Source organism: Cavia porcellus, unplaced genomic scaffold (assembly GCF_034190915.1).
Source record: "Cavia porcellus strain 051 isolate PalLab524CR breed Dunkin Hartley unplaced genomic scaffold, mCavPor4.1 scaffold_30, whole genome shotgun sequence".
Lineage (NCBI taxonomy): Eukaryota > Metazoa > Chordata > Mammalia > Rodentia > Caviidae > Cavia > Cavia porcellus.
The window spans coordinates 4,732,220-5,020,577 of NW_026947513.1; the positions used below are offsets into that span (position 1 = coordinate 4,732,220).

The 288,358-nt window shown below is 38.3% G+C and overlaps 1 protein-coding gene across 2 annotated transcripts; it reads right to left on the bottom strand.

Moving 5' to 3' along the window:
* Positions 1-60,158: 60,158 nt before the first annotated feature.
* Positions 60,159-174,804, bottom strand: Adgra3 (adhesion G protein-coupled receptor A3). Of its 2 annotated transcripts, none has more exons than XM_063240526.1 (19): positions 174,474-174,804; positions 143,261-143,332; positions 133,604-133,675; positions 128,909-128,980; positions 116,575-116,646; positions 113,801-113,961; positions 111,205-111,418; positions 107,157-107,321; positions 103,291-103,492; positions 102,290-102,445; positions 92,402-92,563; positions 89,880-90,083; positions 83,118-83,331; positions 82,704-82,912; positions 74,321-74,445; positions 72,821-72,944; positions 65,395-65,540; positions 61,838-61,933; positions 60,159-61,705 (listed from the first exon to the last, which is right to left on the bottom strand). In XM_063240526.1, the coding sequence occupies exons 1-19, from the start codon at positions 174,722-174,724 to the stop codon at positions 60,463-60,465; spliced, it is 3,960 nt and encodes a 1,319-aa protein (XP_063096596.1). In that variant the 5' UTR covers positions 174,725-174,804; the 3' UTR covers positions 60,159-60,462. The 2 variants fall into 2 exon arrangements, with proteins under 2 accessions (XP_063096596.1, XP_063096597.1); XM_063240527.1 differs by lacking the exon at positions 174,474-174,804 and adding an exon at positions 169,844-169,885.
* Between the last annotated feature and the right edge of the window lie 113,554 nt (positions 174,805-288,358).

Consider the following 288,358-nt stretch of genomic DNA (forward strand, 5'->3'; position numbering starts at 1 on the left):
TCAATCTCTTAATTATTTCTTGAAGTCTGAATGTGAAAAGAAACCACTCTTTCCAGACAATGTGATGACATTTCTTCACAAAGTAGATGACAGATAACAGGGGAACATATGTGCATACATGCACTCACTTCTGATCTTGTAGACTCTAAATCTGGGTTTGGGTCACCCTCAAAACATAGTTTGGTATCACTGTGGCTCCTAGGTGTGGCTTCTCTCACCTCTCCTTCCCTTCAAGTCACTTGACTGCTGTCTGCTTTCTTTCTTTCATTTTAAGACAGTATGAAGCAGCTCCTCTGAAGTCTCGGGCTGCTGCTTCCTATACTGTTTTATCCTCCTTCCAGCGTTATATCTAGCTGCTCCTCTATTTCTACACCCTGATTCAGTTTTGTTATAACAACAAATGCTCAGCTCACTCTGTGAAGCTTTCTTCAATGTGACCCTAATGGGCTCAAGACTTCAAAAGGCAGAGGGGAGGGATGTCTTTTGTGTGGCAAGTGCCAGGATGAGCCAGCCCTAAGTGCTAACTGATGAAATGATGTTTCTATTCAAGGGCCTAACATGTTGATTATCTTCTACTGCCAGATCTGAGCCATCATTTCTAAAGAGTCACCAGGCAGAGGTTTAAGAAAAAGAGAAAAATAGGAGAATGTATAACTGAGGTGCTAAACCAAGAGGTGATTTCCAGGTGAAGGCAATAGTTCCAAAGCTCTGATCCTCCAGGGGCTTGATGTTGTATCAGTTAGAGATTGACTCTTACTAAGAAGCATCTTACTGAAAACCACATTATATAACATAAACTATTCTGGCCTTTGTGAAAGCCTGGAGTATTCTGAAGAAAGAAGAAAAAAATTTACAAAGATACAGGTGTCTGAGGAAGAAAGCTGGGTGGTTTCTGGGTAAGCTGAACACAATCACTTGTGAAGGGATGTAGGGAAATTGGAACCTAGACCGAGTTAGTCTACTTGAGCAGATGAGAATCCAGGGAGGGTAGTGAGAATGGATGGTATCCCTTCTCTATCTCTCCAAAGTTTATTTACATACAAAATCAAATAAAATTGAATTCTATGTTTGTCAATTTACTTTCTCCTTCACTTGCTTCACGTAGGCAGCAGAGGCTTCTTGCCATTCCTCCTTTGCCCCAGACATCTTCAGTTTTGCAGATCTCTCTCAAATGCAACCTTGGCACAAAGTCCTCCATAGCTCAATCCTGCCTTGGAGAATGCTTATACCCTTCTCCTAACTTCTTTACTGTCATCTAATGTACATTTTACACACTTTGCTTATTTATTTCTGTCCATAGCAGCAGAGTGGGTACTTTGGGCTATTTTGTTGACCTTATATCTGAAGAACTTAGAGAATCACTTGGGTCCATGCAGGCTCTCCTAAAAAGTTTAAACAGTTGATACCCTGGCTGAAAACAGAACCCGTTTCAGGATCTATCCCCTCTCACTTCAGTGTGGCTTGACTTTCCCTTTCTCTGAGTTTGCCATAAACAAAAACAAAAATTCCATTCACCTCTAACAAGAACACGTCGGGTACTTTCCCTTGAATCTTAGAGTCACAGCACATAAAGATAAGGTAATAGATGATGGCTTAGACTTCTGGGCCTGTGGTAGACTGCACGGAGAAGATGCAGGGTGCTTCCTGCTTCTCCTAACAGCATTAATTCCTGTGTCACATGAGCATGAAAATAGCAAACTTGAAGAGACTACAGACCTACAATGCTGCTGGGCCATAGAATTGCCTGAGCTGTTCTGTTCCTGAACCTACCCATGGGGATCTGAGTTATTCCTTCAAATCACTTGGGAGGTGCTTCCCAGCCAGAGAGCCAGAAAAAAATTGAGATCCACTGATTTAGGGAAACAGTATACTTTTACATTTTTCTCACCTGCAATTCTCCCTCAATATCTCTTTAACATAAACAGCCACATAACTTCCTGTGTGCAGGAGTGTGTTTGTGTGTAGGTGTGCCAGGCATATGAAGCACAACCTGCAACCAAGGAAGGGAAACTGCCAAGGATAAATGTCAGACATTTTCAAATTTTGCACAGGGTGGGCCAGGTGCCCAAGAAAGTGGGTGGGCCTGGAAAAGTACAAACCACTTACAACTTTCCTTTTACATGAAAAGATAATCTCACTTCCACATGTTAGGCTCACACAATGATTGTTGGAATAAACTTGGTTTACAATTTGGGAACTGCTTATAAACCTTGAGATTTACATTTTTAAACACCAGAAAAGACCCCAAATTAGGCTGGCTGACACATTTTTCTCATGAGTACCCTGGACACTCTGTGAAGTGTCTACCCTGGTTTGATTGAAATATGAGCAGGAGTTACAACTAACAGCTTGTGTTTCCCAGTACAAAGTAAGAGTTTAAGCAAGAGTAGCTTAAGAATGGCAAAGACCAGAGACTGCTGCTGATGTATGGCATGGGAAATCTGAGAGACCACAGTGGTGCTGTCAGGGACTCACATTTTGTTGCCCCTGTTTGTTAGGGAGGTAGAAATGGGTATTTTTCTTTTACATTTTCATTTTCATCTTTGGTACCAAGCATAATCCTCTATAATCGGTATCCTCTATCTATTTTTCTGACGAAATTCCATACAGAGATTCTCTAGGGATGTCTTCTTTATTTTTACCTATATCCTATTTATACAAAATCCCAACAGTCTTCATATCTTTAGCCACAGTAAACAGCAGATACTGTTCTTGCACCCCGCCCTACAGCTGGAGTACCAACACACTGGGAACATATCATGTGCAGAATCAGTGCAGAACAACTAGTAGAATTATGGCCAGAATTACTTTCAGTCTCCCACATTCTCTGTAGGTCAGTATTTATATCTCACAGACCTCATGCATTCCACAGACTGATCTTCATTATACAATTAGATGGTTTCCCTTCTTCATTCCCTTCTTTCTCTACTCACTGTGTAATAATGTTGTGTGTCCTTGAATATAGATATACCCTTGTAAGAGTATAAGGTTGTGTTATGTGCTTTTCTTTATTATGTTGGAGATTGAACCCAGAGCCTTTGCATTCTTTTTGCATTTTTTTATTTTGAGATAGGGTCTCACTAAGTCTTTAAGTCACCTAGGCTGGACTCAAACTTGTAATCCTCTTGCCTCAGCCTCCTAGGTTCCTAGGATTGCAGGCATTCCCCATCATGCCTGACTTATGTATACATATTTATATAATTTGTACGAACCAAAATCATTCACCAATATACTTTCAACATATATATATATAATACTTTGATTATTGATTACAAATGCTACATAATCAGTCTTATGTATTTGCTCAGTTTTACTTATTTGTTCATAGGTGAGATTTTTGTCTAGTTTCTTATGATCATAAACAAGGCTATAGTAAGCATTAGACTCACTGAAAAGGAGTTCATAATCAAGAGTGAGATTGAGAAATTTTAGAACATTTACATACAATGTTTTATGAGTCATTGCCAGATTTCTCATCTCAAAGTCCCCACCAGTGTACTTCCTTCAGCAAACCATGGTCATTATCATCATCAATGTTCTTCCCCTAAATTCTAATTCTCACCAATCTAAGTAAAAATAAAACATTGTTTCATTGGTGCTTTAACTTGCATTTTTTATGATTACTAATGAGGGTAAAAAACCTCATACTGTTAAGCTATTTCGATTCCTTCCTTCTACATTACCAGTTCATGGCTGTTGATCGGTCCCTCTTTAGTTTATGTTTTACTTGTAGATCAGCAGAGGTTTTAATTATGCCCTATGTGATAGCATCTTGGCTTCTGATGTTTAAAATTTGGCTCTCTCTGCATCAGTTGCTACCACCAATGTCCTTCACTAACAAAACTCCCTCATTTTGATTCAGTCACTATCCAAAGAGTTCTTGACTGCAGGATTCTGCTTTATGATTTTCTCTTTAAAATGTTGCTGTTTAATCTTTGTAGATTCTGGAGTTCCTGCTCACCATCCTAAGCCCTGGGAGAGTTTAAGATCATCACTCCCAGTTGTCAAAGACCTGCCCAGCTTCTAGCCACACTAGATTAGGCTTGGGAGGATTTTTGGCCTCACTAGATTACATACAGAGACCTTCAATCAGGAGAGTTGAGAACATGTGAAGTGAGTTCTAGAACATTGGTCATTGCCCAGGGAGGGATTTGGACCATCATCCACAGTGGTAAGGTGCCCGCTCAGCTTCCTGGAACACTGGAGGTGACAAAGGAGGTCCTGACTGGACCACACTCAGCAGCTTCCATTCAGTCCCAGGAGCCAAGGGCATAGGAGACGATTTCCAACACTCCCAGGGAAGCCTTGGAACAACACTTAAAACATGGAAATATAGAAAAAAGACAAAATGAAAGACCAAAACGCAATCTCAAACCTCCAGCCCATCCCAAGAAAGCCTAGGAGCCACATACATAGCAGAAAATCTATGCCATACACCTGAAATACCTGAAAAAATAGCAACTGAAATAAAGAATCAACTCTGAGAAGCTTTGAAGGAATTCAAACTAGAAATATTCTCCCAGGTAAAAGAAGTAATTATAAAAGTAATGAAAGAGATACTGAATACATCTAAAAAAGACACAGTTAAAAAATTAGAGTAACAAAACAAAAACATAGAATCCCTGGATGAACAATATAAGAAACAAACAATACATGAGGCAGATTCAAAGAGATATACAGGAAATCAAAACTTCCATTGGAAGTTGTCAAAATTGCCTCAGTGAAAGTGAAGATAGAATTTCAGACCTCAAAGACAAGATTACAGCTAGTGAACAGGAAAGGAAAGGTCTTTTAAAAATAAGGAATCAGTAAACAAACAATTCAACAGCTGAAAGATGATGCAAAGAAAAACAACATAAGGTTGAGAGGAATAAATGAAAAAGAAGGGGACAACATAAATGATATCAAGAGGCTATTGACAGAAGTAATAGTTGAAAATTTCCCAAGCATGGAAATGTAAACTGACATTAGGATTAGTGAAGCATACAGAACTCCAAATAGCCATAACTAAAATAAAACTACACCCAGACATATAATAGTCACCAACCCAGGAATCCAACATGAGAACAGAATATTAAAAGCTGTTAGAGTGGGGCTGGGGATTTAGCTCAGCAGGATAAGAGCCTGCCTTGCAAGCGGGCAGTCGTGAGTTCAATCCCTGGTACCAATTTTTTAAAAAAAAGGTATTAGAGAAAAAATACAGCTCACCTATAAAGGAAAACCTATCAGAATCACAGAAGACTTCTCACCACAAACAATGAAGTCAAGAAGATAATGGAGTGAAGAATTTCATATCCTAAAGGCAAATGATTTCCAACCTAGACTGATGTACCCTGAAAAACTGTCCTTCAAAATGGATGGAGAAATAAGATACTTCCATGACAAAGAACAGCTGAGGAACTTCATGATCACCAAGCCAACTGCAAAGAATACTAAAAGACAGTTTAGATACACAAAGGAAAAAACTATTTAGTAAGTCAGACAATTAAACACAATGGAAACATAAAGATACAACAGCAGAAAGATAACATGTCAACAATAAACCAACATGTAACAGTTATAACCATTAATGTAAATGGTCTCAATTCACCAATTGAAAGAAATAGACTGACAAAATGGATCAAGAAACAACATCTAACCATATGCTGCCTACAAGAAACCCATCTAACCCAAAAGGATACTCACAGACTGAAAGTCAAAGAATGGAAAACAATACTTCATGCAACAGGAACCCCCCCAAAAATGCGGGAGTAGCTATTCTGTTTGCAGACAATGTGAACTTCAAACCAAGAATGATCCTAAGAGATAAAGAAGGTCACTACCTACTGTTTGGAGAAAACTTCAAGAGGAAGAGATAACAATCTTAAATATATATGCACCAAATTCCAGAGCACCCAGTTATACAAAGCAAGTATTAATAGAAATAAAAAATCAAATTAGTAAACACAATTGTAACAGGAGACCTTAACACACCATTGATACCAAGGAACAGATTGACCAGACAGAAAATCAACAAAGAAATAACAGAACTGAATCATACCTGTAAACAAATGGACTTGATAGACATATACAGTGTTCCATCCAACATCAGGATATACATTCTTTTCATGAATACATAGGACATTCTCTAGAATAGACCATATACTAACCACAGAACATATTTAAATAATTGCAAAAGAATTGAAATTATCCCATGATTGTTATCAGATCATAGCACCATTAAACTAGAAATTAATGATAAAAGAAATTGCAAAAACTCCACTAACACATGGAAATTGAATAATACCCTCTTGAGCAATCAGTGGATCACAGGGGAAATTAAAGAAGAAATTAAACAATACTTACAAGCAAACGAAAATACAAATACAATTTATCGGAATCTGTGCGATGCAATGAAAGCTGTCCTCAGAGGAAAATTTATTGCACTGAATTCCCACATCAGGAAAACAGAACAAATACAAATAAACAACATGATGCTATAACTCAAACATCTAGAAAAAGAAGAGCAAGTCAAGCCCAAAGTCAAAAGAAGGGAGGAAATTATAAAAATCAAAACACAAATTAATGCAATAGAGACTAAGAAAGCAATCGAAAGAATCAATGAATCAAAGACTTGGTTCTTTGAAAGAATAAATAAAATTGATAAGCCCATAGCCACTCTTATTTTAAAAAGGAAAGAAAGAGCTCAAATTCATGCAATAAGAAATGAAAAAGGCAAAATCATTACAGACTCTGTGGAAATACAGAAGATCATCAATATCTATTTCAAAAGCCTCTAGTATCATAAGTTCAATAACACAAAAGAAATGGACAGATTCCTAGAAACATATGAAGTGCCAAAGCTGGGTCAAGAAAATGTAAAACTGCTGAATAACCCAATTTTTATTAATGAAGTTGAAAATGTAATTAAGTCCTTACCTACAACTAAGGGCCCAGGCCCAGACGGATCCACTGCAGAATGCTACAAGAAATACAAAGAAGACTTAATGCTTGCACTCCTCAAACACCTCAATGAAACTGAAAGGGAAGCGGTAATTTCTAAGTCATTCCTGGAAAGAAGTATTACTCTAGAACCAAAACCTGAGAAAGACCCAACTAAAAGAGAGAACTTCAGGCCAATCGCCCTAATGAACACAGAAGCAAAAATCCTCAATAAAATATTAGCAAACAGGATGCAGCAAATCATCAAGAAGATTATACACCATGACCAAGTGGGATTCATCTCAGACATGCAGGGATGGTTCAATATACATAAAGCAATAAATGTATTCCACCATATCAATAAAGCCAAAAGTAAGAATCACATGATCATTTCTATAGATGCAGAAAAAGCTTTTCATTCATTCATGATAGGAACCTTACAGAAAATTGGAATAGATGGTCTTTACCCCAATATGATAATGGTCATCTATGACAAACCAACAGCCAGCATCATATTTAATAGCAAAAACTGAAGGCCTTTACCTTAAAATCAGGAACAAGACAAGGATTTCCCTTATTACCACTCTTATCCAGCATAGTACTGGAAATACTAGCCTGAACAATTAGACAAGAGAGAGAAGTAAAAGGGGTAAAGATAGGAAAAGAGGAAATTAAAATATCATTATTTTCAGATGACATGATACTCTACATAGAAAACCACCAAAATTCCATTAAAAGTCTTCTCGATATAATAAATAAATTCAGCAATGTTGTTAGCTGGATACAAAATTAATACTCAAAACTCAATAGCATTTCCTATACACTAAAAACTGGGAGAAAATCACTGGAAGAAATATAAGAGAAGCCACACCCTTCACACTAACATCCAAAAAAAAAAAAGAAATACTTATGAATTAATCTCAAGAAAGACATAAAAGATCTATATGGGGAAAATTATAATACCCTGAAACAGAAATTGAAGAGGATATCAGAAAATGGAAAGATATCCCTTGTTCATGGATAGGAAGAATAAATATTGTGAAAATGGCCATTTTCCCAAAACTGTTATACATATTCAATGCAATCCCAATGAAAATACCATTAACATGTAGATCTAGAGAAATCACTTGTAAAATTCATCTAGAACCAGAAGAGACCTAGATTAGAAAAGAGAATTCTAAGCAGCAAAGGCAAGGCAGGAGGCATCACAATCCCTGACTTGAAGTTATACTACCAAGCAACTGTAGTAAAATCAACATGGTACCAGAATACAAACAGATCTGAAGATCAAGGGAATAGATTAGAAGATATAACCACAACTACAAACACACTCAACCACCTTATCTTTGATAAAGGGGACAAATATGTTCACTGGAAGAACATTAATAAATGGTGCTGGAAAAACTGGCTCTCCATACGCTGAAAACTAAAACTAGACCCATGCCTGTTACCATATAATAAACTACAATCTAAATGGATTAAAGATCTTAATATTAAAACAGAAACACTAAATTTGTTGGAAGACAAATTAGGTGAAAATCTTGAAGACATAGGGGTAGGTAGAGAGTTCCTAAGCAGTTTGCACAGGAAGTACTCCCCAGAATCAATAACTGGGATCACATCTTATTAAAAGTTTATGCACATCGAAAGAAATCTCCAGCATAGTGAAAAGAAAACCACAAACTGGGAAAAAATCTTAGTGAACTGTCCCTAAGACAAAGGACTTCTCTCTAAAGCATATAAAGAATTAAAAAAAATCAGACCCCCAAAATTCAAAGACTCAATCCAAAAATGGGCATCTGAGATGAATACATACTTCTCAGATGAAGAAATACAAATGGCAAATAAATACATGAAAAAAATGTTCATAATCATTAGTCAAAGAGAATTGCAAATTAAAACAACACTGAGATTCCATCTCACTCCAGAAATAACCACCAGAAGTGCTGTCGGGGTGAAACCACAAAAGCCCTTTGGAACTCACAGTTTGATGCAGATTGCTTCCTTCAGATGCTGGATGTGCAACTTTAGGACTTAACATTTGCCCTTCTCGATTTTGGACTTGTTTTGGTCCCAATCCTTTGCATTCCCTGTTTGTATCTTTTGAAATGGAACGTTTATCTTGTGCCATTGCATGTTGGAATTGTTTAACTTTGTTTTCATTTGTATAGGGGTATGCAGCTGAGGTTTGCCTTACATCTCGGAGAAGACTTGGGAATTAAAACTTTTCAACAGGTGAAACTGTCAGGACTTTGGCAACTCCTGCAGATGGACTAAATGCCTTTTGCATAAAGGGATGTGTATGGGTCTTTGGGAGACCAGGGGCAAAATGGTATTTTCTAATGTAATATAGTATTGATAGACATAATGCTGGTTCTTAAGGGTTGTTAAACCCATGTTCAAGTTTTGAAATAGTAAGAATTAGCATATCTTGGTATCTGGAGCCTGGTTTAAAGAAATATATCTGGTTGGGAAGTTAACAAGGGGTGGATTTTATGGTTGATACATTTTGTCAACTTGAGAAATTTAGAAGTTTAACTGAGAGACTCAGCAGGGAGCCAGGTTCTTCCTTTGTACATGCCCTCATCCTGTGCAAAGGAGGGCAAGGTGATTTTGCGTGCTACTCCTGCCCTGGCGGGGTGGTGGCATGAGTACAATATAAGACAGAAGAAGAGGCTTGTTTTCTCCCTTTTTCTCTGGTTGATGTCTTGAAGTACTGCCCTAGTGTCATGGCACCCTGCCTTGGAGCCAGCTGTTTAGGGACTGAAACGTCCAAAAACTGTAAGATAAACAAACATTTCCTTCCTTCATTTGGGATGTCCGCTATTTTGTCCCAGCAATGAGAGAAAAATAAAAGTAATCAAGACAGTTATACAACATAAGAGAATCAGCTGTATGATAGTATATAACAACTAAAAATAATCAAGAAAACAATTCCTTTTTAAATAACATCAAATGAATAACATACTTAAAAATAAACTGAGACAGTAGAACATTTATTTTTTCAGTTTAAAGGATTGAAGCCAAGGTCTCATGCATGCTAGGCAAGTGCTCTATTGCTGAGCTAAATTCCCTGTCTTTTTTTTTTTTTCATTTTATTTTAAGACAAGGTCTTGCTAAATTGCCAAAGCTGGCCTTGAACTTGTGATCCTTCTTCCTCCACCTCTTGAGTAGCTAGAATTACAATCATGCACTCAATGCTCAATAATATTTATAAATGGAAAACTATAAAATACACATGAATGTAATTAAAGGAAAAAACAAATAAATGGAAAGACATCTCAATTCATAACTGAAAGGTTTAATACTACTAAGATTTCCATATTACTCAAAACAACAAATTCAATGCTATCTGAATGGAAATGTTTATAAAAATAAGAACATTTCTAAAATTTATAAGGAATCACATATATAACTTTTACATGGAACTACATAAAATTACATGGAAACACAAAGACTCCCAAACATCAAAAGAATTTTTAGAAAGACAGACAAAACTAGAGGTATCATACTCCCTAATTTCAAAAGAGAAAGCTATAGTAATTAAAACAATATGGTACTGACATAAAGACATATATAGACAAATGATACAAACAAATGGAATACAACACAGACCCTTAACTAAAGTCATGTATATGTAGGCAACTGATCTTCAATAGCAGTGACAAGAATTTTAGGAGAGAAATTATAGGTTTTTCAATAGATAATATCAGGGAAACTAAATATCTACTTGCAAAATAATAAAACTGGACCCTTAACCTGTATCATATAAAACATCAATTCAAAATACATGACAGACTTAAACATATAACACAAAAATGTGAAGCTCAGAAAATTAAAGGAGAAGATTTCCTTGACATTGGTTTTGTCAATAATTTTATGTACAAAATGTCAAAAGCACAAGCAACAAAACCAGGAATACATAAATGCTACTTTTTCAAACAAAAGTCTTCTGGACAACAGTGGAAACAATCAGTGGCAAACAACTATAGTTTTCTTTTCATTTTTGTTAAGTCTATGTAAAAACTCATGTATCTACAAAGAACAGTTTTGTGTCTTGTCTTCCTTTCTAACTAATATCCCCCTGTGGTCTTCATTAGTACTATCCATCATGGTCCCCACAGCTTCCCCTTTCCAAGTCTGTATTATGACTTCACTTTGTGGCTCACTTTGGCAAGGGCCATATGACTATTTTTGACTATTTTGCTGAGTCCACATGACACACATCACTTTGGAACCAGAGCACATAACAGTAAGTGCCAGGCCTTCCCAGATCATTGTTTGCCTCTCTACAAATCACTAGCAGTGTTCACGATGGCAGCTGCTCCATCATCCTGCATCTCTGAGTTATAGAGATCTCAGCCCTCCTGTCAAGCTGTATAGATCACTTACCATGAGCAAGAAATAAACTCATATTTTTTGAACAGTGGTATGTTTTGATTTTATAACTGCAATGTAATGTAGTCCATTCTGATAAACTTGCCTCTTCTTGGTCCTTCTTGTCCAGTTGCAATGATCAGAATCTCCAACACCATCATGCAGAATAACGGAAAGAGCTGAGATCTCATTATTATTGGATGGCATTACGCATAGTTTGTCATAGGCTTTTATCCAGTTAAGTGATTTTCCACTTAGTTTTAGTTGTCCAGAATCTTTAATTATCACAAATAGGAATTGGATATTGTAAAACACATTCCCTACATCAATTCAATTAATGTGATTTTTCTCCTTTAATCTTCTAATGAACTCAATATCTATTATTAAACTACAGTTGAATCACTCATTCTAGTTGAATTAATTGTTGATTTAATTTTTATTTGGATTTTAGCACTTAAATTTGTAAAATGAGAATACTTTTATTTCTCTTACCATTTTTACTTTTTGTAAGTATGGATATTTTTGGCCTGAGCTACAAGCGATTATGTATAAAAATTTGTCATAATTTTTATATTCTTTATTTTATAATTTTATATCCTTTCTTAGTTCATTTATATATTATTTAATGTTTTAATTGAACAGTTACCTCATTGATCTTAAATTTTTAATATGCTAGATGTTTATAAGCTCCAAACTTACTATTGAATATTTCATTAGCTATAGTCCATAAATTTTGTCATATAATAATTTCATTCACCAATTAGAATCATTTCATAACTTTATAATTGCTTTTACCCAAAGGTTATTAGTATCATTTTCAATTTCTAAATACATACCAGTTTTGTAGCCTTCCTTTTGCCATTGATTTCCATTTTGAATTATACTGTGTATATTATTTCTTTCATTTATTGAAACTTGTTTGCCACATAATATGTGTACACTTTTGTTTATGTTTTGGAATGCTAGAATTTTCTGTATGTAAGTTTCACTTTTGTATCTCTGTATCTATTATTCTGGACATACTAATTACGTTAATCAAATCTTTCACTAGCTTAATTTCTGTCTGATCAATATGTTTCTAAGCAACATACATTAAAATATTATCTATTGTTTTCTTTTTTGCATGTTTACGTAAAACTTCTGTTGAATCAAGTTCATTTGCCTTCATCTGATGTAAAATGTTCCCAAACTAACCTGAATTTCAGCAGCTGTGAACATTATCCCACAAACCCTGTTCAAGACGAAGTTAGATCTGTGAATAGGTGAGCTTCTGATGGCCGAGGCACAAACACTAAGCCACTAAGTTAAAAGGAGAACAAATTAAAAAGTTTTTCCAACCTCTCTTTCCCAAACCTTACTCTTTCTTATTTTGTACTCACAATTAAATTCTAACACAGAAAGAAAGTCCTGTGAGCTCTATAAATCAAGCATTGAATAGATTTTTCTAGTAACTACTCATGCTTGTGACATCTCCAGATTTTTTAGGCTAAGAAGCTAGCAGCTTCATCTTTTGCCAACTAAAACACTCAGCAACTATTGGTTATACTTCACCTATATAGATAAAATGTGTCTTTGTTGAAATACTATTTGTTATGGACTGACGTTTGTTTTCCCACCCCATCCCTAGAAGTCACACAGTGAAAACCTAGCAGCCCCCACTGAGATGGTACGAGAAAGGAGGACCTTGGGAGATGCGGGGTCAAAAGAGTGGAATTTCTGTGCATGGCAGTATTGCCTTTATAAGAAGAGGTATGGTAGGCTTTGCTTCTCTCTTTGGTCTGTGTCATGTGAGGAAATACCAAGAAAACCACCTTCTGCAAACTAGAAAATGAATTCTCCCCAGACATCAGATCTGCTTACACTTTGATCTCAGATTCTGAGCCTCCGGTGGTTGGCGAAGTCACCCAGTCTAGGGTGTTTTCTTCCAGCAGCTTGGACTGATTGCAGCGCTATTGTGTTGTTCACTCTGCGGACTTGCTGCACTAACTTCCTTTTTCCTTCTTTTGTCTGTAGCTGTCTCTGTTGGGTGCATTTCTGCTGGGTGTAATTTACAAGTACATTTTTATCTTTCCACTCATATTTTTGCTTTCATCCTTTCAATCATTCTGAGGTTTTAAATTATTCTTGTGGTTGGAATCTAAAAGGATTCTCACTTGCTTGCCAGCTGATGGACTTTTTGGAACATGATTGGATATGAGGGGTTTCACTTAATCAGTGTATTAATGTATTGATGAGTACATAGATGAGCGGGGATGGGACTGACTTGGAGGAAGTAGGTCACTGGAGGTGTGACCTGGAAGAGTTTATCTTGTCCCAGCCTCTTTCCCTGTCTTCTGCTTCTTATCCACTATGATGTGAGAAGCTTTGCTCTACTGCATGCTTTCCTCCATGATGCCCAATCCCATTTTTAGTACCAAAGTGACGGGGTCACAGGACTATGGCCAGAAAACTCTGAAACTATGAACCAAAGTGAGGTCCTTTCTACTTTAAATTGACTCTCCTATGTTTTGTTTTGTTGTTGTTGTTGTTGTTGTTTGGTACTGGGGATCGACCTCGTGATCTCACATTTGCCAGGTAGGCACTGATTTATCCCCAGCACCCTCCCCGATGTATTTTATCACAGTAAGAGAAAGCAGATACAATTATTTTTCAATGCCTTGTTCTATCACATCACTCATAAAACTTTATACTTGGAGTCACAATATGGGGAAAATAAAAGACAAGGGTAGAATCAAGGGCACTGACAATAGGGTATTGTGATAATCCAGGCAAATACAGAAGGAGATTTGACCGGATACATTAGCAGTGAGAATGGAAGAAAGACATAAGAGACAGAAGAAATGATTAGAGTTTAAAGAATGAAATGTACATTCCAGAAATAGGAAAGCTACAGTTACTAAGTAAAGTGAACAGGACTGATATGCGGTGTCTTGTGCCTGTTTGAGTTGAGATACATAAATACTGTTATGGCTTGTGACTAGATGCCCCCCTGCCAATGCAAGCTTCATGTGGTCGTAGGCAGAGCTTTACAGAGATGGCTTGATCTACTATGTGTGATGCTAGGATTAAAAATGTGATTCAGGATACAATGCTAGGATTGAGTACTCCACCCTGGGTGTGAGTGTTACCTGCCCTGAGGGCAGATAGCTTCCAAGGAATATAAGGGACAGAAAGAGGGCTATTGTCAACAGTTGTCTCTTACCACTCCTGCTACTGCTGCTGCTGCTGCTGCTGTTGCTGCTGGCTTGATGCCTTCTGCCTGGCAAAGACTGCTCTCTGTGATGCTCCTCTGCCATGCCCGCTTCCTTGGAGCTAACCACCTTTGGACTGACACTTCTACAAACTGTGAGCCAAAATAAACCTGTCCTTTTAATTTTGGCTGCTAAGAGATCCACAGGAAGAGGCTTGTATTGGAATAAAGTCAACAGAAGAAACAAAACATAGGATAAGGAAGGAGAAATAGTCTCAATGATGACATTGAGTTTGGAGTTAGAATGAACTCCTGAACTTTTCAGGATTGTTATCAGTGAACCCCCTTGGTTGTTTAACTGGAGTTTAATTATTAAATCCTGAAAGTCCTGTCATCCCTATGAATAGTTGCTCACAACATTCTCCCACCCTGGGCCTCCAACGCATTCACTGTGAACAGCACTGATTCAGAACTTAGGACTGCTATGTTTGAATGTGTCCTTCAAAAGTTTACTTGTTGGAAACTTAATCCTAAGATTCATACATTAATGGTATTTGGAAGTGGCAATTAGAGTTAGGTGAAGTCACAGGGACATGCTCCCCAGTGATATTGGTGATTTTATAAGGAGAGAGATCCAGCTTGACACATTTGTTCTTTCTCACCATGATGCACTACATCACATTATGATGCAGCAAAAAGGTCCTGCCCAGATGCCAGACAGATGGCAGAGCCATACTCCAAACACTGCCAAGCTCCAGAACCATTAGCCAACTGGATAATGATTCTTTAGAAACCACCTATGTCTCTGACATTCTGTTAGAGCAACCAAAGACAGACTAAGGAAAAGGTAAAATGAGTTATGTGGTCATTTCTATGATTATGTGCATTTTCTGCCTCCAGCTAAGAGTAGGATGTCTAAGGGCAATTTACCACAGATTCTGAAGTCAGGGTTCCTGGGGTCTAAGTGCCGCCTCCACCATTTCACCTTTATGTGCTTCTGAAGCATCAGCTATAGCAGAGAAATTATGATGACGACTCCTCACAGAGTAGTTGCAAAGGAGTTAATAATTGCAAAGTCTTGAGAAAGTATTTGCCACATTATATACACATACAAGTAAGCCTCATGTAAGTACGAGCTATTTTTATTACCACAATGATGATGATGATGACTATTATTATTATTTGTAACTCTACTGCCTAATGCAGTGCCCCTCAATTATAAAAATGAGTCATTCTTGTTATATAAGAGGATTTTAATATAACTTGTTAGTTTTAACAGGAACCAAAATTTCAAGGCATTATAAGGCAGCCCTTGTCAGTTCAGAATTCTATAGAAGTTCCAGTCCTCCTGCCTCATTCCTCCTGTTACCTTTACCATTCTGTCTATCCCTGGTCATAATCAACCTCTCTGCCCTTTAGCTTCCTCCCTCTTGCCCGGCATCCAAAGGGCCCTAGAAATTGAAGACAAATTAGAATCTTAGCATTTCTCTTTGGTCATTATTGGGTAACAATCTTCTGTCTTGCAGCTGTTCTTCCATAAGATAACAGTTTCCCCACACCATGGCCTTCTGTACTGGGGGATCAGCTGACACTGAATACAAGAGTTTCTATTTCACTGATCGACTTTAAAAAGTATTCTAATCAGGATTCAAAATGTAATCTCCAAGTCACAGGTAAATGCTACTAGGGTATATTTCGACAGAGTTAAGAATGAAATATATACCTTCTCTTTGACTATAATTTCCCATTTTTGTCTGTTTTCCTCACACATTTAAGGAGAAATTGTAGCTTATGTTGCTCCATTCTATGTGACCAACACCTAGTCACATTAGGTTGCTCCATTCTATGTGACCAACACCTAGTCACATTAGGTTGCTCCATTCTATGTGACCAACACCTAGTCACATAAGGAGGACTCAGAGAGTGATGGAGCCACATTAATTGCTTAGGACCTGAGGAAAGGGGCTCCAGGGGAGAGAGTCCAATTATTTGCACACCATAAGAACTGCTGAGTTCTATCAAAAGGGTACACAATCTATTTATGGCCTGGCTTTTTGTGAGAGTTCATCACCATACCCCGTCTGGCTGTAGAATTAAATGCCACCATTCAGAACATTACCTGGAGCAAAGTGGAGTATAAGGTTAGCACAAGGCACAAAACCCATAAAAAAAAATCATGATTTAAACATGAGATGTTCCCACTGAGGCTAAATTTGGAATGATTTGCTTATTTGCGGTCCTGATGGAGGAAATAAAATGCTCAGCGTGGGAAATGAAGAAAGGAAACACAATAATGTTTTCTTTATAACGTTGGAAGAGCCAGAATTATCTGAACCGTGTGAACTCAAAATGTATCCACTTTGCAAAAACACATTCACTATATTTGGAGCATAACATAAGAACTTTAGATTTCAAACTCTCAGAAACTCAATAATGGAATTTTTAAGGCAATTTCTAAATCTCATACAAGTATATAAGTTGTACATTTGTGTACATGAATGTACTTTATCGGAAACTTACCTTACTACAAAAAAAATTACAAATCAAATCACACCTTGTGAAAAGTTATACTTTTAATAAAGGGGGAAATTCTGAAATGTCACTGCATATAATATTGATTGTTGATTTTTTCCACCTAAGCTAAAGTAAGAAGGCACAAATATTACATTAATATTTATTTAAGAAGAAAAAGAACATATCCATTACATCTCAGTGTATAAACTTCTTTTAGTTCCCTTTCCCCCAGAAACAGACTCAGTTCACAGAGAGGTGATTTGTCCTCAGCAAAAAAATGAATGGTGAACGAAGGAAACAGTGGAAGAGCATTGCCAAACAAAAGAGTGACTTCAAGCAAAATCCCTTCTAAGATAGCTTTAGCCTGACCTCACAGGTGAACATCGGAGAGAATTTACATCTTAGCGTTGTCTTAACATGAGCTGGGAGAACCAAACTTTCAAACTTCCTACCAGACACAGCAGAGTCCCCTCAGGACATAAATAACTCTGCATCCCAAGAAGCCTCTGTAGATGAAAGGAAGACCTCGAAATTGCTGTAATTTATGCATAGTGGGAAGAAAGGAATATCAAATCTAGGAACATACAAGAATAGTAAAAATGGTTTAAAAAATATTTTTGAATCCGGATAGAGCACAATTATTTACTATGTGGTTCTTTAATGATGTTTATTTATCTAAGGAAGATATTACAATCTTTATTATGTTAACATACTGAATAAACATATCCCATTTTAACACAAGTTACCTTCCCAATATCAATTGACACATTTAGTTGGCCTATATTGCTCAACTTCAGCCCAGAACCCTTCATTCTTTGAATCAATATTTTTATCAAATCATTTAAAAGTAATCATTGATCACTACAGAATCCATTTAACATTGTTAATAGCTTTGGAGTTGTAAAGAATTTGTTTTGAATCCTGACTCCATGGGGTAACAGTTACATGATTACATTCCCTAAGTTCCTGATTAAACATGCATAAAATGAGGACAATAGTGTCATAAGGATTAAATGAGATAATGCAAGTGACTCTCTGCATAATGCTTGGCACATGCTTTGCCATGCATATGAATATAGCTAATATGATGACGACGACGATGATGATAGTGGTGGTGACGATAGTGGTGGCGATGATGATGATGGTGATGATAGTGGTAGTGGCAGTTATGTTCAAGGCAGGGTGATAACTTCTTTGGAAGACATGCATGAAAGGAAAACAAGATTGATCATGCCTTGAAGAGCTTATTTTCTTAGAAGGCAAGGTATGAATAAATACTTAGCAGAGAAAAATAAGTAACATAAAAGATTATGTATAATGGATGCTAAATGAAAGCTATAAAATAAACAAACAGATCTCCCACCACTGATCTACCTTCTCCACTGAGATAGTCTCCACACTGAACTGACATCACAGATCCCTTTCTACGATACAGCTCTGATGGGGATACTCTTGTGCCCTAGATTAAAGCTCTCTTTTACTTACCTAAAAATTTCCAGATTTAGCTTACATGCTATACACCATAATCTACTGTACTTCCCACCTTCCACTTCTCCAGTACACAATTTTGCCTGAACTAAAATAAGTAATATTTTTACACTGGTTCACTGCACAAGTAGTTCCACCAGTATGAAATAACTTCTCTCCACTTGTGCTGAAGTTTTCCATCCTTTGCTGCCTACGCAACTTTTCCATCTTCATTCAAATGATTTCTCCTTGACCGTGTTCCTGAAGCACAGCATTTCACGCCTTGTTTCACGCTGCATTAGAACCCAGTGGATACAAAGCCAACAATGGCTTAGGGCCCCACAAACAATTGGCTTGTGCCCTGAGCTTGCATTAGCCACTAAAGCAGTGTCAGCCAACATGTTGGCCTTTAAATTAGGCTATGAGTTTCCAGATGCCATGGTGATCTGTAAGACATCAGAAATAAGTTACAAAGGACGGAGGAAATTAGCATACTATAATGTGAGGGAAACTAAGAGAGAACGCTTCAAGGAAGTGGATAAGGAAATTGGTGTTAGAGGATCCTGAGACCTCAAAGAAAATGGTGAAGGAAAGAGATTTCCAGGGTAAGCTAACGAATAATTATGAAAATACAATTTTCTAAATATACAATAGTCTTAGAATATATAAATATACTATCATTCACTTACAGATATAGGAAAAATAGTGAAAATATAAAATGAGCTTTGGTATGTTAGTCACTCAGTTCAAATAAAATTGTAAGACCTAGTATTTGGTGGTGGAAAGCTGAAAACATCAATGTCATGAGAAAGTAACTTTCAAGTTTGTTTTTAATCTACTTTTGTTAAAGGATATAAGGAAATGATTAAGAGAGATTTAAAATACTGGGCAGAATTATTTGGGAAGGAAATGATTTTTTGACTATTCTCAAATCTGATTACAATTAGTCAACATGGCTGTATAGTTACTGTAATTCTATAATATGGAAATGAAAACGATCCAAACACAATCTCGAACTTATCGCAATATAAAATTTTTCCATTACATAAGTAGATTCACATATTTCAATTCCAATAGCAATTGTTTGCTCAGTTTCCATTCTTAGGAAAATTCTCAACTTTTTGTACATAACTTGGTCTAGAAGTTGGCAATTTCAAGCTCCCAGTGCCACCCCTGGTAGGCAAAGCTTCACTGTATTCAGAATGGCTGAGAGCAACTTGCCAGCTTCTGCAAGACAAGATGGAGATGTCCTCACTCGTCTTTCTCAGTGATCATTTGCGTCAAGTGGAAACTCATTTCTGTCTCATTTCTTTTGACATCCCCATATTCCAGCTTTCCTGCCAGAGTCATATTCTGTATTTTTTCTTTCCTTTTTTCCAGTCCTTAATTGAATGATTTCAGGAAAAGAACACACACACACACACACACACACACACACCCACACACCCAGCACACCCCCCACCCCCAGTCTTCATTTAGCTTTGCATACCAGTAGTTTCTTTGCATCTTTTATTCAGCTCTACTCTGGGCTGAGGAACGAACAAAGAACTCTCAAGATACAGTGATTGCAAAAATGGAGTGGAAAAAGACACATTAGTGGCCTGAGATATAACTATGCCAAACTTTCCAATACATGAAAAATAAAAATAATCATGTGAATCTGTGCCTAGACCCTCAGCCCGCAAATGGGAGCACAGCAAAGGTTCAAAGGAATGAGACACATGGCATTGTTTTTAGGGCTGCAGGAGTGATGCTTTCAGCAAAGTTCCTAACTGGTAGCCAGAGGCTGACGCTAGGTAGTCCATATTTAATCATAATAAGCAAGGACTTGAGTGGACAATGGAGGAAAGCTGAACAGGATCTTGGGAGGGGTTCAAGGATCTCAGAGCAAGAGACTATGCTAATTAAGGAAAACTATCCAGAAAGTCTCCAGGTGGCCACAGCTGTGGCCTGTCTCACCTCCCCGAGGTGTCTCTCCTTGTTTTCAGTTCATTCATGCCTGGGCCACACCACAGCCCCCCCCCCAAACACATGTATTCAGCTTCAATGGCTCCAACAATAATGTCTAAAATTTTCAGTGCTTTAGTGTGACAAACACTGGTTTCAAGATGTATATATATATTCATCACAGAAGACCAATGGGGGTGGTATTACTACTTTCTGTTTTGCAGATAGAAAATCTGAAGCATACATGGGCTAAAATTTTGCCTGTGGTTATACAGATAAGAAACACAAGAACCAAGATTTACAGACTAAGCTATTCTGTTCTGAAACCTGTGATTTTGATCAACACTCTACATTTTAAGGACAAGATAACATTGTAGACTTTGTTTAACTACTGTTTATTCTAATTAAAACATTTCTCAAGGTACATATATATTACTACCTTTTAGAGAATGCTTACGTTTTACAAGCCTTGAAATCAACAATCATTAGATTCTTTGGTTCCTCTATTGGTCTGGTGATAAAAGTATGTTTGTCAGTACCCAGTGAATGGAATCACACTGAGAACATTTCTGTTATACTCTGAGTACAGTTAATAGTAACTAGTTACATGAATTACCCTGAGTGACACTGATGCCTTACAAAACCACACATAACTTGCTGTGAATATATGTAGGTGGTTGTTAGCTAGATGGAGAAATGTGGAAATTGATGAAATAGATACATCTCATTTGGATGATACTAAGTTCTTAAATAATACTTCACACATTGCTTAACTAATTTGAAAATTATCTGCATCTATACCACATGGTTTTGTCACATGGGTTCTCAGGCTGGTAATTATTGCTACCTCCATAAATTCACCACAAATATTTTCAACAGCCAAGAGAAGCCTTCCTGAGAGAATCACTTAGGGACACAAATAAAGAGTTACTTTGAAAAAGTTACAAACTAGTCATTGTCTCAGAGTTTTCCATATACTTTCTACATAGAATTAATTCCACTTTAATATTAGCAGCATCGAATACAGTAGCTTTCAATTCCTAGTTTACTCATTTAGGGCAACTACTTGTAACTTTAAATGAAGATTCCTGGACACCCCAAGAGATGTTTCATCGGATCTGGATAAAAGTTCAGAATCTCCTCAGGGTATTGTATGACTGTTCTTGACTTGTACGGTATTCCTATCCAGGGAGCACCTGGACGGAAAGCCATTTACTTGGTCTGTCCAATCTGCAGACCAATCAATGGCTGCAACATCCATATGTGACTAAGAGTTTGAGCTCGTCCCTTAACTACTGACTGGAGGATTTCATGTCTTGAGATTTCAGAATAAACACCAGGGTTAGCCAAGAAAGAGTGAACCTAAAATACAGAGTAAACTGCTTAACGTTTATGCAAGAGTTCATATAAACAAACATGCACAGAACAAATTTTCAAGAACTACTAATTTCTAATCTCTCCTCACTAAGAATTATTGGAACTTTTCCCCCCAAATGAAGTTAAGGGTAGTATAGTTGTTCTATTACTGCATAAGCCATCCCCTTTAACCTTGAATACTTACTGGGCTCTGCTGATTCCCATTTGGTTTCATAGGTATTAACACAAATTCTGCCACTTGGCAGACTGCATTAATTTTAAGCCTACCTATAATTGCTCTTAAAAGTCTTCAGTAATTAGATATCTAAGGTTTGGTCATTCATATTTTTATTAGATATTGTAGAGAACAATGTGCAATTAAAACATTTCTCTTCCAATTTGTTCAACAACTGGGTGTGCCTAGTTGTGACAGCCTGGAGACAGACAGCATCTTTGTTATGACACAGTGAGGATGATGGACACTTTTTTGTCTTTACACAGGGAGAGAAGGGCTGCCAAACTGAGCGATGGCTGAAACAGTTTCCAAGCATGAGCCGAAGGTCTTACTGCTCCAAGTATGTGTCACATCCGTAGAGGCTATTTAAACGTACATCCCCCTCTGCTGCGTGGGCAAGAGCTTACTTAACATTTCAGTGTCGGTTCTTTTGTGACAAAGATAGAGCTGCATCCCAATCTATGTGTTGGTTGCAGTTTTAAGTAGAGATACTTTTAATGTTTTCAGAATGTGGAATTCTAGAGACTAATGTTTGAGATAGCTAAATTATTTTTATGTAGGATACATTGGTAACATGGCAAGACTTGTTGAGAAAGGGTTGATCTTATTTTTTTCAATTTTTTCCTAGGAATAATTTAATTTCCTAAAAAAGAGTAAATTGCAGGATTAAATTGTTTTCTTTTATGTATTCATTCTTCTATGTATTTAATTCTAAAAAATATTTTAAAACATAGATATAGTAATGCCTCAGTTTACACACTCTTCTGTTCTTGAAACATTTGGTTTGCAAACAGAAAGATTTGGCAAAATTTTGTTTCCCTTCACGAACTCCACATAAGGTGATGAACATTGCTGTGCCCATCTACCCAACATGAACACTAAAATGGCAACTTTGCAAGAAGCATGGAACAAATTAACTTTGTGAACTGAGGTATCATCATATTTTAATTGATGCCTATTAAAATACATATATATGGGCTACAGTGCAATCTGTAAAAACACAAATGAAATGTAATCACATCACAGTAATTGGTGTATCTATCATGTCAGATATAGATCACTTGGTTTTGTTGGAAATATGAAAGAACTGATAAGGGGTGTAGGCATTGCAGTTGAGTATGGAAAGTAACTTCTATGTCCTATAGCACAGTCAGGTTACTATGGTTGAGAATCATTGAGCATTTTGAAATTCTAGACAGTCTTGGTTCATTAAAAATGCAGTGCTAAAAGAGAGAGTCTGTTATTCTTGTGCTTCTACAACATACACCTCTTATCTCCAAGACCCTCCAGTAAGTACTGCAAAATCAAGATCACAAGTAATCTGTACCCTCTGGGACTGCAGTCCAGATAGGGGAATCCAAATGCATTGTGCTTTAAACACTTGCAACCCAAAGTATGTCTAGGAAGTTTCAGAAATAATCTAAAAGAATTCTTATATTTCATTTATATTAAAATTTACAGGGAGAAATTTATTATCTGAATTCAAAGAAAGCAAGAACAAAATAAAATCTTGGTTTTATCTTTACAGTTATATTTTTAACACAAAAGGAGGACAGCAACTCCACATTAATCTTTAATGTAAATTCACTGTAGTTGCATTCTGACAATAGAATTTAAGAAGCTACCTTGGTTGTTGTTTTCCTTTCTCAGATATTTATCACATTTCTAGAGGTTATACACAGTCTCCATTTTTAAACAGCTACCATTTTACAAGATTCTTATTTCATCTCCTTATCCAAAATTTGGCAGGTATGTTTTGTTTTTTTGTTTTTTTTTCCTGGAGACTTCTTCGCTTAGTTTCAAGTCTCAGAAATACTTTTGGTGGTTGCTTCCAAGGAAACAAACACTCTGGGATAATTAAACTAAGAGCAAAATGAAATTTGTAATTTTTCTGAACAAAAAAGTTCCAAAAACTCAGTGAATATTTTGTTCATTAGCTGTAACAGACGTACCTGTCTCTGTCTTTCTTCTGTTGCTATGACAGAAGGCTGAGACTGCAAGGTTTATGAAGAGAGATGTTCACGTTCTGGAGATGTAAGCATGTGCTGCCCACAATGCTCAGCTCCATGTGAGAGGTTCATGTTGTATCAGCTCATGATGGAGAAGCAGACGGGACACAGTTGTGTGCAGCATGCATGCTGAGAGGAGGCTGCCTTGCTTTATAACAGCCTGTCTTAGTTACCTTTTACTGGTTGCTGGGACAAAATACTGACACCCCAAATGAAGGGAACAAAGGTTTATTTCTCACTGGTTGGAGATTTTGGTCCATACTCAAGTGGCTCCAAGAAGCAGGGTGGCACTACAGGCTGCCATTCATGGCTGCTGCAAACAGCAAGCAAGAACAGACAAGAAATAGAGACACACACATCTTCTTCCTGCCATTACAGCATAACCTGGCTCAACCACTAGATGGGTGTAGCACTCACACCACCAATCCGAGTGTAAAACAACGAACCAGTCACAAACGCTAGCTTTGGTGGAGTCCATAATTACATGAAGCTTGGGGGCCACTGACATAAACCATGACACAGCCAATGGCCAAGACAATCAGTCCCTCACTCTCATTAGATCTAACTAACTCTCGCAGGAAAAGCAATTTCTCTTAATTACCTAGTTACCTCCTAACACCACCAAATTGGAACTAAATCTCAACCTGACTTTTGGTGAAGACAAACTATATTTAAACCATAGAAGAACAACAGTAATATGTTAAAGAAAAAAAAAGGCTGGATATGGTTATAAAAGAACTCTCTGTACTATCTTTGTAAGTTGTCTGTAAATCTAGAACTATTTTAAAAGTATACACACATATAGGTGCAAAAACAGAAATAAGAGGTGAGGATTACATGAGACCTTAAAGATTATCTAGTAGAACCAATTGCCAAGTGTCAAATTCTTCTCATCAACACCATCTAAAAAAGTTCATCCAGGTTAGAGACTCTGGAATTATATTTTTGTCAGAAAATCTCCAAACTGTCACAGCCCAATGAGTATATTTTTGGAGGATTTCTTACAGAATGCTCTTCCCTTTATTGAGACCAAATCTGTCTCTTTATGGGCTCAATTTTAGAGCTTTTTCTTGGGGTCCTAGCAGACTATGACCTCCTTAAAGCTTATGCTATTTTGGTTTTAACCTCTCAGCCTAAAATATACAAAATATAAGACATCCTACTCTATGTGTTAGTCTTCTCAGGCTGGCATAACAAAATATCTCAGACTCAGTGGCTTAACCAACAGAAACATAACTTTTCCACAGTTCTAGAGGCCACAGTTCCAGATCAAGGTTCTGGCAGTTTGGGGCTTCCTCAGAAGTCCCTCTCCCGTAGGTACCTGCCTGTTGATTCCCATGGTCTTTCTTAGATTTGCCAAATCTCGTCATAACAGCCACCAGTCCTGTTTGAACTAGGGCCTTACCCATTTTTTCTCATTTCACCTTAACTACTTCTTTGAGGTCCTTATTTCCAAATACAGTCACAGTGAGTTTTAAGACTTCCAAGTGAAATTTGAGCAGACAAGGTTCAGTCCATAACACCTCCTTTACACAACAAAATCTTCAATCATTAAAAAGTTGCAGTGAGATATTACAGGTGCTGGTGGGAGTGTGAACTTCCAGTAAGTATACTGTTGGGGTCTGTGCCTAGGCCCCCAAACCCCAAACAGGTGCACGGCAAAGGCCCAAAGGAATGAGACAAGCAGCATGATCTTTAGGGCTGCAGGAGAACTAAAATCCTCTTGCAGAGTTCATACACTTCTAACCGGCTGACTGACTGACTCTAGGAAGCCTGTATTTAATCAGAACAAGCAAAGAATTGAGGGGAAAATGCAGGAAACCTGCACAGGATCTTGGGAGGGGTTCAAGGACCTCTCAGAGCAACAGACTATGCTAATTAAGTAAAACTATCCAGAAAGTCTCCAAATGGGCTGTGGCCATTTTAGGCCATAGCTGTGGCCTATCTCAACTCCTGAGTTGTCTCCTAATTCTCAGTGTAGCCATGCCCCAGTCATGCCACAGCCCTGCACATGTATTCAGCTTCAATAGCTCCAACAGTATACCTGGGCTTGAATGCCAGCTAAGGCACAAATATATTCAAACCTGTACAGCAGTGCAATGTAGCCTTATAGAGTCTTCATTATCTCAACTAGAGAGGATGATAATGGTAATAATAAAAACATTAGTCCCCTCTTATTCAAGGGGGATGTTTCAAGACTCTAGGTAGATACTTGAAACAGTAGAATGAATATATACATATGTATATGAATCACTATAATAATCACTATACTGAAAGTATGTATTTTGGAATTATAAAATATTGCACTAATTGTTACTGTGTGTCATAGAACATTGGAAGTTTTTCTTATATATATTGTTTATTTACTAATATGCATAGATATTATAAAGTTTAATTTATAAATTAGGTATAACAAGAAATAAATGAAGACAAAACAACATATTATAAATTATATAAATTCTCTCACATATAGAGAACATTCATATCAATATATCTATACATGAAAGAGCATTTATATATACATATATAAAATGATACATGGCATAGTGATAGCCTCTAATCCCAGCACTCTAGAAAGCTGAGACATAAGGAAGGACCACAAATTCAAGCCCAGCAAGTCGGTGAATTTCTACCTAAAAATGACTGCCGAAGGAGTTGCATTGGAAGGACCCAGTACCAGAAAATAAAAAGAAAAAAATTCTAACAAGAAAGAAGAGAAGAGAGAGAAAAAAAGAAAAGAAATCTTAATTGGGTTTGCAAGCATAATTTGTTTCAGCAGCATGATTGTAAGGCAAAGCATTTGTATATAAGAGTGAATTTCTCCATAAGAAATAATAGAAACTGGGCTGGGGATTTAGCTCAGCGGTATAAGCACCTGCCTTGTAAGAGCAAGGTCATAAATTCAATCCCTGGTACCAAAAAAAAAGAAAGAAAGAAAGAATTTGTTACACAACAAAAAATTCATATAAAAATGATTACAATACTTATAACAAAAATAGTAAAGAATATAAAGAAAAATAAATTAACCTACACTTACCTTTGTAAACCACTGTGACTGGTGTGAGGGTAACCAGAGAGGAGAGTTACTATGTAGGACAACTTTCACTGTCACTAATAGGATGGATCATTGATGTCTGTTGGCTCAGTGGAATCTTTTTTGTTTCATGCAACTTTAAGGAGCAATCTATCCATTGACATTTACTTTTGCCTCCTTTTAAGGATTTCTCAGAAATGTGACTTTGCATTATCATTAAAGAGAATCATAGCTCACAGTACTGCACCTTGTTTGTTTGGTAGTTTTCTATAAAAACTTCCATTCTTTCCCACATTTTACACTCTCCCTTACCTCGTCTGAAGTGAGGGCTTCTTCTGCCTTTTCTCCTCTTCTTCTGAGGACAAGCTCTCCTATGCAGCCTTCTTTCCTGTTGGACGACAATTACTTATGATGAGAGACAGACAGACAGACAACAGAGACAGAAAGACAGACACAGACAGAGACAGAGACACAGAGTGAGACAGAGAGAGACAGAGGCAGAGAGAGGTAGAGAGACAGAAACACACACAGTCAGAGTGACAGAGAGAACCACTGGCTCAGGTGTGATCATGTTACATTTGGTGTTACATACTACTTGTATTGCATCACTCATTTATCAAGCTAAAATTAATAGAAATAGGGACTTCTGAAAAGATGACAGAGCAGTAAATCAGCCTCTCTGACATTTGAACTCCAGACACTGGCATATACAACTTGGGGAAGAAAGGGAGGGAGGCAGATCTCTAGAACCCAGAAGAATCTGAAGGAGGAGTTGGAGCCCCTGGGGACACTGAAGAGACAGCCCTCAAGGCAGAAAAGGGAGCTGCGAAACTTACTTCCTCCCTGACTCCCAGCTTGTAGCAGGAAAGAGGAAGCTCAAATCTACAGAGATACAATGAAGGCCGCTGACTCCAGAGGCCTCCGTGGAGAAGCACATCATGGACTGGAGCAGTAGATATTGTCAGTTACAACAGTTGGTGAAGGACTCCAGTCAAAGAGTCCCCTGAAGAGAGTGTTCGGCCAGGTACCTTTTTATGGAGGGGTCAACTGAATCTAGGACTCACGAAGCCATGGGTGGTTCTCTTCTCACAGCTCCTAATGATCATATAACATTATCAACTAGGGTTTATTCCCAGGATGCAGGGATGGCTTAACACGTAGAAGTCAGCAAATGTAATATACCACATTGACAGAACCAATCATCTCAGACACAAACTACACAATCTCTCACTAGACTCAGAAGAAGCATTTGATGAAGTCTAATACTCATTCATGAAGGAAAAAACCCTCAGAAAATTGGAATAGAAGGGCTTTATCTCAATCTGAAGAAAATCATCTATGACAAACCAATAATCAAAATCATATTAAATGACCAAAAAAAGTGAAAGCATTCACTCTATAATCATTAACAAGACAAGGATGCCCCATCACCACTTCTATTCAGGAAACTTCTATTCTGGAAAGAACAATTAGACAAGAGAAATAAATAAATGACTGAGGATATAAAAGGAAGAAGTTAAATTATCACTAATTGCAGATGACATGTTACTGTACATAGAAGACCCCCAAACTCCACCAACAGACTCCTATATTTAATAACTAAATTTAGCAATGTAGCAAAATACAAATTTAACACAAAAAATCAATAGCATTCCTATAGCCAAATAAAAAACTCTGAGAGAGAAACTAGAGAAACAACACCTTTCACAAAGGCAAAGAAAAAATGAAATAGGAATAAATCCAATGAAAAAGATAAAAGACATTTATATTGAAAACCTTAGTATTCTGAAAATGAAGATCAAAGAAGGTAACAGCAAATAGAAATATATCCTTTATTCTTGGATAAGCAGAAGTAATATAGTGAAAATGATTCAAAACTGTTATACAGAGTTAATACAATCATGATCAAAATATCAATAGCATACACCACAATATTAGAGAAAACAACACTAAAATTCATTTGGAACCAGAAGAAACTTAGAATATCAAAAGCAATTCTGGGCCACAAAGGCAAGACAGAGGGCATCACAATGCTTGAGTTGAAATTGTACTACAAAGTTACCACGATGAAAACAGCACAGTACTGGCAAAAATCTAAACAAACACGCACAGCCACCTTACCTTTGAAAAAGCAGTAAATACCTTCACTGGAAGAAAGACAGCCTCTTTACTAAATGGTGCTTAAAAAACTGGCTTTCCACAATACCATAGATTAACCTATACCCATATTTCTTACTATGCACAAAATGAAAATCAAAATGGATTAAAGATCTAAATATTAAAACAGAAACATTTAATCTTCTAAAATAGGTAAGACTCCTGAGGATAAAGGTATGTGCCAAGACTTTATGAACAAAGCTCTGATTGCATAGGAAGTAGCACAAAGAATCAACACCTGGGTTCTCATCATATCAAAGAGGTTTTGTGTAGAAAAAGAAACTACCAACAGAATGAAAAGACAGCCCACAGAATTGGAAAGAAAATTACCAGCTACTCCTCAAAGGATTGGCCAGTAGAAAACATTAAAAAAAAAAAACTCAGAAAAATCAGACTCCCCTAATAAAAAGTTGGGCATTTGAAATGAATAGACACATCTCAGATAAAAAAAGTACAAACTTCAAATAAGCACATAAAAAATGCACTTTACTTGTCATATGAGAAATGCAAGGTAAAACAGCACTGAGATTCCATTTTCATACCAAAAAGAATAGTCATCCAGAAATCAACCAGTAACAAATGCTGGCAAGACTATGTAGAAAAGGTACACTTCTTCACTGTTGAGTGGGAGAGTAGATCGGTACAACCAATATGGAAATCAGTACAGAGATTGCTTAAGAAAATAAAACTAGAGGTTCCATTTGATCCAGTTATTGCCGTTCTTGGCATCTTTGCAAAAGAGTGAAAAGCACCATTCCACAGCAAAGATACACCCATGTGAGCAGCAGCACAATTTATAATAACTAAATCTGGGAAACTGCCAAGACTATCAATGGATGAACATATAAAGTGTGGTTTTTATATTATCTGTGATTAAAAAAAGAATAAACATGAGACATTTTTAGGCAAGTGGATGCACACTAAGACCATACTTTTAATTAAAATAAATCAGACACAAATATCTAAATATCACATTGGTTCTATTGTGTGAGAAACCAAAAGCTTAAATAAAGACCAAAATGGGTGATAGACATTGGGAAGTAGAAAGAAAGTGTTCAAATGGGATGAGACAAAGGGGGCACAAGGAAGCAAAGATAGGAAAAGGTAACACAGGAAAAAAAAAAAAAAACAGAAACAAAGCTTTTGTAAATAAGGACGGGAAGACAGGTCAAAGCCATGAAGGGAAATGGGAGAAAAAAATCAAGAACCAATTACGTTCAGGTACAAATTCCCTATGATGCATGTGATCACTATGTATATCAAAAGAGTATTGATAAAATTAATTTAAAGAAAGAAAAGATTAGTTACCAGTGTGATAGCAGGCAGGGAAATTCACTTCTGCCTGGCTGCTCCTCAGTGTTACAGCATGTGTAATCACAGCCCCCATCTTATACGGTTGTTACCATGATTAAATGTAAGTTAATAGAACAGAAAAGTGTGTTAGAAATGTTTGCTCATCTTGTAAGGTGCTGGCAGAACGTGTCACCCTCAGCCCGAGGTTTACTTCGCTGCCCTCTGTTGGCTGGGGTAGTTAAAGCTGTAGCAGGTGAAACTGTAGAACATGGGGGACCTGCCATGCACAGTACAGTGTCGGGAGTGACGGTAATCAGTCCAAATGGTCAGTGTAAGGGTTTACATCACAATTCCCGTAAAGCACTAAATATCTAGCACACAATAATAATGATAGCAACCACTCTCAAGTCTTCTCTAGATGAGGAAATATTTACTTCTCTTCTTTGACGCGGTTTCCTTTCCCTGGGCCTGAGTTATACATTCTTAAAGTACTGTCATGCCTATCCATGCTCTTAAATTATAAAAAGTCCACCGTTCCTAAGGGGTTGGAAACATACATTCTAATAACTGCATCTAATAGTCCATTTATTCTTTTGGTGCTCACATTACAATAAATTCATAGAAAGCTGCCAAGTGAAACCCCTAAGTCTTCTTTTTCCTGTTGGAGGTTGCTGCTGGGCCAAGTCTCATTACCACCTATTTTGGAAGATCAGTTTCCTGTAACAAAGGTCATAATTATTCATTCATTCATGTTAAGTTTTACTTCATTAGCATCTACATTTTTGGCTCAGTCTCTCTTCAATGTGGTCACATTCACCTCATTTCTTATTAATAAGCTGTTCAGAGTTTTTCTCTAAATCCACTCATTTTCTGCTTTGTGTAGGGGAAGAGCTCTGGCCCGGTGCCCCGGCTACACTGCATAAATCAGTGTGAACAAAGACCGAACTGCAGCTTATCTGCATGTTGGCAGATACCACCCTGAAAGGGAAGGAGAGGAGGCCTCTAAGGAACAGCTATGATTCCATGTCCCTCTTGCTCCTCCACTTCTCTCAGAGGAGTCATGAGACAGATTCTCATCACCACCTGGGTCCTGGGAAAGAATAGGTCTTCCTGCCTCACCTACCCCACACCTCAGGAAAACGCTGTGGAAAATGCAGGAGTCTACATTTGGCTCCTTAGAAACAAGGTGTCTCACAACTTGTGTTGCAAACATTATTCTTTCTTTTTCTTTTCTTGTCATCATTTTTTGGTGTCTGGGACAAAGACTAAGGAATTGGATACTTTGATTTCTTCTCCCATCCAGGTAAACAACAGGCAGCTGGATCGAAAACTGGCTCATTTCCTTTTTTTAGTAGTTCAGACAAACACTGGTGTTGCCCTATTTGCAAATCTGGGGCATACAGGTTTCAGAAGAAGGTCTGGGAGGCCTGGAAATGTGCCCATGAAAGAGCCTTGACTGCAGCTGTGAAAGTGTAGCCAAAACTGCAGCGGAGATCCCGGGAAGTTGGACATGAAAGAATGGGAGGTCTGGAAAACTGCGGGTAGTGAGCAAAGCCAGCCAAATTGCCATACGGGTGACACCTTGCAAGGCCATAGGGCTGGGGCTGTGCAACCCTTGGAGCTCACATGTCATCACACCTTGCTTCAGGTATTGGACGTGGAGCTATGGGATTTTAATCTCTGCTGGTTTTGGGTCTTGCTTTTGTCCAATTCCAACCTATCTGACCCATTCCTACCACTGTATGCAGGAAGTAAGTAACTTTCTTTTAGATTTTTACTAGAAACAGGTAAGATCTTGCCTAGTGACCCAGAAGAGACTTTGGACTTGGATTCTTTAGCAATAATGGAACTAATAAAACTTTGGTGACCTTAGAGATAGACTAAATTCATATTCTTTCTTGGAGCCAGGTAACCATTGACTGCACCTGAAACTGCGTACCAAAACAAACCTCTCCTTTGAACAGTGGGTGTCAGATATTTTTGTACTAGAAACAGGAAAACTAAGCTTGATAGTTTAGCTATGTTAATTTCACCTACCATTACTCTACTATATGTATGATTTAAATTTAGAATTTTCCATTCTCTCCATAATGGAAAACTATTTTCCCTTGAAGTATTCATTCACTCATTCATTAATTCATTTATTCATTCATTCAGACACTTACTGAATAGTGTTTCACAAGGTCAATAGAACACTAAATAAATGGTCAAAATTTATTTAAGTTCCCATTGCTTCGTTTATATACTGAATTGTTTCCTTATCCTTGCTGAAGACTTAGCAGGTATGTTCTATTACCATTGTGTCCATGTAACAAATTACTAAAACTACACCCACAAGGAAGTAACTTATAATTGTCACAAGATGAACTGGATATAATGTCAAAAGTTCAGGGGTTCATTTCTAGTCATTTCAGTCTATGATATCTAGGTCACTTGTCCTGACAACTTTAACTGATATAAAAATGAAGAGTTTTTCTCAATTTTTGGATAACCAAAATCAGACTAGAGAGTACAAAGAGCTAGAAGGAACAGATTTTTTAAAAAGCAGATGAAGGAAGTGAATGAGAAATTTATCAGTGAACAAAGGGCATCATTCTTTTTTATAGGTTGAACTGTGTCCACCAAAAAGATATTTCAATGTCCTGACTTAGGAATGCTATCTCATTTAGAAATGTAAAAGGGTTTTAGTAGATTAAATCAAGATAAAATTAGGACATAATAGATGAAGTCAATCTATAATCCAATTTGTTGTGTATCTTTTTGTTTGTTTTTTCTTTTCTTTTTTTTTTTTTTTTTTTTTTTTTTTTTGAGATAGGCTCTTACTATGTTTCCCAGATTAGCCTCAAATTCATGATCCTTCTGGCTCTATTTCCCAAAGAGCTGGGAATACGGGAATGTGTCATCAAGCCTGGCTGAATACTTTCCTATTCAGAATAACCCTATGTTGCAGAACTGCACAACTTGACTTAAACCTAATTTGACGTGTGGGTCCTACAGTTCACACATCTATCTGCCTGCTGGAAACTTCCTTTAGCTCCTGGCCCAACACGTCAATTGCCTTATGTACAGCAGTACTCAGTGAACGTTCCTTGATCAGAATCATTGATCATAAATACTTCAGAGAAGGAAGAAAAGAATTTAAGGACTAAATATTTGTGTCCAAAAAGAAAAACAAACAAATTCACTGTTCAATAGCCAAATCTTTTGAAGCTTCTATTTGATGAGGTAAATTTGTTTTATGTGTTTTTGTTTGTTTTTTGTGTTTGGTACCAGGGATCAAACTCACAGCCTTGGACTTGCCAGGCAGGTGCTTATGCCACTGAGCTAAATCCCTGGCCCTGACATAAATTTTTAAATGCCTCGTTAGTATGAATGTTACAAAATGTGATTTAATGCACTCACTCATGATTCTGCAGATGAAATAAATAGTGAAAATTTTGTGTACCACCAACATGAAACTGGAGTAGATTGGCCCAAGTTTACTTATACTGAATAATTTGGGAAATTGAGGATTTTACTAATGCAGATATACTTCTGTTAAGAATGTTTTTTCTTTTTCCCGTAAAATCAGAGTTCTAATTGTAACCTAATTATTTAATACATCATTTCAGATCGACTAAGGCTTATTCTTTTGAACTGCAAAGTTTTGGTAAGAAAATGAAATGATAATGAAATAATGAAAGCAAATAACTGGACACTGCTAACCCAGTGGCACTTTTTTCACACATCAAATCATGTTAAATTCCAATCTTGTATGAGCTACATGTTCCTGGGGGAGAAATGATTTCACTGGGATCCTTTGAAAAACAATTTCATGCATTCAAAGCCATAAAAGTAATAATTTCAGTACTACAGTATTTTTCATTTACCTCATCTAGCAATGTCCATTTCTCTCTAAAATTAATCATTACTTACATGTACTACTTTTGTTGAAATTCCCACTTAGGGGGAATATAATTACGTTCTCTCCTTCTCTAATTAAAATATTATCTTTCTAAAGAAAGAATCATATTATACCACTGTCTCACACACAGAATATCTCTGGCATATTTTAGCTACTTCATTAATATTGAGCGAGTTGAATTTAGAATGTTTGTGCATTTAGAATGTTTTTGATGCATATAAATGAAAAATTTTAAGTATATTCTCAATGAAGAGAAATTACAAATTAATAATTATGTGAATTATAAAAAAGAAGAAATCTTCCCCTGAAGGAAAACAGTATATGAGTTACACTGACACACTGAGTGCTGCATTAGGGTTTTCTTTACAGCTGTCTTAGTCACTTTATGCTCGTTGCTGAGACAAAATACCCAAAGCCCAAGTTAGGAAAGGAAAGGTTTATTTCTTACAGTTTTTGGAGGTTTCAGTCCACACTGTTGGCTCCAAGGCCGGCGAGCATGGCTGGACCGCAGTTCATGGCGGCCGTCCACAGCAAGCTCGAACCAGCAAAGAGAAAGACACATCTTCTTCCTGTCATTACATCACATCCTGGCTCCACCCCTTTGTGGGTGGAGCACTTGACACCATCAATCCAAGCACTAGACAATGAACCATCATAAATGAACAATGCAAACTCATGAGGCCTGAGGGACACAAACATAAACCATGACACCAGCTTTCCCACCTCTACAGATGAGTTACAGAATTGCACAGAAAGGCTTCACTATACACCCACCATACCTGCCTGATTTATGAACCACAGACTGGCATGAAAAGGAAGACACATTCTAAACTGAAGGCCTTTTGCTTATTGCTAATGCAGCACTGTGTCAAAACTGTAGTCTTGGTAGCTGTAATAAAGAGAACTAAACGTGGCTCAAACAAGACAGAAGTTTACTCTCAGGTAAGTCCAGAGTTGAACACTGGTCCAGCGGGTATGTAGGAAGCAGCATTCTACAAGACCATCGGGGTTTCAGGTTCCTCAGTTTGGGGTTCTTGCCATCTCTCAATGTGTTATCTTCATCGTGTCTTCGTGTTCTAAATTCATCCACAACCACCAGGTCATCATTTCAGCTCATAGTAGGAGGGAAAAGAGCATGTTTTAAAGAATGTGTCTAATGTCACTCCTAGTCCTTCTGTTTATATCCTATTGGCTAGAAACTGGTATCATGATACAGAGGAAGATATAAGTTTTGTGGAGTCCAAAATTTACATAAGAAAGCAAGGAAAAGGAGAAGAAAAACTCTTCAGAAAAACGAAAACAAAATTACAGCTTTCCATCACTATTCCATAATACCTAAGACAAACAATCGGTAAAAACAGAATTTTCAAACTGCCAGCCCATGATTGGCTGGCTTTACAGCTTTGGGCTTACACTGAGGCAACAAATCAGAACATAAACACACAAAAAGAAAAGGAAGAGGCCAGGATCCATGCTCCCTTTCAGACATATGCGTTAATAATCTAAGGGATAGGGGCTGGGGATTTAGCTCAGCGGCATAAGTGCCTGCCTGGCAAGCGTGAGGTCATGAGTTCAATCCCTGGTACCGAAAGGAAAAAAAAAATCTAAGGGTCTCCCTCCAGGCCTCACCTCATAAAGTTTCCACTTTCTAATAATGTCACCATGAAGAATGACTCTTAAACAGATGGAACTTTGGAAAAATTCAAGATCCAGCCTATGTTAATCTACACAGGGTAACAGTCACTGAGGATGTTAGTTTGAGAGCTGAGCACTTGTTCTCACCCTTATTGTGCCATTTGTCCTGGGTCCCCCACTCAGGCCTGTGCTGTGCTCTGACTTTCAGTCTCTAAATCTATGAGCTAACTAAATCTCTTTTTTTCTGTAAGTTTCTTGCTGTACTTTCGTTACAGTAAAGAAAATTTCACTACTACAATGATTTACTAAAATTTATATTTTATTGTTGATGGTTTGGGAAAGTTTCTTTCAGCTTCTTAACCTATTACTGGTAATGCCAGTATCAGGCACTTAATGATACTGACACTCTGCAATACATAAAACATTTAGCTTAAAATATAGATAGATTACCTGCAGTACTGGCAAATGTTTATGCTATACTCAGACAAGAATTATGAACAATTCTACTGCAGTGATTCTCAACAAAAGGAGATTAAATGCATGGTGTTTAATAGCATCCTTAGCTTAAATATGTCTTTGATTGATAAGAACTTCCATTTTTATAAGGCATCAGTGAGAACTGAAGCATTTATTCTCAACCGGATAATCAAAAACAAATTCCACAGTCTAGTTTCCGGCACTTTACACATCAGACCTTTTATTTCCTTTATTACGTACGTACTGCTAGGGCCAGACATAATAAGACACATTCATGTTGTGATGGAAACTTTACCCCAGCAGCTTTGCTCACTTTTGTGGTTAAGGCAACAGAAAGGAAAGTAAAAATAACTCTGGAAGGCACTCCTATATGGGGATGATGTTAATTAAATAATTTAACTCTATAAAAATGTAAATGTAATCGCAAATGTTTTTCTCATGTAACTTAACAGTATACACCAACTGTGATTGGTCATTGTGCTGTGTCAGTTGACTTGAGTGAGAAACACCTAGCAGATTAGTAAAACTCCGAATGTGTCCATGTATCTTTAACATGCAAGCCACAAACTGAGCAAGACCCACCCCACTTGGGGGTGGCACCAACCAATGACTTGTGGCCTAAAAACAATCAAAAGAGAAAGAAGAGGGAAATCCTCCCTTTTCTTCTTCAGAGACACTCTAGCCTTCAATTTTGGATGGTTGTCTCCATTTTCTTTAGGCTACCATTTTAGGTTTTTCAACCCTCCTAATGCAGAATCTTTGGCTCCCAACACAGATTCACCCCAGACTTTGCAGTGAGCTCCACACTTCAACTATTGACAGTCTCCTCCTGTTCTCCATTGCACAGATGGCCATTTTGCAGTCTTCTACTCCTGATTCATAGGCAATCATTGCACGCCCATCTAGCACTTAGTGAACCCTTTATATATATGATATATATATATGATGTTAAAGCTGTTTCTCTAGTGAAATCTAACTAACACACCAACCTATCTTTCTAAGCTGTCCTGAAAAGCTCTGTATCTTCTTATGGTAAATCTACTATGACTGACACAAAGTAAGTTCTGATAGTGGTTGACAAGCTGAAGGAGAAAAGCCTAACAGTCCTGCATACTGAGACTGCAGTTTTTAACAAAGTTTCAAAACTTGTGACAAAAAAAGAAATGATGAAAAGAAAAGAAAATTAAATCCAGCTAAACATACATAGAAGATCCTTCCCAGGGCTTTGAAACTGGCTTTTACAGGAAGAACCTTAGTGATTGAACATCTGTATACATCCCCTTCTGACATGCCCTTTCTAACAGCAAAAAAGAAAATATAGTTGCTACTTAAGGGGCCATGGACCCAGCCAACCTCTCAAGGTTCTACTTCTAAAAGAAATAATCACAGAAAGGGTACTGGTGGACAATTAGAAATCTCTAATTGGCAATCAGTAATCACTAGCTAGTCACTAATTAGCTTCTTTCAATGTTACTTTCTGCCTTGACAGAGAAGGGAAAAGAAAGTAGACAAATATTTACTTGTGTCAAAGTTGTACTTACAAAACTTAGTTCAGGATTCTAGAAAAACTTATACTAATACGTTGTTCATTCATGTCAGGGAAGGTTTATAAATTTTGAACAATCTTTTTTCCAGGAACAAGTTTTGAATGAGCACAGCCTCATATTTACATAGGGAAAAATATCCCAGATATGTCAAATAAGACCTCTGCCCTAGTCTTTCCAAACTTGTATCTACACACTTTCTCTCTTTTGGAGTTACTTTTATCAGTTCATTTCTGCTACATAGCAAACCACTATCCACTCAAATTAATAGCTGGAGAGAAGTGGTCTAGGATGGTCTCACTCGTACTGATGCAGCTATTGGCAGGGTAGTTAGTACGGCAGGGACCTCACCTGGAGCAGCTTACCTCTGGTCCTAACTCTTTCTCCTCCTTCATATGCTAGACATGCTTCACTCCATGATGGACATGGTTCTCAAAGGAAGCAAGAATCAAACACCAGGGGCTGGAGATTTAGCTCAGCTGCATCTCCTGCTTTGCAAGCAGGCAGTCGTGAGTTCAATCCCTGGACCCGATTTAAAAAAAAAAATAAATCAAACACCAATGGCAACCAATTTTCAAATTCCTGGCTTGTATCAAAATTTTTAATGTCCCATTTGCTAAAGCAAGTCCCTTGATGAGGCTTAAATTTAGTAGGTAAAGAATAGACTTCCTCTTTTGATAGGAAAAGCTTCAAAAGATTATGACTATCTTTGCAATCTATGGCTGTCCACCCCTTAGCTGCATTCACTTCAAATTTGCTCTCATGGAAAAAAGGTAGGCCCACCTCCAAGCATTCCTAAGAATTCCTATCCAAGTGTTATATCAGGCTGAAGCCCAGGTGCTCATGATTTATATCTGGTCCAAATGTGGATGGAGCTACTTTATGCAGAGTAACAAAAGCAACTCTTTTCAGTCCAGAAACTCAAGGATCTAAAAAGTGAGTGATCTGTTCCTCAAAGAAATGAACATTGGTGAGATCAGAAGAGTAAATCATAAAAGGCAATCACTCAAAGACAGAAAAAGCAAAAGGTACATAGTAGTCAGTGCTGTACATAAGTCTGAAATCCAGCCAACAATCTGTTGCCAGGGAGCAGGACATTTTCTTTTGTGAGGCCTAGTATTTTCCCCATTGAGTGCTCTGTTCCACCTCCAATGCACTTGGCTTCTCCGTCTGCAATATCTTCTCAATAAAAATTGTTCCCCATATACAGCTATGTTTCTCAGCCTTCCTCCTGACCATACAAAGTTGGGATTTCAGCAGACTTCCTTTTCCAAACATTCACCCACTTTTAGCCCAAGCTGAAGTTGTTGTGCTAATATAATTATCTTTACAAGTATATGAGAGTGCTTTGTGAAAATTATTTGGGTTCATCCTAAAAGTCACATCTACAAATGCTTCAAACAGACAAATCATTGGTTCAGGCCACAAGTCAAGTAACAACACAATTGGACAGGGTGAAGTCTGACTCTTGGCTGAACTTGTTTTTAATTCTTTTTGCAATTGCTCTTGGATGACTGTGCCCATCCTAGAGGCATCACATGGAAGGTGGGTTTTGGTACAATCAAAGAAAATTCTAAGAAACTTCTACTGAGTTTGAGATGTCAGAAATGGGCATGGCAAGAAATAGCATATGGTAAACTTACTGGTCTTTTTCACTTGTGTTTGTTTCCTTGAGGATTTTTCTTTTTCTTTCTTTGTTAAAAAATATATAGACTTTATATAATTACCAATTGGGGTCTAATGGCAAAAATCTGTGAAAAATTCTATAATGAAAATGTAAATATATGAAATCTATAGCAAGCCTTATTTGGTTTCTCTAAACAAATGGGTAATTCCAAAGTAATGTTTCTCAAGACATCTTTATGTAAAGCTAAAGAAAAGGAGACAGAAATTTATACCACTCCGAATCAGACAAATTGATTCAGAAAAATTGTTTTCAAAAGGCATGTAAATGCAAAATTGATGGTTCCTCAAAATATAACCAATTTCAATCTTTAAAAAAAAGTTATGGAAATAACATTACTAGGTTTATGGTCAATAAAATGTGTTGTGCAAAACTGAGAAGAAGATAGCAAAATTATGAAAACTTCCAATGATGTTTCCCTGACCAATCCAACGGTGTTTAATTACATAGTTTTGTTTTAAGTGGAAAACATTCTTCAAATCTACGTAGTGTTCTGTTTCTAAGTAAACTCAGTAAATTGTTCGCAATTACCTTCTCTAATTTGCAGAAGTGATAAAATTTTTATTTTGTGAATAGGAAATATAGTTTCAGCAATCTTTATATATCTTGATTATCTCTTCAGGAAATTAACAAATCATGTTATAATTTGTTTTAACGACTAATAGAGTGGGGGGATTTCATTTCCAACTGTGCTGAGTAAATGATACTTGTCCTCCCTTCTTAAGGAATGAGAAAAACGAATTACATTACGTAAAACAACTGTTTCGAATGTTGTAAGACTTACATCAAAGAACTATGAAGCCCAAGAGAAGACAGACAATTGAAACAGGTAATGAAATCACCCAAGTTTTCTACCTGCTGGCACTTTATGAGTGAACATGATCACAGCATGAATGCCAATAAGTACCTGAGAGGGGAATCTGGTTTCAGGAAAGATCTTCTGGGAGTTGCAGGAATTTGATAGGGATCTGCTTCAGACTTTAGCTGAACACAAAATTGTGGTGTGAAATTTCACAAATGGAACAGGAAAAGAACTACTTGAGAAATATAAATGAAACAATTCTCAGAGCTCATACAGGACTGAATGACATTTGAATTCTAACTAGTCAGGTAGAGATAGTGTGCTGACAACTGAGAGTAGAGGCATGAGAAGCATCATTGCTAAGCCGTAGGAGCCAACTGAATATGCAGTGAAGGCAGGTCTACTCATCTTTAAGCAATTCTACAAGTAACTTGTCTGCCTTTCAGAAAACAGCAGCAGCAGCAGTAGCAGCAGCAGCAACAAATCCTTAATGCTCCTTAAAAAAAAAACATTGGGCTGGAGATTTAGCTCAGCGGCATAAGCGCCTGCCTTGCAAGCAGGCAGTTGTGAGTTTGATCCCCGGTACCGATAAAAAGGAAAAAGACAAAAAAAAAAAAAAAAAAAAAAAGATAAAAAAAGACAACATTACCCAAAACTCAGGAAATTAAAAATCACAATACTCTGCATTAAAAAAACTATAGACTGAGAAGCTTAAAAATGTGATTTAATAGGCTAAACAAAGAGGACATTTAAAATGATGATATGATGAAATAAACATACAAAGACTTAAAAGAATTATTATAAACATGATCAGTGTTGTTGAGATTTAAATATAAACTCTCCTTCAAAATCCTCATGTGTTTTGCAATGTGACTGGATCATGGAGGCACTACACTCCTCACCATAGCCAATTATGCTGTTAGGTGATAAAGCAGAGTAGGTATGGCACTAAGGCATGACTTGGAAGGGTGTATCTCCCTCCCAGGGTCCTTCCTTCCTTGCTTATTTCCTAGCCACCATGGGCTGCACACCTTTCCCCTCAGTCACACCTCTCTCTCTCATCCTGTTTCTGCCTTTGAGCCAGCAAACCAAGGACTGAAACTGTGAGCCAAAATAAATCTCTCCTTTAAGTTAGGGAGTGTGTTCTAAGGAAGTAATTTAGATTATGGTACCAGAGAGGTGAGATCATTGCTATGACTATAACTGATATATAGATCAGAAGCTTTTGGAAGTGATTGATAGGAGGAGTTTGCAAAGGTTAGAGAAGCCATAGACTGGTGTAAACTGAGCTTGATGAGAGAGTCAGGGAAGAGCTCAGAAGTCCAGAATGCTAATAGAAATCCAAACACTAAAGGCAAGGCTAAGAAAGTTTTAATTGGAACAAAAATGGATGAGAGATCATATGTGTTATGCTCTTGCAGAAAATTTGGCTGACTTTTGCCCATGTCTTGTGACTTTTTTAGGAGACTAAGACTAAGAATTGAAGGTGAAAGAATTTGGAGGGGAAATTTCAAGGCATCCCAATGTTCAGGGTGGTATGGGTACTGTTGGTCGCTTTTAGTGAGATGTACAGTGAGAATCAGGAGCAAAGGGTAGAACTCTTGGTGTAAAAAATTTGGAGTTTCACCAAAAAAGAAGCACCTTCAGATTTAGACAAAGGAGACAGCATGGTTACTGAAAAGATTAGCATTAAGAATAAGTCAAGTATTTTTCATCAAAATACAGAACACAGTTTGAGGGCATCCAGGGCTCAGCAAGACCCACCCATTTGCAAGTTCAAAGGTATAAAACTACCCAGATTTCAAAAGAAGGCCTGTGAGTCCAGTCAGTATATTCCCAAAAGGGCAATGGGTAAAGTTGGCAGAGGAAGCCAAAACTTCAATGGAGACCACAGGAAGCTGGAGAAGAATACGTGATGAGGAAAGCCACCAGGGGTGAGTGGAGCGACCCCAAGAAGAAGTCATCTGAGAAAACTTTGGGCTCGAACTTTTAGGTAATTAGAACTGTTGAATTTTTGGTGACTCTTAGAAGTAGACTAAATGAGCTGGGGATTTAGCTCAGTGGTGTAAGTGCCTGCCTGGCAAGTGTGATGAAATGAGTCTGATCCTCAGTACCAAAAAAAAAAAAAAAAATAGACTAAATGAATTTTGCATAAAGAGATGAACATGAGCATTTGGAGGAATGCATAGAATGTTATGATTTAGTTGCAAAATATCCCCCAAATTTTCATGTTTTGGAAGGTGAGTGGATCAGAGAAACTGTACCCATCAGTATATTAATCCACTGATGTTTAGAGCTAAAGTTGATCATTGGAGTTGTAACCTGGAAGAGTAAATTTCAATCCTTGGCCCCTCTTTTCATTTTCTACCTTCTGGATGCCATGAGTTGAGCATTTTTTCCTCCATCCTATTCCTGCCTTGGAATTGATCCGAAGTAAACATTTTTTCCTTTAAATTCTAGGTTTTGGCAATCAGATAGTGATTAAAACAAATTATTTCATCCTAAAGGAAAATGTATGCATATTGTGATGGAGTAACTAATGGTCAACTGGTAACATCCAGCTGAACTGAATCAGCATGATGCTGGGTGTGGAGGGCCCACCTGAGGGTTTTTGCCAACAACACAAAAAAGAAAACTGGAGGGAAAGATGGTGTGTGTTGTTGATTCTCCTGGAGAAGTTTGTCACACTCGCTTTCCTGATATGAACTTGGGTGTTCTCATCATCAGAGAAGCTTGGGACCTCACTGTTGCTGAAGATGGCTACAGTTCTGTTTGGGGAGCTCTAGTCCTTAATCGGAGTGGCTTCCTGGCTCCAGTGCACATCCCTCAGCCTGCTGGCACAGATCCTGTATCCTACTAGCGCAGACTTTCTTTCTCCTACCCCTGACCTTTGGGGCTTCCCAATGCAGATTTTTGAAACACACTTGCATGAGGCCTTGTCATGGGCTCTGTGCCTCCAGCTGGGACTCATAGGGGGCACTGCCATGGGTGTTAGGTCTTCAGCTGGATTTGTACAAGACATTGCCGTGGGATCTAGCCCCTCAACTGAATTCTTTGGGTCTCTGGTATGTGGCCAGATCTCTTACACTCTTTTGCATTTGAGTCTGGGTGAATATTATAAAATAATCCTATAAATTATGTGTCCAGTATTAAATTCTTTCCCTATAAACTCTGAATATAACACATTTGGAGTAGAAAATACAGGAAATCACAAAATTAATTCCTGAAAATGAAAACTATAATATTGGGTTTAAAATAGTCATTATAAGTAGACAGAAATGAAGGAAAAAGGAAAATAAGGAGGGAAGACATCAAAAGAGAGCAAGACTATGAGGGATGCAGGAAGGCAGGCAAGCGTAGATGCAGGAGGACACAGTGTAGACATTTACTGAATATAGTACCTATTGGGGCACTTACCTGCTTAAGCTGCTATAACAAAACATCATACACTGGGTGACTTAAAAGCCAGAAGTTTACTTTCTTACAGTGCTGGAGGCTGGAATTGTGAGATCAGGTGCCAGCACAGCCGAGTTCCAGTGAGGGCCGTCTTCTGCCTTGCACATTGCCACCGCCTCACTGTGCCATTCCTTATATGGCCTTTATTCTGAATGCACACTGGAGAGACAGAGATCTTGGTCTTTATCTTCTCATAGCCCATCAACCCTATTAGACTCCACTCTGGTAAACGCATTTGATTTTGCCCCCTGAAAGCCTTATTTCTAAATTCAGTTGCATGGAGGGTTATGGCTTGGCATCCAGAAGTATAGCTCAGAGATAAAAGACTTGCCTATATTCATGGGTCCCTGAGTTAAATTTTCAGGAAAAAAAAAGGAAAAGAATGCAATTCACTTCCATAGAAGGGATTCATTGTATCATTATTTCTAATGTTTTATATATTTGACAATATTCATAGAACTTAAGAACCTAAGCATTTTTTTGTTTTATGCTATCTAGTTATACTTTAGTAAAAAAGAATAATTCTCCCTAGAAGAAAATCCTGAAAAGTTCTATGGTTCCATTGAACCATTAAAAATTCTTGCAAATTTGTACTAACAATAAACAGAAAAGCATTCTTAATTACATATTAGCAAGTAGAGTTCAACATAACAAAGCTGTAAATCAGCTTTGTTATCATTTTTTTCTAATGTCTTCCAGGTTACTAGAGATACCACAGTTTAAATCCTGCAAATGGAATAGGGTGGGAACCGGCTTTCCCATTTCTACACCTTCTCTTTCACATCCATCTAAAGATGAATCCACTGACAAGTCAGGCAAACAAGATTTACACAAAATACAACAAGGCAAAAAAAAAGTCCCCCTTGAATTGCAACTGTCAGAAGTTGGCTTTGAGCCACCTGGACCCCACTTTTTTACAGTTCCCTTGACACAGATGAACATACATGGTCATTTGAAATTCCTGCCCTACCAGGAAGTGACTCCCGCCTCTTCCTGGACCCTACAGAGGGCACTCCTGGGTAGGCGCCATGACAGTTCCCTTGCCAGCTCTCTTCTGTGAAGCCTATTTCCGAACCATGGAAAGCACTCCTCACATTTGGGGCTTGTTGGCCTGTATCATAGCCCTCTTTGAAATCTGTCACAAGTGCATGACCCTGAGTATTAGCTTCTATTAGTTTAGTAGCAAACTTACTTTATAATTCCAGAGAGCAGACAATTGCCGTCAGCTTAATTGGACTAAAGTACAACTAAACAAGTTCCTTTACATATTTCTGAGACAAGTTTTCATAGTATTTTCACTCCTTTTGGTGGCCTGACAGTCACTGAATTGGCCTCTCAGGTAGCAGTAAAGCAAGATGAATTCCAATCTAAAATCCTACATATAACTTGCTTGCTAAAATAGAAATATGAAATTATAAATGAATCTTCATGAATTATTAAATGTAGAAACATGGCTTCTATGTGATGACACAATGTATTTAATGAGTCAAAAAGAATTTCAGTATTCAAAGGTGAATATTAAGTGAATAACATTTTATGGAACACAAAATATTTTTGGAAGACTATTTCTGCTTTTCAGTCTGATACTACTTCTGTTTGAATAAAGAGCTATCACTAAGAGTATTCATATGACAAAGAAAAATTTTACCTGGAAGCAAATCTCACCTGCAAAATATTAAATGCAGACTTTAACACTGACATACTATATTTTGCCTAAAGAAATATATTTCGATCCCCGGTACCGATAAAAAGGAAAAAGACAAAAAATATATATATATTTCTTCATTCTTATATCCTTCTCTGGCAGTACAATGGTTAAGGTCATGTATTTATCATCCACAAAATTATGAGGCAATAATTATATTCACATCATTAGTAGATATTTTTGCTCAATGATGGGAACTAATTAGTGTTTATCCCCCCAAAAAGAAATTACCACTTAATTATCAGATTCAGAGTATATGTCCCCTCAAACATTGAAATCAGACATTTTTGAGAATACTCCAAAAAATAAGATGGAAGTAATACTGGTACATTGGCTTAAATTCTTTTTGGATGCAGTTTAACAGAAATCAATCCTAGCCCCTCCCCCCACACACACACAGTGGGAATGAAGAATTCATTGTATGCAACAGAATGCAGTAGAACAGGTTGCAAGACTTCAGAAACTTTCTCAATCTAAACATTAAAAACATTAAACATTAAACATTAAACATTAAAAACTTGGGATTCTCTTTATTGTTTCTGCTCATTCTGATTTTTTTGCATGACTTTGTCTGGCTGGAGTTATATGGTAGGATATATTATAGCCAAATGATACTAAATGTGAGAGCTAACTGATTGTATCAACTTGAGTAAAACAACTCCCAAATAAGTGGATCAGCAGAGGTCTGAGTGTAACAGAGGGATTTAATGACGTCAGAAGACACACACTGGGGCTGAGGGTGCCAACCTCTAGACTTGTAGACTGGATGGAATAAAACAGAAATGAAGAAACGTCAAAGGAGCTGCAGTTGTCATGTTCATCTCGGACATCACCCGAGTCTGGCACAGAGCCTCGGCCTCCTGATGTGGACTTGCAGGGACTCTGAGTGCGCTCCAGGCTCTGCTCTTTGCCTGGATCCTTTGGCTTTCCAGGACGCAGACAGCCTTTTCGTGCTCTTCCACACCTGAGCTCTGGACTGCCACTGTAAGCTTAACTTGTAAACCATTATATATTTATATGTCTTAGATTAAATTTATCTTTCTAGTAAGCACTGACTGATACTCTATGTTTCTAAATGACTAAACCATTAGAAAAGATATTATAGTTTAAATATCTAAGGATAAGACAGCATTCCCTGGCGCTGGCCATTAACTCCTCCTGTAATAACCCCAGGCAATCACACTACGTGATGTTTACCCTTGCTGCATCCATTTAGATGGGGATCAGATGGAGGCATAAGAGAGACAGCTATAACATGTCATTTCAAAAGTGTCTGGCTAGAGCAGTGCTGACTACCTAAGACGCTGTTCAAATATAAATCCCACAGGGCATTGAAAGTATGTATTTTCAAGATTTATTCAATTTGCTTCAGTCAAGCTGAGACACACTACTTTACAAGAGCAGCTTTACGTTGTTATCTTTGGTTAGGGATAACCCCAGAAGGATGTAAACTTGCAGAGGAGAGATACTATAGAGTCTGGACCGTGACTGATAAACTTCCCTCTTTTCTAACCCTAATAGGGACGGATTTCTTTGTGTAGATGTAGCCTTTTAAAGGACTCAACATTTTGGTTGCAACTAACTATCTCTGGCTACCTTCTGTCCACTTCCTAAAAGGTAAGAGACGCGGACTTCAGTAAAGGAAAAGAAAAGGCAGCAACTTCTAGGCCTGCCGTGACTTCAGTCTGCCAATTTAAACCTGAATTCAGCAAAATGTACAGAAGCCTCATATAAAATGACTTATCAAACATGATTTGCATTTAATCTTAGGAAATTTAAATTGTACAAATTAAATTTATCTAACAAACTATTTCCTCTCTCATACTTTGCTTCTTTCGTTGATTACAGTAATTCTACAGTTATAGGCATTTCTTCAGCTTTTCATAAAGCTAAACTATTTCTGGGATCATTTTATGTGAAAACATTAGCTACAGCACATCTTCAGAAACATAGAATTGTTCAACAGAAAGATATTATTAGTGTTTGTCTCCATTGAGGTAAATGTACATTATGTAATGTATCCTCAAGTGGAAACACATTCAAGGATCTTTCTTGCATGGAATTGACTTTTGAAATTTCCAGTGGCTTCAAGAAGAAAGAAAAGAATGATCAAAATGGGGATTTATGCAATGTAAGTGGTTAAAGTGATCCTCACTAGATGGGTAAAAGTTTTAAAAATATGCAATGCATCTTAGGGAAAACAGAAGTAACCTAATATTGTCTTTAAAAATAAACAACAAGAAAATGAGATAAAGGGAGGTATTATGTCTGTTTTCCACTGCTAGTAACACAATACCACAGACTGAGTAAATTTACAGAAGGGAGGTTTATTTTGGCTCAGTTTTGAAGTCTGAGGCCAGGGGCCACATCTGGCAATGGCCCTCTCACCAATAGTCACAAGGCGAGGGGGTTAACACACAGCAAGAGACAAGGATTTGTGTATGTCTCTCTTCCGGACTCTACCTTTCTTCTTATAAAGCCATGACCATTCATGCTAATGATCTTACCTAACGCTAATCACCTCCCAAAGTCTATACCTTGAAACACCATAGAGTGTCCACCTTGGAGCTGGGCAGTGGCACATGCTGATCCCAGCACTCTTTGAGGCAGGACAATTATAATTTGGAGCCTATCCTAAGCAATTTAGCAAGATCCTGTCTCAAAATTAAAAATTAAAAATGGACTGATGCTGTAACACAACCTGATAGCCTTGGATTGAATCTCTAGCACCGCTAACTAAATAAATAAAATTTAACCTTTTAATACTTCACAGTGCAGATTAAATTCAACACATAAATTCCTAAGGGAATCACTGAAACCATATTCAACCCACAGCAAAGATATCTGTATATACTTTCCAAATTCTGGCAAGAGGGGATGAGGATTATGGTTTGTGTTATTTTGAAATGATGTTCAGAGAGGTATGAGAAATGTACAGTTCTAAATGTATGCACTGAAAAGAAAACTGATTAAAACCCCCTTATTATAAGAAGTTTGGCTCAGCCTCTGATTCCTCAGGCTGCTGCCCTGCTCTCATGGCCTGCGGGGCGGGGAGGAGGGGATAGGAAATTCACCCTTACAGAGATAACTTCAGAGCTGGAACATTAGACTTCTCTAGGAGGATCTAGGATTGGGGTCTGGTTTCATTACTAACTAGCTTCGTGATCTTGAACGAATCCCATTACTTCTCTGAGCCTCAGTTACCCTGTATGTTTAAAAAAAGGGTTGGGCGGGGGCTGGAGGTTTAGCTCAGCGGCATAAGCGCCTGCCTCCCCGGTACCGATAAAAACGAAAAAGACTAAAAAAAAGAAAAAAAAAAAAGGGTGGGGGTGGGCAGGGAAGGAGTGAGACTATCTACCTGAAAGAACTGTTGAGATCTCAGATGAGATACTGCATATGAAAACACTCTGTTCCTTGGTTCAAATGTTAAGTAGTATTAGTATTATTACAGTATTATCACTGTTGTTGTTGCTGCTGTGATTATCAACAATCTTGGGTGGATGGGTAGCATAAGATAAAAAACATACAGTGGAACTGATCTGAGAAATCTAAGTGCTTAAAGAAATGGGTCTTTTGGAAAGAATTCAGATGAAAGCACAGAATTAAGTCATTAGCTTCTGGGCTGCAGCCTCCAGGTCCTGGTTTCCCCAGGCCTCCAGAAATGGACCTGTGCAGGCTCTATGTGGTGACAGACTGAGGTCTGTGCTCCCGACAGGTGGACCTGGATATCTGTCTTTGCATGAAAGCATGTAAATAAAAAAGTGTGTCCCCCCCCCCAAATACAATGTAAATTCCAAAGACATGCAAAGAAAGAAAAAAAGAACAGTAAAATGTCAAGGCTAGTTTCTTGAAAAAGTTAATAAAAGTAAGATATCATTAATGCTACTGATTTTTTAATGAAAAAAACATACAATATTATCAGGAATAAAAAGAACTTTGTAACAATTAATCAAATTGGTTAAAACATATGCCTTCAGAAAATAATACAGCTTGCTACAACTTAATGAGAAGATACTGAAAAACCTTTAATAGCAATATTTATCAGAAAATTGAATATATAAGGAAAAACTCATGAAAAGAAACTTGAAGTTCTCATGAGTACACCTGCAAACTTTCAAATATTTAAAAAGATATTTCCAATATCTTTTTATTTCCAATCTTGCATCAAATTTTTCAGAAATATTTCCAATTTTGCATCAAATTTTTCAGAAAACAGGGAACAACTAAGGTAACATGATTCATTTTATGGAACCAGGACAATATTGATCTAAAATCTAATGAAGACATTAGAAACTTAAATGGAAAAATTACTCATAAATTCAGGCACAAAACTCCAAAAAGAACACAAGCAAATTGAATAGAGATATATAGGAAAGACAATATTGTGCAAACAAATTGTTCATCTAAAATCAGGAACAAGATGCAGGGTGCCCGCTTGTATCACTTGCTATTGTTCTGGAAATGCAGGATTCATTCAGCATTCCAGTTACACTCATGCTCTTTACTACAGTAACAGAACAAAGATGTGGATTATATTAGGGATCTTCCTGTCACGTTAACAAATACTTGAGGCAATCAACTTACAAAGGGAAAAGATTTATTTTATCTCACTTTTAGAGGTTCCAGTCCACCAGGAACTGACCCCATTACTTTCAGGACTGTGGCAAGGTGGGGACTGGGGAGGAAGCCAGGAACAAAGCTGCTCACTTCCCAGCTGAGAAGCTGAAAACGACAGAAGCCAGGGGTAGGTACCTCACAACCCCCCCCCAGTTCTCTTCAAGGATGCTGCCAATCATGCAAAGCATCTCAGGACCTACTTCTCTTTCCACCAAATCCGGAATGTACCAGCTGGGGCCAGCTTTAACACCCCAGGTCCAAATTTAAGCATCTGAATACATACAAAAGGTACATGATAAAATCCAAATTCCATTCACAGCAAAAGCTCAGTAAAATAAGGGTAAGAAAATACTTCTAGTATTCTAAGTTAAGGTATATAAAATAATCCTAAACTTTAAAAAGAGGAATGGATGAATATCAGTGAAAAAATTCCATGAAATACAAGTGAAAACAAATGAAAGCAAACACAAATAAAAAACCAATAACACATTAAAAGGATTATGTACCGTAACCAAGTGGAGTAGATTTCTAAGATGCAAGATGGTTCAATTTATGTAAATAAGTGCAATACACCACTTGAAAGAGAAGACAAAACATCATTTAAATTGATGCAGAGGAAGGTTTCTTGTTTGTTTTTTATCAAATTTATCACTCAACAAAAGATTTCAAAAAAAGTATAAAAACTACTTTAACATACTAAAGATCACACATGAAAAATCCATAGCTAGCATCATACTAAATGGTGAAAAACTAAAAACTCTTCCTTTAAAATCAGGCAGAAGACAAAGATGCCTGTTTTGCTGTTTTCACCACTACTTTTTTTTACTGGAAACCCTAGCTACAGCAAATTAGGAAGTAGGTAAATAATAATAGTAATAACAAATACCAAAAATAAAAAGAAACTATGTTTGACATATTTTCAGAATGACATGATCATGCATTAGGGAAACAATAAATATAATATTAAGCACACATAAACACACACACAGTTGGAACTAAAGGACTAATTCAGCAAAGCCATGAGAGGAAATCAACTGAGAGACTGGATTCAACCCAGGACTCCCTAGGCAGCCTGGGGAGTCAGGTGAGGATATGTTTTCAGTCCTCTAAGTCACCACCCAGACCTAGGATCTGTGTAGTACAAAGCCTTGACAATTCTGTGTATGTCTAAAGAAAATGCATACATACAGAACTTACTTAAGTATATACTAAAATCTGAGAATTTATGCACTTTAAAAATATTGAAAATGGTGCCAAGCATGGTGGCACACACCTATAATTCAAGCCACCAGGGAAGCTGAGGCAGGAAGTCTGCAAATTCCAGGTAAGCTTTGACAAATTAGCAAAACTCTGTTTCCCAAACAACCCACAAAAATGGGGGAGGGGTGCACTGGGGATGTAGCTCCCCACTTTAGCACTTGGCTTGCATGTAGGAAGCTTTGGGTTGAATCTCCAGTACCACTCCCAAAAATAAAATTAAAAAAAAAAATCCAATTGAGTTTCCATACTCTAATGGTGAACAACTTAAAAATGAAGTTTAAAATGTAATTCCAGTTACAATAACATCAACAAGGAAGTGAAAAGATTTGTATACTGAAAATACACAGAAGAAAGAAACTAAAGATGATACAAATGTGCTAATGGACTGGGAGGGCTAAGATTAAGATCTCTGTAATACTCAAAGTGATCCACAGAATGTAATGTTTATCAAAATTCTAAAGGCATTTTTTTTTTTTTTGCAGAAATAGAAAATTTCACCCTAAAACATCTAAGGGAGCTGTCTTAATTAATTCCTCCTTGCTGGAATGAAACAGATTATTTCAGTTCACAGTTGCACAGGTTTCAGACCAGAATTTGCCGGCTCCAAGGCAAGGCAGCACAGCAGGGGAGCACGAGAGAAGAGAACCAGTTCCTGGTGTGGCAGGCGGGAGGCTGTAGCCTTCCGCTTTCCCTTTTTATTCCATGCCAGCTACCAACCTGTTGGTTAGTGCTGCCCACTCCTGGGGTGGTGGCAGTGGTTCTTCCCTCTTTGGTAAATTCATTGAGTCACACCCAGAGCCATGCTGATCCAATCAGTGGACTAGTCCATTATTACACTCCCATGATCCAGTCACTCCCCAAATCCACTTATGAGTACATGAGGTTTCGGAGGGGTATTTAGATATAAACCATGGCTAGTACCCAGTACCTCAGTATATGAGGATAAACCTTGACAATGATGCCTTTAGGATGAGTCCTAGTTCCATCTAAATGGTACCCTTACAAGCAAAGGAATTCTGGACATAAAGAAACAGTAGGAATATGAGGGCACAAAGCAAAAGCCACAAGAAGACATACAAAGATGATGGCCATTTGTAAGCCAGAAAGAGCCTTCGGAAGAAACCAAGTCAGCTGACACCTGGTACTGGATTTTTAGACTCTAGTACCATGAGAAATAGATGGTTTCCTTTTGTTAAGACAGCATGGAAAATGAATGCAGCAATCTTAACAACAATTCTGCCTCAGCCTCCCTCAGCGCTAGAATTACAGACATGTACACCACACTTGGCTAGGAAAACAGATGTCTACCACAGTCATGCTTGGATGAATGTTAAAGACAGGGACTACCAGAATACTGACTGTATATACTCACTGAGTCTTTTGCAGCAATACATCAAAATGTTGACTGTATGTATGGTCAGTGTTCTCCAAAGGAACAGGAGACCCGGCTTTATAAGAAACTAGCTTACTCAGATGACTCTAAAGGCTGAGAAATGTGAGAAATGCACAAGCCCGACGATGGAAGGCCATGTTGATTGCTGAAGACAGATGCACTAGCTCATCACCAGTCAGGAAGAGATGCAGGGCCCTCAACGAACAGAACAGGAGGATGCCAAGCCATCTTCAGCTAGGAAGGACAACCTATAGAGTCTACAGATTCAAATGCTGATGTCATCTGCAAACACCCTCACAAATCACACCCAGAAATCTCCAAACAAAGTTAGCAGGACCATAATCACACCTACCATGACACATCTAACCAGCGGCTATCAGTACAGTTCCACATGTAACTGGAAGTGCTGTCGTCCTCAGAAGTAGTAAAGCCTGAGTGACATTTACTCTTGATATCTACCAAAGACTACAAAGTAAAATTAACAATATTTACATACTACTTGGACAATATATCTATCATAAGGGAAGGAGAGAAGAAAGAAACCTAAAACAAAACACACAGTCACAACAAAATATTCACATGGTTGTAGATAATGATTTCTAATTATCACCTTCTAATATTCTCTGTATTTTCTTTGTTTTCTGCAAACATCTCAGCAAATCATGGTTATCTGGTGGGGCATCTCAAACCTTCATTCCCAAAGGGTCTTACCTGGGTTGGGTTGTAGTCTGCCACTGATCATAATGCAAAGGATATAGTAATACTAAGAAATTCCTTAAGGATAGTCTAAATAGGCTGGGAATGGTGGTGCACACCTGTAATCCCAGTATTGGGATGAGGCAAGGAATATCGCAGGGTGAGGGTGAGGCAGGAATATCGCAATTGAGTTCAAGGCCAGCCTAGGATACATAGTGAGACCAAGGCCATCCTGAACTACATAGCAAGACCCCATCTCAACACACACACACACACACACACACACACACACACACACACACACACACTGTCTCTCTCTCTCTCAACAATCTTCTCATTTCCCTTGTGAAATAATAGCTAAACTTCTCAGTTGGCATAAAGAATCAATCACTTTAGCTAGTACAGTAAATCCCTTCTTTGCCAATAGACTAAGTGGCATGAGTATCTCATCTCGCGTTGGAGAGCACTGAAGCTGAGTACATGTGCAGGGCTGTGGTGTGGCCCAGGCATGACTGAACTGAAAACAAGGAGACACCTCAGGGGCACAAGACAGGCCACAGCCGAGGCCACCTAGGAACTTTCAGGTTGGTTTTCCTTAATTAGCATAGTTTGTTGCTCGGAGGGGTCCCTGAACCCTTCCCAAGATCCCGTTTAGGTTTCCTCCATTGTTCACTCAACTCCTTGCTTGTTCCAGTCAACTGGCTGGTTAGCACAGCTACGAGCTCTGCCAAGGATTTTATTCCTCCTTCAGCCCTAATGACCATGCCGTGTGTCTCATTCCTTTGAGTGTTTGCCGTGCACCCATTTGGGGGATTGAAGGTCTAAGCTCAGACCCCAACTATTCCACAGTTCAACAGAATCAGTGTTAAAACTCTTGGTGGAAGTATTCCTTTTCTGAAAGATACCAGGCCATCAAATTGTACCATCGTAGAACAGAAAGTGGCAATTTTATTAATGGCTCACTAGGGTTAATGGTGAGTGGTGCCATTCTCATTTACAGGCAAGCTATCAAACCAGAGGAGTATCTCCAGTTCTTAAAGGCTAATGAGATTGTCCTTGTTAGGGTGTGGATTTACTGCAGATTTCTTCATTCTTCCTTATTTAGAATGGGAATTTCTATTCTATCATTTTTTTTTTTTTTTTTTTTGGAGCCACACAACTTGTATGGTTTCACAATATCCTGAATCTTATCTCAGGATAAATTATACCTTGAGTTTTAATCATACATAATTTGTATAGATGAGATATTAGACTTTAGAAATGATGTTGGAATTAAAACTTTTGGGGCTTCTGGGATTAAACAGAACATAAACTTTAGGGGAAGGAAAAGAGCAGAATGACAATAAGTTTGAATCTGCCCCCAAATCCCTATGCTGAAATCCTAATCATGAATGTGGTAATACTTAAGAGGTGAAACCAAGTATCAGATCGTCCTCCTTAGGTCAGGAGGAAGCTCTCATGAATTAGTACCCTTGTGAGAGGAGGCCTGAGGAGCAGTATCTCTCCAAGTGTGGATACAGTCAAGAAGGCAGGTTTTACACAACCAGGAAGAGTCCTCCATACAACCCAATCACGCTGGCACTCTGACCTCTTGACTTTCAGCCTCCAGCATGGTGACAAATGAATTCTCTCAATCAATGATACTTTTGCCACAGCAGCCCAAGGTGGCCAAGTTACTGACCATTATATAATTTTCAAACTGACTCAAATATTAATATTTCTGCCTGACATTCATATTGGGTGAATGCTTAAGATTTTTAAAGTGGAATGAAAGTCTAAGTGTGAATAAAACTCAGTTGTATATCCTATCCCTCTGGAAACATTACTCTCTAATCTTTTCCTCTTGGACATACAGCCAGACCACATTTGCAGTTAAATGTGACCACAATGGTGTTTAAGCCAGTTGCTGTACATAGAAATGTCATGTGATCTCCATTCATGAGCTATAAAGATCCTCCAAAGTGCTTACTATCCTTTCTTCTCTGAAGATCAAAAAGAGGGGAGGGACCCAAAAGGGAGAAGCCTGGATTAGGTGATTAGGATTTGTTTAATAACATATATGCCAGGTTATTACTTCAGTGAGTTTTTATTGTCGTAAGCCCTGAGATGCATTGTCCTTTTAAACAGCAGTTCACCGAAATTGAACATGAAAGAAGAAAACAAAACTCTTCACCAACAGTCAGTAAAAATCATCAGTAATACCTGACTTTCCAATGAATGTTTTAAATCAGTTTTACTATGAAGGAATGCACATTGGTACAAAACATCCTATTTAGTCCTGGTTCTCAGTTCTTACTTTTTAATGCAGTGTGTAGCTACATATAATCTTCAATCTGGGTTAGTACTCATGACTACCAGCTTTGCAATCTATCATAGCTTGCATATTTCCTTATTTGAACAATCTTAATTCACCTGTAGAAGCAAACCTTCATCAGCACCATGTGTCAAGACAGAACAACAACAAACTGGAAAACTGAAGGTTAGCTGGACTTCACTTGGAAAAAACCTGGCTGGGCATGCGTCTGAAGAGCCCTCTAAAGTACTTTACACTTTTTGAGGATACCTGGACTACTCTGATGAAAATCTTCAGAAACTTCCCAAGCCAGATGGCAGCAGTAGGTAGTAGATTAAACCAGATGGAAGCAGCAAATGATGAATTAAACAAAGCAAACACATTCTCTGTTTCCTTTTATCATTTTATAAGTAAAACACAATTAAAAGGTCAATGTGTCTTTCAAAGAGCATAAAATAAAAGTTTGTTGAACAGTCTAATTCAGTTTTGGTCAGGAGTTAATCCTAAACACTCCTATCTGTAAGAGAAGATAGTGATGAGTCATTTCCTGCATAAAAGAGTCCTTCTCAATGTCACTGTCCTTTAAATTCACACTCAGAATCTATCTCTGAGCCTCTTTTATGGCTGGTGAAAAAAGGCTCAAAAGTAAATCTTTCACCAAAGGTTGCCTGGACCTGCATTTCATGCGGAGCTAAGTATAGAAAGAAGGATAGAAAGGCCAGGGCTAAAGAGCCTACCGAGACTAAGCCAACGTGCGTCACAAAGACTAAGAATGTGTTGATCAGTATGTTCCTTTATCTTCATATTATACTCTAATGGTCAGTAAAAGACATGGCTGTAAAACAGAGGCTCTAAGTAATTTAGAATATTTGAATCACTATCAACATTTTAAAAAATCAGAGTCTTCTTGCTGTTCACAATCATCTTGGTCTAAAACCAAGCAACATGTACTCAGATTTTTAGTATTGACAGATTATAAACAATTACAAATTTTCCCTTGAAGAATTTGCTTTGTTTATAAAAATAAATCTACTGACTTTATTACTACCCATATTTTAGTAAAAATAGAGTTAGGTGACCCGCATGATCACATTAACATAAATATTAAGGAAAATATGGGAAAATTAGTAACAGTGAAGCACTGATTCAAGTTTAGCAAATACCAGAAGTAATTAGCACTAATCAAACTATCTCACACATAAAGATGTTGGAGAAAGTAAAGTTATTCACTAGTATCTGCTGGTGGGCCGGTTCCAGGACTCCTCATGAACACAAAAAATCCAGAGACGGCTCAAGTCACTTACATAAAATACAGAGTACTAGCATTTAACCTACACACATATTTTCACACTTTTAAATCATCTGTAAATTACTTATAATACCTAATTCAATATAAAAAGTTACATGAATAGTCATTGTTTAGGGAATAATGTGAAGGAAATGTCTTTACTTATGCAATATGTACACAATTTTAAAAAATATATGTAATTCATAGTTGAATACATGGATGTAGAGCTTAAATAAAAATAAAGATGACTATCTTAAATGAGCTTTAGCGTCTAAGATGAGAAACAAAATTAACATGGATACATTTTGGATTGTTGTACCATTTTCATTGGTGGGTTAGTTAATTTCTACATTAGATGCTTTCAGTTAATTTATTTCCTTAATTTGTTCTCATCCAAATTCAGATTGGGCAATTTAAATCAATGCCTGAAATGCAGAGGTCTATTTTGATACCGTCTTTTTCCCTTATAATGAGCCAAATCAGCACTACACGTAAGTTGGCAACTATATTATTTATATACACGCACTATATGTAATACAGACGTAGCTATAGTATTACATCCAAAATATATGAGATTTAGAAATCATTTACTATAAATGATCCAAAATACTAACAGGTATTATATTATTATATAAATCTATTCAATAAAAATACGTACACAAATAAATGTGCTACCCTGCAACAAATTTCTACTTGTTACGTGAAAAGTTTAGTAAAAAATCAAATTACCTCAGAGTATGGCATATATAATCATACACATTATAGGGAATGATTAAAAAATACCTTCCACAGAATTAAAAAGAAACAAGTCATGAGTAGTTCCCTAAGAAGAATAAGGCCAATTATACCTTATTATGAAACTAAAACAAACAACCTGGATAAGAACAAAGTGTGATTAAATGATAGATAAGAAGCAGTGCAGAAGCCACTAAATGTGGTACAGTGACTGCAGTGGATTGGTGACTGGTGGTCAACTTAACACCAGCTGAACTGAATCAGCATGGTGCTGAGCCCATGCGGGGATGGCCCACTGGAAAGCTGATTACAGCATAAAGAGGAGAACCAGAGAAGAGGAGTGCTGTTGGTTTGGAAGCTGTTGGTTCTCCTGGAGGAGCTTGTCACGCTGGCTCCTCTGATATGAACGGGGCTGTTATCATTAGAAGGGCTTAGGACCTTGTGGCTGAGAATGGTACGATTCACTTTGGGGAGCTCTGGTCCTCACTTTGAGCAATGCTTCCTGGCTCCGGAGTGAAGATGTGTGCTGTTTAATCTCTAGGAGAAACTGGTCACCTGGCTGCCTCAGTTTCAGGCAACACACTCCTAATCCTAGATATGGTACAACTCAGCAGCATGTCTAACAACTCTTAAATTCTTTGGGACTTTGTTGTCATTTTTTTAAATTAAGGAAAATAAATGCACTGAGCTCTAAGAAAATGGAAGTATCTGTTAAGTTTATAGTTCTAGCCACATAAATCTAGCCAGCAACAAGCCATAAGTCATGAATGACAAAGGTGGGGAGAAACACAGCGTTATTCACATCCCATACACAACACCAAACTTTAATTCAACTAATCGGGAAAGAAGCACGAAGTCATCACTAACCATCGCTCCTTCCCCGTCCCTAGCTCCTGTGCTGTTATTTAAAAGAAGTTACAGTTAAATTATTAAATGGTTATTGAATGAAGAAACATTTCCAAGAAAAGAAAATTTCTAGTTTCTATGGAAAAGTGGGGAATAGAAACAAATTTCTCTCCATGTGCAGAGTTGATCAACAGGGCAGGTAACTAGGTCAAGCTCTAAAAGAATGAACTGCAAAACAGAGTAAAGTAAAAACAGCAGTAAAGGAGAATTATGCACTTCATATTAGCTTACCTTTGTCATTTCCAAACACCTTCTGCACAGAGTAGAGCCTGGGCTGGGAAGTTGTAAGAAATGTGTGTTTTAACCTGACCTTGGCCATCTTGTTTGCCTCATCAATAGATAAGCTATCCTACAAATAATCTTTGGTAGAAATACCAGCTTCACTATGGAAAAGCACAGTAACAGCTCTACAGCAGAGCCCTAGTGAAAGTGAACATTTACATGACAATGGGTGGTCCTTCAGTGTCTCTGAGAGTGGTTCTCTGAAAGCTGGCAGTGATTCTCTCAGAATCTGAGGTTTATCAGGATAACCTCCTGGCCTCTTTTAGCGTTTCTTGAATATGTCTGATTTGATTTAAATCTTTAGACTTCTGCTGAAAACAGAAACAAGCTGTGAATATTTCCAGGCACTGTCTTGCGGATGTGAGAACCAGAAAGTCCAGTGTGATTCAGGCAAGAGAGGAACAGGACTGCAGTGTACTGCCAACACCTACAAAAACTGTTGGGTCAGCTGGAATGGACTTCTAAGGTCACTACTTTAGTGTGGACCTAAGGAACTTAAGTATAAAACAAAAGCCGATGTAAAGCTGGTTGTGAAGAACTCAAGAGTGAGTCAAAATGGACTTTATGTAGTAGCTCTTCATCTACAGTCAAGGGTAGCATATACGCAGGACTCTACACACACCCGAAATAAAGCATCTGAAACTAAACCCAGATATAAACCACTGAAAAGCTACAGAAGTGTTGAACACAGTATTAAGATGGTTGAAATGAGATGGCAGAATTATACAACCATGGAAAAGTTTTGGGCATTTCTATTTATAAAAGTCACTCTGAGATCTTTTTAAAAACCTTTAACATTTAAAACTACATTTATAAAACACATCAATTCAAAAAGCACTCAACTTAAATGTCGTTCAATAGTTAACGACATTAATAGACTTGTAACTGACTTACATAGAATTTTCATTAAAATATCTCAATGTATAAGTTTCATTAAAACAGAGGTCAATGCTTAGCTTGTAAAACATAAAGGCTACAAAGTGACAAACACCTATTCATTTTATTAAATACAATCCTGAAATGTTAAGAAGGCATTACAGATTCTAAGAAATTACATTTCAGATCCCCCAAAATATCCTGTTGATGTTTTCACAAGTAAACTTATGATTTAAAGGATTTTAATTAAAAAAAAAAAAAGGCAACGATTTGGGAATATAAAATAAGTAAAATTCAAAACTTAGATTGTTCTGAATTTCTAAGGTGGTTGTAAACTGTTTTTAAAAGTTCATAGCTTAAAGGAATGTGAATATCACAGTTCGTTAGTTTCCGCCAAAACCCAGCACAGCTACACAGTAGTTTCGTGTTTCCATAACCCAGTCCTAACATTGCCAGTGCTATCGGTACTGAGCAGGGGTCCTTCCTGCCCACTACTTTTAATCAGTCCATTCTGAATGGCCAAGTTGAGGCCGTAAGACTTCTGCTGACTTTCAAGTTCAACTGCAGTTGGCTTCTTCAACGCATCTTTCTTACTACTGGTTGAAGGAGGCTTTTCTAAATTCCGGCTGATTTTGGGAAGTGTGTTACAAGCATCACTGCTGTCCTGTTGGGGTGGGTTGTACTGCCTCTCCCTATAGGCTAAGTAAGCCCTCCGACTCCTAGAATGTCCTTCATTATTGCCCAGCCGGCTCTTGGGCAAGCCATTCTGCACGCTGCCTTCCACGCTTGTCGGGACATCATAGGCATATTCTCGGAGGACTGTCAGCCGGCTTGCCCGGTGCCCTTTGCTCCGGTTTTTATGATGGCGGCTCGAGTGCACATTTGGTCGAAACTGCACGTCTAAAGGCGCCACGTGCATTTTGATATCATTGTCCACTGAATGTTCCGTGAGACTGTTATCAAGCTGAGGATTGGAGTTCAAAGGTAGAGAATTGGTATGGCATTGTGCGGCCGCAGCCTGCAAGTTCGTTAGCTTACAGCCCTGGGAGGAATTTTTGAAGCTCGATGCACTTTTGTTTGTACATGACGACTCTGCGCTGCTGTTGGTACACTTAGGTGCCTCTCCGTTCGTCCCACTTGCGTTGGGGGGCTGGACGTTGACTTGCACCGAATATGAACTCCGTCCTGGGCAGCATGTCATGATCCATGCAAGTCTCACGTCCTCCCTGTTAACACAGTGGTGAACCATGACAAACGCACTGAAGGTTAAACATGTGGCTCCAAAAAAGAAGCTGAAAACCAGGTCCAGAGGGTAATACAAAGAAACAGCCAAGGCCCCAAACATCCACAAAGTGATGTATAAGAGCAAAGTGAGACTGGCCCCCAGGAGCTGGGAGTGAAACGTGTGCTCGTTCTCCAGTGCCGATGTAGAAATTAGAGACAAAGACATTGAATCCTGATGATTTATTTCACCATTTTCATTGGCTGCCAATCTCTGTTGCTCCTCTGTAGGCTCCTTGAGCTCGTATTTGCGCTCTGGGTGTCTTTTCAACTGAATAAATATGCTTAGGAAGTACATACAGTTTACAAAAGTAATGAAGCTCGCAGGTCCATAAAAGGCTCCCAAAGAGGGCTCCCATGCCATCCAGCAACTAGAAAAGAACATGGTGAACTGGATCAGACATGACGCATTTCAACAAAGGAATTTCAATAAAACACGGTGTGTAGAAAACACTTAGAGAGAAGCAACTGGGTCAGGTACACAGAGAATACAAAATACTCACTAGGGTGCACTTGGCCGGCTGCCGTAATTCTTGATGTTTGCTGCGGCTGTTATGCCACAAACTATGATGGGGATTCCCCCACCAATCAAATAGAACCTACAAGGAGGAAAAATGGGAACAACTGCTCATTATTCTATGTTTTTTTAAGGTATATGATTTGCAGCATTTCAGGACATTGCAATGCATTCCTGGAAGATTATTTTTCTAAGCAATCATGTGTTTCTGTTTTGCTTTGGTTTTGGCATTTCTTTTTTAAAACTCCAAGGCTCAGGAAATTTCTGAGCTGAGGAAAGCTGGTCAGCTCCTGCCACCTTGTGGATAGGTAAAGGAACACTCAGCTACCGCATGTAAAACTCTAGATTGACTTTAGCTTTGCAGGTTTCTTTCAGATTCAGCTAGTGAAATGGAAATCTGGTCCGTTTCGGAACTGACAGTAAAATTTCATTGTGATAGGGTTCGTACAAAAAAAAATAATGATGCAAGAGCACTACTACTGATGCTTAGCTAAGCCTGAAAATTCCAGGCCATCCGTGTATACTGCATCTCCTCAATCAACAGAATTAAACAGAGAGGGGTATTCCAGAGAAAGCTTCAAGCTCCTTTCCTGTGGATGAGATGGGACAGCCAAGGACACAGAGATGCTCTCAGACCTGTGTGTGACGGAGCAGTGACTGGTCCTACGAAGAATAACGTTGTGGCCTATCACTGAACTCTCTGAAAAGAACTTTCTGCTTTCCTGGCCACAGTTAGAATCTTAATTCTACATTTACCCTCCGAGAAATAGTCCTAAATCTTTAATGGGCTGGATAAAGGCAATAGTTACGACATGTTAATCCATACAGCATTGCTTCTCCATCGCATGCTTACCGAAATACTTGAAGATGATGTTAGTATTGCTGAAGACACCGTGTAAAAACTATAACCATGCCTTCTATGTCAGGATAAAGGGAAGCCAAGGTGTGCAACCTTCCCCTTCTTATCTCTTAGAAATCTCTAACTGCTATTTACCTTGAAAGAAAGCATCCTTTCCAAAACGTGTCCAGGCTTCTGTCTTTTTCACAGCTCTTTCTGTGCTCAGACACGCCTGACATCAATGAATTCTTAACATACTACCTAAAAATCTCCTGTTCCACTTCCTCGTATTTTTAAACTCACTTAAAATTTCCCTCATCTACTAAGACTTTTCTTGAACTGTCACCTTCCTTTGCTTTACCTTCCGTCTTAACTCCTAATAACAGGTACCATCACCTGCCTTGCTTCCAACCCACAATGTGATACCAAGACTGCCTCTGGGGATCAAGAGAAACTTGATCATGGGCTGCCATGGCCCATCTTCTACAGGGCAGTGTTGCTTAGTGTCATACTTAATTAGGGTGTCAACTTCAATAAGGAACACTCAGTGGATTGGCTTAGCAGTTCTGCACACATTTGGATGACTGACTTACTGAAGACAGAAGACTCATACTAGGTTTGGGTGACACAAACCAATAGGCTTGCAGCCTGGAGGGAATAAAAAGGGAAAGAAGGAAGGCTTGCTTCTGCTTCTTTAGAGGAGCTCCAGTCTTCGCCATGTCTTTGACACTGTCTCCCAGTTCTGCCCTAGTGTAGATCCTCTCCTTCCTAACAGCCTCACATGGGTCTCTGCAGTCTTTGACCTTTGACTGGCTCTTCAGGGCACAGACTGCATTTTTGCATCCTTCTACACCTGACTCTACAGGCAGCCACCTTGAGCCTACCTTGAAAATCCTTATATACGGAGGCTTCTTTAAGCTGTGTACCCTGGGAACACAGGGGACCAGCCCTAGTGGGTATGAAGCACAGGTGGGCCATTCCAGGGATGCACAGGGTTTGGAGCTGCTTTTCATGTTTCTGCTCAGAACCCTGCAATGACGAATACTGCTGAAGCGTGGGGTTCTCAGACATCTCAGTCAAACACTCTCTTGTGTACAAGTGACAGAGGTGCCCCACATCATCCTACTGTGTAGCTCTGTGGAGGCCGAGCACCCCTGCAGCCCTTTATCCTCCACAGAATCTCTCTCCCCCCGGAATCCTCTACATTGTCAGGGTTCTCTATCATTTCTGCCAGCAATTGTTTTCCCCAGCCTATTAAACATAGATGTGGCCCAGGGTTCACTCTTAACTAACTTCTCCCCCAGGAGACCTTGTTCATTATCCTGGCTTCCATTACAGCACCTGGAAATGTCTCGTGCCTGGTGTACACAACATCAAGCTGCTGAGGGCCGGACTTGAAAAACACGCATGTTCCAAAAGAAGGCACTGGCAAGCTCCAGGGCCCTGCGGAAAAGGCTACCAGCCTTAACTGGTACCTTGCCTGGGTGTACCTCACGCCCCTCACCATGTCTGTTTTTCTTATAGTGTTTTCCAAGGTGATAGAAATATCATCTGTCAAGGAACCTAACCGTTTCAATTTCTCATCTTAAATCTAGGTCAACAATCCTACAGAAAGTAACTTATGCCTCTCAAACACGTGTCCTCCTCTCTGTTCTCTAGGATACTGTCCTGGCTTCAGTTCTCATAGGGAGAATCCTACCGACCTCATTAGAATTCCTTATTTCTGGGGCCATAGGTTTGGTGGCCAACCTATGACTCACATGCCACAGCGGGCTGTTTGTTGTCACTGAAAGCTCTTAAAAATGTCACCATCACTGTTCTAGGGCATTCCATTTACGCTCCATGCCAATGCCATTCCATTTTTCTAAAATGACACTGTGGCAGCCCACATTCTAACACGGCCCAGGAAGGCCCACTCCCAGCTTGCCATAAAAATGCCAGCTGCTCCATCCTATGCATCCTAGAATCCTGCATTTCTAGATTCCTCAGCATGCTCCTTACTTCAGGGAGCCCCTCTACCCTTTGCCTTGATCAAAAGCAAGGTTCACAGCAGTGCCCCAGCACTTCCTAGTGGCTCAAATTCATGGTTTCTTTTTTTGTGCTTCCCAAGAACTTTCTGTCGTTCTCTCCCTGCACCTTAAACTCCTCAAGGGCAGAGAGAGCACTCTCAGTCCCCATCCCAGAGCCAGCTTTGGGCCAGGCATCTGCTAAAGTCTGCCACTGCTGATACGGCTTTTATTCTTCTAGCAAGATTCTTAACCTACTTACAATCTTTTAAATTATTATTATAATGGTTAGGAAGGCCATAACTCCAAACGCACTTTATACAGAGAATAATTAAATGGAATGTCTCTTGGAAAAATTAAAAATATGACATAAAACCTCAAGGAACTAAGAGGTTAGGTTTTCAGAGTCTGCTACAGGGACAGTACCATCTTAGGTGCTTTGCACATTAATGCAGTTATTCCTCCCCAAAAGCTCTGCAAGTGGAGTTTTCCCCTTTGCAGAGAAGGAGCTCAGAGGCACAGAGAGGGTACAGAAGCTAGGGTGGGTAATCCATCGTTAAAGCCAGGCAGTACAGTTTACAGGTCCATCTTTTTACTTCTCAAAGAGCACTTACCAGTTTTTGTTATAATTTACAATTATACTTCAGCTAAAGTAATGCAAACAGTTAATTAACGCTCAACACAACAGACATTAGATACCTGAGCATTGGTCTTGGTGGAGGGGGTGGTTCGTCAGGATCCTGGCATCTTTTAGCTTTCTTAGTGACTTGTTTATAGATATTTCGAGCGGTCACTCCTACCCATAGTACAGTGGCAAGAGTGGAATAATGAAGAATTATTCCAACCTGGAAGGAAGATTAAAGAATACACATAAACTAATGAAGATACATTATTTTAAGAAGTCTGATTGAAGAACAGTACAAAGGCGATTTCAGTGATCAATTTTTCTGTCTGCTAATAAAACAAAGCACTCACAATGGATGATTACAATACACAAACCAACACCTGGATCTAGGAGGTCCACAGACAACCAGGCACACTTGAGACACACCATGTCACTGGTTCCTAAACAATATGAACCAAAGGCATGCTTTCCACAGATACAACGGCACAAACACGAGTTCAGTTTCTAGGAACCATTTTAAGGAAAAAGGCAGAGGGAAATGGTAACTAGAAGCTGAATGCCACAGCACATAGAGAGCACTGCTGACAGGGCTTTTACTCCTTTAGTAGGATTCTTAATCCACTTACAATTCTTTTTTATTAGGATGGGTAGGAAGGTCATGACTCGAAATCCACTTTATCTTATGTAAAGAATAATTAAGTGGACTCTTAACAGAGAGTATGTTTTAGGTAAGACCTGAGTTCCACTTAGGCTTCTACTCTTAAGAGAAAGTAACATGATATAATGATGATAAAGTCAGGGATAAAATTTGCCTGATTTTAAACCTGTATCCACCCCTTAGCGCATCTACACATCTATACGCTACGTTAAGCACTAATCTCTTCATTAGGGAGTGTCATATTGAGAAAATAATGGGATCACTCTAAAGTTTCCTCAATATGATAGTTGAATTATTCTCAACAGACAGCTCTCTGGGGGTTTGTAGGGATCGTTTGTAAAGGAATCTAGGATATAATAGATGCTCCATAAACAGAGGATATGTGTAATGTACGTAATGTGTAATGTGTAATGTACGTAAATGATACTGAGGTTTTTTTTTCCAAGTGAGGACAGGAAGCATGCTTATCACATGATCTGTGTTTAAAGCAATGCTATCATATTCTATCTAAAAATATAAGAGGAGATAAAAGAAATTTAAAAAATAATTTTAAGTGACTGGGCACAGTGGTGCATGTCTGTAATCCCAGTAGTTGGGAAGCTGAGGCAGGGGAATCACTGTGAGTTTGAAGCCAGTCTGGGCTACATAGTAAGTTCAAGGACAGCTAGAGCTGCACAGTGAGTCCCTGTCAAAAAAATATAAAAACGAAAGAAACAAAATGAAGCGCCATATTTCACAGATGTATGAAGAAACTAACCCAGCTTTCTTGACTAGCTTACTGTTGTTTTGGATCCCCCCCCCTTTTTTTTCCTTACACAAATAACTAAAATTTTAGTAATAAAAGTCTCCATGCAAAAAAAATTCTCATTTTAAAGAGATGGTTTTACCAATCCCAAGAAAATCAAATGAGCGGACATTATCAGCCCTACGTCAAAAACAAAAGCATGTGTATAACACTCTCTAGAGTTTAATGAGAATCCCTCCACAGCTAACCCTTGCTGATATCAAAGCCTTTACGCACAGGAAATAGTAAGGACAGTCATCTTCCACCTAAGAGAAGAAAAGCCGCTCATCGGTCTCCACTAGTTTTGCTGACTACAGTGTGAAAGTACAATTTATGGACAGAAGTGGAACAAAAAGCATAAAATAGCCCTTTGAGCTATTTGAAGTTACAGACACTGTAAGTAAAAACAGTATAAATGAATTTGGGGTACAAAACCAATACATTCAAGACAACTCGTTGATTTGGAGTCTACCATTGCTGGAGTTGTCTTTGACACAAAGGTGAAAAGAATGAGACAGAACTTTAAAATACATTAAGCTAAAGATGTTTTCAACATAGAAGGGGCAAGATGGAGAGTCTTCTAAGCAAAGTAACTCAGTGTTTAGGGTCTGAAGTGTTTTCTACAGCATTTCCAAATTTTTCAAAAACATTATTGCTCTGCTTTTTCCATCAGTGCTGGGGCTTAAACTCAGAGTCTTCACACCGAGCTACACCCCAGCTCTGTTTTAATTTTGAGGCAGGTTCTTGCTAAGTCACCCCAAGCAGACCTAAACTTGCTATCCTCCGGCATCAGGGTCCCAGAATGCGAGACCACAGGGAATCGCTACTAAGCCCAGCTAAGGATTCACAAGACCATAGAAGCCTTTCTGTTCAATGCTTATAATCAACAGAGAATTTTTAGAGTCTGATGGCCTCTGCTAAGAGTCCCATAAGCAAATCACTAAACTTTTTAATAAGAAGTAGAAAAAGAGAGAAATTAAGATGCAGTAATGAGGACTTCTTACGGTAATTCTCATCCAATACCTTAGTTATATATGAAATACAATCTCACTGTCACAGATAAATCAGATCCGTGTGGAAAAGTAAATAGTTTGGAAGTAAGTAATCTAAGACACAGAATATGTAAACAACTAATTAAACGCAATGAATTATTACTTAAGAAAGCCACTTTACTTCCGGATAACAATTTCCAAAGCTACAAAATTGATAATAAAGCAACTGTCCTAAATAGAGCTGTTATTTATTTATTTATATTATATTATTATTATATTTATTATATTATATTTTAAGACAGTCTCACTGTGTAGTACAAGCTGCCTGGAGTTCACTATGTAGCTCAGGCTGGCCTGGAACTCAAGAGAGCTCCTCTTGCTTCAGCCTCCCAAGTGGGGAGCCTACAGGCAGGCGTCACCACACCTGGCAAGTTGTGCTTTAAATACATATTTCCTCACCATAAATATAACTCGTAGCCTGAAGTTCTTTAAACTATCAATAATCTAAGACAGTACAGCATACCCAGCAATTATTTTTATAAAAGCCCTCTATGACAAATCATATATAAATATCCAAAATCCAAAATAATTACAGCCTGCACTAGTGTAGTACAATGACTATGAGCTGTGTCTGAATTTACTTTGGCCTCTTAGCATCACTGATTGGTCCGCACTACTCATCATGAGCTACAGATAGACCCACAGCTGGAGGCTAAGAAAGTTCTCTGGGTAACAGATATAAAAGGATACCTGAGGAAAGCCACTAGCACTACATCTAATAGATAAATCACAGAGTTGGGAGAGCAACAGGCCAGATCCCTTAAGAGCTATGAAAACCATGGACCAGGAAATGAATAAACAATTACTTGGCAGCAAACCATGACCAGCAACTCAGATCCCTTCCAGTCTGGAACCAACAGCTGCCTCTACTGTCACTCAGCCTGTTAGTCCAGCTCCTTTTTAAAGAACCAAAGCCCATAGAAAGCACTGGAAAGGCACGAGGAAATGGTGTGGGGTCCTTTAACTTAGCCAGCCTGACCCGTACTTCATAGGAAAAGCTTCCGGCTCCTAGCAGAACAAGCTGTTCTTGGCACCTACTACTAGGACCTGGAATTTTCAACCAGTACCTTCCATATTCCACCCCTCTCCTTTCAGTTATTAACTCAATTAAGTGTTTTAAGTAATGTTTGAATCGAAAGTGATGTTATATCTTCCAAAGAAGGGGAGGGCATTGTAAAGAAAATTAACAGGTACAGCCATCTAGAGACATGCCTTTTCCTTTTCTTTTGTAAACCTTTAACTAATGGACATTTGTTCTACAGGTCTTAAAAATTCCATGCAATTCCTCTGCCATTCACTTTAGAAATGGTATAAAACAGCACTCAACACAATGAAAGGCAGTCAGCTTTACAAAGGTCTCTTTCTATTCATTTCCTTAATGAAATAAATTAATGTGTCTGCTTCAAGAAGTCAATGAATACTTTTAGACCAAATTGAGACCATTAATACGATGAGTGCTGTGTATTCCACTAATACAGCCTAGGTTCACAACAATTCTCAGTATGAATGATTTCTACCACATGCAAACATAGACTTCTTTGTACTCAGAGATAAATATCTGCTGATCACCTACTAGGGACCAGGTCCTGTGTTGGTCCCTGCATAAATCTCGTTGAATTGAATTGACATTATTCTTGCTCAGAGATAATAAACAGGAAGGTGTAGCATTTCAAAGGTACCATGGAATTCTAGTAAGAATTGGAACAGTGGGAGGTGCCGGACACCTTCAAGGTTAATGAGGAGCAGCTACAGTCTGGGGGAGAAAAAACTAAGTGCCCAGAAGCTATGTCTTTGTCCATGCATTAAGTTCAGAGAGTCCTTATCTGACTTGTAGGCTCCAGGCCAAAGTCTGCTTTTCAAATGTTTAGTAATGGCTGCAAAAACAAAAGAACAAACAAAAAAAGCTGCACAATTGAGAGATGACTGTATCAGTAAATAATAGTACCACAGTACTAGATAACATTCACCTAGCAGTTACCATATGCTTGCCAAGACTCAGACCACAGAATCCTTTAGCCCTCTCAACAATTCTTAGAAAAAACACACATTTTAAACTGGCCCTCAGGTATGCAATGCTGGATTAATCACAAGGCTCAGGTTCATGACACACGTAATGCCCAGACTAAGCAGGGCCTGCCTTTGTTTACCTAACTATAGCTGTTGTTAATATAATAAGCATCCAAGAATCTACCAGGAAGACAAAAGTTATTTTATAAATAACCTAATCTAACCACATGCCCTCCACATTCAAGGAAACCTTCATCGTCTATTCTACGTTCTTGGTCTTTTTTATACAGGTTATTGCACTTACTTATTTTTGTTAAAGGTATGTTGCCTATTTTAGTCATTTTTATTTTTTTAAAAAAAGGCATCAGGGTAAACATGATTTTTGAGACTTGCAATTTTTTCCCTGAGACTCATTGGTGTTTTGACTTCAGTATCCTAGTCTTTATCCATTTATTCTCTGGGGTGGGCATCTGAATTTGCTTCCAGGTTTTAGCTATGGTATATACCACTATCATGAATATTCACATCCATGCACATGGGCAAGGTTACTCCTTAGACTCTGAAGGGGGCCTGCTGGGCTCCAAGGTATGTGAGTGCTTTACCTGACAACATGCAGACTCCCAGAGTACACAAAGCACATCCACTACCCACTAACACCTCCACCAACAGCTCATCTGAGAGCCTGCGGATCTACATTTTCACATCAATACTTGGTGTTGTCAGGCTTAGTTTTACCATGGTAAATGGTAATTGGTAAGTGGTAATTAATTAGTAATGGTAATTAATTGTCACCAAAAATGGTAATTAATTCCTACATTTGCATCTTGATGACCACCAGTGACGCTTAACACCTCAGCAAAGATATTCTGCCCCTGTGTGCTTAAGCTTCCATGAAATGCTTGTCCATTCTTTTAACTACTGGGCACATGTGGCTCCCGCTTTATTATTAATTTATTTTTTATCCTAACGCTTTGTCAGTTGTACATATAATACCGTCTTCTAATTTGTACTGTCTTTTCTCTTTAAGGCCTCTTGAATAAAAGTTCTTTTTCTTTGTCAAATTCATCTCTTTTCTAGTGAATGCTTTTTATTGTTTTATTTAAAGAAGAAATCCTCACCCCAAGATCTATGATGTTTTCTTTAAAATATAAAATTTAGACTTTGGTTTGGACATGTAAGTTTTTAAACCAACCAGAATTGACTTTTTGTTTCGTTTTCAACACAAACTGAGGTACGGATCCTTCTTATCTCTTTCCAAGTTGATCCTCCTGAGATCCATGCAGTCACAGGGGTCTGTGCAGCTGATGGCGTGTGCCATCTCCACTGGAGCCCAAGTCCCACCGGTCGGTGTCTGGACTCTGCACCACTGTGCTGGGCAGTTCACCCATGGCTACTGCTCCTGCCACCCAACTTAATTATCACCCAGCCTCTGAATCCTGGGGACTATGGGACATTATTCTAGCTCTTCCTTGTCCTTCTCAGGAGAATCTTGGTTTTCTTTCACCCTTTACTTTCAGAGAAATTTAATCAACTCTCCATGAAAAATCTTCTTTTTAATGGATAAACTGAGGAAGATCTGCTAGCTTTCTGATACTAAGTCTTTCTATCTTTGAATCTAGTATTTATTTATATTTACCTAAGTCTTTTTACGTGAAAACTTTAAATGCTTATATGTAGGTACTTAATAGTTTTTGGTATTACATAAATGGCCTCTTCTCATCCGTTGTTTTCTCATAGTTGCATTTCAGCAAACATTTGTATATTAAATTTTCATACAATCCTTCAACGTTTTTGTGCAAACTCTTTAAGGTTTGCATAATCAGACCATCTAGCAATAATTCAATTATTCTCAAGGACAAATCCGAACATTCCGATATAAAATGATTAAATAATAAAATGAGGATCTTGGAGAAATATCTACACTCCATTTTCACGGCAGTGTTATTCATAATGGCCATGAGATAAAAACAATATGTCTATCATAAGGAAAGTAATATGGAGTATTATTCAGCCATTAAAGGAAATTTTGCTATATTCCACAACACACATAAATCTTCAGGACTGCTAAGTGAAAAAAGCCAATCATAAATAGATAAATGTTGCATAACCCACTTAAGTGAGTATCCACTGTACTCAAACTCACAGGAGCAGAGAGCTGATAGGTCCTTGAAGGAGAAGAAAATGAGAAGCTGCCATTCAAAGGTATGAAGTTGATACACAGTCATACAAGATGAAAAGTTCTATGCATCTGGTGTCTAACAGTGTGCTTAAAATTAATACAGTACTGCACACTGAATAACCTGCAAATACAGTAGATTGTGTGTTTTCTGTCAGTTTAAAAAGAAAAACGTTAAATTGCTCATAAAGACACAACCAGTAAATGGAAGATTTGAGATGTAAATCCAGGCAGTCAGAACTCTTTAATTTTTATGTTATACTTCTTATATTTATTCATATGGAAAACAATACACAAATATCAAAATAAAACGTTACCTACTTCTTACTCTGATATTCAAGTGTTTCAACTTTTGTATGTCTATACTACAGGGATACTATTCAATCACTATGTGTACGTAAGGGTTTACGTGAAAATGTGACTGAAGTTTTATTTATTGAGCTTCATGTTTATTTTTATATAATAGCTATTCTTTTCTCACTGAATGAAGTAATTTTTAAAACCTCACTGTCAGAAAATGTCACTACTTCTTCAGTTAAAGTCAGGATTTTAGAAATGTTTCAATTAACTGTTAGACACTGACATGACAAGTGATGCTCAATTCCCAAGGATAAAGAGACAAGCCAGCAGAGCTACATATTCAGTTGTGAAATGATAACTTAAAACTTGAAGCACAAAACTGTTTAAGGAACAAGTATCAGGCTTAACTTTCATTAATTAAAGAAGACTTTAAAAAAACATTTTGCTTTTATATTTAATGAGACCCAAAGTTATGCTGTAATATCATTTCCCACACCCATTTCAATTTTTCACTTTGACTTACTGCCTGGCAGACACTGGCATTTCTGGTCTGGGTTATTCCTCCCACGAAGACCACGCAGGTCAGAAAAATGTGGAAGCACAAGTTCACAAGCATGTGCCAGCTCTTGAGACTGATCCTAATCAAACTGTTGTAAAACAAGACAACAGTAATATTCAGCCTGGTGCATTTGAAAGAAGATACTGTGATGTTCATCTACAAGTTAATTCCAATTACAAAAAAGATGAAACATGGTTTATATTGAAACATTTTATTAATCAAGCATGCACTATCACACACAGTATTTGAGAAGTCAATACAGTTTCTTAACATTTCACTTTCTATATTAAAGGCAAATCATTTATGGAATCACTGTCTACTAAAGAACTAAACAAATTTCAAGATGTGATGTGTACATATACCAATCCTTCATGATGAATTTATTATGTATCATTGTAAACATATACTAATACAAAGGGAAAAATAAAAACTAATGTAAAGTTAAAAAAAAATTCCTTGGTTTCCTTTCCTAGAGATGGAAGGAGGAAAGAGGAGGGAAAGAGTTGAAAAATAATTAAGGTGTGTAATGTACTTGCACCAACTTCCCCAAGGGATGCAATCATTATGTACTAGGAACACATACTGAAAGGTTTTAAAAACTAATTTTAAAGCAGTCTTCATAATAAGAAATGTGCACTTTTGTTACTGATGCTGTCTTAAGACAACTGGATTCCCTGATGGACTACCTAGCAATTTCTGCAGTGTGTCAATGGGTCTTTTTCCTGACTTGCTAGAATAACAGGGTTTAAACGCCCAATGTATTCCTCCCTGGCCTTTTGTAATGAAATGCTGAAGTCTTTCTTTCTTTTTCTCTCTCTCTTTTTTTTTAAATCAAAATCTCCTTTTGTTTCTTAACTAAATGTCAAGAAATGCCATATATGTCCAGCTTAAATAAGAAAACACGTTCTGGCAAAACCTCTTGTAAAATGAATTCCTGCTTAACAAATCCTTTTAGTTCATTATTTCCTGCCATAAAATAAGTTTCTGTAGCTTTGCCTCCAATGAACAAAAATCATATCCCACTCTTCATTGCCACAACCTTCTTAAAAATGGTATTTATAAAATAAAGGATACAGCAACTGGCAAAAAGTCAGAAATGAGTCCTGACACAGGCTGCCTCCTAGACACACCTCTATAGGCCCAATGAGAGGTAACAAAACCCTCCTTCCCACCTTCCTGCTCCTATGAACCCCACCATCCCAGCCTTTACCTCCATACCCTCCTCTAGACACAAGCCTGGCAGAATGACTGGATGCCATGAGAGATGAATTCACCACTTACATACTGATGATTCACATTTCTAATGGCATGAAATGGGGAAGGCTTTTATGGACTCCACAGTATACACTCTTATTCTGGAAGCCTAACATGGTATTAAACTTAGTTTTCTCATAATTAAAGGTAAAATGAAGCCCTCCAAACCCAAACCCACCGGCCTGCATGTGTTGCAACCTCATCTCTTACCTGTGGTGGTAGATGTAAGTCACAGTGATGGCCAAGAGACACAAGAGGAGAATGACAGCAGTGGTATAAACCACAGGATGCAGAAGACTGGCGACCTGGGTATACAGTTCAGACCCTGTCAAATCCTGAGGGGGAAAACAAAAGAGTCACGCTAGCAGCACTTTTATTTAACCGCAAGGACTTCCTTGAGTGACGGAAACACACGGTTAAACAAAAACTCTGACACTGCCATCTCTGTTTTATTTGAGAACGGAAGTTCTTGCTATCACCTTCGCATGTAACTTTGCCTTTCTAGCTTCTCTTATTCGGCTGAGGACCACCTTGTTTACCAGGTCTGAACACTGCCAGGAGGGTAACAGACGAAATGGCAGGCCACATGTGGGTGACACACAAGGGCAATCAAAGCCAGGCCCCTTAATGCTGCTAGAGTCCAAGTATCAGGCTGTTTAGTCACCAGTTGAGACGGTAGGACAGACAGCGGTTCTCCAAGTCAACAACCTTCCCAATTAGTGGAAGGCAAGCCAGCTCCACGTCCTACAAACACCAAAGCATCAGACACTGTGTAAGGTACTAGACATAGACGGAAAGTCATGGTTCCTGCCCTTGCAGAACTCAAAGCCACAGAGAAGGCAACAATGTCTGATGAAGATACAAACAACACAGTGTGGAAGCAAAAGACAGAGAACCCTACACAGTAACAACAACAAAAATAACACTGAGTCATTTACACAGCACTGATCATACTGCAAACACTATCTCCTGCAATTTACAGAGTAGCCCTGGGAGGTACGGTATGATCGTTCCCATTTCATAGTTAGAAAATGGAGACAGAGAAGTGAAATGCTACAATGAGGTCCAGAGAAGCCTGGCTGATGAGTCTGTGTTCTCAAGCACAATGCAGAAATTTTTTTTTTTTTTGGTCTTTTTTTTTCCTTTTTATTGGTACTGGGGATGGAACTCACGACCGCCTGCTTGCAAGGCAGGTGCTTATGCCGCTGAGCTAAATCCCCAGCCACCCACAATGCAGAAATTATTCCACTAAAATGAAAACAATAGACATCTTCAGGATGTCTATCTCAGATATCACCAGGGTAGACTGGGAAGACATAGCTGCCAACCTCGTCATGGTGGTCAGGCCAAAAAATGGGCTGCAGGGGTCAGAACTGTAGATCTTCCAGATCCCTTATGGACCTTTGTTTTCTGTACTGATATCTGATGCTGAAAAATGATGGCCAGATGTACGAAGCAGTTCATGTCAATGCATCTCTAATGAGAAAGCTCTTGACGTACATGAAACAATACAAGCTAAATGAAAAGGGAGGGGAATAGCTGACCAACAGGCAAGGAAAGAGAAAAGGACCTCAACAGAGTAGGGAGGGGATGAGCACATCTTCTCAGGGAAGAATCCAAGTTGACAGTATAAAATTACAGATCAAGAAAAGATCCTATCAGAACACCTTACTAAATCCCCACCTGAATAAACGATATATAGTTAAGGGCAAAAATCTGATCGAAATCAGTTTCCAACTTTAGTGCTCTACTATATCATAATAAGTCTCCAAAGTGTAGTTCACCTGTTTAGTTGACAAACTTTCACTCGGTGCTCATGCTGCTACGCCACACACCAGATACAGTAGGACAGACAGAACCCCATCCCAGCTCTTGGGGAACTGCAAGTGTACAAAGGGGAAAGCACAAGAGAAAGCCAGGTGCCCGCCATATCAGTCTATGCCGCATGGCCTCAAGACATTCACATTCTGTTAACATTCTAGAATATTAGTAGCAAAAGATTTAAAATGTTGGGGCAATAAAAGCAATGAGACGTTATTTAAAATAGATGTATTTTCCCTCAAATTCTATGAAAAGTTCTATGCTGTTGCAGAATTAATACTTGAGGGTAAATTTCCAATATCTAGGCTTTAGCCTCCAGACACCTTTCATGCACTGCCTGCTTTAGACTCCTGGAGGGAACATTCCACCGCACATTGCACTGGATAGCTGTACGACTCGGGGCCATTACTTCTCCACTAAATGAAGACCCACCAATCATCTCACAGGGTTTGAGGAAGGCACAGAAGGAGGGTGACGAAAGATGCTTTCTACAGTTCTTAGCAGATGGTAACAAAACACTGGGAGCACGATGTTAGTTAATAGAACATCAGACAGCACTCCGATTTAGTTCTCAAAACACACTGTGTCTAACATTTGAGTTGAAAAGAAATCAGTATTTTTTCCAAAAACCAAGCGCATGTGACACAGAATGAGAAAGAAAGTGAGAATGAGAATTAAAGCAGGAGGCAATATGCTTATAATTCCACTGAATAACTGGAGAAAGTTACAGGCAAGCCTCTCTGTCCAGGTTACAGAGGGCACTGATGTCCCAGGTCTACTGTGCACTGCCCAATGTGGAGAGATCCCTGCAGAAAAAGATTCAGAGAAATGTATGGAGAGCCAGATAGAAAATCCTTTAGGTTGTATTTTGAGCTATTACCCAGGTACTTATTAACCACTCAAAATGTAATGGTTAAAAAACACAAAAACCATTCTTGGTTTCCAGATTTAAAAGAAAGGATTAAAAACTGAAAAATAAACCACAGTGCAGCTGGCAAGATTAAGCAGTGTAAGACAATGTAAGAAGGTGGGTGTGATGGCACATGCCTATAACCCCAGCACTCTGTGAAGCTGAGGCAGAAGAATCGCAGGTTGGAGAGCAGCCTCGGCAATACAGCGACTCAGTGGAGACTCGTCTTAATTAAAAAAAAAAAAAAAAAGACTATCTCAGACAGTTGCAAAGATTAGGACAGCAAACAAGTTAGAAGATTTACAATGAGAGATGAAGCAAAATCTGAGTCTGTGACAGAAGCACAGAAGGCCATTATTTATAATAATGTTAGTGAATAATTACAGAGTCTGTGCTAATATACCAAATTACTAAATGCACTGTATAAAAGTGACATGAGGAGATAGGTCAAGAAGAAAAACCACTGTGTACGTTTGAAACACAAGGGTTAGGATTAGTAAAACGAGAGTCCCCACCCAGGGCTCCTAACACCATGGCCTACAGTTCATGGAGACCTTGGCATCACACTTTTACAAGGTACCAGGCTGACGGAGAAAACTAACAGGAAGTGAAAAATAACACTGTGCACAGAGGTCAACTATACAGATGCAGAGAAAAGCAGAACACCCGCAGTGTGGGGAAATTCACGGAGATGACATGAAGAGGGCTCCAAATAGAAGAGAAAGAGATTCCAAAACTATTCACTTGAGCAAGAGGTACTTATAAGAGGCAATTCAAGCTTGAGGACTGCTAAATATAGAATACTGAAAGTATTAAATAATTCATGACTATCATACCAATAATAAGGATAATTAAAATGAGCAATTATCTAAATTCACTAGGATCCGAACAACAAGAACAACCCAAAGAGGCCATCTCCAGCCACTACTCTGTGTGGCAGAACAGCCAAGAATTTCAAGAGTTTAGCAGTAAGATTTTAAGATAGATCTGAAATCCGAAATTAAAAAAAAAAAAAAAACACACAAAACAATAGCAACTATGACTGACTTCTGTGTTATTTTATTATCTCCTTTAGGGAATAAAGAAGAATACATAAGGATTTTGACTCCCTTACCTCAAACTACAGATAAATTCAGTGTCAGTCAAATTGTGACTAGAAAGAAACAAGACCCTCATGCACTTAGGAAAAACTATGGTTTCTTAGAGGATATAAACAGCACTAACTACAAAAAACAAAACGCAAACAGAAACCAGACTTCAGAAAAATTATGAAACTGTTCATAAAAAGATTAATAGAAAAAGGACAAAGGCATAGACTGAGAAAAGCTCTCTGCAATGCACAAATCTAGCAAAGACGTGATATCCACAACTCCTATCAAGACATCCTATAAAACAAACCCATTTTAAAAAAATCCAAGAGTTTGTAAGGGCTTTGCAAAAGGGAACACTAAACTATCAATAAGAAAATACAGAGATCTTATCATTTTTAGGAACCACAGAAGTGCAAGCTAAAACGACAACGATGTATCACAATACGGTCACAAAATCATGAACCAGGGTTGATTAAGGGTCAGCAAGGACATGGAACAACTGGAATTATCAGTCCTGTCAGACTGTAAGCCAGTAAGGCCACCTGGTTTACCATGTGGCACTAACTGTAACAGTGTGCTTCTGGCCTACAGGGCAAGCATTTTACTTCTGAGCATGCATTTCCACCAAAGACTTGTATGTGAATATTCAGAGTACAAGCGTATAAACAAACAAGAGGGACGGATTGTGGTGTATTTGTTCAATGCACTAATATGAAGAGAAAAAAAAATAAGTTGTTGCTATGTGTAAAAACAAAGATAAGTCTCACCAATGAATAAGAAAAAAAGCAGACACTGTACAGACTGTACAATCCAACTCTGTAAAGTTTAAGAACATGTGAAGTTTTCTTATGGGGCAGACATCGCAGGGTACGTGGAGGATATCTTGTAAGACAGTAATGGCAACCGACTAGAAAGAAAAAATGGGAGCTCACGGCTGCTCTAGCGTAAACTCCGAATTGATGTGCCTGAATGTGTGTGTCACATGTAAATGTGCCTTTAATCCACGCATGTAAGATGTGTGTCCTTTACTGAGCATCTTGGTTTAATGAAAAAGGAAAAGATGCTCCTTCCAATTATCAGTTCCATTTTGCAGAGATTTACTCTGTAGATATCCTGTTAAATATGCAACATGGTATCACACAAATAAACTACTAGAAACAAACACAACAGAGAAACATCTAAGCAAATTCTGGTAAGGACACGAAGTGATATTCATAGGTAAGAAAGGAAAACGAAGAAACTCTCTTACATTGATATGCATTTGGAGGAAGCAGATTTAGTGAAGTGATTAAGAACACAGATTCTAGAACCAGACTTCTGATACCTAGGAAATTAGGAAGTATACTTCTGGGTACATTGGTGAGGATACTTCCGGAGACAGCTGTCGTGTGGAACAACAACTGAAGGAGGAGATCTCTCTGAATGTAGGTGGCACTGTCCAGCAGTCTGCAGGCCCAGGTGGACCGAAACAGAAAGGAAGAAGCCCTCAAACACATGTTCTCGCTCCCCTCTCTCCCCCTCTCTCTGCTTCCTGGCTGCCATAAGGTGAGCAACTTTCCTCCTCCACTTCCGTCTGCCTCTCCTGAAGCCGGAATGCAGGGGGGCAGCGACCATGCACTCAGGCCCAGCCTCTCTTGTTATTCTTGAGTATTTTGTCACAGTAACAGAAAGCTGAGTGACAGCTGTCATGGAGTTTAATCTCTCATCTCAGTTTCCACATCTGTCACTTGGGGTGAATAATGGCACTATTCCTCTTGAGGTTGTTGTGACAACCAAATACGTTAATGCACATAAAGACATCAGAGGAATGCCTGACATGCAAGTGCTTAATAAAGATTGGCCACCACTTCTACCATCAACTTCTTCAAGATATAACATCCTCAAAGTTAAGATACATTCTTCCATGGAAAACAACCATGGTTCAGAATGAAACATTATATGCAGCATACAATCCCTGTATAAAAATTGGAGAAAACGGGTTTTTATATTCACTGTTTCAATAAAAATGAAATCTCCTTAACAATATGCATGATGCTACTAATCACAGTTACCTTACAACCCTGATGGGAGACCAGACCAGGGGATTCAAGTTTCCACTGTACTTTAATGGGCAAAAACATCTGCTCTGCGTGAATGTGCTTTCTAAGGCCATTTAAACAAAAACATTAGTAGCTTTCATGGTCAATTATAGAGTAAATGAAACTGAAGTTTACTTTCATTCGGGAAGTTTTGCATAAACAAGTTTAAAAGCATCACTAGACAGAGGAGGAGAAATATCTTCCTTAGTTTTTATTTCTAGGTGAATATAAAAATAAAGAGGAACCCAAAGTATAGAGATTACTTTATCTTCAACACTAGAACCAGTTAAAATACTGAGTTTTACATAGGTTAGCTTTAATTAGATTATTACCCTACATTTAGCCTCTGCACAGACACACACACACACATACACACCCCAAGCTCCTGTGACTCTTCCTGCCCCAAATGGCTATTTCTGATCACACTATTCAAACAAACCCAATTTTCACCTAACTTTTTTCTTAACTCTGACTGGGGAGTTAGGACATAACTGGTTATAGTAGGAAGTACACTGAAGCAACTTTGTATCCAATCTCGAATTAGAAGCAAATATAACCTTTCTCTCTCATTTTTAACACAAAATTCTGGTCACAAAAGACCAGATCAGGGAAAGTTATATTAACCACCACCCCAAATAGGAATTTACATTTCTATATAAAATGACACATTAATACAGTATCCAAAACCAACAGAATTGTAGCTATTATTTAAAAAAGTTTAGAAGAAAAACAGTGTTTTTGCAACTTTAAAAGACATTCCTTTCTAGGCATTAATTTTAATTACTTTAGAGTATGCACAATTTCATTAACTGTCTTTATGGTTAAAAGTCCCATATACTAACTTTATTGTAACTGTGCCAATTTCAGACACATTTCAGTTGCTGCCTCTAGGTGGCAGAGTTACATTTAAGAAAAGTGAATATTCTCTGAAAATAAAAAAAAAATCTTAGTACTGTATTTTCAAGAATTGTGTATTACATTTTTTAAAAGATTAAATGTCTAAAAGATAAAAGAACAGCTTTTTCCTTCTTGAAAAGGATTATACTAATTTAAATAGTTAAGAACAGGTAAGAAGTTCGAAAATAGATGCTTAAAATCGGTATTAGATTAAATAAATAGTTCCCTATGGTACAGTATCATAGCATAGGTCATAAAATGCCTTTTTTTGTATTTTATGTTTCGTTTATTTTGTTCAACACTTCCTGCTTAACCATTGTATACATTTCAAAATGGCATTCCTATTTCTCCTTTAGTACATCAGTTTCAGACTTAAAAATCTGAAAGAAAATTTTTAAAGTGAAAGACAAAATCTCAATACTTTAATTAATGCTTTGTGTCTTAATTTAAAAGGCCACTACAAAACAAGAAGTGTGAACTTACAAAATGTGAACATCAAACTCACAGAAAGCAGACACTTTCCATTTGTGAAGAGACTGATCAATGGTCAACACTAACTTTAAGCCTGAAAAGATAAATACCTTACGCACCCACAACAGAGTCTAACTAGTGTAAAATCTACCCACCACCAAGCAGACAGGAGAGCACCTGTGCTCAGGACAACCTGTGCAGGTGTACAACGCGCTCAGAAGGACATGCATGAAAAGATAACCTTTCATCCTTACTAAAGAACCAACACACTGTGCTCCCTGCTTGGCCAGAGTACCAAGTAAGATACAGAAAGCTGAAAGCAATGAAAACTAAAAGAAGAGTTGAGAAAAATGTATTACAATCCACTCACTTCAAAACCATTTCTAGTGGCAAGATAATCTCAAGGTAACTTCTGTTTTTGTTTTTTGTTTTTTTTTCAAGAAAAGAAAAATCCACAAAATGTAAAATATTGTATACTGGTTCAAGACTATTAAATACTCCAAGAAAATACTTTCTAGATACCAGATTCACAGCTGGAAATAAATAAAAATGTGGAAATCGTTGTTCTTGGGCTAACCTCAAACCATTCCTGAGAAATGTCTTCCGACTCCTAATTCCTTCCACTGTAGTCTAAATATACTTCGTGATATTAATAACATGTAATTATAATATCAAATAACACCTATTATGGCTAACTTCATAACTGTCTCAGGAATCAGATGCATTTAAATGTATCATTATTAAAAAGATCATTCCTCTGTATTCATAACAAGTTTCTTTACCAGAAAGATTAATAGAAGTTAACAAAGGTGAACAGAAAACATCCTTAAGATTGACAGCTTTAAAACTGAAAAGACACCATGTATGTCAGCACAGTCACTTGCAGTCAGAAAACATCACCATTAATTCTGAATTCAAAAGGATTTAATGTGATAGTGCACAGCACAGAAAGGGAACATCAAAGCAAGAAAACTATCTTTCCCCAGGGACTGGGCACTTGGAGCAGAAGAATGGCTACAAGTTGACAAAACTCAACTATACAAATCCATGATGTCTCCACATTTTAAGAAGACCAAAGTCCAGCTGAACTGCCTTATAAAATTTACTGCAAATTCCTACACAAAATATACTCCCATACATTTCACTTGGTAATAACTCTATTTCCTTTTAAAATCAGAATTATAGCAAACATCAACCCACCATAATTACAAGGAGCAATTTCTGTTAAAAGTTTTAAAAAAAAGAAATCTTCACTTAATTTTAATTATGCAAAAGGAAAAATTAGAATATTTAGTATTTATACATAAAGCTGACAACTGTCATACCATTAAAACTGCATAGTTACTTAGGGAGTAGCACTGAATTGTAGTGATATTTTCATCTGAGTAGAGTATACGGCACCCATCGGACTTCCAGCCTCCTTGTCCATTCAGCAAATCAAAATCCCACTGGGCTGCAACTGCATCTGCTCCATGCGCGATGCGACGCAGTGTCACATTAATAGGGATGTGGTGGGTATCTACATTCACGCCATCTGGAGAAAATGAGAAATCAGTGTTTCTGAAACAAATTTCTTAAAGAATTAAATGTCAGCTTACATACTAATGGGTACTCTGCTAGATCTTTTTTCACTGGTGACTCATTAAAATGAGAAAGAACAAAAATAAGCGTTTTCAAGCACCGTGAACCATAAACTACCCCTGTCCGGCGGGTAAGGAGAACATATGCTGCATACGAACCCAACTTGGTTAGAATCACAGGGGTAACCACTGTGCGCCGCTTCCCGTCATCCGCCAGGTTTGTTGAATTTCCAGTGGCTGGAAAAAGTTTCCCATTGCGGAATGCGATGAGTTGAAGCTTATAAAGGGAGTCTTCAGTTAGTCTGACTTCTCTTTTTTGCTTTGGTGAAAACAAGGAAGGGGGAAGCTGAATAGATGCTTCTATGACCGTGTTCTGCAAATACACATCAAAGAAAAGGTGATCGCATCAGTACAGAGAAACCAGAAGAAGATCAGATGCTTATGGTTCTTTTTTTACACTGAATACATTTTAAAGAAATACACACTCAAAATTTAATACTTAAAACAATCAAGAAGCTAACTGAAATACCCAAACAATTCATGGTTGCATAGATTGGTGATGACGAACCTTCTGGAGCTTTCAATGGTAACAAACAGCCAGTCGTGGCACTTGTGCCAAGGGTTTGCCACCACTGGCATAGATCAAAGTAGTATAAAGTATAGAGAAATGAAAATTTTATTTCAGAGTTTAAGAAGTAAGCAAAGGAATTACATTAAAGTTAAATTCCCCATGATGCCATGTAACGCAGAAGTACAAATTACAATTAAACAGATCACAGACCTCAGGCATCATTTTCTTTTTTTCTTTTTTTGTATTTTTACCGGTACCAGGGATCGAACTCACGACCACAGGCTTGCAAGGCAGGCGCTTATGCCACTGAGCTAAATCCCCGGCCCCTAGGCATCATTTTCATATCCATTTTTCAACAACAAAATATAGTAAATAAGGCCAAAGCTAACATATCAGAAATACACGATTAATTTATGCCTACAGAGCTAAGTTTAAGCTGGTTTGTGATGGATTTGAATAGTCAAGCAACTCAAAATTGTCATTATACAAACATCGTGGAAGTTTACAATTAGCAGACTCATACGTTAGCATTAATTTTCTTGAGACCAAGAAATGTATGTTTGGAAAACATACATACAGGGGGAAAAAACACTAATTGCTCATTGAGTGTTTTTCTGATTTCATTACTAGAGATCTTAAACTTAGTAGTAAGATTAGCATTCAGTTTTAAAAAGGCTATCTACCAAGTAGGCTAAAAATTATCTTAAGTTTTGAAGTCTCTATTTTAGTAATTTATTATAAAGTTGCTTTCTGGCCACTAGGCCTCTTCCCTCTAAACCAATGTTTATGTGGCCAGTGGAAATCTCCTCTCGGGACCCAAAGCCCATCATATTATCCCAGTTTATGTAACACCTGGGCTGTACAATAAGGAACGCTGCCCTGAATCCTAAGTGTATCATATAACTTGACTACAACCTGCTGCTCAAATGCATCTCCTAGCCTAACCACGGCCACAAGGGGTTCTCCGCTTTCTCCAGTGCCCTCCTCCTGCCGCCCTGCACAGGCCGTGGTCCCTGCCAAAACGGGGCCCGGCTCTTCAGCCTAACACTCTTCAACTCATCTGATGTGACTGCTAGCAAGATAATGCTGTTGGCAGTGAGAAGGACAGGTCACAGTGAGAGAGGATGGGCAGCTGGAGACTTTTCTCTGAGTCCTTAACACAGGGTTTCTTGGGATAATGAATTCCAAATTCACAGTAGTCTGCTTGTTCAGCAGGCAGGCTGCCCCCTCTTCTGGCGGCAGAGGCCTCTGTACATCTCTGCATCACAGGCAACCTCACAGCCTCAACGCGTAACTCACCTCCTCTACAGGCTCTACCGACTAGACTAGACGACTAGATGGGGATTCGTGGCTGTGGGCGATCTCACTCAGGTTTTGGATCTCCTGCATGCCTGGCACATGTGTTTCATAAAAACAGTTCATTGTTTATGAAATTAACAATGTCTCCATAGCATGTTTATTTTTAAATACAAAATTCCACTGAAGCAAATACTTGACTGTAGAATTATTTAACTATCATGCTTACTACATCAATCTGAAGATATAGCCAATACCTGTAAATACCTGTTGAATGCATGTTATTTTAGAAGTTTAAATTTTACTTTTACGTCAAAGATTGCAAGAAAATGTTGGCTGGAAACAATTTGGCTAAGAACAAGCATTAAAAGGTTTCTGTTACTGTCACAAATATAACCTCATGCAGAAACAAAGTCTATTTAAATTCATTTCTATGTAGATCTTAAATGTCTTAAGTATACAATGTGGCACACCAAGGCGGAGGGGGGGGGGGACCCTATAGATCTAATTGGCTAAACATTGAAAATAAAATGTTCTATAAGGGATATCTATTAAAACTTTAATACTATATAATCCATAAAATAATTTCAATTATGAAACCAAAAAGAACACAAAATAGCTCTCTGGGAAAGTACTTATTAAAACAAATCAAATTTATTTCTTAAAACTTCATACCTAACGTCTTTAGAAGGGAGTTAAAGGAAATATTTGTTCTTTCTAGAAACCAAAGATCTTCCTGTAAACTATAAAACTATAAATTATAAAACCACCAAAAAAAGCTCCAGTGCACAGAAGCTCTCCATTACGGACAGGCCAAGGCAGCAACCTACAGACCTCACACACTCATGGCTTCAAAATGCCTTCTCAAGTCCAATTCAATATTACTAAATAATTACAGATTCCTTGGGATGGACAGAGGGTGCCCTGGGTAAGGCAAATTTCACTGTATCCATTATATTTAGATTTTTATAATAAGAACACAATATAAAATTTTTACATTCTTTCTTGAAGTGTTAACCATTAGTTATGAAAAGGTTTTAAATCTAATGGAAAAAAAAAAAAACACAGAAGAACACTTATTTGCTACACTTATCTTAATTATACCTTCTGTCCCTTGGCCTATAGGCAAGGAATTTGAAGTTTTTAAACTTCATTTAACCATGTATTTATTTTAAAATGTATGGCTTACAGCAATGAGAGATATAAACACACTAATTCTAGCTAACAGATTGGAAAGTTCTTCCTTCAGATTTTTGGGGAAACGCATGTTCTTCATTTCTAATGTAAAATGTGAAATAAGAAAGCAAGCATCAGGGCCCAGCCCAGTCATTTAGGAGCTAGTTAACGCTGCTCAATTTTATTATCTCTGAGTCTCACCAATTAAGCACAGCAAACCATTTTCCTAACAAACAAAATGCGATTATGGTCATAATCAACACCAAAGGCTATGGAATAGTGGGTGGTAGTTTTATTACCATTACTATAGCAACATGGAAAGTGGTTCTTTGGGTGCTGGGAAGAGAAAAAAATGCCTGGAAGTCACTGACTTGCTACCAATAAGCTAAGCTTCATCATGCTTTGAGGCCTTCAATTCAGTATTACCGTTAACTTTAATAATAAAGATTGATAAAGTCTGAACTCACATGAAATGAATGTTAGTTGCCAAGGTCATGTACAGCTCACTACACTGACATTAAGCTAAAAACAAAGTATATCACTGAAGGATGGAAGTATTATACCTCAACTTTAATGTCGTCCCTTAAGAACTAGGCCTCCTCCACCATGTAATTAATATACATTACAACTTTCAGAAACGATGAGCTAACAGTACATGCAGAATGAGCAGAAATCATCAGATTCAAGATAAAATACTAATTTATGTTTTCTTATGATCTACTAGATTTTAAACAGAAAGGTGCCATGATACATCCTAATTATTTTCTCAAATATTACTCATTACTAACTATATTCCACCTTTTGATTAGCTCACAGTTACCTGTTAGGATCGTATTTGCCTTTAGAATTACTGAGCTAATTTTCATTGTAAAGTTTGACTGTTAATTCTAGTGTAAAAAAATTACTGGTCATTCTCTGTGCTTGCTACTACAGAAGACCTGGATACCCAGAGGGAAAGAAGCTGTATTTCTTGTCTTCAAACATTCATAATCTTAAAGGACAGAGGTGACAGAACAACCACAAAACCGTCTGTGCTTACTGTGTGCCAAGTACTGCTGTGAATGTCTCCACGTTTACTCTCATTTGACCTTGACAATCAATAAGCCTTTAAGTACTATTTCATGATCCCCTGTGCAAAGGACAAGGAAGTGACATCAAAAGAGGCTGAGCTACTTGCCCACGTTTGCACAGCTGTGAACTGGAGAGGAAAGCATATGCGTAGGCGCCAAAGGGGCACATTCTTAAGTCACCACATCAGATGACCTCACTATGAATCAAGTCGCCACTGTATGGTCTAGTAACTATGCTGGAAGATGCACCCAGCACCCTGGGATTCGCAGACAGTGATTAATTCAGTCTGAGGAGGGAAGTGTGGAAAGATGCCACGTACATGGAGTTCTAGCAGGAGAACAGCAGGGATTCCACCAAGCTGGGATGGACCAGAGGCACCAAAAGAAAAGGGAAAAAAAAAAAAAAAAAAGAGGCAGAAATCAGGGTAGAAAGCACGAAGACAGTGGCTGCTCTGGCCAACAGAATGGCTTCAGTTATGGAAAGGTCTGGACAGTGCTCCCAGGAGAAGGATGCGCAGGGCTGAGGAAGGCATGCGTGAGCAGGGAAACAGCAATTTGCTGAATAGCAAACAAGTATTTCGCTAGTTTACTCCCTGGCAGGGCTTCATGGTGCTTGCTGGCTGATTATTCAGAGCCTACAGCAGGCCAACAAAGACACAGCCTGAAGACTCGAAGATGGAAGCGTGGTTTGGATGACACATGCAGTCCCCATCTTAGGACAGTTCAACTTAAGATTTTTTCAACAGAGAAATATGTTCAGTAGAAACTGCTTTGACTTTTGAGCTTTTTCTGATCAGAACAGGTACAGTGACATTCCACACTCTCACAATGCTGGGTAGCAGCAGCCAACCTCAGCACCCAGTCAGGCATGAGATCCCAAGGTTAAGCCAAGACTCCAGAGCACTCTGTGTTGGCAATGATATTTGGTAGATGAGCTACCATATTTTCAATGAATTTCTGACTTAAAATATTTTCAATTTACAATGGGTTTATTGTGATGCTAATCCACTGTTAAATCAAAATGCATCTGTGTTGCATGGTACACTGCCCAAACCAGACACCATTGGTAGTGTGCGGGAATTACCAAGACTGCAAAAGTATAGAGGAAGCAAACCAAGCAGGACACCTACTACTAAAAAAAGATGTTGTGCTCCCACTGGAGGGCAATGCAATCAGTTATTCAAGGTTCAATTTGATTATCTCACTGGTACTTGATAACAGTATAATAAATGGATTTAAAAGAGAAAAAACAAAAAACAAAAACCACCATGCCCTCAGTAAAGATGACCTTAGCATTAAGTTCAAAATGGGAAGCAAGCCTTCTGTTAAAGTGCTAATGCTTAAGTACATACTAATTTTCTGTCATAGAAGATGTGTTCCTTTTTCATTCAGGTAATCATATTTTCTATTTATGAAGTATGAATAATAATGTAATGTGTTCTTGCTTTCTGATCACAGGATGATCTTAAATAGATAGAATAGTACAAAATTAGAAAATCTCAGTGTTCATTTATATTTTAGCAGGAAGAAACTCCCTACACAGAGGGGAAGGTGGCAAAACTGATGAAATGTATAAGGTGTCATCATTTTTAATCTCTTTTTACTTACTTCGATCATCTAAGACAGAAGGATTCATCAATCTTAAGTGTTTCTCAAAACTACAGGTCCTTATGTCGTAGGCTTGGTGTTACTGTCCTTATGCCTTTCAGGGTATATTTTTATCAATAAAAGATACAAATAAGGAAAGTTGCAAGGTTGGGTACAAGTACTCTCAGGACCAAGAGTAATACAAATTTTACCAGTTTTCCTCTAAGTATATGACATCAAGTGAATATACTATTTGACATTCGAATCTAGTTGAGATTATATTGGACAGCTGCAATAGTTCTCAATCCAGCAAATTGGCTCCCCTTATGGAGGTCTCCAGGGTGAAGTATGACTAGTACATTAATTATTCATTTACCCATTGGATACTTCTCGGGTACCTGCGGTGGTAAAAGAACAGTTAACAGCCATTTGAGCAATTATTGTGCAGCCATTAAAATGGCGAGAATACGGTCTGTAAAACCATTCGGGGACATGCTACAAACAAAGTTCTGTTTAATTAAAAAGCACAGAGAACACAATAGCACATTCCACACAAAGCTAAATAAATGTGGCTTCATTAGGGTGCTGGCCTTCTGCCTCCAACCATTCTCTTCGATGTGGTTTGGTGAAACACATCTCTACCCCCAATTATAAAAATCAGTAAGAATGCTTTCCTTTTGTCGGCTACCATAAAACATACTTTTTAAAAAATGCATACCACTTATTTCCATTTCGTGATCACGGTATCTCCCCTGCCAGATTCCATTTCTTTGCCAAAAAATCCCGATACTCATTAGTTTGATTAAAATGTTTGGCCTCTGGGCTGGCTTCACCATTCAGTATAGTGGCACTGTGCCAAGGGCCCATAAGATTTCTAGGGGCCAGGAAAATGTTTTTAATGTCTTAAAAATCAAGAGAAAAACAAGTGGCAGAGGAGGTTTGTGTCAAAGAAAAGATTACTTTTCTTTATATCACTGCAGTCATAATATTTGGGGGTGGACAACTAGGATCCCCAGGCAAAAATGCTGAAGGCCCACAAAAGTCGGTCAGGGGGGAGGGTCTTCCTAGGCTAAGTCTCCTTCATTACAACAGCCAACCTTCCCATGCTGCTCACTCCCCACCCCAAACAGCTTTTCATAAGGTTATTATTTTGCAAAGCAAAAGGCTTTGGATATTCTAACAGCAGCAAATAGTAGTAAGTGATTAAGGGACGTTAAGTACCTTTAGGGCCAGACTTGAAAACGTGCTGGAAACGTTGCACTTAAAGCTCAGCTGCTTGTCCAGGTTCCCATCTGGATCCCGCCGCCCATAATCGGAAATACCCGTGCGGTCAGAGGCAGCCACTTTCTGGAACACGGTGCAGGTCATCCCTGTGAAGCCTGAAGACTTGATGACGTACGCTTCCAGAGCAATGTTGGGTGAATACTTCAAAAGTCAATCAAACGAGAGTCAGGAAAGAGGTTAAATCTGTAGGAAAGACACTATCACAGACTTCTCAAACACAAGTCACCACGCACGGAAGACAAATCAGAAAGTCCAAGTTCTTACTAAACAAAAACTATATAGGTACCTGAACAGAATAAAAAATAAAAATAAGAACCTGGAATGAAAAACCTCTGATGAAGAAAAAAGGAACAAGTCTCAAAGTATCCAAAGACAGGTATAAATTAGAAGTCAACTGAAAATAATTTCAGGCTCAGGACGTGACTCAGTGGTAGTACACTTGCCTAGCATGCACAGGGTCCTGGGTCTTAGCACATCACTTCAGAAACAGTAAAACAATAAAAAGTCATATTGCAGGAAGCTTCTCATTTGAAAAAAAAATGTAAGTGTCTCATTTTTTAAAAATTAGTTAGATTTAAAAACATGAGTGGACTCTCTTAATGACTACTCAATAGGAAAAAAAAATGAGAGGCAACCACTAGCGTTTGGGAAATAGACCTGAAAGTTAACTATTTCGGGCCATATTCATTTTCCCTTTTACAGTGAGGTCAAATTAAACTCTCTGGATTAGTTTCACAAATACAAGCTTTCCACAGACTCCCTCCTCAGCTCTTTTTGGAAAATGGGTCTAGTTAGCTCAAGTAACAGAAAATAAACAGACTTAGATAAATTAGGCTAAAGAAAAAAAGAAGACATCACCGGAAGAAAACAGTATTTGCCCCAGAGTTTTAAACCCATTCAAGAGTAAGCTGAACTTAGAAGACCTAAGGATACAATGGGAGCTGTTATCACTAGCAGCCACCAGCCTATAGGTGAAGGATCCAGCAACACCGCCATGTGCCAGGACCTCAGCAGGGCAGGTGCAACAAGTGTCAAGTCGGTGACAAACTTCACTGCCAACCAACCAAGCGATAGGATTTACTATCAATCCTAAGGACAACACTGTCTCTCCTTGGTTTTTAAATGATGACTAAATATATCCCAACCATGGGCAAGGCACTATTCCAAGACCCATATACAGAATAGTTCTTTTGAAAAGCCAGGTGCAAGGTACTTAAATTCTATTAGGAAGACAAGATACAAAATACAGATTTGAAAGGTAAAATAGAATTTGGCAAGTATCATACATAAGACAGATGATAATCTCTTGTTCCTGAACTTTTCAAGAGTAAACCATATTCACGTGAGCTTTGCGTTACAGATTACACACGATGAAGCTTTACTAAACTGCATTTGTTAAGTGGTAATATATGAGTTTGATGCTGTATCCAAGGCTTCAGATATCCACTGTCATCTGAAGCACTTCCCCTAGGGATAAGGGCAAACTGCTACAGTACATGCATAACTCCCAGAACAGTTTTATATGCTGAAATAGGTTTTAAAAGCAACCACTGAGGTTCAGACACAGTATGTAAGTAAGTTCTTCCAGGTAAAGACAAAGGGTAAGATTTAAATTGGGTCTCAATGAATTGCCAGGGAGGACTTAACCACCAAGTCTCAAATAAGGTCATGCACCTGAGCGGGAAGTACCCTAAACTATATAACAAAATGTAGCCATGCTAGGTTTCTATTCTATTTATTATTTGGGAAGGCAATCTAAAATTAATTGGGCAATACTTACAATAAAACGTGTTATCATTAAAAAAGTCTTAGAAATCAATGGAAAAATGATAATATTGTAATGTACAAAACCACAAGTAGAAATACAGACTATTCGACACCACACGAACCCATTAAAATAATCAGGAAATGAAAAACATGGATGAAAATATATCACTGCTAAGGGAACACACATATTTACCATATTTTCACATGTATAGAACAAGGAGAAAGCGATACACAAAGAGGTTTTCAACAGTTGAGTATGGCATAAATAATGTGTAATACTATTTAATTGAGTAATTATTATGCCAATAGTTTTGCAATTGTTGGTGCACACTTCATTTTTATTTTGAGATTAAAACTTGGGTAAAACACTCAAGCATTCTTTGAAGACATACCTTAGGACCAGGACAGAACACTGACTGTGCTAGACTATGGGTAATTAATTGCCAGTAGGGCAATACAACAGTATTCTCACTCTTGTTGCAGAGTGGTTAGTGGATGACACTTATTCAAATTATAGCTTTAGAAAGTATTTACCAGTTACCAAAAAACCGTATTATCACTCAAAAGCAGTTTTGTAAAATACCTTAGAAAAGGAAATTTTGTACTTCAGTAACAAAAAATACCTGCCCCTGTCTTCTGTGGGCTACAGTTGCCCTAAGGGGTATCTGTCCTATGGTCGCGGTTGCACTTACGGTTGAGTACACGTGAGCCCCATTGGCGAGCCGGTAGGTCGCGATGCACTGCAGACACCGCACGATTCTGCTGCAGGCTTTTGCTTCCCTCTGTGCCAGCCACAGAACACGCTCATCAGCCAACATGATGTTGCTTGCGATGTCAACCATCACATCACCCAGCTGTGGAACATGTGGGAAAAAGAAGAAGTGTCCTTTAAGCCAAGGGAAGCCATTTGATAGAAACCCTAGAGATTTACACCTTCAGCCTGAATTCTTTCCTGAGATTCCCACAAGCACTTCACATTGAACAGCCCATTCAGTTACGATCATTCGGCAGTATTTAGTTCCAAACAGTATACTCATGCAGTCACTACGTCACAGTGAAAAGACTGCTATGCGGTACCTCACACCGAGGAAAAGGAAGGCAAACAGATTAGGTAAGTGGAAGGGAAACGTCACCCAGTCTCAGAATACAAAGATTTCAACTCTTCCTCTGGAAAACCATTACAAACACTTCTTTTTGGATAAGCATTAGCTTAAGTCAAACCCTATTATCAATGAAAAATACACACTGTCTACTTCAATCTCCTGCCACGTTTAACACACCAGGCACATCCAGCTACTGAGTTTGCTGTTTGCACCGTGCAATCCCACACCGCTCTACCTTGTTACTTTGGAATCCTCCACCCTGAATGACGCCTTTCACCCTTCCTCCAGACTCAGTGAAATGCTTTAGGATCCATGGCCATGAAACAAATCTTTCTATTAGCTCACTTTCTATTAGCTTACAGATGCAGACATCTGTCAGGTGGTGCCAGTGAAAAGTTAACTAAGTGACTGCTGCTGACGGTGACTCGTGTAACCCACCACCACAAAATAAACTCATAAGACACACTGGTGTCAAGGGCACTTGATATCAAGCAAATGTTCCTGAAAGGGAGACCAGTGGCAGAGGGAGCAGCAAAAACATTCCAGAGGCAGGAGCAGAGCATTTACAAGCCAGCTGGTCTTCTCATCAAGAAGGAAGCATCAAAGGCATTAAGCCCAGTGCCAAACCAGAAAGCCACGGCTGTTTTAACAGATGCCTTTTGATCATCCCAGAAGATCCTGGTTACAATTTCCAAGCCTGTTCTGCATTTGATACTCTTCACAGGATTTCTAGTTATGAAGGCTGAGGTGGTTTTGGAATGAGTTCCATCCACCCCACCACAGTTCACTTTACAAAGAGGGCCCTATGGAAATGTACTGGACCCCAGTCCTAGACACACAGCTGAAGGACGCCCAGCAAGCACAGGGGTAAAGACAGCCTTTCAGACGCTGGGCACCACTGCCTGGGTACTGCACCTCTCCACACCTCCAGCCTTCTCACTGGTAAACAGGGAAACAGTGGTGCTATCTTATGAATGCTGTGCAGGCCAAGTTCCAAAAATAAACACAAAGTTTCTGAAACCACAGTACATGGCAAGCACTTAACAAGTTTTGGTTTATTTTGTTACTTTCCTGTTCCTCCTTTTCTTCAAATGTTTCAATCCCAAAATCAATAATGTTTATGGCTCAAGAGGAAGTGATTTCTAAAGTGTGTGTTCATATGTAAATAGAACCACCAGATTGCCTCCTTTAAGCTCCAACCCCACTCTTGATTCTGTTTTTAAGAAATTGGACATTAACTTTGCATTGCCCTTGGCATAGTGTGTCACAGTCATTTCCTCATTTATTTCCAAGGTAAGCATCTAAGGGCAGGGTTATCACAATACACTTGTATCTATACCCTTAGGCACTACTATGTAAGTCTTGGTAGAAAGGCAATAGTTATCCACATCCATTTACTTTATGTTTACCTTTGTGCATTAAAATTGTTCATTTATGATGTCCACTGACTGTATTTACAAAGGGTCAATGTGAGACAGACACTGCCCTGAGCAGTAGTGATACTGTAGCAAAAGAAACATACATGCTCTATCTTCCGGTTTACAATTTAGTGAAGACAGTAACAAGACAAGTAAGTGATTTCACTTTTAAAAAACGACGCAGACTGTGATAACTGCTATGAAGGAAGCCAGCAGAATACATGATGGTGAATAAAGAAATTTAACCCAGACATTCTATTTTAATTAACTCATACTGTCCTGAGATGTGTTTCTCCCAAACCTAAGACATTAACAAAATGAACTGCCAAAGAAAGAACGAGATTCCCCACGAGTGATGGCACAGGCCTCCGGTCCTAGCACTTTGGAGGCTGAGACAAATGGATCACTTGAGCCCAGAAAATTGAGGCCCACTTGGACAACATAGTAAGGCCCTATGTCAAAATTAAAAAGACAAAAGTCAAAAAAACAAAACAGCAGCATAACATCCAGCTCTGTAGAATTCCACTCAGCTCATTTCACATAACCCACGGGATTATCAGCACCCTTGTACATTTCCTCTAACTAAGAACAGGTGTGGTGGCAATGCCACTCTACCAGAAACCTTTACATCTGGAGTTGCGAATGCAGGTACTGATCTGATACATCAATAACTGAATACACTGATCAGCTGTTCATACAGAGATCAGACTGGTGAATTCCCACTTTAAATGGGAATAACCACATCTTTGTTATTCTTGATTTATTTCAAGTTTTTTTCATAAAAATGAAACAAACAAAAGAGGTAAAGCAGCCAAATGTGCTCTGTGACTATCAGGAACGAAATTCCCACTGGTGAAAAAAATCAGAGAGAAAGTACATAAAGCTGCTGACTCTAAGGAACTACTACAAAATATACCTGTAGATTCATACAGCAACCATTTATTTATGGATTTTGCAGATTTAAACCTGTGTGGTTGATGAGGCTGTGACAGAACCTTGCAAAGTTCATCTGTCCTGAAGGATCACAAGGATGACAGGACCAATGCATGAACACCCGTGGTGCCCACTGTGAACAGCGCCAGCACAGGAACACACTTGTACTGCTCCTTGTAAAGCACCTGCTCTGGAAGACGGATCGAACACGGAGAGCTGGTTTCAGAGGACAGCAAGCCATTTTTCCCATAATTTGACACAAAATAGCAAAGGACTGAGGGAAGGGATTTGTTGCCAAAATATTCCCTAGAGCAGATCATCATAAAATGCTGCATGCTTCTGTGACTTGGTAGAGAAGTAGCTCCGAATCTGTCATAGAAGCCAAGAAAGAAAGACAAAGGACACAAGAGGGATACCAATGCGTGAAAAGGGACACTGAACTAAAAAGGTGTTCCTGCAATGCGCACACAAAGATAGTTTGAGAGCTGCAAACAGCATGAAAAACCATTGCACTTCTCTTTGGTCTCGTTCCCTGAAGGCTGTGGCGATTACAAAAAGGGTCAGAAGGAGTCGGGTACCTGTGCTTGCCCCATCACACTTCGGCTGGTAACCAACCGAAAGACGCGTGAGCACACTTTATCAAAGATGAAACAGTAAAGAGATGAAAACACCACATGAATAACAATGAAAGCATTCGGTGCCATGGGTTTTAAGAGACAGGCTATTCCACATTCTTCTTAGCATGGTTTGGAATTGAGACCAAAATTAGGTCAAAATCACCTGAAAATGCAATAATGAACTTCTGATATACTATCATATTAAAGAAACAAAATATAAACTTGGTATGTAATTTTAAGGTAGCAGGCATACAGTGTTCATTATTGAAGAGAGAATATTTATATTGCTTGGAATTACTCCTGGGTCTAGATTTCAACTCTGTCAAAAGCGAGATGTCTCTGAGCAAATCCATTAGCTTCTCTGAGATCCAGTTTTCTCATTTGTAAAATAATGAGGCTCGGAGCTCTACGAGAAGTGTTCAGAATGTCCTGTCTCATATTCAAATTAAAAGGAACAAAACCCAGAAGACAGACATGCTTTCACACACCTAGCAGATATATAACGGATGCGTGCAGATTAAAGGTCAGTGATTCAGGCCCTTCACCACTTATACACAGAGCAGCAAGGGACACTTCTGTCAATTGCAATAACCAGAAAATCAAGAATTACAGATTTGTATATAGCTGGGGCAGCCACTGGGGCATCTGTTTGGGGGCCCATCCAAACACCACTATGAGAATATTAGCAATAGCACAACGGATGTTACCAATATTTGGGCTAAAGGAGCCACAGTTTTCTCTTAGCAGTCTTAAGATATGCTGAGGCTGCGTTTCGGAAGCCAAGTTTTTAAAGGGATATTTATGTCCCTCCGCATAAAGTAGCGAGGGATCCTGCAAAAGGCTTCTTCTCAGCTAGATGAGTTAAGACTCAGTATTCAACAAGACGTCTGGCTGTGATCATCCTCAGGATGCACAGCAAAGATGAAAGTGCCAGCTCCACCACAGCGGAAGAGGAAGACAGTGACACAGGGAGGTGACTCTCTGACACCTGGGAAGGGAAGGAGGCCAGAGGCTGATGACAGAGCCGCGCAGAATAAATATTCCATGGGTTCTCTATTTACTTAGAGAAAGGACTTGTAGTCTAACCAAAAAGTAATGGTTCTTTTTAAACTAACAGAATGTAGCAATAGACTTCTGAGGAAAAAAGAGGCACAGACAAGTTACAAATATGTGCCAACAGCAGAGTAGCTACAACCCGGGAAAGGGGGTTCTTGATGTATTTCTAGTTAAGGCAACAAAGACAAGTTTACAGTTACGGGCACAAAAGAGAACATCCCCTCAAGGCAAAGCTGCTTTTATTAAAAAAAAAAAAAAAAGTTCCAGGAGCACGAGAGGAAGGCTACTTCCCCAACACAGGAATAATTTGATGGGCAACACCCTAGGCCACGTTTTCACACACAGAAATATTTAACCACAAGGCCTCCTCCAAGCCTCTCAAATAAATCAGTTTTGCTTTTGACTGGTTTTTATCTGTGCTACAAAAACATAAGTGTGCTTCCCTATCTGGAAATATGGAGCACCGAGAACTCTGCATGACTCTCCTGAAACAACTGAAAAAGTCAAAGGAATCCACTTTAACTTTGGACTTGGGTAGCAAGAAAAGATTCCTCCAGGGCCCGACAGCAGCGTAAGCAACATGGAGGAGGCGAATTCTGGCAACGGTGAGGTTGGACTTGCACACAGGGTGAGGTCACGGCACAGGAGCACCTCAGAAGGCACCAACTACAGAGCTGAGAGTACAAAGGGCAAAGGCACCTCCCGCCTTGGGCAGGGAAGGATAATCCAGCCTCACAGACAGACAGCAAAGGAACGCCCCTGCCGGTACCCGGGCACACTGCAGGACGGTAAACCTGTCTTCTCTGACTGCTTGTAAGCACAAGTCAACTTTCACACAGGTTAGACCCCACGTCCAGCTGTGTCTGAAAAACATCAAACTAAAGACTGATCTCAAAGTGAGTTCCCACCTTGGTGTGGACCCGGAGCATCTGGCAGAAGCAAAGAAATCACACTTGATCATATGTTAGACTGTTCTCATTAATGTTTTCTATCACCAACATTTATCATACTACTCTGGAGGCCCTCAACAATGTATAACCAGGAAGAAAACGGGACGTTTCATGGATGAATAGATGTTATTATTTGCTGATGAGCTGTCTGGAAAATTGCAGCTCAGAAATTGCAAAATGGTATGAATAAATTTAGTAAGGTAATCAGACATGAGGTCCACAGTTTCAAGAAATCGTAATTAATGAGAACAGAATATGGTCACCATACCTGGTGATGCTAAGAAAGCTTAGCTAGTTCTCATGATATAACAGAAATTTTTAAAGTTCTCTTTATTTAGAAAAACTGGGGATGAAACACAATTTATAAACTTTGCTTTTAAATGTTCCTCACTAAAAAAGAAGGGAAGGAGAGAAAAAAGGAGAGAGGGGAAAAGAAATAAATATTCTTGACGGACAAAACAAGGTGAACGCTAAAAATCGTTTCAGCTAAATGAAAGGTATAGCATAATACAAATAACATTCTTGGACACTTTTGGTTGAAATTTTTCAGTAAAAAGATTCTCAGAAAGTTAAATGCAAAGCAAAAACTTCTAAATAAGATGGGTAAGGACAGAAAGCGGAGACGCTACCGTGATTTGCCAGGCCTGTGACAAAGATGCGCTCGCCAGCAGAGCCTGAAAGTGATCAGAAATGCAAAGTCTCAGAGCCATCTCAAAACTGCTGAATCAGAAACTGAGGATGGGACCAGGCGGGCCCAGGGAAGCAACTTCTGTTTAACAAACTCTCCAAGTGATTCCAACCAGGCTAAATTTGTTAACTCCTAGGACGTTCACAAAACCAGACAATGGGTCTCAGAAAAGCTGAGCAATACAGAAAAGCCGGGCAAGTGAGATCAAGAAAAATAAATTAATACTGAAAATAAAACTAAACCTAACTGTCAAAACACAAGTGATTACTTTAAAATGAATAAATGAAAGAACTGTAAGTTTTGAAAAGCCTGTACATAAAAACATACTAACTGAATTTAGTAGTAAACTAGCTTAGGTACATGCATGTCTCATTCATATTTAAAATGAGAGCACAATAAAAGCGTTCTAAAGCACAACCAAATCTACTTTTCATGTACTTTCTCATGTTTTGAAATGGATATGTATTTGTTTCACAAGAAAAATCACTATAGAAAACTGTTTTTAAAGGACTACTGCTGTGGGCCGGGGATTTAGCTCAGCGGCACAAGCGCCTGCCTGGCAAGTGTGAGGTCATGAGTTCAATCCCCGCACCACAGAGAGCCTGGCGTGGTGGCTCACGCCTGTAATCCCAGCACTCCGGAGGCTGAGGTGGGGGGATCCTTGTGAGCTGGAGACCAGCCTGGGCTACAAAGTGAGCTTAAGGCCAGCCTGAACTGCGTAGCGAGACCCCATCTCAAAAAAGACAAAAAAAAAAGGACTACTGCTGTTTTGAAAAGACTACTAAACATACCACTTTGATAACTTTTAATAAGCATTTTGAGAATGTAAGGGTACTGACTAGATAGTTTAAAAAAGCAAGTGTCTCACAATATTTTAGTTATGAAATTATTCATAGCAGAATTAATTTTGGACAGAGTACAACAATCAATTCAATTAATGATGTGTCCATCTAACTATAAGAATTTTAGGACATTTCAGCACAATTGTACGCTGTTAGTTAACTTAAAATGAAGTCTGAAACCTCATAATTGATTTTTACCATCCTTATCCTGAAAGCAACAGCCCGCAGTTTGAGTTCCCAAGGAATTGTATAGGATGTCAGTCAGTGTTGGGGTCTGTGCCTAAACCTCCAACCCCTCAAAAGCTCAAAGGAATGAGACCGCAGCATGGTCTTTTGGGCTGCAGGAGTGAAACTCTAGGCAGAGCTCATAACTCTGCTAGTCAGCTGACCGACTGACCCTGGGAAGCTCGTATTTAATCAGGACAAGCAAGGAGTGGAGTGGACAATGGAGGAAACCGCAACAGGAGGGGTTCAAGGACCCCTCAGAGCAACAGACAATGCTAATTAAGGATAGCTATCCAGAAAGTCTCCAGGTGGCCTATCTTGCCCCCTAAAGTGTATCCTTCTTCTCAGTTCAATCACGTCTGGCCATACCACAGCCCTGCACGTGTATTCAGCTTCAAAGTTCCCCAATAAGTCAGCATATCACAGATAATATTATAATTATTCCCATGATTCAGTATTTTCCCTCTCTTCTTAATAAGCAAATGTCACTTGCTTCCAAATATAACAACTAATTTTATGACTGTGCTAACTAGTCAAAGTGATAGCAATGTTCTTTAATTAAATTTTTAGTAACTAAAGCACTCATTTTTTTGTTTTGTTTTTATGCTTCTTTATATTTGTTGGTTGGTTGGTTGGTTAGATTTGGTTTTTAGTTTTGGCTTTCTTATTACATATTTCAGGCTGGGCTTGCACTCACTACGTAACCCAGGCTGCACTGGAACTCACAGTAATTTTCTGCCTCAGCCTCCCACAGGACGGGATCACAGGCACACACTACCATACTGTCAGTCACAAACTTTTGAAAGAACGGCTTTCTTTGACTCTGAAATCACAAGAATGCCAACTTATAACTCTATAAAAGTAAACCCAAGCCGTGCAACTATTTTGCAACTGAATTTTCTCACCTGTGCATACAAACTCTGGAAGTTAAATTAGGGCCAGTGTCATTCTAATTTAAAAAACAACAAAGAGCAAATGGCTAATGAATAACTCACTGTTATGGCTTATATATTTAGATGTCCTCCTAAAGCCTCATGCAGTCACAGGTGGGGCTTTTTCAAAAGTGGCTGGATCTAGAATAGGTGAAGCTGGAACTGATTCATGGGCTCAAGGGCACTAGGATTTAAGATGTGAGTGCTACCCACCCTGAGTACCTGGATAAGTTAAAAAGGATAGAAAGAGCTGTGGTCAGTCCTCATTTGCTTTGCCCCTTCTGCCCACCATGAACTGTTTCTCTACTGTGATGGCTGCCTGCCGTGCCACTCTGCCTTGCAGCTAGCTGATGATCGACTGAAACCTCTACAAACTGTGCGCTAAATAAACCTTCCCTCCTTTAACTTTGGATGTTGGGTATTTTTGTCTCAGAAATGTGAAACATAACTAAGACATCATGCAACCATATCTATTTGCAGTACCACAGCAGGCTTCCACCTAAGAACATATCAAAGCAGCAGTTTATTCCACATACTCAGAAGAGATAACCTTGAACTTTGGGGCACTATATTGCTCTTTCAAGTTGTTTCAAGCAAGAGCCCCTCACATCAAACACAGCAACAAAGAAAGAATCATGTATTGTAACTCGGCAAAATCTTTTTCAATGCTAACATCCCAAATGTCACTGCAGTTCTCTGAGTAAGTCAAAATAGTCCACATCCAGAAACAACCAATCATGGGGACAGCTACCTTGTGATTATAAGCAGTGACGAGGAGCAACAGCACTACTCAGAACCCAAACCACTTTCCGTGGGCTGCAGAAACTTGGCACAGAGAAGTGGCTGTGTCCCACACTGCACCCAGAGGGAAGGACAGTTTGTTAGAAAGCTGTGCAACTAACGGTCCTCACATTTCACCAGCCAAGCTGCAATGTTCTGTCAGCATTCACAGAAAACCCATATGCCTGGGTGCTACCACATACACTAAAAGTCAATGTGATACAACAGAAAACACTTCTAGACAGTAGGGGAGGATCTATTTTTCAGCCCTGCTTAACTGAACTGCATCCCACAGACAAATCAATTAATTTTCATTGGGCTTCAGTTCATGGCTTTGACCTAGATTCCTGTTAACTCTAAAAATCATTTCTGTGTGATTATCACATTTTGCCCTTAAAATCTTTTATTTGTTGCTAGCTCCATAATCCATGGTCCTCAATTTTCCCCCTAATGGATACCATGTTGACAAGCATATCCTAGTCAATGTTTAACTGATATTTATAAAGCACACACAGTTAGTTGTGAGGTATCGTGTTTCACTTCAGGCATACATAGTATGATGTTCAAATCATGGTTCACATATCTATTTCCTAGAACAATTAATATTTCATTAAATTTTTATAATTTGTATATTCCAACCATTTGAGACTTTTAATAGTCTCTCATTTCCCCAGGCTATTACAAAAGTAATTACATGGTTCACAAGATGTGGGTGATAAAACACATATTAAGAAGGGTGAACATGTGGCTGTGTAGATGAGGGACATTCCAGGGGCCAAAATAAATAGCCCTGGCTAACTCACAATTCAGAAGCTGAAGTCTGCTTTCTACTACACTTCTCTCTATAGCATCATGGTGCCTTATAATGTTCCAGAACTGATAAATCACTTTTATTCCCAGCAACTCATAGGTCACTATGATAACTTTCTCAATAATAAATCTGGAAACTGAAAAGCATATGTAGTTTAAACATGGCAAAGATTTGAAAATACAGATTCGACTCTAATATTTGTTGACAGATCTGAAGTCAGAGTACCTCTTTCGATTTTTCCTCTTTGGTAAATTTTCCAAATTTTTCTATCATTTCAGCCACAAATATAACATCCATTTTGTCAGAGAAGTTGGCTGCTTCCACGGTGTAAGCCAGTAACTGCCGGGCTGTTGCCACAGCGTTTGTAAGATTGAGGGGCATCTGCATGAAAAAGGCAAAATAAAGTGGTTTGAAAAAATGGCTACAACATTTCTGACATTTTCACTCCACATTTCAAGACACGATGATACACTGAAATAGTGTCTACTCATCCTAATCTTAAAATGCTTTTTCAAATTGTAATACAAATCATCCTGAGGAAAATTTTTTCAAAACTGGAACTATAACAATACCAAAGAAACACATCTGATAAACATGCTGCAAGGTATCCTCCTCTCTGCTTCTCCAAATTCTAGGCATTCCTCCTCCCACTGCGCAGGAAAGCCTTTCCCCCAGGACTCCATTGAGCAGGGACCAACAGCTCCCTTGGAGCCATAGAGTATTTATCTTTATTGCCAGCAATGCTTTTCGTTTGCTAATTTACTGACTTACACACTGACTTAGTCCTCACCACTGCAAAAGGGTTAAGGATTAACAAACTAAGCAACACAGGAGTTACCTCCCAGCTGCTTAAAGTCCAGTAAAGTTTTAAAACGGTGAGGAGAAGCACAGATAGTCGGAGGCATGTGAGTCCTGCAAGCACTGGAAGGACTCACTTTTGCTAAGTGGAATCTGAAAGGAACCCCAGATGCAGCTTTCCACATGGACTGGACGAGTGGCTGGAATTTTTGTCTGGTGGGTGCACATGACAGAAGTATTCAAAAAAGGCGGAAAGTCAGGTAGTGACTGGAAGGGAAGAGGGACATTGTACAGAACCTGATTCCCCACAGAGAAATAAATCAGTGGAAATATTTACACCAAAACCTTACTTTGCTTTGTATTTATTTAAAAAAATGAATACCACATTTATTCATAGCGTCAAAGAAATGGAAAGATTTTCTAGTTACCTGATTAAACATATAAAGAACTCTAGTGACATCATTTGCATACTGGCAGCGAGAATAATCATCATCTGCCCAAAAGCCACCTCTGTCACACCTGCGCCAAGCCTTCTTTTCATCCTGCGGGTTCCCGGGATAGATCCCGCTGCCATGGGTGTTCCGGGTGCACTGCAGATGGGCAGTGATGCCTGCCAAGGTTCTGGGCCACCTGCAGAGGTGAGGACAAAACTGGGTAAGAAAACCCGGAATGATGGGGATAAAGCAAGTACCGCAACAACCAAGGAAAAAATCCAATCCATACATGTACAGAGCCACAGAGAAAAATCAAGACAAACGCATGAGTCGCTGAAGACTAAAGGCCACAGGGTTTTTTTTTTTTTTGCTTAAATGGTTATGTTTTGATCTGCACTGTTTTGTTGTTATGCCCTCTTTTATCTCAATCTCCATTTTATTATTTTTTTATTTTTATCCTTTTAATTAAGGGGAAAATAAATTTAAAAAATAGCAGGATATATTATAGTAACCCACTTTGATTTTCTATTAACTTGATTTGAAGCCCTGTATTTCTCTCACCATCTTGTTTTGACTGATTTTCCTCTATTCTGTTTTGTTTGATAGTACCAGGTTCGAAAGTTTAGGCAACAGCTGTGAAGATAGTGGGATTCATTATAATGCCCATTCTCGTTGACTATTATCTACTTTTGAAGACCTGTAATGTTTCCCATGTTTTGGTTTTGTTGGTTTCGTTCTTTATTGTTTTGTTCAATTTTATTATAACTGATGATATAAGTAATTCTATTTGAGATAGCGGGAGGCATTATGGTAACCATTGTTGATCACCTTGTATTATGCTTTTACATTATCTATTATGCCCACCCTTTTGATTTGACCGACTCTGTTCTGTCACATTTGGTTTTACTCTCTTCCAAAAAAGCAGTAAGAACCGTGGGAGTAATAAAACCCAAAATGTGTAATAGTCATTGTACAAAAGAGAGGAAAAGGAAGTGCTCTAAATGATATAACTGCATGTATATTTAAGTGTATAAGATAGACAATGATATTACTGAGTTTTGTTGGATCATTGAACAGAACTTTTTGCAGTCCCACTGTTTGAATGTCCACTTTATATAATTTAATTTTGTAACTTGAACAAATATTTCTAAGATGACAATTTGTAATCCAGTAACTAGTGATTTCCTATTGTTTATTTTTTTTCTGAAATTCTGTATAACTTGTACCCTTTTTCTGCTTTTCTTTCCCCTTTTTCTCCTTAAATAAAAAAAAAAGTTAACATGGATGACCCTGTGGTAAGCCTACCAGCTGAGTGTATTTCAATACTATGACACAATTATTTTTGCAGAATAAAATTATAAAGCTTTCTAAATATCACCATGAAGACAGAAATGTCATTGCAACCAGCAGAATAAAAAATAAAAGTGGATGCATCTTAAGACCACAATGCTACGTGGCAGAAATAAAACCCAGAAAGTGAAATGTGGCATTGTTTTTATATGAGAAACTGAAAGTGTAATACTTTAAGGAGAAAAATAAAAGGTAGCTAACAGGAACCAAGAAAGACAGGTACAGACCTGTAAGGATGAGACGGGGAGAGCTGGGAAGGGGAGGGCAAGAAGAAAGAATCGACACGGGACATGTGCATGCATCCATCCTGGGGATGAATGCATTTATTATGAATCGCAAACGTACACTAACAAAAACAATTCATAAAAACAAAATTGGTGGTCTTCTTGTGTTTTTCCTTAATAACTGTTGGTATACTGTTGGTGCATGAAACCATTAGGAACGTAAGGGAAGACTTTCCCCAACTATGATCAGCGGGCCTTCTGCAGAAGTACGGTTGGTACATGTACAGGAAAAAGAGGTCCTTCTTTCAAACCTGGCTCTTCAGTGGTTGTCTGGGAACTTTAGGACCAGTCTGTATTCCAGAGACAGTTAACTGGTACAGCTAGTTTCTGCTGTTTAATCTGTTAGGGCAAGTGCTGAACACCTACTGCCCTCTGGAGAAACTACAATTTTGGTGTGTGCTACATAATCAGTCCCTAGCAAAAACTTCGGGTGCCAAGTCTCCAGTGGCTTCCTTTGGCAGAAACACTGTACAAAAACTGCTGTCCTTATGCTGCTGCTGGAAGAATAAACTGTGTGACGCCTTCTGATACAAAGAAGCCTAATTCTGAATTCACCTAGAGCCTATCTGTGTCTTCTTCCCATATGCTACAGCTACACACTGACCTTGACATTTATTATAGCTCACAGTACAATTCTATTCGGAGGCCTTCTAGGAAATTTCTGGGTGTGGCCAAGGCCTTAATGACATCCAAACACTGCAAATAACAAAATTTATGAGGGAAAAGCTACTCACTATACCAGAAACAACACAACCTGTTGGCATAAGTTATCACCTTTTGAGGGGTAAGAGAAAGCTACCCCTTTGTTATTTGAGTTCTCTTTCTCCAAATGTGGAAATGAAATTAAGTGTTTTTCAATACAAGTTATGGCTGATTCATAACACAGCAGGCACTAAATTATAGTATTGTTCACATCAAAACAGAATTTATTATCAAAACCATATAAATAGATCAAGCACTACAATTCAATATTATTAATGCAGTGAGAGTTTAATTGTATATTTTAAGGAGTGCCAAAAGATAAATAATACGTAAATTGGTAAAATATTTAGATTTTTCTATTTTTATAAACCAGACAATCTACTATAAACAAAAAACACGTTATGACTATTTAACAGAAGTTGCTGAGTATAACAGAATTAACCAATATTATTCATGTTTAAAGTAGGCAATATAAACATAGCTTAATATTTGGTACACATAAGACTTCCATTGGTGAAAATAAATGCTGATTTCCACATGCACAAGTCAAGAATAATTTTTTTTTTAATTTTTTAAAAAAATAAAAAAGTAATAAAGATACATGTGAATTAATGAGGTTATTATTGCTCCTTCTTCTTGGGTTGGAAAGATTAGTATCAGAGGGTTTTCTTACTCTTAAAACACTGGGATTATTGCACAGAAGTGGCAACAGAATCCACCAGAGACAATGCAAACTTGGCATTAAATAATCTTTACACTGCCTAAAAAAGGAATATGTTCCCCTTTGTTTACATCAACTATAAACTCATTATTAAAATCTCTGAATATGAAGAATATCGAGATAACATAACTAAAGCACTGTTAAGATGCAGTTTTTAAGAGTTTAAGGTAAAACTTGTTACTTCTCAAAAGTTCTAAACTTTCCACTAAAAATTAAAATTAACCCATTTGTTTACCTTTCTACAATTCTGACAAATTCCCTTGACATTTTAATGATTTCCCCCAAGTGTCAGATTACCCAGTGGCTTTCATTTTCCAAAGTCCTGTCACTTAATTTCCAGAAGAATGGAATAGAAGAAAGTAAAGTAAGTGTATTTTCTAATTATGCTATCACAACTGCGGACAGTTAAGTGATTAGCAACAGAAAATCTCCCCAAGTTTATCCATAAAAGAATCTTTGAAGAACAACAAGATAGTACCATTACCCTGTCTGAATTTTATATTATTTTCACCAAAATGTTTCCTTAAAGTAGTGGTTTTTAGCTTACATTTACAAAGCCATTTGTTAAAAATGCCTTCCAGAGACTCTTATACCAAGAGGTCTGAAATAAAGTTCAAGCATTTTTTTTACATGCCCATAGAGCATTCTGAAACTATCATTCTAACGGACAGTCTGTAGACAAGATGTTAGGATATGTGCCCGTTTTCTCAAATTTTGTTACTGAGGATGGGCATCCAACTAAATGCCTCTGAGGATAAAAAGAATTTGGGCAAAAATTTTTGAGTACGTTCTGTATCACTGACCTGAAATCACCTTTGTTGTTTACCACTCTCTCTGGAGGACAGTACTGCGCAGAGCTCTCTAACACCACAATATCAACAGTCCTTGTATTGTTCCCGCGTTTGGTCAGGACATGACAGCCCCAGTTTCCAGTAGAGCCAGCCTGAATATTAGAAATGGTTAGGGCACTGCATGAAAAAAAGATGTTAAAAAAGAGAACATGATTAGGCAAGAAGGAAGGCTATGGGTTTCAGTCATTCATTTAGCAAATACATCTGAATGAATCGTGGTGAACCAAGTACTTGCTAGACAGAGGAATTAAAAAACCGTGACCCCTCCTTTTTAAGTCCTCCCATGGCCAGCCAAGCCAAGGAGAAAGATGCTTCCAACGCAGTAAGAGCAGGGAGAGGAATACGAGTGAAGGGCAATGGCACACAGTGTGCGAGGCTTCTCCTGCCATCAAGAGAACAACAGAGCACTGGAGGCTGGGACGGCCAGCATCTCAGCACTAGCTGCAGCAAAGCTCGCAGAAGTCTCCAAATCTTCTCGACCTTATCAGAGATTCACAGCAAAACAGCCAAGCATGAAGAGGGGGTGGCACTATTTTGAATTGTGTAACTGAGAAATCATTTCAGGTAAAATAGTTTCTGGGAAAGGAAAACAACCTATAAAATCTCTACAACATTCAGTAATGATCAACTAATGCTTTCATAAAAGAAGATCCCACATAAAAGTACATTTCCATTAATAAAATGGCTGTATTTCTAAACAGCGCCCAGGAAACCCCATTTCTGAGATGCAGTCATAATTCTCTAACACTAAACCTACCAGGTAAAGAGCAATTGTTAGAACCTTCAGTTAACCTTTATTCTCCGACAGGCCCCACACTAAGCTTTCCTGACATACAGACATAAAAGATAAGAAATAATTAGAAATCAAGTACGTATCACTTTAATTAACTTAGAAAATTATGCCATGATGTTAATGTATACTTGGTCTCCTAAATCACTGATGACAGCACCAAATGTTCTGGGTATCTGTTATGTTGTAAATCACTAAAGAAAATGATTATTATCTTTACTAAGTGAGAAAAAGTCAATAATTACAATAAACATTATCAAGATGAAGTGACAAAAAGAATCTGATAATAATTTAAATAACCCAAAGTTTACAAACATTCTACAGTGGCTTTAGAATGAATGAGGAAGGAAACTTACTTGGTTGTAATGAGTCAGGAAGAAATGTTTTGCCAATGAAAATGATTCATTAACCCCCAGGTCCCAAGTTTTCTGGGTTCAGAGACTTCACTGGCGAGGTAACTTTTTTCTACTGTGTTTCCAACCACTAAACGAAACCTCAAAATTGTGTATTTCTGTCTCAATAACTTAGGAACCATTTGAATAACATGAATTTGAAATAAAATGCTATCTTATAATAATAAATTTCATTTTTATATAACCACAACTTCTCAATGGGATGTGTGGGTCTGTTCAGAGGTCTAGAAATTATCAAACCTCAGATTCAGATCAGACGGTGACAGTCATTCTTCTTCCAGAATGATTTTCACACAAGAGGCCCTTTTAGCCACTGTGATTACCAGAAGCCCACATGGCACACTATGACGCCATCAGAAGGGAGGAGGAAGCTTGGTCTGTTTGACATTGCACACTGCTGAATGCAAGGTGCACGGTGTCCAGCCAAGGTTGTCGCTGCTGAGCTTTCCGCAAATACTTGGAAGCTCCCTACATGGCACTTGTGTGGGCTGAGTGCCATGGCATGTGAGTTCCTGCCTGGGTAAACGAAACCCTTGTCAATTTTGAAAACTTCTGTGCTAACTTTTAGCATTACTTTCAATGTCTAAAAGCAATCACTGAAATAAAATTTCCACAAATCCGCTTGGCAGCAGTTTGGAAGAGCTCAGGACAGTTAGGGAGAAAGAAGAAGCTTCAGTTTCATCTTCTAAGAAAACTACAACCACTGATGTTTACTGAAGAAAAAGATTAAAGACACGAGGAATCAACAACTATCTCACATTTCCCAATTCAGTAATAACATATTTTTTCTTCTGTTACAACTTCTGTATCATTCTGGACTTTGAGTAAAGAATTTCAGTCTTTATGTGAGATATTTCTACCTTAGTCAAGGGTTTCTTCCAACAAAAATGTTAAACTGCTGTCCTCAGAACTGTTACGTACTGCTATAAAGAATTTAGACTAAGTATGCCCTGCAAAAACAGATTTATAAAGTAAATTTATGTACTCTGGAGTCACAGGGACTGTTTTCATTAAAAATATATTGGGTTCTTTTATGTAGAAAATGGCTTATTGTATTTCTAAAGATTTACTTTGATATATATGCAAAATAGTGTATAATTTGTTGAGTTTTGACATATATACATGCCTATAAAATTATCACCACAATGAAAAATACTGTAATAATGAATATAGAATTCCTAACAATTAATCTTATCCCACAGTAAGGGAATTCTGTTTCTGGTGGCTGCAGAGTAAACTCATCACAAGCCATCCTTCCTCCAGCTAGCAACTCTGAAGAGGGGCAGAGAGACCCTGAAGAGGAACTGATACAGGAAGAACAGATCAGAACCAGGGAGCAACCTGGGGACTATTTTACTGGCTTTTGCCCAAAGGTAGTCTCCATGGAAACAGAAAATAACAATTTATTGGCTTGAAAAATCAGTGGACAGAGGTAGGAAAGAATCTTGCTAGAAACCCAAACTTGTATGCACAACATCCACCCACATCTCTTACTGACCCTGAACTACACACACAGGTAGGGCAGGCACCGAGGTTTCTGCTGCCGCCAAATGGAGTTTAAGTTTTGCCAAGTTAACTGCCTGATCAAACAAAAATCAGCTGTCCTGGGGAGGATAAGACAGAATCTAGAGTTAGGAGTCCACATACTTTTTCTTCAAAGGTCAGAGAGTAAATATTTTAGATTTTGCTCACCAAAAAGAAGTATTGGGGATATTACAGTACTGTACAAGATATATCCCAACATTATTACTAGACAAGTAAACAACATTTTTAAAAAAAACAAGAAAATATAAGATATATTGTAAAGAAAAACAACAAAAAAGGACCCTAAGTGCATATAGGGTTGGAAATATCAGGCAAAGATTTAAAAGTATTCATTATATTAGAATGAATGACAGAAGATAGAGAAAAATGTTTCTAACAAACAAGAAGTCTCAGGAAAAGTAAGAAAATTCTATTCAAGAAGTATCTAGACTTAAATTCCAACTCAGAAGCTTTAGTTTCTTGGCAATATTTTTCACAGAGTCTCTGTCCTGGCAGTTTACAAACTACAGCTATAACCTAACAGGCATTCAGGCCAATACTGACGTAGAGAGATAGAGAGATAGATCACTTGGTCAAAAAGAAGGGAAGTAGGGAGAGAAAGGAGGGAAGATATTTAATTACTTTAAGTAAAGGAGCTACCAAAATAAAATAAGTAGTGTGTGATAATATCTTATATATTTTTAAGTCTATCTTCTACAGCTTATAAAATTCATTCAAATTAACTGGTATTCACACCAATCAGGACTGAGCATTCAGATATTACATTGTTTTATATTCATAGGCAGGGAGAATTGTCCTAAACATAATATTAATCATAAAACTAAATAGCAAAAATCAATTAATCCCTGAGAAAAAATAGTAAATATGTAGTAGGAAACAATCGGAAATTAAGTTTAGTACTAAAAATTCACATTTTTCTTCTGAAAGTATTGAACATTCCATTTTTAAAAAACATTTCTATTTTACATTAAACTTTTTCTTCTAAAACTGGAACGAAAGGCCAGGGAGGTAGTTCAATGGCACTGCCTGCCTCGTAAGTGTGAGGCGTTGGGTTTGATTCTGATACCAAAAAATAAATTAAGTAATTAATTTTAAGAAACTGGATGGAAAGATGAGTAACAATCAGGAAAGAGAAATGCTAGATGTGATTTCTAAATGCAACAAGCTAATGTATTAATTTGAATTCCAACTAAATAAAACTCCAAAAGGAGAAGTGAAAACCAGAGGTAATTCTTCATCTAAAAAAATTTACCTGGCAATCAACGAGCAGTTGTGGATCATGTTCTTTTCAACAAAGATACCTTGGGACTCATCAGTTTCCACTATCCGCCCATCCTGGTACCATAACACCTGCATGTCCTGATCAATGTAGGAGGCCATGCACTGGAAGGGAAGGCTGTCCCCTTCGAATACCACCTGGCGGTGGGATGGAGTCATGTAGAAGGATGGCAACTCGAGGGGAGGATCTAGGAGACAACAAAACACAGACTTAGTGAGCAGACACGTTTTCATGTGCTGCAATTCAAAAATTACACAAATCCTGTGTAAAGTTATAAAAACAGCACAGTGCACTTCAGTAAGCAGCGTTCTACCACCAACACTAAGACAGCTGTTACTGAGTTATGTAGGGTGCTGGTTTAGGTCCAGCCGTCAAGGGCTGGGGTTAGAGCCCTATTCCCAGCTGGCAAGGTAGACAGTGATGGAAGTAAGACGTGAGGCCTGGAGGAAGGCCCTGTCTGCACAGAGGGTCCTTTCCTCGGAAGGACGTGCTGCTCTCCTGGCAGCAGAACAGACTGTTACTAAGCCAAGCCTGACCCTCACACTGCTCTCTGGCTGCCAGTCCTGCTTGACTCGTTCCAATGGATGTTCCTACCATGAAGTCACCACCATGAGGCTTTCTCCAGAAGCAAAACCCACAAGACAACTTGATATTGAACTTTCAGCCTCCAAAACTGTCAGTTAAAAGTACGTATTTTTGATATACAGTAACCCAGCTCCAGGTATTTTGTTACAGTAACAAAAACCAAACCATCAGCAACAGATAAAAACAAAATGAAGTAAAATTAAAATGAAACAATTTCATATTCAATTCTAGCATTCAGAGTTCTTCCTTTTTGATAGCATCATCACCATTATGAAATGATCACAGAAACAAACTAAAAGAACAAACTGTATAACAATACTTAAATCTAGAAAAATGGAACCAGTGAAAAATACTAGCATTTACCATTTTAAAACACATTTTTGAAAATAAATTACAGTACCTTTGATTAAAATATTAGTTTCTGGATGTAAAGGTAATGCATATTCACAGCAGAAAATTTAAAACATTAAAAAAGAAGCAAAAAAACCAATTTTATCTTTTATGATCACTTTAGCAAAGGATGACATACTTCCTTTGAGCCAGAAAAATAAAAGGGAAAGATTTTAAATATACATAATGCAAAAATGTACAGCAACCTTAATAAAAGCCTTTAAATTATTTAGTTCATTCGTGTAACACAAAATTCTATTTTTAATAGTAGTATATCTTAAAGAATAATAGCAAACATGCAAAAATATACACAAAGAAATTAATCACTGCATTATTTACAGAGTGAGAATTTATTAATGAGCTAAATATGCAGTAATAAGCTGCTAAATTATGGGTACAACTGCACAATGTATCATTATGCATGTACTTTGTGATGAGGAAGTAAGTTTACATCATCTCACCTTTTAAAAGGTTACAAAATATCCTAGAATACGATGACATTTTTGTCACACTATAAGCAAAAGGTACAAAAGATAACATCAAGGTCTCAACACTGCTGTTTATGAATGATAAGAATGTGTACTTGAGCTTTCATTGCTTCTTTTATTTTTTTATTTCCCTACAGAAATCTTAATTTTTATTCAGTGAATATATTTTACTTGTGAAATAATAATGATAATGAGAAAAAGAGGGAAAAATAATTGTTTACTTCCAAACACAAATATGAGGCTGAAATTCCTTCTGCCATTGTATAGATTGGGTTACAGATTGTGCTTTGTTTTGCTTTCTGACATAGCTCACAGTAAATATGTTATTTTTCTCATGCCTTTAGATATTGTTCAAAATCATTATTTTCAAGAGCTGCATAATACTTCAATGAATGGAAGTACCAAAAGGAATTAGAGCATTCCTCTATTTTTGAGAATTTAAGACATGCTTATACATAAATTTTCAATGTGATCATTTTCAAAGAAATACCTTTAAGCCATCGAGTTACATGATCTAACTGTATCATCCTTTTGACAACACCAACACATATTGCTGAGCTATACACTTCAAAACAATTCTATCACTGGGGGTGGAGGAATAGCTCCGTGGTACAGTGCTTGCCTAACACACTTGGGGGGCCCTTGATTTGATCCCTAGTTACACAAAATTAAAGAAACAAAACAAGATTACATCAGTTCACACTTCCATCAACAAACATGTGTATCTTGAAATTTTATTATTAAGAACAGTTCCTGACTTACTGTTTTTTGGTTTGTTTTTTGGTACCAGGGATAGAAATCACAACCACACTCTTGCAAGGTAGGCACTAATGCCGCTGAGCTAAATCCCCAACAATTCCTGACTTATTCTAATAGAAAATCTTAGTATCTACGCTAACTCTTTGAAATTACTTTTCATAAAGCTGTTTGGAACCTAAGAACACCTATATTGAAGACCAATTGAAAGCATGCTGCTTTCTAGTCCAGTTGGCTTAATGTTGGCAAAACCTAGTATTATTAGCCCTCTAAGAGTAACAGTTAGTCAAGAAAAACACACTAGGAGTGGAAATACCGTAACACTTCCCTGGTTTCGGTGTCCTCCTTACCGCATGTCAGCAGCTCCTGCTTGACGCCTGTGACGGGCTGAGCTTGCAGTGACTTAGGGTAGACACACCTGGTGTCCCGTACGGTGATGTTCCTCTCCTTCACCCAGCGGTGCATCCACAGGATGTTACAGTCACACAGAAGGTACTCAGTCTGAAACTCTCTGTAACACACACACGTTAGAGACGACAGGGAAGGGAAGGAAGCTGCACTGCTGTTCCACATGGTTTCTTCTCTGCGGTCCAGAACGGCAATGCTCCTCTCCACCATGCCTGTGCATACACCATCAACCAGTTATGGCCTCCCGTCCACGGACCCAGCACGGGAGTGCCGGGCCCCACCCTCTTACCCACTGATCTAATTTTAGCCCAAGTTGGTATGGAAAAAAAAAAAAAAAGAAGGCATCAGATTTTCTCTTCTATGCAGCCAGTTCCATAACCCCAAGGTTCTGCAATCTCAAATCCCCATTCTTTCTGTCCATCAAACCTGCATCCATTTATCGTAAAGCACATGGCAATAATTTTAAATTGCAAAGTCTTCCTAAATTTTTCAGTATCATTATTACCATATTCCTGGTCTAAATGCCTATAATCTTTCCTGTTGTTTTGGCAGTGAAATAGCAACACACAGCAATACAAGGACTATTTTATATTGCTGTATTCTAGACCTCTGACAAGACTGTCTGGGTCCTCTAGGCTGGAAACTAATTCTGAAAATTTTTCCTGTGCACCAGATTTACAAATTTAATAAAGACACAGCAGTTCAAAATTACAAAAATCAGACTATTTCATACTTAATATGGAAGAAAATAATACTGTCTTTAGATGAAACAGAAAGCTTTGTTACGGCCTTTGAAAGGCTACACACACAGAGTCTAGATATATATAAAATACTTTCCTGAACATTCTTTTCACTAAGCATTGACTATTCATATTTTATGCTAAATTCAGCTAGCAAAACATAACAAGTTGTTACTCCCTGGCAATATGGAGGATATGACATTAACAGGAGGAACAAAACATAAATATAAGTAAAATAAAATATAAAACATTCCATAAAAATGAATCAACAAAGTGCCAACAACAACCCTACATCTGCATGTTAACACTGTCAGGGCATTTGACTAGGGATCAACTCCCTAGTTTGGCGAAAGGAAGCAAAGAGATAACAAATCTTAAAATAATACCAACAGGGGCCGGAGATTCACCTCAGCCTGCCTGGCAAATGCAAGGTCATGAGTTTGATTGCGCAGTACAAAAAAACAAAAAAAAAAAAATCAATCTATCTCACTATCTATCTATATCTCCATCTTCTGGGTAGCCAGGTGAAAACAGTGACTATGTTTCTCATCTTACAGAAAATACTTTCCATATTCCTTCTCCACATGACCTTAAAAAGTCAAGGTTATCCTTTGCGATTCTATGTCTTAAACTGCAGAGAAGTGATGCAGATGTAACTTAGTAGTAAGCACTTGCCCGATGTGTGCAACATCTTGGGTTGAATCCCCAGCACCAACACAAAATGAAAAGACAGGGTGAGCAGAGCACACCTGGAATCTCAACACTGCCACGCTGCAGCAGGGGGTCTCAAATCTGAACCCCATCTGGGCAAGTGAGTCACTTAGTGAGACCCTGTTTCAAAATAAACAGAAATAAAAAGGGCTGGGGAAGTAACTAAGTGAAAGGCCCGGAGCCTTAATCCCCAGGACTACAATCGAGCAATTAATATCAAAACCTAGAGGAATGAGCCCAGTAATGGTGTCAGAAGGAGCTGTTTCCACTCATAAGCAGGACTCTGGACAGAAATAGCAGCACTGGAAAAAGTGACCCGATGGATGCTACAACACACACATCCCTGCAAGATGGAGAGCAGCCAGATGACAGACTCAACTGCTAACTCCAACTACTGGTGAGGAGAAGCTGCTAAAGAGACCCAAGTGACACATTTGCAAAAGGAGGAGGAAGGGACAAGGATATGGCATGGGCCGGGCCTTGGGTTTGACTCCTCACCCCCACGAAAAAGGGGGAAAGAGGGAGGAACGAAGTCAACATACACTCTCAACAAAGGAGAAATTTTTCCTTGGAAAAAGGCTTGATCTTCTCAATCCCACAACACAGAGGAAAACTGAAAACATTAAATTGAACAGCAATTCCAACAGAAGTTTGTGTAACTTATAGCTCGAGATAGACTGAGGTTTATCTGGAAATATGGGGTCACACCAAAAAGTGACTTAACAAAATTGTGTCCGGGGACAATAATTAACCAATCCTTATAAAGTTTCCCAGAGCTGTGTGAACAGGCTCTTATACCAGCTTCATAAAGTAGGCCTTCAGTAAACATCCCTAAAAACATCAGTGGTAAGATATGAATTCAGAATGGACAGAGATTATTGGATAAAATTAAATCCTTAAAGTATAAAATATTGTTCACTATAAGTTCTTCATCAGGAGGATAGTTTACACTTTAGGGACTTAATTAGTGAAACAACAAAAACATTTACTGATTTGAAAATGTAACAGGAGAAACAATTAGCATTTTATTTCCTGGGAAGCTAGATTAGAGTGATGTAAGATTCTGAGAAGCAAATGGTCATCCCAGCCTGAAAGGCATTACTGAGATGTACTGTGTATTTGTCAGTGGGAATACAGGTTCCCAAGTAAGTCTCATTCTTGTAAACTCTTAAGATGTTCCTCATGAAATCCCTTAAACTACAAAGCAGCACTTTAAATTTTCAAAAATGAATAGATGCTGAGTAACACAAAAAATTCTTACTTACAAAGACCGCAATGAGCCAAGATAATCGAAAGTTCCTTGAGACAATGAAGAAAACAAATTCCCTGAAAGGTTTCTGGAAAAAAAAAGAAAGAAAAGTATTTTACTTTAAAAACACGGTTATATCAAATTTTAACTTTTTCGTGTTTTATCAAATACCATGTAATCATTAGGTAATGTTACAAAGAATTAATTAAAGTGTTTTTTTATTAATTTTATTTTAGAGGGAAAAAAACCCAAAAAACAAGAGACATACAAACAACTACAAAAACAAGAAAAAACCAAAACAATAACAATGACCAGATAGAGACTGGTCTCTCTGTTCAGCAGCAGAAATAGAGCATAAAATCTGGCAAGAGTGTTGAGACCAGGGGCTCAAAGGAAACACTGAAGACAACGTAACCTTGGTACTGGGTAAATTACACCTCTGTGTTCTCTGTTATATCAGGTGGCTTTGATATCCTACACCTATCCTGCAGCACCCACATGACTGGAGAAGAATGTTTCTTCCAAGTTTGACTCCAAGCCCGGGGGACTGGAGTGACAGGAGTACCCGGAGTGCTGGACTCACGCTCTGCAGGCAGCAGAGACAGACAGCTAAGGGTGTGCTCACCTTTGTGGGACTTATGACAGCAAAATGGGACTGAGAGCTTTGGGAAAACAGCAACACGCTCAAACTTCCTCCAGACCTGTCCCGTGCCTCTCGTAGTTTATCAAAAGCAGCTAGAATTTAGAACTAGAGCTCCCAAGTGACAAGGTAGGACAGGGCACATCAGAAGCCTGAAGAGAGAGAGCTGGGAGCTTTCACAGGTGCAACAGGCTCTCCTCTGGCTCTGCGAGGAGATCCTCAGGTAGGGAAGAGAGTGATCCCCTTTGCAGATGGACTCCCCAGTGTGGGGAAAGGAGAGAAGGAACTGGGGGAGGGGAGTAGCACCTGTCACGCCTGCTGCCAGGAGAACCTGCCCTGGAAGCCCAGCTCAAACCAACTAAGCAGTCTCCCTGAGATCAGTACACAACTCTGTCCAGTAAGAAGAGCCCAGACCTGCTTTATTATATGCTTGTAATGGTTGCCTGCCAACTTGAGAAATTTAGTTAAGAGCAGCTGATGGAATTGGCTCAGTAATTCCACACCCTTGCATAGACCCAGCCTAAGGCATCTTGTTGCCTGACTGTATAAAGGGGAGCTGAAGAAGGACAGATGTGCTTCTGTTCTTCGGAGGAGCTCCAGCCTTCCCTGCTTCAGCTCAGACATCATCGCTGGCTTCCAGCACACTCTGCAGCTTCCTGGGCAGAACCTCCAGCCATCCTGAGTAGACACACCCCCGCCGCCTTCCATCGCAGACCCATCGGCCTGCTGACACGGACCTGCATGGGGCACAGCTCCAGACCTTGGATGGAAACTTTCGGTCTCCAAGGTGCAGACACCGGCTTCAGGTTTCCTCATTGGACTCCAAGCTGCCCGTGGTAAGGCACTCGTCATTTCTCATACATTTATTTGTACACACTGTTTCTCTAGTAACATACTGATTAATACAATGCTTTAAGACTTTTTTGCCACACAGAAAATCTGGACGAAACGCTTCTGGTCCTCACAGAAGTTCCAAGAACTTTAAAAGAATCAGCAAAATTGTACAAGTGCAGATTGTAGGGACAATGAAAGAGCCCTTTCTCCTTTCTAGTCCGTCAAGGTAGAAAGCAAATACGAATTCTGAAAAAGATACCTAACTGATGGGAGTGTATATCACTGTAATATTCTAAGAAAACAATACTTATTCCATTAAAATGGACAAATGTACTTCTATGATGCTCTTCTACCTGAAATTATGAATACAATCATTTATATATATTTATATTTATTTGTTTATTTATAATGGGAGCAGCATGAAGAAATGGGATGTGTAACTAAATCAAGAAGGCCTCTGAGGTGCAGAGCACTGCAACAGTCCACTGGATATACATTAACACTAATTTCTTATAGAGCTACTTTAAATTTTTGTTTAGATGGTCTCACAATTCTTAACAGTAAACTGTGAAAATTTAAAAAAAAAAGCCATCCTACAAAAGTAGCACTTAAATATAAGAATTTCATTTTATAAAAACCACTGGATTCTAATATAGTTATTACTAGGTATCTTCTCTTAGAAATCACAGAAGAAGGAAAAGGAACCACACTAGAGAAATAAATCCCAACCGCAAACCAATTTTCGTTCAGTATTTCAAGGGGGAAAAAAACCCTTCTGGTTGGCTACACATCAAGTAAAGTAATTGACTTGCAGTTGGGGGCCACTAAAATATTACACATATTTTACACTGCTACAACCATATTCCATCACCGAAATGCTTACAAAGACAGCCATAGGGAACTGAAAATGACCCAGAGAAGAACTAAAATGAAGATGCACAATAGTAAAGCCGCTGTTCCAGGGTCACGGTGAGCTTCCTGATGGGGGGCAGGGCAGTTACCCACCTGTCCACTCCCCCCACTTTATGCTGTCATTCTTACTGTAGTTACATGTGCACGATGCATCACCTGTGTGTATCTAACGGAGTGTTTACCAAGGCTTATCTTTAAAGGAGGAGAAATACTCTGTAGCTAGAAAAAAGTATGAATTGAATCAACAAATAATCTTTTACTGGCACTTGTCTTTTAAAAGTAGGTTGCAAGTACCTTTTTTTTTTTTTTTTTTTTTTTAATTTTATTTAAGAGGAAAAAGAGAAAAACACAAAACAAAACAAAGCAGTGTAAGGTTACATATAATACAGAACTACAAAAAAAAGCATAACAGTAAGAAATCACCTGTTAATAGATTACATATTATCATCTTGGAAATAGTTGCTCAAATCACAGTATCAAAGAATACAAAGTAGACATTCAAACAGAGAGACTACAAACAGCTGTGTTCAATGATCCAAAAACATTAATATAGTCAGCTATTCAACATCCCTATACACACTTGCTGTTATATCCGTTAGAGCTCTTTTTTCCCCTTCCTCTCTTTTTACAACAAAATTTACACATTTTAGATTTTATTACTCCTTAGTACTTATTACTTTTTGGGGGGGGGAGAATAAAGTCAAATATGGCAGAACAAAGCTGTCAGTGAAAACCAAGGATAGACTTAGCACATGATGTAGAACAGAGTATACGGTTATTAACAGTAGTTATCAACGTTGTCTCTTGTTTCCTTAAAAAGATTTGTCTATCTCATTAGATATTATAAAGTTGGACAAAACAGTAGAGAACAAGACCAATAAAACTTAGACATTGTAAACATTACAGGACTTCCAAAGGAGACAATAGTCAAACCAGAATGGGCATCTTAGTGAATCTTACTGCCTTCAAAGTAGTTGCCATTACCCTCGGACCTGATACTATCCCACAGAATGGAACAGAGTCTAATCAGTCAAAACAAGATCGTGGGAGCATTACAGGACTTCAAAACAAGTTAATAGGAAATCGAAAAGAGTTACTATTATATATCCTAATTTTTTAAATTTTTCCCTTAATTAAAATAAACATAAGAAATAACTAAATAATTTTTTTAAAGAATAATAGTTACCATAGTGTGTCTTTTTCCTTGAGATATTTGGATAAAACTTCATATACTATAGCTTCAAATATTTCCATATCAAGAAGCCCGGAATAAAGCCTTTCTAATTAATAAGTGAAAATTTTATAAGGCTTCAAGGCCACATAATGGGGAATCATGATTGCCACATATTTTCATATATTTGAATCATTACTTACATTAGGGATACTATTCGGTATTCATATATGCGAGATTGATTTATTTCACTTATGAGTATGGTCTCAAGCTGCGCCCATTTATTGATAAATATCTCAATGTGATCCTTCTTTATAGCTGAATAATATTCCATTGTATAGAAATACCACAACTTTTTTATCCATTCCTCAGTTGATTGACACTTGGGTTGTTTCCAAGATCTGGCGATTACAAATTGTGCTGCTATAAACATAGGTGCACATAAATCACTGTGGTATGATGCTTTCAGTTCTTCTGGGAATATGCCTAGAAGTGGAATAGCTGGAATAAATGGGATTTCCAATCCCAACTTTTTGAGAAACCTCCAGACAGACCTCCACAAAGGCTGTACCAGTCTACACTCCCACCAACAGTGCAGGAGAGTTCCTTTTTCCCGACATCCTCTCCAGCATTTGTTATTGTTGGTTTTCTTGATCCTGGCCATTCTTTCAGGAGTGAGATGGAATCTCAGTGTGGTTTTAATTTGTATTTCTCTGATGACCAATGATGATGAGCATGTTTTCATATATTTATTTGCCATTTGCATTTCTTCATCTGAGAATTGCGTATTCATCTCAGATGCCCATTTTTGGATTGGATCTTTGAATTTTGGAGGTCTGAGTTTTTTTAATTCTTTATATGTTTTAGACAAGAGTCCCTTGTCTGAGAGAGAGTTCACTAAAATCTTTTCCCAGTTTGTGGGTTTTCTTTTCACTATGCTGGAGATTTCTTTTGACATGCAGAAACTTTTTAATAAGATGTGGTCCCAGTTATTGATTCTGGGAAGTGTTTCCCGTGCGGTTTGAGTCCTGTTCATGAATTCTCTACCTACTCCTATGTCTCCAAGGTTTCTACCCACTTTGTCTTCCAATAGATTTAGTGTTTCTGTTTTAATATTCAGATCTTTGACCCATTTAGATTTTAATTTAGTACATGGTGATAGACATGGGTCTAGCTTTAGTTTTCGGCAAATGGAGAGCCAGTTTTTCCAGCACCATTTATTAAAGAGACTGTCGTTCTTCCAGTGAACCTGCTTGGCTCCTTTATCAAAGATAAGGTGGTTGAGTGTGTTTGTAGTTGTGGTTGTATCTTCTAATCTATTCCATTGATCTTCGCCTCTGTTTTGATTCCAATACCATGTTGATTTTACTACTGTTGCTTTGTAGTATAATTTTAAGTCAGGGATTGTGATGCCTCCTGCTTTGCCTTTGCTGCTTAGAATTGCCTTTGCGATTCTAGGTCTCTTCTGGTTCCAGATGAAATTTAGGAGTGATTTCTCTAGATCTATAAGGTATGTTGATGGTATTTCTATTGGGATTGCATTGAATCTGTATAAGAGTTTTGGGAGAATGGCCATCTTCACAATGTTTGTTCTTCCTATCCATGAGCAAGGGATGTCTTTCCATTTTCTGAGATCATCTTCAATTTCCTTTTTCAGTGTATTATAGTTTTCACTGTATAAGTCTTTCACTTCTTTCGTAAGAGTAATTCCTAAATATTTCATTTTTTTGCTTGCTAATGTGAATAGTCCAGTTTCTCTTATTTCCCTCTCTGTAATTTTGTTGTTCGTGTATAGGAATGCTATTGATTTCTGAGTATTGATTTTGTATCCAGCCACATTACTGAATTTATTTATTGTATCTAAGAGTATTTCAATGGAGTTTAGGGGGTCTTCTATGTAGAGTATCATGTCATCTGCAAACAATGAAAACTTAACTTCTTGTTTTCCTATCTTTACCCCTTTTATTCCTCTTTCTTGCCTAATTGCTCTGGCTAGTACTTCCAGTACTATATTAAATAGGAGTGGTGATAAAGGACATCCTTGTCTTGTGCCTGATTTTAAAGTAAAGGCTTTCAATTTTTGGCCATTTAGAATGATGCTGGCTGTTGGTTTGTCATAAATGGCCTTTATTATATTGAGGTAAAGACCATCTATTCCAATTTTCTGTAGAGTTTTTATCATGAATAAATGTTGGACCTTATCGAAGGCTTTTTCTGCATCTATAGAAATGATCATGTGATTCTTATTTTTGGCTTTATTGATATGGTGGATTACATTTATTGATTTGCGTATGTTGAACCATCCTTGCATTCCTGGGATGAATCCCACTTGGTCATGGTGTATAATCTTCTTGATGATTTGCTGGATCCTATTTGCCAATATTTTATTGAGGATTTTTGCATCTGTGTTCATTAGGGAGATTGGTCTATAGTTCTCTTTTTTAGTTGGGTCTTTCTCAGGTTTTGGTACTAGAGTAATATTTGCTTCCAGGAACGACTTAGGAAGGATTGCTTCCCTTTCAATTTCATTGAACAGTTTGAGGAGTGTCGGCATTAGGTCTTCTTTGTATTTCTTGTAGAATTCTGCAGTGAATCCATCTGGGCCTGGGCTCTTCTTGGTGGGTAAGGACTTAATTACATTTTCAATTTCAGTAACAGAGATTGGGTTATTCAACAGTTTTACATCCTCTTGATCTAGCTTTGGCACTTCATATGCTTCTAAGAATCTGTCTATTTCTTCTGTGTTATCAAACTTTTGAGAGTAGAGGTTTTCGAAGTAGGTGTTGATGATCTTCTGTATTTCTATTGGGTCTGTAGTGATTTCTCCTTTTTCATTTCTTATTGCATGAATTTGAGCTTTTTCTTCCCTTTTTTTAATAAGGTTGGCTAGGGGCTTATCGATTTTATTTATTCTTTCAAAGAACCAACTCTTTGATTTGTTGATTCTTTGGATTGTTTTCTTAGTCTCTATTGCATTGATTTCTGCTCTGATTTTTATAATTTCCTCTCTTCTTTTGGCTTTGGGCTTGACTTGCTCTTCTTTTTCTAGCTGTTTGAGGTGTAGCATCAAGTTATTTATTTGTATTCGTTCTGTTTTCCTGATGTGGGAACTCAGTGCAATAAATTTTCCTCTCAGGACGGCTTTCATTGCATCCCACAGGTTCCGGTAAGTTGTATCTGTATTTTCATTTTCTTTTAGGTATTGTTTGATTTCTTCTTTAATTTCCTCTGTGACCCACTGATTACTCAAGAGTGTGTTATTCAGTTTCCATGTGTTTGTGGGATTTTTGCAGTATCTTTTATCATTAATTTCTAATTTCAGAGCGCTATGATCCGATAACATGCAAGGGATGATTTCAGCTCTTTTGCACTTGTTTAAATATGTTCTGTGAGCTAATATATGGTCTATTTTAGAAAATGATCCATGTACTGCTGAGAAGAATGTGTATTCTGATGTTGTTGGGTGGAACATCCTGTATATGTCTATCAAACCCATTTGTTCACAGGTATGATTCAGTTCTGTTATTTCTTTGCTCATTTTCTGTCTGGTTGATCTGTCCCTTGGTGTCAATGGCGTATTAAGGTCTCCTGTTACAATTGTGTTACTGATAATTTGAGTTTTCATTTCTGTTAATAATTGTTTTATATAACTTGGTGCTCTGGAGTTTGGTGCGTATATATTTAAGATAGTTATCTCTTCCTCTTGGAGTTTTCCCCTTACAAGTATGTAGTGACCTTCTTTGTCCTTTATGGTCATTGTTGGTTTAAAGTTCGCGTTGTCTGCAAACAGAATGGCTACTCCTGCCTTTTTCTGGATTCCTGCTGCATGAAGAATTGTTTTCCATCCTTTGACTTTCAGTCTGTGAGTATCCTTCTGGGTTAGATGGGTTTCCTGTAAACAGCATATGGTTGGATTTTGTTTCTTGATCCATTCTGCTAGTCTGTTTCTTTTGATTGGTGCATTGAGACCATTTACATTAATGGTTATTACTGTTAAATGCTGGTTAATTGTAGGAATGTTATCTCTCTGCTGTTGCATCTTTATCTTTCTGTTCTGTTTAATTATTTGCTTTGCTTAGTGGTTTTTTCCTTTGTGTATCTAAACTGTCTTTCAATATTTTTTGCAGGGTCGGTTTGGTGTTCATGAAGTTCTTCAGCTGTTCTTTGTCATGGAAGTATCGTATTGCACCATCTATTTTGAATGATAGTTTTGCAGGATATATCAGTCTTGGTTGGAAATCATTTTGCTTTAGGATCTGGAATATTTCACTCCATGCTCTTCTTGACTTTATCGTTTGTGCTGAGAAGTCTGCTGTGATTCTGATAGGTTTTCCTTTATAAGTGATCTGTCTTTTCTCTCTGACAGCTTTTAGTAATCTATTCTTGTGTTGGATTTCTGGGATGGTGATTATTATATGTCTGGGTGTAGTTTTATTTTGGTTATGAGTGTTTGGAGTTCTATATGCTTCACTGATCTTGATGTCAGTTTCTGATCTCATGCTTGGGAAATTTTCAGCTATTACTTCTCTAAATATCCGCTTGACATCCTTTATGTTGTCTCCCTCTCTTTCATTAATCCCTATCATTCTTATGTTATTCTTCTTTGCATCGTCTTGCAGTTGTTGAATTGTTGTTTCCTGATTCCTTGTTATTTTCAAAAGATCTTTCCTTTCCTGTTCACTAACTGCAATCATGTCTTCAAGGTCTGAAATTCTATCTTCACTTTCATTAAGGCGGTTTTTACAACTTTCAGTGGAGTTTTTTATTTCCTGTATATCTCTGTGCATCTGCATTATGTATTCTGTTTGTTTCTTATATTGCTCGTCTAGGGATTCTATCTTTTTGTTTAGTTCCTCCAATTTTTTATCTGTGTTTTCTTTAGATATATTTAGAATCTCTTTCATTTCTTTTATCATTTCTTCTTTTATCTGGGAGATTATTTCGAGTTTGAATTTCTTTAAAGCTTCCTGGAGTTGTTTGTCAACTTCAGTAGCTATTATGTCCGATATATGAGGTGGATGGGATATATTTTCTTCTATATACATTGCTCCTAGGGTTTCCTGAGATGGGCTGGAGGTTTGAGGTTGTAATTTGGTCTTTCGTTTTGTCATTTTGTATATTTCTGTGTTTCAAGTGTTATTTGAAAGCTTCCTCAGGATCTGTTGAAAATCCCCTTCTATGCTTGGAGCTACTGAGCCTCTGACACCGCACTATCCCAAGCCATTGGGCCTGCAGAACCAGTGTCCCTCCTCTGCCTGCTCAGAACTCCGCAGTTCCAGACAAGCTGGGCCTCAGGGACACTGTGCGCCCACCTGCCCCTTGGAAGATCCATAGCTCTTCAATTGCAGCCGGGTTAGGGTGCTCACCACAGGCCACAGTGCCTCAGGAGCCTGTGATCCCTCCCTGCTTGCAGAGATATCCACAGTCCTCTAGGCAAAGGAAGGGACTTCTTCAGGCACTCCAGATCCGCCCAGCTCCTCCTCTGCAGGCAGATGGCTAGGCGCGGCTGGGCTCGGGGGTTAGTGTAGGCCCGCCCATCCGTCAGGAGCTCAGCAGACTTCCAAGTGTAGCGGGGGGGGGGGGGGGGGGGCAGCTGTAGTGGCCTCTAACCCACTGCTCCACTTCACTGCACCCAGAAGCCTGGGGGGTCCGGAACAGTCTGAGATTTGGGCAGACTGTGCTGGGCACTCACCACAGGCTGAGGTGCCTCAGGAAGCTGCGATGCCTCTCTGCTTGCAGAAGTATTCAGTCCTTCAGACAAAGGAACGGGCTTCTGCAGGGACTCCGGATCCGCCCAGCTCCTCCTCTCCAGGCAGCCTGGCCCACACGCCAGCCCTGGCGCCGCCGCCGGCTAGGCCGCTGAAGAAAGAGCGTTCAGGTCTCCAGAGGGCTTCTCTAGCGGCAAAATGGCGACTCCGTGCACAAGACCGGCATCCACTGTGAGGGCGAGGCCAGGGCCGGCGGGGGACTGAGTGGGATGTGGAGGCCCAAGGCGAGGGACAGTCCGTGGGCGCGGCACGCGCAGGTTCCAAGTACCTTTTTTTAAAGTCCTATACATGTGGCTATCTGTGTGTGAGGGTAACAGAAAAGAAAATGGGATAATACATGTGCATCAGATCACTGACCGGGGCTATCTCACAGTGGTACGACTAAACAGATAGAGGGAGTATAAAGTTCGTATTTCACATGGTGTACTGTTCCATAATAAAATGCATCATTTCCGTGTTTTTGTATGTTTACACAATGGGAGTTCTTTATTCATCTGATGTACTTACAATTTCCTGAATAAGGAAAGTTGTATGGGAGGTTGTGACAGACATGACTCAATCATTTTTGAGAGAACTATTATGGACAGAAGTCTTCAGGAAAAGGTACAGGTTTTAAACTAACTCCCTAAACGAGGGAGAGCAAACATGTGTCATTTCTGAGGTCAGCGGGGTCCCCCATGAGTGGTGCAGTATGGACACCCTTAGGAGGAGTGTGGCACCATTTACCTGGGAGGGTCCTCTAGCACAGCTCCATCCGTAAAAGCAGAGATCAATACAGAGAAGTCAGTGATTTCACACCACCAACCCCAACCCATGTCCACAGAGGCCTCAATTTACCTAGAGAAAGTTCTTTTATAATGTGTAACTAAACTCGATGCTAAAAAATGATGAGAAGCATGTGTGAGAGCCATGCTCTCTTGAGGGCCTCAGAGTCCAGCTCTCTTGGCTAAGAGGCCCAGTGGCTCTCACGTCCCTGCAGCCAAGGGGACCCAGAGAGTCTGCTGAAGAACTGGCAGAGGAAGAGCTGCATGGGGATGCGCTCAGGACGCATGTTCAGATGCCTTCCAGGACTCCCTGATCCTACAGGAAAGTTCTGTGTGCCCTGTCACTCATCAGATCTTCTTTTCCACTTGTTGCACTGAGAGATTGCTCTTCTCCTCCCTGAAACATAAACTGCTGATGGCCTTCAAATTAGCACGCAGGTTGGCTCGCAGAGCCCAGAAATCTCAGTGTGAGAGAAAGCTCCAGGAGGGGCTTCCCCAGGGCTTCCAGGTTCACGGCTCTAAGACCTGAGATGATGAACCTTTTAGAGCTTTCAATAGTAACAAACGGCTGTGTATGACACACAAGCCACAGATTCATCACCACTGCTCTAGGCCTATCTGGACTCACACTCGTAATCGATTTACAGTAATATAGTCTTACATGCTAAGAAATGATCTCAAGAGTCATTTGCTCTTTAAAAAATATTAAACAATGTAAGCCAGATGTGATTATGCATAACTGTAATCACAGCTATTTAGGAGGCTGAGGCAGAAGAATTACAAATTCAAGCCCAGCTGAGTAAACTAATACTAAGGCCTGTTTCAAAATTTAAAAAAATAAATAAATACTAAGGATCGGGGATGTAACTCAGTGTAGGCGTGGCTTCAATATACAGCACTGAAAGAAAGGTGGGAGTGGGCTTCAAAGCATTTAAGCCTGGTGTATTTCTGAGTATCACACAGATCAATTCATTTAAGAGTCCTAGCAATCTCATATTTACATGGGCTATAAAATCATCTCAATCAACTCTTAAAGCAAGAAGCCTGACATTGTTATTTCTGTGTTTTAATGACTCACCTGGACAAATACGTTCACTGTGTTCAATGCCCTGTAAATTCTCACAACTGGTATCTGATAATTGATAAAAATGTACAGTATGACCTAAGTTGTGCCAGAACCACCATAACCTTGAAATTTTGAGACAGGGAAATAATAATAATAAATAAATAAAAAGGAAATAATAAACAAATAGTAAGTTGCTCTAACCAAAGCTCTATTCTTGAAAAACTGATGTTCTCATTTCCCCCTCCAAGAACCCCTAATTCCACTTCTTTCCCTTCTAAAAGTCTGCAAATCTTCTAAAGCAAGAGCTCACTTTTCACCTCTTTCAAGAAATTTCCCCGGATTAGCAAAGCTTTTCATCATATCCCTTAACATGACTGTGTCGTCTTCCATGGGTGCTACATTATGTGTGTGGACACCTGTGTGTGCACGTGTATGTGTACAGTGTGTTAGTGTATTACAGGTTGCGATCCCTAACCAGAAAATCTGAAATCCCTAATGCTCCAAAACCCAACACTTTTTGAATGTTGATATGACGGCACCAGTGGAAAATTTATACCACAGCACTTTGTTTCATGTCCAAAATACTTCTACTCTTTTAAAAAATGTTTTTATTTTTTATTAGTAACATCTTTGTAGCACATAATGATTACATTCACTGTGGGGAGTTGGTACACGTACACGACCTGTCTTAATTCTTTTCATGTCCTCTCTCCTTACCCTGACCCTCCATTTCTCAGATCCCTTCCCATTTCTACCAGATTCTGTTCCTTGTTTCCTAGTGTGCACAAAATTCTGTACCTCTCATGCACAAGTTTTTTTAAAAAACACTATATAAAACTGTCTTCAGAGTCTGTGTACAAGGTATATATGTAACATAAATCTCATGCTTAGATTTGGGTCTCACCCCCAAGGTCATCTCCTTATTCATATGTAAATATTCCACTATCTGAAAAAATTCAAAATCTCCAATACTTCTTTCTGGTCCCAAGTACTTTAGATAAAGGACACTCAACCTGTTCCTGTTATCACACTGAGGCCATCATATCTCTGTGATTATAATTATGAGCTCCTTGTCCCTTACTGTTTTTATGATCAGTACAGCTGCTTTTTAATATTAAACATATCGTGGATATTCACAAACACATTCTGGTTCCAATAATTCTTCATATTTTAATAGGAAAGAAAAGGTACTCACAGCCGAACCAGATTGGTGAGTCCTCTAAATATGTCTGCATTCAGACACCCTATTCGATTGTTGGTCAGGTCCCTATGGAGAAAGGATCACAAGTGTTTGCAGTTAGTTCTCTTCCACAATAAAGGCCTTACCCACTTAGTATTCAAGAACAGCCCCCCAAATGATCACACTACCTTTCTGTATCTCCCAGATACTTGGCCACCTCCACTGAGATTAAAAATAGCACTCAGAAAGAATGATTCTTGCTCTCACTTAGTTCTGGTACACACACTAAATGCTACTTAATTATATTTTAAGCACTGACTTGCAAAATTAGTCCTGATAAAGCTGGAGAGTAAGACGATCTATCTTTCTGTCTGTGACACAATTCCTTGGGTGACCTACAGTGTTAATTATGCCAGGATGGCTGGAGAATAGAGCCCAATCTAAGCCAGCAAATAATAGATAATGGATATAAGGGTAAATTATCAAAATGACAGAACTTTTATTTCCTCACGAACATTTGAAACTTAATGCTTTTCCTTAACTACTCAGAAGTTTTGCTTACAATGAAAAAACAACAGAGTCAGCTTTTATTTTACAGATCTATCATTCAGTCTCAAGCCAAATTACTTTAACAGTACTAGGTAATGGCCTCATTATTTTTTTGGTCAGTCCTACTTTCTATTTCCTGATAAATATTGTTTTCAAAATATTTTCTCTTCTCCTCACTCCATGGAATATTTTTTTTTCATGTATGCAGAATTTTTAGTTAGCATTTCGCACTCTGTAATCCCAGCACTTTGGGAGGCTGAGGCAAGATGTTTGGAGGATTATTAGTTAGTGCTCAGTCTAGATAACATGATGACTTAGTAAGACCTTGTTTCTGAATGAATGAATGAATGGGAATGCAGCTGAGTGCAAAAAGGCCTTGGGTTTAAATCTCAGTACCACAAAAAAGAAAAAAAAATCTCTTTCTTCACTTACTTTAATTTATACCAAGAACAATGAACACAACTTTAATTTTGAATTTAATAACAAACTTAAATTTGTAAGTAAAAAGTTTAAGCTGCAAGGTTAGCAATTTACACTTTCTCTAACATTCAAACTGAAATGCTATGTCTTTCACTGCTATTCATCAGAGGACTTGGTACACTCTATGCCCAAAACCCCTACAACAAGGAATCTCAATTTTTAGTTGTTAGGATTTGAATAATTCATTACACTTCAAATTTCAATTATTAGAAATAGCTCTGTCAGCCACACTTTCAAAACTTCTTTATCACATCTTCCTCAATGACTGTGTTTTCTCTGTCATGGAAAAGTACGCATTCTTTGAACTACACTCTGAATTATTCTAGAAAAGTCATCCAAGGCACCGTTTCCAAATGAAAACTACTGCATTCAGCCTGTGCAACTGCTAACAGAATAAAACATATTAGATTGACTACAAATCAAAGAAACAGAGCATTTGAGCCAAGCACCTGCTCAGTTACCTTTTCTGCTACATACTGTAAAGCTACCTTACATCGCTCTGATTCTCAATAACTTCATGACTCTCTTTCCCTTTCTTCTGGTGACTTTTGCTAAAAGAATCTTAGGTGATCCAAATCCTCTTCTGTGCATGGTGCAACCCTCAAACTCCTCTGAATACAAAATTTAAGTATTTAATGACATAGAACTTCTCTTTTCTAATTCCAGTAGATTTTCCTTTGAGTTCTGGGTTTTACTGTTTAAGAAAATTAGGCATCATCTTGTGAATTGTTGCTTAAACAAGCATTTCTGGATGCTATTCATTATCCTGTCTCAATTCTAAGCTTTAAATGGTGTAATTACCATTGATTCTTCGGGAAACAATTTCATTACAGCTATACCTACTTAAAATGAAATTTAGGTATTGACAATGTGTTTTCATTTGGGTAGAGATTCAGTTTCAATTTGTTGATAAAGCAAAAGAGAGACTGAATGGGCTTAGGTTTCACCTATTTCTGGTAGTTAATTTTTCAGAAAGCTGCTTAATCTCCCTGATTCAAATTATCTATAAACTAAAGGCAAAGACATGATACACTTAGAGAAATGCTTTATGTGTGGTTGCTGAGAAGGATGTGCAATTGAGAAGAATGATTTAAGGCCTCATAAGAAAAAGTGCCTGTCTCTATAAGCAACTGCAGAGTATCTTTACATCCCATTTAGTTTATACAAAGGACTCCCTCAGCTTGCACACTGTGTACCATAAGTTCAATTACAAGTCAGCTATTTGGAATTAAGAATGTATTTTCTACTGGGAAGAACATTATAAATGGCAATTACCTTCCTAGGCAAGAACACAAGAGACTACTTAATGTGTAATGCAATGAAAAAATGCGAAGGCGATGCCTGGTACAATATCAGTAATTAAATTAAATGCTGCCAAACATGAATTTTTAAAATTTATTTTAAATGGCAGTATTGAAAAATTGTTTAGGATAAAGAACTAGATGGAGAACCTCTGCAGTGTCTTTAAAGCACCCTGATGAAATTGCTTTTTATTATCAGTCAAGTTTCCTCCAACCCCGCACCTCAGCACAGGGATATCAGTCACATTAAACTCTGCGTTGCCACAAAGTTGGAATACAATGGTACTGTGGATCGGTGAGAAGGACAAATCCTCCCGCAAAGAAAAAGCTGAATGGAAAAATATTCTAGAAGGCCTCAAGGTAAGCATCAGCATCAATGAGAGGGACAGTCACAGGAGAGACGGGTCTCAGCCCCAGGGTTTTGATCAGGATAGGTCCAGATGCACCAGGGGCTTCTTGCTGGAAGACTTGTGGGCTCCCATGGCAGAGACAGAAACTGACCCAGTTCAGCGGTCACTGTTCTCAATCAAGCTCTTTTCTCTGCCCTCTCCTCCGGACTCAACTGTCTCTGGATATGCTGCCTGCGTACAGCTGGCTCTGTGAGCCCTCCAGACTCCTGGCAGTGAAGCCCTAACCTGTGCTCCACCTTTGTCTATGGGTAGACGGTGTCTGCATACCCAGGCTCCTGGCTGCTGTGTCTGGTTGCACTACACCCAGCTTCTCTCAGAGACTCCAGTCTCTTAGCGTCTCTGGAGCCCAACCCACACAAATCTGTTGAATTTTCACTGAAGTCAACTGACTCAGCTCTCTCCTTGCTGCTCTGCTGCTGCTGCAACACCTGGTTGATACTAACTGTAATGAGCTCAATGCCTGGCTTCACTGGCTGTCATTCTGAAGCCACCTAATGCCCAGAAGCTGCCCCAGCTCTCTTTGTCTCCTTGTCTAGAGGTCCAGTCTCTACTAACACCAGCCAAATTCTGAGTTGTTTGATTAAAGAAAAAAAAATGCAAAGTGAGTGGAAAGGAAGAAAATCAACTGGTAGCAAGTCTTCCTCCAGAAGTCCTGGGCTTCCACTCAGTGCAGCAAAGAATGAAAATCACAGGACTCACCATTCACATCTAGGCAGAAGCTCTGATACTAAAAGGCCACAGTCTACAGGCCCAGACTACAATTAAAATAACTTTGTAAGAAGAAGCAAATCTTTATTGTCCAACTTACAGAATTCTGACCTCTAAGGCTGCCCAGAGAGAAACAAGAAGCCGCTAAATTTTAGGTGAACGATACTGTACTTGAAAAAGCAGTATGGGGGTGGGGTGGCTCAGAGGTGGATCACTTGTTCTAGTATATGCACAAGGCCCTGGGGCTCGATCTCCACACTCAAAAATAAAAATAGACCAGTAATTATTTTTAAAACCCTGTAAAAATAGCATGAGGATGATTTTGAACTGAAAACAACTGAGAAGAAACAAACATCAGAAAAAGTTCTCTGTCTTCATCTGTGTCTGGGAGGGTTTAAATTTTAAAAGGGGTCCCTTCTCCTCTCTCTAGCAGGAAGGACAAAAGCTTACCACTCTGGAGAGGACTTCATAGACTCTTGTCAGCCCAGAGAGTTCCCCAAAGGAATCCACAAAACAAACATTATTAATTAGGCTTCAAATACTATTAGTTTCTCCTTTATTTGCTTTTCCACAATCCGCTGCCCCTAGAGACTCAAGGTCCTTTTCCTTTGTCCTTCTCTAATTCTTGGTACTGTGTCCTTTGTTACCAAGGGCCTAGCTAAGAACTCCAAAGGGTAGAGGGAAAATGATTTTTCCTCCCCTACACTACCTAATTCCCCTCAAGAGTCTACAAGCGCAGTAACAGACAGTGCCCAACATGGTCTTTAGAAGGAACACAGGAGGGTTGTTTGTCTGGAGTGGAAAGGAACTGTGAAAAGAGTATGGGGTATCAGCTTTGGAAGTAATAAAAACTTGCCTTTAGGTCTTAAAATAAAAATACATTGATAAAATACACATGAAAATGGCAAGATTTTCACATGATTAATACAAAGGCGTTCTATTTAAATGTCATTTACGACACATACAGTTTGAGGGGAGTCATATCTTGCAAATCATCTACAGATCAGGTTGGCCTACAGAGCCAATGTGATAATGATTTTATTAGTCTAAGAGAGAGTAACTCTCCAGCACGAAACAAATCACATTTATGCAAATTAACTGTATTCTAAGCCACCTATATTATGTTCTCTGTTCTTCTGTAAGGGCCTGGGCTAGGTAAACATCTAGAAATTATTAATTATTCATTTCTTATCATGCTAAAGTAAGTTAGTAACTACTTCTGAAAGAAACAGTTCCAATTCATAAACAATTCAAACACTCACAATCTTTTTAACGATGACAGTCCCCAAAAGGCTCCTGGATCTATACTACTAATAAGATTATTCCGGAGGTCTCTGTGAAACAATAAAAGAAAATACAATGAAAGTTACTTGTGTATCAGCACTACAACAGATATGAGGCATACAACACTTACCTGCTACCCAGAAAACACAGTAACAATAATGCTGGGAAGAAATGGAAGCCAGGAATCACCTGAGAAGTAACTAACAAAATTAAAGTTTGAGAAATGTGGCTCCAAAGTCTTTTGCTTCAGTCTGTATAAGAATAAAGATATGTCATAAAACGTAGATGTTTTAATATGATTCACATCCAACTTATCACTAAACTACAGCCATATACATTATTTTTCCAATGTCTTTTCTTTTCTTTTCTTTTTTGGTTTTTTTGAGACAGGGTCTCATTATAAAGTTCAGGCTGGCCTTGAGCTTATTTTGTAGCCCAGTCTGATCTCAAACATGCAACAATCCTCCTGCTTCACCTTCTCTACTGCAGGGATTACAGGCATGAGCCACCACACCTGGCTTATTCCTCCAGTTTCTTACTCAGCAACTTGTATTTTGGTTATCAAAGCATGTCTGGGGCTATATGTAAGACAACCATCACAACACTGAATTTTTTTTAAAAAATCTTTGAAAATAATGCTGTAATATTCATATCATTTGATTTTTTGTTGTTGTTATTTTTTCCTCCCTGGGCTCCTGTGATCTGGTTTACTGTAAATTGAGAATATAAATAAATTATGATGAATCACATGATAGCTCAAAGCAGAAATATAAAAGCCCTCTCTTGGCACCCGACAGCAGTCACATTTTATTGTCCTTCTTAAACACACTGGCAACCTCATGCCAGTACCCCACCACTGGGGGACTGCCATGCACCTACAGATTTCCCTCCACCTGCTACCTAGAGGGTTCTAGAAAGTAGGCTGAAGCTCTTGCTGCTCCAGGGCCTGAGCATGGGTGGGGACTGTGGATGACACCTCATAAAAGCGCAGAGAGCCAAGAGTCAGTGGCCGCCCCTTTTTGGGGCCACCATTCTAGCTGCTGCCCGGCCCACACTTGGGCTATGCCTGGGCCCCTAACATGAGTCTGTCAGGCAGAGGGACTGCCACTGAATAGCTCACCCCTTCCTTCCACAGCCACACGTCAGCCTCGCACAGCTCAGGGATGTTGACACTGCAAGTGACACGACAGCGGCCACACACAGGAATGCTCAGTATGAGGCTGGACAGCAGGTGCCTCTCAGTTCTTGATTTTCGCTGAGATTTACAAGGCCATAGTGGAAGTGGGTCCCTGGTGCCACCTGTTTCCACAGCACTGAGGAGGCCTGCATCGCAGGAGGCTCCTCTCATGGCTATTTCTCCCTCGTGGACACTGCAGCCAAGCCCAGGCAGTGTGAATGACTGTACTCAGACAGCAACAGCTGTCTGCCTTCTCAACCCCTCCAACTCGGAAAGCACCAGGCACCCTTCACTGCTGCGCTCCGAAAAGCTCTCCGAGGAGCTCTTACTGCAGCGAGTGCGGAGCCCTGTGTCTTCTTCCAGCCGTTTCACGAGAACATTTAACTGTACTGTCTTGCCAAGAAATGAAAACTAACGGCGGCATAGCCCGATTCATACCGTGTCACTTTCTTTCTTTCTAACATCTCAGTCTGACTATCAGTAGAACCAAACTCCCAGCGCCGGGGTTAGCTTCTGGACAGGTTTCCTGGAAAATGCACAAAACATTCTGATGAGGTTGCCGCTCCTCATCAGCGGAGATGCTCATTTACTCTGAGCCCGGCATTCCTGATGTGTCATCGACACTGCGGCTTCCCACACTGTCCCTGGTGTTTAATACATGGTGACAGGGACTGATTAGAAATTCTCCAAGCCAATTCCCTGGAAGTGAAACCTCTGAATACTGTAAATACTATAGCCGCCAGCATCCCAGCATTTCATACCCTTCTGACACCATGAGTTCTTCTGTAGCTAGGCTTAGGGCTCGATTCCCGATCTCCTTTCTAATCAGTTGGGATTTTCTACATAAAACTGAAAGTCCTCTCTCCATACTTCATCATACTCTTTTTTAAAAAAATGAAATAACTAAACATAGGTATAAACTTATGTTCTGATTTTATCGCTAAACAGACAATTCATGAATTAGAATTTAGATAGTTATATACCATAGGAAGTAAACAGCTTTGGGAACACTGGTAATTACCCTTACTTTTGAGGCATACCAGCCTCTAATATTTTTCTAAATAAAGTAACTAAAAATACCAGGAAAAGTTCAGAAGCTTCCGAAGTGTAGTCAAATGGCACTACAAAGTCTCAAAAAAGATCCTCAGGTAAACTCAATTCCTAGCCTTCTCTCTGGACTTCAAGAAGCTCTTCAGTTCTCCTAACCCTGCGCAAAACAATGGTTCTTAGTGTAGAAATTTGAACATAAAGGGAAAAGCATGCAGAAAATTAAGTTCCCTGCTGGGAATAATACACTTACACTCCTGTCCCCCAGATATCTGCCTCAGGCCCCAAATGGGCACTACACTCTCCTGGAGCTCTCTGGAGGTCATCTCCAAAGTCAATGCAATAAGATCAGAGGGCACAGACAGCCCAGGAAGAGCCCTTGCCCCTTAAGGGAGGTGAGTAGCCAGCTGTCCCAGCTATGCAGGCCGGCAGGACTGAAATGTGTTTCTCACCAGCTCCAAAGTCCCGAGTGCCAGCAGCCTGCAGTAGGAAATGCTCTGCAACCACCACACATTTGCTGGGCTCCTGTCCTTCCTTCTCGGTGTGTCACTCCCTTCCGGGACACCTCCCAAAGAGATCAGCTGAACTACATCCCTCTCCCAGGCCCTCTTCTAGGGAAACGCAGGTTCTTATATTCACTGGGACATGTGACCCTGCTAGTGCCCGGACCAAGTATTAATATACAGCTCGTGTGGAGTCCTAAAAGGACTGTCCATTCGATTCTGATTGCAAACTGAAAAAAGAAACAGATCAGAAGGCATTCACAACTTCAAAACTGCTAGGATAAGGGGAAGCAACTATGGAAGATTCCAGAACGCAGTAACCTCAACACTAATGACTGTGACCAATGACTTTGTGTTTAGTCGCTGTCCCTGGCACAGGTGTGGGTGTGTGTGCATGCACGTGTGTACACGTGTACATGGATGCAAACTTTTCCCTTGATTTGAGGGGGACAAATGCTACACAGTACCTTAAAATTCCCCATACTATCCCTCCAAATTTGGCAATCAATCAGGCCCGCCCAGCTCTCTTAAACATGCTGAACTTAGAAACTGTCATGACTATGTGACCCACCAAAAGTACAGCTGCTGTTTTCACTCATCTGTTGAAAGGTCACTACATGAGCTTGGAACTGTTTATGGCTCTTTGTTACAAAGACAGAAAAGTTCATCTGATTGGCCCAACAGAAAGAAAAAATAACAACTGGTGAACCCAGGGATCTGAAATTTAGCTACAACTCTGGGCTTCTCACTAAATCCAGTCCCAATCAGACTTAGGGGACAGCATCATGCTGGCAGATGAAAAAAAAATTCCTGTGTAGAAAGATGAAGAAATTTGATGAAATTCTTGATGCTAACAAGTGGCCACACTTCAGTCTTATCTTACTTACATTGATATCATGAAAATTTACTGAAAGAACTAAGTATGTTTTCATCGAGAGCAAAATGGAGATAAACACACAAACATCTGGCTGAAGGTACTATTCCCCAAATTCTCCTGAAAATTGGACAAATTAAATTGAAGAAGAAATGATTACACATACAGTAATACTATCAACACCATCCACCTCCCTTTCGCCCTCTCCTGCATTACCCTGTCCCAGGTTACACACCGTACAGTTCCTGCTCACATCCTCGCTCCTCTCAGTCACTGTTCACCTCCAGTGATCCTTCCAAACATGAACCTGATCATGTCTCTACATCTCTGCTCCAATTAAACCCCACAGGGCTCCAGTCTTCTCAGAAGGAAGCTCAGTCTTCAAAGCAATGTCCAAAGTTACCCACTTACTTAGCCTTGCCCCTGGTTCCTAGCCCAGCTCTTCCCGTTTTGTCTCGGCACTCTCTCTCTCTCTCTCTCTCTCTCTCTCTCTCTGTCTCTCTGTGTGTGTGTGTGTGTGTGTGTGTGTGTGTGTGTGTGTGTCTGTCTGTCTGTCTGTCTCTCTTTCCATATATACTCATCACTTCAAGATGTTTCTATAAAAGGGTCATTTTCAGGCTGGGAGTGTAGCTCAGTGGTGGAGCATTTCTCTAGCATGTTCAAGGTCCTGAGGTCCATTCCCAGTATAGCAAAAAGTTTTACAAAGAGAAAGAAAACTTTCTGACCTTGGCACATGGGTTTCTCTGTCTTTCACCCACATCTCAATCTTCTTCTGTTGTCTGGCCAATTCCCACTCATTTACAGATGTTTGGATTAAACATTATTCCTTCCTCCAGAAACAGTTCTCTCAACAATGGTGCTCTGAACCTGACTTGTCCTGTCTCTCATCACATGAAGCGTGCTGAGTACTTAAACTGTCTTCACTAAGAGACCACAAGTTTCACAAGACCAGGGTCTGCTGTGCCTGCTCAACAGACATGCAACATAGAGCAGGTGGAAGGGCAGAGAAATGGGCGGGGGGGGGGCATGACTGATGGAGAGAATTACATTAACTAACCTTCATTATAAAAATACTTTGGTGAACTACTGTTAGCCACAAAGTCACAGACAGTGTGGCACTCTACTCACAATGGTTTTCACGTCTCACTGTAACTACTGTGATATCTGCCAATGACTTTCAAGAAACTCAGCAGTAGGCGTATTCTAATACAGGAGAGAAATGATGGCAAAATGTGAACAATTACTGGATTGTTAAATTTAAATAAATTGCAGATACTGAGACCATGGCATCTTTTCAATTTTCTGTTAATTTGAAAATTTTCATAATAAAATTTATTTTTGACCCCAATATAAAACGTCCCAGTTTTTTGAGTCTGTGAGTTCTTAAGTCCCAGGAGATACAATGAATCGTCACCCCAAACTTCCTGATTCTTCTCTCCTTACCCCAACTACTGCAACCTTATACCTATAAAAGGCAGGACAATTTTATGAGAAAATTCAATTCATACATTTTTTACTTATTTTGCATAAACCAAAAGTCTCTGCAAATAGAAATATATAATGTCAGTTTCATTTCTTTAAAACATAACTTTTCCTTTTCAGATTTTAAACGGCTTCTACAAGAGGAACTGATTTAGCTAGAGCAGCCTATAAATCTGTGGCCCGTGATGAACTGCATGTGTTTCTACAAAACACCTCTCATGAATAACCAAGCACAGTAATATGATTTAGAGATATACTCTTGCTTTAATAATAAATTCTTGACATATTACATAACATTTGATAATAGCTGTATTAATCAGACATTGTCAAAAGATATTTATGGTCAGACTCTCTCATTTAACATTCCCTTTCCCCCACAAACCTAAGGTGTCCCTAGTAAACATGAGACTAACTTTAGAATATGCAGCTAAACCTTAACACAGCGGATCACTAAAACATAGGCAAAAAGAAGCATAAAAACTGCTTTAACAAAATTAAAGAGATGTTTTAACAGTTCTTGGTAAAAGAACTCAATCCTTTCGGAAAGAAAGCACAGCATATGAGGAGAGATGCTGGTATCAGAATGCGTAACTCAAACGATTTCAGTATTTAAGGAAACAATTCTCTGATGCCACAAGAAATCGGAAGCAGAGCAGCCTTGTGGTTAGTTCCATCCACCTCTCACCAACCGTCCTCAGTGCATAACTGCAAGATTAGCCTTGGATACAGTATAGTATCCCAGCCCCCCAAATACTCCTAAGTACAAAGTTATGGAAAAGAATAGAGCGTTGTTCTTATGTCTCTTTAAAAGCTATGAAATTTTTCTTCAAAGCTCACAGCAACTGCTCCTCATCTCTTAATTAATGCAGGTTCCATCAATAGTCAGAAAAAGATGCTAAATTACCTTCATGGCCTTGACCCAGCACTCAGCGCAAAATTAACACTAAGGAGTCAAATACACTGACCAGTGGACAATTTTAGTGTGTAGTACGAGTGTATAACAATACAAGAAGGACATCATTTGTAAAGAAGAGACAAAGGAGTGAGGGAAGGAAAGAAAGAAAGAGAAGAAAGGGAAGGAGATGACAGATGGGTGAATGAATACATTGCAAATACTATGGTTTATATCTAGCCTCAGGCATTAAAGGGTGGGGCTTCAGGGAAGTGACTAGGGTATGGGTATGTGACACTAAATCTTGATACATAATATTGGATCAGGAGTGTGCAATGTATAGCACTGATTTGGTCCACTGATTAGTTAGGATAGTTTCAAGTGAGGATGATGGGCTTACTGAAAAGGGAAGACCCAGCCAGGATGTGACTTGCACCAACCTACAAGCTTGTAGCCTGGAAAGAACGAAGAGAAAGAAAAAGGAAATCTCAGTGCTTCCAGCCTGCCATGCCATGGACTGTTTCCCCTCAGCCATGCTGCCCTGCTTGGAGTCAGACAGCTACAAACTAAAACCTCTGCCAACTACGAGCCAAAAGAAACATTTCTATGTTTAACTTATGGGTGTTGGGTATTCTGTCCCATCAATGAGCAAGTAAAACACTGAATGAAACATCAATTCTAAAAAATCTCAAACACTGAGAAAGAGAGAGACAGAAATAGAGACAGAGACAGAGACAGAGAGAGAGAGAGAGAGACTGAATAAGGCATTGCCAAGGATGACTTCGCCCTCCCATTACTGACACCTCTAAGGAATGTTTTCTAACTCAACTCAGCCAGACTGGATCTTCTACCTTGCCATTTATACACTACCCCACTCATGCTACCCTTTACTCCGTAGGACTTGCTTCAGTAATTTTAAGGAACGTCCTGCCCTATCAAACATTTTTTTTCTTTTTACAACACACCCTATTCTGACATATTTTCAGGTTGTTTGGTTAACTTATTTTCATTTAAGGGTCACTAGCCAAATCTGGACTACAAATATTGCATCTCTTAGGGACATTTCCCCACACATAAACACAACTGCAAGTGGCTTTACTTGGAAGGGGATCTCAGGATGTGCCAGTAAGAAAGTGGGAAACGAGACAAGAAAGAGCAGCCAACAAGAGGGGTGCTGCTGAAGAGATGAGCACTCTTGTAGAGACTCAGGCCCTGGAGAGCTCTGGAAGCAGTCTAGAGCAGGTACGAGGCTGGCCACATTCCAGAGGAGGGCTTCAGGGTAGTTATCCACCTTTGTTCTCGGGTTAGGGATGAGGGCTGCTGGAGGCAGGCATGCAGTGATGGGGTGGCTTCCTCTCCATTAGTGGTGTCAAGACAGCTCTCATCCTTCCATGGAAGACCCAGCGACAGAGACAGGAATGTGAAACCTGAAGCAGTGAAGTTTGTCCTTTGGAAAGGAAAGGAGACCTAGAGACTTCCCCACATAGGTCCTGATTGGTGATAACTCTTTGCTCCAGTGCTGTCCCCTACTAGGCCCAGAGCTGCAAGAGCCCAGCCACATCACCTCTTTGTCTTTCCGAAGGGGCTACTCTCCCACAAAGAGTGAAGACGGCAGCTCCCTCCTGACCACACACAGCCCTTGTACCACAACAGCAAGGCCGGGTTTCCAGACTGCTCAGTGCACGCAGACGGTGCCGAGCTGAGGCTCTAGGTAGGTGCAGATGTTGTCCTACGCTGGAGGCCCAGCTGCCAGAGTCACAACTGGAGTTTGGGGCTAATAAGACAGACTTGCCAAATTCCCTGAGTGTGTGCATCCTATCACAAAAGACAGAATCACCATTCTGGGATTCCAGTACAGACAGACCACTGGCTAAAACACGCACTGGTTCGGAACATCACCTTGCTGCACGTAACTCGCTTTACCACGTAAAGAGATTTACTATCAGCAAGAGGCTCAAATACAAAGGAAATTTTAAAACCAAATTTGAAGAGGGTAGTAATTTACATCATAGCATAGAACATCAGCTAAGCTGGCTATATTTTTGTGTGGGTAAATGAACAATCACATCAAGTCTAAACATCAAGAATAAAGTGTGTCTTTAAAGCCCAACAGATGTATTTGATAACTTCCAAAGACCAGGCACACTTTTTCCTCCTGACAGGAAGACCACACAGATTTCTTCAGTACCACCTGAGCGCCTATTAAGTGCACTTACTAATCACAATCATGTTTCTTTGTAAGAACAGATCACACATGGCAGCAACCAACAGCTTCCCAAACTCTAAGGGCCCAGGGGTACAGGCTACAGCAGAGTCCTCCTGGGACACACACACACACACACCACACACACACACACACACACACACAGCTTACGTGTCAATCATTTCTCCAGCCTCAGCATGCTGGCCCCAGCCCAAGATGGCAGCAGAATGGCTTCTGGGCCAGAAGCACAAGTCTGCTGACAGTAAGGAAATTCCTTCCCTCCAAATCCAAAGCACATATTGACTCAATCAAATCAGTTCAAATGCTCATTCCTGAAACAGAAGCCACAGAATGTGTGTAACGGACTATTCTTAGCAGAAGCAGGCCTGGAGCTGAGGGCGTGGCCAGCATCCTCCACACTCATGAACTGCATGGACTAGAACGGGAGTACCTGAATAAACACAGAGAAAAACACTGCAGGAATTAAGTGCCCGGCACCAAGAATGCAATGTATGTAAGTCCTGAGAATCAAACTGCCCAAGACACGGGTGAAATGGTCAGGGGAACGCACATAGAGAAGTAGAGAAAAGAGAAAAGTGAGCACAGTTCGTTACTTCCAAGAAATGAAGATGTTCAGTGTTGCTCTCTTATGTATTTTGAAATTTAATCCTAAATGCATGGGTAACAGGAGGAAATCCAAAGCAGGATACGGGGAAAGTATTCAGAATACAGGCAAATTAACCACGCTTTCCTAAAATTTACCAACAAAAAACAGGCGCCACGTGTAACCCATCATGTCATAAGCAAAACTAAATATCTAAGCAAAAAAATACTAAACTCAGATATCTGAATAAAATATCAGTTTGCCAAAAAGTTTTCCTCCTTGATATGCTTTTTTTAAAGTTCTACTTATCAAACATACGTAATTCATGACATAAATTTGCAAAACATGTATGTACTTGAAGCCAGTGGTCAGCAAACTAGTTTTTGACTTGTAAAGTTGTACTGGACAGATCGGCTTTATTACCATAATGTCTTACACAATTTTTCTGTACCACTGGCTTAACTACTGCCTGTGACTGCTTTCACATGCTGATGACACAGAGGAGTCAACTGCTTTTATAAACCTAAATATATGCTTAGTAACTGGTCCTTGATAAAAAGTGTGCCAACCTTTGCTTTAAGCAATTGTTTGCTTTTGACAGATTTAATTCCTAAAATTCTGCATACTAAAACAATAGGCAAATATCTTCATTCATTATATGGAATGGTTGGGATTTTAGCAAAAGTTGACAATGAAAACACACTGTGCTTAATATGTATCACAAACATTAATAAAAATTAATAAACATTATTAAAAAAATTTAAGAATGATTAGCTCAATTCAAAAATCACTCCCCACCAAAAAAAAATGAAAATGTATTAAACACAAGAAATAATAGTGAAAGAATACTCACAATCTTTCAAGAAGACTTAACCCAGAAAATGAGCCATTCTTCAGCTCGGATATTTTATTGTTACTCAGAATCCTAAAAATGACAGAAAAAAATATATATGTAAATTGTCTGGTACACATCATCAATATCAACATATCTGTGCTCATTACAGTGAAATCTATGAGGAATTCTCAGAAATTATTACCCAGAATTTTTGAGGTGGCTGAGGACAAAGACCTTCTTTTCCCAAATAACTCAATCAAACATCTTAAGTCATCCTTGTCACACTTAACCAAAAAACTCAAAGACAAAAGGGAAACATACAACCGCTCTAACTTCAATAGACTTATGTAAGTTGAACACTTATTTTCAAATTGAAAATGTAATAGAAAAGTCCTCAATATGTGATCCATAAACTACCGACTTCACAAAGAAAAGTATTTTCTAGGTACCATTTCAATAAGGATGGATATACTTGTGGTTAATAGCACACAGATCTACTGTCCATGTGAGTGAACGCGTCGTTTTCACCAGCACTCAGAAAACAGAAACTCATTTTGAAAAGTCAGTGGAGCCTGTGCTCTAGGCAGGACTTTGCTGAAAAAGGACTATGCATACATCATCTTGCTTTCTCTCTAGGCTCTTTAACATTGTGCTGCTTTTCCAGCTTACACTGCTAATAAAGTTTCTGTGAATGAGGTGTAAATGCCAAAAGTGTGGGAAAATGCTCAAACAGTGGGACAGCATGCAAAGAAAATGACAAACACATCACAGGTTACATCAGCAAATGGCAGAGCCACAATTCGAACTCAAGCAGTTTCTACCTGAAAAGCACTGATCTGCAAAGTGCACTTGTGGGGTACCAAGGCTCACAGCCACCCTGGCATTTGGGGCAGCATACTCTCTGGCCCCACTGTGATGTGTAACTTTCAGGAGTAGCCTTCAGGAAGGGCGCAAAACCAGCAATTCTGTGTATACGCAAAGACAAATGGTACACTATGGGACCTAGATTGTAGATACTGATTTTTATTTTGTTTTTTAATAAGACTCTAATTTTCTCATGTTAAAATGGCCAGTTGACATTTGATTTTGTTTTGTATGAGCAATACTAAGGAAAAAAATCACTGCCATGAGATTATTAATATATCACAGCCTTGGGTTGGAGAGCAGACAGTAAATTCCTAAAGTCACCCCATCTGGACCCCAACTTTGTCACTTTTGACAGATATAAGGTAAATCATGCCAGCTCTCTGTAACAGAATTCCCCTCAGTCACAAGATGGCAAAGTATCCATCTCATTAACACTAGAAAGAAATTAGAAAAATGCATGATACACCCAATGAGGAGCCATTAAGTTTTTAATCTATTTCCTTGGGTCACAGACACACATCTTCTCTCCTTTCAAAGTTTCGTGAAGTTAAGATGCAACTCCCAGAGGATGCTACGATGCAGTCCCTCCCCAAAGCTGTTACTGGGACAAGGATACAGCTCCGATCATTGTAATGTGAAAATGTGGTGATCAGAAACACTTATATTAAAACACAACAGCATTTTCCCCAATCAAAACCACAAGGTTAAGGTAGTTGGCATAAGCAAAGCAAACCGAGACTTGTACGCAGCCACTGCAGTGACTTGGAAGCAGGTCTCTCCAGCACCCGGCACTGAGCGTCTGACCCTTGCTGTCCCAGACAGACACAGACCCTAAGCCAACAAAAACACAAGCCGACAACAAGGACGGACGTCTACCTAACTTATTCAGTGGGACTTATAACAGACAGAGATTATGAACGACTGAAAGAGGTCAGAAATCAAGAGGAGTTAAATCACAGTCTAACCAAATAGCAAGGTTTACACAGCCATTACAAATGAGTTTTTCAAAGGAAATTTGGGGGAGAGGAAAATAAATGCTTCTCCTCAACAACAAAATAAAGGGCACAATTGAAAGGATCTATGCAATCAAAAAACAAAAACAAAAAAATAGAGAAAAATACATCAAAATGATCACTATGTTACACTTACACAGGGGGTAGTAATGAATTTATTTTTTTCCCCCTTACAATCTTGTGGTAATTTTTGAAATATCTGGAATAAGATTCTTAGCTTTAACATGTTTTTTCCTAATGACAGACAAAAGTATCTTGACAACTAAGTATTGCTTAAAATTGAATTAATCTTGACTTACTTAATTTTAGAAATAAACACTGAAGGAATAGTCTGCATTTTATATTTTAAATACTCAACTTACTTATTAATTTTTTAAAACGTTCATGTAGTGACTGACATCAGGAACTTACCTGACACCACAGGAAGTATGAAGAACAGTCACAGTCACATTCAGAGCCTGGGTGTTTAATGCAGGCCCTGCCAGGATAAATGACTATAGGTAGAGTTTACTTCATGTTTAGCAAAAACTCAAATTAGACTACAGTGATTACCAAGATCCTGTCCAGCTTTTAATTTTTTGATTGTTCATATTTAATGAACAAAGCTGCATAGTGGCTGAGAATTTATAATCAATAAGCCAAAAACAAGGGAACAAAAGAAAAGAAAACTAAACTCCTAGCTCACAGGCATTAGGATTCCATTTTGAGTAAAGAATGAAACCCCAATATGGAAGGAGCTTATAAATAACTGTCAGGGTGGGGACCGATTTACACTGCTACTTCAAGAAAGGGATTGTCATTTGCTCAGCCATAAAGGCTTTTATACAATAAATGATAGATTTTATCGAGGAGAGTAAAAGGAAGACATTTCATCACACTTAAAAAGTTGTAACTGTAACCTTAAAAATATAGTTTACAACCTCAAGTTAATATATTCAGTCTACACATTACAGGATGTGTTTAAGCACTGTGTGCAGGAAAACAGGATCAGTGGGAATAAATCTACTCTGTGGACAGTTTTTATACTCAATTTTGAAACAGGGCACTGTAAAACTAGGAAATGCATACTATCATATATTGTTATAAACCGAAAACCCATTCATAATCAATATTTTTGCTGACAGGTTTGAAATTTCAAACCTTCTAGGAGGTAACTAAATGAAAAATATAAAACTTGACCAAGTTATAAAGCTTATATATCCCCACTTTGGTTCTATACTAATGATGCTCGCGCCACATGATCTATAGAGTGTGCTGGGACGCCATCCTGGCTCACACCTCCGGAATCCAGAAGCCGTAGGGAGGAGCCTGGTGCCCACCGTGATTATCCAGCACAGAACCCAGGTCAGTTCAATGCACCATGTGCACTAAAAATATGAAGAAAAAGGACTAAAACAATGCCGAAATTTCAAAAAGCAGCAAAAAAGGATGGAAGAGAAAAAAACAAAAATTAAGTATTAGATGTTGTTGGATGCTTGCTACTACTGACCCCAGAGAAACTCTGAAAGTTGGTAACAGGACCCCCACCTACTAGGGCAGAACTTAGTACACAAACTCCCCTATGAGAAGAATTTAATAATTTACGTCAAACGTATTAAGCACTCAGGTCAACATTAGGAATATAATTCTTGGCATCAGCTCCTACAAGGAAAAATCAGATATGCAAATAAGGATGCTGCAGAGGGCTCAATGGCTATGGGGGGTGTGAAAGACATGATTTCCACTGGCAGCTATAGCACTGACCTTATTTAGAAAACTAGTATTCGTAGTAAACATTTGCAGACCTAACTAAGGATCTAGAGATGAACACATACTACATTACAGCAGGTCCTGCACCCAGTGACAGGACCAGGAGAGAAGATAGAGAAGTCAGGTGAAGATCACAGAAATGGGACTCAGAGAAATGGACAACGGAAGGAAGGCAGATCCAGCAGGAGCAATAATAACCAAGGGTTTTCAGAACTATGAAAAGGAGAAAATGTGACATTTTAAAGCATATAATATGTCTGAAACTTCTATTTGATTTTCTCAATAAGCAATGTTAACAGATAAATGACAAATATTTGCAACTCCCATCAAAAGCAAAAGAATAATAATAGCCCAAATATACAGTGAACTTCACAATAAATGAAAAGTTCTGAATTTAAAAAAAAAAAAAAAAAAGAAGTGGCAAAGATCCTGAGAAGAGAGCTCAGGGAAAGTAAACACCCAGCCAGGACTAGCAGGTTCAGAGTCCCCACACTCAGGAGGATGAGGAGGGAAGGGGTCCGAGCCCAGCCCGCTCAACCCAGAGACCTTGTCTCTCTAAAAACAGATAAGTAAACGCCAAAGGGTTGTAATCATATGAAACGTCTATGCTTAAAATACGAGAAAATATAAATTAAAACTAAAGGCACAGCACCTGCTTGACAAGTTCAAGGACCTGAGTTTGACTCCCGGAACCAAAAAGACAAACAAACGAAACCTAAAGATACTATAAATAGCTTACCAGAATGGGGAAAATATGCTAATATTTTATACTGTAAAGGAAACGGCCACTTGTATTTGCCATATTTGCCACGAATCCACACAACAGCTGTGAAAAGTAAAAGTACCAATGAATACATAGTATCTGCTGTGTTAATTACACTTCTGGAAATTTATCCTAAACATACTCACACTAGTGCAAAATATGTCACATGTTACATATTCTAAAATTATAGTGAAATTATCCATTGGGCTACAGTTGGTAAAAGTTAATGGTTCAACATGTAAGTTGACTGTAGTCATAGGAGATTTTATGGGAGTGTTTTTGTGTCTACACAGTGGAACAGGATAATGACCAAAGAATGTAGGTGCCAGCAGAGGAGACCCAGAGCACCCACCTGATAAAGTGCTCCAGCATCTGTTCAATAAAGGAGTAAAACAAAAATACACCTGGGTTTAGACTTCTGTGTTCAAAGACTCTTCCCAGAAGACCAGTGGTACAGTATCTGTAATTTATTGGCGCCCGGTGGTAGAAAAATATAAATCTCAGTCCTCTCTCTCATTTCTTCCTCTCTCTCAGAATTGTAGGACTTTTTCTGGAAATCTACCAGAATGTGTCAAATTTCCTGTCTTCTTTTAACATTGCCATGAAAGTGTCCTATGATAATTTTCCCACATTTTATCACTCCTTGAAAGTAGGACCATTTTAAAGCTGATGCCAGAAGAACTTGCAGCTGTTCAGAAAGGGGAGAGGTGGCGGATTTTTCACTTATTGTCACAGTTGGCATACGCACAAACTGTGGTTGACTTTTAAGTCCAGATCCTTAATTATGGCTTAATGTTTACACACTGAGGTTTCGCTATGATACAGAGCTGAAATAAAAAGCTGCGTAAGGAAAGATGGCATACTGCATGGTGGTCAGTGCAGCTAAAAGCTGAGAAATGTTGGATCCTTCAGAATTCAACATTTCAGGAGGCAGGGACCCACTGGCATGTCTCAGAGAACTATCACGAAGTGCTCATATCTCTCTCTTATAAGCTGCCAGCTAACTAGCCTACAAAAGCAACACTTTAAGTTTCAGTGTTGTGTGATTAAGCTGGGTGGGGGGGAATAAAACTGAGGGAAGCTTGTTCAAGTAACCAAGTAAAACATGCCAATAAAACCTTAATAGTCTTCCAAGCCATCTAAATAATCTTATCATGACTAAAGATGCTAAAGAAAAAAACGAGATCATTCTTTCACAAATGTTCTGAAATCACAAGGCATGCCACACACCCTACAAAAATTTTAACATGCCTATATTAAGAAAATACTGCTAAAGGGGCGAAATGTTACTAATAGAAAAAGTATGTAAATCTGGATTTAAAAATATGAAGAGGATTCTACTCATGATTTCCTTTTTCACTTTGAAATTATTTTCAAACCGTAATGGAAAAGGATGTGTGTGAAGATGACACTGTGCTGGTCACAACTGGCCGAGGGACTCAGAAGAACTCTAAATGAGAGGTTGGCGGCACTGAAGTGGCACTTCGTGGTGTGGGGAAAAGAAAAACCGCTCTTTCAGAGAAACTAGCTTTTAAGAGTAATTATCCTCTCTCCAGCTCCCCTGATAGCATCTGAGACTCAAAGACTACTTTAACCTAGCTTTTCCTCCTCCATCTGCTTCTCAGTTGATACTGCGTCTCTTAGATCCGTCCTCCACATTTCTTCATTCCTGCTTCCTAATTCTCATCTTAATCCCCTGGCTTTGAATTTTCAAATAAATCCCCTGTTCAATTTTCCAGACCGCTAATTTTCTAAGTCCGTAGTTGTTTCCATTTTGCCCTTCAGCCCTTCTGCTGACCCCAAACCAATGCTTTGTAATGTGACAATCCCGTCCGTGGCAAACTTCTCCAGCACTCTTTTTCCTCAGTCTCTCGCATTAACTGCTCTCACATTATGGGTCTGTTATTTGATTGGATTTGAAACTATGAGTTAGAATTTGCTTCGATTAATCCTTCTTTTTTTTTTTTTTTTTTTTTTTGAGACAGGGTTTTGCTAAATTGCTAGGTTGCCCAGTGCCCAGGCTGGCCTTGAACTTGTAGTATTTGTATTACTGCTGTCTCAGCCAAGATTATACCTGACTCCTGTGTTAACTTTTTACCAATCATTCCACGGGACTCAATTCAGATTTCTTCTCAAATGTCTAACGATTCTTTTTGGTTATTTGCACATGTTTACAAACCTGGAGACTGGAATAATCAGTGTGAGACACTAAAGAGGTTTCTTAAAGATAATGGTGAATGAGCAGAGCAAAAAACAGCTTTTAGGTGAAGGTTCAGAAGCCCCATAACCTTGGAATAGGAGATAGAGAAGGTCGTGGGACCCCAGCACTACTTCCGGCCACAGACATCCAACTGCATTCTGCCTTGGTAAACTGCCCAGTTTATTTAAAACTAAACTAAATGGCTCTGGTGCAGAGGCAAACTGACCACCAACCCCTTGGAGCCAAACGGCAAAATCAGAGCAGCTGTTTCAAGGTTATTAATTCCTGGCCATGCACTCGCATTACCCACTTTTGTTGTTACTCCCAACAGTTCTGATTCTTGGGAATCTTCCAGGATGCTAAGAAAAGTCATTTTTCTAGTTATTCTCACTTTTGTCTCTACTGCCGCAGTGTCACCATCAATCTGATCCCATCTGCTTTACCCCTCAATGTCCGTCCCCAATGCTTCTGGGTCACTGGGGCACCGCGCTCATATTTCATCCACATTATGGGGCTGTTCGTATTTTCCGCTGCTTCTGTTATTTTCAACAGAATTTCAGAAGGAGCAGAGAAAAAGTAAATAAACATAGCTTAGTGCATATTCACTGAGGGGTTGTAAAGGGGTCAGTCCCTAAAATAAGGGGTCTCTTTCCTCTATGGATGCTAAATGAGGGGAGGAAAGTTTGGCTTTCTTTCTCCTAACAGAATTATTAGTTTTAATCACAAGAGTCCCTGTTAAAATAGTAATACCTCATATGTGGACAAAAGCCAAGGCCCCAGACACCCTGTAAAACAGCCAGGTGTTCTCAGCACAGCATTACTTAAGCGTCATCCTCATCCCGGCCAGCATCCAACCACCAGAGACACAGCAGGCAGGTGTGTGATCTCCTGGGGAAAACAATGTGGTTCTGGTCTCTAAGTGGGTCACTACCTTGCCCCCTGCCCTCCTTCAGTCATTACTCAGTGGGTAACATCACAATAAAACCTGAATCTGAATCTGAATCTGAATCTCAAGCTGGGATGTGGCTTCCTGATGTGAGACAAGGTCCTTAATCTGTGGGTTACTAAACGCCTCGTCTGTAAATCATCACTACCTCCCTTCCTCCCCAAAATGCAAGGCTGTGGGAAATGTGTACGGGAACAAGCAGTAAAGGGCTTAAAACAAGCCCATAAGATTACTTTGAAAGAACCACACAATCGATAAAGACTGCAACTAGAAAATGGTCATGCAGATGGGAGACGTGGTTTTTTTACTCAAGCTGTGCTTACTGGTGACTGCCAACCAGGCCAGGTGCCCTTTTGCCTTTTGACAAGGTCAACAGCAACTGCTCCGCCACACCTGTCCAGGTCAGCTGCTACAACTGCTGAGGTCCAGGTATGGATACCATATCGTATATATAACAGAACAAGTGGCATCCAGTGACAAAGGGGCATATGCACCTGAAAATTTGGATACACTCATTTCTCATGAGGAGAATGAGTCTAAAGAAATAGCGTGTCACAAAACTCTTTGACCAAAATGCACTCAGGAAGCAGGACCCGCTGGACAAATTTGCTTATTTTGATATTTCTCAAATTCAATTGTGAAATTCTCAATGACGTGCCAGACCACTTTGCAGAAAGCTGCAACACAGCTGTCAGCTGCCTAAAAAGCAGGCAGTGTGGCAGGCAAAAGCCTGCACTAAGAGAGACCCACGGCATCTGAATCCATGAAAGAGACTACTTGTGCTTACTTGATTATAAGAATCAAAGAACTCTATCCATAAACTGTTTATAAGTAAATTTTTATTGGAACACAGGCAATAGTCACTTGCTTGTGAATTCCTTTAAGGTTACTTTCACATATCAGAGCTATACATAGTTGGAAGAGAGGCTGTGGCCTGCAAAGCCAATTATTTACTATCTGGGCCTGAACAGTTTGCCTGCAGCTGTGCAGAGCATACTTTCTCAACTCTTACCGTAAATTAAAAGTATTTATAGAGGTTTAGTCTGGTATGGTGGCACATATCTATAATCCCAACATTCTATGAAACTGAGACAAAAGAACTCCTAAATTCCAGCCTGGCCTGGGCAAATGAGTGAAAATTTGTCTTAAAATTTAAAAAGGCAGGTGGGGGGTGGGTGAATGCTGAAGACTGGTTTGTTGTGAAGTTTTGGGTTCAATCCCAGTTCCACAAAATAATAACAACAGCAACAATAATAATAATCATAATTCTACTTATGGAGTTGGACTTCCCCATGTGTCAGTTAGCTCCCTCTCGTAGTTGGAGCTAACCATTTAGCTTTCCAATGGGCCTGACTAGCACCCACACTGTCAGCCACTTGCATTTGACCACCACTTAAATGAGGCACAAAGGAAATCAGAACCAATTCTAAGGTGACAGAAGCCAGAGAAAACAAGACAGCAACCTAGATGTAAGTTTCTAATGATGTGGAATTATCAAGAAACAAGAAAACATTACACAAAAAGACATACACAGCCAGGGGCAGTGACACATGCCTGTAATCCTAAAAATCTGTGAGGCTGAAGCAGGAAGATCACAAATTTGAGTTGAGCTGGGCAATTTAGCAAGTTAACAAGACCCTGTCTCAAAAAAATTTTTTAAAAAAAGCCTGGGGATGTAACTCATACAAAAGCCCTAAGTTCAAGCGTTCAATTTCTAGTACAGAAAAAGAAACAGAGAGAAGAGAGAGAAGAGTCAACATAAGAGTCAATAATGGCACATAAATTTAAAATTCTGAAAAAAACATGAGTTGGCCTTTTAAATGTAGTAGACAAAATAAAGAAAGTCACTTCTAAGAAGAAAATCATGAAAAGCCCTGGAGTAAACACTCCCGGGATAGAACTCCGGCGGGAGCAAGGGTGCAGGCAGAAAAGCAGCAATGACTAGAGAAACAAAGGAAAATGGCTTTGCAGTAAACAGAGGGGGGGAGCACAGGGAGGCAGAGAACGGAGTGCGAGTTAATGGATACAGCGCGTTGGAGGCGACAAAGATTTTGGATAAAGACAGCAAAAGCAATGATGGCTAAACACCACCGCAAATGTTTTTCATACTGCTAAATTGTTCACTTACAAATAAGATGACCCATAAGTGTATTTCACAATGAAATAATATGTATAGTAAACATATGTGCATTACTTTAAAAAAAAAGAAACCAGTAAATGTCTCCAGTTTAGAAAGGGATTTGTAAAGACTCTGTCAGGAAAACCAGTGAAAACAGTGTTTGTCTGAGCAAGAGCCACTGAAAAGATTTCCGAATCCCACAATAAAGTAAGTCTCCAAACGAACAAGAAGAGGTGGGTAATTTTATTATTTGCTTTTAAAACCTCTTCCACAGATTTTTCAAACTGGAGTGACTTCAACATACAGAACTTCGCCTGCCTTCTCGAAGCCCTAACAATAAGTATGTCCAAATTTAATCTTCCCAAGGTCGACAATTATTCAAAGTGAGACAGCGACTCAAAGGTAACACACTATTAGGGAGCCCTGAGAATAAAGGAGATGCCATTAACAATTACACCGGCACAATAGACACCTCCTGGGTATCTGGTACCATTAACTCCTTTAATGGTTCATTAAATAATCTTTCAAGTTCCCAGGCATTTTTATCAAAAACTAACATTTGTTTAAAAGCCTGTTATTTTCTATTACTTCATATTCTTTATTTAGCAGTTTCATAAATAAAAAGGAAATAAGCATTTTTTATGCTTTAGCATTAAACACAGAGTGTACATGAGATTAAACAGCATTTGACTGATTAAAAAGTGAAAGTTTTTAATTCCATTCTAGATATATTTCAAAAATGCCTAAAAATGAAAAACTGCTTATTAACACTCCACTTCGTCTTATGAGCACATTCGCTCTGTGAGGGGAAAAAAAAAGCCCATTTTTCAAGGTATTTGTGTATCATAAACAACAACGGGCACAACATTTATGAATATAATAAAAGCAAGTTTACTTGGCATTTTAATCTAATGGAGTACTTTCTGAGACCACAGTGAGATTCTCAGGACTCTGAGTCTGATTTTCCACCTGAAATTCCTGAAGATGCACCAATTACTCATTAATTCAGATTATATGTCAGTAACTAGTAGTGTGATGGCCATGACACCCAGGATGCAGACACAGACCTCACAGACGAGTATTATCCACCAACCTAGGACTCCAGTGCTCCTAACGCAATGCGTAACTGATTCAAAGGGAACACAGAGTTCACGTGTTGCTAAAAGGGAAATATTTATTTTCTTTTTTTTATTTTAAAAAGCAAAACAGAAAAAAAGGATAAAAATACTAACACTAGTTATTATATTGCATATTGCTATCTTAGAAGTAGTTGTTCAGATTAAAAGATCTAGACACCAAAATAATCAAACAATGACAGCACAAACTGTTCTTTTTGATGAACTACCAAAGGTTGATATTATAGTCTTCTCTCTTGCATACAAATACATACATAGCTTTATGCACATTTACCAACATACATATAATCTTTTCCTTTTTCCTAAAAGGGAAACATTTCTGAACAGTTTGAACAAACCAAAACAAGGAGTAAGAACCATAAAAGGTAGCCAGGGAAGAGGAAATCCTTTTAATGGCAGTTTACCCAAAAAGGTCTGTGTTCATTTTCTATTGCTACAGAAAACTTCACCGCAAACTTAGCTCTCACAGAAACCCAGGAGGCAGGGTGTGTGTGTGTGTGTGCGTGTGTGCTCTGATCGGGAACTGGCCACACAGGATCCTGGAAAATGACACAGGCCAAGCTAGGCAAGCCCTTCCTGCTTGCAGTTCATTCTGAGAGCGAGGGGCACAAGGCCCGCGTATCACTCAGAAAAGTCCTGTTTTACTCAGAAAACTCTTGTTTCAGGGAGAGGCTGTTACAGTTCACGAGGGGCGTGCTCCAGGTGGAGGCCAACACACTGAGCCAAGCAGTGACATTCACCACGTTATGTAGGTACTTACATAACAACACAGAAAAATGAACATGTATCACTGAGTAACAAGACTCAATAGCAACAGTATAACTCAACAGCAAAGAGCCCTCCTTGACCAAGCTTCAGCCAAGCTCCTTTGAGCCTACTTCTTGAAAAGGCCTCAATTCTGAGCTTCTCAGTCTGTACTTAAGAGTTCAGTTTCAGCAAGAACCTAAGTTAGACAATCAACTATCTTTGATACCTAATCACTCCCCATACCTGATCAAATCTCCCATCTCCTCTCCCCCTAGGTGACAGTGATTACCCTAGTCTATCAAGACTCCCACTGGTACAGCAAGAACCTCTCTACTCTGATGTCTCCTCTCAGTCATTTTCCATCCACTTTAGCCCTCCTGCCCAGCCTCACAGCTATAAGCCCCTCTCTCCCTTCCCTACGGCAACAGGTCTGACAGCTACCACGATAATCTTGAGTGAAGTATTCTCTACAGTCCCACCACATGTCATAATAATTCTATCTTTAACATACTGGTCAACTAACGAGAAGTTTCTTTGTGTCAAGAGGAGAAGATAAAACTTCACCTAAGTGAAGTTCTCGATCATCAAATCAATTTCAAATGTAAAAACCGCTTCTTCACTGAAAAGCTAAATAGAAAAGGGCAGAGCAGTAGTTTGTTGACCCTTGCTCTTTAATAGGGTACAGCTTCAGGGAAATAAAACTTGCTATGAAAGCCAATACACATATCCCTCTCAGGCACTTTCCACAGTACAGCTTTGCAGAACCAACAGGAAATGCATTTGGTGTGTGGGAAGGGAATGCAGGAGTGTAGAACTAGCCTTGCTTAAGACAGAGAGAGGAGAGAGAGAGGGAGGAGGGAGGAGGGAGGAGAGAGAGGGAGGAGGGAGGAGGGAGGGAAGGGGAGGGGAGGGGAAAGGGGGAGAGGCAACCTTCCCACTTCCTTGAGTCTAGTAAGGAGGAGGAAAATATGACATGACTGGAGACAGCCAGATTAAGCAACAGAAATTTGTCAGTTGTACAACTTTAACCCCACTTGAAGCTTTCAAGATGCTACATAAGTATGGTTCAAATTTGTCTTCATACTTGAGTGATAAAGTTTTGCTGAAAACAGCCTCTGTACCTAGTGAAGTGTGACATAGCCTGATGTGCAATTAGTCTCAGCCAATCTCAGCAGCTGAATGTCTAGCCAATCAGGGTGCTAACCCCCCCCCTAAATATGACTATCCAATCAAGTTGTTTCTGTATGTCACCTCTTTTTCTCTGGCTAAAAGTGTAAACCTGCACAGGGTATGAATAGAGCATTCTGTACCCTCTTTGATACCCAGTACTTGGGGTCCTGTTCTAGAACACCTTCTTACAAAGCTTTCTGGTAAAACTGAGGTTTTTGTTTGTTTTTAAATAAAAAATATAGGTTAACATGATAGTTTTAAACACTGTCTACAATGCACGATTTTTCTAAAGACGCTCAATATGTAACTCTTTAGATATATATAGAGAGAGGCATTAAATTACAAAGATTTATTGATATTGCCTACTGCATGCCTGATAGCATTCAAAACACTGGGGGAACAAGAGAACAACCAAAATAAACTTCCGCCTTCAAATGGTCAGGGATAGACAAAGTAAATAAGCAAAATATGACATATATTGTCTGGTAAGAAATTCTATTGAGGAAAAATAGTAAGAAATAGAGGAAAAAGTTTAACTAGGACAGAGTTATTGCTTTTTAAGATGGTGGTAAGTGATAATTCTCACTAAAAAGATGGCTAATTTTTAAATGATTTTTCTTATACATCAGTGGATTTGCACCGTAATGAATTAGAAAACGAAGACTAGCAAAAATAAATTAAAATTACATTGTATCATCTAGAGATGATCATTTTACCATCTTGGTAAAGGTTGCTCCTGACACTGTCACCCACATATACTTACAAGTACATGTGACAAGTATATAGTGATATCTTGGTTCACAAGCTTAATGTTTTCCACAGTTTGTCACAAACATTCTGAACTGGTTGCGAACTGAGTCAAATTCAACAGTTAAGTTCAATGTTAAGTTTATGGGGAAATTTTATTCAATCATGACTAGAAACCATGGAAAGAATTTAGATATAGACAGATAGATGGATTACATCAGATATACCACTTACTAGCTGTTTTCAATTATCAATCTCCATCTTTTCATTTCAGCATATTTTCACCCACTTAACACCAACACCGGAATCAGATTTCTACTTCTTTCTAAAAGACGTTTCACAGACAGTCCAAAGCAGTGTCTAATAACCACACTTGTGCCTTGATCTGCTCATCAAGTCACAGGGACACCACCCAACCATCCTTTTCCTAAAGACCAAACAATGACGATGCTGTAGGTGATTCTTCCTGGCACTGTTATGATAATTCATCTGTCCCTCCTCCACCTGCCCAATTCCCACAGTCTGTACTTAGGTCTTGAGGTTCCCAGTCCTTCTGCACTCTGAACTACTCTGGCAGTTGGATGAAGCATTCTGGAAGCACTAGCAATGTCTGTGATTTAGGTAATAATATGAAAAGCTGGTTTTGTTTTGCTCTGTTCTTTAGTTTTTGTGGCATGGGAGACTGAATCCAGACCTTCACACTGAGCTACACACTTACCCCTCCACCTCTTTGGAGACAGGTTTTACTAGGTAATTCAGGCTGGCCTCAGACTGCTATTGTAGCCCATGTGTCCTCAAACTCATACTGTGATCCTTCTGCACCAGTTTCCTGAGTGCTGGGATTACTGATTGATTTGAGACAGAGCCTGGTTAAATTGCCCCGAGTGGGCTCAAATATGCAGTCTTCCTGCCTCAGCCTCCTAATGTGCTAGGATTACACATATGCACCCCCACACTAACCAAATATTTTTTTAAAAAAGATTATGAACTCCATTAACACGAGCATATAGTACATATCACCTTCTTATTGAAGTCACACTGGAATCTGAAAAGTGAAAGTGGTATCTCAGAAGTTGACTTTACTTTTCCCATGAAGAGTTTGTCCTTTGACCATTACAACACACTGCAGGTCATGAGGACAGGCTCTGAAGTCCATTTTCCATGGATGGAATCCTGGTTCCATCACTTACTGCCTGAGTGACTTCAGGGAATTTAATAACCTAAGACTCATTTCCCTTGCCTGCAATCAAGAATCATCAAAATGACCCCATTAGGGAGCCACGAAAAGTAACAAATATGCTTCAAACACTACAGGATGTGGTGCACTCAGCAATTATCAGCCATTATTACTAAACCTTATTTCCAATGGATTATCTGTCTTTCCTTACTCATTACAGGAATTCTTAATATCTAGGAACCTACATTTCACCCAGCAGCCCCCCAAACAGCCTTCAGCACCTGGCACAAATGCGGGCAGACATTCTCAGAATATTCTCAGACAGTGCAATTTAGAAACTCCAAAGAGTAAAATCAATATGTTTGACAAGAATAGAGCTTACTACTCAGTATGGAGTCTAAATAATTTCACAAGGAAAAAGTTCTTTTGAGACCTTTTATACATGTAGGTGGATGAACAGCTCTTTTACAGAAGCTAGTGAAATTTTATCTCAGTCAGTAAAGACTCTGCAATCCACAAAAGGCCTGTGTAAACTCTGAAATGTAAAGCTGGAGTTATTAACAGTTTTGGGCTTCCGTGGCCACTGGCATACAACGGCACCCATGTGCCGCTGGCTCAGACCTTACCTGTGTGGAGCCTGGCACCTGCCTGATAAACTCACACAGCGCAATCCACACTACTCCTAATTCACCAGAGTAACCATGTAAAACAATCTATTTAACACACTTCAGTATGGTTCTATTGCAGAGACCACATCGAAGGCAACTATGGCCTCAAATGTGCTTCTACACTTCAAAGTGCTTGTGCCAGGAACCAGCCTCCCCACTAGAAAGTGAGTTAGTTTTAGGGTAGCGCAGGGACTACTGTGAAAGAGAATCAGCCAGAACAGGAGCATCAAAGGATTCTGCAATAAGTACATGGTAATATGGGTAAAGCAGTAAAAAGTGGGAAAATGGCAAAACAATAATCCTGTGATCTTCAATCTGCAGGACACTCATTACGTGTGAAAATAAAGAAAAGTGGGTGTTGTGGGTAGGCATAAAGGTCACCTTCGATGGCTTTTAAGGAAAGGTCTCTGTTTCAGAAATGTATGGACTCTGTGCAGATACATCAGATTCACACAAGCAGACTTGTCTATTGGCGGTTCTGGGTTTAAAAACCTCTATCCCTGGGGCAGTAGCGGAAACAGGCCCAGACTGGGGACCACCAGCGTTCCCATGCTAAATGGGCTCCACAAGTGTTCAAGTCTTAAAGACAGGAACTGAGGAACAAGAAAGAAATCCAGTAGACACAGTGAGCGCTCAAGGTCCATGCTGGGATGGGCCCCAGGAAAGCAGACAGGTCTGAACTGGTAGGTGAGGGGCAATTACCTCTGCCAAGAGTGGTAAGAAAAGGCAAGCAAACAAAACCAGCCCAGGAACCAGAGGAGCCAGACTCGGCAGAGCCTCAATCCTCCCTGCCAAGATTTGGCCCTGGCACTCACTGGTATCCTGCTATATACTGGTGCAAAGAATCTGTCCTGATAAAACTCCTGAGGCTTCATATAGTCCTGTGACTCTTTTTTTTAAGCTTTTTTAAAAAGTCATTAAGACGAAAGAGTACATAACAAAGCAGATCAGAAAAGACAAATGTAAGCAACACAGTATTTCACAAGACAACCCATAATTAACAGTAGCTACCATGTCTCTTTCTTTGAAATAGTTGAGCATAACTTCATATACAATAGTATCAAACATAATAAAATAGTATAAAACCATTCAAGAGAATGAAAGTATTACAGAGCATTCAGAACCAAGTAACAGAAAACAAACAATGGCTACTCTATTATCTCATTTTCCATAGAAAATTTGTTTATACCATCACATATAATAAAATCCAGTAAGATATAACATGATAGAACCAATGGAAACAGACGAACAAAAGTATAATAGGACTTCAGAGCAAGATGATATTAAATCAGCACTGGCTATTATAATGTCTTGTTTTCTTCAAAATAGTTGTTCATACCATCACAGATAATAAAATCAAACAAACCAATAAAACCATTCCAACTAATGAATGAAAACATTATAAGGCTTCAAAGCAATGTAATGGGGAATCATGATTACCATAAACTCTTATGTACTCTTAACATTTCTTACACTAGGAAGACTATACGGTATTTATACATGTGAGTTTGATTTATTTCACTTATGAGTATGGTCTCAAGCTGTGTCCATTTTATTTATAAATATCTCAATGTGGTCATTCTTTATAGCTGAGTAGTACTCTATTGTATAAAAACACCACATCTTTTTCATCCATTCCTCAGTTGATGGACACTTAGGTTGTTTCCAAGGTCTGGCTATTACAAACTGTGCTGCTGTAAACATGGGTGCACATATATCACTGTGGTATGATGTTTTCATTTCTTCTGGAAATATGTCTAGAAGCGGAACAGTTGGGTCAAATGGGACTTCCAATCGCAGCTTTTTGAGGAATCTCCAGACTGACCCCCACCGTGGTTGCACCAGTCTACACTCCCATCAACAGTGCAGCAGAGTTCCTTTTTCCCCACAGCCTCTCCAGCATTTGCTGTTGGCAGTTTTCTTGATCCTGGCCATTCTTTCAGGAGTGAGATGGAATCTCAGTGTTGTTTTAATTTGCATTTCTCTAATGACCAATGATGATGAACATTTTTTCATGTATTTATTTGCCATTTGTATTTCTTCATCTGAGAACTGTGTATTCATCTCGGATGCCCAGTTTTGGATTCGGTCTTTGAATTTCAGAGATCTGATTTTTTTTAATTCTTTATATGTTTTAGACAAAAGTTCTCACACTTCAGTCATCAGATTTGGTCTGGTTTAGTTTGTGGGGTATATAAAATAACGGAATCTACACTTAAAAGTTGCTTATCGAAAATCTGCTTCAATATTCCATTTCGCTAGTCAGAAAACTGAAGGCTAGCTATCCTGTGGTTAGCTAAGGGTCACAATTCTACTCCATAACAAAGCCAGTATGACAGCCCGCACCCACTCACTCTCATACTATCTCCGATGGTTTCTCCTTTCTGGGCTCCAGTCACCCTGATAAGTAACAGGTGGGAGCACCATTGCCTTCCTACCCAGCACGCTATGATGTGTACACTCCCTAAAAACAGCAAGTGTCGTGATTTCTACTTCAAATGAAGACTTAGCAAATAAGCAGCTTCACGGCCCTGGATGATGTTCCTATTCCTTTCATCTTAACACGGTAGCTATGTCTGACACAAGGTCATTTGAGATTCCAGTACAAAATTTTTAGTCTGAAGAATGCAGATAAGCAAAGAATGCCTGACTGAGTAAGAACTAATAACACCACATTACAACCTTAAACCTGAAGACCTCTGGCCATTTTTTCCTTCAACAGTTAGATACCTGAACCTAACATGCACTAACTATTATTATCTTCTATCACTCAAATCTCCTCTAAAGAAACTGTCCAGTACATACCATTTTCTGTGCCAACCGTTCTACAAAAGTGTACACCCGTCCCTACTGCCAAAGACAGCATTTAAGTTGCCTGTGACTTTTATGGACCTAACAAGAGTTAGCACTGCAGGCCTAGAGTCACAGTCCTGGGCCAGAAGCCAGGTTCTGCAGCCCACAGACCAACTCATACACAGACTAACTGTGGGAGATCAATTTACCTGTCCACGATTAGCTGGGCACACCTGTAAAATGTGGATGCTACCAACCACAGAAAGCTGCATTTTAACCACAGAGAAGGCAGATGCAAAGCACTGAGCACACTTTTCAGCAGATGATAAATACCCAAGTATTGTTCTTAGAACTTTAATTAGGAAGCCAAATTAAAGAGTAGAAGAGCTCCATAGACTCCTTGTTCTACTCATGAGAAGTACTAAACCAGTTTCTAGCATCACAAAGTTTTTAATTGTCCTATGATGCTTAATTTTATGGGGCAACTTCACAGGGTTCAGAGATGACCAGATAGATTCTGTGGAGAGCTGCTTCCAAAAGAGATCAGCGTCTGAATCAGAGATATGAGCAGAGCAGCTGGCCCACCTCACTGTTAAACAGTGTCAGAAATCCCCTGGGGTCTGGGCAGACAGTGTGTAGACTAGATGTTAATTAAACTAAGAGCAAAATGATTTCAAATTTGAACAACTCAGAGTCCTAGGTTCTCTGCACTCTATGAGTTCTCAGCCTTTATAAATCCATACTGAAACTGGGCATGGTGGCACGTACCCATCAGGCAGTACTTTGGGAGGTTGAGGCACAAAGACCGTAAGTCAATCCCAGTCAACCTAGAGATCTGAAAACTTAGCAAGACCCTGTCTCAAAATACAAAAATAAGTGTGTAGAGGCGGGAGAGACCTAGGGATGTAGCTCAGGATGAAGGCCCTGGGTTCAAGCCCCATTATCACAAACGCGTGCGCACACACACACGAAATTCACACGGAAACTTACACCACTGTCTACTCCCCTCAACACAAACCTGACCATCACATTCTTGTTCTACAGACTGAATCCTACCACTGAATTTCCTGGTTCTTCAGGTTGCAGATAATGAGATTTGTCAATCTTTGTGACCACGTAACCCAATTCTTATGATAAATCCTTTTCATCTACCCATCTATTTAGCTCCAGAGAATCTGTGTAGGAATTCAACTTTTGTTATACTATAAGTAGAACCAGCAGGTATCTCAAACTTACTTCAATAGAAAGCTAAGGACAGCCGCTCTTGAAATCCCTTTTCTGAGGGAGAGAACAATGAGAAAAATCAGAACTTTTAGATTTACCATTACTCTCCTGAAGCATCCCAACCAAAAAGTAAATGCATCACTGGAGAGGCAACTCTGGCTCTGAAGAGAACACAACCATGAAGGCTTACAGAGTTCCTCAAACTAGTACATCATGGAAATTAAAGAGCAAGGACCTCAAGTGAGTCATGTTATACTCGCGTCGGACTGCCCTCTCTCTGGCCACAGTGAGACGTAGGATGAAGTCTAACACTGATTCTTTCCTCTCTCATGCTTGCTGCATGCAGAAACAGCGGCACGCTTCCAATACAAAAGGTTTTATGATGACTAAAATGGGAAAACAAGGAAAAACCTGACACAAGGAACCCAGGACACTATGAAGCTTAAAAATACATTTTAAAAGTTTGCAATCATCACCAGAACTTGCTAACTTCTAGCTAAACCAATAGGCAAGTTTTACAATTGACCACGGAAAAAAGACTTCAAATTCCTATTTTATTTTTCCAGTAAACAGCTCTGAAAAATCAAATCCTGACAGTGCCATTACTTAGAGCTGTGTAAAGCAAGCCCTGCACGACAACCACTTTGGAAATCATCCTACCCGCTAGGGGGCGCTGCACTTCCTCTGTCTCTCCACCGGGGCAGAGAAACCACACAGCCAAAGTCGCCTGTGTCTCCTAAGAGCTTCCCTGCCCAAACCATCATCTGAAACAATGGTTTCACATAGCAAGCATAGTTGCTGAAGTTCTTCAATTAGTGAATGTGATTACACACATAGTCATCCAACTAAAGGACAAGAATCAAAAACATAGTCATTTCTAAGTAGAAAACGGTTCTGATCTAAGCAGAGTTTATCAAGAACATGGGTCAAAATGTAGAAAGCCATGGGCTCAAACTGATACACAAGGAGAGAAAATGAAGGTGGTGAATTCAAGGGGCTCCCATGTGGAGGAGAGACAGTGGTTACTCATCTTGCTGTTGCAGGAGGGTCCTGAAGGAGGGAGGAGAGTTCCAAACAGAAGAGAAACATCTCGGACTTGGACAGAAGTTCAGAAGGGCAGAACGGCAAAACATACTTTTGCGAACAGATGGAGGGAAATAGATGAAGAAAGAAAGCAATGGGACATGGTGGCAAGCACCTGTAATCCCTGCCCTCGGGAGGGTGAGGAGGACTGCCATGAGTTTGAGGCCAGTCTGGGCTAACACAGTGAATCCAGGCCAGCCTGGACTACACAGCAGTGCCTGTGGGAGGGGAGAGGAGGGCAGGGGAGAGCAGGGGAGAGAAGGGGAGGGGAGGGGAGACATCCACCGCAGATTCATCTCTACTAAAGACAATGCTAAAGAGATTTCTCCCCTCGTCCCACTTGAGGAAAAGAATAGTAGAAAGAAAGGCACTTCTGAGCACAAGGATTTACCAAGCACTTAATGTTCTACTTGGAACTGCTGCAGAGACAACTGTGACTTCTCAGAGGCCACACTGTGACAGCAGGACTATAAATAAAACATTCCAAAAGGTGTGAGGGCTGCCATTGTGTAAGCAAACACAAGTCAGGAGGATCACCAGGCACAGTCCACTAGGCAGGCTGCAAATCCATGTTTGCCCTGGAGAGATTTCAGAATCTTAAGTAAAGCTTGGCCATCAAGGAAGAGCTTACACTCAGGCTTGTTTAAAACAAACAAAAGGAAGCTTAAAAGAGAAGGGGAAAAAAAACCAAAATGATGAATCTAATATAAACGACATCTGTCTGAAACACTGTGCTGGAAACAGATGAATGTACCAGTAGTCCATTTCTCTTCACCTTTTTCATTTAAAAAAAAAAAAAAGTCAAAAAGAATTGCACAATCCAAGAATGCTTTTAGATCTTATCTTGATTGGAAAGGAATCAATTTAATTAGAGTTGGATTCAAACAGGCTCAAAGAAGATTTGAACAATGGTGTTAAAGAACCTACATTACAGTTACAGCTTTGAGGCTGCTCTAAAATCCCTTCAATTAAATTTAAGGAGGGTTTGGACTGTGCGATGTCACACCCAGCACACCTACCCCCTACCTTCTCTCTCCTACCCACAGTATGAGGCTGTCCCAGGAGTGATTGCTGAGCACCTGTCCCCAGAGGGCGCAAAGCAGCCCCTGACCCCTCAGAGAGACTGAGGAAGGCTAGACAAAGCCAGCCTCACTTGGCATGGCACACTGAATCTGAAATGCCTTCACATCAGGAGCAATTTTAATTCACATTTATCGATCACGCACCGTGCACCATGCTCTGTGCTTGAGTAACAGCAAGACACAGGTAAACCCAAGGATCCTCGGCTTCCCCAGTATCAGAAGGCAATGTGCTTATTCCCCTTATGGAAAGACATGTTGGTCTATCAACACAATTGCTGAACAGGTCCGGGGCAGCACTTTCACATACAGACAGCAATCCTGTCAAACGATTCTTCACTCACTACACTAATACTGTCATCAGTAAAGGAGTATACCAAAAATTCAAACCAGAAGGCAGCAAGGATGACAGTTACCCTCTTGATGTAGAACGTGTTCTAGAGATCTGTCCCCCTCCTGTAGTGATTACACAGGAACAAAAGATTGCAAACAATCATAAAAATTCAAATATTATAAAATTCAAATTTAAGAAGGCAACATATAGGAAGGGGAAAAAAGACAAAAGAGGTTAAGATTCTTGCATTATTTAAACTAAAACCCAAGACTGTCAGGCATCAGGATTATTAAGGAGCTAAACAAATCAAGTGGCAAACATCTGATGACCAAGTCTGATGATTAAGTTGATCTACTTAGGGTTGACAGCCTGGAAAAAATGGATGGGTCCTGACACGAGGGAATCTCTTGTCATGATCTTTCTAGCGTGCCCATCAATTATAAAGTCAACAGTGCAACAAGGAGCTCCACACTCCTACTCCTTCAGTCCCAGTCCATCAAAGCAAGAAAATCACGAAATAAAAGCACTACCAGATGATGACCTGTCTTCCTAAAAACCTTAAGAGTGTCAAGGGAAGATAAGAAAGTAATAAAACTCGAGACAGTAGTTAAATATACGACCTTTGGCAGATATGTCACGTTCTAATAAACTGTATTTCTATCTGTAAAACAAATCAAAACAAGCTTTTTTTTTCCCATCTACCATAGAAGCGTAAAATTTTCCAAAGAAGAGCTGGGTGTGATAGCACATACCTGTAACCCCAACACTTTAGAAAGGTAGAAAGGTCACTTCAAATTCACGACCAGCCTGGGCTACACAGCAAGATCCTGTCTCTAAATAAATAAATAGTAAAAAAATAAAAAATAAATAAAAAGCAAAGAAACAATTCTAGAGTAAACACACACATGGCAGACTGAGCCTCTAATATTATAGGAAACAAATGTCTTATTTTAAATCTAAGACGGTAGATTTAAGGCATATTAACCAGAAGTTCTGTTTTGCTTCCTGCTCCAAGCCAAACACACAGCAGGTCCTCACATACCACGAGCAAAATATGCTTGCATTTCTTAGACTCCCTCTAGTTTATTCATTCAGCTCCACAATGTCCATATCCCACAATCTGATGTTAAACCCAAATGCAACACATCACTCCCCACTTTCCGAGGTCATTCTTCTCAGCACCTACGAACAACGCCCCAGAAGCTGCTGCCCTAGAAACGTCTGTCTCTGGATCTCATCTGCTCCACTGGATCAGCCCCTCCTTCCACAGAGGCAGCTGCCCTCCGTTTGTCCCTCTGCTCTTTCTACTGTCTTCCTTTGTTCTGGATGACAGCTGGTGAGGATGGTTAACCTTTCAGGCTGCTGGGGTACTAAACAACAGGTTTTCAACCCAAATGACCTTAAGACTGGTTCTGAAAAATGCCAGCATCCTGGCCCCAGCCCACTTACATCACCACTTACATCAGGACACAGGGTCTGTTGTCCAGGCATCTGGTCTGTTTAATGTTCCTTTGGTGATTTCAATAAAACTCTCAGAGCAAACTCACTAGCCAGGCACAGCAAGGTGGAGATGACTGCTCCCTTTGGCCCTGGAGCTGGCAGGGCTATAGGCCTGGGACAGGTGGCTCAGGAGCAACTTTCACTACCTCAGTGACCCGTGGTCTCATCAATGCCCTGTGTGTCCTACCATGTGTGAACAATCTTGGAAACACCTGCAAAAATGATAGATGCACCTGTGGGTTGCGAGTATCTGAGCCATTCTAGGCTGGACAAAGGTTTTGTGCCCAAGAGATGGGGCTCAGAGAAGAAAGCCATCGTAGTCACAGAACAAAAAGACCCATCACTGAGTCTCTTTAGAAAGACTGTTTCAACACTCAACCAGTCTTGCAAATGAATTTCTCTTTAGAAACTTTCAGCACCCACTCAGTTTCCCACAAGTTACTCCCCAGCTATCTTAACAGAGTGTGACAGGGTACAGTCACATCAAAAAGAGGCGGATGGTAATTGTTAGCCAAGAAGAGGTGAGACAGACATTGTTTAGGTAGAAAGCAAGAGGCGGAGCTTCAGAATGGCATATAGTACTCAGATGAAACCAGTCAAAGAGAGCAAAAAGGAAAAAGTCAAGTCCAGACAGAAGTCACCTAAATCCACCTAAACCTACCATAAGCACTGTAGGCACTGAAATGCTACTTGCTAAAGGAATACAAGCAGTTTAAAAAACTAGGATACATCTTATGAAGACTGCCACTGGAGAAGAGTAAACATCAAAAAGTAAATCCTGGCCGGCTCCATGTGGTAAGTTGCAGGTTAAAATCTGGGTTTGCAGTTTGCAGGTAAAAAGAAAAAAGATCAGGATGTGAAAGTATAAGCAGGGAAAAGTTGCAGATTATTTTTATTATAATCCTTCATACTCTGCATGGGTTCCCTTCAGGGACAGAACAGGAAGAACAAGGATTAGAAAGAGCGCTCTGGGTAAAAGGCAAAAGCAAATTCCAGTATCTCTCCGTGATCTGAGTGGTAGTGAAGGCTGATGATTATCTTGGTAGTGTTCATGTGTAATCCCAGCACTGGAGGATCACTTGGGGCTCAAAGCCAGCCTGGGCTACACAGTGAGTTTAAGGCCAGCCTGAACCTACAGTGAGACCCTGTCTCAGAAAAAAAGTGACCACGTCAGATGCGACTGTATCTTTGTCCTAGTGTATTCCATGACTCTATTATCAGACCTGCAGAATTGTTGACAAGTTTTATCAAGAAAAAACTCAATCTTGAGAGCAACTGCTTACTTTTTAAAGTTCTCACTAAAATTGTCTACACTTGAACATACATACAAATTAAACCATACTTAAGCATTAAAATTATATTGCATTACAGAATAAATTTATTTGGACAATAAAAACTGGAGCAAGTTTGAATCTATAGCTTCTTAATCTTTGTGGAAAACTTCATCAGCTACTAAAAAGTAAAGAACTCTGTATCCTAACTTTTGTTTGTTTAAGAGGATACTGTTAAAATAATAATGAACAAGTTAAGTTATCTGGACTTTATGATTTCTCTTAACACCAAGTCAATTCAAAAAAAAATCGATTTCCCAAAAATAGCTGAATGAAAAAAAAAGGCATATTGTTTTTACTTTTTGAGACAGGGTCTCACTATGCAGTTCAGGCTGGCCTTGAGCTCACTGTGTAGCCCAGGCTGGTCTCAAACTTGCAACAGTCCTGTCTCAGCCTCCAGAGTGCTGGGATTATAGGCAGGCGCCACCACAGCCAGCTAATACATATTCTTATAAAGAAACATTCTATGTCTTTTTCTGAGTTCAAGAGTTTTTACTTCTGACTTTTGCTTCTTAAGTCCAATTTTTACCGCTCTGAGAAGAGGCACTGGAACTGTAATGCACCTCTCCAAACTCTCCCGCGGATGTCTGTCTGGAGATGGCATGTTGCCACCAACTTTTCTCCTGGACCCGACATCCTCGAGAAACCCTAGCACACAGGGAGCAACAGGAATCAGAGGCCAGGCCTCATATGACCTTGTCTTCATATTGGAAAAGCTCAAGACTCACCTTCAAGGACCCAAGCCTTAAGTCTTCCCCAAATTCTGCCGTATTGCTGAACAACGTTGCTGGCCAGAATTCAGGCTACTTCCTGACACACTGCACATCAACTCTAACTGGAGATTTCCTACACCCACTTTTCAATGAGCGATCCCATGGGTTCTCAAGGAAACTAAATAAACAAACGCTCTCATCAGCTCCAACAGCGCAATAATCTAAATTCCGATCTCTCCGCCTCCTCCCACCTGCCACATTTTCACCATCCTCCCTGTCTTTGTCGGCACTGCCCTTCGTCTCTCTTGACCAAAAGAATAATCAGGAACCCACCTGCGCTAAGATCTGCGCTGACAGGTTCAGAGTCCCTTTCTTCAGGAGTGTGTGCACTACGAGAGACACACCAGTGTAGACCGAAGTGACACAGAGTTCCCAAAGGACAGTCCACATGCTTCCCAAGGGTGAGGTCCTGGGTTCAATCCCAGCAAGACAAAAACAAGGCTGAAGAAAAAAAATAAAGTGACATCGAAGCTCAGAAATGAAAAGCTACCGAAGTTCAGAGAAGAGTGGCACCGAAAGGCCAGGGAAGCAGGTGAAGAGTAGGTCATAGCTGAGCTAGATTACTAAGAAGCTAGAGCACACATTCTAAAGCAGGGGTGTCACTCTCAGTCAGTCTACACAGGAAGCCAGGAACAAACTGCTCAGGGAATGAGGAAGGAACTCTGGACAGGCAGAGAATTTGTGTTTGAGAGTCGTCCTTGGACAAAAGCATCATCTCTTGTATCCCTGAACCCTGAGCACTCGGCACCCCATCCACAACCTAACAGTGCCCGAACATACATCCTTCAAAAATAATAATAATCTGTGCAGACAACTCCTGGGAAGTCAGGCTCTGGGGCAGGTAATGCCTTGAATTCAAAAATAACAGCCTTACCCTGGGTCCAGAACATACACACACCCCCTTCCCGTGGAATTCAGGCCACAGCAGGTACCTCATTAGAATCACTGTGCTCCTCCCTCCCTCCCCGGCGGTGTTCACCTGGCAAAGCAACAATCGGGCTCCACCCAACGAGTCTATCTCTCTGCTGCCTGGGGCTAGAGAACAACTGTGCTTGTCTTCTTCCAAACTGGAATCAATTACAGGGTCCCAAACGAGCAAGTTCCGCCCTGTGGACTTTGCAGTAACCCTGGTGCTCAGTGTCCCAAAGCACTTTTTCCCTCCTCTTCACCTCTACTTCCTACCTTAGGTCTTTAAGAAGGCAGAAGCAGTGGGGCAGGATTCCCTCCGGCAGCCACCTTCATACCTCGTTCCACCTTCCTTCTTGTGGAGAGAAAACATCCCTGGAGCCAGCAAAAGCCAAGCGTCATCCTGTTCCTCTCTCCACCATGTTTCCCTCTCGTGGAAATCACTCCCAATTTTACTCAGTGGCACTCTGCCGTTCCCCAAGAAACCCAGCCTTCCCTCAGCACCACCCACCTGGCCCCTTTCACACCCGCTTCCCCTTTGAACCCCAACCAGCTTCTTCCACCAGAACTATACCAGTACTGCTCTGTGTAGGCACCATTTAGGCTGCCATTCTGTACCCCATCTCTCCATCGGGCAGTCACTCCAGTCTCAAATGTTTAACTTCAGAGATTCAGATTCACCTCCGGATCCCCCGTGGCCACCCCACCCTCAGCACTGCTGCTCCTAGATTTCCTTTCCAGCTCCTCAGGCTGCACAAGGGTTTCGCTGTACCCTTCCCATCTGTACATTCTCCCCCCGAGGACACTAGCCAGCACGGTGTCTGAAACACAAGCAGGCTGCTGGTCCCAAAGCTGCATCCATACCAACAATGGCGGCCCAACAGTCTGCTCCTGCACCTACCCTAACCCAGCATACCTCTACCCCTCCGATCAGTCTTTCCCTTCTTTAGTTCACACCCAAGTCTTACTTCTCTGGGAAGGTAAAAAGTTCCCAATGTTTCCACATCTACACCAAGCTCTCTCCTCTCCAGGCCTCCTTGGAACACTGAAACAGTCTGCAAGCAGGATTTACTATTTAATTATAGGCATTCTTTAATTGCTCCCTAAATGTCTGCTTCCTGTGGCACAAATCCTCTCTCCCCAAGGAGGCTGTAGTTTCTGAATAATGTAAGCATTACTTTTCTTGTACCTGGTACTAGGCTACACTGGAGAGTTCCAAATAATTATCAGGTCTGTGACAGCAAATAAACATTAACATTTTATAGAGAAAAACCCAAACTCATGCATTGTTTTAATCTGTCAGTCTGAGAAAAACTTGGATTTCATCCCTCAATTCTTTGATGAACCATAGATAATTTTTATTTATCCAGAATTACCACGTAGCATTGTGAGGAAGGAACAAGACTGCAGCTATAAAACTTTCTGACAATGAAGCCCTTAGATTTTTTTTAAGACTTAAAATACTGAGCGACATCTAATGCAGCACATAGAAATATGACAAATAATTTATATTGACTTTACAAACATTAAGTCTGGGCAAATATTGTATGCTCAATTAATAAATTAATTTATCCCAATTTAAGTCTATAGAAGAGATCAGTGTGTTGAAGTCAAACTACCTGCCAGATTTCAACTAGTAAATCCAGCTATTTAATGAGTGTTATATTGCTCATTAAGACAGCTGAAAGGTCTGTACTTTAGGCTACAGTTGAGTTGGGTTCATCAACAAAAGAGAAACAGCCATATTTTGAGTTATTTTCTTTGGAAGTAATCTATGCCATCCTCCCAACGCCCACCAATCTGTTTTCCTCTCTGCAGCCACCTCTCCACTCATTAAAAACCTTGGTCACAACTAGAGGATTAACAACTCACACAGGGAACCTGCCCATCCCTAGATGGCCCCTTATGGTCTCTCCTCTGGCCATCCGGGTTCTGGACACTGGTCCTTGACAGTCTGTGGACCCCTAGGGTGGGACACCCCAAATGAACACTGTCCTCTGGGAGCCTGGGCATGCAGCCACCCTCTCCTGCCCAAATCCGTCCCTTCACTTCCTCTCTAGGTCCCTGTTCCCTTCAGTTATCTTTCTTCTTCTTCCAGTACTGGCTCAGGAACTTCAAATCCTCAAAGGCACCAGCTGTGCTCCTAAAAGGCCTCGCTACCTGTGCAAACCAGTAATACAGCATCTACCATACTCCTCCCCAGACTTTGTGTTTTCCTCCCCAAAGACCTACAAGTTTGTGAAGAAGAAAAGGTAGGAGTATGGATTGCTGAAGTGCTAGGAATGACCCCAGGGCATTGAACATGCAAAGCAACTACCACTGAGCTACACCCTCTGGCTGCTCGGGTTTCATTTCTATTCTGTAGCAAGTTGCATAGTGACTCCCAAAATAGATGTACAGTACATCCAAGTCCTAGCCCAGTTAATTTTCCAGTGTGATTTCAGGTGGAAAGGGAAGTCTTCAAGTCAAGAGCTTGAGATGAAATCACATGGGGCTTAGAATGGACGCTAAATTCAATGACTACTGTCCTTATAAGATGATCAGAGAAAAAAAGACACCGGAAGTAGGTTACAGGAGCCAGGCAGGGAGGCACACACCTATAATTTCAGTGCTCTAGGATGCTACGACAAGAGGCTATCAAGTCAAAGCCTAGCCTGGGCAACTTGGCAAGACTATGTCTCTAAATCAATCAATAAATAATAACTGGGAATGCAGTTCATTGCAAAAACCCTAGATTCAATCCAAAAAAAAAGGAAAAAAGAAAGCCATGTGAAGATAAGACACAGAATCTGTAGTCAGAGAAGCACAAATCCTAGGAACATGGAAAGCTGAAACAAGCAAGGGAGATTCTCCCCTAAGGGTTTCAAAGGTAGAAGACCCCATTTAGCACCTCCATTTCACATTTTGGCCCCCAGAACTGTGGGAGGATCAAATTGTTGTTCCAAGTTAAGATGTCTGTTGTAACAGGCAGTGGTCCTGAGGAACTAACACACAGACCAAACTTCAGCATGCTACCTTCTTCCAAGAAGTCACTCAATTAAAGTTCTGTTGAACTTGGAAAGATGCAGCTAGCAGGAAAGATGAGAAAGTCTCTGAATGGCGGGTCAAGAATCTGGGACAAGGATCCAGCCATCAAATTCCTATGGAAACTTGGACATGTCACTCACAAGTAAGTGAGGGACCTGGCCCACAAAACTGTAACCAGGCCTAAAGTACCTTGAAGAAACTCCATCCGAACCATATGCTTTAACTGATACTTAAATAAATCACTTCTTTCCATTCACTATTCAAATTTTATTAGTTTTATTTTCATCTAAAGAGCTTTCAGGGACAACCACCCTCCCCCCCAAAACAACCCTGAAGTGAAATAACATTTCAAAGGCCCTTACATTTTAATCAGCTCATGTAAAATTAAGTGAAATGATTTCATTGAAAATATGCCAACAAGTGATTTTCAACAATTTGCCTATTTGTCTTTTGCAGAGCAAGATCAACAATTTACAAGTAGTTGATCAAATCCAGCTGGAATTGTTGACATTTCACAAAAACTGGTCCTTAACATGAATCAAGTGAAGCACCATTCGCTGACCCAGAATCTAAATGTTTATAAAGCCACTGCATGATGACTAGTTTTTGCAGAGTAACAAGGGACTTCTCCAACTCTGGGGTTGCTCCTCTACACTGAGACAGTAATTAAACTCCCATACCTCAAATTTCCATTTCAAAGCCTCTGGCCAGGAAATACAAAACAACTGCTGTCACCACCAAATGGTAAAACTCCTACCCATCTTCATGCCTCTGTAAACAATAACCAATTATTTTCTGTTGAACATTTGTCTAATAAAACAAATAGAAAGGAAGAGTAAATAAAAAATAAATGATATGGACACTCATTCTACCCATGAAGCCTCCTCCTGAATTTGCGTTAAATTTTTAAATTTTTTTTTTTTCATTTTTTTCCCCAGACCATGTTGTGCCCCTACCTTTTGTTTTTAGAGTGGCAACCTCTCTTCCTTTTTAGGAAACCAATCAAACAACACAGTGGAACACGAAGCCAAGAGTTTCGTATTTCAATCTGACAAACTATAGACTAGACTTAAAACTTTTTCCAAAAAACCAATTCATCGTTCTGAAAACTAAATCTAAAGTCACTGGGGCCGACTGTTCTGCTAGAACTGGCACAAGGACGCTAGCAAATCTGCACCATGCGTTCTGGCACAAAGTGAATTAGCAAAGTTTTCCTTTCCAGGTGGAAAAACAATCCGAAAATCAGAAGTCCCTTAGGCTGGCAGGCTCACAGCACAAACGCGGTTTTCAACTCCGAAGTCCTCAGCTTTGCAATGTTAAGTCCCCCGCAGGCAGAGAAACAGGATTGGGGGGTGGGCGCGCAACTTCATCTCACACTGCTGGCCCGAAGTGAGAACTCGATCTTAAAACTACCTATAAAACTAAGGTGCCAACGGCTTGGGGGTAATGTCAAGGCTTGGGGGCACAGGGGCGTTTAAAGTGCCCGTGGGCTTCCGGCCACCTAGTGTAACTCAGTGTGCACAGACCAACTCCTGCACCCGAGCACCGTCTTTCAGAGGCCGGAGTCCGGGATGAATGAGCTTTAACTTCCCCACGGGGTCGCCTCGCAGCCTCACGTGGCACCGCGCAGCGCCCGGAGCGCAGCGCCCGGGACCCGAAAACTTTACTTCGCGAACTAGCGGCGCGGAGAGCTCGGGGCCCCGCACCCCCGCCGAGCACAGCGCGGCGGGGCCCGGATCCCCGCGCCCAGCATTCCCACCACCGCAGCTCGGCCACACAAAGGCGCGCGGGCGCCGCAGACCCCTCTCCGGGGCGCGCCCGCCGGCGCTGGGCAGCTCAGCAGGGGGGCGGCGGGCGGGCCGGCGGCCGCGGTACTCACAGGGTGACCGTGCGGTTGGGCAGCGTGTCCGGCGGCAGGACCTGCGCGAGCTCCAGGCTGCTGCACACCACCTTGCCCTCGGCGGGCGCCGCCGCCCTGCCGCTCCCTCGGGGCCGCCCGTCGTGCTTGCAGCCCGGGGGCAGCGCGGCCGCGACCCCGCCGCCGCCTCCTCCCAGCACGGCGAGCAGCGCGAGCGGCAGGAGCAGCAGCGGCGGCGGCGCGCGGCCCCGGGGGCGCCCGGGCGGCTCCATGCTGCGGGCCGGGCCTGCGGGCCGAGCGGGGCGCCGGCCTAGCGGGCGGCCTCGGTGCGCGGGCTGGCGGGCGCGCGGGGTGGGCCGGGCGGCGCGAGGGGGCTGGGGGCGGCCGCCGAGCCGGCCCTCTGCGGCGCCGACATGCTCCTTTGTCCGCGGCCCCGCCGCGATCGGCCTCGGGGAGCCGCGGGGTCACGGCCGCCGGGTCCCAGCGCCGCTGCACGGCCCGCGGGAGCGCCGCCTCCGCCCACAGGCTCCGCCCACCGCCCGCGCCGCCCCGGCCCCGCCCCGGCCTCGCCCGCCACCCTGCGCTCCGCAGGTCGGGTTCGCGCCCCGAGGGCGGGAGAAACTTGAGTCCCAACTCCGGCTGCTGGGGCCGCGCTCCCGCGAGTTCTCAGCTCAGGCCGACCTGTGCGCCCTGGACAGCCCACTGTGCCCGGGTGCTGCTGCTGCTGCCCCTGCCCAGATCCTGCTGCCCCAGAGCCTGAAGATGGAGAGCAAAGACGAGCGGCGCTGAATCCCTTCCACCACCTGAGTCCCGAAAGCGCCGGAAACTAAGTCCCTGCCTCGCTAAGGGAATCTCAGTTGTGCCAAAGCCAGGACACAGGTTACTCTCCAGTTAAGGGACATGGTTCTGACCATGCCCCTCAAGACCTTTGGGCCCTACCAAGGGGCCTGGCCGCAATGGAAAGAGTAGGAAAAGTAGGAAAGACTTTCTCTCAGGGTCCAGAGCCACCTCTGAGATTAACAAACTGAAGCCATACTCAGCAGACTCCAGTCTGAAGCTGTGCACGCCCAGGGCTGACCTAACCTGTGTTTATATTTTACGAGGTGTATGCCAAGCCAACAAACAAAACGAGTTTCTTGGGAAGTAGACTTTCAGAACCTGGAAGGTCATTTGCCTGCAGAACTCTCAGATACCATGGCGCTGCACCCTGACTCCTAGCAAGTAAAGGTCAGAGCTCGGCCAGTCTGACCCCACATCCCTTGATGCTGTGCCAGCTCTGTTCAGTGGTCAGAGGCGCTTTCTGCACTTGTGTTGGCCCACCGGCCCAGTCATCCTAGCTCCATTCACACCTCAGAAGAGCTGCCTCTGCCTATCCTGCCCAGGAAAGCCCAACAGTTGCCTAGTTCTTCACTGAAAGGATTCTGGAGATACCTCTTCGGGGGCTGGGATGCGGTCTTGGGATTTTCAGTCAGAATTCTAGGGTCCTGGATCCCATGGGCTTTGTCTGGAGAAGGAGAAGCACACAGGCTCTGGTGCTGGCCAGGGGGATTTTTCACTTCCTGGGAAGGAGAGACAGATTGGTGTCCTCTGAATTACAGAACCCAGAGCAGGGTTTCCCGGTCTAGGTCTAAGCGCGGTACTGTCTCCTAAGGCCGGGAGGAAGTTTATCTCAGGAATGTTAACCCAGACTTCATTTATCTGGCAAGAACTTTCTGGATCCTAAGGAAATGGCCTCCATTTACCACACACTACTCCATTAAATTTGGGTAACAGTTCACTTAACACGTTTTGAGCTTCAACTATACAGACCTGCCAACATCCAGCACTAATGTGGCCATGTCTATTCCGCAATGGTAAAATTGTTCTAAATCTGTACTGTCCAATATAGTGGCCATGTGTGGGTGTGTGGCACTTGAAATGTACCTAGTACAGGGTAAGAAGTGATTTTTTTTTCTTTTTGTTTAATTGCCTTTTATTAATTTAAATTTGCATGTAAATGCCTAAGGGCTCCCATGTCTATTCAACAGCCTAGGGCTGGACACTTATAATGGGTAGGAAAACTGAGAGTTATCACCAATATTAAGTAGTTTAAATAACCTTAGAAGGTTATTGACACATGGGTGCCCCTTTGTTAATGCAGGTCAAAATGACCACATTTCTCTTGAATTTATGTGAAGAACTCTTATTCTTCAACAAAATCATCATCATTAACATCATTGCTTGTTTTCTTTATAAATATAAAACAGTAGCAGTATAAAGTTTTTTAATAACTTACTCACGATATAGTCATAGATTGACATGTGATCTTGAGAGTATGTGAATGTAACAAACATGGTGGCACAAACCTATTGTCTTGGTTACTTTTCTCTCATTGCTGGGGAAAAAGCCAACAGCCAAAATGAAGGAAGGAAAGGTTTATTTAGCTCATCGTTTGTGGAGGTTTCAGTCCATAATCAGCAGACTCCAAGGCAGAGTGGCCTGGCCCTGGAGCAACACATCAAGGCAGCAGCCAAAGCAAGAAGGAGGGACACGCCTCTTCTCCTGCCTTCTATTGTATCCAGACTGCCACCATCAACTCCAGGGTGAGTTTAGCATTCACAAAATCTCTTTGCCCTCTTCTTTACACAGTAAAGGATATTTACACAGTAAGGATCCTGGCTTCCTCTGAATCTCTGAAGTAAACTTCTAAACTCAAGTTTACACAGTGTATCAACCATAACACCTGTAATCCCCACAGTCTGCAGGCAGAGACAGGAAGATTGCAAATTTGAGCCAACTTGAATAACTGAGCAAGACCTTGTCTCAGAAAAGGGTTGGAGATACAGGTCAAGAAGAAAGTACTGAATTCAATCCCCAGTATCACCAAAAAAATAAAAATAAAATAAAAATTAAAAAGTGTGTGAATACTCTGAATCCTGAAGTAAATGGGCTTGTCTATTTTGAAATATATTTACAGATACAAACATTAATTCTTTTTTGCTGCATAGAAAATTATAGGACAACTGGGGATTTAGCTCAGCAGCATAAACGCCTGCCTTGCAAGTGTGTGGTCGTGAGTTCGATCCCTGGTACCTATAAAAATGAAAAAGACAAAAGAAAAAGAAAATTATAGGACGTACACAATGTTCAAAGAGGTAAAGAGAGCTATCACAGGGGGATACCATGAGTCCAGTGATAATCATGGAGAAAATGTTTTATTCTATAATTTCAGTCACTTTTGCACAGGAATCACTCAGATCATCTTACAAGATTACACATCTAAAACTTACTTTCTTCTACCCCTCAGTTACACCAAAATCCAAGATTGAGTTAAGCTACCCCAGCCCTGAGAGCTTCTTGCCAGACAGGTCTGTCTACTGCTCATCCTCCCTCAGGCTTTAAGCACATCACACCATTTGAAGTTTTAGGACTTCATAGATCCTTTCAAAGTTCTCACTGTGTTGGTAATTGTTCCACTTGAGAAGGTCATATAGAAACTAAGAAAATCACTCGTTAACCATGCCCATGTACACGTAGTCCAGTAAAACTGTATTGCATCAACAGTTGCCCTAAAGGTGGTAGGTAGACCACATTCCAAAGCTTCTATGCTGCATGTGAGTCCTGTCTTGCTATGTTATATATGACTCGTACACAAGACCGGAGAAGCACTCAAAGATGCTTTGTTTTTCTCCTTAATAAACTGTTAACTCTATGTTATATATTATGCACGTATGTATAAAAAGTGTATATGTTAAGTGTATGTTTACATATATATATAATAAGTATGTTTGCATTCATTTTTATTGTTAACTATTTCATTTATATGATTGTTTTCCTTCTGCACCTGACTATCAGCTTCTGGCAGCTTTTCAAATCATTTCTTCCCACTTTTCATCATCCATTATTATATTTGTGACTCTATAAACATTATCTAGACTGAGTTAAATAATCTTGATGACTTGTCCAAACCTGCACACAACTTCCTTTTTTATTTACCTGTCTAAATATTAGATCGTTAGTCTGGCCCACTTTGATATCAGCTTCATGATGCCTTATCTTACTTAACTTTTATGGTGTACACTGTTGGTTGCCAAAGAGCCATTCCCAAATTTTCCTCCCTTGGTGCTAATCATTTTGCCAACCTCTTTTGCAACTGTTGTGGCTTATGACCTACGTCTTTCTAGCCAAAATAAAGGCCATGCTGTCTGATATGGTGGACACCACACGTAGGTATATAAATTTAAGTTCAAATTAATTAAAACTAAATAAAACAAAAAATCTGATTGTTTTCATCATGCTAGTGCAAACATGGATATCTTTGTAAACAGCACAGATTTAAGAATACAGTATCACAAAAACTTGCACATTTATGTATTAAGAAAAGGTTAATAAGAAAAGCTCTCTGTCTTGTCCTTTCTTTTTATCTTGCTTTGGAAATGGTGCTTTGAGAAGGTTATACTTGGTGCTAAACCAGGTATTTTGTAATCCTAAGGCAAAAAGCCTAAAGGAAAATTTAAAAAGATTAGGAGGTAATGGACCACTTGCTTCAGTGAGGGCATAGTTGAGCTACTAATCAATCCTCTAGACTTCTTTTTATCACTAATGAATATTCTACAGTTAAGTCACTGTTGTGGTTTCCTCACATCTACAACAGTGCAGGAACACAGAAGAAGCACAAAATCATCTGCCTATTCATATAGTTTAAATCTTATTTTTATGGTTCAAACATCTAAGACAATTCTTCATCTGTATAAACTAGTGAGTAAAAGTTTTACTGAACTGTGTGTTTTTGGATAACTGGGTTAAAGCTCCCAGCTAAAGTCAGCTAACTTGAAATGTCTGTCTGAAATTCAGTGCTCTGTGGTCAGATGGAAGTGTGTAATATGATCAAAGTAACACAGGAAAGAACAGTGATGTTTAGCTCTTGAAATGTTTTAGTGACACCTCTAATAAGTCCTCCTAATAAACAGATATTCTCTGTTTATTTTTGTACCATTTAATGTTAATCTATTAATTGTGACAGCTGTTGCTTATATTTTTAGTCCTTACATAGCAAGTGCTAGTCCTCATTACCGAGGACCCAGATAGGACCAAAAGCACTATCTCAAGTTTCCCTCTACCCTCATTAGTGTTGGCCTCTTTTCAGCCTTGCTAACTGAAAGAAATAGTGACCTACAGCAAGTTACATCTACCTTTTGAAACAAGAGTTTGATCTAGGACCAGTTTTAAAGTATTATGATTTTAGCCTGCTATACCATGAAATCTTCTTTTTTCTGCTGTGTTCAGATTATTATTCGAATGTATCTCTTTGACAGTTAAAAGCTATCTTTAGATGTTCAAATACTTTTCTGCAATGGTATTTTCCTTACCCACTGCAGTATAATTATCATCAGTTGTAAATAAAAGACAGAAGATCCTAGGCAAAAATTGGCAATGTCATTTGTGGAATTACCTGTATAAACAGTAGCCATCATGTTTAGGTATTGCAATGGAAGCTAGAGCAGATCTTATGGAACAGGAAGGCTCACAGTCCCAATAAGATGTCCAGGTCACATTGCTTATCACTTGTTTAAAACAGTGAGAAATAAGCAGGAAAGAGATGAGATAGGCTAACTCGCAAATGATAGGGTACAAATCAGTGAAGGATCCCACAGCTTGAATATTTGCTAACAAAATGTTTCTATAAACTGTCTGGATTAGCGCATCTCTCTGCCTCTGTCCCTTCTAACAGGGCCACTTCACTCCACCTCACTGAAAATGTGGTTACGAGGCCCTGACTTGTATTCTAAAAACAGGGCGACCTGACAATATAAAATGCCAAGAGCCTGCTTGTTTGAGGGTGACACAAGGACGTGGGTACCAGGCCCTGATTACCACTTGCCAATCCAGTAAATAGCTCTGGATTTTACATTTCTGCTTCTTGTGCAGAAGATGGTATCGTGCCAGGTTGCATGTCACCACTGGCTGGCCGATTTTCAACCTAATAAGTATAGCTTCATTCCCTGAGGTACAGTTACTGAACCATGAACATTAGAGGCCTCCTCAGACGTTCCATTCACTTCTAAGGAATTTTCTCATTGATTCTATCATTGTATCTGCTCACCACAGCTCTAGTCTACTCTTTCCTATGCCTACAGTATTTGACAAAGCTGTTTCCTTCTAAGTATCATATTTTCCTCTAAGTTCTCACCCACCCAGTTTTAGTTACTTTTTCATTGCTGAGGTACAGTACAGTACCTGATACCTGCAAGTGAAGACAGGAAAAGTTTGTCTGGGCTTGCAGTTCAGCATAGTTGGAGCACTCTAAAGAAGAAACAGCACGTCAGAGGGGCGTGACGGAAGGGTTCAGTGAAGGAAAGCCGCTCACCTAATGCAGACAGGAAGCAAAGAGTGAGTGCGTATGTATATTGTTGTACATGCCAAGCAAGCTCTCCACCACTTGGTTACATCCCATTTCTAATTTTTAACACCATTTCTTATCAGTTAGAGGCCTCAAACATTATTACGTCATAAAGAATTTGTGCAAAATAGCCACACATTTTTAAAATTAGATATTTTAATTATTTCAATAATTACACAAAACAATATTCCTACTTTGAATAATATGGTTAGTCTTGTCTGTACATCAGTAAGTCAATTCACATATGTGTTTTTTATGTAACAAAAAATGCTATAATATAGGAGAAAGTGCTAACATATACAGGAAAAGAATATTGATCTTGGTGTCAGAAGATCAGGGTTCAGACGTTGACTCTAGCTGGATTACTTTGGGCAAATTACATAACTTTTTGGCACCTCATTTTCTTCATAAACTGCAAGGTTTAATTTAAATACAATTTAACATTGAAAGTGTGCAGCAAACAATAGGTGCCTCATAAGTGTAAGTTGAATCTGGTTCCTTGCCTTATATTCTATATGAAACAGATGAAATATAGAGATTAAATTACTGTGTCCAAGGTCACATCCTTGGTTCTTGTAAAAGCCTCAGAGAGCCGAGGAAATGTTGCAAATGTAATCTCTTTCTTTTATACAGCTGTAATTAAACTTTCCTAAACCTGGTCAAACATGATTTAGGTAAGTTACTCACCAAGTATCTCTGTTTCCCAATCTGCAAAATTGAGGGATAATAATTGTCCCCTGATTCTAATGATCTTAAGTGAAGAAGCAATAGATGGAAGCAATCACTGGGAAAAACCTTCTGTGCAATCATAACATATCATTACAAACACTATAAATTATAAAAGACATCGTTTGTCTTTCATGACACTGCATGACAATTACATATATCAGCTTCTTTCATCTCTGCAACTTTAAATTCCTCCAAAATAAGTGTCCTGGACATTCTTAGACAATGCTTCTTAATATTAGCAGTGCAAAATGGGGCACAAAGACAGTGATATGGAGGCAATAGGGAAGCAATCCCAGATTCTCTACATTGTCTTGTACAGTCCTAATGTGTTGAGTTAACCCAACTGGCCTCGTTGCCTCACAAGTAAATACCCAGCCCTATACAGATTAATATACATAGGTCCCAGCTTTAGCTCAGTGTAGCAAGACGCTTCTTCTGAATGCACACTGCACGAGGGAATCAAAGCGTTTGTCTTGTTACCGTACCCCCAGCATTCTGAATGGTGCCTAGCATTCCAACTGGCACTCCATAAATATTTACTGAATAAACTGAAGCATGAATGAGTACCCAAAAATATTATTGCCCCATTATTAATTTGTCTTTTCAGGACAAGCAACTAACCACAGCCTAATCCTTGTTTGGTAGTTGAAGTGAAAATTTGTTTTTTATGACTCTTAGCTGAGTTGACTGTGCATTGAAGTTTTCCACACTTGTTCTTACTCCTTAAAACATTTTGAATGTTTGATCCCATCATTACTAGATTATAAATGGTAAAATCCTAGCACTCTGACTCTACAGCCAGCTCCAATCAGGAAAATTACTCATCTATTTGGCTTGGCAGTAAAGGCCATGTATATTAAATTCTAAATCTACTTAATTAGCTTCCCTAATCTTCATTATATAAAATTCAGTTCCTTTTGATGGAAATATGTAATAAAAACAACCTTCTTGGCAACTGATACAGCAATGTGTAGTCTCCAATTGAGTGAGAGACTTTTCCAAGAACACTGTCCAGCACTGACCTGTTTTAAACTGAGTCTGGTTATTTAGTTAAGACTAAATTCCGCCTTTATTTTTTTCTCCATGCATCCAAACCCCTCCTCACTGCAATAGATGTTTGAAAAGAGTAACAGTTGAGAGTGAGGCCCCTCCCCATAATCATGAAATATTATCCAGACTCCTCCAGTATTAGTCAAGTGTAGAAGTGACACAGTATGACTTCAATTTGTTCTAACTCCAAAAGGAGTTGACTGGTTCATGCAAGTAAGTGTTTGAGGCGTAGCGGGATCTAGAGTCAGAAACAATCCCTTCAGACCCATCTACCTCTCAAATCTTTATTAGCTTTGTACTCAAACTAGATCTACTCATCCTGCAATTGAGAGGTCATTGGCAGCTCTCCCCTTGTAGCATCCTCACATAAAATTTCAGCAAAAAACCAAACAAATAAAATCAAAACAACAGAACCCTCCCCCTCAACACACACCAGCATTCCCACTGAGGGCTGTATCTGGCACACATCCCTAAAGAGGACCCGTGAGGGAATGAGGCCCTCTTGACTCACCCAAGCTGAGTGGAAGTTATACCTCCTGCAACAGTGACTGGGTAAGCCCCACAGATTGCCATTTGATGGCAAAACAGAATGGCCCACTGTGCGTCCTCATCCCTAGAGTATATGACATAGACAGAAGGATGAGATGGGAAAATAAGAAAATGTTAACATGGATAAATCTGGGCAGCAGAGTCACATGTTAATTTCATCTTCCTTCCTTCTTTTCTTCCTCCTTCCCACCTTCCTCTCTTTTTACCTTCCTTCCTCCCTCTTCCTTCCTAGCCTCTCTCTCCCTTTCTTTCCATCTTTTTTCTCTTCTCTCTCTCTGTCTCTGTCTCTCTCTCTCTGTCTGTCTCTGTCTCTGTCTCTGTCTCTGTCTCTCTCTCTCTGTCTCTCTCTCTCTCTCTCTCTCTCTCTCTCTCTCTCTCTCTCTGGCTTTTCTTTTCTTTTCCATAGTGTGTCTGAGCCCAGGGTCTTCACATTATGCTACATCCCTATCACTTTTTAAATATTTTTGAGACAAAATCCTATTAAATCAGAAAATTGTCCACGCTGGGTTTGAGTTTATCATCCTCCTGCTGCACCCTCTCAGATTGCTTGGATTCAAGGGTCTCACACCATGCTTGGCTACTGCTTTAGGTCTTCTAACTGCTGTTTATGATTTCATAATATACATGAGTAACTAACATTTAAAGTGTTAAGTATGATATTGTAAATTTCTTTCCTTTAGTGAATTAAGTGAATATTATTATTCAAAGTCTACTGTGTACGAAGCTCTCTTCTGGATACTAAAGGCAAATTCCATCAATAAATAAGCTAGGTTACTGTCTTCAAGGTATTTGTTTTCAAATAGGAAAGATAAATAGCTATAAACTTAATAACTATTTTGAACTTTCTTAAATTCCTTCAGCCAAGGATATGGCCATTTAAAAATTACTACCTCTTATTGCTTCTTCTAAGTTACACTCTTTCAAAACACCAAAGATTTAAATTTAAAATATACCTATAAGACATTTAACAATTGTGTAAAATGTTATCGGCACATATATGTATATATAAATGCCATGCCAAATATAAACTGATAAATTTTACCTCATAAAACTTTAAATTTGGCCACAAAAAAAACATAAAAGTCAAAAGTTAAAGTGATTTAAAAATTGCAGTATATATGTTAAAGAATAATTTCCTTATATAAAAACCTTAGCAATCAGTAAGAGAATGTTTACCTGCTTAATAAAAATAGATGAAATATATGAATACCTAGCTCAAAGAAAGAGAAAAATAAAAGACCATATAACATAAAAAGGTGCATAGCATCACCAATCACTAAAAAAGTACAAGCAAAGAAACAAACCCATTAATAAAAACTGAGATACTAATTTTCACCCATCACATTAAAAAACAGACCTCTGGATGTAGGGCAACCAGTGTTCTCCTACATAGCCAAGGATAATAGATGTTGACGCACCCTTTTTGTAGGATGACCTGGTACCACTTTTCAAAAATATGGCAGCAAATATCTTTGATAAAGAAGCTTCAATTCTAGGAATTTTTCTTTCAGACCATATTATATATATTTTTTAAAATTTAAAATGCTTCCAAATGACTCCTGGATAGAGCTTCTATAATGTGCGTGGATCAGGAGAACAGGAACCTCCTCCACGAATGAGGTCACAGGGTGTGACGTGGGGGTTATATTTTATCTAGGGCTCTTCTCCCACCCTGCTTCCTGGCTACTATGTGGTAGCAGCATTACTCTGCCACTCCCTTTCACCGTGATGTTTCTGACTCTCCAGAGGCCTACAAAGAATAGTCTTCATCACTTTTTCATTGCTAGGACAAACTACCCAACACCCACAACTTGAAGGAAAAGAGGTTGATTTTGCCACATGGTTTTTACAGGACTCCTTCCGTAGTAGCTGGCTCCAAGGCAGGTAGACATGGTTCAAAGGACTTGAGGAAAGTTGCTCAGGTCATCGTGACCAGGAAAGTGTAAAGGGGAGTATGGAGGAGGGGGATAGAATCTTCTAGGTTGCACCTCCCTCAACCCATCTCCAACCCAGCCCTGCCTCTAATACTGCATCAGCCCTCATGTTGCCATAATCCAACCAGCTTCTACACATATGAGGTACTGGACACACATTTTAGATTTAAGCCATAAAAAATGAATAGAGCTCTTGACACAGTGGAAACCATCAGCCCAAATATCTGTATACTTTTACTCTTTAAATTGTTTTTCTCAGGTAGTGTACTTGATCATGGTGATGGAGAGCTAACTAATGCAGATCAATACGTAGTGCTTGCATGGTGGGCACACGTGGAGAATTGGTGCATTCTTTGTGATGACAAAATGCTGGGAATAATACATATGTTGACTGACAAGCTGAATACAGTTTTCTAAATAGAGTTGAATAAATTGTGGTCAGGCGCAAGTGGAGGACAACGAAGACTTAAGAAAACAGTGAGGGAATTTTGTAGGCCGTGAAAATCTTCTAGATAGTTGGTGAAAGAGTGGTATAGTGGGTTCCAATGTGTATATTCTGGAAGGATATATGAGGAATTGTTAGTACATTTCATTATGTACTATTTATTAAGTTACTTGACTCTTTAAAAAATTCTACATGTTCTTCCTTTTTAATAGAGACATACTGATTGTGAAAGTAGAGCAAAAAAATACATCTCAATTATCAGACATTAGTTGACAGCAAGTAATCAGAGAACATACTTTATTACGGTAGTTCTTTGAAAAGAGCCTTTGGTCATGGAAGAGTAAAACTTACAAAGCTAGAAGGAGCCCATTGCACAGGAAGGGTCTTTTTCTTTTTAATAGGTTGGGCAAAAATGCTCCTTTTAATTTAATTTCTTTTGAGACGGGTCTTACTGTGCAATTCAGTCTTAAAATTTTTCCATGTCTGATAGAGTGAAGTGATCTTTAGGCAGTTCTGTTGGGAGTAAGTTAACATTTTAGATGGACCTTGAGTAAGGAAACAGCTCATGAAAGGTTCCTGCAACGGGAAGGATAATAGAACATTCAGGAAAGTGAGGAAAGAGCAGAGTAGTGAAACAGACAGGAAAAGTACCACGAGATTAGTATGTGGGCAAAGGTAAGATCCTGCAAGGCTCATGTCCTTGTTAATTAACAATGTTTGGATGCTGCAGATACAATCCAGTGGTAGAGAATGTTCTTAGCATGAGAAAGGTTAAGTTCCTGGATTCCATGAACAAGTGCCCTACTCATCCAGGCCAAGAAAAAAAAATGTTATTTTTCAACTTTATACCACTGGAAAACCATTGAAGGGCTTGAAGTAGAGGAAAGACACAGTGAAAACTGCATTTTATGTGCTTATTTTGGCTACTGCGTTGAGGTTTGGGAGGAATGAAGAACAGCACAATAATGGATCCTGGGAAATGATTATACGTCTACAACTATAAATCAAAAATTCAGGCAGCTCACAGGAGGATGGGCATGAAATTTAGGAAAAGTGGATACATTTGAATCATGCAAAATTTAAGAAACCACAACATCCATTTCTATGGTTGGTGAAAGGATTTAAGGAAAGAGAAATATCAAAAATTATTCCCAGCTTTTTGGTTTGCCTGAGTTGGATGAAGATACCTTTCACAAAGTCTGGAAACTTGAGAGACAGATTGGTTTACATGGGAAGATATGAGTGCTGTTGCAAGATGTTGAGTCTGAAGTCCATTTTAAACAGTCAGAAAGAGAGAGAGAAAGAAAAAAATATTGTCAAGTGGCCAGGTTGCTTCAGCCGTATTATGATAATCAAGTTCTCAGCAGGGGCTAGAGATTCCTTTGTCTGTTTAGTCAGAGCATAAGAATTGTATTGGAAGTCATAGGTATGAATGCGATTTCCTGAGTAGAAAAATTAGTCAGAAAGGAAAAGGGATTAGCCAGCTTCTACCCTTAACTGTTGTATGTTGTGAGAGAAAGAAGCTGAGAAACAGTGAAAGATTTGACCTCAGAGAAAGGGTAATGAGAGAATACAGAATAAAGCTAAACTGTGACATTTAGAAAGATAATAATGTAATAAAACTCTGTGATCATTCAATTTCTTTTTATGTTATAAAATTAATGAGATCTGTTAGAAAACAGCAGGGTAGTGAAACAGACAGGAAAAGTACCATGAGATTAGTATGTGGGCAAAAGTAAGATCTATCAAGCCTCATGTCTTTGTTAATTAATAATGTTTGAATGTGAGTCATATTTGAAGAATCTTTATCAAGAAAAATATGTATTTTAAATTAACTTTTATTTATTTATTTATTTTGCAGTACTGGGATTGAACCCAAGGCATTCATACTAAGGTAAACCCAAATTCCTTTACCCATTTTGCAATGGAAAGCAGAAACACCAAATGACACCCAAGATCAGGAGGCAGACTTATTTTATGTTGGTGGGCACTGATCAGGATCATTCCCAAAATGTCAGGTCCTGATCTCCAGTGGTCTCGGGCTGATATGGGATAAGCAAGCAGGAAGAACAAAGGCAGAATGACTTGTCAATGGGGATTGGTTCTTAAAATATGCATCAGAGTGATCAGCTATGCATTCCCATGACCAACCATTTCTTAGAAACAAAAGTAACAGGAACTGTAACCAGAACTGTTACCTGGGCAGCTAACAAACTGACATACACTGACTGTGGGGGAGGAGCACCTTCTGTTACAGTTTTCTATTTTCACTTGCAGGCTGTGCTCAAATTTGTAGTCTTCCTGCCTCTGTCTCACAGAATGCTGATATTATAGGCATGTCCTACCACAACTAGCTTACATTATTCTTTAGTTGTCCTTAGGAACAGTAATGGATCTGAACAATAGTGTAAATACCAAAACAACAAACTAACACCAGAAGAACAAAATGGCTCATTTTCACCTATCTTTCCTACCCTAGACCTATATATCCCTTTATCGATGGGGGCACAGCTTTTTGTGAGATTATCTCTGAGGGTTACTAATAAGGTTGGGATCACTATTGGGATATCTTCTTCAGCTGTTACAGGGTTTAGGGAGGATGATTATTTTTCTTTGTGTTTCTGCTCAGCTCTTGAAAGACAGAGTTAACAATTCTTGGCCAGATGGTACCCAACAGGTGCTTCTCAGGATTCTGCTGCTGTCAGGTCCTAATGGGAGACTATCTTACACACCAGTTCCTGAGCCAGGCCTAAATTTTGCCATTTGTGTCTCTAAAGATAAATATCACTGAAGTCAGGTCCTTTTTAAGTCTCAAAAGTTTACTCTTTGGGCAAAAATAGATAAAATTATAGAGGGTGTCTTTCAAAGAGAGTTTTCATTGTCTCCAGCATGCTATATAGCAGCAGGCATCAGCAAACATCTCTGTGGCAAGCCAGATGGGAGAGATGCTAGTCTTTGCCTGCTTGATGGTCTCAGTTGTGACCACTGTGGTGGAAACAGCTGTAAACAATTCATAAATGTGTTAATTGAACTCTGTTCCAACTACACCTTACTCAAGGACATTGAAATTTGGAGTTTCACATAGCTTTCACATGAAATTGGTATTTTGTATATTTTTCATGTCATTCTTCTTTTGATTTCTCTCACCTTCTCTTAAGAATGCAAAACAACCCTAAGAATTTGAAGGTTCGTAAATGCAGAACATAGGCCCTTTCATGAGGAGCATCATGGTAGGTCTTCACTTAACTCATCACTGTCTGATGATTTCCTTCGGTAACTAATTTGGAAAATTCAATTCCATGTGTTGAAAATGAAAATGGTGAACTTTGAGGGGGAAATCCCTGGCAAATATTGGAGTCCAGTTCCTTTGGCATTCTTATTTAAGGCAATCTTAGTAGTCTGCACCATCCGGGACTGGCCATTTGCTTGGGATTGATAAGACATAACAGTGACAGGTCTGATAAGGCTCCAAGCTACACATTCTCACAACTCAGGCAGTGGCTGAATCAGAACTGTTGTCAGTAAAGATGGTGTCTGTCAATCTATGTGTTGCAAAAACTAGCACAGGGCTGTGATTGTTGTGGGAGATGCTTGAAATGTAATTATAAGCATTTAGAGTCATATTGAGAGGGAGTCTAACCCAAGAAGTTCTTCTTTTGGTATCAGCTTGAAAAATCACTATGGATTTTGAATTGCATTTTGAGTGCTTAGGAACCCTAAGCCTGAAATTACTTTGGGTCAGTAAAGTGTAGTGGCTAGAATCTAGTACAGTGCTTTCACAGCTGTTTCATTCTTCGTGTTTATCTAGGATAACTGATATAAAAATTAAACAAAGAGTTACACAAATTCCTTCTGACTGTTTTACACCCAAGATGATCTGATGACCCCTATCAAAAAATTAACATTATTTCTTCATAAAAATGCATTCTTTATACAAAACCAACTTGTCCTGATAATTTAGGATGCAGACTTTATTTCTTTCTTTTTTCTTTTGGTTTTCTAAGACAAAGTTTTACTATGCATTTCAGGCTGAACTTGAATGCACTATGTAGCCTAAGTGGGCCCCAGATTCATGGGGCTCCTGTCTCAACCTCCCTGGATTACAGCATACACTAGCACAGCCGCATTCAAATCTTTCTTTCTCATTCCCACTCTATTCCTTATCGAGACATAGACCAAAAGGGATGTCCTATACAGGTAATTCTGTAATACGGTCATCCAAAAGACAAACATTTGGAGACCCTCAGACTCTGATGACAAGATTCTACATTGTTAACCGAGGCTGCTGTAACACACAATAGGATAGACTAGGAAGCTTACAGAATGGAAAACTTTTTTTCACTGTTATAGAGGAAAGATAGCCTAAAAGCAAATGCTAGCCAGTTCAGCTTTGGTGAAGACTCCTCCTGCCTGGCAGATGGCTACTGTCTGTCACTGTGTCTTATCTGGAAGAAGGAGAAAGGAAGAAACAGAGGGGAGCAGAGAGGGAGAGGGAACGCATTTGGGTGTTTCACTTTGGGAGAAATTCAGTTCACTGGTTCCGAGTCCACTCTTCTGATCTCATTTAATCTTAATTACCTTCTTATGGGCCTTATCTACATAGTCAAAATTGGGGGTTAGGGCTAAAATGTGAATTTTAGGGAGACATAATTTAGTCGATACCTGGTGCTATGAAAATCTGTAGCTTCAAGCCTGGTGCTGTGGTGCATTTGGGAGGCTGAGGCAGGAGAATCACAAATACAGGATCAGCCTGGGCTACTGCAAGGGATCTTTTCTCAAATAAAAACTGGCTGGGGACATGAGTCACAGGTAGAGTCCTTACTTAGCATGTTCAAAGCATTGGGTTTAATCTTCAGTACTGAAAAACAAAAAACTACTTTCTGAGCCTTCCAAGAAAACTTTCAAAATCAAAGCTTAGATGAGCAGTCAGATTCCTAAGGCTGATGCAGACTCCCTGGCTGACAAATATGCTGAGACAGCCACGTCCCCTGGAAATGCCTCCTCAGCTGTCTCCTCCTCTCTCAGCCTCCTTTAGATACACAAAGACTGAAGGAAAACTTCCAGTGGTGAGTGCACAGTGACGTCATTAAGTGTAAAACATTCTTAAACTCTGAGCCTGATCTCACAGCAACCTGTAATTTTCCCCATTTTGCTACCTGGGGTCAAATCAGCCTCGTGGCTGAGCACATAGTGCTCATGGTGACTTCACACTAGCACAAGAAAGCAGACACCGCCCTGTCAGCAGACAGGCTTTGACATTGTCCAAAGTTTCCGTGTGCTATGGAAGCACAGAACGTGCATGGGAGCTGCAGGGACACCACCACAGATAGAAGTCAGGAACTCAGTGGAGGCCTTCCTGCTGCCCAAAGTATTAGCTATTTTCAAAAACAGATCTCAGGGTAGTAGCCAGATGCCTAACGTTCAACAGAATCACTTGGCTTAGATAGTAGCTTCCCAAGTAATCTCTTCCCTGACCACTGAATACTTCTTTTCCTCCCTTCTTCAGAGGCAGAAGAGCTTTGTTTAAGGGTCTAAGGTGTTTCAAAGGTAGCACCTGAAGCAGAGAAAGTCTACTGGAAACAGGCTAAGTTTTTATTCACACAATGGGCTTTGGAGGTACTCAGATGGTATCTCTCCTCCAATCCTTGCAGGAAACTTAATTTAAACACACAGAAAGATTATACAGCATAGCAAATAAAATTTTAAAGATTTCTATAAATATCGGTAGAAGCATTTTGAGTTCTATTACACAGGGAACCTCAATTTGTACCATCTGGTAGTAAAGTACTCCCGTGGGGTGCTTTCTCCATTGGCAAATGGGTTAAATTCAGATCTCAGAGTTTCCTAGAGTTTCATAGATGGGAACATGCTCTCTCCATTGTTTTCATGTCTTTATGATGGCTAGAGGCTTTTCTTTCCAAACAGGTCCCTGCCACAGCTGTAGCTAAAATTCATCATTTGGCCAGTTCCTCTGTTCTGTAACAGTAGAGACAATCAATCACCAGTAAGGTGATTCAAGATATTCAACAAGTATCTTCAGTCTCAAATATTGAGCTGTGCATACCACACCCCATCCTCTGCAAAAATGGAACAGGCCAAACAGCCAAGCAAGCCAGATGATCTGAGGAACTTACACTGCCTTAACTCAAAGTCTTACTTTAGCCCCAGTGACCCTTCCCAGTCGACACTGATAATCTCTTTATGCAATAATTATTGTTAGTCTGATGAAGATCCTTTATTCTTTCTGAGTCTAAGAGACTCTGATTTAAGTCAATCTAATATATTTAAATCCTGTCAGTGTTTCATCAAATCCACCCTTTCATATCACCAGGCCAGTTATGTTTTTCCCAGATGTCATTCCACAGCTCTTCCACGAGCTTCGGGTTGGAGACCTAGTCTTCTGAATCCAGATTGAGAGGCAGGAACTCTGTCCTGCTAACCAGCAGCACTGCTCTAAAGCAACGGAAGCCCAGGATCTTGGATACAATTAAACCCCCATGAGGACGAATTGACAGGGGTGTAGATATGTTCACTCCCTCTTGTCTTGTTTCCAAATCAGTTGCTTAATGATTTCTTGTTGTTTTGAGCAAGAAGGAAAGGAGAGGTGATAATGTACAAGGTTCATTTTACATGTGAGTGTGATTGGGTTAAGAGCTGCTTGCAAGACACTATTTCTGGGTGTTTCTATAAGGTTGTTTCAAGAAAAGATTAGCATTTGAATTGGTGACTAAAGGAAGGCAGTCACCCTGAGCAGTGTAGGTGGACTTCATCCTATTTATTGTGGGCCTGAATAGAACAAAAGACAGAAATACCAAACAGACTCATTCTGCTTCAGATGGACCACCCCTCTTCGCCTAAGCTTGGACCTGATGCTCGTGGCTCTCAGGTCTTTAACCTTGGACCGGAACCACATCACACTGGTTCCTATGTTTTCTTGCACCTCCACAAATAGTGGGACTTCCCGTCCTCAATAATGATAGCCAATCCCAGTCTTCCTTCTCTCCCCCTCTCTTTTTGTATCTCTGCATTCTATTGACTCCTTTTTTCTGGAGAATCCTGATGCAAGAACAAACATACTTGCCTTGCTATCACCTGAATGTGACAAAAACAGGTAAAAATCCTCCCCTTTTACCTCCTGACAACTTCTCATTCTCATTTTATGAGTAATTAACTAAGACTAAAACCATATGTCCCCTGGAATCCATTAAGTGTTTTCATTTCAGATAACAGACTGAGACTTCCCCAGATTGCCAAACAATTCCAAATATAATACACTTGTATCTTGTAACTACCTGTTATCAAAGCCTAAGGCAATAACACTTTGCTGATAAGCTCATTTTTCCATCAGGGGTATAGTTCCTATTAAAACAGAATGGCTGAGATCAGCGTCTTGTCCAGTTTTTGAACTTAACAGGTTTGAGGCAAGTGAGGAGAGAATTTTCATCCTTCCTTGGGAATTGTTTAAGTAGCAACCCCCTAGATTTGGATTTTAGTATTCAAATATTATTTTATTTAGTATTCAAATAGTCCAGTCATATTTATGAGTGTGTTTTTAGATGATGAAGAGAAAATTACCTTTGATCAAATGAGGCAAGTCTTGACTTAGAAAGCAAACTAGGGAGGAGATACTTTTGCAAGGAACCTCCAATAAAAGATAAATTATATGGTTATTATGACTGCGTATGCCTCCTCCAAGATTCACACTGAAACTTAACTTCCATTGTAGTGCTCTTAATGGGCGGGACCTTTTGGAAAGTGCTTAAATCATGAGGGCTCTGCCTCTGAATGGATTGGTGCTGGTGGAAGCATCTTGGAAGTAGAGACGTAGCCCTCATCAGATACCGAGCCTGCTGTCCGCAGATACTGAATCTGCTATATTTTTTCTTAGTGCTATGTAGTCTTCAGTACTCAGTTATTTGTAATCATTTATCTGGGTTACAATTGAACTGAAGTGAATCAAGGGAAGAACCCTGTATTTTATCTAAAAGAAATGATCAGAAGGGTGAATACTCTTTAGGTAGCTGATGAAATTAAGGACAATCTACTAAAGAAAGAATTTTGAGATCTGACTATATTATTTCTGAGTATCTCTATTGCTTAAACAGTATATGTTAAATAAGGTTGAACACTAGCCATACTGATAGAATGTCTTAAGGAAGTAACTCTGGATATTGAGCCTTTTGTACCCACCCCCAATCATGTAACTGATATGTCAAAATGATTTAGAGCCTCCAAACAAGTCTCTGTACTTCAATCTCTCTCGATACCAGAAAGTTAAATGTAGACATATTGACTTAAAAGCTAAGCAGTAGAAGTACTACTCCCTATGCCTTCTAAACTTCTGCTCTTGGGGAGAATGTTTATTAGTGTTAATACCCATAACATTTTGCAGAAATGCCTCATACCACAGAGGAGGAAAAAAAGCATTTCTGGGGTGATAGATACAGCTCTATGATAGAGTGGACACTCAGCAGTTGCAGGTCCTGAGTTTAATCACTAGCAGCAAATCAAATCAAATCAAATCAAAACAAAACATTTTAAAAATACAAGATTCTAAGTAATGAGGAGAAAGCATTATGTAGAAAAATAAATAAGATCTTTCTTTTTATTATAGACAAAGATATGTCTGTATCAATAATTTAAACTTTGAGGAACTGAAGATGTAGACTGGGAAATTCTCTGCAATTGCTAACTGGTCTCTGACTAAAATACTGAAAATAAAGTAGGGTCACATCCTAGAAGATGCAAGAAAGATGATTGGCAGAACTCCAAAATGAAGGAAAAAAATACCTAATTACATACAGCCAGAGATTCTTTATTAGTGACTTAATCAGAAACCTGTTAGACTAATTACTTTATGTAGTATATTTTATGAAAAGCACATGAGAGATTATAAATATCTTGTCTATATCATGTAGCTTATCTCTCTATCACTTTATTTGAAGACTTTTCTGATTTGAACATAACGGTTGAGAACTGAAATCACCGTAATATACTCACAGCTCTGATAATGCGAAATAAAAATGCCTTCTTCCCTTAATCTACCACAATGAATGATTTACATAAATACAATTTTACTTTGTCATTTTTAAATTAGTGTATCTTGCTGAAACATCAATGTATTTTTTTAACAGGAAACATCAACAGACGTCTTACACCTTATGATGCTCTGGATATCTTGCTTTGTTGTTTTGACCAGTCCCAGACTGTTGCATCTGAATCCTCAAAAGTTTCTAACCAATCTGCTTTGTACTTGAACAACCATCTCTAACTAAATTTCTCATTCTCAATGAATTTTGATTTTGATCCTGTATAGAAACACTGCCAAAGCAATTTGAAAGTGTGTTTCTCCTTTAATACAGTGAGCAATAAACTTAGCTTTATCTTATCAACAGGTGAGATTTAGTGATAGCTGAGGAGCTCAGTTTTCTTAAGCTCTTTGTAAAATAGTTCGGTATAGAATTAAACTCTTGACTTTCAAGAAAATTTACAAATGGCCAGTGTGTGCTGGGGAATTTAAAAGATAAATTGTAATTTCCTTATCCACATGCAAAAGACAGCTACTAGTGAAAACAGCTATAAAGTATGATGTAATAATTTCAGTAACTTTGGTATAGGACTTTTTATGAATATGTGGCATGTGAGTTGCTGACATGACATGACATGTCATGACCAGGGTTGTTCATGTATTACCGGGACTCTTTCTTACTCAGAATTTGCTGCTGGGAGAATAATTGAAATCACCTGATACCACACTATGGGAAGTACTATGATTGACCCTGAACTCTCTTCCTAATGGATTTTGAATAAGTTCCTTTAAAGTGATTATTCTTTTAACAAAAAATGTAGACGTATACTTATATGCAAAGAACTGTATCAGCATTTTAAGTTTGAAAGTAGTAAAAGGGCATTGAACTTCAGTGATCCTTCCCCCTACCTGGAGAACCTCAGCAGACGGGCAGAAGTGGGAGTGAATCCTCCCTCCACCTGGAGGATGCTGGGAAGTGCTGCAGGAGTGGCAGTGAGCCCCCCCCCCCACACACATGCAGGAACCTGGGTGGGCCTGTGAGACTCACAGTGGCACAGTAGGACCCAGATGGAGTGCACATTGCATAGGTGGCTCTGGGAATCCAAAGCAGTAGCAATGTGAGCTAACGGTGGATTCACAGCAATATTGCTAGAATAATCAACCCAGGAAGAATCCAGGACTCACCCAACTGGCTTTGCAGGAGGAAATCAGGTGACAACCCCTGCCTCATATTGTGGAATCCAGCAAATTGGTGAGCACCAGCCACACAGTAGGACACTGACTAAGATGCACACAACTGACAGGCAAGACTAGTGAGACTGAAAAGACCAAAATATAAAACAAGAGGTGAAAATGAGGTGGTAGAAAAGCAAAAAGCAATCTCAGACCTCTCTCTCGTCCAAAACAAGTAAAGCAGACATCGACCTACAAGAAATTGAAAGACACACACCTGACATTTAAGAGAAGATAGCACGTGAAGTAAAGAAACAAATTCACCAAGATACAGGAGAAAAAAAGGTTTGAAATAATCTCTCAGATTAAAAAAAAGAAGAAGAAATGACTACTTTAATGAGGAATTGCATAACATTGCTAGGGAAGACACAGATCAAAAAAAAAAAATACAGGATCATAAAAAGTGATGGAGGCACAGAGCTGGGGAACAGAGAAAATGGGGACTTGATATGTAGGAGGGTAGAGCGTCTCCCTGGGAAAACAGCTTAGATGCTGGAAATTGACAGACGATGGGAGAGGGATTCTCGTGATCCAGAAGGAAACTGAAGGAAAAAGAAAAATAAGAAGAGGAAGGAAAAACGTGGGTGGAAGGCTGGAGCCGAAGGTGCTCACTGAGACCCATGCTGCGCTGTGCTGGGTGTGCTGTGGAGTCGGACCATTTAAGGTTGTGCTGAAGCCGCGGCTGCTGAAAATGGGAGTTAGTGAGTCCCGGGCCCTTGGCAGGAGGACATGGCACAGCATGGAGTGGAGCCAGGGTGGAGAGCAGCATTGAATTGCAGTGAGTGCTGGAAATTGGGTCCCGTGGTGGATGTGGCCGACAGGAAGACATACTGGAGTTGGGAAGAACAAGGCTGGAGCCTAGAGCCACGGTGGCATCAGTCAGCCGCCCCTGGCCCAGGGAGGACTGGTGGGATCTGCTTGGGCTAAGTCACGCCCATGGTTGAAACTGGTACCCTGTGATGAAACTGTCCCAACACTATGATGTCTGCAAAGTACAGCCTAAGTTGCTAAATGCACTTGCCAGTTGACTGGCTCAGAGAAGAGGGGTTAGCCCATAGTCCCTGCATGCACCTCAGATAACAGCAAACTGGAGAGGGCAGCAAGCCCCCAGCCAGCACCTTCAGAAAAACCTTAAGCAATACAGAGAGGACCTGAGACCTCCACCATACACCTGTCTGAAAGAAACCAGAAACGTGGCAAGAGAAAGAAACAAGGAAAAAACCTCCAGCCACTGACCCTGGGAAAATAAGCCCAGGAGAGGTAAATACAGAAGAGACCCAGTGCAGCAGTCATGCAATGTTGGCCACAACATCAGCGGACATAAAGAAATACCTTTGTGACCTCCTAGACCAACTTAAAACTGAAATTATAACCCAAGTGAGGCAATACATAAAAAGATTAATGAAAGAAATGCTAAGCCCTCTCAGGAAGACACAGATGAAAGAATGGAGGAACCCAGAAAAGGAAGAGAAACCTTTGGTGAAGAATATAAACAAAATATAGACTACATGAAACAGATCCAAAGAGATCACCAGGAAATTAAAAACTACATTGAAAGCTGTCAAAATGCCTTGACAGAAACTAAAGTTAGCCTTTCAGAATTTGAAGATAGATTTTCAATGTGTGATCGTGAAAGAAAAGACCTCTTAAAAATAATAAGGAACCAGGAAATAACTATTCAAAGGCTAGAAGACGACAAGAGGATCCATAATTTAAGAATAAAAAATGTGAGTGAAAAGGCAGGGTAACCACAAATGAATTACAAAGGCTATTCACAGAAATAATGGTAAGGAAAACTTCCAAGCATAGCAAAAAGAAATGATATCCAGATAGATGAGGCATACAGAGCTCCAACCAAAACACATCTACACCCAGACATATAATAATCAAGATCCCAGAAATTCACCACAAGAACAGAACACTAAAAGTGGTCAGAGAAAAGAAGCAGATCACTTATAAGGAAAATTCACCAAAATAATGACAGACTTCTCAACACAAACTATCAAATCAAAAAGAGCCTGGGGGAAGTAGTCCAAGCCGTGAAAGAAAATAACCTTTAACTCAGATTGATGTACCCTGAAAAACTCTCTTTCAAAATTAATGAAGAAACAAGCTATTTCCAAGACAAGGAGGAACTGTGGGAGTTCATGGCCACCAATCCAACCCTACAAAAAATACTGAAGGACATGAGAGAGAGAGAGAGAGAGAGAGAGAGAGAGAGAGAGAGAGAGAAGAAATACCAAGATTCCAGCAAGAGGGGCAGAGAGGCCTCAATGAATGGGGCAGACAGTGGAATGAAGGAGAAAAGTAGACAAATAATAGCAGAGAAATAGAATAGCAGAGATGAGGCAGAGAAGGTGGGCTATAATCTCTAATATAGATGGCCTTGATACACCAACAAAAAGAAACACAGGCAGAGTAGATTAGGAGGCAGGATCCATGGAGATGTTCTGAATAAGAAATATACTCAACATAAAAGAGGGCTGATAAACTGAAAGTCAAAGAGAGAAAACGATACTCTAAGTGACAGCGAACCAGAGAGAAACAGGGACAACTCCAGCAGCTGCAGATAAGTTGGAAAGTCATGACACTTTTGTGCAGTGGAGAACTACTCAGCTAAGAGGAAAGAAAACCTTGTGGCTTTAGTAAGTAAAGGAATACAGCTCAAGATCAAGCTCAGGGGTAAAAAGGTTCAACACCACTTAGACAAATAATGGGTTGCCCCCCTAATCTAAGAACTAAAGGAGTTAGTGGGACTCAAAATATACAAAGCACCCTGAAAAAGGGAAAGGGGAGGAATTGCCTAAAAGAGGAAGGCCACAGGACATTGTTAATAGTGTATCAGGATTTAAAAACCACATTAGTCTTATCACTCTGTTTAGTTTAATTATATTTTATTCCTGTTTGTCTACTCATACTATATTTGAGGGCACAGACAGCTATCCCTAAAATAGCAGGCATACTATGGTAACTGTCCTTAATTTCCTATTAACTTAAACTGAAACCCTGTATTACTTACATTGTCTTACTATGACTGATCTTATTTGAAGCTAGTTTGTCAGACTGCCGTTTTGTCTTGACTGATTTTAATTGAATTTGGTTTGCTTGATAGAATCAAGTCTAAGAGTAGAGGCAACTACACTGAAGACACAAGATGTAATAAAACACCCATTCTGGTTTGATTATTAACTGCTTTTTAAGTCCTACAATGTCTCCAATGCTGTGTTTTTATTAACATTGCTATGTAGTGCTGTGTTCAATCATATTATGTCTGATGATGTAGGTAATTCTATTGAAAATAACAAGAGAAAGCAGAGTAACTACTGTAGATCACCTAATATTGTGATTTTATATGTCTTTTTAATTTCATGTTTTTCTAGGAATTTGTTTTGTTGTCTTGATCTGCTTTTCCCTATAATACAGAAAGAATAGATATACATGTAGAGATTCACACATGTGGATAATTTCTAAGCAGTTTACAGGAACAGATTATATGATGCATGATGTAATGAATAGATACTCTGAAGAAGAGACACTAAGATACCCAGTGCTAATTCTGTAGCATTACAATATAAAATCTAGCAATGCTATTATTCATTGTTAGAGTGATATTAGTCTAGACTCTCAAGTTTAATTTAAGCATACATAAAGATATGGACAGCTACTTCAAAGAGAATGAGAGACATTATGGCAGTCATTGTTGACTTCCCCCATGTCAGGTCATGAAGACCCAAAAAGTCTTCATTTTCCTGTTGTGATTAGATTCTGTTCTGATAGATTAGTTCTATAATGTTCAATATGTATTCAATGTGTGTGAAGATGGGGACAATTATTTGGAAGAAAACAAGAGACAATACGATAGTGAAGATCTCCAGTAGAATTCCTTTGAAATCAGTGTTTCTTAAAATTGTTTCCTTATGATCTGTTTTATTCTGTTTCGATATGCTTACTCTTACCCTGTTTAAAATTTAAAAAATGATGGAAACCTTGAATGAACAATATAAAAAACAAGTAGAATGTATAAAACAGATTCAAAGAGATATTTGGGGAATTAAAATTTCCACTGAAAGCTGGTAAAACCTCTTAACAAAACTGAAGAGAGACTTTGAGGCCTTGAAGACGGGATTGTAGCTAGTGATCATGAAAGGAATGATCTCTTAAAAATAGCAAGGAAATATGCAATAACAATTCAACAGCCCCAAGATGTTGCAAATGAAAACAATAAAGACTGATAGATGTCAACAAAAAGTTGGTGTCAATACAAATGACTTAAAATAAATTGAGCTCACATGCATAAACATTGTATTGTCTCCCTAGTGTAAAAAAGTGAAAGAGTAAATAGAATCCCAAATGTAAAATAGACATTGTGAAAATAACAAGGGAAGAAATTGCTCAAAATGAAAGAATAATTGGGATGAGGGACAGGAGAAAAAAAAGAAGGAAAAAGATTATATGTATATGTACATACTATACACACACATACACACAGGATAGATAAGCATACTACGAATCTCTGTTCATTAAAAAGAATGGTCTGTACTTTCAGTTTAATCATTTTTCATGCATCAATTTTGTAATTTGAGCAACTACTTTGAAGACAACACTATGCAATGTATTAACTATTGTTAATGTCCTGTTGTCTAGAAATTCTATACCATTTTGTTTCTTTACTTTAAAATTGTAAAAAAGTATGTAAATCCCATGTGTTTGTATCATCATGTCTATATTCTTTTCCTCTGTCCAAAGATCTCATTTAGTAATTTATGGAGGAAATGATGTCATCTGTTATTAGTTCAAATAGTCTGGTTGAGATTAAGAGGAATAGTTTATAAATGAAACAGAATTATCCTTTTACTAAATAATTTTGAAACTTGGTGAGGATACATGGTACTTTAACGTATTATTCACTGCATTTTTGTATACATTTAAAAATATCTTAATACAGGGCTGGGGTTATAGCTCTGCAGCACAGTGCCTGCCTGGTAAGTATAGGTTTGTAAGCTTGATTCCCAGTACAAAAAAAAAAAAAAATAAAACAAACAAACAAAAAAAACCAAATCATATTGCAAAGTAGGAAAAACTTCCTACAGTCAGTTTGGAAACTGTTCTTAACATCTGTGCAGGTTAACAGTTGCTTTGGTCCATTCAAAAGTTAAAATATGGCACAGCCAAAAGATACTATTTAAAGAATTTAGGAATTAGAAATTAATGCTGAAACTTTAGGGAGAAAAATAAGAAAAGGAATATGATGAATTTTTTGGTAAAGAAGCAAGATTGCCTAAAGATTCCCAGCCTTTATTTAGTTATGCAGTGTTGAGTGAAGTACCAGATTTAATATATTTTTTATACGTTGGACGGAGCTCTGAAGATGCCCATTGGAAGAACTCTGTATATGTGTTCATTAAGCCAAAGGATATGGACTTTTTCTCTCAAGGCCTAGAATCGAGATTGTCAAGACATTATTTCCAGCTTTGCATACCACACAATTTCTGTCACAAATACTCTACTCTTCTGCTCTTCTATGGTAGCACAAAACCCGCAATACAGAATGTAAAATAATTTGGTAGGATTTCATTCCAATTAAATCTTTTTATGAAAACTGGCAACAGGTGGCAGGCATGGTGGCACGTGCCTGTAATTGCAGCACTTGGGAGGCTGAGGCAGGAGGATCACTGTTAGTTTGAGGCCAGCCTGGGAGACATAGTGAGTCCTAGGATAGCCTTACCTACACAGCAAGGCCCTGTCTTAACCAGAAAAAAAAAAAAAAAAAGAATGAACAAGAAAGAGAAAAATCAGCAACAGGCCACATGGTTTATGGGACCGCAGTTTGTCAGTTCCTGAATCAGAGTTTAGATTTGTGTCCTGACTTTTCTATTTGTTATCTGTGTTACTTTAGATAGATCACATAACTGGCTGTAGTTTTGTTTGTAAAATGTGGAATTATGACGGCTGGCTCATATGACTGTTGAACATGTAATACAGTGCTGCGTAGGTTCAGAGTTAATTCTTTCCACAATGTGGGTTACAAACCAAGATGGACAGGAACCACATCAAATCCGGGTTCAGTTTCAGTGGTGACCTCATGAGAAAAACTGGGTCAGTGATGACCCATTCATTGCTCAGAAAGAATTGTTGAAAGAATCAAGTTTGTGAACAAAGATACCATCAACGCTATTATTAATCACGCTCTTCTGGTATTATATAATTACTACTTATCTACTACATAGATTTCACCATTTTTGTCAAAATAGAACAGAAGATTTTTTCATTTAGGGAAGTGAGAACCAAGTGTAGAAGATCTAAGAATAACTACTGTGTTCCAATAGACCGTGTTAGTTTTTATAAATGAGATTTTATTGGTTACATTGTAGATATTCATAATGATCCCATTCATCACAGAGAATTTCTACCTGTACATGATATAACTTGATGTTTCCCATTCTCCTACCCGTCCTTCAACTCCTCCCTCCTCCCCATTTATAAAAGTTTCGTTTCTATTTTTTTCCCTCCTTTTTTACTTTTCCTATTCCCCTCCCCATCGGAACATTTTCTTCCTATTTCCCAACACCTATTGCACATTTTGATTCTTACTTACACTGTTTCTCACAGTGAGAAACAATGAGGTACTCAGACACGTGTGTCTGAATTATTTCACGAAAGAGTACGGTCTCAAGGGCAGTTAGGGTTTAGCCCAAGCTGGTTTTATCATCCACTGCCGATGTCACCTTGTTGAAGATTTGGTTGGCTGCTGCCACTTTTTATCCACTTCCAGTCCTAAATTTGACCCTCAATAAGAGAGACACAGAGTCCGACTTAAACGTAAATTAAAATAGTAGCCTTATTGATCACAAAACTGAAGAAATTGGCTTAATTCATGGCCAATGAAACTCCCAGGTATCCTCTCACATTAGCTAGGTTTAGGTACCCAGTCACTGGCCGTGTTGGACCCCCATCTGCATGAACTAAATGTGCCCTAGTAGTTTCATTTTTGGTAGAAGACCTGAGTAGAATGCTTGTGTCCTTCCCCCGCCCCTCCTCCGAAATGGAGGAGGAGACTGACCTGGAGAGGCCTGCTTCCTTCCTGCTGTTCACAGGTAAGTGGGGGCAGCAGTGCATTAGAGCTGCTGTCTTTCTCCAAGAGAACGCAGAGGTGGTGAAGCAGAAGCTTTCCACTGTCTCATAATACAAATCAGCTCTGGACCAGGAGTGGGGTAAAGTCTTCACTCTGATCAGCCCACATAATCTTTTCCGCAGTCTTCTAGAGCAGTCACGAGTGAACATATTCAGGGAGCCCCAAGTCACTCAGGAGGAAAACGCTGAGCCAGAACTCAAATCTGTGTGTAGTTCCGTCTCCAGAGCTCAGTGCAGAATTTCTGCCTAATCTACTTCTGAATACAAAAGAGAAACACATGCAAATCAACTCAAGTCTTGTGCTTGTGAGCACTTAGCGATGTGTATCTGTTCCATCATTGTCTTCTAGAAGTTTCAGATGTACTTAGTAAGCCCACTCTTGGATTTTGCCAGTCAGTTTTTAAAAAATTATATATTTCCTACTTTTAAAAAAACAGAGCCTTGTCGAGTTAGCTTCAATTTTTGACTGACACACCATTCTTCATTCTAAATAACAGTGCCGAGATTCCATCTACAAATTCCTTCAGCTTCTGAGGATGTAATTTGCTTGGTCTTAGAGCTTAAATTCACTTAAACTGGCTGTGTGCTCTTTTTATTATCTTCTCACCTCTCTTGGCTTAGAATTTCTTTTTTCTTTTTTTTTTAAAATTGGACCTCTCCAACTTGAAGGAAGCTAAATAGGAATATTTTAGGGTTCTGTCACCTGTTAATAGTATATTCCTTAACTAGTAATGCTATTCCATCATTTTTGCTGTTCTAAATAGTTGAAAAAGCCTTTCTGTCATCCTTGTTTTTAGATACCTTTATTCACACCAGGTTTTACCTCCTCCTTATTTTTAGTTCTTGTTTTTGTTACACTTTTATGCTCAACTTCCTGCCTTAAAACATTGCATCTATGTATTGATAATTCCACAAAGGCCATCTATCTTACATTCCAATCTGTTTTCGATCTATGGTATTTATACTGATGACCAATTTGAAGCAATTGCTACTTTCCATGAAAAAGTAAGATTTTCTGACATTTGACAAAATGCTGTCACCTTAATCATATATTCAAAAGTTCTTCAAAATAGCCAACAAAATTGCCTTGCAGAATTTGTTTTTATGCTTTTAATTCTGTTGCTCTCTGGACTGCTACAAATTCTTTTAATGTTATATCTGTTGTTTTGCTAGATAATACTAGCTTAGCAGAGGATAGTTATCAATTTTTGGTGCTTTTGGGGGAGGGATTTGCTTTGGATTGCCCTTGAAACTGATACTACTGACCCACCAGGGAGGTGGACACGAAATCCGAGTTATTTCCCTTGTGTGAGTGATGGATGGTGCTGCCGAGTCACTGGCACTCCCTTCCACATTCCCCATTGTGACTAATCACAATCATTTGCAAGATGATTAGCCAAGGTTAGGGGTACAGTCTGTGATTATGGAACAGATTTTTTTTTCTCCAGGTGAAAAATTACTAGTTTGTAATAGCATTGAATTATAATTTTACTCCACCTCCTAGCCAGTGTAGATTGTTAATGGTTACTCATATTCCTATGACTATGCTGTTTACTATTTGTTTTCTACGTAGAGACAGATGTCATCCTAGATACTAAACGTGCAGAGTAGGCTGGGCCCTGCTATGAAGCACTTCATTTTGGATAAGAGCAGCAGTTTTTAGACTGTGCCTTGCTCTGATCTATTCCATTTTGGGTACGAATTCTAAGGCAGAATAACTTGGCATCTTGTCTGTGCAAGTAGATACTCACCAGATGTTGGACCCTTTGAAAACAACTACCAGCTGCACAGCCCAATTACAAGGCATTGATAACGTATTCAGTAATAAAAATTACCACATGTGAAGTTATCAAATAAGATCAGGGTACGCAGGCATATGCATATACCAAATCATGCCAAAAACACTGGGCATGTGTTGCTAGTTTCACCCAGTACAGCAGACTAATGAATGATGCAGCCCCCTCATCTGAAATGTAAAAGGTCACCTAAGATCATAGCATGGTGGCACATCCACTGTTACCTTCTCATAGCCCACCTGGTGCACACATCCCCACCTCTACCCCTGAGATTTGCCAGGTAAGAATCCCTATTCTGTCCCTGGACTTCAGTTCAACACACTCTCTCCCTGCCATTTTGATTCTGACCACTTCAATGCCAGGACGAGGGTGAGAGCTCTCTATCTAGACAGCTCTGATGCTGGATTGTTCACGCTTTATCTGACCACCTGCAGTTGACTGTGGTTCCATCTACCTTTGCTTTTACTCTAGGTACTGCCTCTTTAAATCCTTTTTTTTTTTTAACCCTTCCTAACCCTCTTTAATCTAATACTATTGTTAGAAGTGTGATGTGGCTTATAGAAATTAATAATTGAAGTTGAAATTACAATTACCGTGGTCATGATTTCTGAATATGCGGTGAAATATGTGGTGAATTAAAGCAGATGAAATTTACATAGCTCGTGAATGTATTGCTATTCAATAAATTTTGACATTGTGGAAAGATAAAACTATGTTGGTATATGTTAATGGCCCAGCTTGCTCCCAACACTTTGATCTTGAACTTTTCAGTCTCTAACCCATAAGAAATAAGTATCTGTCTTTTAGAAGCTCTCTAGTATATTACAGTTTGTTATGTCAACTAGAATGGACTAAGACAACAGTAATCTTTTTGAGTCTACTAAGACAAGTTTTTACAGTATGCAAACCATCTTAGCTTCTTATGGTACCAAACTTCCTGATTTTTGGTTTCACCTGCAGGAGGAAATCTCAGATGACCTAAGATAACTTACCTTTTGGCCTTTGGCATGTAATTTATGGGCAGAATATACCATAAATACACATACTGTGATACTGAAGAGATGTCCAGAACAATCTAGGATATGCTCCAACCTTCTCAGAACAGAATGTTTTACATTTGCTCTCAGCAATCTCAGTGACACATGAGGTACAAAGCGCAGAGTGGCATGTTCTTAGAGACTCTGCTACCCCTGTATTAGTAAGCACTTAATAGAGTGTGGAAGGTGTGGAGGAGAGCAGGATGTGTGCTGGAGACGGGAAGGGGCAGTAAAGGATTTGGAGCCCAAGACAATGCCCCATGCTTGTCTGTCTCAGGACGTTGAGGGCTCTGTGCCAGAAAACCAAGAGCCAATGGCACAAGTTGAAGTGTCTGTGCCATGAGGCTGGAGGATCTGAGCCAGAAGACGAGGGATCTCCACTGGAAGCCAGGAGGCCACGTCCAAGATGAAGATGAGAATTGAAGCTCCCCCAGAAGAAAGAAAGCAGCCAAAGCTCCTTTGAAGAAGAACGGCTGAAACTCTCCAGAAGAAAAGCCATCACCATGAAGCTCCTTCAAAGGCAATGAGCTGAAATCCTTCCATTGTGTTTTCCTTTTATACCATTCCAGCAACCATGTGGACTCAAATCAGCTGGACATTCCCACTCAAATTGACAATTAGTCAATTAGCTACCACAACCATCTTTTAATTTTTTGTCAATATTTACCTAAGCTTATATTAATACAAGTTAGATGTTTTGAAATTACAGATCTTTCTTAAAAGGACTTCAAAGGTAGTCATTTGTTATTTTAGGAAAGAATAAAATTCATTTAATAGCAGTTCCCTAATGTTTCCCTAGTTCTTTCTTCTCTTGTGACTAATCTCACTTACTACTTTTACTTCAAAAGTGATTTACCTACTGACAGATTCCAAAATTTATATTTTAAACCTTGAGCTCCCTTTCTCAAGTTTCTGAGACACATTTTTAAACTGTTCTCAGGGCATCCTGACCTAGAGACCTACTGAGATTGGAAGAGAAATTCATGCTTATTTCCAAGAGCCTATTCTGTTACTTTTAGTTCATGATCTCATCATCCTGAGATAGAAGAGAAGAAAGAGAGATGAAGAATGGAGATAGAGAAAATCATAATTTTAAAGCTGTCCTTTAAGAAACTGTAGCTTTAGGATACAGTTACCCAAGGTTATACTACATTTTCCCCCCTGCCAGACTACTCATGTGCAGATTTCCAGTTTCTAAAAAATACCCTAGATTGGGCTCATGCCTTTCTCTTGTAAAAATGGCCCTTCACCTAACAAGGTATAATTGTAAATTGAATCTACAGCTTTTTCCTTTTACTATAAATTCACAAATTCCACAAATTTCCATCGCTAGAAATCATATCACCATGCTCAGACCGTAATGTACCTCTTTCTTGAAGGGGGCCCACAGTCTGTTTTCTATGAGTATATACCCATTAATTTTATTAATAAGCCTTTTTATGCCTCTTACTGACACATCTGAAAATGATTTTTCTGGAACAGGAGACAGGGAGCCTACAACTTATTCCATGGGCATGTGTGGTGAGGCCTTGACCTCCCCTTTGGGGAAACTCTTCCAACCCTACGCAGTAACAGTTCACGCAGCCTCCTGTGTCAAAAACAGAAGGCATTCCACGATTTCCTTTGCTCTAATATGCTGAATAATAATGATGATAAAACTAATGATATAAATAACATTTATAAATATTATATCAAGTTATTGTAATAGCCCCATTTTAGTAGTATACTTGTCACACTATGAGATCTGAGGAGACTCCCCAAAGCAGCAATGTGGAACCTTGGTTCGCTCTACTCACAGGATAGGTTATGGCCTTGGGTATAGAGAATTATGGTTATTTTACCATTATTTCTGCAGGGGCCACATTATAGCTGAGTGGGGAGCATTAAAACATTAACGGTTCACTTTCCAAGTTACAAAGACTATGCAAACATTGCTAGATAATTTGTATGCTGATGTATTTTAATATCTTTTTTTAAATTTTTATTTAAAAGGAAAAAGAGAAAAACACAAAACAAAACAAAGCGGTGTAAGGGTACAAGTAATACAGAACTACAAAAAAAAAATGGTAAGAAATCACCAGTTAATAGATTACATATTATCATCTTAGAGATAGTTGCTCAAATCACAGTACCAAAGCATTCAAAGTGGACATTCAAACATGAGACTGCAAACAGTTGTGTTCAACGATCCAACCAAAAACATTAATATGGTCAGTTATTTAACACTCCTAAACACACTTGCTGTTGTATCCATTAGAGCTCTTTTTTCCCTCTCTTTTTTACAACAAAATTTACACATTTTGGGTTTTATTACTCCTTAGTTCTTATTAATTTTTTTTGGGGGGGAGAGAATAAAGTCAAATATGGCAAAACAAAGCTGTCAGTCAAAACCAAGGATAGACATAGCACATGATGTAAAACAGAGTACAAGGTTATCAACAATGGTTATCAACGATGTCTCTTGTTTCCTTAAAAAGAATTGTCTATCTCATTAGATATTATAAAGTTGAACAAAACAGTAGAGAACAAGACCAATAAAACTTAAGCATTGTAAACATTACAGGACTTCCAAAGGAGACAATAGTCAAACCAGAATGGGCATCTTAGTGAATCTTACTGCCTTCAAAGTAGTTGCCTATACCCTCAAACTTGATACTATCATACAGAATGGAACAGTCTAATCAGTCATAACAAGATCATGGGAGTATTACAGGACTTCAAAACAAGTTAATAGGAAATCAAAAAAAGTTACTATTATATATCCTGCTAATTTTTAAAATTTTTCCCCTTAATTAAAACAAACATAAGAAATAACTAAAAAATTTTTTTAATGTATAAGGGAGAGATTGAGATAAAACAGGACATAACAATATAACAATACAGGTCAAAGCATGACTGTTTCAGCAACCTAGTGCTTCACCACCAAATAACCCGACTTAATAGTAGTTACCATAGTGTCTGTCTTTTTCCTTGAAATATTTGAATAAAACTTCATATACTATAGCTTCAAATATTTCCATATCAAGAAGCCCAGAATAAAGCCTTTCCAATTAATAAGTGAAAACTTTATAAGGCTTCAAGGCCACATAATGGGGAATCATGATTACTACATATTTTTAATATTTGAATCATTACTTACATTAGGGAAACTATTGTATTTTAACATCTTTCTTCCCCTATCCCAATATACTATCAAAAGTCCCTTTCAAATGCAAACATTTTGTTCTAACTCCTTGATCACTAGCATTAGTCAGTATTTCCTAATTAAATTTCTAGGTATTTCCTAATTAAATTTACCTGGAAGGACTGTTTCTAGCACTGGACCCTGTTGAACAAAAGCATTGGCAGGCTTCAAACAATACCTGGCTATACTTAGAACTGAGATGGATGGACAATAGAACCACTGTGACCCAATGAAAGTGTCCCTGGGATGAAAGTGTCCCTTTTCACATTAGCAGTTCTCTCTGCTGCTCTATTGTTGTACATGAATAAACTCTTGGCTCTCTAATCCTTGACTATTGGTGAATTCTTTTACTGCCTGCAGCACCAGCCTATGAGAGGAGATGTCTTGCCCGGTAGCAGACTTCTTGACTTCCATCACATAATGAGAATTATCAAGGCAGTAAACGACGGGCATCAAGAGACATGCTAGGCAGAATTTTAAAAGTTTGGGGGAAGCTGAAATCTGTGGAATCTGAAAGGTAAAAAGCAGGACTTCCAGTTGTCTTGAAGACCCTTTAGAGTTTTTTTTTTCTTTCCTTTCTTTCTTTCTTACTTTCTTTCTTTTTCTTCCTTTCTTTCTTTCTTTCTTTCTTTCTTTCTTTCTTTCTTTCTTTCTTTCTTTCTTTCTTTCTTTCTTTCTTTCTTTTTTTTTGACTGAGTTTCCTGGAAAGGAGACAGCATTGTAACTACAGTTTTGCTTAAAAGTACAATTCTAAAATTATGATTTTTCTCGTCTTTTCATCTATGTTTATTTTTCTATCATACCACAGCTGCATTTATTAATAAGAAGGGACAAAATAATTTGTCCAAGATCCAAACTGAGTCAACTCTGTAGTTTGAGGATGTAACCCCAGAATTCTTTCTGCTCTTTAGTGTTTCCTGTCCAATTAGTCACTGAGTCTGTTAGCTGTGTATTCTGTGACATCTCTGCATGTTAATAGTAATATGCGTTTAGAGGCTGCTTTTGCTAAAAATTACTGGTTCTTTCCTTGAACCTGCAGATGCCTGGTGGGTAACCAAAAGCACAAAAGAAGCTTGCATTTTTCATTCTGTATATAGTCTTCTTTCTGCCTTACATTTTGGGTCAAATTCCTATTCATCTATGTTACCACGGGTGAGGGGGTCCTGGGGGATGAGCTCTTGTACACAATGAATAAAGAATTGAAAGTGGCACTTGATATATGGAGAAAGCAGCAAAGCTTAATGACATTGAATTAGGTGATGGTGTGCTCAGAGTGAAAGGGTTTGTACCACAGGAAGGAAGATGGCACAAGGGCTTCAGGCCTTTGGGTTTAAGAATTTAAAATGTTGTGTTTCCCATTGGGTCTTCCAGAGCATGACTGACAGAATGATTGACAGGGTCATGTGAGCTGTGTCTACTGAGCGTGTCCTTTCCCACAATTCACTCTATTATAATTGGATGTATATATGGATGCATTCATATACGTGAACCACCTTCTTTAAGTGATTAACCTTCTTTAAGTGATTAACATGTCTATGTGCAGAATTAATAAGGTTACTAGTATCATGGGACACAGAAGTACCTCTACTCATTTGAACCTGAGCAACACCCCAAAGCCATCTCCTACTCTGTCATAGAACACCTGCAAGCCATACCTGCCAAAATGAACTACCATAACCCTTATTCACGTGTATGAATGGCATCCATATGTACGTCTAAAAGCTGGTAATAAAAGATTGTTAGCTCTAAGTTTATATAACTGTTTGTCTCCTTTCAAAACTGAAAACCCGTAGATAAAACTACTTAAGATATTTTCAAGATTCCAAGATAATGAGGTAACCAGGAAAAAGATGATAAGCAGTAGTTAGAACTGTTATGCTGACCTAAGTCAGTGCCTTCCTTACTGATGAGTCTAGTTGGATAAAGTCATCTTCTCATCTTGCTAGAAAAGAAATTCCTTTACAAATACCTTTGTAAATGTAAATGTTCTCCCAAAAGGGCAGCGTTACTGTTGGCAGAGCTTCTCCTGTGTATATTCCTCAAAATAATCAGTTCAAAAGAATTTTCATGCAAAAGGAGCATATTTGAGGTATCAGATTTTTGTTTCCCAAAATCATAATTGGAGTGACAGTCTTCTGGTGGCCTCAGTTTGTTTTTGCTCTGTTCAAATCTGTACAAAGACTAAATGGTACAGAACTGTCACCAGCTAGTGATTTTTATTTGGGGGGTGAGGGTTATAGTTTTCTGATGAGTGCTTATCCGGTTTTGGTTTTAGTGTATGCTAGCTTTGAGGAATGAAGTAAGCAGTATTCTTTTCTTTGCAATGTCATGGAAGACTTTAAGGAGTATTGTATTAGTTCTTCCCTGATGTTCTGGTGAAAGCCACGGTTGAATCTACCCGGTCCTGGGCTTAGTTGGTAGGGTCTTTATTACTGCCTGCATTTCACTGACTGTTATGGAACTATTCAGGGCTTTTCATAGCTGCTTCTTTCAGTTTTGGTAACTCATATTATCTAGGAATTTATCCCTTCTACAATTTCAATTTATTGGAATTGTGTCTAGGGAATTATCTCTTCTAGGTTTCCAATTTATTGGAATATAGGTGTTTGAAGTAATTTTTTTCTTATACTCTAGATTTTCTAGTGCTCTTTGTGATTTTGACTTTTTTTTCATATTTTATTGAGATCAGCCCTTTTTTTCATCTTCTTTTCTTAAGTTTGATTAAGGGCTTTTCGGGCCATGAGTGTTTTAAGTCATTGCTTTTCATCAGCACATTTTTACGAGTGGCAACACCTGAAATATTTTTGAAGTTGTGATCTTGCTTATAAGGTATTTAATGGTATTTTAAAATACTGTCATAATTTTTCCCTGAAAGTGATTAAAATGATGTTTTAAGCAATTTTTACGGTAAAAGTTGTTTCCTTGGGAAGAGTTTTGATACACATGTACTTAGCCCTAAGATAGTAATCATTACAAAATGGATCTGTATTAAGTGAGAAAGTCAGAAGTATTAGGATGAAATTTATAGTTAGTATGTTAACTTCTTTTACTATTTTATTTTAATAATAATAATAATTTCTTTTTCTACTGACAAGTAAAATACATACATATCTGTACAATATGACTAAATCTAGCTAATTAGCCTGTGTATTACCATTTTATTATTATCATTTTGTTGTGAGAACACTAAAAAGAGACACTGAAAAATTAACAAGAATACAGTGTAGAGTTATTAACTAGAATCATCTTGTTGTACAATGAATCTCCTCTCCGACTGACTTTAGTATCCATTAACCATAATCTTATATAGAATCTCACATAGCTAATCACTCCAGTCCCTGGTATTATCAGTCATTACTGTTTCAGATAATGTTGTTTAGCTTCCACGTATTAGTCAGACCATGTGGTATTTGACTTCCTGTTCCCAGTATATTTCACTTAGCATAATGCCCTCCAGATTTATCCATTTATAGCAGATTGTAAGATATTTTCAAAGGGTGAATAATACTCACATGTGCATCTCATATTTTCATTATCTATTTACCCATTGATAGCCACTTAGGTTGTTTATTGTAAATAGTGCTGAAATAAACATGAGAGAGCATGAGTCTCTTCAAAACTTACTGACTTCTTTGCTTTGGATATATATGCAGTATTAGGCTTGATGGATGACTATTTTCTTTTGAGGACTCTCCATACTGTTTTCCATAAAATCTGTACTGATATATACTCCCACTACGTTCCATATTTCTATGTCCTTTCCAACATTTATTATTTTTTTGTTTCAGTAAAATTTATTTCAAAAGGTTTGAGATGCCATTTGTTATTTCTTTTTCAATTTGTAATCTTATAAATTTATTAAGCAATATTTCTTTAAATTTGGTTAGTGCTCTTCTAAATTGTCATATATTATTTATTCAACAAAATCATCTAATTGGTTTTAATTTGCATTTTCCTGATATCTAGTGATAAACTTTCTTTTCAGATACATACTGGCCTTTTATATGTCTTCTTTTAAGATAAGCCTATTCAATCCTTAACCTTCTTTATTAATTAGGTGGGTTGTTATTTATTTAATTGTTTTGAGGAAAGATACAAAAAATAAAGAAATAAAGAGACAAGGAAAACTATAATTTTAAAGCTATATTTTTTGAAAAAAATCAACTTATAATTTTTTCCCTTCAGGGCTGCTTAATCCTAAATTTAGAAATGTTAAAATATAGAATAGATTAGTCTCTTACTCTTCACTCATGAGTGGGTCACTGTCATTCGCTTGTGAAGGAGACCTTCATTCCTATAGATTCACAAATTTTACAGATTTCCAACTCCCAAAACTATAATAATACTTGACTACTGATCATAATGTATCTCACCCTACAAGTATCTATACTTTCTTAAAATGTCCACTATTTTCAGCCAATTAAATTCTTTCTATTTCTTTCCCTGCTGTGTTGTGAAATTTTGTTTTTCTGTGATGAGTTTCAATGAACCTATTCCATGGATGAGTGAGTTGAGGAACTCACCTCCTCTTTTGAGCATCCCTTTGGACACCACCTAGTGACAATTCAAGGTTTTTTTTTTTTTTTTTTTTTTTTGTATATAGGTTCTCACTGAACCTATAATTTGTGATTTTTCTTCTAGTTTGTACTTAAACTTTAGTGATTATTTCCTTTGTGGTGCAGAGTCTTAATCATTACTATTCTGCTTGGATTTTTTATTTCTTTGTAATTCAAATTGGTACATTGTCTATATCTAGCCATTTACTCAATTTTTCTAGGTTACCCAATCTGTTGACATATAGTCGTTCATAAGTCTCTTATGATCTCATATTTCTGTTCCAATAGCTGTAATGTCTCCTTTTTTCATTTTTAAGTTTATTTATTTATTTGAATGCTCTCTATTCTCTTCTAGATTTTTGTTGATTTTACTCATTGTTTGAGAAAATCAACTCTTGCTTTCATTAATATTTTCTATTATTTTTCAAATTTCTCTTTAGTTTATTTCTGTCCCGATCTTTATCATTTCTTTTCTTCTACTAACTTTGGGGTTAGACCGTTTCGGTTCTAATTCATTGAGGTATAGAACTAAATCATATATTTGATGTCTTTTTAATTTTGGTGCAGACAGTTATTCATATAAACTTCTCTCTGAGTATCACTTCTGTTATATCCATATGTTTTGGCATGATGTTTCCATTTTAATTTCTCTTAAGAAAATTTTAAAGTTTTCTTTCAATTTTTCATTGACCCATTGTTTTTTGTGGAGTTTGTTGTCTGATTTCCATGTATTTGTGAATTTTTGAAGGCTCTCATCATAATTATTTCTAAATAATTGGCATGAGCAAAGATATTTAATATGATTCCAATTTTTAAAAATTTGTTAGCACTTAAATTTTGGCCTAACATATGAGTTTACCTTGAAGAATAGTCTATGTTGATAAGAAAGTATATTCTGTAGTTGTTAGATATTGCTAGATCCATTTGATCTCGAATACATTTTAAGTCTAATATATCTTTACTGATTTCCTATGTAGATGATCTGTCCACTGCCAAAAGTAAAATTTTGATGTTCTATTCTATTATTGTATTGTAGTATATCTTTCCATTCATGTAGGGAGTGGCTCAGAATGGCAGCTGCTGCCCTGCCCCTCCCACCTGAGGGCATGTTGTGTGTCAGCCTACATTTCCCATGATCCTCCCCTTGCCTACAATGTGCATGATGTAAGCAACTTCCCGCTTCAGCCTACATTTCCCATGATCCCCACGTCTGCCTACATTACCCATAATCCTCTCCTGCTTATGTCATATATCTGGATGTGACGATGACCTATCAGATAACACTCCATGCCCTCTTCCTGCCCCATTGGCTCGCCTCCACCCTATATAAGTTGTAGCCATTTTAAGAATAAATGAGACTCACTGGAATCTCATCCTGTCTCTATCTCTCTTTTCTCTTGCCCTGCCCTCCATTCCCATCCCTTCTCCAGGCAAAGGCCCACAGACTGATCCCTGGGACGGATCACATTCAGATCTATTAGTGCTTGATTTATATATTTAAGCACTCCAATGTACAACACAAATATTATATATATGTGGGCTGGGGATTTAGCTCAGCAGTGTAAGCGCTTATCTAGCAAATGTCAGGTTGTGAGTTTGATCCCTTGTGCAAAAAAAAAAAAAAAAAAAAAAGTAAAAAAGTACCTAACAAATATTACATATATATATATATATATATCATCTTGTTCAATTGATTCCTTTACCATTATATAATGGCATTCTTTGTCTTTTTAAAATAGTTTTTGGTTTAAAATATATTTTATCTGATATAAATGTAGTTGTTTTTGCTTCCTTTGATTTCAGTCTTCATGGAATATTTTTTTCATCTCTTCATTTTCAATGTGCTTATGTCCTTACAAGTGAGATGAATCTCTTATAGGTAGCATGTGTACCCATGGCCATCACACTGAGCTACAATCCAAGTCCTCTTCATTTACATATCTGTTTAAATATCTATTTATAAATCTTTTGAGACATGGTTTCTGTAAGTCACTAAGTTGTCTAGGCTTAGCTCTGGTCTCAATGTCTCAGTTGCTGCTAGGCATGCATCACCATAACTTTTTTTTGTTATGATTTACAGCATTTTATACTGAATATTCTTAAACAAATTATTGTGTCTATTAGTATTTTAATAGTTTTGCCTTTTAGGCTTCATATTCATTTTCAAATAACTCACCATTATTACAGTAAGAATATTCTGACTATGACTGTGTATTTTTTACCAGTGAGACTTATACTTTGATACCATTTCATTTTACTCATTAATGTCTTTTTCTTTGAGCTTAAAGATTTCCCTTTAGCATTACTTACAGAACTCTGGTGATGATGAATTTCCCTCCATTTTGTTTGAGAAACACTTTAACTTTTTCATTTCTAAAGAACAGTATTGCTGGTACAATATTCTTGGTTGGCAGAGACTTTTTAAAACATTTAGAACATTTAGCATATTTCTTCTGACCTTTTTTGCTAAGCAATCTGGTGCTAGCCAATTGCTTTACCTTCCTTTTAAATGTTATTTTCAGGCTGCAGATATACCTCAGTAGTATAATGCTTGCCTGGCAGGCATGAGGTTGTGAGTTTGATTCCTGGTACAAAATAATGTTATTTACTTCCTTTCTCTTTTCACTGAGTTTTTTCACGTTGTTTATAATAAGTTCTATGGGTAGTCTTTTAGATTGAATCTAATTGGAGACCTTTCATTTTTCTATACCTTGAACTTTACAACTTTCTCCAGGTTTGGAAAGTTTACTGCTATTATTTCTTTAAATGATTTTAAACATGTTTCTTTCTTTTCTCCTTTTGTAATTCCCATGAATAAAAAATTTGCTTTTTTCATCCTATTGTAATTCTTATAAGCTTTTTAAAATGCCTTTTATTTTTTCTCCTTTGCATATTTATATATATTTTTCTCCTCTGCATCTCACATAGATAATATATATATATATATATATATATATATATATATATTCCCTAAATAACTTGCCATGAAATTCACAGAATCTCTGTTTTAGTTGATCTGTTGTGCTCTTGATGATCTCTACTACATTTTCCATTTTGGTGAACATACTTTTCAGCTCCAGGATTTTAATTTCATGTTTTGTTACCTTAATCTCTTATTAACACTCTCATTTTTCCCACCTATCCATTTCCTTATTTCATTGAACTGTTTCTTTGTATTTGCTTTAAGTTTGCAGTGCTTCTTTAAAAGATTTCTTTAAATTTTTTTCAGGCAATACATACTTCTCCATTTCTGTAGTCAGTTGGTAGTATTTTATCTTGTTCCTTTGGTGATGTCTTATTTCCCCTTTATTATTCTTGATGTTTTTGGCTATGTACTGATGTCTGCATATTTGAAAACATATGTCTTTATTTCAGTCTTTTCAGACTTGCTTTATCTGAAAAAAAATGTTGAACAGACTGTTTATCTAAAGATGCTGCCTGGCCTGGTCCTGAAGCCTGAGGCTTCTAGGGGTAGGGCTTAGGTTCACTGAGGCAGGATGAATCTGGTGTATACCCGGTATGTGGGCCACCAGGTCCTACTGTCTTCTCAGGGAAGACATTTTGTGTGAATGTTTGAAATCTAAAGTCATTGATGTCTGGTGAATGCTGAGGATTTTTGTAGTGGGCTTGCTGTTGGGGATTAAATACAAACTCCTGTGCTTACTTCTCTGTCTTTCCCTTAAACAAATGATATCTCTTTTGTTGATGTGCTCTCTGAGATAAAACCAATAATGAGGTGATGTGGAAAACTGTCCTTTCTATCCAAATCAGTGGGCTTTTCTCTAGCCAGATGTTGTGATCACCTATCTTGTTTTATTAGCTCTTGTGAATGTATTGGCATATATGGATAATTGCTCAAGTTGATGTTGTAGGAAATACCTGGAAAGTCTGATTCTCTCATCCTTGCTCCAAAATACTCATTAATTTCTTGTGAAAATGAGAAAAGAGCTGTAAATTTTTTCTTGCCCTACTTGTTGACACTGTGGTTGTCTTCACAGTATTCTTTTTCAATAGTCTCTGACTTTTGCTGGAATTCCTCTGACTTCTGAAAATATAGCAACCCCATCAAGCTATAGGAATAACACATGACCTGTACTAAGTCAACTGGAAAAATATCTTCTTGTAGCCAGATTGATTGGTTCGGGAACTGACACGTATAATCAGACAGAGGGAATGCTGATAAAACCATGGTTTTTTCTTTTTTAAAATAGGGTGTCCCATAGATCTTAAGTTTGATTGGGTTCATCAATGAAGTTACCTACAGAAATGAAGAACATAGAAACAGTTTAAAGAATCACAGAAAGACTGACATTTAGACCAATTAAATCTTATTTATGCTATGCTTATAGCCTTCACTTCCTTATGACCTGTCATTTAGAAGAACCAGTACATTTCCTTTATTATGTTAGTTAATTTGTGTCAAGCCTGCTGTTATTGAAACCAACCACTTGCTTTGTATAATCATATTAACAAACGATAGAGTGGAGAAAATTATTTGACCATAAGAAATGCATTTTTAAAATATTTGACTATGAATGCACTTGATCTGCTGTATTGCAAAATATACTATGAAACCATACAAAGGAGTTCCAGTTTCATAGATTATGCAAAAAATTTTGCTCATCATATTCTCTTACTCAGGGTCAATTCTGAGGTTTTTAGGAAGAATCATTCCTAAAAACCTCAAGAATAAAGAATTTCAGAGTTGATCTAATTGTATTGATTGATATATAATGACTGGAATATGCTAATTGGAGTGTGAAGATTCAGCTGAACTGAAGAAGAGCTGAGATCTCAGCTATTGAGTATTAGAGACAAACAGCAACCCCCAAATGAAAGTGCGGGTCTAAAGTCACTTGCTAAGATGCTCTAAGTAAGAGGCTAGAGCAGATAAAACGTCACCTTCCTCTATTCCGTCTTCCCCCATGGAAAACCACATTGATCAGGGCTCAGCTGGGTTACCACAGATGTGGACTCTTCTTAGTGCCCGGGGAGCAAAAAGGAAAAGTTTCTGGCAGTTGTAGGGATCCTGGTGCCAGCATAAAGAGGCAGGGTAAGGGCTCAGAGTCTTAAAAAAGTTCTGAGTACTTCATCATAAGTGTCTTTAAGATTTTTTTCTTTTCTATTTTTGTGGAGGCCTTGGAAGAGGTACCAGAAAAGACCTTCATCCATGACTTCAGACAAAGATAATTAGGAATGAATGTGCAGCAGATAAGAATTAAAATACACAAGGTACCTGAGGACCTAGAGGAGCCCAAGCCCTTGACTACAACTAACTTCAGAGAAAGACTATGACGCGTTAGCTTTGTACCAGGTGTGGTCTGGGGACTTATAGGTAATTGAGACCTGAAAAGTACTGCAGTTTTTTGGAAGCTGAATTCTTCAAAGGAAAAGCCAGGATACTGGTTATATTACAAGATTCTGAGAATTTCATTAATATTTTATAATGTAGAAATTTGCATGTGTGATCTATCTACGTGGACCTGGGTTAAATCAATTATCCATTGTTTGAATATTGCTGCATTTGGTGGATTCACTTTTCTTTGTTGTAATTCCTTGGGCTGATTAAGTAGAATAAAGTTTACATGACAAACTAAAATTTGATTGAGAATGCTCAATGTGAAATCAGCTGCTTTGTAACCAACAAAATTAGTTTTGCTTGTTCTAAAAGTTAAAAATTTCAGAATAAAGAGACCTCTAATGATTTATTCTCAGGAACAACCATATGACTCCTTTACAGATCATTTTATTGGTGTGGGGGGTAAATACTGTAGCCCTTTTATAGCTCCCAAACATTTTACTAGACTCATAAACGTTTAAATTTATGTGACAACAATAATACTTTCAAATGGATTTTTAAAATTAACCTTTCCTCAGAGTCAGGAAGCCTTCTCTGCTGATCACAAGACAAATCTTAAAATGAGTAAGTTTTCTTGAATATACTACTTACTTTAAAAAGTGTTTTAAGTTTGATGGTTTAAACTGGGGAGTGCTAGTCACTGGAAATCCCTAATCTTTGTCTGAATAGAAATAATTTTTTTGCAGAACAGTTAGTAAGCTACTGCTAAATAAATTTTGGAGGTCATTGGTTTGGACTGAATTCATGAATTAGGACCAACAAACCAAAAGAAAAATGATCATTCATGCTGAAGTTCCACATCTTCTGCCAAAAATGTATTGTTTATCTGACCTGAGAAATTAGGAGAGAGAAGGGTAGTAGCCAAATCGCCAAAAGGCCCGCTTTACCCTCACTCTCAGGGCATCCCCTCTGCGTTAACGTCTGCAGGAAGGTGTTTGACATGCCCTAATGCTTTATGCTCTTTGCTCTTCTGTCTTCAGTCATTTTGGCCTAGACAGCCAGACTTCTCTGCTCAGGTCCTCAGAACGCTCATTCTATTTCATTTCATTTTATTCAATTTTGCCTCATTTTCTAGAATCACAAATAAAAGCCAATTAATGTTTAAACAAAACTTGTATTATGATGCAACTAACTAGTGAAGCAGTCTTTTCTCCAAAAATCTGGTTGCTATACTCTGGGCAGCCACCCAGACCTGAGAGCAGCAGTATCTGACCTGAAGGACACACAACAAACGGGTACATATTATTCATCTTAAATGTAACTTTGAATTGCTGAGAATAAACCATAGCCCATTAATTGATAAACAATTTGGCTTACAGTGAGGATCATAAGAAGAAAGAAAAAAAGCTTAAAAACTTTGCCTAATAGTAAAAGTCCTCATTTGAGAAAGGCGATAAAGGATGGTGAAAGGAGTGGGAAGCTGCGGCATGTGGGATCAATGAGCAACCCTCTCTTTTTAGTTGAGATACTTTTTTTTTGAGGTGCTAAAAATGGAATCCAGGGTCTCATGTATGCTCAGTAAATGCACTACAAGGAGGCTACATCCTGGCCCCAAAAGTCTCACTTTTGAATCTCACTTATTTCCCATACTAATTATTCAAAATTAGAAGAATTAAAAAATAAATGAATGTTGCATATTTTAAAACATGACTTTAAAAACTGAGACATTCATCAGTGCTGTAGCATTAAGGACATTTAGTACAAAATGTGGTATTGTAATTGTCTATTTGATTCCACGCAACGTTTTAAAACTTTCATCTGAAATGAATTCTTTTTTTTTTTATTTAAGGAGAAAAAGGAAAAAAAAAACAGAAAAAGGGTACAAGTTATATAGAATTTCAGAAAAAATAAATAGTAGGAAATCACTAGTTAATAGATTACATATTGTCATCTTAGAAATTGTTCAAGTTACAAAATTAAAGCATATAAAGTGGACTTTCAAACAGTGAGACTGCAAACAATTCTGTTCAGTTCAGTGATACTGAACTCAGTAATATGGTTATCTATCTTATACACTTAAATATACATGCAGTTATGTCCTTTAGAGCTCTTTCTTTTCCTCTCTTTTGTACAATGACAATTACACATTTTGGGTTTTATTACTCCCACAGTTCTTATTACTTTTTTTTGAAGAGAGTAAAACATAGCAGAACAGAGTCAGTCAAATCAAAAGGTTGGACATAATACATAATATAAAAACAAAATATAAGGTGATCAACAATGGTTACCATAATGCCTCTTGCTATCTTAAAAAGAACTGCCTATATAATCAGTTATAATAAAATTGAACAAAACAGTAAAGAACAAAACCAATAAAACCAAAACATTGGAGATATTACAGGACTTCATAAGAAGATAATAGTCAACCAGAATGGGCGTCATAATGAATCTTACTGTCTTCACAGTTGTTGCCTATATTTTTGAACTTGGTACTATCAAGCAAAACAGAATAGAGGAAAATAAGTCAAAACAAGATGGTGAGAGCAATACAGGGTTTCAAATCAAGTTAATAGGAAATCAAAGTGGGTTACTATAATATATCCTGCTATTTTTTATTTATTTTTCCCTTAATTAAAAAGATAAAAAAGTAAATAATAAAAAAAGGAGATTGAGATAAAAGAGGGCATAACAACAAAACAATGCAGGTCAAAACATAACCATTTAAGCAAAATAGTGTTTTACCACAAGAAATCCTGACATAAAAGTAATTACCATAGTGTCTCTTTCCTTGAAATCTTTGAGTATAACTTCATATACTCTAGCATCAAACATATCAAGACAATGTAAAATCATTCAAGAGAATGATAGTATTACAGGGTATTTAGAATCAACTAATAGAAAATGAACAATGGTTTAATCTCCTTGTCTATAAAAGTTTTTGTTTATATTATCACATATAATAAAATCCAATAAGATACAACATGTTAAGACCATTGGAGATAGAAAAACAAAAGCTTGATAGGACTTCAGAACAAGATGACATTAAATCAGCACTAGCTATTATGATGTGTTTTCTCCAAAATAGCTGTTCCTACCATCCAGCCTTCTCTGCCTCATTTCTGTTGAGCTCTTTTTCTGTCATTAGTTGTCAGTTTGTCCTCTTCATTTTGCTTTCTGCTCCATTCATTGTGGCCTCTCTGCCACTGTTTCTGGAATCTTGGTATTTTTCTTTTTTAGAATATACTGCAGTATTCTCTGTAGAGTTGAATTGGTGGTTGCAAATTCCCCTAGTTCCTCTTTATTCTGGAAGCACCTTGTTTTTCCATCAATTTCTAGGGACAGTTGTGCAGGATATATCCATCTTGGATGGAGGTTATTATCTTTCAAAGCTTGAATTATTTCACCCCACGCTCTTCGTGATTTGATGGTTTGTGCCGAGAAGTCTGCTGTAATTCTGATGGGTGTTCCCTTGTAAGTGATCTGTTTCTTGTCTTTGATGGCTTTTAATATTCTGTTCTTATATTGGATTTCTGGAATTTTGATTATTATATGCCTGGGTGTAGCTCTGTTTGGGTTGTAGGTAGCTGGGGTCCTGTATGCCTCATACATCTGAGTATCTTTACCTTTTGCTGAATTAGGGAAATTCTCCTTGATTACTTCTGTGAATAGCTTTTGTAGTTCATTTGTTTGTGTCCCTACTTCTTCTTTTATGTTCTTAATTCTTAAGTTATAGATCCTCTTATCATCTTCTAGCCTTTGTATTATTGCTGTTTTTCTTGTTATTTTAAAGAAGTTTTTCATTTCATGCTTCCAAATTACAAATCTGCCCTCCAGGTCAGATAATCTATCCTTAGTTTCTTTCAAGCTGTTATGCCAGATTTCGATAGAGTTTTTGGTTTCCTGGTAATCTCTTTGAACCTGCTTCACGTATTCTATGTTTTCTCTATTTTCTCCATCAAGCAATTCTGCCCTTTTTTCCTGTTCTTTCAGCCCATTCTTGGGCGGCGCTTAGCATTTCTCTAACTATTCTACTTATATCTTGCTTTATTTCATTAAATATTTCACTTTTGAACTCATCTATGAGGCTCTGGAGATATCGTTTTATGTCTATTAGTGCCATGTCTCATATTGCATGTTTTCTGTCCTCATTCTCCTTTGCATTTACCTTTCCTGGATCAGTGTTCTCAGGATTGGAGACTGAGGACCCTTTCTTGCACCCTTTTCCCATACTTTTTGTTCCTTCCATGCAAGCGTATATAGGAGGCCCACTTTTTTTGTTTGTTGGTTACAGTTCGTTTGAATCGGCCAGCTAGGTGTTCCCGCCCACTGCAGGGTACTAGGGAGACACAGACCTGGGCAGCCTCTGCTGGGCTCACCTCTCCCGGTCAACCTAGTGAAGGCTCCATTGCTAGGGTGCACCGCCAGGTGCTGGGACCTGATTTGGGCCAGCCTACTGGGTCTTAGTCAGCGGCATCACTCAGGCCTAGTGCTCTGTACCAATCCCACTTGAGAGGGGAATATGCGACTAAAGTCACTGCAGCATCCTGTTCCAGCTAGTCTTTCTGGTCCCAGAATGTCCTCTTTTGGAGCCTCCTAGTCTATGGAAGGGTCCCCATTCCCCTCACTCACTGCAGGTCGATGCAGGGCTCCCCACCAGTCCCACTCTCAACTCTGTTAGTGACTCCTGCTCTCAGAGCTTTCCCGTCTCTCTCCCTGCTGTGCCGATTGGGATGCAGCAGGGGTGGCAGGAAATTCAAATCGCAATTTCCAGAGGCGCAGGTTCCAGCTTCCATGCTGAGATTTTATCAGTTCCAGTTATAGCACCGGGATTGCATTTCCAGTTGGTTTCTCTCAGCTTAGTTCGTTCCTGGGTTTGCAGGGCATATCTTCCCTTGCTTAGCACTCCTCACCATTCCTGGATTCTAAGCTGGGTATCTCAGGGAGCCTCCGTAGTTGTTGTTATCTATCTGCCATGTTCTCCCAGAAGTCCTGAAATGAATTCTTCATATGTAATTTTTTGAGCAGTGCTCAGTATAGTCTCGTTTTCTCATCACTGGGACTTAGTGTGCAGCATCTGTAACTTAAAGGAGCAGCAGTTTATTTTGGTGCATATTTTGGAGGACTCAGTCCATGGCGGTTCCGTTCCAAGGTGAAAAGTCATGACAAGGAGCATAGTGGAGGGGCTGCTTAACCTATGGCAGCTAAGAATCAGAGAGTTTGGGAGAAAAGCCCTTCTAGGGGACAAGAACACACCCTTCCATGTCACACTCCTGAGACCTCTTTCTCACGAGGCCGTACTTCCTAACATCACGTGAACTACTGAGCTCATCAGTACATGAATCTGCCAATAAATACATCATTCTAGGAGCTAGTCGCTTTCCAACCACAGTGAGTTTCGGAGGATATTTTAGTGCCAAACTATAATGCCAGGTAATCTGGATATTTAACTATGTTTAGAGAAATGGCCTTTTGATTTTTCTTGATGACATGTATTATTAGTTTTCTTAGGCTGACACTATAAAATATCGTGAACTGGGTGGTTTAAATAACAGACCTTTATTTTATTATAGGTTTGGAGACTGGAAGTCTAAAAGCCAGGTGTTAGTGGTTTGGTTTCTTTTGAGGCCTGGCTCCTGCACTTGAAGATGGCCACCACCTCTCTGTGTCCTTACATGGCCTTTTTCTGTTCATTGGAATCCTTGGCAAGTTCAATTATTCTCTGATTAGAAGGATACTAGTTATATTGAGTTAGGACCCATTCCTATGCCTTTATTTAACTTCCAGTAACCACTTTAAAGGCCCTATATCCATATGCAGTTACATTCTTGGATTCTTGGACTTACAGTTTGAAATATGAATTTGGGTGAAGGGGGCATAAGTTAGCTTTTAACTGTATAGTGTATGTGTATAGCATCTCACATGGAATATCAAATAATTTTCAGTTCCTAAATACTTAGTTTTATTTATATATGCTTGGGCTAAAATATTTTATAGCATCCTATATTGGCAAGTATGAATTTGTTTAACACTAAAATAACACTTTTTGTAAATATCCAGTAACAACTAAGTTTTATATTTGGTTTATTTGTAATTAAAAAGATATCAATTGTTTGAATTAAGTCTTTATTTTGAATGAATCAACATTTCAGGCAAAGTATAAAAAAAATCCACATTTACTTATACAGACTGTTCTATGTTAATCACTTGTAATTGTAAAATGCAAGGTATATCCTTGGTCTTACATCAGGAAATTCTGAAGATGTTTTAACTGGTTTCATTTGTTATTGTTATTTAACTAATTACCCCAAATCTTAGAGCTAATGACATTGGTTATCTAAGAGTTATGAGTCAGAAGTCTGGGAGCAGCTTAGTTGGGTGGTTTTGGCTCAGAATCTCTCAAGCTGCAGTCAAGATTTCAGCCAGACCTAGGATTGATGGAGTGAAAGATCCACTTCCAAACAGCATTCTCAAGAGGCTGTTGGCTGGCTGCTTGTTCTTCACTGGCTGGCAGCAGCTCCCAGCTGTGCTGCCCCCACCTCCATGGATTGCCTGAGTGTCACCTCCACATGCCACTTCACATCCTGCACAGCAAGACAGAGCAGGCAGAAAGGCACAGTGCCTTTTAGTACTTGGTCTTAGAAATCACACAGCATCATTTTCACTATGTTTTACTTGCTAGAAATCTGTCATCCAGCCTAGATTCACGCACTCACAAATTCTCTGTGCTCTCCTCCTACACAGGATGAAGATATTTACAAAGTAAAGTTCCTGGCTCCCTGCTGAGTCTTTTAGCCAAACTTCTAAACTTCTCAAGTTAACACAATGTATCAACCATAACAATGGATAAGTTTTATGTAACTGTATAGACCTCAACTGTGAACTTTAATTTTATACCTCATACCAAACCTGGAACTCTAAAAGACTGTATTAGCAAATTATGCTATCAAGAAAGTTATAATTGCTTAAAAATGTCCATCCAGAAGTTATCAAGTCTTTATATTCTTTGAGCTCAAAGAGATAAGGAATGGATTTTTCTCTATCGCCTCCACAGTGATCAGAGCCTTGCTGATACTTTGGTTTCAGTCTAGAGAAAGTGATTTCTCACTTCTGATCTCCAGAACTGTATAAAATGAATTTCTGTTATTTGAAGTCAGTGCTTGTGCTAATTTCTTACAGTAACTAAAAGAAAGTAAGTCAGTACCTTTGCAAGAAAACACTGAAACACTTCTGATTAATATGGTGAACACAGGAGCTGTAGTTCAAAAACCTGGGGCTCAGACCATACAAAAGCATCACCAGATGTGTCAGTGTCCCCAGCTCATAGTCCCACTGTTTCCCTCCAATATCTGGAAGACAAGTTGCTGTTGTAGTTAAAGAGGCACTGTCATTACAAGATTATTAGTAGCACCAGTGTGTGTGTGTGCCAGCACTGGACTCCATATCAATGCAACTCTGTAGCAAAGGTCTATATAAACGAATTTCACAGGAATTCAGGCTTTGCCCTAAGCTTGCTGGGCTCCTAGCTGTGTGACTCAGTGGACTATGCCCTTAGCTACACATTCTGCAGTGAGCCACAGATTCCAGGCAATGAGGCAAATTATGTACAATCACCAGATAAACAAGGTGCAAATCAAGTATGACCTTTAAGATCTGCAAACTATAATACTCATGCTTCTAACATGTGTGGGCCCTGGAGCAAAAGTAAGAATGAAAGCTTATGTAGCATAAGTCCAAATAGTTGAAGGTAAAAATTAAGGGGTCAAATTATTATGTAAAAAGTACATGAATTCCCTACCTTGAAAAATACACCTGTATAATAAGAAAATATGGTTTTTGTATGACTGACAGCAAAATATTGAAGATAACTCAATTTAAATGTTAAATATATTTTGGTGGTCTCTTGATGAAATGTTTGGATGAATGATAAAAAAAATCATAAAGTCCATAAAATTTACTTTTCTTGCTTCCATTTTGGCTGCAAGAATATTATAATTAATATTTTCCTGCAAGTTATACTTTATTAACAGAAATGATCTAAAATGATATAAGCAAAGTTCTTTTAATGTTTCAGTACATTTTAATTAAAATATACAATAAATATAAAATCTAAGGTATTATTTTCCAAAAGCTATTTTTATTGTAGAATATTTGAAATACAACTATAGGTAAATATTTATTCAAAATTTATTTGAAAATTACCACCTAAAACTAAAATCTATTCATTTTTGAAAATATAACTAAATCATGTTAAATATAATTGCAAAAATATGACTTTATACTCATATTTTTTGTTCAAGTTGCTAATGTAAAGGTTGTTCTTAAGCTTCACATACATTATGTCTAAAATAACAAGTTTGAGACTAATACGGTATCCATTACTGTTACAAAACAGCCACTGGCTGCCATGTGTAACATTGTAAATTCCAAGGGCCCTTGAACATTTTGTTGCTATAACAAATACTGCTGCAATGTTTGCTGCTATAACAAAATACCAGGGACTGAGTAATTTATAATGGACAGAAGTTCGTTTGGTACATGGTTCTGTAGAATGCAAGTCTATGCCTGAGGGGCCAGCATCTGTTGCAGCCTTTAATTGTTACAGAGGCAGGAGGGCAAGAAAAGGCAAGAAAGGAGTGAGAGAGCAGAGAACACCTGGCTCAGCATGAAAGCCAGCTCATTCTTACGATAACTAACCCACTCCCATAATAGCACCATCAATCCATTCATAAGGACTCTGCCTCCATGACCTAATCACTTCTTAGTAGCCCTGATTTCCCAGCATTGTTTCATTGGAGATTAATTTCCACTACATGAAGGCTGGTGGACACCATGATGCTATGCTAATTCCCAAGTACCACTTGAAACATGTGTTTATAATAAAAACACGGTGACTCTTTAGGTAAAATTAACAAAAATTACAGTAAAATATTATAGTAAAAATTTCAAGAAATGTTACCATAAAATATTACCATAAAATATTTGTTTCCTCAAAATACTTGCTTTAAATATACTCAGCCCTCTGCCCTCTGTTCTTGCTACTTTCTTTCTTTTTCTTTTTTTTCTTTTTTTTTTTTTTTTTTTGGTACTGGCGATCAAACTCATGACTGCAAGCTTGCAAGGCAGCACTTACATTGTTGAGCTAAATCCCCAGCCCCTCTTGCTACTTTCTGAAGCAGTTTTGCAAATGTCCCTCACTTGTGCTTCTGTGGCTGTCTCAATGCCCTGAATTGATTCAAATGTTTACAATAATTTCTGTCAAATAAAACATTATGTGTGTCCTCATCCACCTTATTCACTGGATCTGGCAGCATGAGGGACTTCCAGCTCTTCCCCAAAGTCCAGATGACCATAAAAGGTAAATGTTTTTCATTAAACAGGACACTGAGACAACTATGACAACACAGTTAAAGACATTTGTGGAAGAGGACTTCCAGGACTGCTTCAGAAAGTGGCAAGAATGATGGGATTGGTGTGTTCAAATTTCCAGGGATTAATGGCAAAGTGTCTTTTACTATAATAGTTTTTTTAAAAGTAAACATCTTATTTTATGACCATTCCACATACTGATAATGAATGATACTTGTGCAACCATTCTTCTCTAGGCAGGTCCAGCAGATTTGTTTGTGAATCTTTGAAAGTATTTCCACTGCTGAAATCCTTTCTGTGCTCTGAGCATTGTCCGCCTTCAACATCATCCAGCCCGCATTTTCACCCTATCGTTACTACCAAGGAAAGAAATATGGAAATGCATTTCCCTGGGCTTTTTGAAGACCTCATTTCTGGTAGTCTCTGTCCTACTACACAGGAACTTGAGTGCTGTTCAATACCCTTGAAGTTTCAGGGTGTTTTTAACACATACTTGTCTTCTGTGGAAAGGCCTGCATTGCCATGTCTGAGGGCACCGCCAGACAGGAATTCACCGTTTCTACCTCTCTCTAGCCTAACAATTCTACCCTACAAGAAGGAAGAGATACCATGTGGCTACCAGAAATTTCAAATACCTGCATGTTGATAAAGAATAAGCAAGTCAGAACTATAACATAAGCTACAATACCGCTGTTGAATTCCTATTTTTTGCTTTCATTTATAGTTTACTGCTGCCTCCAAACAATTTCTCTTTTCTTTTTTCCTTCTCTTTCTCTTCCTTATCTTCTCCTTCTCTCTTTCTCACCATTTCTATCTCCTTTATGTTGAAACAGATGATGAGAAATTATAAGCCTTGAAAAGAGGTATCTATACTCTTTGTTTTAAGATTAATGGTGAACAGATGACGGGGAAACCGGTGCTGCCCAAAATAACTCAATTTCAGATCAAGTATTTTAAGTTAAAAATCTAAATACCCAAAATTTTCTCTTTTAATTTTCTCTAAAAATATATGTCAAAATAGTCTTTTTTTGAAGTTTGATTTTTCTTTTTTCACATTGTAGCTATGTGGACTTTATTTAAAAACCAATGTAATTCAATACATTAACAGAATTAAGAATAAAAACTGGATGATGATTTCAATGGATTCAAACTGACTAAACTTAGAGCCGACTCATGAATATGCTCAGCAAGTGAGAAATGAAAGGAAACAACATTCATTTACTACCTCACGATTTCTGGGGTCAGTAATCAGAGTGTAGCTTAGCTTCATGCTTGTAAGTGAAGTTTTCTGAGATTGTAGTCAGGCAGTGATCTGGGGTTTCCATCAGTTTCTTCTGAAGATTCAACAGACAAACTTCAGCTCCCAAATCCACACCAATGAGTGTCATCAGACTAATATGTCCCATAAGGTTGGTTCTCCCTCTCCTGCTGAGTGTCCTATCTGCCGTCTCTGAGGGCCAAAGTCCTTCTTCTCTCCCGCACACTGCTAGATGAATCTCAAAGATGGTCTTGAATACACTCAGGTGTGAAAAATGCTTTCAATTTTGTTAAGTGAAGGAGCAGGGAGATGGTCCTGAATGGGAAATACTTTCTTTTCTATAATGCAGTTCTTATAAATAGTTCAAGTCAGTTGTACATGTTTCTCTATGTATTTTCTTATTTTTATTGTTTAAAATATCTACTGAAATGTTGTAGGAAGCGGCACGACCGCCCAGTTCCTGCCTCCCCGCCTCTCTCCTACGGGCATATGATGCACCTGCCTACATTAACCATAATCCTCTCCTACTTACGTCACATACCCGGATGTGACGATGACCTGTTGTATTCATCCCCGTAGCCTCTTCCTGTCCCACCAGCCCGCCCTTGGCCTATAAAAGATGTGATCACTTCCTGAATAAATGAGACTTGATTGGAATCCTCAACTTGTTTCCATCTCTGTTTGTGTCCCCCTGTTTCTATTTCATCCCCGTTTCCCCTCCAGGTACACCCCATGGATTGATCTGCGGGCTGGATCAAAATATAATTAACATATCACACAATGTAGTCACTTACTATGCAAAATTAAGTTGCTTTTTTACATACACAGAGTCTAGTCTCAGACCAACAATCCCCAGAATCAATTTTAAAACATATTCATCCCCTAAAAGAAATCTCTTGCCCAGTGACAATGTTCCTCAACCCCACCCAACTCACCCCCACAACTATAATCTGCCTTCTGTCTTTATAGGTTTTTCCTATTCTAGATATTTTGTATGGACTCATATAACATGTGGCCTTTTGTGAATGGTTTCTTTCACTTAATCTATGTTTTCAAAATTTTCTTCTCTTGTAGCATGTGCCATTTCTAAAGTTTTTTATTAATGAAAAAATGTATTCCATTCATCGGTTGATATAAATTTTATTGTTGTCCTTTTATTTTTTACTGTAATGAACGATACTTCTATAAACATTTTTGAACAAGTTTTGATATTGGTGTATTTAAAAGACAAATTTCTGGGTCACATAGTCACTGTTTAAATTTTGAGAACTGTCAAAACTTTGATCTAAAGCAATAGTTCCACTTGACATTCTCAAAAGCAAGGTGTGAAGCTTCCATTTTCTAGGCATTTCTCATCACCTATTATTGTCTTTCTCTTACAACCACTCTAATGGGCATAAGATGGATTTTTTTGTATTTTTCTAATGCCTGATGATATTTATCATCTTACCATATATTTACCAGACCTTAGTATATCTTCTTTGAAAAAATTGCTATTCTTTGCCCAGTTTTAAAATGAATTATTTATCTTTTTATTATTCAGCTCCAAGAATGTAAAGGATTTAAATCCTAAATCAGATAATTTCAAAACATTGTGTTGCATTTTGTAGATTGTCATTCACTGTCTTGAATACATTATAGCACAGGTTTTAAATTTTGATAATCTATATGTCATTTTCACTGGGCAGCAGAGTGTGCAGATTATGTTGCAAACATTCTGTGTGTGGGGGTGAGGGAGATTTGGTTGAGATCAATTGCATTGGTCATCTGATAAAAACAGGCTGCTTTTCCTCATATGAACTGTACTCATCCAACTAGTTGAAGGTTTGAGTTGAAAAAAAAAAAAAACAGATCTTTCTGAGAATAAGCCAGAATTCCTCCTGCCGAACTGGGCAGTGATATGGATCTTTTCTAGCCTTTGACCTGAACTAACCCATCAGCTCTTCTTGGATCTGAAGTGTAAAGCTTTCAACTGAAGTTCAAACCAATAGCTCTCTAGGTCTCCAGCCTACTGACTGCAGATCTTGGGGTTTTCCTGTCTCCATATTCATGTGACCCAACTTATTCTAATAATGCTTTCCCCTGTGCACATCCTGTTGATTCTGAATCCTAATACAGCAAAATTTATATTTTTTTTATGACTTTGATGTTATATTTAAGAAGTCTTTATTTAACCCAAGGTTATCAAGACTATATTTTCTTCTAGGAATTTCATCGTTTTTGCTCTCCCATTTAGGACCCATTTTGATTTGATTTTTGTATATAATGTGAGAAATGTTTCTAAGTATTCTTTGTATCTGGATTTTTATTTATACTGAAGTCATTATGAACATAAGACTATTCATTACTTATCACATTATCTCAGCAGCTTTATAAAAATCAGCTGACTATAATTATAAAGGTTTATTTATTCCAGTACAAGAACTATCATTTTAGTACCACACTGTCTTGAACATGATAGTTTTGTAGTAAATTTTGAATTTTGGAAGCATTATTATGAATATTCAGTCTTCCACTATTAATTCTGATGTTAGTTGTTATTTTTCTGGGTGCCCTTATTGAGTTGAGAAAATTCTCTGGTATTCTTGATTTGTTGATTTTTTTTTCTTGACGAGAATTTGTGAGCCTTTGTCAAATAATTTTTTGACATGGGAGAAATATATCATTTTTGTCATTTTGTTTACATAGGTGGTATATTATATGACTTGATTTTTGGATCTTATATCAGCCTTGCATAATGGGGAAAATCTTGTGTGAAAATTCTGAATCTGTTGCTTTGACACAATAAGAAAAATCAGTAATATTATACAGCTTTATATAATGTGGTAGAACCAATTGAATTTTGTCTGGATCTCTCTGAAAGCAGATATACCTCACTATTCCGACTGTGCACTGAGATCAGTTTTCCTATTTCTACACTTATTCTAATGTAGCAATGAATCTTAAACTCACGTAAAAATATGATCATAATTAGAATCTTCTAAGTAAAAAGTGCAGGTCATGCAAAATAGTTATTGCATTAATTTGCTATGCAAGCTGTGACAAAGTACCATACTACAAGTAAGTGGCTTAGACGAGAAATCCACTGTGTCACAGTTCTGGAGGCTAGAATTCCAAGAGTCGGGTATTGATAGGCTTGCTTTTCTGAAAGTTTTAAGGTAGAAATTGTTCCATGTCACCCCACCCCCACCTGTCTGGTGTTGTTCTGGTTATATTGTGTTCATTGGCGTGTAAAAGCATCACCCAAGTATCAGCTATCAGCCTTCCAGCCTCACATTTGTGCTTCCTGTGTTTCTGATTCTCTGCCTAGGTTTTCCCATGTTTCAAGGACCAAGTCCCACTGGACTAAGGTATATCCAAATAAGTTCATTTTACATTGTTTACCTCTGGCAGACTCTGTCTTCAAATAAGTTCACATTCTGAGATTTGCAGCATAGGGCTTCAAAAATATGAATGCAGCCAATAAGAGGTCCTGTCTCAGAATTCAAATTGTTTTCTAAGGCTTCTAGGTAAAGCCTTTAAAGAAGACTTGAAATAACAAATTTGAAAATGACATCTCTATGTATTATTTCACACTTATTCTTAAACCAATTTGAAGAATGACCAATTCTTGTTTTTCTGACTCTCCTTGTTTGATGCTAGAAATGCTGAGGTTTTGAACTAATTATCATGCATTCCAAAACTCTTTATTCCCTGCCCTGACTAGGAAAGATAGTTCTATGAAGGAAAATCCAATACTAATAGTTTTATTCAGATATCAAGTATAACTGTAGTTTAAGTAAGATTTTATCACATTGGAAAAGGAAGGAAGAAAAGAAAGTGGAAAAAGACAGAGAGAAATAAGAGCAGCAGACAAAGTAGAGAAAAAAGAAGAGGAGACAGGAATTCTGATAGATTAATTCTTCACTGGTGATACGATTGTCAGAGACAAATGATATAGAATTACCGTAGATTTTAAAGTCAGATTCAAACAAGACCCTAATAAGTAGTGTTCTGCATGGATAACACTTATAAAATGATATTATATGTATTATATTTTGGTGGGCTGTCAGAAAGGATTGAAATCCTTCTTACATATTCTCAAAATTTCCATCTTCAACTATACCGACATTTACAGAAATATTTTATCTTCCCTCTTTGAGCTTTACAAATGGAAATCCAACTTTAGTGATAAAAACATCAGCTGAGTAAACACAACATAATTATTAAACAGTACGTTTGGACATTTTAAAAACTAGGGCAGTAACTTAATATTCTAATTATGAAAAATTACATAACTCAGAGTATTTTAGCATTTCAATCATGTATATGTAAACTAATTATATGAACTAATTTGCTAAAAAAGATTGTAGTTTGTGGAACATTAATTTAAATCGTTCTCCAAAGCCTGATATTCTCCAGAGTCAATTTCTTTCCATAACCCTTTTTAAGAAATGAAAACGTGGGCTACACTTTGTAGATTATTAAATTTAGAGTTGTAGTTACTGGCTACTTGAAATGACTTTGAAAGAATGTAATACCAAGTTTGCTTTTAATAGATAAATTATGAGTTATTTTTTCTTTGTCATTTGGGGAATTGGTATAATAGGAAATCATACATTTATTTAAAAGAAAATTTCTATTGAAAATGACATTTTTAGAGGGTCACAGAGATCAGAAAGCTAAGTTCAGCCTGTAGGCCATGCATACTGGAATACATAAATGACTAATTTGCAAAACAATAGCTAAATCTAAGCTACAGTACATATATTTAGAAAGTTATAAACAAAGTAAGATTGTTCCTGAGAATATCCCATCTTTTTCAAAGGTTTTCAGAAAATAAACTTTGAGGCTTCAGAGCTATAACTCAAGATAGTTATAGGCTTATGAACTTTACTGCAATTTTTTAAACTTACAATTTGACTTGAATTTTCTGTGTGATAAATCTTGTAGACCATGAAATTAATTTTCTTTTCTTTCTTTTTTTTCCTCTTCTTCTTATGGGCATGGAGGACTGTCCAGTTAGAAATTCATACTCCTTGCCAGAGAATGAAAGAAGACCTTACAGTACTAGATATGTATTAGCCGATTATTTTTCATCTTTATAAAAATACAGATATAGAGTAAACATGGCTTCCAAGTCACAGATTCTGTAAGATAATCCACCCCTTGTATTAGTCACTTTCCCATCACTGGGTACAGTATCTGACCCCTGCATCTTAAAGGAGGAGAGGTTGACTTTTATTCATAGTTTAGGGGATTCAGTTCATGACTGGCTGTGTATAAGGCAGAAATGCCATGGTGAAAGGGCTGGAGGGAGGAAAGAAACTCATCTCATGGCACCAGAAAGCAGAGAGAGAAGGGAGGAAGAAAAGACAAAACTCATTCTCCCATATCAAACCCCCAGTGACCCACATCCAACCAGGACATAACCTCCTAAGGACACTTTCAGCTGTGAAGTCATCAATGGATTAATCCACAGATGAGTATAGTGCTTCCATCAATCCCTTAAAATACCTCCTCTCTGAATGTATAGAATATTTGGGGGGCCATTTTAGATTGCATGTTGCCCCGGCCTCTAAAAGACTCTTGTCCATCTCATTATACAAAATGCATTTAATTCATCCATAAGAATTGCTAACGTTTTTAACAATTCTAGCATTGCAGAAAAGTCCAAGTCCAAAATCTCCTCTGAGATACAAAGTTAACTGTCCACTGTGAGCCACTGTAAAAATGAAGAACTTAAATATTGCTGATACACAAAGGCGCAGGATAAACATTCCCATCCCAAAAAGGGAGGGAAGGGGACATTGAAAAGACTCAAACTAAAGCATGAGTGAAACCCTGTGGGGAAAACATTATATTTTGTTTCTCCCTGTCCAGCATCTAGGACAAGTTTTATTGAGATGTGAGTTCTACTGGGCTCAGGCAGCTCCAGTCCTATGGCTTTGCTGGTTGGAGCCAATATGGCTTCTTTCTTGAATCTGCTGAATCTCCCCTTTGTCCCATATTCCTAACATCTCTGACTTTCTGGGGTCACCACTACACCTTTGTCTTCATTCCTACAGCTTCAGATATCACCTATTTGGAAATTCTGACCAGGACTGGGACTTTGTGCGAGTTTTCCCTAGCCTCCCAGGCCTTATTCTGAGATCTGAATATAATTCTTGCATTCTGCATTCTTTAAAAATCAGCAACATGTGGATGATCTTTAAAAACCAGCAACATGTTCTACCAGTAGCCCAGCCCCCTTGCATCATGGTTCAAGCAGTCTTTCTGTACCTAGATGACTGAAATTTGGGAAATATTTTGGGACCCTGAAAAAGCAAAATTCTATAGGGCTCCTTTCCCAAATCAAAATCATTTTACTCATTTGAGATTTTGCTGGGTGGCCACAAGTTACAGTTGCTTCCCTTCTCGCAAAACTGAAAAATTTCTGTATCTTTTGGTTTGATGTTTGCTCCTAACTCTTATTATAAACATGGCTAATAGCAGCCAGCAATACCTATGCTACAGCTTGAATGTTAGGATGCTTTGAAATTTCATCCACCAAATCATTCAGCTTAATTCACTATCCTTAATCTCAGTCTCCTGCAAAACCTTAGGCCATGGTCAAAATGTAGCAAAGATAATGTCTACTACAACTGCAAATGGTTCCCTCATTCCCAACAGAGTCCTTCTTAGTCTGATCTTTACTATCCATATCTCTAGTCTGGTATTATGGCTTCTAAACTCTAATCAGAATCATCCATCATGCTGAATTTATAGCAATCTAGGGCTTCTATTGCCAGCATCTTCAAATCTTTTGAAGCTCCTCATGCAAACCATTTCCAAAGATTTCTAAATTACATGATTAGGTGTTGTTAGCAGTAAATCCACTTCTCTCACAGCAATTTTCTCTACCAGTCACTTTCTTGTTGCTGGAACACAATACTTGACATCAACAGTGTACAGAAAGAGAGGTTTGTTTTGACTCACAGTTCAGGATATTCAATGATCCATGATCATCTGGCTCCAAGGCAAAAGCATCACGATGGAAGCATGTGGTGGAGAAAAGCTGCTCACCTCATGACACCCAGGACACAGAAAGAGAAGGGAAGAGGTTGGGGCAAGACTACACCATTGGGGCTGGAGATTTAGCCCAACGGCCTAAGTGCCTACCTTGCAAGCAGGCAGTCGTGAGTTTGATCCCCCATACCGATAAAAAGGAAAAAGACAAAAAAAACAAAAAACAAACAAACAAAAAAAACCACACCATTGCCCGTCATGTCCTCACGTCTCCTAACAGAACATTCAGCCATGAACTCATAGTGGATTAATCCATGGATGAATATAAGCCCCTGTGATCCAATTACCTTACAGAAGTTAATTACCCATTTCTGAATATTAGAGTTTTTTGGGGAACATTTTACCTCTTATTCTTAAGACCACTCCTTTAATGTGTGCTTATGATCTTATCTTTCATACAATTAGAATTTGCTACTATAACACATCTGAGTTAACATGTTTAATGGTATATTTTCCACTAATATGAGCATTTGTTTTATCTGTTCCAGCATCATGAACTCAGCTTTCTGATCTTAAATTTTTATCTGGAGAGGTAGTAACTGTTAAGAATTAAACTGTGTTATTTCAAAACTTGCATATTAAGGCCTAACTGCCAACGGCACTGTCTTTAAAGTTCAAGGCTTTACGAGATAATTAATGTTAAATGAGGTCATAAGGTTAGGGCCCTGATTTGACATGACTAGTGTTCCTAAAGAGATACCATACACACATGTGTACAGAAAGAAAGCCACGTGAGGGATTGTTGAGACAGCTGTTACCTGCAAGCCGAGGAGAAAGGACATGAAAAAGACCAAAACTGCCAATAACTTGACCTGGTACTTCCAGCTGTGGGAAAATCAATTTCTGTTGTTTAAACTACACAGCCTATAATAGCTTATTGCATCAGGCTTAGTGAACTAATATAAAAACATTTGCAGCAAGTGACTGTAACGTTGTGGTTTGAAACATGAATTCTAGATGCTTTAGCACCTAGATTCAAGTTCTAATTCTACTTCTTACTTGCTATGTGAAATTGTGCAAGTTGTTTAATCTCTTTGTGTTTCTCTTTCCTGTTCTAGAAAGGATTGTTTAAGGATATAGTTAAGGGCTATAGTTTGGAACTAGAGTGGCCCCAAAGGCTTGTGTATTAAATGTTTGGTCCCCAGACCACAGTGCTATTGGAAGGTGGTGGAACCTCTGAGAGGTGTGGCCACGTGAGAGGCTTTAGGTCCCTGGAGCATGGTATGGAAGGGAGAGTGCAATGCTGTTCTCTTGTTTTCTTTTACTTTTGTATCCTGGCCATGAGTAAGTTTCACTTTATTGTTTACTTGCTGCCATAATGTTGCTTTACTTGTGGGTCAAAAGCAACAAGGTCAACTGATGATGAACTGAAACTTCGAAAGCTGTGACCAGAATAACCCTTTCTTCTTTACAAGTGTGAAGAAGGTATTTTAGTTATAGTATTGGAAAATTAATATAAATAACCAATTATGCATAAGGGATTATAACAGTATGTGGCACATAGTAAATCCCATGCAAGTGTTGCCTGTTCTATTTTTTCTTCTTTTTAATTCTCTTTCTCCCCATTCCTTTATGTCTTTCTAGTTTTTCCTTTTGTCTTTTGTAAAAAGTAAAAATGTACACCAGTAAGTGTAGGTGAAAGTATTTATAAGGGTATTTTTCATGGATGTAAATGAGTATAATGGACAGTCTTACAAATCATCTAGAGTTCACCCAGAAGAGTTTAAAAAAAACAAGCATTAAAAAGCCAAAACAGAATTTAAAGCTTGTGTAAAAAGAAAACAAAATTCAGACACTAAAAATGCAATATTTCTCATGTCCAGTGCATGATTACAAATTTCTCTATGTTCCTAGGAGGAGTAAGTAAAAGGTTGAAGAAACCAACCATAATATCAATAAGATACCACAAGGATGATGAAACCAGTAGATAAAGCCATTAAAATGTGATGTAAATATTTAGAACACATTATATAGTAATGAACATTATGAGGAGAGAAAAATAGTACATTTAAAGTAGAAATTCTAGAAATGAAAAATAAAATCTCTGAAATAAATTTTTACTAGATGTGATACATAGGAAAAACAACTACAGAATACAATAACAGTGATACGAATACAGATGAGATGCACCTCTACAATTTATATACATGTATATGCATTTATGTATATGAGTATATATATATATATAATATGTATGTGTAGCATGGCGATGAAAAATAAAGTAAAAAAATAATGTAGAGTAGAAGTGGCCAATGGAACAAGATCAAGTGGTATGAACTCCATTATTTGGAATTATCTAAGAAGGGTGGTGACAGAAAAGATATTTGAAGAAATATGACTAAAATATCCCAAATATTGTGAACAATACTATAAAAAGTCAGTGACGCTCTGCAAATTAAAAACACATTATTGAAGAAAAAGAAAGAAAAGCATGTCATCAACTTGTTAATACTGTGCACATCATGATCAAGTTGTTGGAAATTAGGGGTAAAGAGAAAAGCTTAAAACCATTGGAAGCAAAAAGATGCAGTCTGCTCAGTAGGTCAAAAAAGAAACATATCAAAGCTTTTCATCAGAAACAATTTCAGATGTTTTATATAAGTATGTCAACTCCTCACAATGAATGTAATCATTATGTACTACAAACACAGAGTAAAAAAGAAAAAGGAAAGAGAGAACTGCTCTATCTTAGTTACTTTCTCATTGCTAGGACAAAATACCCGATACCCACAAGTTAAGGAGGAAAGTTTCATTTAGCTCATAGTTCGTGGAGGTTTTAGTCCACAGTTGTCTGGCTCTAAGGCAAGCTAGCAGGCCACATGGAGGAGGAGAATTGCAGACAGAAACAGCTCATGGCAAGGCAGGCAGGAGGCAGCAAGCAACATGCCTTTGTTTTCCTTTTTATTCCATTCCGGCGATAAACCTATTGATTGGTGTCACCCACACCCAGAGTAGACCTTCCCGTTATTCACACACAGGGCTATATTAAAACGATCTGTGCAGTAATTCAGTTATTATGCACCCATAATCTAGTGTCACACAACCATGTTTCAGCTACCTCCCAGAAGCTTCACCTATGAGTGTATGAGGTTTTTGGGGGAACATCTAGATATAAATCATAGCAGTCTCCAAATAGAGAAATTACACAATGGCTTTGGCAACAGATTGGCATTTTTTTAAAGAGAAAAAATGAAGTAATAATAAAACAGTTTCAAACAGGTTAGTAGGAGAGTGATAATGAATTAATACATTGTGTATTGTTGTCTTCATAGTAGTTATTCAGGGTACAAGATATAGGAACGATATCTTTCCAAACAATATTAACAGAAACCTTTCTTTTCAATGAATTAAGACAAACTATCAGTATAATGATCAAATATCTTGTGCATACACATATATTTTTTCTTTTTTCCTTTTCCTTTCCCCCCATCACAGTTTGTCTTTTCTTTTGAATGGGTTTTTCCCAATTCACAACAGCTATTGTATATTTTAGATCATCCAGCTTCTCACACTAGTGAGAAAATATGATGTTTACACATATACATCTGATTTATTTCGAGTACTGTCTCGAGTTGCATGTATTTATCCATAAAAGTTTCCAGTTTATCTTTATGACCAAGTAATATTCCATTATATAAAAAAAATCCATATCTTTTTTATCTACTCCTTAGTTGATGGGCATTTGGGTTGTTTCCAATATTTAGCTGTTACAGATTGTACTGCTATAAACATGGGTGCAAATATATTATTGTGACATGATGTTTTTAATTTTTCTGGGGGGATAACCATAAAGCAAATAGCTTGATCAGAGAAGACCTCAACAGTGGTTGCACAATTCTACCCTCCTACCAATATTACAGAAGGGGATATCAAAAAATGTTGCCTCCACAACCCCGCCAGCATTGGTTATTTGTTGGTTTTTTGATGATAGCCATTCTTTCTGGGGTGAGATGGGATCTCAGAGTTGTTTTAATTTGTATCTCTAGAATGACCAATGATCTTGAACATTTTTTCATTTATTTATTTGACGTTTGTATTTATTCATCTGAGAAGTATATATTCATCCTATTTTTGCCTATTTTTGCCTATTTTTGGATTGGTTATTTAAATTTGGGGCGGTCTGAATATCTTTCAGTTCTTTGTAGGGTCTGGGTATAAGTCCTTTGTTTAAGGGTCAACTGGCTAAAATATTTCCCCACTCTGTGAGTTGTATTTCACTCTGTTGGTGATTTCTTTTATTGTGCAAAAGCATTTTAATAAGGTGAGATACCATTTGTTGGTTCTTTGTAATATTTCCCTTGCAGTTTGGGTTTTGTTCATGATGTCTCTGCCTATACCTAGATCTTTGAGTGTTCTATTTATTTTCTCTTCCAGTAAATTTAGCATTTCTATTTTAACGTTTAGATCTTTCATCCATTTTGACTTTAGTTTGGTGTATGGTCTAGTTTTAGTCTTCAGCATGTGCAAAGTCATTTTTTCAACACCATTTATTAAAGAGACTAAACTTTCCTTCAGTGAACATATTTGGCTCCTTTGTCAAAGATAAGGTGGCTGAATGTGTTTGGAGTTGCGTCTGCATCTTCTGTTCTGCTGACCCTCATACCTGTTTCCCCCCCCCTCTCTTTCCCTCTCTCTCTCTCTGTCTCTCTCTCTATCTCTGTCTGTTACTGTCTCTGTCTCTCTCTCTTGCCAGTACTACGCTGATTTTATCACAGTAACTTTTTAGTATAATTTTGGATCTGGGATTGTGATGTCCCATGATTTGTCTTTGTTGCTCAGAATTGCTTTTTCTATTCTAGTTTTCTTCTAGTTCTAAATGAATTTTAGGAATATTTTCTCTAGATGTGTGAGATTGCTAATGGTATTTTGAGTGGAACTGCAGTAAATCTGAATAGCAGTTTTAAAAGAATGAGCAGTTTCATTATGCTAGTTCTTTCCATCTGTAAACAAGGGATATCCATTTTTCGATATCCCCTTCTACCTCCCTTTCAAGGTGCTGTGATTTTCACTGCACAGATCATTACATCCCTTGTTTCATTGTTTTAGATGATATTGTGAATGGTGTGCTTTCCCTAACTTCTCTCTCTGTGTCAGGTTGTTGCTTGTGTACAATAATGCTATTGATTTTTGAGTGTAGACTTTGTATTCTGCTACACTACGTAATTTGGATATTAAATCTATTAAGTTGTTTTGGTGGAGTTTGGGGTCTTCTATGTAGAGTATCATATAATCTGCAAATACAGATAATTTAACTTTTTCCTTTGCTATCTTTATTCCTTCAAATTGCTTTTCTTTTCTAATTGCTTTGGTTAATATTTCTAGAACTATATTGAATAGCAGTGGTGATAATGCTCATCCTTGTCTTGTTCCTATTTTTAGAGTGAAGGCTTTTAGTTTTTGATCATTTAATATGGTGTTATCTGTTAGTTTCTCAGAGATGGTTATTATAAGATTGAGATAAAGACCATCTATTTCAATTTTCTGTAGAGTTTTTATCATGAATTGGTATTGAACCTTGTCAAATGCTTTTTCAATATCTATTGAGATGATTGTGTGATTTTTGTCTTTGGTTCTGTTAATATGCTGTATTATATTTATTGATTTGCTTATGTTGAACCATCCCTGCATCCCTGGGCTGAATCCCACTTGGTCATGATGTATAATCTTGATGATTTTCTGCATTCAGTTTGCCAATATTTTATGAAGCATTTTTGCATTTATGTTCATTAGGGAGATTGATCTATAGTTTTCTTTTCTGGTTGCATTATTCTCTGATTTTGGAATTCAGGTAATACTTGTTTCTAGGAATGATTTTGGAAGTACTATTTCCCTTTCAAGTTCTTTAAAAAGTTTCAGCATAAGTGGCTTTGTTCTTTATATTTCTTGTAGAATTCAACAGTGGATCCTTTAGGGCCTGGGCCTGCCTTTGTTGGACAGTTTTTAATTACATTTTAAATTTCATCGGGCTACTTCGAATTTTTATATCTTCTTGATTTAGTTTTGGCAATTTGATTGTATCTAGGAATCTGTTGATTTCGTCTGTGTTTTCTTTTCTTTTTGTTTCTGGGATTGAACTCAGAATCTCGCACTTGCTGGACAGGCACTTCTGCCACTGAGCTAAACCCCTGGCCTTCTTCTATGTGTTCTATCTTATCAATATATACGTTCTCGTAGGTACTGATGATTATCTAGATTTCTATGGGATCCTTTGTGATTTTCCTCTTTTCATTTCTAATTATTTGAATTTGCGTTTTTTATTTCCTCTTTTTGGTGAAGTTGTCTAATGGTTCATTAATTTTATTTATTCTTTCAAAGAATCAACTTTGACTCATTGGGTTTTTTTTTTCTGTATTGTTTCATAGACTCTACCCCACAAAGTTCAGCTCTTATCATTATAATTTACTTCCTCATATGAGATTTGTGTTTGATTCATTCTTCTTTTTCTACAAGTTTAAGGATCAAATCTAGGTTGTTTAGTTGAGCTTGTTCTGTTTTCCTTATGTGTGAGTTCATCACTACAAATTTTCCTTGAATAATTGCTTTTATTGCATCGTATAAGTTTCAATATATTGTACTGGCATTATTAAGTGTAAATGCTGTTTAATTTTTCCTTTAAATTCCTCTGGAACCCATTGGTTGATCAGAAGGGTATTATTTAATTTCCATGTGTTAATGTACTATTTTTTGTGATTTCCTTTGTCATTGGTTTCTAGTTTCATTGTGCTATGGTCAGATAGTATGTATGGGATGATTTTAATTTCTCTACATTTACTGAAACATGTTTTGTCATGTACGGTCTATTTTGAAGAATGTCATATGTGCAACTGAAAAGAATGTGTATTCTGATGTTTTCAGGGAGAATACCCTATAGGTATTTATCAAGTCTGTTTGTTCACAAGCTTCACTTAATTCTAATATTTCTTGGTGGATTTTTTTGTCCGGTTGATCTACTTGTGGCAGTGGGATATTAAGGTCCCACACTATGCCTGTCTTAGTGCGTAGTTGGTTTTTCAATTCTGTTAATATTTGTTTTGTGTAGTTGGGTGAACCAGTGTTTGGTGTACAAGTATTGATATCTCTTCTTATTGGAGTTTTCCCTTAACAAGTATGTAGTGACTTTCTCTTGATCAGTTTTAGCTTAAAGTTTGCACTTCCTGCAAATGGAATGGCTACTCCTGCTTTTTTTTTTTTTTTTTTCCTCTGTGTTCCTGTGACATGGAGAATAGTTTTCTATCCTTTGACTTTTATTTCTTTTTGGGTTAAATGTGTTTCTTGAATACAGTACATTGTTGGATCTTCTTTCTTTTTTTTGGTACTGGGGATCGAACTCATGCTTGCCAAGCAGGTGCTTATTCCTCCAAGCTAAATCCTGAGCCCTTGCCTTGTTTCTTGATCCATTCTACCAGGCTGTTTTGTTTGATTGGTGAGATGAGACCATTTACATGATGGCTTTAGCTGATATGCACTGACTTTTTTTTTTCATGTTGTTTGTTCCCTGTCTTTCTCCTCTGTTTAATGGCTTACCCTGCCTGGGAAGCTTGATTCTATTGGTATTCATCTGCCTGTGATCTTTGTTATCTCTTCATCTTTAAAAACTTGACAGAAACGTTCAATCCAGATTCCTTTCCTTTCTCCCTCTCTTCTACTTCCCATCCCTCTCTTCTTTTCTGGGCCTGAGGATTTAACCCAAGGCTTTGTAAATGCTGGGTAAGAGTTGTACAACTAAGCTACATCTCCAAATCATTTTTATTTTGTTTTTAGACTAGGTCTCTGTATGTTTCCTAGACTGACCTTGAACCTGTGATTCTACTGCCTCAATCTGGGATTGCAGACATGGGCCACCAGGCCCAGCTTTGAAATCTATATTTAAACAAAATATCTTTCAAAAGTGAAGGCAAATAAACATGTTTTTATAAACAAATGCTAAAATAATTTATTTTGACATACACTAAAAGAGATATTAAGTGCCATTATTCAGCTGGAAAGAAAGTAGTAACTTTTGGAAATTAGGATTTACACCAAAAAATGAAAACCATTGAATTTAACATGCACATAAAATATGTGTTTTTTTATTAAAAATATTTCCAACTATTTAAAGAACAAAAACAATATCTTGTGGGGTACATAATATGTGTAGAATTAGTATATGACTAATGTATGACAATAACAGCCTAAAATGCAGAAGTGAACAAATGAAAGTATATTGCTATGAGTCTCACATTATACATGACAGGACTGCAATGCTATTTTAGGTTGCAATAATTTTAAAAAGTTAAATTGTGTTAAAAACACTCATTTAAAACTCTACCGCAATTTTTAAAAGTATTAAAAGACATATTAATAAGCTCATAATTGAGATGAAATGGAATATTGAAATAAAGTTAATTCCTGAAAAAGGGAAAGATGAAAAAATGAGTAAACAGTAAGTGAACTAAAGAAAGTACAAACAATGAAATAGTGAATACAAGCAAACTATATCAAGACTTCCATTAAATGTAAATGTTCAGTAGGCTTTGATTTAAAGCTAAAGATTGTTTAGATAAAAACAACTAATTATATGATGTTTACAAGAGACACATTTTATATGAAAAGTCGAATATATTCAATTGAATAGGAATGAAAATTATGTCTTATAAACCTTAAGATTAGACAGTTAAGGGCAGGTATGTTAATATCACCTGAAATAGACTTGAGAAGGAATACTGCTACGGATCATCATCATTTATAATGTTACAGGGATTCATCCATCAAAAAGACATAAATTCTCTATGAGTATATATCAATAACAGACTTTTAATAATAGAAGTAGTGAAAGCTGTCATAAGTGAAAGAAGAAGTAGATAATTCCACAGTTACAGGTGGAGGTATCAATAATCTTCTACTAGTTGATAGAACAAGAAGACAGAAAATCAGTAAGGGTATAGATGTGAACTATTAACTAGTACTAACCATATTAATGCAACACAAACTTGTGGAAGACTTTGCACCATAAAATCAAAGTACAATTATTTTCTTTTCAAGTCCTCAGTATTTTTAATGGGAGGAGATTAGTGCTAGAGATTGAACCTAAGCCTCACATATGCCAGGCAAATGCCCTGCCATTAAGTTACACCCCAGCTTTAAATATATATAGTCACTAAATATTCACTGAAATGGGTCATAAATATTCCATAGCACAGATGTTAACACATTTTGAAGAACTTAAATCTTACCTTGTAATATTATGGGAACTATCTTTCTGGTATTTTCCCCTAGTTCCTTTCACATAGCTCCTAAAACCCTTGAAATCTCTGAAGTGACAAGGGTGTCTGTCTTTCATATGTACTGACATGACGTGCCTGGGGATGCCTAGATAGATTGGATAGCAGTGGCTTGCCAGAAAAGTCAAGGTATGATAAGAAAATTGGAACTGTCACCTCCCCTTTCGACTTCTGAGACTGAGCTGATTACCCAGAGGCAATGATTTAATCAGTGAAGCCCCCCATAATGAAACCGGAAGAGGCGGGACACACAGAGGCCCAGGCTGTGGACGCCGGCCTGGCTGGTTAACGTTGCCCAGAGAGCCCAGGGCCATTGCCCTCACTGCTCCACCTTGCTTTACGCCTGATGCTTTTCTACTGTGTTTGAGCTGTAACGTTTGTAATAAACTGGCAATAGCAAGTTATTTCCGGTGCTGAGATTCGGTAAACTACCAAACCTGAGGCAGGTGTCTTGAGAAAGCTGCACTTACAGCTGGATGGTGAGTCAAGAACTCCTGAGGACTCTTAAGGCTTGCAGTTGGCATCTGAAGGGGATGCAGCCCTGTGGGCCTGAGGTCTTAGCCTTGGCGTCTGGCTAATGCTGGGTGATGCTGTGAACTGAGCTGAACTGCAGGACCTTCAGCGAGTGACTGGATAAGTGGAGACATAATCGGTGTGGGGAAGACTGCTGGCGTCATGAGTGTTTTGAGTAAAACAATCCTTATATAATATCTTCTCTGACCACAACAAAATTAAATTAGATGTCAATAATAGAGATTCAGAAGATCTCCAAATATATGGAAATTCAGTTCATAAATCAAAGATTAAATCAGAATAAATTGAAAATATTTTGAGCACAACAAAAAAAGTCTCATAAGTACTGTATATTTAAATTTGTGGGGTATAGCAACACATAGTAGTACTCAGAATGACCCATACAGCACTAAAGTAAAAAGTTTTAAAATCAGTGGCTTACATAGTCACCATGATCACCTGTGAAAGGAAAAAATTGAATTGCAAGTATAGAGAAGAAAAAAGTAATAAAAAGTAAAAATTAATTTAACAAATTAAACCAAATAAGGGCTGGGGATGTAGCTAAGTGGTAGAGTACTTACCTGGCATGTCAGAGGGCTTAGGTTCAATCCCCAGTTGCATATATATATATATATATATATATATATATATATATATGTATATAACTATATATTTTTTATTTGATTTGCCAGACAAACAGACAAATCAACCACAAAACCTATGCCAATGGAACCAGAAGTTGATTCTTAGAAAAACAAAACCAAACATAAACAAAAACTAATGATGCTGATTAACCTTTAGCTAGTCTGATTAAAAAAAGAGAGAGAGAGAGAGACAATGCAAAATACTGACATAAGGGTACAGACAATAGCACAATATTATAAGTAATTTTAATCTAATATACTGAAAAACCAAATAAACGAATGCTTTAAATTTATCAAAACTTACTGAAGAAGACATAAAAGATTTGGATAACAACATACCAATTAAGTAAATTTAATTTACAATAAAACAGCTATTAATAAAAGATTCAGATTGCTTTACAGCCACTACCATCAGATATTTCATAAGTAAATTAATTGAATAATACATAGTACTTCTCTGAGCATAAAAGGAAGCTATGAAAATTCTTCCAAAATTAACCTATAGTTATAGTGAAAACACAGTGAAAACTCAAGATGACCTTTCGTACCAATGAGCAAATTGCTATTAAAGTATATATGAAACAGGAAAAAGAATCCTGAAAACTCTTGCAGAATTTAAATTATCTGATATCTGTGCGTCCTGCAGTGTGACAGTTAAAGAAAGCACGGTACTAATATTAATGAAGTTTAAAATTGTCAATAAAAAATATTCTTCTCAACAAGTGATGCCAGTATAATTATGTACAAAAAAGAAATGAAATCTGGCTTTATAAAACACCATTCACAAAAATTAACTTTAAAATATAAAATATATGAATGAAACATTAAATATAAAACTACAAAATTAAACTTATAACAGAAAAACTTCCTAGTTTTGGCACAGGTAAATGTTTTAGGTAGTCCAAAAGAAAAAGTCATGAACTGTAGAAGAAACTCAATGAACTGGATATCACAAAAATTTAAAACTTTTGTTCTTTGAAACATATGGTTTAGAAAGTAAAAAAGCAAGTTATGCGTTCAGAGAACATATTCTTGATACCTATATCTGATATGTAGGTAGGATGCCTATCCAGAATATATTAAGAGCTCTTATAATTCAATAAGAAGGTAAACAATATGAGATGCTCAATAAAAAGTAGGCAAAAGATGTGAACAGATACTTTACCATAGATGATAGACCATTATCAATAAGTCCACAAAACATTCTTGACATGGTTAGTTGTCAGGGAAATGCAAATTAAAACCATAAAATGAGAGATCACTATAAAGTCTTCAGAATGGCTATAATTAAACAGATTAATGATATTAAGTATAAGTGAGAACATGAACAAACTGTAACTCACACACAGCTACAGAGGACACAAAATGATACAGTATAAAAAAGGCCCAATGCCTTGAAAATTAAATATGCCTTTGTCATATGGCCCAGACATTTCACTCCTACTGTTGATGTAGAGGGATGAAAAGTATATACTCACATGGATACTTGCTCATGGATGTTTTATTCACATTTGTTTCACATATATTTTTAATTGACAACTGTATATTTTTTATTGACAAATTTTTATTGACAACCTCACAAAATACACTATGTATTGTATTCACATATAACTGTTTTATTCACAATGGTTAAAACTAGAAAAATCCAAATACCCATAAACATGTGAATAGATAATTTTATTTTTGGTAGATCCATACAATGGACTGTTACTCAGCCATGTAAATTAAAGAAGCCTTATTAAAAAAACATGTTGTACCAGCAAAAGATGATTACAATATATATGAATCTCTAGAAAAGATATACTTAATTCATAAAAACAAAGGAAAACAATCACTAGTTTCCTGGGTCTCAGGGTAGCTACTGGGAATAGATAATAAAGAGAAAATCTGGATAACTGAAAGAGGATGGACATGAGGAAACTTGCTCAGATGGAAATGTTCCTATCTTCATTGCACTGATGAGCACATGGATGTATACATTTACATCACTGCTTACACTTACTTAACTGTACACTTAAAATGAGTATTAGTTGGGAAACTCTGAGCTGTTGGAATAGATTTGTGTGTCAAGAAATGTTGCTCAGAGCACAGAATATTTGGGGAGGACCCCAAAGTGCACAGAGAATACGGTACCCATGCAGGCAGGAAGTGTCAAAACTGGGACCAGCACTTCAAACATCTGGCTATCAAGACCCAGTCCAGGTTAGACTGATGGAGCAGGAAAGCAAACATTAAGTGGAGACAAGGGAGAGCACGGCTCTGTGAGGGACTTTGGGGATTTATTTCCTCTAATTCTTTGTCTTCTGCATCTGGAATTATTTTGATGCCCATGACTGTTACTCCCTGAGAGCCTTTGTAATGATTTATTGGCCTACAAAGAGAACTGATGAGTCAAAGAGAATGTATATCTTAAGTGCGCCTAGATACTGTCACATTATTTTTCAAAGTAATTGAATACATTGTATATTCATGTGATAGAATGAATATAGAACAGGAAAGAACTACAGAGCAGGAAAGAAATAAGTCACTGCTACATGTGAGTGTTGGTATATAGCACAGGTTTATCATTTTCACTCTTTAGAAAAATGAATGATAAATGAAAAGGCCACTTTCTGGGTTTATGTGAAGTTTTAAAAAATTAAAGATAATGTACTGTATTTTTTTAAAATTTATTTTTGTGATTCTGGGGTTGAACCCAGGAAGGTTGAGCTCCATCCCCAGGCCTGTTTATTTTGAGACAATCTTGTTGTGTTTCCCAGGTGGGCTTCAAACTCCCAACTTTCTTGCTCAGCTTCCCAAGTAGTTGGGATGCGAGGTGTGCATTACCCTGCCCATATAACCCATATAAATACATGGTCAATCATTCATGGAACTCATAAAGTACAAATTTGACATTTGGTTAAATCTATAGAGGGATGGAAGAAAACAGGAGGATGTACATAGAAATCTGTAAGTGCTCATTATTTTAATTCTCACAATTTTGAGAGTTTACTGTAGTTCATGACCAATCAAAAAATACCACTTATGAACTATTTTTTTCCACAACACTCTGAACAGCAAACGTATTGGCGCTTCTTCCCATAGTAACCAGTTCTGTTATTCTCTGGACACCTCTTGAATAACCTGGAATTCAGTCTAACTCTCCCCCAACTGTGTGAAGCTCACTGAGACCCTTCTGTGTAAGTGTTCAGTCCCAGAGATGCCTACATCGGATGCCAATGCATGCCACAGGCCTCCCCGTTCCTGACCCCAGAACTAGAAGGTGGAGGTTCCTACTACTCTCCCTTGGGTTTGGTCTCAGGAAAACACTTTAACTTACTGTTACTGGTTTACTACAAAGATACCAGTAAACAGTGGTGTGAAGAGATCTGTGGAACATGTTCTAAAGGGTCCCTAATGCTCAGGGGCTTTCGAATCTTGTGGAGTGGGGTGCAGTAACTTCCTGAGAAGTGAATGTTCCATCATCCTAGAAACTCTCAATCCCTAATGTTTAGGGATTTGTATGGAGTTTAATCCAATAGGCATGCCTGATTATTAATCTCTGGCCCTTTTTTTTCTTCTTGGAGATGAAAATTCTAGGCTTCTCATCAAAATTTGTTGTTTGTGGGTACTGGTCTAAAGTTATTTATGTCATTAGAAAAGAAGATATTCCTATCTCTCAGAAAATGTTCCAGGGATTTAGGACTTCTGTATTGGAAAGGAAGGGTGAAGACCCAATATATATTTCATATTATACCACAATATCACACTTGAGTGTTCACTATATTTTTATCTGTTTTATAAGATGATATATTTCATAATAAAATTGCAAAATGCAAAACCGAAAGCAAAATAAAATGCCACCAAACTGCAGTAATAACTGGTTTAATTCATCACATATATCATATAATTCCTCTTGAGAAGGGAGAAAAAATAATTGTGGCACTGCCAGCCTAATTCTAAACAGGGTAAAGGCAAAATTGCAACTAACAGAAGTTGGCAAGGTTAAATTTTCCCTTATATTTATAGACTTACTGAGAATACAAACATCACTGAATAAAAATTCTCAAGTTCTTTTATATTATTGTTTTCTTTTTAAAATTATTTTGATTTCTATTAATTCATTTTAAAATCTCATTATTTGCCATGATTATGAGTTTTTGTTTTCTGTCAGCTCATGAAATAGTCTCATCTTTAGTTCTTTACCTTATGATTTGATTATATGAAATCTTTAGAAGTTTAACCTGTTTTTAGTTCTGCTGACTTGTCTGATGTTTTTCATAGTGAATCCATGTATATGAGATAGGCTCTTAATTGTCTGCTATTTTAAAAAGTCCAATTTGTGGTGTTCACCAGTTCCTATGGTGAAATTGTTCCCCTTGTAGCCAGTTTCAAGCTTTGATATAACTGGGAAGCTGGGAAGAGGTACGCACACCTACCTCTGTCATACTGGTCTGCAAAAGCCAGCTCCAGCCCATCACTGGCTTTATGTATGGAATGCCTGTTCGACTGGAACCAGGAGTACCTTCCTTACAAGGGATTTGCCTGTTTTTGCTTGGTACCTGGAGCAGTTCTGCAACTCAGGCCACTTTACATTACTTTCTTAAGAGTTTTTGGAGCATGCAGATAGTTTTGAATTGGAAACTCAACCCATTTGAGGATTGCTTCTTATTGTTATTTAAAAACTGACAAATAATAACTGTGTGTACCTATGGGTATGATGTGTGTTTTGATATATATGTATACATTTTCAGAAGACTGCTTTTTTTAACAGATTCTTAGAGGAGGTGTTGCTTTTGTTTTTCCTCCACTCAAAGTCAAAAATAGTTTCATAGGTACATCTTTTCTCAGGGCTAATATTTTTCTTTCCCGATCTCATATAAGGTATAACCCTGTAGGCTTTTGGTGTTCGTTAGCATCTCCATTTTAATTCTGTGTTCTGTGAAGCATAGGAATTTCTCTCAGCCATTAAAAACTGAATCTGGAGATCAGCCACTTTCCTTAGAGCAGCTTCCAGCTTCAGCGTCTCCTTGCTAGTCTACGTTCATTCTGGGATCTTTGTCTTCTAAATCCCCTAGATTTGCATATAGAGTAATTTGAAAAATATTTACCCAGTATTTTAATGTGTTTAGGAATTTCAAGGTTTTTGGGTATGCAGACTGCACGATTGTTGGAGGTAGAATTCCCATTTTAAATACTTGAAGTGGCATGTGCTTTCTGTGGTTATCTGTCTCTATGTGACAATACTCTACTAGGTTTGTAACACAATAAACATCATGGGTATGTTCTGTGGGTTACGAATTTGGACAGGGCTTGGGAGGGTGATTCTTCTGCTCCATATCGTATCAACTGTGTTTGTGTGATACTTTTAAACTGGTGGTGGGTCCACTTTGGAGGATCCACAAATATTTTACTCACATGTTTGGTTCTTTGGTGAGGAAAACTAGAAATCTAGGATGAGTGGCTTTGACTCTCTCTGGCTCTGTCTGTGTCTCTGTCTCTCTCTGTACTCGCAGGCCTATCTGAGTCATCTGTTAAAGTAGGCATTAGACTTCTTATAATTGGGAGCGGCCAATTTGTATGTTTGAAACTTGGCTCATATACACTTCTATCATGCTATATTTATCAAAATAGTATTTGAGTGCAAATTCAAGAGGCAAAGAATTCAGAGATCATTCAGTCCTACCTCTTCTCTTTAAAGTTGAAAGAACAAGAACCTAGAGAGGTCAAGCAAATTTCCTTGGTCAATGTGTGGCTAGAGTCATGTTTTGGACCCAGTGATGGAGCCACTTTCAGTTTCTGCAAAAGGAATTGTCCAACTAGAGAGACCTTGGAAATTAGAGCTGCAGCTGCTGCAAGGAAATACAAAAGATGAGAAAAAACATGGTCCTCAGAAAATGTAATAACAGAGACCAGTGATAAGTTCACATAGCAGTTTCTCTGACGTTCAGTACATAACAGGCAGATGTCCTAATAGAGAAATAAAAAAGTGATATTGAGACATTTAAGAGCCAATTACATGAATAAATCTTTGATATCACTAAATCATTAGCATGAGATTAGAGTAAACTCAGTGCTGTTCGTGGCCTTGTAAGGTTCAGAAGTTATGCAGGTGCAGAGTCAGCAAGCAGAAAGGCTGCTGTCAGGAATTAAGGTCCTAGAGACTGGCTAGTAATCATGAGAAAGAAGATCTGCAGTCCTAGAAGTCCTAGACCATTGATATATTGTACAAGACGAGAACTTGGGTGCAAGGACCAAGGCTGAGTTCTTGTTTTGAGTAACGTTTGTGTAACAGGCATCAGGAGGCAGAGAGTCTCTGTCTCTGTCTCTCTCCTCTCTCTCTCTTCCTCCTCCTTCTGCTTCTACACACATAAACCTCCTCCATCACACATACAGAAAAAAAGGAACTGAATTTGCCAGCACCTTGATCCTAGATTTCTAGCTTTCAGAGTTGTGAAAAATTAAATGTTTGTGGTTCAAGCTACCTAGGTCATGCTATTTTGTTGTGGCAGTTCAAGAAGAGTAGCACACAAAGTTTTAAGGATTTGGGAATACAACCAGAAGCCGCAGATGGAGTCTCTTGATGGAACTGATCATATTTGTTATTCTGGTCTCAAAGCTCTGGTCTCTTAGTGGATGTCTCTGCTTTAAGCCTTCTCTTGAATTTTTAGCTCAAGCAAATTCATAAGATTTTGTGGGTTTGCATAAATCATTTTCCAAAGAAGACCTGCAAATGAGCATGTGAAATTATGGCAAACTTATGTAGTGATTAGGGAAGATCATAGCAAAGTACCCTTTCCTACCTACTGTGATGGGTACTATTGAAAACCTAGGGACACAAATAATAGCAAGGAGATGCTGAGTAAGGGGAATGTTTATCTACTGTTGATGGGTGTGTAAAGAGGTGCAAGCACTGTGAAAAGCACTATACCAGTTCCCATAATTTCCATGATATCCAGAAATTGTTTCTGAATATTTTTCTACAAACAATACAGGAGAGTGTCTCCAAAACATATGTGTACACTCATGTTCATAGAGGCATTATTGAAACTAGCCAAAAGGTGGAAAGGACAGAAGTTTTCTTCAGCAGATGAATGTGTAAACAAAATATGATCTATACATACAATGTGATAAACTTGTTTTGTAGCCTTTAAAAGGCATCAAATTCTGGACACATGCAACAACCTAACCTTGATAGTATGCTAAGTGAAGTAAATCAGTTACAGAAACACAAATACAGTGTGATTCATTTGTATGAGATACCTGCAGTGGTCAGAATTTCAGTTTTGTAAGATAAATAGCAGTATGGAAATTGATGGTGATGTTGGTTGCACAACAATATGAATGTCTCTAATATTAGTGAAATGTACAGTTAAAATGATTAAATGATGATTTTATGTTATATGTACTTTTGTCATAAATATATAACATAGACTAATAGCATGTTGGGGTCTATATCTAAACTCCCAACTACCCAAATAGGAGCATGACAAAGGCTCAAAGGATTGGGACATGCGGCATGGTCGTTAGGGTTGCAAGAGGAGTGAAATCCTCAGCAGAGCTCATAGCTCTGCTATCTGGCCAACCAACTGACCCTAGGCAGCCCGTATTTAATCAGAACAAGCAAAGAGTTGAGTGGACAAAGGAGGAAACCTGAGCAGGATCTTGGGAGCGGTTCAAGGATCTCTCAGATCAACAGATGATGCTAATTAAGGAAAACTAACGAGAAATGGCCTTAGCTGTGGCCTATCTTGCCCCCTGAGGCACTTCTTCATTCTCAGTTAGCCATGCCTGGCCACGCCACAGCCCTGAACATGTATCGAGCTTCAACGGCTCCAACAACAACATGTGAATCAAACATTTTGTTTAACTGGAAGAGCTAAGAACTGCTAATTTGCAGCCTGAAGCATTTAGTAATAACTGAAATATCCAGTGTAGACCCAACAATAATGAATGAAGTCAGCACCATGATCTTAGCAATAATAAATATATCAAGTGCTATGGCTTTGAAAAAGATGTTTGGCTGTTACTCAAGCAGGAAAACAGTTTCACGTCTAATTTTGCAATTTTATTTGGATTTATATGTTCTAAATTTTGATATAACAACTGATAGAATAATTTATTAAATTTATAAAGGAAAATTGGATATCCTAAAGCAAAGATGAGCTTGTGTTTCAGAAAATGGAGCAAAATGAATTTTAAAGCTTTAATGGCAGATAGTAACTTGTAGTGTGAATAAAAGTGGATATTGATTATTTTTGTGCCTAGATCTTGTAATCTGAACAACTACTTCTAAGTTAACAATATGCAATATACTAAGTAGTGTTAATTTCTTATTGTTTTTAAAAATTTTGTATCATTTCTATCCTTTTTTTCTGTTTTGCTTTTTAAAATAAAAAATGTGAATGTGTATGTTTCTATTGTTAGAAAAGAAAAAGTGGTTTATTTAAGTAGTCATTATATATACATATAAATATTAAACACACATATTTATATTTTGTACTTACATAGATTATATAAAACACTACCTCTTTGCTACTATGACAGATGGTCAATTTGGTGGTGAAATACATGAGGCCTATGGAGAATAAGCTGAGGTTTTGCATTATCTCGTAGTGGTCTACTGGAAAGATCTCTTTTCTGTTTCAACTATAAAGGAAAGAAAAGGGCAGTTGCTGAAAGCTTTTATTTTTAGAGAGTTTTCCAATATGTCTGTTCAAACTGCAGTGCCCTCAATGTGAAAGTGAACTAAAATAGTCACACCAGCCCATCCATCAGGTGAGTACTGACAGAATACAGCCACATAAACTGAGGACTCTGAGGCACTTTAGAATGAGTTAATTTGATTGCAAAGAGCTGAGAGCATGCAGTTTAAAACAAAGGAATCTGCCTAAACATTTGAACTCTGCTAGCTGCTTTAGTTTGGAGTGCATTTTAAATTGTTATTGCAGAGCTATCTTCTGGTAGTGTTTGTGAAACTAACATACAATTAATTTCATAGGGAGGTTTGTAGTACAATATTAACAATACATTATTTTTGAATTACTAGCTTTAGTAGGAATTGCTGCACCATTAGAAGTCAATTGGAAAGATTGCATGAAATAATACCATTTCATGGGTTGCAGCTAGGGTCTAGGGAACTTCAGTTTAGCCCTGTGATCAGGGGGACAAAGTCACTAGTTCCCCGGAACACCAGATCGAGTTGATTCCATGCGGGGCTTGGGAGTTATAATGTGGGGCTGGAGTATCAAGTTGTGCCAGGAAGCAAGGAGGCTGTTCAAGATTAATGGTGTTATGTCAAAGACCACAGGAACCAATTTAAAGTGTACTTGAGACAATTTGAGCACCAAAAGGAGGGTAATGGCTCTGGTCAACCAACACACTGTAAATCTGAAAAACTATTAGTCCATAATGATGTACAAAAGAGAAAAGCCAGTCTAAGCACCGCGTCTTGTTATTCAATGATGCCAGCTTTATTGACTCATTTGCTGTATTTCTAAAGAGTATAGAAACCAAAAGCGTAAATATTTCAGCTGAAAGCATTTTCAGACTCAAAGAGTATGTGAACAGAATGATACTTAGAAGTTGGAACCTTAAATGAAACGGGGAATATTTAAATTAAGTTGTGTATATGAGCGTATATATTAGTAGTGATATATAATGAATAGTTATATAATAATTTAACTAATATATGTGTGTGTGTGTGTATAACAACGCAGTCACCCCTCAGTATCCTAGGAAGATCTGTCCTGGACCTTCCCATGGATACTAAAATCTGAAGATGGTCAAGTTCTTTGTATAAAATAGTGTGATATTTATAAATAATCTATGCACATCCTCTCATGTACTTTAAATCATCTCCATGTGATTTGTAATATTTAATACATTCTTTGGCCATACATTAATCAGGCTGCTACACCTTCTAGTGCAACTTGTATAAATTCATTTGTAAAGAATTTTGCTAGATCAGTTTAGAAAGAACCCCTCACCCTTGATATCTGATCCCTCTCTTATCTTCATTCTTTACCAGTGTCTTGGATGATGTTTGATCACTCTGGCCTGGATTTAGCTAGAATGCTGTTCAGTTTGGCCAGAATTTCCTTTGCATCTGAAGTTTCCTCTTAGTCGGTTTCCCTCTACTGACCTCACACTGATCACTGACTGTGAATTCCCATTTTCCCACACTGTACTCCAAGTTGAGGCCAATCTCTCTCACTCCAAAAGTCACTCCAAAAGTCACTGTACCTATTTCAATGACTGTGTGTAAAGTCTTCCTTAATATGCTTTAATAACACACACACACACACACACACACACACATACTTTCTTTCTATAAGAAGCTATTTAGGGTCCCAGCTTTGGGCCCCAGTATTTCCTAACAGTAAGCAGCTTTGGGCATGGTTTCTTACACCTATAGAGCTCTGGTTAATTCTGCAGGATTCAGTGAATGCTCTCACTTTGGAGGTGAGTATTGGGGTTCCATGTCTTTCTGAGTGGCCACCTCAGTTACAGCTCAGAGAATTATATATTTACAAGCCAGCTCTTTAGTCCTTGTAACATGACTTTTATTTATTTATTTTTGCAATTTTTTTATTAGTGCATGCTTGTAGTAGAGGTACAAAATGACGACATTCCTTGTGGAGAATTGGTACAAGTACATAACACACCTTAATTAATTTTTCACCTCATTCCCCTCTACTCATTTGAAAAAGTACTATCTCCCTGCTTCCTATTCTCCAACTTTTATTTTGTTCTTTGTTTATATTTTGGGTTTCTCATAGAAGAGAAACCATGTGATCTTTAAGCTAGTATGTCTAATTTATTTCACTTAGCAGTATGGTCTCAAGAGGCATCCATTTTTCTTCAGATGATTCATATTGATCCTTCTTAATGCCAGGGTAATGCTGCATTGTGTGTATATACCATATTGTCTTTATCCACTTGTCTGCTGATGGACATACAGAGACTTCTTCTAAGATTTAGCGATTATGAATTGGGCTGATATGAACATGGGTGTGCATATATCACCAAAATATGATGTCTTCATTATTGTAGGAAGATTCTTAGGGAGGGGTGAGCTAGGTCAAATGGAATTTCTAGTTTGAGTATCTTGAGGAACCTCCATGTTGATTTCCATGATGGCTTCTTTACTTTACACTCCCATGAACAATACTGAAGGATTCCTTTCCCCCGACAACTTTACAGGCATTTTTTAAATTTGATTTCTTAATGATGGCCATTCTTTCTGTAATAAAATAAAATTTCAGTGTTGTTTTAATTGTGTTTATCTAATGACCAGAGATGCTGAATACATTTTAATGATATTATTGGCTGTTGTATGTCTTCTTCTGAGAGGTGTTTATTCATTTCAGTTGCCCATTTTTGATAAGGTCTTTTATTTTGGGGTCAAATTATTTTATTGTTTCACCCCTTTTTGATATTAGTCCTTTAAGGAATAGCTGGAATTATTTTCTCATTCTGTAGGCTGTGTCTTTATTCTGTTCATTGTTGCTTTAGCTGTGCATAACATTTTTGTATGATTTCAATTGGTTAATTCTTGGTATTGTTTCTTACGCAATTGAGGTTCTGTTCAGAAAGTTCTTGCTATTCCTAAGATTTTAGAAGTTTCTACTATTTCTAGCATATTTCTGCATTTATATTAGATCTTTCCCTTTGATCTTTATTTAGCATATGGTTAGAGATACTGGTTTAGATTCAGTCTTCTACATGGGATAGCCAGTTTCTCCTGAACCATTTATTTAAGAGGCTGTCTTTCCCCTCATGGATGTTTTTGGCACCTTTGTTAAAGAGGTGCATGTGCCTGGAATTGCTTCTGCGTCCTCTATTCAGTTCAGTTGATTCACATATCAGCCAGTTCCATGCTATTTTTATCACTGTGTATTTGTAATACAGCTTCAAATCTGGGATGGTGATGCCTTCTACTTTGCTCTTGATACTTAGAATTGCTTTTGCTATTCTGGGTTACTTCCGGTTCCACCTGAATTGTAGGATTGTGTTGTCTAGTTCTGTACAGAATGTAATGGGTGTTTTGGTTGGTATTGCATTAAATTAGTATATCATTTTGATTATATTGGTTCTGCCTGGACATCCATTTTCTGATATTCCTTTCAAAATCCTTCTTCAGAATACTATAGTTTTTGTTGTAGAGGACTTTCACTTCTTTGGTGTTATGGGTTGTGTTTAGATGGGTCATTCAGTGATAGTTATTTTTTTCAGAGGTGGCTGGATATAGTGCATGATGGTGGCATTAAATGTGTGATGCTAAGATTAAGGCTGTGTGTTTACTAAACAAGTCCACTAAATGAGTCCACTGAATGGTTCTGGGAGTGGATGATGGGAGAGGGCCTGCGCTGGGTGTGAGCACTGTCTGTCTTCAGGGCAGGTGTGGAGTGCCAAGCACAGACAGACGGCTGTTCTGCTGCCTGCTCCTTCCCTGCTTCTTTGCCCGCCTGCCTTCTGCCCGCCGTGAGCTGTTTCTGCTCTGTCATGGCCCTCTGCGGTGCCACCATACCTTGTAGCTAGACAACAATGAACTTAAACCTCTACAAACGAATCATTCATCCTTTAACTTTGAGTGTCAGGTATTTTGTCTCAGCAACAAGAAAAGTAACTAAGACACTTAGGCAAATTCCTAAGCATTTAATTTTTCTTGTTGCTGTAGTAAATAGTATTGTTTTCCTAATTCTTCCTCAGTAAATTCATCATTAGTGTACAGGTGTGCTACTGATTTTTGTGTGTTGGTTTTGTATCGTGCTATGATACTGAATTTGGTTATTAATCTTGGTGGGATATTTTTGGGTCTTTTACATAGAGAACCATGTCCTTGAGAAATAGTAATAATTTGGCTTCTTCCTTTTTTGTGCATGTCCCCTTTATTTTTTTCCTCTTTCCTGATTGCTCTGGCTCATGTTTTGAGGACTATATTGAATAAGAGAAGCGATAATGAATATACTTTCAATTTTTCTTCATTTGATATGATATTGGCCATTGATTTATTATAAATGAATTTTATCAGATAATGTAAGGTCCTCCTGTACCTATTTTGTTCAGTTTTTAAAAACATGAATGGATTTTGTCAAAGGCTTTTTCTGCATCAGTTGAGATACTCACGTGATTCTTTGTATCCTCACATGTTATTATGTGATGAATTACATTTATTGATTTACATATGTTGAACCATCCCTGTATGCTTGAGATAAACCCTACTTTGTCATGATGTATGTTGCTTTCTGTTTGCCATTTCTGTTAAGGACTTTTGCATTTATTTTCTTTAAATAGATTGGTTTACAGTTCTCATTTTTTGATGGATCCTTTTCTGGTTCGGAATCAGAGTAATGCTAACATCCAGGAGTGACTTTGGGAATACTTCTTTCAATTCTAGTTTGAGGAGTTTTGCAATTAGACCTTTCTTAAAGCTGTATAAGAACTAGTGAATTTATTGAGACCTAGGCTTTTCTTAACTTTGATACCATTGCCTGTTACTGAAATTTTTAGCATTTTTATCTTTTTGGTTCAGTCTTAGTAATTCTTATGTATCTAGAAATCTTCCCATTTCTTATTAGTCCTCCAATTTTTAGAGTACACATTCTCAAAGTAGTTACTTTTAATCTGGATGTTGGCAATGTCCATTGCAAACTTACCTTTTTCATTTTTAACTTCATCTGAGTTAGATTTTTTTTCTTTTTTTTGTGAGGTTGCCTAGTATTTACCTATTTTGTTTATTCTTTCAAAGAACTCACTCTTTTATTCATTGATTCTTTGTATTTTTGTCTGAATTTCATTAAATTTTCTTCTCATTTTTATAATTTCGTTCCTTGTACTAGTTTTGAATTTAGATTACTCTTATTTTGCTCTTATCTTGGAGTAAACCATTATATTATTTACTTGAGCTTGCTCTGTTTTTCCCATAACTAGTATTCATAGCTATAAACTTGCTCTTATTACTGCTTTGATTGTATCCCATGGGCTCTGGCCTATTGTGCTGGCATTATTTTCTGATTCCAGAACTGTCTAATTTCTACCTTGATTTAGTATGTGACTCACTGTTTATTCAGCATGGTTATGTTTAATTTCCACATGTTTGCATAAATTCTGCGGTTTCTTTTGTCATTGATTTCTAGCTTCATTGCACTATGATCTGATAATGTGCATGAAGTAATATGAATTCTTTTGCATTTATGTTTGCACACTTTATGGGCTTGCAAATGGTCTGCTTTGGAGAAACTCCCAAGTGCTCCTAAGTAAAACATGTATTCTGTTGTTGGATATAATATTTTTGTAGATATCTATTAAGTTGTTTTGTTGAAAGGTTTGGATCAACTCTGAAATTTCTGTGTTAATTAAATTTTCTGGTTGATATTTTTATGACGATGGGGTCCTCCTTTATTATTGTGTAGGTATTTATCTGAGTTTTAAAATGTCCTTTAGTATTTTATGAAGTTGTGCATACCAGAATTTATGCAACTATGTTTATAGTTGTTATCTCTTCCTGTTGAATTGTTTCCTTAACCAATATGTCATGAACTTCTTTGTCTCTCCTGGTCAGTTTTGGCTTTAAATTCAAATTTGAGTGAATTTACGAGAACTATACCTGCATTTATCTGATTCCTGTTGGGTGGAATTTTGTTTTTCACCCTTTGATTTTAAATCTGTGAACTTTTTCAATTAAAAACATTTTTTTTTTTTTTTTTGCATGCTACATCTGGGCTAGTTTGGTTTCTTGATCCATTCTGCCACTCTAATTTGACTGGAGAATTGAGACCATTCACATTGAGAGCTATTACTGAAAGCTGTTTACTTTTCTTGCAAATAAATTATACTTCTGTTGCTAATTTCCTTTCTGCTGAACCACTCACCATGCCAGGTGTATTCAATCTATTTAACGTATTGGCATTTTGGACTTTGTCTCTTTCTAGGCTATCCTTGAAAATTTTTGTAATGCTGGTTTGGTGATCATGAATTTCTTGAGGTGCTCTTTGTCACAGAATACCTTATTTCTCCATCTACTTTGAAGGAAACTTATTCAGGATATGTCAATTTAGGTTGAAAGTTTTATCTTTTAGGGCTTGAAACATGGTATCCCAAATCCTCTCGGCCTTTAAAGTTTATGTTGCTATAATTCTAACGGCTTTACCTTGATAAGCAATTCATTGCTTTTTTAAATAGCATTTAATATTTTGTCCTTGTGTCACACTTTTGATAGTTTGATTATAATGTAATATGGTGTGCAGAGGTTTCCTTTTGATTGTGGTTATTTTGGGTTTTGTATGTCTCACTTATCTATATATTTTTTTCTTTCTTTCTGTATATTTGTGATGTTTTCTGCTATTCTTTTCATAAATAGGTTTTTTTGGTAAAAGATTTTATTTAAAGAGAATAAAAGCAAAACAGAAAAAAGGGTAGAAGTAATACAGAATTTCAAAAAAACAGTAATAATTCACTAGTTGATAGATTACATATTGTCATCTTAGAAGTTGTTGTTCAGGTTACAAATTAAAGCATACTAAGTGAACATTTAAACAGTCTATTCAATGATCCAACAAAAACTTAGTAATATGGTTATCGTTTTATACACTTAAACATACATGCAGTTATATCCTTTAGTGTACTTTCTTTTTCTCTCTTTTTCATAATAACAATTACACATTTTAGGTTTTATTACTCCTACAGTTCTTATTACTTTGTTTGAAGAGAATAAAACCAAATGTGACAAAGCAAAATGGAGTCAGTTAAAATAAGAATAGATATATGATGTAAAAAAAATACAAGACAATCAACAATGGCTACTATAATTTCTCTTGCTATCTTCAAAAGAATTGCCTGTATCTTTTTCTTTTTTTTTTTTGTCTTTTTGCTTTTTATCGGTACCAGGGATTGAACTCACAACTGCCTGCTTCCAAGGCAGGCGTTTATGCCACTGAGCTAAACCTCCAGCCCTGAATTGTCTGTATCTTAAAGAGGGTAACATTAAACATACCAAAACAGAACAAAACAGATCATAAGGAAACAATTTTAAGAAACACAGATTTCAAAGCAAGTCCACTGGAGATCTTCACTGTCTGTCTTATTGTCTCTAGTTTTCTTCCAAATACTTGCCCTCATCTTCACACACAGTGAATACATACTGAATACTATAGCACTAATCTGATCATAACAGGGTGATGAAGGCTTTTTAGGTCTTTAAGACCTGACATTGGGGAAGTCAATAGTGACTGCCATAATGTTCTCATTCTCTTCATAGTAGCTGTCCTTATATTTACATACACTGAAATTGAACGTAAGAGACCAGACTAATATCACTCTGACCAGTGAATAATAGTTGTGCTAAATTTTATATCATAGTGTACAGAATTAGCGCTGGGTTTCTTAGTGTCTCTTCTTCTTCAGAGTATCTGTTCATTACATCGTTCATTATATAATCTGTTCCTGTAAACTGTTTAGAAATTCTCCGCATGTGTGAATTTCTACATGTATATCTACCCTTTCTGTATTATAGGGAAAAACAGATCATAGCAAGACCAAAAAACAAGTTCTTAGAAAAACATGAAATGAAAAAGACATATAAAACCACATTATTATGTGATCTACAGTAGTTACTATGCTTTCTCTTGTTATTTTCAATAGAGTTGTCCACATCATCAGACATATAATAATTGAACATAGCATTACATAGCTATTTTAATAAAAACATAACTTTGGAGACATTGTAGGAATTCAAAAGCAGTTAATAATCAAAGCAGAATGGGTATGTTATTACATCTTGTCATCTTCAGAGTGGTTGCCTCTACTGTTAGACTCGATATTATTAAGCATACCAAATTCGAATAAAATCAGTCAAGGCAAACAGCAATTTAACAAACCAGCTTCAAATAAGATCAGTCATAGTAAGGCAATGTAAGTAATACCGGGCTTCAGTTTAAGTTAATAGGAAAGTAAGGGTAGTGGTATAACCTACTATTTCGGGGATAGCTGTCTGTGCCCTCCAATCTAGTATGAGTAGACTGACCTGAACAAAATAAAATCAAACTAAGCAGAGCGATACGATTACTGAGGTTTTTAAATCCTGATACACTATTAACAATGTCCTCTGCCTTCCTTTTTAAGGCAGTTCCTCACCTTTCCCTCACAGGATGCTTTGTATATTTTGGGTCCCACTAACTCCTTTAGTAAATTTTTAGATTAAGGGGGCAAGCCATTATCTATCTGAGTGGTGCTGAATCTTTTTACCCCTGAGCTTGATCTTGAGCTGTACTCTTTTACTTACTAAAGCCATATGATTTTGCTCCCTTCTAGCATTGTATTTCTACACTGCACAAAAGTGTCATAACTTTCCAACCTATCTGTGGCTGCTGGATGACTTGTCCCTATTTCTCTCTGGTTCCCTGTCACTTAGAGCTTCATTTTCTCATCTTTGACTTTCAGTTTTTTAACCTTCTTTCAAGTTGAGTATATTTCCTATTCAGAGCATCTAGATGGATCCTGCCTCCTAATCTACTCTGCTTGTGTTTCTTTTTGTTAGTATATCTAGGCTATGTTAAAAATTATAACCCACCTTCTCTGCCTCAACTCTGCTATTTTATTTTTCTGCTATCATTGTCCATTTTTCTCCTTCATTCCACTGTCCTCCTTGTTCATTGAGGCCTTTCTGCCTGTTGCTGGAATCCTGGCATTTTTTTTTCTCTCTCTCTCCAGAATATCCTTCAATATTTTCTGTAAGGTTGGGTTGGTGGCCATGAACTCTCACAGTTCCTCTTTGTCTTGGAAACATCTTGTTTCTCCATTAATTTTGAGAGAGAGATTTTCAGAGAGAGAGATTAATCTTGGTTGGAGGTTATTTTCTTGCAGGGCTTGGACTGTTTCCCCTCAGGCTCTTCTTGATTTAATAATTTGTTTTGATAAGTCTGTCATTATTTTGATGATTTGTCCTTTGTAGATGATCTGCTTCTTTTCTCTGGGTGCTTTTAATATTCTGTTCTTGTGGTGGATTTCTGGAATCTTGATTATTATATGTCTGAATGTAGATCTGTTTTGGTTGTAGTTGGCTGTAGTTCTGTATGCCTCATTTAGCTGGATATCATTTCTTTTTCCTATGCTTGGGAAGTTTTCCTTAATTATTTCTGTGAATAGTCTTTGTAATTCATTTGTGGTTACTCCTGCTTCTTTGCTTACATTTATTATTCTTAAGTTATAGATCCTCTTGTCGTCTTCAAGCCTTTGAATTGTTATTTCTTGGTTTCTTGTTATTTTTAATAGGTCTTTTCTTTCACGATCACACATTGTAAATCTCTCTTCAAGTTTCAAAAGTCTAACTTTTGTTTTTGTCAAGGCATTTTTCCAGCTTTCAATCGAGTTTTTAGTTTCCTTGTAGTCTCTTTGGATCTGTTTCATGTATTCTAGATTTTGTTTATATTCTTCACCAAAGGTTTCTCTTCCTTTTCTGGGTTCCTCCCTTCTTCCCTGAGTTTTCTTGAGAGGTGTTTAGCATTTCTTTAATTAACCTTTTTATTTCTTGTCTCACTTGGGTTAGAATTTCAGTTTTAAGTTCATCTATGAAGTCATGAATGTGTTTCTTTATGCCTGCTGATGTTGTGGCTAACACTGCATGATTGCTGGACTTGTTCTCGTCTGTATTTACCTCTCTTGGGCTTATTTTCCCAGGGTCAGCAGCTAGAGATTTTGTCTTATCTTTTTCTCTTGTCATGTTTCTGGTTTCTGTCAGACAGGTGTGTGGAGGAGGTCTCAGGCTGTTTCCATATTTCTTGTAGTTTTTCTAAAGCGTACTAGCTTAGGGCTTGCTGCTCTCTCCAGTTATCTGATATCTGAGGTGGTGCACAGAGACCCTGCAGGTTGGCCCCTCCCCTCTGAGGCAGTCAATCTGTCAATGCCTGAGCACTTTATGCTGTGCTGTGGCAGATTTCACAGGGTCGGAACAATTTTGTCCCTGGCTATTGGTTCCTGACCAGAGGCATCGTTCAGCCCAAGCTGCTCCCACCAGGCCTCTCTGGGCCAAGGGCAGTTGACTGATGCCACCATGGTGCCGGTCTCTGCCCTACTCCAAGATATCTTCCAGTCAGCCTCCCACACTGCAGGACCCAATTTCCAGCACACAGGAGCAAAAACCCTGTGCTGTTCCCTGCAGAGAACCATTGCTGGCCCAGTACCCCACTGCTAGTGTTTCCTGGAGACCCCGGATCTCCCAGTGCTCACCTGTCTGCAGCAGAGTTAGGCCTAGAAGAGAGTCCAAACTGTTTCATTCCCTTCTCTAGATTGTGGTTCACCTCTAGACTTCTCTGTAATGCAACTTTTAATTCTCCTGTCATTTCCTTTCTAATTTCTGAGATCTACTTCTCTCTTTTTCCTCCAAGTTGTTATTTTTCAGCATCTATATTCTGAATCTTAGAGAGCCTGAATTGTTGCTACTTAGCACTCAGCTATTTTGAAAATCTCCAAAGATCTAAACACTAAAATGGAAACATTTAATCTTGTGTAAGAAAAAATAGGTAAAACCCTTGAAGTCATAATTCATAAGCAAGAACTTTCTTGACAGAAACTATAGTTGCATAAAAAGTAATAAAAAGAACCAACAAATAGCATCATATCAAATTTAAAATCTTCTGTACAGCAAAGGAAACATCTAAGGGATATAGACATAACCTGGAGGGTTAGGAAACTTTTTTCAGACATACTTTAAACAGCAAAGTATTATCTAGAATATATAAAGTAATAAAAAAGAACTCCCCAAATAAAATCCCAATAAAAATAGACAACTGAAATGAATAGACACTTTTCAAAGGATAAAGTCCAAATGGCCAGTCAACACATGAAAAAATGTGAAACTTCTCTATCCATTAGAGAAACCCAAACTAAAACAATCTTGAGATTCCAGCTTACTAAAAAAAAATGACTATCATCAAGAAATCAACTAATAAATGCTGGTGAGGCATGAAAAAGGAATCCTTCTACATTGTTGGTGTAAACATAAACTAGGACAACCACTGTTAATCAACATAGAGATTCCTCAAAAAACTAAAACTAGATAGTCTATTTGACCCAGCTAGTCTCCTACTAGTGTCTCCTTGAAAGAGTTAAAGACAGCATATTACAGTGATAAATGCATATCCCTGTTTCTATAAGCCCAATTCACAATAACTAAATCTTGGGAAAGACCTATATGTCAATCAACAGATGAGTGGTTACAGAAAATGTGTTGTTTCTTCTATGCTATAAATAAGGATAAATTTAAGTCATTTGTAGGAAAGTGGGTGCACTGTGAATCCATAGTTTTAAATGAAATAAATCACACAAGCTTAAATGTTGCAAGGCATGTCATATATGAGAAATCTAAAGTATAAATAAATTAAAGAGAAAAATAAAATGTATAGGAAACAAAGAGATAGATCTTTTGCAAATGGGAAGGTGACCAAGAGATGGAGGGAGAAGTAGGGAGAGAAGAGAAAGGGACGTAAAAAGGATTAAAATGGGTGACGTGCCGACTACCCAGAGTGAATGTGTTCACTGTGGATCACAAATGTGCACTGTCAAAAAGAGACTGAAAAGTTATCCAGAATTATTAATGGTGGCTACTCTGTGTAATTATAGTACAGAATTTAAATATTTGAAAATAAAAAATTATTTTTTGTGGAAACTTTAACATTTTCGTGATTTCCTTGAGTTTCCAGCAAGCTAATATTCTCATGGTTCTTCTTTAAATTTGCCCCCTTCTGTGAAATTTTCTGAGTCACAGGTAACACTGGATTCTTTCTAAACAACAACAATGAAAACAATCTCCTCCTGTTATTCATGAACACAGCAGACAGCAGAAGATGTGGCTGGTGTGCACGAATGTTGGTAGGATGGAACACAGAAGTGGTTTACTCGGATGAGAAGTAAAAGTGTGGCAGGGAACATTACACAGCACGAGTCGGGGCACGACTCTCCACCTCCTCCCTGTCTTTTCCCTCTTTTTTCAGATTCTTTAATCTTGCCTTCTTTCCAGGCCCTGTTTTTTTGTTTGTTTCTTTTCTCTCTCAGACAGTCAAAACTTGTTCCTTATTTCATTCAAAATGCTTTATCATTCAGCTCTTTCAAGATGTGGGCTAACATCCATCCATTTGGTCCTTAACCTATAAGGTTGTTTCTTAAAAATAGATTATCACTAAGAGGTGCCTTGAAACTAGCTGTTACGATTAGCTAATTCTTTTCCACTTCTGTATAGAGTCAAATACCCAAGACTGGGACTGCTACACCATACATGGTGGTTTTACTAAAAAAAAAAAAAGAAAAAAATAAGGAACTCCCTTACTCTCTTCTCAGGATGGTGGTGCTGTTTTTACACTACCACTAACAGTGCACATGGGGCCTGGTTTTTCTGTATCTTCACCAATTCTTGTTGTTTCCTTTTCTTTTGATAGTGGCCATTCCATTGGTTTTGAGGTGGTCTCTCATTATGGTTTTTGTTTGCCCACAAGACACATTTTTACGTGTGGATTGGAAAGCAGAAATAAAGTAGAAGTCAATAACATTTTGAAACTCTGAAACTCAGTGAAGGTAAGGTAGCCAATAAAATACAAATGTGTAATTAAGTTTGAATTTCTAAAAAATTCATATGTATATATAAATACATATATAAATTGAACTGGGCATCCTGAGTTTTTATTTGCTAAATATGGCAACACTAAGTGCAGGAAGCCAGTCTCTGTTGCTGCTCACACACTCTGTAGCTGATAAACTGGTTTTCACCCTGCATTCCGGGGAAGCTGCCAAGTCTGAGCACCTCCAGCAACTGCTGTGCCCTTCAGCTTCACAAGTCCTTCAGCTTCTCCAACGCCTGGGCCAGGTGTGTGTTTAGTTCTGAGATGAAGCAACTCAACCAGCAGGACGTCAGCCCCCATCATTAATGCCGGAGGCTTGGGGACAATGAGAAACCACTATGTGTTCCAGAAAATTCTTGCAAATTTCTCTTAGACTTACATATTGCAATTTATCCTTCAAGTTCATCTGCTCTTCCAGATTACTGGCTTTGCTAACTTCTGACAACAGGAAAACAAGCTTTGTTGATGTTTTAGCAGTGGTCACAACTCTATATAATATACAAATATGTCTATGTGTGTACATGCACACACACACACACACACACACACACACACACACACACCACTCTTCCCATAAATTCTGTTTCTCTGTTCAAGGATAGTACAGTACAGCCTGGAATGCTATATAAATTTTTATACAAGGACACTGGATCTCAAAGATGTTAAGTAACTTGTTTAAGGTTATATAAATAGCAAGTAGCTTATAAAAGCAATATTTGATCCTGGTCTTTCTACCTCAAAAGTCATCATCAGCTTAATCTGTCTTAGGGAATACATTAGGGGAATCACACATATGTGGAATATTAATTGATTGATGAGTGTCACATTCAAAACAAGCAAGGTAATTAATCTAATTCAGCGCTAGTGATTAGGTCTTAATACTATATTTAGTAAGTGAGCATCTAAGTTCTTATAAGATAAATTGGAGGAATTTTTAGAACCTATCAGAGATGGATTTAGGAAGAGAAAATGTTAATGAAATAATGCACAAAATGAAATATACAGCATAGAAATTCCAGTTAGAGAATAAAGGATGTAGCACAGTTTACAAAAGAAGAGAAAAATTTAAAAGCTCATGGTGTTTAAAAAAATATTTTAAGAGGAGAAAACACATCATCTATGATTCTAGGAAGCTGTAAAAAGGACATAGAATTCTCAAACTACTATTTAAATATTAAGAATCTCAGATTATTTTAAAGAAGTGCAACTCTGAGCCCAATGGCCTGGTTTTTAGCATCTACTCTCACATTTCCTTGCTTTTGAAATATATTTCTTCCTTTTTATGTTTTAATCCTGAAATAATCTTATTCTGAAATAATGATGTATATTTTAAAAATATTACTATTTTTCTTTCTTGTGGTATATAAAACAATGATGCATATAATGATCAATGGTGTTTTATTATTTGTAAGATATAGTTATTTCATAGTCTTGGAAAAATCAATTAATCACTTTAGACTTTTCTTATCTGTACAGTGGGATAATAATATAATGCTTTTGCATATGTAAATGAGAAAGATATATGTTATGCTTAGAGGAGGGTAACTGTTATTATTGACACAAGACTCTGTGTCACTGGCCCCAGAACCTGGTGGCTTACGCAATGACCATTTATTATTTTAGCTTCATGGTTCTGCTGAACTGAGCTGGGCTCCCAAGTGTTCATTTATGCACCTTTGGCCAACTGCGAGTCAACAAGGGAGGTTTGTACCTCTTTGTGCTTTCGGCATCCTTCATCTGCTGAGAGGAAACCTGGACTTGTCCCATGGTGTGACGGGGTTCCAAAAGCAAGGCTGGAGGCCCAGGTGCAGACCTGAAGCATCACTGTGCCTATGGCTTTCTACTGGCAAACACACGAGATGAGATCGGCCCTGACTGCAAAGGTGGGAGACAGAACAACAAAACAAGGAGGGAGCTGCAGAGGGCATAGGTATGGGGCAAGGCTCCGAAAATCAGAGCTGGTTATAACCAGCGTGCCACACAGCGGGCCTGGCACATAGTAAGTGCTCAGTATCTGTTCATCCCTGCCAATAACAAGGGGCTTCAGGAATGATAAATGGAGTTAATCTGGGCTGGTCTAACTGGATTGGAGGAAAGAGTGTAAGTGTGCTGTGGGCACAAGGTGGCTGACGTACCAGTGCATCTGCTGTGCACTGCGGCGTCTGCAAAGCCCTGGGTCTGGGAGCACAAGAGGAAGTCAAAGCACGTTCACACACAGCTGCTCTCACGGCCTTACTTTTGCAGGGCAAAATTCAAGGCAGGTGGAGTGACTTGTTCAAAGTCAAACAGCAGAAGAGCCGAGATGCCTAATTCCTGGGCCAATGTTCCTATAAAACGCTGCTTCCCTTCCACATTGCGAAGGGCAAAATCCTATTTTCTTTTAAATACACAGAAAAATAAAAATTTGCATGAATACAATGTAATGAAAAGTTCTTAAATATATAATCATAAATGTATATTTGTTTGTTGTGCCTCTTTGAATGTGAGCTTTTAGTGTAGTAGAATTTATGTCCTATTTTCAGTATTGTCAAAATATTGTATAATGTCAAAGTAATTCTCAATTTTCATGACAGCCATCTATTTTCTATTTCACATTTGCATGCAATAAATAGATATTTTATTGGATTTCAATAACAATGGACAGCACATGAAATTTGGTTATATTTTTAAAAGGCTGACAGGAAAAATTTCTTTTGGTTTGGAGCCAATGAAAATGAGCCACTTAATATTTAAACAGTAAATCTGATTTATTATTTCACAGAACAAAGACTGTAAACAGACTTATTAGACTTACCGAGCATCAAAGACACCCTGAAATAATTTTACGTAAAAGCATTTTAAAGTGCTCCGATCAGAGATAATTCTACAATGGCCAGCAAAAGGTATTTATTATTATATCACATTGTAAGTGCCATTCATACACTTTTTTTCCTTAGATTTGGATGACTGTGTGTATTCTGCTGGCTCACGTGTGCTCACACTGCTGGCTCAAGTGTGGATTTACTAGAGTACAGCGCAGAGAGTACTCGAATTGGCCTCAAGAGAGCTGTGTGTGAATTTGGCAATGACAGCGTGGTGGGTAATCACAGAACTGTTTGTACTGTTTTAATGTACACAGATTGTACTGTTTTAATGATCTGTGTGCCAGAGCTTTGTAGATAAGACAGAAGGCAAAAATATTTTTGTCTTAATTCTTTTAAAAACTGTGATAAAATACATATAAATAAAATTGACTACCTTAAAATCATTGTAAAATGTCCTGTTCACCCACATTAAATCCATTGACACTGTTGTAGGGGAGAGAGTCCCTCTAACCTCTTTCACCCCTTTTTTCATACGTGGACTTTTTCACTGTCTCTCAAACTCAGTTAATACAGGGGTTGAGTTCCAAGACAAAAGGATAAGTTTCATTAATTTTTCATGCACAGGAGAGTCTTCATTAGATGGTAAAATCTAAAGAAATGACCAAAGTGGTGAGCTTATACACTTTATAGACAAAAACAGTATATTCATGCGGGATATTCATGAGGGACAGGACAAATACAAACACCCAGATCAGGTGGTAAGTTCTGGGGATGTTATGGAGAGAGGAATCAGGGTGACACAGACACCAGTGGAAGATAAGGCTTATTTCAGGGTTTGGTTACTCAAATTCACTGCAGTCCCAGTGCTAAGTCTCTGGTGAGCTCAGATCTGCCCTAGCCTTGGTATGTGAAGGATGTTTCTCCCAAAGGAATCTTACGGTCTACTGCATGAAAGGAAAAACAGGCCAAATGACCCCTTCTGAAATCAGTTTCTCAAGTGATTTCATCTTTAAATACTCAGTATAACCAATTTGGCATATTTTGTCTCCACTCCATTTTTGTGCCAGTATCATGAGCTTCTACCCACGTGATTCTTTTCATCCTGAAAAAGAGAAACTCTATGACCCTTAAGTACTAAATAACTTTCTATTCTGTATATATTAAATATTAAGTAACTCTCTGTTCCCCTTTTTCTTAGCCTCTGGCAAATAGCCTAGTTTCTGCTTATATGAATTTGACATTTTATAGACACTTCATGTAAATGTATCATTAAATATGTTTGTGATGAGTATTGAGCATAAAACCCTCAAGTTTATCCATGTTTAGCATGTATTGGAATCTTTTTAAAGGTTAAATAATATTCCATTGTATATATAAGCCACATTTTATCTTTTCATCCTTGATGGAAAATTGGGTCATTCAAGCATTTTGCCATTGCAAATGGCTCTACTATAAATATCAAAGTCCTTCAGAACTTATTACTAATGGGCGTCTATCTATTTATTGGGATGGAGCCAATTCTTTGTGCAGGCCAGAACAGCGCTCTATCAGTGAGCGGCACCCTCAGTGCTGCTTAAATTTTATTTTATTGCAGAGTCTTACTAAACTGACCAGCATTAACTTGCCAAGATTGACCTCCATCATGCTTTCAACCCTCTTGCCTCAGCAACCTGAGTTGTGCTATATTAAAAGTATGTAAGCTGACATTCTTTCCTTCCTTCTTGCCTGCCTGCTTGCTTTCTTTCTTTTTTTTTCTTTCCTTTCTTTTTTTTCTCTTCTTTCTTTCTTTCCTTTCTTTCTTTCTTTCTTTCTTTCTTTCTTTCTTTCTTTCTTTCTTTCTTTCTTTCTTTCTTTCTTTCTGACAGGGTCTAGCTATGTAGTTCAGGCTGGCCTTGAATTCACTATATAATCCAAAGTCGCCTCAAACCCCGAGTGATCCTCCTGCTCCAGCCTCCCAAATGCTGAGATTATGTGTACTGCAACACTCGGCACAAACTGACATAATTCTTAGTGTTGTGATCTGTATATATCAGTTCCTCAATATTTATTTGTTGAAACTCTTACTTCCAAAATGATGATTTTAAGTGGTAAGCCTATGGGGGGAGATTAGGTCATGAGGGTACAGCTTTCAAAAGTAGAATTAGTGCCCTTTTAAACAGTTCTGAGAGAATTTGTTTTCCTCCACCATGAAAGGACGTAAGATGAGAACAACATCTATGAACTAAAAAGCAGGCTCATGCCGAGCAATAGAGATCATAAGATCTTGGACTTCTCAATATCCAGAATTTCTAGAACTAAATTTATGCTTATGCTAAATGCAGAGTTTTGGGGGGTTTGTTATAAAATGTCTAAAATGACCACCAATTATATTTTTCACTTCACTGCAATGAAGTTCATTTTGATGAACCTGGAGAAGCTTAGACATTTTTCAAATTAAACCCTTCTTATTGTGGAGGTTAAAAGTATGTGTTGACCATAAAATACACCATTTTGTTAGGTATAAAAATATACACTTTTAAAGGAAAAAGTAGCAATTTGTGTGTCTATCTTGAACCACCGTCACCCATGAAAAGTTGTTATGCAGTTCTCCATCTTTACTAGTAACTAATGAATGTGCTCACGTGAGGTCCGTCTTGTCCAAGTGAAAGGTTCCTTCTAGAAGTTTCCTCTCATACACTTCTCTAATCTTCCTCAGATCCTGAGACACTTCTTTCTAGTGGTTGTTACCTGGTTTCTGGAGCTAAAGAAAGCCCAGAGGATTGATCAAGTTACTTGCAGCCTGGGAAGACCCTGCCAGTGCTCCTCAAATGGTTCAGGTATAGATTCTCATGCTAGTTGTCATGTTGATAACCTTTTAAGACTTGATAACAGCCCAGTTTCATTGGTTGGAGTCTCTCATCCTTGGATTCCTTGTGAACGCCCTTGTGGTTTCTGCTGTGTCTTCCTTTTATCTGCTTACCACTGCTAGCCCTGACTTTGTTATAAACTCATACAGCATTTGATTTTTGTTTTCTTAGAAGAAAATCTTCATGTAGTTATTTAGATTGTATTCTTACTGCTTAATTATTTTCTCTCCAATCTAATGTTTGGACATGCAGTTTGTGACTCACTTTTTTTGGAACTTGGCTTTATACTCAAAAAAACCCAACAAATATGTGGAGGGGAAAAAAAGAGGGGGAGAGAAAGACAGAGAAGAAAGGGAAAGGAAGAAAGGAGAAGGGAGGAGAAAAAAATTCTTACCAACTCAAAGAAAATCATTCTAAGTCTACAGCTTCGGCCATGGGTTTAAGGAACAAATCTGAATACCAGAGAAAGGATGACTCCTTTCTCTGTGTTTAATGTCATCCCTTCTGAGGAGGAAGGCATATGGCTAAATATACAGGGGAAAGGTCAGATAGAAAGAGGAAAATGGACTGGAGGTTTTCACTTAAGCAACATGACCCGTAAAACCATGGAGTGAGAAGAGAGACAGAGTGGGAAAATGTAGAGTTTGGAGCTTTGCACTTGCATAACTAGGCCTTGAGGCTGGAGAGAGACAGCTGGATTTCAAACCTTAAGGCACAGTACTTGTCTCTTCAATGCAGTCAGCAAGTAAATAGGACCTGGCAGGCTGAGAAGACAAGAAAGAGACTTTTCCGCATGCATTTTGGCCACCCTGTCTACCACACTGGATGTTATCTGACTCTCACGATCATGCTAAGCAATAAGAATCCCGATTCCTAGTTTTACAATGAAGAAGGAGAGAGGACCTGGAGTTACAATCTTAAAACCCTAATTAAATGCCCCATCTTTTACTGAGAGTAGATGGTTCTAAACCAAGGTTATTCAGAAATAAACTGAGAAGAAATATAGATGCTTCTGATTCTACAAAATGTGTTTATTGTCTCATCCTGTTTACATCTCCATTTTCCAGAGATAAAAAGATAGAAAAAGGGAGGGGCAAGCTAGGTCACCTTGAACCTTGTGTTATTAATGGGAGGAGCTGCTGGTCTGGGGCTCCTGGCCCCGCCCTTGCCCCTCTGCTCACAGCACTTCCCCTGTCCTAGTCTCAGTCCCTGGCCCCTGCCTTGCCAGGGATTCTTAAAGCAGAAACTGTTTCCCGGGCACGATCTAAGCAACTATGTGTGTTGATCCTCTCCTGCAGCTCTGCCCCAGCACTGGCTCCTAGCACTGAACTATATTCCCAGCCCTTTTTTATAGTTTTATATTTTGAGACAGGGTCTTGTTAAACTGCTAAATTTCCCAGGTTGAGGTCAAGCTTGCAGTCCTTCTACCTCAGCCTTATTTCCTCCTGCTTGGTCCTCTCCTTAGAGTTCTTCCTTCTGCTTCTGCCCTTCTCCTCTTTCCTCCTGTTCCTTCCCTTCTACCCCTCCTCCTTCTTCCTCTTTTTCCTCTCCTCCATCATTGCATAAAACCACATAAAGTCCTGAGCTCATATACTGTATGTCTTCCTACTTCATAACTCTCAGGCAGTTTTTATTTGTGAAAATTTTCACAGCACTCCTGAAAACGAGGTGGAGTCCTATGGTCGTATTGAAGACGAGAAAGGAGAAAGAGGAAGATGGAACCATGTGGAACAATTAAAAATCAAAGTTCAAAGGCTACCTTAATGATAGCAGCCTCCTGTCTGTTCTGTCTTCAACCCAAAGACCTAGGTTCTGCTATCAGGCTTGAAGGTTCCCAAGAGATGGCAAACTTCAACCCAGTGGCCCTGGAGCACAGTGCACGGTCAGAATTTTTTTTTTTCCTCCATGTGTAGTATCTAACACACAGGGATGTATCAAGATTAAACAAAAATGTGCAAGAAGCTCTAAAACAGTACTTAGCTTGATGAAGGAGAGTGAAAGCTGCATGATTGCACAACTGTGGCTGTCCTGTCTGTATTCCAGTTCCAAACCAACTGCAAGGACAGGTGAACAAGCTCTCAGAGAATTCCTAAGGGTGCAATAAATTAATCTCCATCAAATGCTCAGCAAAGTGGCTGCCACTTAATAAATGTCTTTTCACAGTTAACCACTAATATTCATACTCTCTACCCTCGGGTGCTTTTGGATTTGTGTGTTAGCACCTGCAGTCTCTATTACATCATCTGCACACATTCATCTGATTCATTACCAAAAAGTCATGTGTCTGCTGTATACAGTGGAAATGCAGAATTAGGGAATGAAGCATAATTAGCAGAATTCTTAGCAAATGAACATAGTTCATTTCTCTTTATTTAGTTCATTACCTGCAATTAAAACCTTTTTAATCAGAAGTCTCTCAGTCTCAAACTTGTCTTTTTGCATTTGGTAAGTGCCTGTTATCTCTAATAGATATTTGCAACATCTCATTATTTTTTCCTATTTGTTAGTATTCTTCACGACTTTAGCTCATTTCATACAGCACTCCCCAGAGTTTTATTAGTTGATGATTTCTTTGTTTTTGATAGTTACTTTTTCATCCTTGGAAAAAGTTTCCTAGATTGTTAATGGGAGTCTAAATTGATCTTCTGACTTTCCTAGATGCCTAGAAACAAGCTTTTTGTGGAAGGATAGTGATTATAGAACCTTTCTCAATTTTGCCAGCCAGACACCTTGAAGAAATCAATTAGTAGGCAAATTATTAACTAATTGAGCATTTAGAATGTTCTTACTTTTGAAAAATCAATTAGGCCTTTGCCCTTAGTTTTCAAGCATTACTTCATTATTAATTGTTTTCAACAGCAATTCATCAGCAATAGATCCAGATCAGCTGACAGTTGTTTTTTGTTTATATTCTGTGCTTAATTGATTAATACAATGAGCTGAAAACCTTTAACATCATTGATCATGTCATGGAATGCTGAGTAATTGGTTGGCAAAATGTGATTTTTTAAAATTAATGACTCAGTGGTTCAAAGGTTCAATTCCGCAGCAGATTGCAGTCAGCAAAAAGAAAGAATTTTCAGTATTTCTTCAACATGGGTGATCTGAATGATTGTCCCACCTCATTCTTGGAGCCAATGTTATTTTTTCATCTTCATTAGCGATAATTTCTTGTTCTATAGAAAGCACAGAAGGCCACATTTATTATTTTAATGATGGTATTTTATTAGCCCTGGGTAAATGTGTGTTTCAATTGAAATTTTGAAGAAATTGCCATTGTCGTCAAATTCTAATTGAGCTACAAAAGGAAGGTAGAATTATGACCTAATTCCATGCTTTATAAAGATTTTCAAGTGGGGGCAATCATGGGAGTGAATAGGATAGTGATGGGGGGGCTCTCAGCTCTGCAAACTGATCTTCTAGGAAGTGTTTCCTGTACCATCTTTCCAAGCTCTGGGGTCCCTTCCTCTGTTCCCCCTGGTTTTTCATTTGGGTCTAATCCTACAGTTGTCATGGTACTAAGCTTACTCGCATGGCAACCTCATAAATGAGGCTGGACTCTGTCAGCTCACGGATTTAATGAAGAGCTTTTGCTTCTTTAGCACTGCACCTCTTTTGGGCAAGAATTGATGCTGAGTAAATGCTAGTGGGCCAAAAGGAAAGGGAAGAAAGAAAAGAAAAGAAAAGAAAAGAAAAGAAAGAAAGACAAAAGCATGGACTTTCGTTCACTCAGGGAAACGTATTCTGGATCTATATAATTCATTGTCATCGTGGTCCTATCATATCTATGCTTACTATCATCTATGTATTTTATCTATCATTTATCGACCTGTATATTTATCATTTATTAATTCTATGTTGTATATATATGTTATTTCTATTTACTTATCTTTTGTTAACATTTAAAAACAAGACTCTTTGATTCTCAAATTTTCTGATAATTATCAAGTAAATTTCACTGTGTTTTTTTTTGTTTAGCAGGATTGCAGAGGTCTTAGTCAACCTAACTGTCTGAATCCGTTTCATTTCTGTGTCTTTAAGGTCATCCTGAGCTGAAATGTTAAACTATTGTTCCAAAGTGCACTTGGTTAAAAAATCTCTCAAAACATTGTTAACAAAAACTTGATTTATGATAAAATGAATTTGGTGGAATATAGCAAATTCATGACTTTGGGGAAAGCTTGATGTGTTTTAGAATTTGAGAGTTTTTGAAAATTCTATCACAACTCTGTAGCTCTCTAATTTTGCATCTTTACACTCATTTTTGGGGAATATTCATTATCACGTCTGGGAGCTAATGGTCTATGGAACGTACTTTGAGAAATGCTGCGCTCAACAATAAATAGGTCAGAAAATGTGATCTTGATTGTACTTCATGAGTGGGGAAAATGTGCCCAGGAAAACCGGGATCTCACAGACTGCCCACAGGCAATTCATCCCTGCAATAACTTTTATTGCTTTGTTTGCCATATATGTTTTGCTTTCTTTCCTAGTAAAAATTGCTCATTGCATGAAAGAAAAGCAGATCAAAGGAAAAGTCTTTATGGCTGTTTAATCATAGAGGACCATGCTTGTATTAATTTGGGAAGTGAAGGGTTAAAGAAAAATGAATTTTTTTTCACATTTCCTCTGAGTACACATCAGATCCTTACTGGTACAACTTGACTCTTGTGGGGTTACAGTATACTGTTCTCAATTTTTAAACCACAGATCTCTCATATTTGGAGGCATTTGGAGCCCTACTGTGTTTTGGAATTCACTGTGGTTAAGGAGGGGGCATTTGGAAAGACCCCTGTGATTTAATGCCTCTTGTCCCTCGTTCTAAGCAATCAGCATATTCTCAGCATGGTCAGTGTACTTCTGGGTTAAATAATCTGAAGCACTTGAGACCCACTTTCCAGCCTCCTAAAGTGAGTCTCAGCTGTCCTTCTGCAAGGACTGGGCCGTGGCTAAAAAGAATAAAAATAAAATTAATATGCATTCATGAAACAATTGCTCAGCTGAATCACCGCACACATACATAATGGATTCTGTCCAGAACTTCACTTTCCAAACTGAAGAATAATAATATGCATATTAACCCAGGTGAATGTCTAAACAGATCCATGGCAGCTTGTGATTAGATAAAGGTGCTCACATGTCCTGAATACAATTAACAGAGTTAAAATTAAGCACTATCATAAAAGGACAAAGATGAGACGCATTGATGTTTAAACACTTGTCACCTTCAAATTTGCTTTCTTACTTTTAAAATTTACTTTTAAATTGCAATGAATTTTGATAATTAGACATAATCTCATTTTCTTTCCACTATGGTTATATCTGAATTTTAACTTAATTCTTAATAGTTCAGTAAGCAACAAGAGTGAAAGTTCAGAAGCAAAGCTATATAATTTATAAAGAAATTTAAAGTATGTAACTTCCTTATGTTTTTACTAATTTGTAAAGAAAATGGTGTTTTAATACTCTTCTTGTTTGTAGATGCAGCAGCTACTGGAAAAACAAAACACAGGGAAAACCTTTTAAAATAATTTGCAAACCCTGAGGAAATGTTTTATTTAATGTAGAGAAACTTGATTTTACAATGTATTTAGTGTGTAAAAATCCAAATAAGCAAATTTTTTTTTTTTTTTGTCTTTTTCGTTTTTATCGGTACCAGGGATCGAACTCACGACTGCCTGCTTGCAAGGCAGGCGCTTATGCCGCTGAGCTAAATCCCCAGCCCCCAAATAAGCAATTTTAAAATGAAAATAGAAGAGTATTTCCTATAATTAAAATGTAAAGGCATCTGGGTCTGGTGGTGCATGCCTGTGAACCCCGATACTGAGGAGACTAGGCAGGAGGATTATTGAGAGGCCAGCCTGAACTGTGTAGTGAGATCCTATCAAAAACAAACAAATATGTAAAAGCCAATGAATAGTAAACTTGAAAGAAATTATGAAAAAATGACAAATATTTTATTAATATAACATTTTTGCATATTGTAGGCTTTGGAGTTTTTAAAATAACAGTAGTTTTGATGGGTATATAATAATTAGATAGGGCTGGGAATGTGGCACAGTGCTAGAGATTTTGCCTTGCAGGCACAATGACCTGGGTTCGATCCCCAGCAGCACACACACATACACTATAATGTTTTAATATATGTAAGCAGTGTAGAATGAGTAAATCAAGCTAATTAATATATCCATAATTTTGCTTATTATTATTTTTGTGTTGTAATATTTGAAATTTATATTTCTAATTTTCTTGAAATAAGCATCATTGTTTACTATAGACATTCTGGTGATAGATTTGAAAAGTTCTCTAGATTATTCCTCCTATTTATTGAAATTTCTCTACATTTATGTATGTTGTCTACATTAAACTTTCCAGCACTTGGGAGGCTGAGGCAGGAGAATTACTGTGAATTTGAGGCCAACATAGGCTGCAGAGTGAGTTCAAGGCCATCCTAAACTGTATAAAGCATGAACCTCTCTCAAAAAAAAAAAGAATAAATAAATAAGAATATACACAAAATTTTCTAACCTTTGGTCTACAGCTCCCATGTCCTGATTCTTGTAACTATCACCCTACTCTCTACTTTTATGAATTCATCTTTTTAGGTCCCTGTTGCTGTTCATACTTAGATGTCCCCCAAAGCCTCACTTGCTCGTGAGTAGGAAGGGCTTTGGGGATTAGACTGGATCATGGGTGTGCGCCACCAGTTAATCCCCTGGTGGGTTTAGAGCTGGATGTGGTTCTGGAAGGCAAGGACTGGTGGGAAGAAGCGGGTGCTGGACATGGCCAGGAAGGTTGTGCTAATCTCCCTGCTCCTCCCGAATCACTGCTCCTTCTTACCTGCCTTGTCATGAGCTCTTTTTCCTCTGCCAAGCTTCCTACCATGTCACCCGCCTTGGAGCCAGTCCACCGTGGACTGAAGCCTCTAGAAACTGTAGGGCAAAGTCAACCCCTCCTCCTTTAAGTCATGGGCATCAGGTTGTGTTACAGTGTGAGTGAGGTCATATGCCATCTGTTTTTCTGTATCTGACTTATTTTTATGTAACATAATATCCTCTAGGTTCACCCATAGTATTGCAAATGACATAAATTCCTTCTTTTTAAAAGCAGACTTGGTTTCCATCATATATATATATATATATATATGATAGAATATATATCTATGATAAAATTACATATATGATGGAAAATATATGTGATGGAATATATGTGGAATACATATGATATGTAGTGGAATATATATATATATATGTGTATGTATATGGCATATTCAGTCCATTTGTGTGTTGATAAATGCAACAAAATGGTGATTTCACTTAGTTTGTGGTTAATCTTTTTGTAAACTTGGCTGTTGTGAAAATGCCAGTGATCGTGGGAGTGCAGATACCTTTTCAACACATTGGCTTCAGTTTTTTTGGTTATATACTTAGAAATGGGATTGTTGGATCATACATGAGCTATGTTTGAAGTTTTGGGGAGCCTCCGTAGTGTTGGACACAAAGGCTGGACTCATTTACACTCCCACAAGTAGTGCCCAAGAATTTCCTTTTCTCCAAATCCTCAATGAAAATTATCATCCATCATTTAGATAAAATTCTAACAGGTGTATTGTGGTGTTTTTTTTTTTTTGTTGTTTTTTTGGGCCTACAGTTGAACTCAGGACCTCGCACTTGCTAGGCAAGTGCTGTGCCACTGAACTATATCACTCATCTGATGTGACTGCTTATTGTGGTTTTAAAGTGTATTTCTCTAGTGATCAGTGTTGCCAGATAGTTTTCTACATACCATCTGGTGGCCTTGTATATGTCTGATTTTGAGAATTTCAGTTTAAGATTTTATTTTAAAAATTGGATGATTTGTTTTCTATCTGCTGAGTTCTTCATGTGGTGCATATCTCTTATTCACGCACTGAGAGAGGCTGAGGAAGGAGGATAGCAAGGTTGAGTCTTATCTGGGTAAATGAGCAAGACACTGTCTAGAAAGAGACAGACAGAGGGACAAACGAGAGCAAGAGGAGATCAGGAGAGGTGGGGGTTGGGAGAGAGAGAAAGAACAAAGGAAGGAAGGAAGTCGGGAACGTGCCCAGGTTCAGTCCCCAGTACTGCCAGAAAAGAAAAAGTTTTTTATACATTTTGAATGATAATCCTTTGCTAGAGGCATAGTTTGCAAATATTTTGTTTTCTATGGATATATCTTTATTGTTCTAATTGCAGGGTAAGAGTTTGAAAACGAAAAGAATCTATACTTCAAGATGGCATGAAAAGAACCGTTTTGAAATACAGTTTTGAAATAGGAACTGTAATTTGCTGAGCGTGCACTACACTTCAGGCATTAACTAAATATTTTATGTAAATTATATCATTAAGGTGTGTCACCACTTATAAAGGAGTATATGCTCCTCACTTTACTTTAAACCTGAAACATGAAGTAAAAGATTCCGAGGACAGAGAAGGGAATCAGAATATACCACAGCCAGGGACTGGTCTCATTCGTTTAGTCATAAAAGGATCACAGTGTCATTATGTTGTCTCATATTTTAACTTTTACTATCAAGGAGTGAATCGGGATCCTAAATGGAGGACATTTTGACACTAATGTCATTCCATAACCTTGACTTTCCATGTTTTAAAGATGATGTACCACATTCACCTAGAATTCCTTTCTTTACATTATCAGTAAGAAGCTGACTGCAGTAAAGATTTTTAAAAAATTATACAAAATTTTAATACTTCATAATCATAGTAATTCTTTCCATCTTTTCTTCATTGCAGCCCAGACAAAAAAGGTGAAAAGCATTTTGTGTAAGCACTGTCAAGAATGCTACCTTCCAGGAACATAAGTTGATACTTGGGCATGAATCTCACCAGGTGTGATGGCTTTCAGCTGGGATGCTAGTGGGCACACGGGAGAGAGTATGTGCATCTTTATTTCTTTTTCAAATTCTTAAATGAGGAAAACAAAAAAAAAATGGAAAACAATTCAAGGATAAGACGCAAGAATTCCTTGCATATGTTTATAATGCATTATTTCACTTTAAATTTTCAGGGAGTGTTTTTTTCAAAGAAGAGAATCATAGAAGTGATGTTTGTGTTTGTGTGTGTGTACATACATATATAAGCATGAAACTAAGTACATAAAAGATCTAGAATATAATTACAGATGCTTTACTTTTTAAAACTCATTTTCATGTTTATGCAGGTGAGGTTTAAAAACACAAAAAGCATTCAATTCAAAATTATGGTTTTCACAAAAATTGCAGCATAATTCTGTCTCACATTTATTCGTATTTTTATAAAACATATGACCATTTCCAAAACCTCTGGGTATAATAACATATTTTAAAGTACCAGCATAATTACCAGGCTGAAAAAAGCACTAACTACACATTTTCCCCAAAGTAAACCATTTTACACATTTTCTCAGAATTATATATTAAGCCAGGAATTTAATATTCCAAATATATAACAGAATGAGCTATCATTTCTTTGGGAGTTGTAACTTTGGATTTTAGATGTCTGTCTATTTAGTATTTCAAACATGGCTCTGCATTTATGTAATTTTGGGGTGGGTATTTAATATACAAACTTTGATGATAAACTGGCTTTCCTTCATTTCCTTGAAATCAACACAGAATTGCATACCTCTTTTAATATGTGTTAGGTTTTCTGCATACAAATGAAGCATTACTAAACAATTCCAACTGTGTGTTTTATAAAATCAGCACAGTTCAATGTTTCTCTAATTCTCTGAGTCTGGGGAACATAAATAATCATTTTAATTCTCTGGTAGACACTGAATTACATAGTAAATTATATCAAGCCTGAAAAGCTCCATTTTTAAAAAAACTCACATATTCCTTTTATATGAAGAATCTGAGATATGAATTAACTCAAAATGGTATTTAGGGTTTTGACTAAAATTAACTGTAGCACTTGAAATAATTCTTTTACTATTTTAAGGAAAAACTCCAGAGGCAATTTGAAAAAAAAAAAGATTATATTGAAGAGAAAAGCAGAGAGAAAGAGAGGTAATTAATAGGGTATACTAGAGATGAATAACTAAATGAAAATATACAGATCTGCCAAAGCCCAAAGCAGCCAGAATAATATTAATCAAATCTTACTGACTCTTAATTGGAATAATGAGAAAACATTCTTAGCCTGCTTGATCATGTTGGCATTTTAATTAAACTTTTTTGGATCCCAGAGAAAACAATAGTTTTTTTGTTAGAACCTTTTTTGTTCAATTGTTACCAAAAGTACTTTTAAAGGCAGTAACCAAGTAGTATAATTGGGGTCTTTATTTGTAGTAACAAGGCAGAGCATGTTGCCATAGGTTCAGAACTTTGGCTTTTAAAAAGTCGACTGTAAATCTGCAGCTACAAGAAAGCAGAACAATGAACTGTGGATTTAATTAGAACAAACTTCTCACATTTTCAGAGATGATGCTATGGTTATTCTTCTGTAGCATGTACCTAATAGAACAGTTCTGGTCTGGTGGAGTAAAGATTTTCAATAAATAAATAGCTGACAATTTAATATATACCTCTATAGCACACTAGGTATCAAAGTCACCCTCTTAGTTCTGGAGAAACATTAACTCATTTGATCTTCATAACCATTCTCTAGTACAGACACCATTTTTATTCCCATTTTAATGATGTGGCCACAGAGGCACAGAGAGGTTAATAATTTGTCCCAAATGGCCCCAGATAGAGAATTTAAACTAGGTAATCTGATTTCAGAATCCGTGTGCCTAACCTGTATATTATGCCTCTGAAAGCTTTTTTAGAAATGAATTTTGTATGCCCAACTGCCTCATTCAGAGGTATATATGTATGTCATCTCATTCCATCCTTAGGAAGTATTATTATCATAATTTCACAAACGAGAAAAATGATGCACAGGGAAATTAAATAACTTGATCAAATTTAAACACTAGGAGGAAAAATTTAAAACCGTTTCTGACCAAATTGTTTGGTTTGTGCAATCTCTTCCCATGAGTAGTTTTTAAAGACTGAGGCATGTAATTTTCTACTTTCCGTACCATGTTCTGTTTCAATACACTATATTATACACTTTCAATACAATCTAGATGTTAGGTAAATTGAAATTTATCTCATCCTGGAAGACCATTCACTCTGCATGGGTAGATGTCTAAGTTTTTGAGGCTAGAACCTTTCATAGTCTGGGATATATCTTTAGGATAAAGAATGAAAAATGTATGCAAGTACAATTAAATAGGTAAGTAACTCATTTGAAGGACACAAACAACCTAGCAAATTATGAGTCTGTGGATTTGACTGCTGGATTATCATGCTGGGTGTATTTGTAGAATGGTCAGAAATTCTTTCCTTGGAAAGTTAGCCAAAGCTTCATTGTAGATGAAAGGGAAGCTTGACTGTGAGAACCCCTGGCTAAAGCCTCCTAAGCTTCTGAAACAGACCTGTGCAAGGCAGGGGTCAGGAGCAGTTCATTAGCTTTGCAGTAAATCCAGATTTGCAGTAAACCTGCCAGGCACCCACTCTGTTGAAAACAATGTCTGCCCTTAGGAAATGGTAAATTTGCCAACCTAAAACAATATTAGACTCATGATGTGAACCTGTGGTACGCTGGGGATAAGGATGTAGGTAGAAAGGGGAAGAAATTCTATTCTTTGTTTTTGATCAGATCATACCAATCTGGAAAAATTGGAGAAAATCTGTATTAAGCCACATTTCAAAATAAGAAAATGAATTGTTGTAGTGGTTTTGTTTTTTCATATTTACAAAGAATACTGGTATGTAAAAATACTATCTAACAGTTTGATGTAGACCAAGACACAGCTAAAAACAAATTTTTCAAGCTTTTTTTTTTTTTTGAGGATTTGTAGTATGGTGTATGCTCATCTGTGTGTAGTATGGTGAGCAAAGGCAGAAGGGAAGGCGTTAAGACCTCAGTGTCTTATACTTTGAATAATCTTGCATTTGTGCTGGAGAAGGAAGGTGAAAAGCATGAATTGAGTCTCTGGAGAGAGATGAAAATGTTACTTTCAACCTGGTCTGAGAAACCATCAGAAATTCTTCTTTTTTTTTGGTCTTTTTCCTTTTTATCGGTACCGGGAATCAAACTCACGACTGCCTGCTTGCAAGGCAGGCCCTTATGCCGCTGAGCTAAATCCCCAGCCCCAATAATTCTGATCTTTAATATAGAGTGGTTTTTACCTGATTTATGCAGTATGGAAAGACAAATTGCAGAGGAAAAAAAAAAAAAAAAAAAACACTCACGATATCCCTTACTCCCCAAACCCATTTTCATCTTCTCAAGCAGCTGCCTTGACCTCAAGAGACTAGAAGCCTACAGAAAGATGAGGGAGATATTCTTTCACCTGGAACCAGAGACACTAGGAGAGTGAAGTCTATCCCGTCCAAGTCTGTCGCACAAACTCCCCGCAGAGGTGTCCTGGCAGGAGGCTTCCATCTGGTTACAAGCACAGGGAGGGGTCTCTGTCCTCCACCACGAGAGCAATGCCTAGCGCAGAGAATAAATGGAGGCTTACATACCATTTGTCTAATTATTTGCAAAATACAAATCTAACAGTAAATCATCAAGAGATGAATTTATTTTCTACATTGAAAAAAATGTGCCTTCCTAATAACAAAACAGAAAAAAAATTTGGTAATGCTATGATTTTCAGAGGACTAAAAGTTGGCAAAATGTCACACAGATGACTAATTTTATTGTTTTCACGAACAGCTGTATGTTCTGTTGATGGGTCAAAGATTTATAGATAAACAGTAAAGATATAAATAATTTATGTATTTATTTTATAGAATTTATTATTTCCTGCATTTCAGCAAGGTGACTAATCATATCATTGTAATCAAAGATGCACATAATTTGTGTTTTCTTGGCAGTAATAACTTAAAGAAGGAGATGACAAATATTTTGAAGAAGCTGATGATATTTTAGGTTTTCCAGTATAAAGTATGGTCTCTGTCACAACTACTCAGTTCTGGCACAGTAACCCTAAAATAGCCCACAGGCAATATGTAAACAAAAGACAGTACTGTGTTCCAATAAAACTTTATTTACACTTGTCATACTGTCGTGACCAAGAATTCACAAATAAATTTTATATACAAAATTAAATACCTTTGCATTATAGATGCAAAATAAAACAAGTAATAAAATAAATTTGTAGTTTCTTATATCTAAAATATTAAAATAACAGGAAAGTTAAAGTGAAAGAATGTAATTTTATTTATTAAACTATAATCAATAAAATATTTTTGTAAAACAAAGTTAAAGGAGCTAACATTTTCATTTAATCTTTGAAAGTAAATTAAGAGCAATATCCTTTATTCATGTTACATCTAGACTTGTCACTGCACAAATTTTAGTCTATCAGCATTATTACTTGGTGTTCCAGAATGATCTTCAGTCACTATTTGCAATTGTTGGAATAGTTTAGCTAACTCAAGAGTATTTCTGGAAGTATTAAGTAAACCATAATGAGAAATAAGGAAATGGATAAATGGTATAATCTATATAATGCATTCTATAATGCTGCATTCAGGCTATGGAAAGAAAAAATTTCCAAGTTAATTAATTCATATTTACTCCCGTTCAAATCATCTGTTTATGCTGATTTTACCCTCCTTGTGGATGGGATTACAAATCACAAGCCTATGGCATTTGAATACAGTTACTTTTGATTTAGCTAATATAGGTCAGGGAAGAATATAAGTGTTTCTCTGATGATTGCATGGTAAGAGTCACAAAGATAATTTTACTAACATAAATAATGCCTTAATAATGCCAAGCATTACTTCCTGAATGACAGAGACACTTATTTTAGGAGAGAAAAATGTTTTTAATGAAGTAAAATCTGGATTTGAATAGTTATTTTTCTTTTATATAATGCTTTTAAAAATCTACTTCAAAAATTGTGGGATAAGTTATTATAGTAAAATGTATACAGATTTTAGTTTAAAATGTTAATATAAAATTTGTATATTATTGAATTAAATTAATCCATGATTTAAAAACAGTTTGGTATTAAAGTATTGCCTCCAAGAAAAATTATATATGCTTATAGGTATATTTTAGGATAATAATAATATATTTTAAGATAAAATAAAATCTATTTCAGAATATATAGTTTATTAAGGTATATATTTGTTTACTTGTTGATGGACTTTTAGTTCTTTCTAGTTTTTGGCTTTTATGAATAAATTTCTGCTATAA

Bases quoted from the DNA above. Each gene is read 5' to 3' on its own strand.
- Adgra3 (XM_063240526.1), bottom strand. From the start codon at position 174,724: ATGGAGCCGCCCGGGCGCCCCCGGGGCCGCGCGCCGCCGCCGCTGCTG. The intron at 92,564-102,289 runs GTACTCTGACTT...CATGTTCCACAG, and splicing joins AAGAGGAAAAATCGAAAGAG to CTGGGTGATGTGATGGTTGA. The intron at 65,541-72,820 runs GTAAGTCAAAGT...TCTTCCTTCCAG, and splicing joins ATGCCAGTGTCTGCCAGGCA to GTTGGAATAATTCTTCATTA.